Raw genomic sequence first — 204,285 nt, 5'->3', positions numbered from 1 at the left:
AGAAAATATCCCTCCCAAGAAGCAAAGCAAGCCCTGGGCAGACCATTGCCAGAGCTGGAGCCATCAGCACATCACCACAACAGTCCCAGCTGCAAACTTAAAAGCTCTATTAGGCTTAATCATAGAATGTAATCTAATCAAATGTGCCCCAATCTATTGCCACTCCCAAAATTCAGCTCCTCTGTCTCCCATTCCCTGCTTCTCCTTGGAATTGGAGTACAGCAGCTTTTTAAATAAAGCATGGGGCATGTGCCTTCAGGACATTGTTGGAGACAGTCTGACTGACTTCCTAACCTTGCCTGATGCAGAATTATGACAGATTCACATTCTGTATGAGCTGGTTCAAATTTTACCAGTAACTCTCTGTGTGGAAGGGCTCAGGGTGTGCAGGTGACATGGTCCCAAGCCCATGGACCATCTCCTTGCAGTTCTGCTGTGTGTCACCCTGTCCTCCCCACACTCCCCACAGCAGCAGCCCAAGCTGCCAGCACTGAAATACATGCATGGCTTTCATGTTCATGGGCCTGTTTGCCCTTTAACACAGGGAAAAACACTTTGGTGTTCTTCCTTTTTACCCTGGTGACTCAATATTGGGTTTACTTCACTCCTGTGCAGGCCAGCACAGATGAACATTGTGTTCAACATTGTGTTGCCTTGCTAACACTTAAAAAACTTCACACCCACATGCTCTGAATGGCTCATTTGGTTCTTTTAATACATTCTGGAGAGAGCTTTGTCTCCATTTGGTTTTCCTTCCTCCCCTACTTCTTGTATCTGTTTCAGTGAGATAAAGAATTCCATGGCATTCAGAGGCTACCCTTTTTTCCTAACAATCCTTATGGTTTTTACACAGCTCACCTGTGCTGTTTGGTTGCTAGAAGGCAGACAGAGCATCCTTGAGCTGGTAACTGGCCCCGCAGGCCACACTTGGATTTGAAACACATTCCAGGGGCTGCTTTCTATAGTTACAGATCAAACTGGATAGAACAGATGTCTCTGTAAACCTCCACTGGGTCAGTGCTGCAAGTGTGAGAAAGTGCCTGGCCGACTTCAGAGCCCGTTTCAACAGAGCTGGACAGGTCAGGGAATTGTTAACACAATATAGTCTTCCACCTCTAGGGACCAGTTTGAATTCAGGTCTAAACTAACCCAGATTCAATGTGCTTATCACGTTGGCTGCCTCATTGTTCAAGTGAAATAAGTTTGCTGGGGCTCAGTCTCCTCCTCGCTGGTGCACAAGTATCCTCTTGCCCAAGTTTTTACCACCCTTGGCCCCTCCCTGGCAGGCTCCCCTTTTTCCCACAGCCACCTCCTCGGGGTTAAAGAGGCCATGGGAACTGGAATCACCTTTTTTTTCTCTTGCTTCCTCCCTGTCTGGTTGTGCAGAGGATACCAACAGTGAGACTCTAACGCTGGAGCTACTTCACTGACTTTTCCATCTTATGTGACAGAGCCTCCCAATCCAAGTTATTTTCATGCTTTCAGAGCTGGACCTGATTAACCTCAGCAAGAAAAACAACCTCAATATCAAAAAAAAAAAAAAAAAATTCCAGTCACAATCCTTCCCTCATTACTCGTGTTTCTAATTCACCACTAATTAATGTCACCCACTGTCACAGGAGTCTGAGTAGGTTCATAGGACCGCACATCCTGAGGCCAGAAGGGAACCAGTGTTACACCCAGAATAAAAGCCACAGACTCCCCTAATTTCACTGTCATTTGGTCTGAAGGCTAAAAAAACCCAAGCATGTACTCCTGAAAAATTACCTGAGACGGAGAATCCAACAGAGTCTGTGAAAAATCAAACAGTTAATTACTGATTATGCTAATAAAAAAAAAAAAATAAAAGCAGGCTTCATTCCAGTCAGAGTGAGGCATCTAAACCCAATTAATTCCCAACCCACACCAATAATGTTCAAAAGGTCTCGCTGTACCCAGGGCAGGAGTGTCCCTGTCACACTTGGGGACAGGGACACACCGAGGTCACCAAATTTCCCTGGCTCACACAGAGAGAGAGAGTGGCAGCAGCAGAGGAAGGAGCTTCTGGGAGACTCTGCTGCTTATCAGAATACTTTTCCCTATATTTAAAACCCCAGGGGCTTTAGGGGGAGGATTTAAACCAGGCAATTTTCTACTCTTATTTGTACCTTTTTGATCCTTTCGCTTCTGGGTCCGGCAACCGCAACTTTCTTCATCCCCGGAGATTATTCTTCAACCCCTCCAAGAGACTTCAATTTTCTCACAAATCTCTCTTCCTTTCACTTAATTTAAACATTTATGGCCAATTCCATGATTTAATAACGAGAAACAAAATTGGAGATTTACCAAGTGTTGGGAGACGACCTTTCACTCCATCTGGGGATTAAGAAGGGAGTTAAAGGTGTGAGCCCTGTCAGCCACGCTGGCCTAACCTGAGCCTAATCCTGACAGGTACTGAGCACTGTCAGCCCAGGGAAGTCCTGTGGGCTCACAGCACGTCGCACATTTGGCCCCATAAGACTCAAGCTGGCGTATAAATCCATAGCAGAGCTGTCTCATAGATATTTTGCTAATAACTTTAGAGCCTGACTTCATTTAGCACCCCTGCCAGCTGATCAACTCCAAGCTGTTTCTCCCCACACCATTAATTTAAGGTAACTGTTCACTAAGATCTTTGGTTCCGCACAAGCGCTTCCCAAATCACTTCTTCAGCCTCTGTCAATTATCCCAGACTAATGCACCTTGAAGTTACTTTTTAGAGCAAACACTACTCCACAGTCATAATTATAAAATATTACCCGTGGCCAAAAGATTGGGACAATGCAGCTTTCAAACTTCAGAAATTGAGGCTGTTCATCCGAACGGAGAGACCAAAAATAAATCAGTGCCGGTGTCGTCTCAAGATCTATTGGATTTTCGTAATTTGCCAATTGGCTGGCCATGTTCACAGGACCAAATGGACCTTGAGCCTTTTATCCAGTTGATTTCATTTTCTGGATGGCTGCTATTAGATAAAGGCAACTTCCTCAGGTGCTGCTGCAATGGTACCGGCCATCAAATTACGTCTGGCAAATCAAATCCCACACACTCGGGGCTGGCTCGCTCCTCTGGCTGCTCTCTCATCCTCTCCATCACGGTGTGGGTTCTCTTGGGCACTCAGTGCAGGATGCAGCTAAACCTGGTGTGCTTGGGAGACCCCCAAACCCACGTGTGATCTGCTGTGCCAGCTCCTGTGTTCCCTCAGTGTGGTACCTTCAGGTGGCTCCAGGTGCTCACTTGGCCCAGCCTGAGCAGCAGGAACAGCAAACCTGGGCCTGGGTTGTGCTCAGTGCCCTTCTCCAGCCAGCTCTGGATCTGTCCCTGCTCCTCAGCACGGCCTGGCACCCACCTGCTGCCCCATTCCGGACACATCTCATTTTGGACCACGATTCCCATCCTGATCAGTCAGACAAAGAGGGCACCAGCAGACAGGAATGAGCCCAGACATGGAAATGGCTGTTTCTCCCTCTGCCAAACGCCTTGGATACGTAACTAGTTGATGTGATGAGACAGAGAAGTGCCACTGCTGTCTGATTTTGGAATGGGGCTTTGGCTGGGAGAACAGGACAAAACAGAGGGAGAAGCTGTCTCTCCCCATCTTATGTGTGTAACAACTCCATTCCAGGTCTGGAGAACGATGCTGGCTGTGTCTGTGGGCTGCCAGCATCCATAATAATTAACCATTAATGTTAGCAAACACTTGGTAAATCCCCACCCGCTCTCAGAGTCCTTTGCAAACATGAGCAGATTAAACTTTGCCAGGCCCCCTCCAGTCCTATACATTAATCCAAAGAATTTCCTCCACTTCTGTTGTCTGACAGAGTATTTAGCAAACACTGGGAAGTTGGGAAGAGCTCAGGTCACCCCCATTTTACAGCAGACTGGAGGCCCAGGGTGGCAAAGGGATGTTCCCAAAGCCTGAGCGAGTGTTGCTGGTGCTCCAGTTGTGGCCTCCAACTGTGCCCCATCCTTCCTCTGCCTGGCAGGTCTTCATCCTTATCTCACTGCCAAGAAGGTCCAAGCAGGAAAGGGATGCAGGCTTAGCCCAAAGTCTGACATGGACCAGCAAGCTGGTGGTGTGATAACTCTGCTGCTGGGACACAGTGGCCACCACAGACACAAATAACCCTGAGCCAAGCATGGGCCAGCCAGAGCAGTGTCCTAGGACAGCAGCTTCTGTTGTCCCTGCTATGCCTTGCTGGCATTTTCACCATCCAGCTTTGCCATCCTGCTGCTTTCTAACGGCCCCTTGGGCACCCACAAAAGGAGTGGGTTTCACTCCAAAATAACGATGCCCCCCTGAAATACGGTGCCCACGTGGGGGAATTGTAATGAAACAGCTTGGTCAGAGTGACTATCACATCTGCTAAACCAGCAGACCTCCTCCACTCCCTTGCAAAACTCTGCTTTCATACCCAAGGTCCAGCTCCTTAAGAAATGCCCACCCATTTGGCCCAGTCACACAGCCAGGATTGTGCCTGGGCCATTAGAAATGACCAGCAAACAAACCTTCCTCCCAGAGCAGAGCAATCTGCACCTTCCTCCCAGAGCAGAGCAATCTGCACCTTCCTCCCAGAACAGAGCAATCTGCACCTTCCTCCCAGAACAGAGCAATCTGCCTCACAGCACCTCAGAGTGGGGATGTTTGGTGGCCTCCTGCTCACGTCTGACTCCCCCCACGGCGTGACCTCCATCTCAGCTCTCTGGGGGCTCAGCATGATGTGGTTGATCAGTGGCTCAGGAACAAAACCAGAGGCTGTGTGTTCACCTCCCTGTTCCAGCCGAGTTCAGCAAGCAGCAATCAGAGCATCCTCCCTGGCTGAGCTCATGAACACACAAGAGTATTTGCTGCAGACTCTGGAAGAACAGTCAGTTTTAGGCTTGCAGTTCAGACATCCTAGTGCTCATCAGGGAATAAGAAGGTCTTTTTTCTTCTCCTCCCCTAGTTCTTTCCCCTCATTTGTGTTCACTTTTGGCTTTGAAATAAATTGCTTTAAACCTCAGCTCAGCAAGAGCTAAGCCTGAAAAGCCAGAGGACTTCCATTCATGAACATTTCCTGGGAGTTCAGGCAAAAGCCAAGCTGAGACCTTTTTTTCTAAGGCTAAGCAACATGGGGAGAAGTATTTGGGGATCAATAGCAAAGAGGTGGTGCTTGGAAGGCAGAGATACAGCATCCAGTGTCTCTGGGAGCCCCAGAACAGGAAGGACACGGACCTGTAGGAGAGTGTTCAGAGGAGGCACCAAGATGATCAGAGGGATGGAGCAGCTCTGCTGGGAGGAAAGGCTGGGAGAGTTGGGATTGATCAGCCTGGAGAAGAGAAGCTTTGGGGTGACCTAATTGTGCTCTTCCAGTGCCTGAAAGGAGCCTAAAGGAAGGATGGAGAGGGACTATTTAAAAGGGCTTGGAGGGACAAGACGAAGGGGAATGGCTTTAAACTCACAGAGAGTAGGTTTAGACTGGATATCAGGAAGAAATTCTTCCCTGGGAGGGTGGGGAGGCCCTGGCACAGGTTGCCCAGAGAAGCTGTGCCTGCCCCATCCCTGGAAGTGTCCAAGGCCAGGTTGGATAGGGCTTGGAGCAACCTGGGCTAGTGGAAGGTGTCCCTGCCCATGGCAGGGGGTGGAATGTGATCATCTTTAAAGTCCCTTCCAGCCCAAACCATTCTGGGATTCTGTGATACAGAGAAAGATGGAAGAAAACAAGTTTGAAAAAAACAAAGGTCTCACCCATGCTGGTCTAAATTGCCTTTTCCTCACCAATGTCAGTGAAATTCCCCCTTACCTCAGTTAAGTTTTTTTCCCAACAAAGCAGCAGGACCTCTCTGTTCTCCAGGCTGCACCCCAGCCAGGATTTTTAGCAGTCACGTGGACCAGCTCCCCAGAAGACATAACCCAGTTGACTCAGAGGAGCTGAGGATGTGACTGTGTAGAGCCCTGATGGGCCATGAGAACCACCTGCACCTGCCAGGAACGGCCCTTTCCCTGCCTTTACACCCCAACAGACATTTTCTGTCCCTTGCAGCCTTCACTTAACACACGAGACACCGAAAACAGCAGAAAAAATCATTTCTACATATTGATCAAAGTGCAAAAAACCACTATTCCAAAACAGTCTGAGTCAAGAAACAAGAAATGTTATGCCTTTCCATTGTAACAGAGCCTTATTTATCACGTTGGAAAGGGTATTTTGTGGAGGCAAATGGCCAACTAGTCCCTTTGATACATGGAGATGCTTCAAGATAGGTATGATATAGAAAACCTCGGCAGAGATATGTCCCAGCTAATCTGACAGTTATCTCTTTTACAGCCAACTACTGTCATTTCAGTCTTTGAGAACTGCCAGAACTGCTCTGATAACTGCAGACCTAAACACAGCAGAGGAGAAAGCCTTTGTTAATTAAGCTTCCTTCATTTTCCCAGTGATCTGGGCTCAGCAGAGCTCTCGGGGATGCTGCTGTGTGGCCCTTTGTGCTCGTGATGGACGGCCACATGTCCCCCCCAGACAGCTGCAGATCCTCCTCTGCCGCCTGGAACGCTTCCTGGGATGAAATGCTGCAGTCCTGCCACAAAACCAGACTAATAACTCAAATGGAGCACAGCAGATTCCCCCATGGAGGGGAAAAAAAACCCAATCTCCCTGAAGGATGCACAAACCTGCCCATTGTCCGAGCCAGCTGATACACCCAGTGTGGTGTCAAGTTCCAGAACAGCCTATTTATACTGAATTCATCAGTGGCACTTTGTGCCCAGAAGAGTCCAGCTCTCTATTTTCAATCAGTCAGTGGCCATCAGACCCTAATGGGGTTTCTGGAACTGTGGGTGCTTTATCCTCTGTTCAGCAGGCGTTTGGCCACACTGAGCTGTTTCTCTGCTCTGTTCAAGCTGCAGCTCCTCACTAGGAGATGCTCAGTGGACTTGTAAGTGTCACATATGAGCCCAGACTTACTTCTGACCATTTCTGATGGCAGTTTGCAGTTCCTTTTCCTGGTTCTGCCCCCACATACACCTCTGGGTTGCTGGGCTCTTTCCTTTACCCTGGAGAGGTGCCTCCCTCTCCTCCTGAAGGGCAGTGCTACCTTTTCCCTCTAGTCAAAGTCACTGCAAGAAATTTCATCACCTTCATTGGATGCACAAGCGAAGTAGAAGAGAGAAACACTCTATCTTGCAGGTAATTACTTTCAGAGCTAAATTAAATGGGCTGATGAGGGGGCTTTGATCACTCACACCAGCTTTTTCACAGCCAGATCGTGACAGCTTCCCCCCAAACCATCCAAAGTCCATCTTTGCTTATTTGCTCTTTCATACTAGACACCAGTCACCAGCCAGCCTCCTCCAAGCAGTCTCACCCACAGGTCCCTTCCTTTTCCCAAGGGAATGTCTCTGCCATTCAGAGTCGTTACCCCAGAACCACCAAAACCAGTTACCCACATTCCTGTGTCTGCCCCAGTTACCCTGTGCCCACAGCTGCAGTTCCCAGTGCTGGTGGGATCTCCACCAGCTTGTGTAGGACTCAGACCCCTTCCAAATCCTTCCTGTAACTCAGGATCTCTGCCAAAAATATAAAGCAAAACAAGAGCTATTCCCTCTGCCTCTTCCTCCACCTTTTTGGTCACTTACCTGGTGAGGCACTTGGGGTTCAAGGAGAGAAGAGGACTTGGCAGGGCAGGAGCAGGGAAGATTCCTGTGGATCTCAAGTGGTTAAAAAGATTCCTGCCTCAGGACCACTGAGGGCTGAGTCTCTAGTTTATAATTTATAGCTCACCATCTCTCTTCCCAAGGTCCTGCAGGCTCCTGTGTTCACACAACAACCCTTTTTCTATTTTATGTGCCACTCAGCTCAGTAAGTGCCCCCGGGCTAGTCCGAGCCTCGTTAATACCTTCACCCATGCAACCTCCGGGGAGAAAACAGCTTTTTATCAATGGAACTGCCTGGAAAAACAACACAAACATGGGGTTTAGCACATGGGGGGAGAGATTCCAGGCCTTTTAGTGAGGAACCTGCCAGACTGCTGTGGACTGAGCCAGGGCTGGGGAATTGGCTGCCACCACGGGGAGAGACGTGAGCCCTCGGCCCCACTGCTGGGCTCCCGAACAGAGGGGGCTGCAGGAGCCTCAAACAAACCACTTAGGAGGGATAAAGCAAAGTATTACATTTTAATTGATCTAATCTTTGGCTCCCGGTGGAATTTGCAGAGATATCTTACTAGAATTACTCGAGTTTTATCAGGAGACAGCAATACTGGGAAAGTGCCTTTTTGCACAGCAAACTGCTCCAGATCTTGAACTGCATTAGCATTGGGACTGGCTGAGCAAAAGAGCCCCCACTACAGTTTCAAAGATGAGAATCAAACTGGGGAGAGAGGGGGAACATGTGAGATGCAAACCCACCTGGGCAAACAAATGTATATGGGCACAAGCCCAGGTACGTGAATAATGCTGACTGCTCCCTCGGGTGTGGAACCTGGGAGGATTTACCAGGGAGCAGAAAATACAGCACACAGAGACATTGGAAAAGGCATCTAAATTACAGCAGCTTTTATCCCCTTCTTCTGAGGTCCGTTTCTGCTCTGAGTGCAAAACCTCTGGACGTAAAAAAAAATAATAAATAAAAAAAGAGAGAAGGTGGCAAAAGGGACATGTAACAAATCTCCTTAAAATACAGACCCAGATCTAAAATACCATGTGGGTGGGGCAAGCTAGGAGGAGAGATAAAAAGCAAAGACACTGAGAAACCAGGTGGTTTCCCATCATTTTTTTTCTTGACATCCTCTGTCTGAGCAGATGACTGGAAGATCTTTGGAGATGCAGAATGATGTCTGGCTCTGTCAAGATTTCTCTTTATTCACTGCGTAGAAGCGGTGAAAAAAAACACATCAGGTCTGATAAATGATTCATGGAGCCTTTTCTTCTGCTAATCTGTAAATAAATTTTAAAAAGCAGCTTCTTTTTGATGAATATATTCCGCTGCTCGTAAAAACATGTCGGCCTTTAAGCACGACACAGGCACACTCAGATGTCCCCAGTGCTGCTGTCAGGGCTCTGAAAGCCCAACCTGGCTCCTTGCAGGGCAGGAATGGAGTTTTACTGACTTACCTCAGCTGAGGACCTGCCTCTCCCATCCCATGGCTCTGGATTCCCGGGCTCTGGGGAGGTCTTGCCTTATCTCACTGCTCTGTTTAGTCAGGGAGAGGGGAACATCCTGTGGATTTAGGACCTCTCTCATGTGACATCCTGCATAACAAGCTCTAAATCCTCTCCTCCTCCTTGTTGCATGCTTTAATGTCCCTGTGGGGCAGGTGTTTCTTTCCACAACCTGCTGGAAACAACAGAACAACCCTCACGTGCCCATCAGCACAGCAGCACAGCCCATTCCCTGCACACCCTCCTCAGGAGCAGCTGCTGGAGATGGGCTCCTGCATTTGACCTGCTGGGCCAGCCCCTCATCCCCCTGGTCCACTGGGATCCCCCCAGCAGGTCTGGGAAGGATGCAGCTGCCATGGTCCACATTCCATGGGAACCTGCCCACCCTGGTCAGCCTCACCGCTGTCACTTGGGGGTTTCCTCCCCCTTATCACCACGTATTTGGGATTCCTTTTATTGACCTTTGCTTTTTTTTCTGCTTTTTCCACAGGTAACAGCAACACCATGGATGTGGACAGTGTGGACACACTCAGGCAGCAGGGACCTGCACCTCTTTCCTCTCAGTTGCTGGGTTTCTCCCTGAGCAGATGGGCCTCAAACTGTCTCTCAACTTTTCTGACTGTAGATAGGGAGGGAAAAAGAAGAAGAAAAAAAAAAAGGCAAAAAAAAAAAAGCATAATTATACAAGGACATCTTTTATTTCAGTACATTCAAGACAAAAAGAAAAGAAAACAATTCAAGAACAGGATGTACCTTCACTCAAGGCTTTATCTCCCCTGCCCCTCTCCATTGTCATCTCTTTCCTTTTACAATCAGAAATTGCATAGAATTTGTTTTTCAATCAGAAAATTAAATTCGTCAGTGTAAACCCCCACGTCTGTTCCAAGCAGAGGGTGAGCTGCTGCTGCTGTTTCTAGGGAAGTAAATATTTTCCTTACATGAGATCCTGGGCTAATGGTTTTCCCAAATGCTGTGTGGCTGCTGGACAAGGGCTGTGAGTCACCCTCGAAGCTGAGGGTGCTCTGTGGGTCACATGGGGAGCTCCTGAGCCTGGGGCAGAGCTCAGAGTCACCTCAGGAGCGTGCAGGGCACGGGCTCTGGACACTTTGGGGGTACCAACACCACCTCCCTCCGCTGGTGGGGAAGGGCAGCCCCCCCTCCCCTCCAGCGCTCCCCAATCTCACCTGCTCCCACCTCACCTTCCTCAAAAGGCTCCCCCACCCTCATCCCAAAAACAGAAAGGAAGAAAAAAAGCAAAAGGTAACCCCAGAACGAAACAAAAGACACAGAACCCCTGAAATTCCAGGCGTTTCAAGGCCTCTTTGAGTTCACTGTGTTTGTTGGTTGGTTTTTTTTTTTTTGGCATTTTAATATATATATATCTATGTATAGATATATTTATATATATATGTAATTTTAACAACTCCTCAGATGGACTTTCAGCAAATGCTGCTTCTCACGGGGAGCATGTCCCATCCCATCCCATCCCATCCCACCCTTCCCTTCCTCCTTCAGTCCACCTGCCAACACTCTGAAAAGGAAGAAGAGCTCAGCACCTGAAACCTGGTGCCTTGGAGACTAGGTCCTGACGTGCCCAAATTAAACCAAAACAAAACAATGACTCCTCCCCTTCCCGTCCCTTGCCCATGTCAAATAAAAACTCCCTCCCCCCGCCCTTTGAGAACACCCCCTGGTAAGTCTGTTTGGTGGAGAGACAGCGCCGGTGTCCCTTCTCCTGACCTGGGGGTGGAGAAGTTCCAAGAACCGCTCTTGCCTCCACCCTGGGTGGGCAATACCTGCTACACCAGTTACCACCACACGTCCTTCCTCCTTCAGTGGCACGGAGGCAACCACCGGAGACCAGCCTGAGGACCTCTCTCCTGCCACACCAGGCCTCAGCCAGCCCCGTGCCCCCCGGGACACCGAAAACCCTCCGGCCTGGCCCAAAGGTCCGCCTTGCCCCGGGGAAGCCGGGTGACCGCTAGTGGTTTAAAAACGAGTTGACATTGTACAAGTCCGTGTTCTGTAAAATGGAACAGGACCCTCTTCTCGCCCCCTCCCCTGCGCCCCCCGGTCCCCGGCGTTACTCAGGCTCGCTGCTGTTGGTGGTCTTGTCCCACTCCAGGCTCTCCTCGCTCCGCGCGGGCGATCCCGCGGCCGGCCGCGCCCGCAGCCCCTGGAAGCGGCGGCACTCGGGGCACACCCTGATGTGGGTGCACCCCCGGGCGACCAGGGCGGCTTCTTGTGCCAGTCTTTGTGCCAGGGGGTCTGGCTCCCCGCCGCTGCACAGCTTCCCGTTGCTGAGCGTGGTTGTGCTGCGGGCTCGGCGCTCCTCCGGGATAACGGGGCGAGTCCGTACCGGGCCCCCGCGCCGCCGGCGGGGCTGGAAACTGTCCTTGCACAGGATGATGTTGCGCAGCTCCGTCACCATCTCTTGGCACACCGACACCTGGGGGGGACACAGGAGCCGTGTTGCTCACCCGAGGGAGCCGAGGGACACGCGGGGCTGGGTCTGCTCTGCGGGCTGGAGGGGTGAGGGGGGAGGCCCTGGCACGGGTTGCCCAGAGAAGCTGTGGCTGCCCCAGCCCTGGAAGTGTCCAAGGCCAGGTTGGATGGAGCCCTGAGCAAACTGGGATAGTGGAAGGTGTCCCTGCCTGTGGCAGGGGCTGGAACTGGATGATCTTTAAGGTCCCTTCCAGCCCAGGCCATTCTATGATTCTGTAACATGATTCTGATGCCAAATTGTTATGGACTCGGTGCCACTGGGTTTCAACATCAATACTTGGACATTTACGTTGATTTAACCCAACAGATTCTGCCTCTCATCAGAGACCCTCCTGTGTTCTGGATCCCCATACCAACACAAGACCCAAACCCACTGCAGGCAGAAATCCCATCTCCAGGATGTTATACACATCCCTGAGCCCTTCAGGAGCCCCTGGAGCATCCCTACAGCCCCTCTCTTAGCAGGAGTGCACGAGAAGCTCGTGGATTTTAGACCCTGCCTAAAGGACCAAACCTGCTCCTGTGTTTGGGGTGTCAAGGCTGGGAATGCTCCTCAGCCTGGGTGAGGCTCCAGAGCACCCCACTGAGCACCCCATAGATAGCAATAAACACACACTGTCCCCTCAGAACACTTTCAGGTCCTACCTCTGACTGCTCAGAGTGTCGAAGGCTCCACAAAAATTCCAGCATTGCCATAAAAATTGCTACGATCAAGCCACAGATGAGCACCACGAAGATTCCACCAATATTCTCCATCCCCAGGCCTAAAACAAAGCAGGAGGGACAATGTGGAGAGGCAGACTCGACATAAACTGTAGAAGCATCACTGCAGAGAAATCCCAAGTTTTGCTGTTTTGTTGGCATTGCAGATACCCAGCCAGGGACCAAAACCACAGAGCCAGCACTGTCCTATTAATAGCTGCCCTCATGACTCAGATGGCAAAGTGAATGACTTGCAATAACTGCAGGATCGAAGATCCCTTCTCAGAAATGATGATTTTGCAGATAAACAGCAAGTACATTGAAGGGAAGCACAAAGCAATTTGTGGACAAACTGAAAACAAGAGGGAAGAATTGCGAGATCAATCGGGCACATTAATCCCTGCAAATTATTCACCCAGCTCCGCTTGCTTTGAACTTCTCAAAGGGAGATGAGCAAGGTTGTTAAAGAAACAGAGATGAAGAAGACAGGAAAGGGCTTTAAAGGAAGCTGGCACCGAAAAAAGCTCCTTTGATTGCATTACAAAGTGCTAGGGGGAAATGACGGCAGCTGCCTGTACTGCAGTAGCAAGGAGAGGATCCAAACCAGAGCAGAACCCAACACTTTCACACTGTAGGGTGAGAGAATGGGGTCCCTGCCAACAAGGGGTACTTGGTTATGGGTTGGGTGCTCTCTAGGAGGAAACAGCCCCTTCTGTGGGACTCACCTCCCTTGGACAACTGGCTTACAGTGGGATAACTACCACAGCTACACAGTTTGCAAGACAGAAGGTTCACCAGCTGGAAGGAAAACCCACCCCTCAAGAACCTGGACTGAGCTTTGGTCAACTCTTGGCCCCAAAGCTGCAGCCTGTGCCTCCCTCTGGCCCTGCAGAGCTGGACTGTGAGATGAGCTGGGGAGCAGTGCTGGACTCAGCTTTTGCTGTCCAGGATCTGGCTCTTCTCTCCTGTTCTTGTTGGGTTTGGGTCCCTGATTGGATTGATTACTAAAAAGCATGTGGTGCTTTGCACTGGGTTGACTGAGGCCATTAGTCAACTAGAACATCTATAAAAATCTTCCTCTCCCTTCTGTAGCATTAAATCAAAGTGCAAGAATCAATGATTTATTGACTTAATCTCAGCGTGGCTTTTAGACATAAAATCTCACCAAAATCCTTGTAAATCGCTGACCTGCTTTGTTCTAAAACTTGGGAGGTCACACTGCTCCCTCCTCCTCCTTCATTCTTTTGGCATCACCTCCAGAGCAGTTCCAGTGCCTCTGTAAATCAGCCCTTTGCAGAGATGCTTCCACAGCAATTGCAAGGCAGAAAACACAGCCCACAGTCACAGTTTAGACCCAAGATAAAGGCCATCCTCTCCTCCCAGCAGCTCTCAAATTTGAATTTAGGGCCAGCAGCTCTCTGTATGTGCTTCTGTCATTCTGCCTGAGTGCTACCTCAGGCACCCATTCCTGAGCTCACAGAGAGGTAATTCCTTCTGCCATTTCCCAAACTCACATCACAGAGAGAACAAACCAGGAGAAAAACTTGTCCAGGGTCACAGGACACACCAAGTAGTGCCAGAAACAGCCCAGCTTCCCAGCTGCCCCCTTTCAAAGCCATCCCAAACCAGCCCACAGCCCAGATTCCACTTCAGAGCTGCTTTTTGCACAGTCCATGGAGGAAAAGTCCCCCACGTGCCTGCTTGCCCTCAAAGTAACTTCTTTAATAGCTATAACCTGATGTCTTACACTGGGCCAACACCTTCAGCCTTGAGATTAATAGCTGGGACTGCCTGTAGTGCAGCACAGCCCAAAAATGAGCATCAACTCACAGCCCCGTGGGGTCCCATCCATGAACTGCACAGACACACCTACTGCTGCTGCAAGGTAATAAAACCAAAATAGCTACCACAGACCCAGTTTAGCTCTCTGTCTGTGCCCTCAGAAGGGTCAGAAGATCATCCTTTTAACTGGGGGACCTGCTGGCCTCCCAGAAAACACTTGCTGAGAAGAGGGCGACTGCCAGGACTAAAAGATGCAGCAACTGTGTTAAGCTGGCAACTGCTCTCACGCTGGGACATCAGCCTAATGTGGTAGCTTTTATGGCAATTTGCATAGCATTACCCAAAAGAATTTGCTCCTCAGTTTACAGATGTACTTATAAAGTCCTTGTGTCCCTGGCCCTGGCTGTTTAAAAGATGCTTTCACTCGGAGCCATTAACCAGCAGGCCTGTGGTGGAGATCCATCTCCCTTCAAGGAACCCAGGATTTTGGTCTGATCCCTCCAGCCATCCATTTTCCCAGGCATTCATTAGGAGCTAATTTACCCTCCATATGCCTCCAATATTTGTCATTTGGTTGTTCCCGCTCTCTCTGCCCCAGGCAAAAACACACAGCGTGAGGCTCGGTGGCGGAGCTGCTTGGCTTTCTCCTTGAGTTGTGAGGGAAGGAATCTCGGGTCAGGAGAAGGGGGAAAAGCGATTCTCAGGCAGAAACGCTCGTGTGGAGTGGTGTGGCTCACCTTTGGCTCTGTGGTCCTCCTCTTTGGGGCACTTCCCTCCTTCCCACCACTTGCGCTTGAGGATTTCCAGGCGGTTGTTCTCCTGCAGCTGGAGGATGGCCAGGTCGAACTCGTCTCGGAACACGGAGCCTGCAACACCAAGAGGGACGTGGTAGGGCACCCCCTGGGCCAGCCTTCCTCCCCACTCTTCCTCCCCACTCGTGTGTCCAGCTACAACAGCTCGTCTCTGAGGGGTTTGGAGGGGACATCGCTCCATGTAAGCCATGGAAACCCCTTGCAGAAGGTATTTTTCCTGCCCACCAAGAGCCACACAGCTGAGACCAGCTCAGGTGGTCCAACACCAGGGGAGCTTTGGCTGCAGGGACTGAATGGGCAGTTCAACATCACACAGCTGCTCCTCCAGACCATGGAGGCCCCTCTGTTGTCATTCCACCTACAACTTGGACCTTGCTCTAGCACTCCCTGCCTCAAGCTGGTCACAGAATAGAATACCCTGAGTTGGAAAGGACCCCAAGGACCATCCAAGCCCAAATGTTCATGGTAGAGCTGCTCACACTTCTGTGCTTGGTGCCAAGCTCTAGTGCACCCTGGTGTCTGCTATCAGGGATCCTGAGGAAGGGCCGTGGGAAAGACCCCAGTTCTCCCAGTAACTCTGCACTATTGTCCCAGTGAGGAGCTTTCTGCTCTTCTTATCTGCTAGGGTTTCACTGTTTAACAAGACAATCTCAGAACAGATTTAGCCCCCAGAGTGCGGGTTTGTGCTCACAGTCAGGTGACTTTACAAGTTTACCCACGTTACCTAAACTGGAGAGACTGTTTGTGTGATGGGCCTTATGTAATTCACCTTAACTTTGTGTTGCTAAGTGCCAGTGCTTAAATGTCAGGACTGGAGGAAAGATCAGGAATAACAACTACTACATCCTTTTTCCGTGCTGCCCTAGGAGATGATGTTCTCTTGCTGGCTCTCACACGGTGAAACACAAACCCCCTGCATTTGTTAAACCTGATTATTACCTGAGATAGCCACTGAATTGCCCAATTCTCTGTCCTGGAGTTTTAAGAACCACCAGCTGTTAAGAAACTCGTGCTAAAAAACTACTCCAGTTACAGCAGCATTACTTTCACAGCACTTCTGGGATTAAAACAGGGAGCACGAAACGAGGCACAAACACTGGTTCGGGAAGGAGACAATCAGCAGAGAGCATAATATGCAGAAAATAAGCAGCAATTCTGAGACATCTTTCACACGAAATCACATCTCGAGAGCCGCAGTCGCGTGTCACGTGGCTCTGGCCCAGAGCAGGGGCTGAGCGGGCACCTCAGGCAGCCAAGACCCCCCCAAAAAACACCCCCGGGCAGAGCCGTGAGACGCGACGGCGGCTCCCGAGCCGGTTCAGCCTTTCAAACGCTCCGGTCCTCTGCCGACAGCTGAGAAGGACTAGAATTTGTCTTCACTGCCTACCGACGGGCATGCCAATCCCGTAGCCCTTGGTGTCCAGAAGGCCCCCGACCTGCGTGAGGTTGCAATTGCGCTGACGGTAATACTCGTTCATGGTGGACTCCAGCAGGAAGGCGTAGTTGGAGTTCAGCACGCGCGCGATCCCCTCCTCCGTGCTCTTCACGAAGACGCTGGGCTGCTTGGAGTACATGTAGTTCCACATCCTCTGGTAGGTCTGGTAGCGGGAGTTCTGCAGGAGGAAGGAGCCAGCAACAGCTGAGGGAGGAGGAGAGTTAATTGCCCTAAACGAAACCCCAAACTAGGCACCCACTATGAAAAGGGGAGAGGAGTCAAAGCAGATCTGGTGCCAGGTTAGGAAGGGCTTAGATGCCTAACCTGCATTTGTATCAATGAGGTGTAGAGGCCCAAACATCTTGGTGGGTTTCAGACTCTAACCCTAAATATCTTGGTGGGTTTGAGACTCTAACCTTCACTTATATCAATAAGGTTTAGAGGCCCAAACATCTTGGTGGGTTTGAGACTCTAACCTTAAATATCTTGGTGGGTTTGAGACTCTAATCCTAAATATCTTGTTGGGTTTGAGACTCTAACCCTAAATATCTCGGTGGGTTTGAGACTCTAACCTTCACTTATATCAATGAGGTGTAGAGGCCCAAACATCTTGGTGGGTTTGAGACTCTAACCTTCAAGTATCTTGGTGGATTTGAGACTCTAATCTGCATTTGTATCAATAAGGTTTAGAGGCCCAAACACCTTGTTGGGTTTGAGACTCTAACCTTAAATATCTTGGTGGGTTTGAGACTCTAATCCTAAATATCTTGTTGGGTTTGAGACTCTAACCCTAAATATCTTGGTGGGTTTGAGACTCTAACCCTAAATATCTCGGTGGGTTTGAGACTCTAACCTTCACTTATATCAATGAGGTGTAGAGGCCCAAACATCTTGGTGGGTTTGAGACTCTAACCTTCAAGTATCTTGGTGGATTTGAGACTCTAATCTGCATTTGTATCAATAAGGTTTAGAGGCCCAAACACCTTGTTGGGTTTGAGACTCTAACCTTAAATATCTTGGTGGGTTTGAGACTCTAACCCTAAATATCTTGGTGGGTTTGAGACTCTAACCTTCACTCATATTAATGAGGCGTAGAGGCCCAAATCTCTTGGTGGATTTGAGACTCTAACCTGCATTTATATCAGTAAGGTTTAGAGGCCCAAATCTCTTGGTAGTTTTGAGACTCTAACATTCATTTATATCAACGAGGTTTAGAGGCCCAAATACCTTGTTGGGTTGGAGACTCTAACCTTAAATATCTTAGTGGATTTCAGACTCTAATCCTAAATATCTTAGTGGATTTGAGACTCTAACATTCGTTTATATCAATGAGGTTTAGAGGCCCAAACACTTTGTTGGGTTTGAAACTCTAACCTTAAATATCTTGGTGGGTTTGAGACACTAACATTCATTTATATCAGTCAGGTTTAGAGACCCAAATATCTTGGTGGAGGCCCAAATATCTTGGTGTGTTTGAGACTCTAATCTTCATTTATATCAATGAGGTTTAGAGGCTCAAACATCTTGGTGGATTTGAGATTTTAACCTTCAAGTATCTTGGTGGGTTTGAGACTCTAACCTGCATTTGTATCAATAAGGTTTAGAGGCCCAAACATCTTGGTGGGTTCGAGACTTTGTTGGCAAAGCTGGGCATGAAAAGTGTGCCTATAACTCCAGTAGGGACAAAGCTTTTTATGTAAATTCAGTTTTAGAAAAGTTCATAGTTTCTCTAACAGACCAAAACAACAAATAGCTTGTGCTTGTCTGATTTAAACCTCTGAAGAAGTCACACTCTATTGACTATCACTGGAACCTTGTCCTAACAGTCCTCCAGTGTCAGTCAGACACCAGCACCCCAAGGAGGGCAATGAGAGCAGAACTAAAGCTCTTTGAAGCCCCCTGAATCCAGATTTTGGTCCACCCCCTTGTGAGGCAAATTAAAGCACCTACTGAAGAGAACTGGAGTCTTTTCATTGATTACAATAAACTAAAGCTCCACCAGCCCCTCAGACTCTGGTTTGTTCCAGAGGAAGCCGACTGTGGTTAATCTCTCTTGCCTGTACTGGCAAAGAGTGAAACCTGCTTGCACAAAGACTGAATATAAACATGCTCTGGTCTCCATTAGGAATTTCACACTGTCAAGGGCTCATTTTCTGTGGCTGGTAAGCGATGCTGGAGAGCTTTAGGGAATCTGCTGCTGACCTAGTTCCTGTCCTCGTCTGTCCAGCTCTGTCCTCTGGGCGCAGTCACTTGGGCAAGAGACAGACAAGCAGGGGGGGGTGTTTCTTCCCAGTTCACTGCACTTTCAAATGCTAAACCTGTGTGTTTTTGTCAGGGGAAATGCTGCCAGGACAGGTTACAAGGCAAGGTGCTTCAGCCGGGAAGGGAGGGGTGATGGAGGCAGGCTGTGGAATCCATCGCTGCTTCGACCCACCGTCCTTCCACCGGGGGAAAACAGATCCAAACACAGCCTAAAGCACTGTAAATGGTACAAAAACATCTCTTCCTAATTTCCTCTCTGATCACAGGGACTGCAGCACCCGCCAGGCAGCGCAGAGCCACAGCCAGGGCTTTAAACTTGAAAGCCTTCCTTAAGCGAGCGCCTCGTACACAACCACCTTGGGTCACTCGGGCTCTGTTCAGCTCATTTCACATGCAAGGCTTGGCTTAAAAGTAGCTTCTTGCCAAACCCCTGAAGAGTGTAAAGTTGGGCTGAAAAGCTCAGGCCCACTCCAGAGATTTCTCAGCCTTCCAAATTCAGTTCAGACTCAGAGGGGGGTGGGAAAAAAAAAAGTGAGAAAAGCTTTCTCTCCTTTTGGAATTTCAACAAGTAATAAATAAATAATCCTCCAGCAGTTCTTTGTGCATTCAGAGCGCTGCAGAAAAGATTCACTCATTTATTTCCCTTCTGAATAGAGCAGGGAAGATAAAAATTAAATTGGGCTAAATGGCCCACATAACTTTGCATACATTCGATTTATTTATCTTCAGTGCCACTGACCACACATGGATTCCAGCACTGTGACAACTGTGAGCCTGCCTGGGCTTGGTAAAGGTTTCATTGCTGAAAGAATCTCAGGTAAAAGCTAAGATCACATCAAAACCACATGGAGACACCTGAAAATTTGACTTCCTTGTCAAATTTCCTTCCCTCTCCCACCATTCTCCCCATCTCCTCACACTGTGGGTCTAGCCCACTCCTGTGCAACCAAGCAGGCAGGGATCCCTCCAGAAATCCCCTCCGTGCCAGAAACTGGAATGAAACGGGCACGAGAGGCTGGAGTGGCACCCAAGTCTGACTGAAGGGTGCCCTCTGCACTCCCTACCCCCTTTAGCCAAAGAATGGGGTTTACTTGGAAGAAGGTCATGCTGGAGCCGCCGTGGATGGTGCCGTACTCGATGGTGGTCTGGTCAGCCAGGTCATCCACGGACTCGATGGGCACGTCCATGCGCTGCACCGTGAGGAAGGCGGCCAGGTTGGCCGTGTAGGAGGAGATGATGATCAAGGTGAATGCCCACCTAGGGAGAGGGGAAGAGAAGATGACGACCTGAGGTTTCCCGGTGGGCTGAATCCGCTCTCCACCTCTCAAAACCACAGGACCACTGAGGTTGGAAAAGCCCCCCCAGACCTTCGAGCCCAACCTTCCTCCAACCACCGCCTCGTCACCCAGACCAGAGCACTGAGCTCGTTCCTTGAACACCTCCAGGGAAGGGGACTCCACCACCTCCCTTGGCAGCCCCTTCCAGTGTCTAACAACCCTTTCCATGCAGAAATTCCTCCTCCATCCCCTTCTGCCCCGAGAAGCCTCCCTGGAGGGGAAGGGTGCCCTCCTTACCAGACTCCACTGACGCAGCGCGTGGACAGTGCCTGGGGGGCGATGGTGGAGCCCTGCTGCATGAACCCCCCCACTGGGAACCACAGGCTGTTGCCCAGAGAGTACTGGTTCACCAGGAGATTGCAGCGGCCTTGGGAGCAGGGGTGGGGGCTGTACCACTCGTATGGTGTCAACCTAAAAGGACAGGAAACAGGTAACTCAGGTAACTCACCGGGAAATGGGACACTTTGGAGAGAAGAAGCCAAGAAAAAAAAATAAAGAAAAAAAAAAAAGAAGAGCTGTGAAGCTCTAGCTCTCCTGGAGGCAGAGTTTTCTGAGCAGGAAGCACTTCACCGTCAAGTTGATGCCCAGGGCTCAGAGTTGTGTGAAATATTTGCTCTAAGACTCAAGAAGCCAGAGGCTTTCTTGTAGAGATTTGCAAAAAACTTCAGCAGAGAGGCTCTGCTGAGCTGAAAATCTAGGCACGGGCCACGGGGAGGCTGCAAGGAGGCAGATTTTTGCAGCCCTGTGAGCAAATTCACACACCACAGCAATAATTCCACACGTGCACGGACTTGATGGGAAATTGAAATCAAACATCCTTGGCTGGGCTCCCTGCTGGAGCACGAGCACTGACGGGAAGTTCAAAAGCAAAGTGTGTGAGACCTGACTGCATTATACCACCAAGAAAAATAACTGCCCTGGTGCAAATGGCTGCTCTGAGAAGGTCTGACTGGCCTGGCAAAGTCCAGCTGGAAGCCAAGTGCTGGCATTTCAAAGCATCACGTACTTCAGAGACAGGACAGAGGCGGGACTGTGAGATAGCTGACAGCCTGTCACTGAAGTGACTGCAGCCTAACTCTATTTTTTTTTTATTTTTTTGCTGTTTCCAAGCCTCAGTTCCCTGGTTGCTAAGAAAGTCTTCTAATTTCTCTGCTGCAGTTCATTATATTACCATGGTTAACAAAGCTGAGGCCTGGGAGGGTCATTTTGGGGCTACTGCCAAAAAAGCTGCAGGGCTCTGCCAGCTCACACAGCATTCAACCAAGATGAGGGGTTTATTTTTGCTCCTGCATCTCCTGCCTCGCTGTGACGCCAGGGAGGTTATTTCCTGCAGACTTTCCATGGTGGATCAAGCACTGGCAGTGAAACCCTCTACTCTGAGAGAGTCCCTGCAATTCACGGGGTCAAAAGCTCCTTACAGCTGAGCAAGGCACAGAGCAGCAGCCAGACCTCCATCTCCAGAGGGAAGCTGGGTAAAGGCACCTTTTTGGAGGATCATGTTTAAAACATGAGGAAGGGGCTAAAGAAGCACCAGCTCTCGGTCTGCAGAGAGCATCAGGCTGCATTATTCAATGGTTTCCTCAGAACTGCATTTCTGAGGTTGTAAAAGCATTCCAAGAACCCATTAAAGCCCCTGTCAGGATGACAACTTTAGCCGTGCTCAGGGACCAAGTGACAGCCCAGTTCCAATTTGTGGAATGAGAATTGGGCATTAAGAGTGTCCCGGAAGGGCCCTCAAGCCCCAGCACGTCTGTGGAACACACTGCCAGGGCTCAGCTCAACCCTGCCTGCAAAAGCCCATCTATGCCACCAACAGTAAGCAGCTTGTTGGGAGGTCAGGGAAAAACAGCAGCAGAGCTCAGACCTTGGGCCTCGATGGGAGACACTGCAGGCAAGCACTCAGGGATGTATTTTAACACTGACTTAAATTAGTCATAGGGGAATGGAACTGAGAGCTGCCAAGGGAGGCTCTGCACGTCAACCAAGAGGCTGCTGAAAGATATTAATGAACTTTCTTTTCCTCCACACACGCTGGGGTTTGTACAGGGCCAGAGGAGCCAAACATCCCTCGTGGAATTTGCGTTAAAATCTCCGAACGGATTTGTGGGTTCCCGCCAACCTCCACCCTCCCTGCTCAGGACAAGGGGTAAAAGGCACCAACAGGGAGCATTTGCGGGGCACCAACACTACTGTCAGACCTTCTCCCACCCTTCCCATGCGGATTTGGGAATCAGGGCATGATGCTCCTGCCAGGCACACCAATGCCCATCCCAGGCACCGGGGCGTGAGGACTCGGTGGCACCGAGTGGCACTCGGTGGCACCGCTCATTCCCCAGCTGGCAGAGGGCTGGGATTCTTCTGTCCCATTCCATAGGGGTGTCTGGGGCCCGCGGATGTCCCCGTGTCCCCCCGGGTGTGGCAGTGTGACGCTAGATGGCACCGCGAGGAAGGGAAAGGCACCGCGACATTACCGAGCCACCAGGAAGAGGACGCAGCTCACGGCCAGGTAGGCGAGCAGCATGAAGAGCCAGACTCCGGGAGAAAAGGGGTCCAGGAAGGAAAAGTAGCCGGGTTTGCGGCCCTGGAATGGAAACACAGAGGGTGTTTGGCCTGATTGTGGTGCTACAGAGTGAATGGTCCCTTCTGAAAAGGCAGAAGGAAACGCAGCGGCACTGATGCTGAGAGGGGGTGGGAGAAGGGGGATGAAGGGGAGAAGGGGGAGAAAGAGGAGAAGGGGGATAAATGGGAGAGGAGGGATAAATGGGAGAAGGGGGATGAATGGGGAAAAGGGGATAAATGGGAGAAAAGAGGTAAACAGGAGAAAGGGGATAAATGGGAGATAGGGGATAAAGAGGAGAAAAGGGATAAATGGGAGAAGAGGGATAAATGGGAGAAGGGGGATAAATGGGAGAAGGGGGATAAGTGGGAGAAGGGGGATAAGTGGGAGAAGGGGGATAAGTGGGGAAGGGGGATAAGTGGGGAAGGGGGATAAGTGGGGAAGGGGGATAAATGGGAGAAAAGGGATAAATGGGGAAAAGGGGAGAAATGGCAGAAAAGGGATAAATAGGAGAAGGGAGATAAATGGGAGAAAAGGGATAAACGGGAGAAGGGGGATAAATGGGAGAAGGGGGATAAATGGGAGAAGGGGGATAAATGGGAGAAGGGGGATAAAGGGGAGAAGGGGGATAAATGAGAGAAGGGGGATAAAGGGGAGAAGGGGGATAAATGGGAGAAGGGGGATAAAGGGGAGAAGGGGGATAAATGGGAGAAAAGGGATAAAGGGGAGAAGGGGGGATAAATGGGAAAAAGGGGATAAATGGGAGAAGGGGGATAAACAGGGCTTTGGAAAAGCCTTCCAGGGGAAACAGGTGACAGCAACACAACAAATGACAACAGGCTCCCCAGGTCATGGCCCCAAGGCTGACAGAGCTCATGAAGCATCTGGAGAGCACTCTCAGGGACAGGGTGTGACTTTTGGGGATGGTCCTGTGCAGGATCAGGAGTTGGACTCGATGATCCTTGTGGGTCCCTTCCAACTCAGTGATGCTGTGACCCAGTCCTGCAGCACCTCCCCACTGGGATTCATCTCCTAAGTCTGTTCTTCTCCCCACTCCACCCACTTTTGTTCCTCCAGGCAAAGAAAGAGGTGAATTGAGAGAAAACCTGAACAATCAGTGTCCTGCCCTCCCCATGGTAGGATAAGCTGCACCCCTCACCTCTGAGGGGTGATCCCTCCATCCTTGTCCACCCCCCCACACCCTGAGCTCAGAGGTGGGTGAGAAATATTTTTGCACAGAAAAAGAAAAAAAAAATGTATGTTTTCAATACTTCTGCTTTTCTTTCTTCAGCCTTTAAATGTTATTTCTTTGTAAAAAAAAAAACCCCAAAAAATTATTACTTTTATCTCAGGGAACAGGGTATTTTTATCTCCAGGATGCGTCAGAACTTCCTGTTGGGTTTTTTTTTCTCAGCAAACCACCTTTCCTTGAAAAATAAGGCCTCACTGCGGGAAAAAGCAGGTTGATCTTCTCTCAAGGTGTTTTAAAATTTCACAAGGACGCTGCCACCACTGAAATCTTGTCGAATGGCAGCACGACCTGTTCAAAGGGAGGATTAATTTCCAGGAGGAGTTCCTCAAGAGCTGAACACCTCCCATTTTGATGAGTGTATTTGAGCCTGTATCTCCTGCCCCGAACCACAGAGTCAGTCCTGGCATCACTAAACCAGCTCCACAGTTCCCCCAAGCACCTGTAACAGGGAGGCCTCCCACGAGTCAGAGCTCTGGGAAGGCTTTTACTGTAAAGTCAGAGTGGAAACAGCCTTTTATCACATCCTGGCCAGGCTGTCAGCGTGTTCCTTACCGGCACTTCTTTGTTGTGTGCTGAAAATGCCTCTCTCTGTTTGCTCAGAGCAGCTCCAGCAGCTGCTTCCCAGCACTGCTCTGCTGGAGGTTGCTCACTCTACACAAAAAGATCATCTTTGACACACAGAGGCCTCATTTCTTCCCTGATCCACTGCCCTACCTGCCCGTCTGTGGCATCACATGAACTAATCATAGCTGGTAATAATTAACACCCGACCTCCACTGCTGTAGCAAACCCAGAGTCCTGATATTTTAGAGCTGTTCTTAACCCAAAGGTGGTGAATAATTTTTTTCTCCTTCCCCCAGACTCAGACCAGCGCTTTAAATTCTATTTCCATCCAAACTCCCTGTTCCACTGCTGAAGTATTCCCGTTCCTTATGCAAAAACCCAGATTTCACAAGGTCTTGGGAGTTCTTCTGGAGGCTCTCAAGTTGTTCCTAGAAAAGGCAACAGTTGTTGCACAAAAATCTTCCTCTCCTAAAAATATCCGAGGAGACTTGTGAGATCCTCTGCTCCAGTCACCAGCTGGGACTGTAACATCTCAGAAACCTCCTGCAGCAAACTCTGCCCTGTGTGAAGCAAAGACCCACCACGGCACAACCTCCTGCCCCTGGATCCTTAAGGACAGGATGAGTTTGAGCTGGGGATCCACAGCATCCCTGCCCATGGTGGGAGGGCAGGAACTAAATGATCTTTAAGGTCCCTTCCAACCCAAACCATTCTGGCATGAGCATTTTTAGAGATTCTGGCTTATTAAGGCTTTTAACAGAGAGATGAATTAAGAATCAGTGGTTCAGACCATCCAGCATCCATCCTCAGATTAATTCTCTGTCAATTCTCAAGCAAAGGTCCAGGGTGTAATTCCAGAGTCTCTCTTTAAGACAATGTCTCTCTTCTGAACTTGGTTATTTTAGTGTGCTTGGTATAAACAGGCGAGGTACAAACAGTCAAAGATAATATTTTCTTTTGTCATTTCCCTATTTCTTGGTCAGTTGCTGCTGCTTTTCCAGCATCTGCACCCGAGCCAAGGGCTTTCAGAGCCAGAGATACTGCTGGAAACTACACCCACAGAATCCCTGAGGGACTCCCACATCCAGGAACACCCTTTGCTCCTCTCAGTTCAGAGAAGTGAGACCATCTCACAACTCTGCAGGTTCCAAGGTGTGTCCCCCCTGCATTTCTCACTGATCTCATCCAGAGGATCAGGGATTTCTCCATGCCAACAGGAAACCAAAGCTCTTCTCTTCACTGCTCTCCTGGATGCCCCTGGTTCCCTTCTTCACCTGGAGCTAAACTGGCTCAGGTACCTCTTTATTTCCACAGGTTTTTACACACTCAGGACTGAAACGAGGCAATGGGAGCCTGGAGTTGTGAAGGGCACCAGCTGCCCTCGCTGAGCAAACTGCAGAATATCATTCCAGGCAGCTTAATCCTCCCTGGCATCCCAGAACTGGCAGGAAACTCACAGGCACTGGCAGTGCCTTGGCTGAGGCTCCCTCGTGAGATGCTCCTGTAACAAAGTTCCTTTTCTGCAATTAAGGCCTTGATGTCTTCTTTATATTTCTGGGGCAGTTTGTCAATAAATTACTCTCATTAAGGAAATTGCGTTGGAAGCTTTAAGTCTCCAGCTTGGCAGTGAATCTCTCCTGTGACTTTACAGTAGTAGTACTTCTGGTTCTTTTCAGCTACAGTCATTTCCAGGCTGCTGCTACATATTCCTTTCATTCACAGTTGTGGATAAGAATAAAGATATTCTGTTCCCACGGAGGGCACAAACTCTCTCTTCTCTTATCTGTCTGTTTTGAAGATGGGAATGACAATATCTGGAGCCTGTCAGATATTTTTAGCCGGTCCCAATACAGCTCAGTTAATTGGAAGAGCTATTTTTCCTGGAATAGACATGTTCAAAATGTCCAGTAATTGATGAAGGCCTCCTCCAAATCCTCAGATGGAAGTGGGAGAGGTTCATTTACCCTCCTGAGTTGTTCTTGGAAGTCTTTGCTTTCAGCCAGTGAGAACTAGTTTTCTGGGAACATACTGGTGACCAGAGAGCCTGGATGAGCAGGACACTGGGGAAGAGGAGGAGGAACAGGGCTGTTTGGTCCTGGATTTGTCTGTGGTCAGGTCTGTAAGAGACCTGATGACTCCCTGCCCTGCACACACAGCATCTGAAGGGACCCAAGTGCCCCGTTCCCTCTTGCAGAACCAGTCAGTCCTACCCATGTCATTTCTCATAGATGTTTATCCCTAAAAAAGGCAGGCAAGAGAGCTCCCTGCTGCCTCTGGAAGTCAGAAGGAAAGCAAAAAAACAGCCTGGAAAGGCAGAAAGGTTGATTTGTGCTCAGTCCAACTGCAGTGCATTTGGTCTCCCCAAACCAGAGCGTGGGTATTTTAGGGTGACCACGTCTGATCCAGATGCACATCCAGATGCAGATCCTTCTCCAAGGTCCTTTGTCTGGAGTCAATAAGAAGAAGCCAAACACAGTTGCTCCCATCCCTGCTCCAGGGATGCAGGATGCAGGAGGGGTGCTCAGCTCCCCTCAGCCCCTCTGCCTCGGCTGTCAAGGAGCTTTTCATTCCATCCTTCCCATTTTGTGTCTTTTGCAGCAATCAAGTAGAAACTTTAAGGCTCAGTTCCCTTGGCCTAAACTCAGTTATTCCAGTGTCCTCATCAAATCCTCGTGGAGGGGGTGCTCAATGAGGACTCTCAGGGCTGACAAGCCAGAATTGTGTCTAATCCCTCCTTCCCTGCTCCAGGGGCAGGTGTGTGAGCAAAGCACGCTACAAACAAACCTGACTTATCCCCCTGTGCAGAAATGGCACTGGGCACCTGATTTCAGCCCTCTGCCAAGCCCAGTGGGCTCCTCATCCACCTCCTGCCACCCACAGGTCCCACTGGCTGGGAGTGGGGACCTCACAAAACAAAACAAGCCTTTTCTCCGAGCAGCCTGAGAGCCTGTTAGAGCTCCTGTGTCAGAAATCCGCACTTGATTATATCACAACAAGTGAAATTGAGAAAAATGACAGCCCTGTTCAGAGCTGCCATATTTGGTTATGTGTGACAAGAGGCACAGGCACTGTGGTGGTTGAGGTTGGCGGCGTGGGGAGGAGAAAGGGGCGAGAAATCAACTTGCCACTGGAGCTGCATGGGAATTAAAATAAAATGTCATCGCATTGGGAGGAGACCAGGGCGTGGAGACAACTCCTCAGCAAGGGAGAAACTCATTTGTGGTTATTTATTAGGCTACATCTGATCTGAGCCGTGATTAACATACGTCAGCTGCAGTTTTTGACACTGCAGAGGTGGTTTTTGGGACGGGGATGGGGAAGGGGGGGGATGGAAGCAGATGGGGTTGCTCTGCAAACCACATCCTTAAAGGAAAACCAGAGCAATTAACTATCTTGTTAGACAAATATTTACCAGTTTGATGAGTTAATTGCCACACAGCTCTCAGACACTCTCCTCAAGCTCAACAGGGGAGGGCTGGACAAAGAGGTGGAGAGGGAAAGGGGGGCTCTGAGCTTCCCTGCTGGGGATCCCCCTGCTCCTGGCTGCCCCTGCCATCACTCTTGGCCTCAGTGCAGCAAAGTGGGGCTCCCTTTGGGGTGACCTGCCCTAGGAGATGTGTTTGCAAGCCTGCCCGAGTCACTGGGCAGTTCCCCTTCCCAAATCCTAACTGGCCCCTTTATCAGGCAGCTGAAGAGTCCTGACCAACAGCAGGGCATTATTTTCCAAACACTTCTGAGGTCTGTAATTATTAATCCTGCTCGGTTTGGTGAAGTCCTGCAGACTGGAGCAGGGCTGTGCTGTGTTACTCTGGTACCAGCACGAGCAGCAGATGCTCCCTGCCCCGAGGAACCTCCACCCTAAATAGATGTGTCAGACACGTTCCTGTGGAGCTCCCCGAGGCAGCAGCAAGTGCCTGGCACATACAGAGCAGAGCCTGTGCAAACCCTGCACCCACAGTCCTGTGCTTCCCCTGGAGTGGGGAATGTTGCTCAGGGAATGATGCTTTAACAGACTTGCTGAAGGTTATGGTGTGAAGCCAAGGCAGGACATGCACAGAATCACAGAATCCCACAATGGTTTGGGTTGGAGGTACCTTAAAGCTCATCCAGTTCCACAGGCAGGGACATCTTCCACTAGCCCAGGTTGCTCCAACCTGGCCTTGGACACTTCCAGGGATGGGGCAGCCACAGTTTCTCTGGGCAACCTGTGCCAGGGCCTCCCCACCCTCCCAGGGAAGGATTTCCTTCCTAAAATAGCACAGAACTCAATCCCCAAACTCGACAACAATCCCAGTCAAGAGGCACTGGCAGAAACACCTCCCAGATCCACAGGGAAGCTGGTGGTGTGACCAACCAACTGCAGTGAGGAGGGGACAATGACATCTGATTTCCAGGAGCTTGAAGAGTCAGTCCCTTTTTTTCTATTTTTTTTTTTTTGATCAGTTAAGTCATCGATCCCAAATTCTGCATGTACCAGAGGAAACAGAATTTTAACTAGATTTTAATTACTTGTTTGCTCTTGGCAGGAGCCACTCAGCACAAGAGATAGATGCATGAATTTGCTTCTGTTCCTCCCCAACGCTGCATCCTGAGCAGCCTCCCGGGTGGAGAGGGGGCTGGGAGAGGCAGCTTGAGTGGTTTTATCCTTTTGGCTGCTATTGTTGAGCTGACAGAGACCAAGCCACTGTCATTTGCATCACACTCGACACTGTGCAAAGCACAAACATTTCCAAAATGCAGACTGGGGATAACAAGACATCCTGTTGCACAGGGCCTGGCTGCCAGAGCCTGTGACACTGGGGAAACTGGGGGCTCCCATATGGGAGCAGCAGGGGGAAAATCTGTCCTCTCCTGAGCTCCAGGGAGAAGATAAAGCAGTGGAGGATGCAAATAAAAGGGAATCTATGGGAATTTAAGACAACAAGTGTTGTCTGAGCAAAGCCATGACACAACATGCTTGCACACATAAACCCCCTGGGCACATTCCCACCTGTTTTGCTCCAAACTTGCTAAATGTGATGCCTGACCTGCTTTTTGGGTGGCAGTGGAAAACCACACCACTGCTGCTGCTGCTGGAGCTGCTGAAGATCATTGAATGCAGTGGAGAGGCAACCAGAGAGAGATGCTGAAAAAACTGCTTTTGTTCCAGAGAAAATGTTTGCCCCACCCCAGGAAGTGTCCAAGGCCAGGTTGGACAGAGCTTGGAGCAACCTGGGCTAGTGGAATGTGTCTCTGCCCGTGGCAAGGCGTGGAACTGGGTGGTTTTTAAGGTCCTTCCAACCCAAACCAGTTTGTGATTTCATGATTTTAAAACAGCTCCTCCAGTGTAGCACTGAGGGCACTCAGCACACCTCACACAGCAGGCTCAAAGCCAAAATAAAGCCACCCTGTGACCCCAAAAAAAGCATCCAAGGAGGATGGGGAAGAGGAGCCAAAGGGCAGGGGGTTTGAGCAGGAATCAAATCCACCAAGCTGACCCACAGAGAAAAGAAGGAAATGAAGGTCGAGCCAATTTCCGTTTAAATATGAAACCCAAATATTTTTATGAGTCGTTCATTTTCCTTCTACAACCAGGCACGTTTGCATGCAAATAATGGAGGGACATAAATGGTTATAAAGTAAGTCTCTTACCATATGAACTCTGTAGAGAATGCTAATTCCCAGAGTCATGAAGGGCTTGGAGAAATCAATCACCTTCTCCCGCTCCGCCGTGATCGTCAGCCCCGCCACAGCCAAGTCAGCCTTCTGGAGAGAGAGGAGAGGAGAAGGTCAGGGCCCTGAGCCTGAGAAAGCAGCTGAGCCCCACCTGGGGCCACACACAGGACATCTGCCCCTGGAGGGGGGATGTCCCACCTTTCTGGGCCATCCCAAAACGAGGATGTTTTGCTGGTGCTGGTTCAGGCTGGGCTCGCACACACCCCTCTCCCTGGGTGGCTTTCACATGAGCCCTGCTCAAACACACTCCAGAGTTTCATGGATGCTACAAGACCATTCTCCCCCTTTTTCCTTTCCTCACCTGGATGTTTTTCTCTCTGCACTCAGGGGCTCCCCGTGGGGACCCCACTGTGCTGACAGCAAACACAACAGCAGCCCCTGCTCTCGGCCTCACTGCCATTTCTATTCATTTAATGCTGTAAAACCTGGCAAAACAGGGGCCATCAGAACAACAAATGTCGTGTTTATCTACAGAAGATACAACCTCCCCCTTCCCAAGCCCCTGCTGAGCACAGCTGGTCCTTCCTTGCCCCTTGCAAGTGGCACAGGTAAGAAAGAAAAGCAGAATTGTTACCCACATCCCCTGAGTCATGAAGTTCACAAACCCGCCAACCCCAGACTTCCCAAACTGCAGATCAGCCTCCAAAAAAATTCAGAGGACTGGCATTAAAGTTTGCAGATTGACTTGCAAAGCAAATGAGATTAGGGGGAAGGAAAAAAATAAAAATAATTCCTTCCCGTGTTAATACCCTTGTAATATAGATAAGGGATTTGAATTTTAAATATTATTTTTATTACTTTAGCTCTTTTAAGGTCTGTAATTGCTTTCTGTAAAAATGAAACCTCCTCCAGTCCCTTATCCATTTGCTTGACTGCTTTGCAGGAAGATGATTATGCATGTGGAAACAGAGAAGGGGGGGGAAAGAAAAGCTGTTTGCACCTGTTGTCCCTAAATTTGACAAGGTCTGTGCAGAAGCCAAGGCACCATCAGGCCTGATGATGGTCCTGGGAAAGGCAGGAGCTGTAAGAGGGAAGAGCAGCAGTGCTGGAAGCAGCAGGATGGAGGAGAGGGAAAAGGAAGTCAAGGTGATCCTCAATCCCAGTGAAGGGGGTCGTGGAGAAGGTGACAGTCCACACAGGAGTGTTTTATTGGACATGCTCAGTGCCAGATTTTTGGACTTGTTTCCAAGCAGCTATTACAGATTCCTAAGAGGTTCAGGCTGGGATGAATTATGAGCTAAGGAGAATTTCTGCCTAGCCAGACATTTACCCACAGGCTTTTTAAAAGACACCAATAATCACAACGTGGTGTGTGAGCGGTTGAGCCCTGTGTAAACACCAGCAGATTACTAAAATGGGATCAGTTCATCTGTGCAACGTGGCATGTGAAGAATTTTATCTACAAGGAAAGCCTAAAGCTTCCTAAACCTCTCTTGTCTCTACTTAAAAGGGTTTGCAGGTACTATTGTCCTGGGGAGAGCTCTCCCAGCAAAGCCCCTGCTGAAGATCCAGCTTAGTCTGACAATGGATTTCTTCTGCCAGCTCTCCAAAGTAAACACAATCCTAGCAGCAAAGCCCCACGCTAAAGGGATGGTAAATAAGCCTTGTCAAAGGTATTTCATGCCAAAGCTCTGAGGCCATTTCCACTCCCATCCAAGGGCCAACACAAAGGTGTTGGTGAGAGGAGCAACACTATCCCCAGATTTACTCAGCTCAGGATGCCATCGGTGAACTCGGTAATTATAAAAAACTCTGATGATTCTCCCAGCTGTCATCCTTTGAGACCCTTCCAGAACACGCAGAATCACAGAATATCCTGAGTTTGAAGGGACCTTTGTCATTTCAGGACTGTTGCCACATCAGAGGTGCAGCACCTGCTCCAACCTGTGCCCAGCTCCATCTACCTTCTCCCGTGCTGCACCTTCTGTGCAGTAGAGACCCAGTTCCTCAAGGCTTTATCTGTCAGAGCCTCTCTCTCTCTCTCTCCAGCCTCAGAGTCATGCAAGTTAGGAGCTGATTCCTGACAAGGAGAAGCTTTGATCTGGGAATGGCATGCAAAGAATTCTCTGCCCGAGTATCACCCATTTCATGCCTTCAACTTTGCTTCCCCGTGTTCACAAAACTTCTTGTGATTCACTGAGCTACAGAGGAGCTCTGCAAACCTCAGCACCCGCCAGTCTCCCCCCTCTGAGCACAGGCAGGAGTTGGAATTTTAAGGGCTAAGCAAAGAGACGGATTTTGCCTTGTGCTTCTTGCACTCTGTCCACATTGGGGCTCAGGGGAAAGGGGAGAACAGGAGGAAAAGGATGGGGGGAAGAAGGGGTTTTCGTCCTCCCAGCACAGTTGCAGCTATAAATGTCGGCATGAAATAGGCTTAGAAAAAGACCCAGAGCATTTTGGGAGCAGACACAGACACTTCTTTTAACAAAGCACGGCTAAAACACGGCCAGACTCTCACCAGGCGAGAGGCAGCCGGGGTGGGGCGGGCTGGTGTGCGAGATAAAAGCTGCCACACCACCACCAAACCTGGCATCCCCGTGGGCTCTGCCTGCATCAGCACACGGGCTCTGGCTGCCAGCGGTTAAACACGGGGGCTGAGCCGGCTCCTGCGGAGGAACAACAATTAAGGAGCCTTAAGAAGCAAATTGCAGGGACTGCCAGTCCAGGGGCGGCACACGCCTCCTCGCCGCGGGCGCTGACAGGGCTCAGCCCGGCGCTAATGGTGATGAATGGGGCTTGACGTCAGCCCGGGAGGAGAGGATCCCTCCAGAGCCTCCCACGGCATGGGATAGCAGCCGGGAGAACAGCCCTGCTCCGGCCCCACGGCGCTTCACCACCCTCTGCCAGGCTGCGGAGACGAAACACGGCGAGAAAGTCTGAGTGGGGCGAGGCTTTGGGCTGTGCCTGTGTCAGACTCACGGAAAACAAGCCAGGAGGAGGACAGGGCTGGGATCCCTTCCAGGAGGAGGAGTCCCTTGGAACAGCACCTTGGAAGCTCCATCCCCTGGGTGCTTGTGGCAGCATCGCTCTCACCAGCGCTGCCCACAGAGCACTGACAGCGTGGCCAAGGGCAGGGAGAGCTCTCTGTGTGCCTGAAGAGCTTTCTAGAAAGGTGAAATAGCTGTTCAACCTTCTGACCCACCCGGCCACCAGGTATTACCCCCCTGCAGACCCAGTGCTGGTGCCTGATCCCACTGGAAACCTGTCGGGATGCAGGGTGAACACCTGGCTGGAGGCAACCCTGCTCCGTGCAGGGTGATCTCCAGGGGTTCCCTGCTATTCCATGAGACCCTGACACCAGCAGCAGCCACTGCAGGGCAGTTTGGCTGCATCCTGCTCACCTGCACCTCTGCAGCACTGGCAGAGCAGCTCTGCATCTGCAGATCTGTCCCATGGCACGACAGGTACAGCTCTGCCAGGGGATCAGTGTGCTGGCTGCTCCTGCTCCAGCTGCCCACCTGACCTGACAGCAGCTATTTCAGGTTGAGCAGCACCCAGGTTGTCTGCTCAGATGCACATTCTTGCATTTAAAGGCAGGGCCTTTAAATGAGGGTCACCCCAAATCAGTGTTGGGGTTTTTTTTTTTTAAGGACATGCAGGAATTCTGCCATGTGAAAAGTGACAGCCTGAGAACCCTGGAGGCTGCAGCCCTCCCTTTAAGCCACAGTCAGGGTGGGATAACCAGCAATCAGGGCAGATGTCAGCCTCAGGTCTGCCCTCACCCATCCTCCTTCACTTGGACTATCCATGGATGGCAGGACAAAGTGTGTGCCAGGAGTTCTCCGTGCCCATGGCAAAGGTCAGTCAAAGTAAAGCCCCAGGAATGGGGCACCCAAAGAATGCAGTGAGCCCAGCCCAGCCCAGCCCATGCTCTCCGTGTTGGGGGTGATTTTGGCAGCACCAGCAGCACGATGCAAACCCCTCTGCCAGTCCCTGGTTGTGTTTGCACAACAACCCCCACACCCCTCCTCGCTCCCACACCCCCTGAGCCCCCCCATGGCACAGTTGCCAGCACAGACAGCGTGCAAACAGACTCCCCCTCCCTCCCTCCACCCACACACAGCTTTTCTCACTGAGCACCAACACCCACTGCGAGAGGAGAGCAGGACTCTGCCAGTTTTCAAGCATCTTCTCCCTCCTTTCCCCTTCCTGCCATCTCTTTGGAGCAGTTGAAGGGAAAGCACCACCTGGCCACCAGCAAGGAAGGTGGAAAACCACCACCCCAAAGCTTTAAGGTCCTTTCAGCTCTGGGTGTTGCTGGTCCCAAGGCCAGACCCTTCCAGGAGATGGACAACTTCATCTCCCCTCACTTGGAAAAGAGCTCTGATCATCACTGAGCCAGGACAGACTCAAACCACTGACACACATCGAAGGTCCAGCACTATTCCACATCATCTCACTCCCCAAATGATCCTGCACAGTCACCCACTCATCATTACAAGCACCTTTAGATGCCTCCTACACCAGCACCAGCCTCACCCAACTACACCTGCCCTGGAAACACTCCTGGATCTGCTGTGTTGGCATCACCAAAGGTGATTTGTTACTAAACAGTGCTGAAGGAAGCCTGGGCAGCTGGTAACAGGCAGCACAAAGCACACACCAGTCCTTTCCACCCCAGCTATCCTGCCACAGGTGAGCAGGACAGGGGACTGTCACCTCCTGGAAAAAACCCCAGCCAGACAGAGGTACCCAGGCTGCATCAGAGGGAGGTTTTTGGGGAGGTCTTTTACCAAAACTGCAGCATCAGATGCTGCCAGCAATCAAACCCAAACCACAGCATCTCCCATTAGCTTCCCTCTACACCCCAGGGCATTCCTACAATGGGTAAATTCAGGAAGTGCTGCTTGAGGGATCCCCCAGACAGACACAATTCCATGTGGAGGAGGAAGGGAGCCGAGCACCAAGGCACTGTGAGGCACTGAGCTGCCAGGACAGCAACTGCAGGCTGTGTGGAATAAGGAGAAGGCTGTCACACTGCTGTGAAAATACATTCCTTGGTCTGTATCATGCCAGGGAATTCATTTCAGCTCGAGGATGTGCTGGGGAGAGAGGGAGAGAAAGGCAAGAGGAGACAACCAGCAGGGACTGTGAGCCAGAGCCTGCACTGCAGCAGGAAGGAGCCAGACATAATTCTTCCAGCCCAATTGTCCCCCAGGGCTCTGATGCCAAAAAATAGGAGATGGGAAGATTTGCTGCTGCCCCTTGCTTGTTTGCTGTGGGCAGCACACGTGTGCAGTGTCAGCTGAACTGCTGGAGACCACAGGCTGTGCCAGAGCCGGGAATGCTGACGGGGGAGAGCAGCTTTACTGCCCTGCTCCTCCAGGGAGGAGCTGGGTGCTCAATCTGCCTGCCCTGCATGCTCAGAGGGGCAAATTAGCCCGGTGTCTTCCGAGTTTGGGACATCTTTCACAAAAGAATGAGCTCAAGGGACTCTTCATTAGGAACTGCAGTGAGAGGACGAGGGGGAACGGCTTCAAAGTGACAGAGAGCAGGTTTAGGTGGGATATTGGGATGAAACTCTTCCCTGGGAGGGTGGGGAGGCCCTGGCACAGGTTGCCCAGAGAAGCTGTGGCTGCCCCATCCCTGGAAGTGTCCAAGGCCAGGTTGGAGGGGGCTTGGAGCAACCTGGGATAGGGGAAGGTGTCCCTGCCCATGGTAGGGGGGGTGGAATGAGATGATCTTTAAAGTCCCTTCCAACCCAAACCTCTCTGTGATTCTATGAGTCCTTCCAAGTGATTTCTCCCAAGCCAAACCTCCAGCAGCTGATCCCAAAGAGTACAGGATTCCTGCTCTGATGGCAAGTCAGGCTGCTGACACACAGAGGTGTCCCTACAGCTCTTCCCAAGCCACCCCAGTCCCCCTCTTCCTTCCCTCTCCATTTGTTTTGCGAGCAGGTCGATAAGATATGTACTGGAAAATTTGGGTCAAGCACAAATTTATGTTTATGTAGCATCCTGCTCAATCATATCATGGTGCACAATTAGCTGTAATGGAATTTTCAGCTCTTAAGAATAAATCAATAGCTGGTTAATTTAGAAGCAATAAAATGAAACACTTTTCCCATATAGCCCAGAGTTGCTCTGAGGAGATTCAGTGCCACAGGGGGATTACAGGAAAGGCACTGCATGGAGCTGGATAATTCTCTGACCTTTTGGTCCTGCACATTAAGTGTGTGTGAGTCAAACCTTATTTTCTGATGGCTGATCAGGGCAAAGGAGGAAACACTTTCCTACAATAATATTGTGCTGCACAGAGGTAGGTGCAGAACTTTCATTTTGGGTAAGATTTGGGACCCCTGTGGTAGGTTTGTGTTGCAGCTGATGCCTTCTCTGTGCTAAAGGTTGGATGGAGAAGAGTGTCCAAGGGTTAAATCCACCAAAAGAGGAGTGTGTGCCCCTAACACAGGATCTGCTGGATCCCATGGGATAAGGGATGAACAAGGGGCTGGAAGCAAGGGAAAACTCCCCTGGGGGATGTCAAGGACAGAGAGGAACCTCTTGGACAGTGCAATGCTCTCAGAAAACCACGTCCCAAGCAGCCCTGAGCAAACACAACACCAAGCACACAGCCAGCTCTGCCCTGGCTGACCTGATCCAAAGTGCCAGTCCCTGGGACTGATCAAAAACTTGCTGAAACCACTATAAAGACTCCTGGGGACACAGCAAGAACAAAGCAGAGAAAGCTGCTTCTCTTCCCCAATTTGTGATTCAGCCCCACAGGCTTCGCCAGCTCTGCCTTGCTGAAGCAGAAGTAAAAATCCTCCTAAATAAGGCTCGAGCTGCAGAAGAAACAAACGGTTTCCGTGAGGAGATGAAGTTAAAACACCTACCACCAAAGAAAAACAAGCCTCCAGAAGCTCCCATTTAACGGGGAGGCACTGCCAGGGTTAGCAGGCCAAAAGTCTGGTGGCTGTTCCCTTGCTTTGTCTGCACAGATCACTGGCTGATCTCGGTGCCTTCCCTCCTGCCTCCCGACAGGAATGCTGCCCAAGGGTAATTGTGTGTGCATGTACATACACAGGCAGGGAAAGATGGGTAAAAGCTCTGCCAATAGCCTGGAGCATTTGCAAACAGCCACGCAGAAGGCTCTGCTGAAAGAGCAGATGGAGGTGGGATCTCAGCTGGCGTCGGGAATCATCGCTCTGCTGGGAAAGGGCGACCCAGGAGACACGAGCCGGCTCAGGAGAATCTGCAGTCTGTTCCATGACCTGTCTCTGACCCTCAGCAAATCCCAAAATCCCTCTTTCAGGTTGTCCCACCTGACCTGAGGCACTTGGCTCAAACTCCTCAGGTAGGACGAGCATCAGAAGGGTCCCCTTGGTCATGTGGGGAAGAAGCAGAGAGAGGCCACTGGGCATCTTCTAGATGATGATTCCATAACCATTAGGGGTTGGAAAAGACCTCCAAGATCCTCAACTCCAACCTTCAACCAAACACCACCCAATAAATCAATAAATTGATGTTCACTCGTCTCCCACAGTTGGGAGGAAAGCTGTGGCAGGAGCCCCAGACCCCTGCCTGGAGCCCCAGGGGATGGATTTGGGCCCTTGTTCCTCTGCTCTGCAGGAGGTAAATGATGGAGTGACTCAGGATCTCCTCTCCCACAGTGGTGGGATTATCACAAACACACTGAGGATTTGCCACCAGCTGAGAAAGTGTCGCTGGGTTCTCACAGCTTTGGTAATGATGAGACAGGGTAGAAATAAGTGAGTAAGGAAAAGTTGGCTTAAATAGCATCAATCTTACTGTTAGCTTTGGCTGAGCCTATTTTGCTAAGGATCTCAGAGCATTTTGTGAGCTGTATTTAAGCTCCAGGAACCCTGGGGCAGGGCTGCCTTTAGCTGCTGAGGAAAACAAAGAGCAGGGAGGGGGGTAGAGGCTGAATGGGCACAAGTGTACACAGAATTATGGTCAAACCCAGGAAAAAGCACCCAGCTTTATTGCTGGGCAGCAGCACCACAGAGCACAGCAGTAAAAAGACCTCAATCCACATGCTTCAAGCAAACAAAGTGTTCTTCTCAAAAAAAAAAAAAAAAAAAAAAAAAATACTCAGAGTTAAGCTGAATTGAATCTCCCAAAACTTTTCTGGGTAGAAATGTGATTCTTACTTGCTTCCCTCTCAAACAGTGTGTTTTTGTGAGGTTTTTCTCCAGTTTATACCAAGCCTTGTGTGTTTTTCTGTTGCAAGCTTTCATTCATCTTTCCACCAAGAAAAAATAATCCACTCTGTGATGAGCTCTTATGCAGGATCCCAGAGTTCAGGTGTCTTTTCCAGCAGAGTGAGCACCCACTGAGAGCACCCACTTGGGACCCTGCTCCTACTCTTGCTGTCACGCCACCACAACAAACCCATCTGCCACTGGGAGAACACACCCTCAAAGCCTCACAAATGGACTAAAACACCCCCTCTCAGTCCTTCTCATCCTGGAGCACTTAAAAAAAAAAACCCATCAGGGCTCTGCGTTCGCCAGGTCCCCGCAGGGCAGAGTTAGGAAGAGCAGGGTTAAAAAGAGCAGAGTTAAAAGGAGCAGAGTTAAAAAGAGCAGAGTTAATTCACTTACCCGGGCAATGAGCTCGCCCACCATCCCTGTCCACGTGCCATTGGCCTCGGGGACACCATAAACCCCGTCCCCAACGAGGTGGATCTTGTAGTTGAAGCGCAGGATCTCTGCCAGCTCCTTCAGCATGTCCACGCAGAAGCCCTCGTAGCGGTCGTTGCCTTCCAGCTCCTGGTGGTTCCACTTCAGCATTAAGTAAGGGTTTTCCTGCAGTGAAACTGGGCAGCTGTCATTCCCATCTTAGCCAGCACGGAGCGGGGAGGGCAGTGCCAGGGTGGCAGGAACTCGTGGAGTCGTGGGATGGTCTGGGTTGGAAGATCCGTAAAGATCCAACCCCAGTATAAGGGGCACATCATCCCAGTATGGATATAATTGATATGGAAAGCCTGGTGCAGGGGGTGTAAAGCCATCAGGGCTGTTTCCACACTGGGATTCACTGGGCTCTGCTGCGTGGATTTATCCCAGTTTAGGATAAGGGATCATGCTCTGGGGGCTGCTTCCAACTGGGACATGCCCAGAGCAGCCCAGTGACTGCTCTGAGTCACAGCAGGACACACAGGCTCAGTTTCTCTTGGCAAAGAGCCACTTCTCCAGTCTGCCCCCACTTTCAAACTTTGTGGGACATGAGGAAGTAGGATTTTGAGTGTCTTTAAGGAAGGAGCAGAGGCATTGAAAACAAAAAAATCACTGGACAGGCAGCACCCAGAAGGGGAAACCTGTTGAATAAGGTAGTGCCTGTAAATGTGAAGTCTTCATCAAAATTGAGCCCATCTTGGCCAATTTTTATAATTTTATGGGTTGAAGGGACAATTGTCCCTTCCAACTTACCAGCTGTACACAAAACAAGAGCATCATTCAGAGATGAATGTAAAATGGCAACGTCTCCCCATCCCAGCCCTCTCCCCAGCTGCTTCCGAACTCATCAAATATCATTTCCATATGAAACATCGACTTGAGTTTAATTACACTGTCATGAATTGTCCTCAGTGCCGTAATTAGAGATTTGATGGCCTGCTCTGGATGAAATCAGCATGCAGTGCCTCATGCTGGGGGTCCAGGGGGGCAGGGAGAGGGAGGGATATTCCAGCTGCTCGACACCCCTGTGAGTTGGGAGCTGGTGGGAACTGCAGGTGACCCCCTCACTTACCAGGATGGTGGTGACAATGAGCGTGGTGTTGAACAGACTGTCTGATATGTTGGAGGAGAAGATCCTGTTGTCCATGCTGAGTCCTTCAGACACGTGCCAGTGGCCAATCTGGAGGGATAAACAGCACAATAAGGGAATTTATAGGGCGAGTTACTGCACAGAACCCACCATATGGCTCTGGTGAGCGACAGCCATCGGGCTGGCCTGCCTGGGAACGCTCCATTACCTTTACAAGGCACCCCCACAACAGGTCAGCAGAGACATTAACCCTCTGGTGCACCCCCCACCTGCTCTGCAGTGCCAAAAACCTGTCCCTGCTCACGGCAGGAGCTGCCTTCCCACACGTCCTCCCTGCAGCAGCTCCCTGGGGCTCGTGGTGGTCCAACAGCCCGGTGTGCTGGCCCCAAAACGCCACCAAGGTGGGTCAGTCTTACCCAGCAGTGCCCAACACAGCCAAAGCTCCAAGCTCACCCCTGCCAGCGTGGTTTTGGAGGCTCTGCCCTCCACCTTGGGGGCAGATGGTGGAAGGAAGGCACGTCCTCAGTGGTGCTGCTCCATGACTCATCTCCTCTCTCGCTGCTGCAATGGATGCCAACTACTCCAATTAAGTACCTCCAAGCTTTGATCTGGGCTCATCACACCCAACAGCTCTAATTTACCCATCCAAGCATCAGTGTCACTGCAGCAAAGCCCAATTCCCACCACGGGTGGCAGGGACCAGTCCCCCAGTGCTTGGGAGGACGCTGTGATTCAGCTGTGACGCAACAGAACCATCCTGCTGCCTTCAGCCAGGGGGGAGGAATATTCAACAGAACCTAATTTTAACTTCAAGAGCCTAATCTCCCTCCCTCAGAGCTCTGGGCAGGGAGATCAGCACCTCCAGCATGCAAATCAGACTCTGGCTAAAAGAGCCTCTGCTTTTCCTCATGGATAGAGGGGTGGCTGAGGGAGGCCAGCTCCCTCTGAGAACACTTCTCCCTCCTGTTTCTCCTCTCTGTCCCCATCAGTCCAAGCCTTCTGCACGACTGTTGTCCTCAGACACCTCTGAAGTGAGGTGTTGTGACCCCAACACGCAGGGGAGCCTTCGCGGCTCTTCCACAGAGCCAGAACAAATCCATTCCCAGCTCCCTCGTGCTGCCACGAGGCAGGTTATCCTCTGGCTGTGCCACGGCTGTCAGGGTGGCAGGAACAAATGGATTTCTGTTCCGTCACAGACTGATCTTGTTGTGTCCAAGGAGGTGGGCGGGAGGTGACACGGAGTCACAGGCTGGGCGGGAGCACGGGATACACACGGATTTACTCTGCCCTGGGATTGACTCCGTGCACCCAGCCCCTGTTCCTGGCAGGGCTCTGCCTCTGCTGTGACTGATGGCTCCAGGGCTTTGGAGTCACTTCCCAGCTCGTGGATCTGAGCCCAGCACAACCTGATGCTGCAGCCCCGCTGTGCACACACCGAATCCTCCGGATGGTCAGGGAGTGATCAAGTCCTCTCCTCTCCCAGCTGTCGGTGCAAATCCAGCCCAAGTGACCAACAAGCCATTATTACAACGTGTGGGATGTCCCTAATTCAGCTTCCTCACCACAAGGCACAAGGAGCAGTGGGAAGTGCAAGCAGGACAGCTTACACTCAGAGTCACAGAATCACACAGAATATTCTGAGTCTGAAGGGACAAGATCATCAAATCCAGCTCCTGACCCTGCACAGAACACCCTCAAGAATCCCCTCATGTGCCTGAGAGCACTGTCCAAACGCTCCTTGAGCTCTGTCAGGCTGTGACTACTGCCCTGGGGGAGATGGAGCAGGCAGGGAAGGCAAATGTCTGGGAAGCACTTCCTCTTGGAGGCTCCTCCTCTCCCCAGGAGAGGCACTGGGGAGGTCACCAGTGTCATCTGGCAAACAAGGGGATGGAGGCACAGGGATGGTGTGTTGGAGCAGGCTGGGTGCAAGTTTTGGGCACCCTGCTCCCTTGACAGCTTGTTGTGACTTAACTACCACCACACTCACAGCCCCACGGTGACACTGCCGTGCAGGACTCACCTCTGCAGGGGAACAACAGCCTCAAACTGGGAGATTTACCCGGTATTTCACAGGAAGGGGTCCTTAAAGCACAGCCTTAACTGGCCTGCACAGGGTGTGCATGGATGGGCTGGGATGAATCCACCCCAACCCTGCACAGAGGTCTCTCCTCTCACTGTGACTGCTGAGCAGCAGCCCCTCTGCAGCCATTTCCTCCCAGGGAGAGTCATCACTCACAAACATTGCCTCATTTTTTTTCCCCTCCTGGATCTCACAACCAGAGATTAGTGACAGATTAACTTTAATTTTAACAGCCCTCGCTGTTCTCCAATTTGTCCCTCCCCTGCTGGCACACACTGAGACTAATTGCCTGCCTCCTCCTCTGACAGTGCCAGGGGTTTGACCTTGCTTTTCACACAGCACCAAAGCCACACTCTCCCCACGTGCCAGGGTACTTCCCCCCAAATCCTGGGGGGGCTCAGCTCACCACTGATCCACTCACAGGCTGACAGAGCCACTAATTGACTCCCCACACCACTCGTTGTTTCCAAAGTGCAACGTGTCAGAGGATGTCTGGGATCCTCACATCCCTCCCTTTCCTGCAAGATGGATGTCAAGGTGATTTTAACCACCTCCATCTACATATAAAGAGCCTCTGAAAAACAGAAAACATATCCATCTGCAAAATGGGCTGGAAAACAATCAAATCCTCCACGTGGACGTGGATAAGACCATCCTGTTGTTAAGGCTCTGGACAAGGACTTCCGAGTTTTTAGGACTCAGGGTTTTTTAGTGGTGGATATGATTGGTCTGTATAAATACACCAGGTGGAGGAGGCCCGTAGCAAAGAGGTAGAACAGCTTTTGAAGCTGAAATGATGGCATTGGCACAAAAATAAACAGACATAAACCAGCCAGAAATAAACAGGCTGAAAACTGGAGGAGTGTTCCTAATGATCAGAGGAGCTGAAACGGTGTCATACCTGTCCTAGGAGGGCAGCAAGAGCAACACAGTCACCTGGGTGCAAGTTGGAGCTTGATACCTTTGTGAGAGGGACTCTACAACCTGTGACAGGTGGCAGGTCTGGATGGAGAAGGTCCCCTCCATGCCCTCAGGGCTGTGTGGTCCCACTGCATCATCTCTGCACATCCCAGTGCCTCCCTCTTGACCAAAGGAGATCAAGTCCTGCCTGCAGCACCTGCAGGCACCTCGAGGCAGGTCTGCCTTGCTGTCTGTCCTTGATAAGGTGGGAAGCAAACACACAGTTTCAGTGGGAGCCAGCCCAGAAAGCCTCGAGCCTGGGGTAAGCAAGGAAGTGCCATTTCTCATGCCACTGCTCCATCCCCACAGGCAGGCAAGGCCCCTCAGTTCAGCTGCTCTGCAAAGGGTGTTATTTGGATCAGGGACACCCAAAGATTTCTCTTCTCCCCAGAAAATCCCCAGCAGCTGACACCATGCACAGGGGGCACTCCTGGCTGCTCCTTCCACCCTGCAGCCCCTCCATGCAGAGGCTTTGAGGCTCCTCATGGTGTGAGGTACTTCCCAACCCCATTCCCAGCTCAAAATTAAGGTAAAGCCAGGCCTGAATACAGGTCTTGGAACAGGCAGGGGAGTGTAATAAACCCAGACACCTTCTGGGCTCTGATTAGCAAGTGCTGTCCTACAGCTTGCATCCTTCACAGTGTCCCCAGGAAAAGGGAGGAGTGCAGAGTGCAATCATCCCTCATCAAGGTGCCCCAAGGAGAGGGAATTTAGGAGTGCCTGGGGGGAAAAAAGGGAATAAAACAAATAAATGAGGGAAAGCCCCCAGAGGACAGGTCTGCTGTGGGGTTGGTACTCCTGAAGGACATCACTGCCAGGCTGATGCCAGCACAGCAGGCAGGCGAGAGTTTCCTCCACTGAATTTAGGAAAGGGCACTGAATCAGCAGCTGTTAAAACCTGAACAACCACGAGACACTCACACAACCCTCCCTGAGGTCATGCAGCAACCCCCACAGCCCCCTTCCTCCCCAGATGTCCCCTCTGGACATGATGGACACTTGGCAGTGGCATGTCCAAGTTTGTCAGGTCCTGGGGGGCAAAAGCCATTCAGCTCTTGGCAGGATCTGTCCCTGAGCCCTTGCTGGGGGTAACAGCTAAGGAGGAACAAGTCCCATCGAGGCTGATTAGCCTCTTCCAAGTTAAAGAGGTTTGATGCAGCAGGGATTGCTGAGGGTCTCAGAGCTATCACTGGGAACTCATCTGTATCTCATCAACATACCAATTAAACAGCCCCATCACTCCACTGCTCTGTCTCAGGACACCAGCAGAGCCTTTAGTTAAATAGAGACTAATCTGCCTCACTTAGGGCCAGGCAGAGCTGGGGTCAGTGTGCCCACAGCTCCAGCTCCACCACAGCTCCCCCTGCCCCTCCTCTGCCCCTTCCCTTCCTAAATCACAGCCCTCCTTCAGCCCCTTCTCCTGCTGAGCTGCCAAACCTCAGCTCGTGGTTTACTACCAAGCACTCCTCTGAACCCACAGGGGTGTGCTGCAGTGGTTTTCAAAAGGGGCAAAGAGAGGCAAAAAAAAAAAAAAATAAAAAAAGCTGACATTTACAAACTCAGCCCTTGTCAGATCCATAGATCACCAGCACATTAATGAGCCTGTGCTTTATCGAGCATCCTGTGAACGGGGAGCAGCTCTCATATGGCTGTGGGAAATAAAAAAAAAAAAAAATCCCTCTAGTTAAGCTAAATCAGGAAAAAGACACGTTTGGTGTGTTACATAAATGTATTAAAAATTGGATGTCAAAAAGCCCTGCCTCTCCTCGCCCAAAAGCAACAGAAAGTTAGAAAGTCTTAAGTGTCTCTAATTTGTTCGCTGGCTGGATCAGCTTCAAAATTTGGTGAACTCTCTGTCAAAGCTGACGAGCTGGAAGTCCCTGTGGCTTCAACAGATGGAAGGAGAGAGAGGAGAAAAGGGAAAGAGGGAAGGAGAGGAAGAGAGGAATGGGCAGAGAGCGTGAGGTTGATCAAAACTAAGGAGGGAATAGAAGTGTTTCAAACAAGAGCCTGAGCAAATCAGTTAATGCAACTCTTGGGAACAACATTGTCTCCAGGATGTGAACGCCTGTTCTTTAGCCCGTTCATTTAATTAAATTATTTCTAATGATTTATTTAGTCCTTTTTATTACAGGAAGCCAGGATGGCAATGAGAAAATAACCACCTGTGGCCCAGCAGAGTGGCCTCTGCCTTCCCTTTGCAGGGACTTGGAGGGGTGGGAGGTCAGGCAGGAGCCTGCCAGGTTCCACAGCTCCCTGGGGATGCCCTTCCCAATTAAACACAGCCCTGTTTCAGGCTGTGAGGGAGCCTGACACCCCTCCAGGCACTGCTGTTGGTCAGGCAAGAGCCCTGAGAAGGGGAGAGGAGAAGGAGGAAAGGCTGCCACAGGCATTCCGAGCAGGTTTACAAAAAACCAGCTCTTTGCTGGTGGGTTTGTGACAAGAGAGGGTTCACAGCCACCACCAAGGGACTGCCCTGTCCTTCCAGCACCTTTTTACTGTGACTGGATGTGATACATCACCACTGCACCCTGATGGGAAATTTGGGAAGGTTAATCCCAGCACAGCTTTCCTGGGCACCCTGGAAACACAAAGCTCCCCGTTTACAGAGGTCAGGAAAGGTTTTCTCCTGTCAGACCAGGTTTGTGGGAAAGAGCTGAGCCTTTAGTCCCAGGGCAGATTAGGCTGCAGTCAGAGCTCTCCGTGGAGCTCTGGGAGAGGCTCTGCTCCAAGAGGACCTGTGCCTTTCCTGTGAAGTCCCTGCCACATTTAAACACATCAAAAACAAAGCTGTCACAGGGAGGTCTGCAGCGTTTTCTTCCCCAATCCAGCTGAATGCACATCCTTATTAACACAGATGGGCTTGAATCTGTCACTTTTGTTCAGAGGATGATGGGCTTGGGACAGGATTAAAAGGGCATTGATGCCATGAGAGATCTCACTGTGGGGAAAATGCCATCCTGATCCCCCTCTCACGCAGCAAAAGGCAGCATCAAAGCCAAGCTGTCACTTGACAGGTAAGAACTGGCAGGTAACATCCTTGCCAAGGCTGAAATTCAGTGCTGCAAGACCAGGGGAGACTTCCCAATGCCAAAAAGCTCTGTTGGTGAGGGTAAGATACAATAGCTTTTGTTCTCTGCCAAAGTCTAAGAGAAGTGGCAATCTCTGAGAAAAGGGCAGCAGTGGAGTTGTCAGCAGGGAAATAAGATAAAACCTCTTTTTCTGGGACTTCTATTTTTTTTTTTTCCCCCTGAATGAAGTGTGGATTTACCAGTAAAACCCTAATTCCTTGGGCTTGTGTCATGTAACCTCAGTAGCCTGACACCCGTGACCCCACCTTAACCTTGGCTCAAGGAAATATCCCTTGGACAGAAAGAGGGAGACGAGGAGAGAAAGGAGCCAACACTGGGAGGAAGGCAGGAGCACTGAGACAGAAAGCAAATGAGAGCCTGAGCTAAGCAAACCTGTCCAAGGGGAACCACAAACCGAGGGGTGAAGGATCTTGAACTTCCCCCCACATGCCAAGTAGAGGAGAGATGGTGGGAAGCTCCTGATATGGGGTTGCCCCCTTTGCTTTCCCTCACAGAAGTTGTTTGGAAAGGTTCAGAGTACCCCCTTTTTCCCCCCCCATTTCATGGGAAATTCTCCTGTTTTTCCAAACAATTTTGAGCAAACGTATCCACGAGCTTAAGGGAAAAGGGTCACGAGTGTGAGCTCGTACCTGAATTACCTCCTGTGACAGGACAGAGATTGACTCTGACATCACCACCTCAGGGGCCTGATGCATGAAGACACATCTAAATTATCCCAGATGTGCTCCTGACAAAGTGGAACCTGCTGGGTTTGGCAGCCTGGGCTCGGAGAGAGTCGCCGTGACCCACACCCTGATCCATGCCCTGATCCACACCCTGATCCATACCCTGATCCACACCCTGATCCATGCCCTGATCCACACCCTGATCCATGCCCTGATCCATGCCCTGATCCATGCCCTGATCCATGCCCTGATCCATGCCCTGATCCATGCCCTGATCCATGCCCTGACCCACATCCTGATCCACGCCCTGATCCATACCCTGATCCATACCCTGATCCACACCATGATCCACGCCCTGATCCATACCCTGATCCACACCGTGATCCATACCCTGATCCACACCATGATCCATGCCCTGATCCATACCCTGATCCACACCGTGATCCATGCCCTGACCCACACCCTGATCCACACCCTGACCCACACCATGATCCACGTTCTGATCCACACTGTGATCCATGCCCTGATCCACACCCTGATCCACACCATGATCCATGCCCTGATCCATACCCTGATCCACGCTGTGATCCATGCCCTGATCCATACCCTGATCCATGCCCTGATCCATACCCTGATCCATGCCCTGATCCATGCCCTGATCCACACCGTGATCCACACCGCGATCCATGCCCTGATCCATACCCTGATCCATGCCCTGATCCACACCCTGATCCACACCATGATCCATGCCCTGATCCATACCCTGATCCACGCTGTGATCCATACCCTGATCCATACCCTGATCCATGCCCTGATCCACATCGTGATCCACACCGTGATCCATGCCCTGACCTACACTGTGATCCATACCCTAATCCATACCCTGATCCACACCCTGATCCACACTGTGATCCACACCCTGATCCATGCCCTCATCCATGCCCTCATCCACGCCCTGACCCATGCCATGCTGAGCACCTCTCCTTGCAGAGGGGGGGCCCTTCAACCCTCCTGGGTCCCCAGAGCAGCAGCCTGAACCTCCACCTCACCAGGGGACACAGAGATGGTCCCTGGGCACTGTGTCTGCTCTTACCTGCCGGAATCCAGCCCGGGTGTGCTGCAGGATTTTCAGGGCGTAGTTGGACCGTTGGCCTTTGCTGTTGAATTCGATGTGGCCGGTGAGACCTTCCAATTCTACCTGTCCAAGAGAGACTGAGTTACAGCGCCCAGCGAGGTGGCTCACCCCACCACCCTCCCAGTGCAGCCCTTGTGTCCCCACCCTGCTTGCTCTCAGAGTCTGGAGGGGAACAGAAGCAGGAGAACAAAGTGCAGGGCTCCCCAGGTTTCTTTGCTTTGGACTGAACCACCTCCACAGCCCCTCATCAGCTCCCCCCATCCCAAGGCTAAGCCACTGGGGCTCCAAGGACCAGAGCTAAGGGAAGCTGAAGGATTTTGTTGGCTCTGACTAAGGGTGAGATTTAAAAGAGGTTCACACGCACAGACTGAAGTGGTACAAGGCTCAAGCTTTCCCTTGGGGGAAAAAAAAAGTCTCTTGAAATTTCCTGGTCTCAGTTGCCCCCCCAAACAGACTCAAGAACCTGCTCCTTCTGCATGGGCATGGAACCATACTGGCCAATCCCAGGATGAAATTTCAGAGTGTCCTCCCGCCAGAACTAGGCTTGTTTGGTTCCAGCAACCACACTTTTGGTTGAAAGGAGCCCAAACCCCTCCATAGGGGAGCTCATGTCTCGCCACTGAGCTCTGAGCAACTGTATGGTGTGATCTTATATCGACTCAATTCACTCAAAACAGGGCTCAAACCACTTAGAAACATTCATACTTTAGCAAAAAAAAAATTAAAAAAAATCCACTGAGTTTCAGTTTTTCTGCAGCAAAAACGGGGAGTTTCATGTCATTCCAAGGCCAGGGACAACGGGGACAAACCAGCCTTTAGATCTGCTCTCTAAATAGCACAGACTGCCAAGCACCAGCACAGCTCTTGCTGCTGGCAGTGGGGAGCACGAGCTGTGCCCCAGCAGCACACACTCCAGCCCCCTCTCACCATTCTCAGGTAGTTCATGAGACTGGTGCCGTGCTGCCAGATCTGGGCAGAGCCGCAGGACAGGGGCTTCACCCCGATCTCCTGGCTGCGGTTGAGCTCCTGCACGGCCGTCACCACGGCGTACACGGCGTCGAAGAGCAGGGCAGAGGAGAGCTGTGGGGAAAAGGGGGCAAAAACTCAGCCAGGAAGACGAAAACCCAGCCCCCCACTGCTGTCTGCAGCAAGCAGGACGGCGCCCTATTCACAACCCCTTTTTGCTTCCTTGTTCTTCAGAATTTCTTCTACCGTTGTCATCTTTCCCTCTCTCTCTGTCTCTGCCCCTCCCCATTCTTTTCTAACCTCAGTTTCCTAAAGTAACTCACTTTTTCTAATCCAGGCATGTTGGTGACTCTGATCAATCTGCTGGCCAGGGGGAATGCTCCTGAGAGCATCAGGTTTGTGGAGTTCCTAAAATGGGGCGGCTGGGCAGAACAGAGACCCTGTGCCTGCACTCACAGCAGGCAAGATGATTGTGCTGCTTCAGCCATTACTGGGTACCAGTGTGTCCTTCTCTGACAGGCAGATCCACATGAGGTGAGGTTTGCTAGATCTGCTTCTCAAGCAGCCAAATCCTGCTTTTCAGACTCCACAGGGACCATCCAGTGCTGTGCTACACCCCCAGTTCCCTGCTGTGATGGCTCTGCTGAAGGCATGTCCAGAGTCACACAGCTCTCCTCCTCCTCTTGGCTTTGTTTGCCTTTCATCAGGTTTCTTTGTCCATCAAGCCTCACAAACTGTGTTTCTTGCCCGAGCACAAGTGTTTCCAGGCCTTTGATCCCGTTAATAATCAGCCATTTTCCCTCTCGTGTTCACTGGTGCGACTGAGATTTCACTTTTAATTACTGTCACCTCCTGACTCTGCTGGAATTAAGCCGTTGCACCTCATTACTACCAAGGCTACGTTTTCCTCATGGATACTTCCAGGAGCATCCTCTTCCCATCCCGGCTCCTGGCAACGGGCTCAGCCTGGGGCTCCTTTGCCTGCCTTACCCTGGCTGTGGAATCTGCATCCTCTCCTCCTCCCAAACCCTGACTAGGTTTGTTCAGTGCTGCCAGTGGCCCTGCAGGGACAATCTCTCCCAGTTCAATCATCCCAACAAACCTTTGGCTTCCACTGCGTTACTAATTCGAACCGAGCGAGGCAGAGTTAACCCTGCTTGATCTTCCTCACATCAGTGGTGAGACCTCACTGACCACGGTGGGCTGGGATCAGACACTTGACAAGCAGCACAAAAACCTTTAAACCCACAAGCCAGCAGTTAAAAGGCAGGATTCCAGCCTCATGCCAGCAAAACCCCAACCACCAGCTCTGACAGCACCGGTGACCTCTCACTTCTCCAGCCCTGACTCACATTTGCTCTGTCACACTCCTCCTGCACATCCCAGCTTCATCTGTTTTACACAAATCCCACCCAGGTTTCTCCAGGGAGCCCTGGGCAGCTTGACTGGCCCCTGCCAGTCTTGCAGCTCACCTGTCTCCCATGGAACAGGCACACCTTTGGTCATGGAAGTTGAGCACACAAGGAATGGGTGGAAGAGTGGGAAGAGAAATTTGGCATTTTGTTTCCTCTCCTATCTCAGCTGAGAGGTACCACAGGGCCCTTTGCAATGGCAGCAAGAATATCTCTTGCATTTCTTCCCTCCTCTTTGGGGGTAAATCTGCTAAGCTTGATCCAGCATTCCCCTCCTGGGAAGCATTTTTCAGAGATCCTTAAAGGAGATGATATATCCTTCTCCCTGCCTTTATTTTTTCCTAACAGGGCCTCTCCAGCCTGTCCTGTCCTCAGCCCCTGTGCCATGAAGCTCTTTAGCATACACTTAATTTTCACTGTGAACTTAATCCCACTCAGGTCACGGGATGTCACACACAATTAGCAATTACTTCCCTGAATCAGGAACCAGATTAACACCACCAGCTGGACAAATGAAACTGTTATGAGACCAAACACAACCCCTGTGACCCCAGAGCTTCACCATTTCGTACCAAATCAGAATATTGGCCCAGCATTTTTAATTGTCTCCTGCTGGGTTTCCATTTGCCCTGAGCAGTTAATGATCTCTTATTAGCTGGTGAGCAAGAGACTTGCAGATCTCAGTCAGGCATTTGACATTATTGGTTGGAATGTTTTGCTCTGAAAAAGTTGTCAGGATTTCTGCCAGGCCCCCTTATAATTTCAAGGAATTTAGGGACTGGGGAGGGCATGGTGACACATAGGATCAAGTCCTTGTGGTAGGGAATAGGAATCCTTCCCATTCCTCTCTTCTTTCCTGAATTAAAATCACAGCTTTCCTCGGGAGCTCTCCCATTTGCCTCTCAGCTCACCCCAGTGTTTTCTGTTTCTCATCTCTTTCTGGCATTATTCACTTGGTAACTCAGATATAACAAATCATATTCAACACAGCAAGGAAATTTGGGATGCAGCTGTGTGGAGGAAAGCCATTCCAATTACAGGGTGTTGGGAGTGCAGCAGCATTTCTGGATTCTTTGTCCCCCTGGATTTTGGAGGCAGGCGTCTCCTGCAGCCCAGAAAGTCAAAATGAGGACGGGGTCAGCTGAGAACATCCCCTCCCCTTCCCTGCAGCCTCACCTGAGTCAGTGCTGAGGTACCTGAAGCTGCTGGATTTTGCACTGGAAAAGATGCAAAGCAGCCACACATTTTGGAGGGCACAGCCTTCAGCAGGGGAGTGGAGAGAGACCTGGAGGCAGCACCTTTGGAACTCCCTGCAGGCAGATCCAGTGAGGGGGATCTGCCACTGCCTTCCTCAACTTCACCTCAACTTTCTCCATGTCACCTATAAAACCTCTCACTCCTTTCATGCCCTCATTTTAACCCACAGCTTTGTCACCCTGTCTCAGACAGCCAATTTGTCTGTTAACAAATGGATTCTGTTCCTTGCTTGCACTGTCTGATTTGTGCAGATCCCTGCTGGTTTCGTGCCACCCCTGCCATGCCAGAGCTCCCTGCCAGGGTCAGCAGATCCACGGGGCTCTGGGGACTTCCCTCAATCCCTGAAGCCAAATTCTTGACAATGCAAGTTGCTGATGAAAATTGCCACTTGCTGGGTGTCTCATCAGGGCAGGGGAGGTGGGCTCCCTGTTCCAACCCCAGCTGCACAAGGAGAGGCTGTACCCAAAAAATAGGGGGGTGCTGGAGAGTCCAGTTGTGACACAAAGCCCTGGGAACAACTCACCAACTAGAAAGCATAAAAAAAAAAAAAAAAAAAGATCAGCAGCTGGACCTTCCAACTGGTGTCTTCAAGACAATGAACTCCATCAGATGCCCTGAGCCTGAGCTCCAGCTCCTTGCTGGATGCAACACATCCTCCTCCCAACAGCATTCCTGCCCCTATAAAAACTAACAGCAGTTAAGTAGAATAATCCTTTTTTTTTTTTTAAAATCTCCCATGTAAAGGCCAGTGTTTAAAGGCAAGCTGCTCTCCAGGGAAATACTGAACAGGTTTGGCTACTTTGGGTTGTGCCATGTGGGTTGTTGTTTTTTTTTCCCTTTCCTTCCTCAAACATTAGCATCTGTATCTTTGCCCCCAAAATGTAACACGGAGAATTAAAGCCGTTAAAACCCTGTGAAACAGACTTTACAATCTGGATTTTATTCAATGGCATAAACACTTAATTACAAACATCTGTTTTAGCCTAAATTCTAATTACCAAATCTAGCCATCTGTAATTTGAATGATTTTCTCTGATTTCCTTTCTTTGCAATGTGATTAATGAGAATGGCATTAGAGCAGGCAGCTCCCTCCTCCTTTGTCAGATGCTTCCTCAGCTCTAGAAGAAAGCCCTGGGATTTTGCAGCTCGCAGGAAACCTCCCTCCTGTCACTTCCAGCTGTTGAGCTTCCTCTCCCCTCTTTAGGATGAGCTATTCCATGAGACAACTCCTTCCCAGGACTACAAGGGGAAGTTCTAACACAGAGGGCTGTTCCCTGGGAGATGAGACCTCCCAGATTTCCGACAGCAGAGACGATCCCTGGCGGAATTTTCCTCCCAGGAAAATTCCCATGCCCTGCCTGGGAATACTTCATCTCTGCTCTGTAGCTTCCCCACCCAGGGCAAATCCCTTTTTCATCACCTGGGACAGGGCATTTTGAAGAATTCCAGGCATAATCCTGCATCCTTCCACCTGCAGGTTTTGCTGGTTGCTCGAGACAACACAGGGTAAGAAAGCCCAATGAGAATTTTAATTTCCCCATCACACCTGCTACACTCCTGTTCCTACTGACTTCTGCTTGTACTATTAGAGGGAAATTTGTTTTTAATGCTTCTGAACTGTCATCCAAATAGGAAGTTTCCTGGTAGCAATCCCATGGAGATTCAGCAGGGCAGGCAGCAAGTAACTGGAGCAGGGAGGAGGGAGAGCAGGATGGTCCCAGGCACATCCAACAGGCAGAAATAATAATAATAAGGGCAGCAAGCTCCTAATTTTGCCTGTTAAGGATCACTTTGTGGTGACAATAAGGTTTTCAGAGCTGCCTCAGCTCATCAAGGGGACTCTGAGCTCATTAAAAAACAAGCAAGAGGGTTCCACTGATGGTATTTTCTCTCTCTCTCCTCCCCCAGCTCCAGTCACAGCACCCCTGATGTGGCAAATGTGCTTTGCAAACCTTCCCAGCTGGGGAGAATCCCTGGGGAAGATTTCAGTCCTGATCTGCACATTCATCAGGGAGACACAACCCAGCCTTTTGGCATCTGCCTGAGCCCAGCCCCTTCTGGGCCACCTGCATTCCCAGTCCCTCTGCCACGAGCCATTTTTACTGGAGGTAAAACACACAGGGACAAACTTCACAAAGGAAACACTGAATCAGAGCTGCATCATCCCCTGCACTCACAGAAAACACAGTTCAAACTAAGATTAGGCTTGAATTTAGAGCTGTGCCCCAGTTCCAGCACAGAGAACCCCTCGAAAGCTCTGCTCCCCAAGTCCCTTTGGGCAGCCTCTGACTTTCAGGATCACTTTAGTATTCTCCAAATCAAATCCTCCTCTGCAAATCACAGCTTGATACCCAAATTCCTCTCCTACCTACTCAGCTAAAATGCTCTGTCTGGCTCATCCTTCCCATTCCTCTGCCCACAAAAGCCAATCCAAGGTGCAGCAGTACAGCTGCAGTCTGAGCTCCTCAGCACAGGGTTTACTTGGATTAAATAATTCAATTATTTAATAAATTTAATAATTAAAAAATGTACCCTTTGAGAGCAGAGCTTCTACCTCTGCATTGCCAGGCTCTGCTCAGGACCATCCTGAAGTTCCTCTCACAAGGTTTTCCTGTTGGTTTATAACTGCTCCCAGCCCAGGGAGGCTGTGGGTGATGGGAATGAATTTTACTTACTGCTGGCCCAGTGAATGGAGCGTGATCACAGTTCTCCTGCCAGGACTGGTTGAGGCTCTGGACAAACTCTTGGAAGAAGGCATGAGACTGGTTGAAAATGGAAAATCCCAGGATGTTGACTCTGTCGTCCAACAGGCTGTCCAGGCGCTGGAGGGAAAACTCCTAAAGCAGCACAAAGCAGAAAATGGGATTAGAGGAGAAAACAGGCACTGAAAGCTTCCAAACCAGTCAACCCTTGGAGGGAAGATGGGACTGTGGAGTGATGAGACCTTACATGTGGAACCCCCTTTCCACACTGGAAACCCACCCACTCGTTGGTGAGGAAGGTCTGGGTGCTAAACAGGATTTGTGCTGCCCATCTCAGGCTTTTAACGAAGATATCAGCCAAGTCCAGGGTTATAGTGGCCAAATTCCACCCAAAAAAAAAAAAAAAAAAAAACCAAACCCTGCAAAAAAGGTTATGGAAAGTTTCCATTCCTGAGCTGTGGTTCCTGCCAACCACACCTGAGTGTGGTGTTCCTTCTGCAGTTACGAACCACCCCTTCTGGTAGGAGCTCCCTGTGACACTGGGGTCACAGCCCAGGCAGGGAGGTGGATGATGTATTTCAGATGAAGCCACTAACCTGCTCCAACAGCCCAGGGAAGGTCAGCTCTGCTGTGGGAGGTCCAGAGCACACAGAGATTTATATTTCCCAAGCGCTGCCCTCTCTCCAAGGCACTCCCAAAAACAGAATCCCTGCTCTGTTCTCTGTGAAAACACTGCTGTGCCTGAGAGCCCCAGGCAGTGGGAGGACACCAGCAATGGTTCTCCATCCAAACTCAGGGCAGGAGGGATCCCCAGGCCACCAAGGCCACCTCTTTTCTTTATTCTTCTGAATTTCCCCTGAACTGGGCCCCAGCCTGGGTGACAAACATCATCTGCTGAGTGAAGCTGCTCCACCACCATGACCAATTTGGTGACACCAAGTTTAAACTGTTAAGTTAAACCAGTCCCTTCCCCACGGGAGAGGAGGAACCAAACTCTGACCTACCTAATCCTAACAACCCCATCCTGCACTGGCACCAGGTACCAGGAGGAGATGCCACTCCTGGGACACCCTAAAGCCCTGTGGAGGGTGGGAAGGTGCTTTGAATGTGGGGTTTTGGAGTTGGGAGCATCCCCTCACAACTCTAAAAAGCAAAGTGGTACAATGCATAAAAATGACTGCATATTATAAAAATGACTTTGAAAAGGGAAAGCCCTCCTTTGCCACTCACATCAAGGGAAGCAGCTACACGACAGATTCCTGGAGAAGGGTCCAACCCTTCTTGTCCTATTAGCAGGAAATAATGGCACCGTCCTCACTAATTTCTCTTTTGCTAATTGCTAAAATGGAGCAGGGAGGTGGGAGTAATAATAGTTTCAGGAACTGCTGGATGCCCATTCTCCTCCATCACTAACACGGACGGCTCTGGGCTCTGTGGAGTGTGAGATTTGCAACAAGCCAGCCCATTTTTTATCTTTGCTGCCTTCCCAGGCACGCAGGAACAGCGTCTGTAAATCTCCAAAACATGGGAGTTACAAGACTATTCCAGCCCAGGCAAACTCCCCCCGGGAATGTGATCAGACACAGGATTAAGTGCGTTTTGGACACGACCGCATTAGCGTTGGGTAACGTGAAATTGCCTGTGAACTATTGATTCATTTGAATGATATTATCCTGCTGGCTCCCTGACAGGTTATCCATTCACCCACGGCATCCTGTCAGCCCGTGCAACGAGGGCAGGTGGCTAATGAGGAGCTGGGCTGGAGGAGATCCTGGATGCAAACGGAGCAGCAGGAGATGTGCCGAGCCCCCCGTAAAAACACCATCTCCCTGCAGCCAGAGCTGGGAGGCAAATTGTGCAGGGCACGAGGCAGACAGCTGCCTGACTGCCCTCCTGGCTTGGTTGTACACAGAAGGAAAACGGGATGTTTTGTACCAGAACAGCCACACAGTCCAAGGCTTCGTTCTCAAGCCAGACCGCCCCAGCCTCCCTCCCTGCATGTATCCATTGTGCCTTTTCTCCCCTGAAAACATCCCTAAGCTTTTGAGGCTGCAGGTTTGTTGTGCTCTGCTCCTTAAATTAGCAACTAATGGGCGAGGGAATGGTCTTGCTTCCCGCAGGGAACCCGAGGCAGGGGTGAGGTTTGTTCCAGCCACGCAGCTGAACCCACAGCTCTGACTACTCCAAGAGCCGGGGTCAGCCCTGGCCCCTCGCCCAGCTCACAGCACAGTTTTTGGAGGGATCCCCACCTGCATCAGCCCAATTTCCTCAGGGAAGCTCCCCGGGGCTGGAGGCAGCTGCCAGGGCTCGCTGCCTGCAAAGCAACCTCAGGCAGACCCCGACACACTCCCCCCAGAGACACCAATTTGCTCCGGTTCAAATGTCAGCAGCAGCTTTTCCCAGCTCTCATTAGCAGTGTTGGGTCTTCTCCTACAGCCAGCACTCCCCATCCCCATCCATCTTTTTCCAGGCAAGCCTCCAGCTGCAGAAAACCCCCTGTCTGTGGCTGTCATGTCCATAAAGCAGCACCTCTGTGAGACAGGGGGGTGGCATGGCCTGCACCCCACCCTTTCCCCCCACTGCCCCCTGCCCCTTCCCTCTGCTCCAGCTCCAATCTCTGGCCTCTAAACGTTTTTTTCCCCACCAGATATTCACAAAACCACTCTGCAGATCCAGGTCAGGGGGAAATGAGCCGTGAGCTGCCTATGCAATGAGATGGAGATAAACCACCCTTGGGGGACACACTTCATTTGCAGTGGGATAAGAGAGATTAGGTAAGGTCAGGCTTTGCAAGGAGGGCAAAGGGGTGAGAGCATCCAGATACTCAGCTCAGCCTCTGTCCCTGTCTGGGCTTTTTTTTTTTTTTCCCTTTTTACACACTCATTCACCACGCTTGACATTTCCAAACCCACGTTTTGCAAACACAAAACTCATTTGCCATTCAAGGCCTGCAGCTCTCAGCTGATTTCCCGTGGCAAGAGGCAAACACAGGCAGGACGAGGGGTGGAAAACCCCGATCTCAGGGGTATTTTCAGCTGGAGATCCAAAGATTTCTCACTAAGACAGAGTAAAACTGACTTTTGCCTAAGCTCCCACCTTGCCTCAGCTGCTGGACAGAGCTAAGGGACCTAATTCCTGCACAAAACACTTTCACAGCTGCCTTTCTCTCCTCATATAGTTACTCTTCCCTACCCTCAGTGCTGGCTGGTGCTTTTACAGGCTAGAAGACAACTTTCCAGTGCAAGGAGAGCAAGGAGCCATTAGGAAAATAACTCACATTCTGTTTAAAAGGGGACTCCAAGGCTCCTCCACCTGTGCAAATACAGCTTTGTAACCACAGGCTTTCAGGCAGGTGGACATGAGAGGATGTGAATCAAAGAGATGGGTTCAAATAGCATCTCCCTTATCATCTCTGTTCCATCACCAAGGATTTTCCCCCCCTCCCTACACTGCAGCAATTCCAATAGTTGACTAACACTTTGCCTTCCACCTCAGTCCAACCTGAGCTGCAGAGAGTGATGCCAAGGTGAATTTCTGGGAGACACAAATCCTGAATTCTTCCCCCTCTTTTCACTCTTTTTTTTAAAAACACCCACCAGAAGTCAACATTCTGCTTCAAGAGGCATCAGGAAAAAATAGCCCCAGAGTGTCAGCAGCCAAAATTAATGAACTTTTACAGGTGAAAAATCCCTGGGCTTTGCTCAAAGCACAGCAAATTCTGCAGCAGCACCAGGTAATTACAGCGTAGGTTCTCTGACTTTTATACTACAGGGCTGCAACCTCTAAATATGTGCTGTTAAATAACAACACTTAGCAATTCTATGGCACTCTATATTTTCCAAGTGCTAGGCACACATTAGCTAATTGAATACAAAGGGCTTCCCTGGGAGACGAGGCTGGAGGAGTTATTAGAGGGTGAAGTCACTCCTGTGATTCAGGAAGCACTCGACCTGCACTCTCACTTCACAGCAGGAGACAAAATCTCTGGAGTGACCCCAACATTCAGATCACTGGGAGAATCTGGCTAATAAAAGCCACACAGCCAATCCAGGGCCCCAGCACCCTCCCAGGAAACAATTTCTTCCCAATATCTGATCTAAATCTGCCCTCCTTCAGCTTAAAGCCATTCCCCCTTGTCCTGTCACTCCAAGCCCTGGTGAAAATCCCCTCTCCAGCCTCCTTGCAGGTCACCTTTAGGCACTGGAAGGTGCTGTAAGTTCACCCCAAAGCCTTCTCTTCTCCAGGCAGAACATCCCAAAACAGACACAGGTTGACAACACACCCTACAATGCCAGGCATCAAAGCCAATATTCCTGTATAAGCACATCATTAATGAAGTATCCTCCCAAATGCACACCTCAGTGACCCACTCCCAGGCTACAGGACACCCCACTAATGTGGGGAGACACCAAAGGGACACTTCAGTGTCCATCCTGAGATTGCCTGGCAGCTTTTAGGCAGGAGCCAAATCTCCAGCCAGTGCAAAGTCAGCACAGCTCTGGTGACTTCACTGCTGACATCCCTGGGTGCCAGTGTGCACCACCACTCACCATTTTCGGGTTAACCAGAGGAGAGAAATTATCCCAGCTCGGGATCTTTGGGCAAACAGACTCCAAGGAGTCTCTCCCCAGTTCTTTGCTCACCACTGGTCCCGCTGCTTCCTGAGTCTGGGAAGAAGAGGCTGGAGGCTTTGGTGTGGAAAAGGCCAGTCAGGCAGGGGACTATCAGTGTCATAACATCCTGCCTGGGGAGAGGATGTGTTTGAGAGTGTGGAGCTGCCTCCCCTGCTCTGCCACGCCGCCGTCTCACTCCAGCGAGTGGCTCCCGGTAATTGCTCCCCCCGCGGTGCCCAGTTTGTATTCAGCACTCTCTGCATCAGCTATTGAGCTCCTTCCAGCTGCATTGATCGAGCTGGTGATATCGCTCTGCATCCCATTTGTGTGAGCACAGCCTCGTTCCCCCACCTGATCCTTATCACATTTTTAATAACCCCGATCACCCGGGAGCAGGGAGGCAGTGATCACTCCCTGCAGGATGGAGACCTGTCAGGGGCTCAGCTCATTTTCGGTGCCACCAAGACCTTCCCACAGCCTGCTTGTCCTCACCCCATCCCAAGCCCCTGGAAGGAACAGGATTTGCTCGATTCAACCCACACTAACAAGATGTCTGTCTCCCTCCCTCCTCTCTCTCCTGCTCGCACACACATGTTTATCTCCCTCTCCTAACCACTGCAAGGACTTTATTGGATTTTTGGATCTGCTGATCAACAGCCTCCAAAACACCTTCAGACACTGTCATAGCCCAGCACTCAGCAGGGGAAGTTCACTGCTGTAAACTCAGCAAGCTGCACTGACCTCAGTCCTGGCCGAGGATCCAGCACCAAAGGCTGATTTACACCAGGCACAGCCTTGCTGTGGGCCCAGGACACACTGTACTGTTCCTTCTTCATGGGCTGTGAAGGGGAACACTGGGCCAAGGCTTCCATTTCCCTATTAAACCCTCACTCTGGCAAAACTTCCCTGTCGAGAGTATTTGGTGCCTAGAAAAGCTCTCACCCTCCAAACACAGACTTCAGTGTCCATCCTGAGATTGCCTGGCAGCTTTTAGGCAGGAGCCAAACCTCCAGCCAGTGCAAAGTCAGCACAGCTCTGGTGACTTCACTGCTGACATCCCTGGGTGCCAGTGTGCACCACCACTCACCGTTTTCGGGTTAACCAGAGGAGAGAAATCATCCCAGCTCGGGATCTTTGGGCAAACAGACTCCAAGTAGTCTCTCCCCAGGTCATGGAAGGCAGAACTAGTACACTTAGCCCAGAAAGGGCAGAGGGTGCCATCCTGGTCCTATTTGTGTTCAAAGAACAGGTGGACGTGGCACCTGAGGACAGGATTTAGGGATGAACTCGGAGGTTGTGCTGGGTTGATGGTTGGAGTTGATGATCCTAAAATCCCAGGCTGGTTTGGGTCAAGAGGGAACTTAGAGATCATCTTGTTCCAACCTCCTGCCATGGGTAGGGACACCTCCCACTAGCCCAGGTTGCTCAGAGCCCCCTCCAACCCTGCCTTGTTCTCAGAGGTCTTTTCCAACCTTAACAATTCCACGATTCTATTTAAACTGAGCACTCTGCAGCTACTCCAGGTTTTCACAGCTCAGGTACAAACATGTGGAGTCCAGGGCAAGACTCAGTGACAGAGAGGGGAGCAGGAGGACTGCTCTTCCTCCAGGGACACCCAAAAAATGGCTAAAACACGGACTCCTCACAAGAAGCTTGAAAATACTTAAGGCTCCTGTGTCACAGAATAATTAAGGCTGGAAAAGACCTCCAAGATCTTCATGTCCCAGTGCCACTCTGGTCCCCTACAGTGACCTGGCACTGCTGGAGATCATTTACAACAATAAGAGCACGAAAAGGAAGATAAATATGCAAATAAACAAAGGACACACAACACAAATGACTTTCCCAGGGGACTGGGGGTATCTCCCACCCTTCTCCATCACTCCCAGCTCCTCACACCACTGGGACACCGACCCTGCAATGGTCCCACTGACCAATTCCTCCCCCAGGATCACCAAACCTCCTCTGTTGGATGTGCAGAAAACCCCAGCCTTTGCCTCTCTGGATCCTGTTGCCCTCAGAGCTGAGCTGCCAAGTCTGTTAATCATTCCAAAGCTCCAGCAACACATTTATTTATTTACTCAAGTGGACAATATTATGTTAAGTGCTTTATGGCTTTCTTGAAAGGCTCAATTTATTTATAAACTATTGACAGAGTCAATAAGTTCATAATGGGCCACATGTAAAAATCAATTCCCGTGGAAGCAAAAAAAGAAAAAAAAAAAGTCATCACAGCAACAAATTGTGGCCTTTTGAGGAGGTAAGTGGATGTGGTAGATCTCCTCAAGGCACTGTTACTTGGCCATTTATGTAGTAAAAGGGAAACTGTGAGCTAAGGGACAATTTAGGGGAACACACACACACACAAATATATATTATATATATATGTATATATAAAATTTGATTGCTCTTACAAAGTTGACACATCACAAAAGCATCAATGTGCAATGTAAGGATGGGTCCTTAACCTCCTCATGCAAGGAGAGCTATTAAATTTTGGAGCCTGTTCTTCAAACGATGGCACTTTAGGAAAATACATCCTTAGTGAAAGCACTTGTCTGCAACTTCTCTGCAGGGAGCCCGAGGTTTGGAGAGCAGCAAACCCTCAGGGGGGGAAAAAAGAGGTCAAGTGCTGATGTTGGGACCTGAAAAAACACAGTTCTTGGAAAAATGAGGGGTAGGGAGCCTGAAAGACAAACAGGGCAAGACAGTGTGAGGGCACAGGGAAAGGAGGAGGTTTGCTCTCACCTCAGGGGGCCTGGGGGGTACCTGAGGGAATCATTTACTGAACAACTGGAAATCCAGCACAGGGTGGACTCTGAACAGCACAAACAGACTGGGACAAGGTGAGGCAGCACAGGCAGAGAAAGCCAGGGAGGTGCAGTTATTCTTTGTCAAAATGCTCCTGTTCTCGTGCTAAGCAGGGTGAGGAGAAATGGCTCTGGCAGCCTTGCAAAAACCTGATTTGTTTGCCCTGCTACCACATGCCACTGAAAACATGAGCCATAAATCCAGGGCGTGCTAGGGGCTCTACAGAACGGTTTGTATCAGCTGCTGGGGAACAGGAAGGCTGGCTGGGCTGCAAGGGAAGATTTGTCAAAGAATAACGAGAGGAATCTGCCTTCCTCACCTGGTGAGGAAAGAGTGAGGGTGCCCAGAGCTGGTGCAGCAAAGCCAAACACCACTGGGGCTCAGGGTGCAGAACCAGACAGAGAAAAACAAGGTTATTTCACCAAAAAAAAAAAAAAAGGTGATTTCACAAAGCAGGACTAAAAACCTAAGCTCCACAGCCCTGGTCAGACACTAATCTGTAGTTCACTGCCCCCTCTGCTTTCCTTGGCATCATTCCCTGCTTCCAAGGGATGTCACTGGGATGACAAGCTGCCACTGAGACGTGTGACATTGTCTGGGGGATCTGGACACTCCTTTCCCCTCCAGTTCTAACGAGGCACCCAGAGCGACAATTCAGCTTTGAAACCCTCCTCCTGTATGAAGACCTCTTTATAAATCACTAAACAAAGAAGAAATAGGACACAAACAAAAAAGAAAAGCCCCGAACTGATTTATCTGGTCTCTGGGAATTGAGCACAGCAGCTGTTTTATCAGCAACAGCACCTGCACAGAATATTGTCAGGGAAAAAACTGCATCCAGTGAATAGCCTGCCTGACTTAAGGCACTAGTAAAACTCCTCTACACCTTCCTTCTGACAGTAATAATTTTAATTGTTTCCATTATTTCCATCTAATCTCCTTGATAAATGTTTTGAAACTTAAACCCAGCCTGAGGTCCGTATGTTATTAAAAAAAAAAAAATGCAAACAGAGAGGGGAGAAGGAAAAAAAAAAAGAAAAAAAAAAAAAACAAACCCAACAAGCTGCACGGAATTAACAAGCTGAAAGAATTAATTGTAGCACGGGATTTTGGAGGCATCAAACACCCCTCCTACTCTGTGCTGCTGATTTCAGGGATTTCCAGTGCTGGAAGGAAGGTTTTCTTCAATGCACAGCAGGCCATTTGCAATGGTTTATTTAGGCACTATTATTATTATTATTATTATTATTATTATTATTATTAAGCACACCATTACCCCCTTACATGGCCACAAGCTCTGTGGATCCCCAGCCAACCTGTGCCCTGCCAGGGAGCAGGGAAGGGACCATGAGGAGTTCTGAGCCCAGCTCAGCACCTCCTCAGGAAATTCCCTCCCAGAAGGGCAATTCCCAGAGCAAGAGAGTTCCTCACTGTGTGGAGACACCAGGAAAACACTTGGATCAGATGGATATTTGCTGCCAGGGGGTGGAGAACAGGAGGGGGCTCGGCTGCCACGGGGACCCCGTGCAGAGAGGATGGAGGGGAGGAAGCAAGATGCACACCAGACCTGCTCTGCTTCTCTGAGTTTCATTAGGAACTCCTGGAAAATTTGTTGAGCTTCTGCTGCTGACAAAAAGGGTCCCCTGAGCTGGCTGAGGGAGCCTGATAATGAATTTGCACGCAGTAAATTAGCCCGTGGATATTTTTCCATCGGGCTGCTCGCCTGGGCTCCCATTGAAATGCGTCGGGGGCCCAGGAATTCCTCCCCGTTTGCTCCTGCCATCGGGCTGGGAGAGCATTGCTGCTGCTATCTGCAGCCATCAGGCTGGAGCAGAGGGGCCATCATCCCAAAATCTCTCCCCTGTGCCCCGGTACAGTGGGAGCCACAACAACTTCCCTCCCTGTAAAGCTCCGCAGAGAGCGGAGCTGAGACACCGCGAGCTGTCGGCTGGGATGTGCTTATTAAATAAAATTAATGCTAAAAGACAGAAACAGAATTCCCCTCTACTGCTGCAGGGCAGGTGTTTAATTCAGCATTTTATCCTATTTTCTCCTCTTTTTTTTTCTTTTTGCCTGAAATATTTTTCCCATCTCTGAGCAGCTCAGTGCTACACAGACTGTCTATTCCCCTTCTGATGGTTCTCCCCCCACTTAAAGCCATCTTTTTGTTGCTCCCCTTGACAGCAGTTCACTGTGATTTTATCTTTTCTATTAGGCAGTGATTGCAAAACCTCAGAGGGTTCATTAGGAGCTTGATAATCCCCCCAGATTTATGAGTTTAAATTGCTCACTCCCATCTCCAATCCCCATTTAAATATTACTAATTTCCTTAAACATCTCTTCCATCTGCCCAGGTTTTGTCTGATGTCACCTTTCTGCAACGGTCCCTGCCAAAAATCCAGTTAGTTCTGCTAAGGGCTGGTCTTTTGGACAAAGTGGTAAAATAACCCGGGTAAACACATTAATATCTTGTGAGAGTGAATGGCAACAGAACTTGTTTCTTTCTCACCTGCCAGAACTGAGTTACACGAGATGAATGGGTTTCAAAGACAAATTTCACCTCAAGCAAATGCTTAAATCACACCCCTGCTCACAACTCGTGTGGGGGTGGAGGTGGGGAGCTTAATTTTAATAGTTATTTCTGTTATCTGTGAACAGACTCCGCTGTGCTGGTGATGAGCAAACAGAAACCCCCTCACTGTGTGCACAGTCCGTGGCACTCTGACTGCCAGGGGAGGGCAAGGGGAAGAAGAAAAAGTTGGTGGGAGCATTTGCAACAGGAAAACTACTTCCTGGGAGTGGGAAATGACTGGAATGGTTTGGAGTTGAGGCAGGATGTGATGGGGGTGGTACTGTCCCTCACCAGCCCTGCCAGCAGCAGTAGCAGCACAGTGACACTGCCTGGGGGGGCAGAAATCACAGCCCCCAGTCTCCATCACTGCCTGACCCCCTCCAGGTGCATCCCTTCCTTCTCCATTCCTGCCCAGTGCTGATCCATCCCATGGGGATGAACGGGATCAGTGAAGCTTGTTCCTGCTGGGCTGACGTGGAGCAAGGACCTACGGATCAAACGCTGAGCAGGAACCAGAATCCTCTTTGCTCAGGCAGCAATCTGGTGGCTTTTTCTATATTCTCCCTATCCCCTTTTCCATTCTCTGCCCCAGTTGCTCTCTTGGCTTCCCAACCCCTCCATTTCACTCCTTTCCCCCTCCTCCTCTCCACTCCAGCTCTCCTGCCCACCCGTTTGGCTCCATCCCTTCCCGTCTGTCTCCCACCCAAACACAAAGCATGATTCAGCTCTCGGCTTTCCTGGCACAGGCACACCCTGGCATAAATATTAATAGAAATTAGAGAATATGACTCTCATATGGGGCTGGGAGGCACCTCCACTCAACCCTCCAGCCCATCCCAGGTTTCCATCAGCCCCACACCAGCACTAATAGGCAGGTATGTGGCCTCCTGGTAGCACTTCCCTCACACCACACGGCAACTGCTGCAGCAGGAGAAGTTCCTCTGATGTTTATTTTGGGTTTCCCCCTGCTGCTGCCTAAGCCCATTACTCCTTGTTTAGCACAGTGCTCTGGGGTTTAACCACACCATCCCCCCATTAATGTTATTAGGATCTATAAAGCCAAACCACCAGGGGCCATGCTGGAGATACACCCACATTGATGGGCTCAGCTTTCCTCTGTCCCACAGAGCAGCTCTCAGAGGCTCAGCAATAAAGCACAGGGCTGTGATGCCCTCTGGATGCTCCTCCCAGGGCAGCCTATGGGGAATGGGGTCAGGGGGTGACACTTCTGAACCCTTGGCGAGGAACAACCCATCTGCTGGAGCTTCCCAAGGACCTACACATCTCACTGCACCATCGTCATAACGTCTGCGAACCTTCCTTTGGCTGCTGCGCCACATCCATCAGCCTTCACCTCCCAAAGACCAGGGCAAGCCTCCCCCTGACTGCTGCTCAGCTTTGCAGGAGGACTCCCCTCCTTGCCTCCCTTCCCTCCCCACCCCAAGCACGTGGCTCTTCCCGCGGGTCAGGGGGATCAGCTCCCATTACCGGGACTCCGCACGCGCGCGGGAGGGAAGCCGAGAGCGACGTCTTACCAGATTAGTGAAGATATAGGTGTAATAGGCAGACGCCATCCCCAGCTCAGCTGCCTGTGAAGGAGAGGAAAGGAGATTAAACCAGAGCCTGACAATCTTCAGTCTCCACTCCAGCAAGGCACAGCCTGGGCCACGTTTGCTTTTCCATCCTTATCGCTCCGCGCCAGCGCCGCCGCCTTCCCGCGGCAGGGACGGCTGGGACACAGCTGGGACCTGTGGAATTAAAGGCTGGGGAAGCAATTCTGCAGCAGGGCTGAGCCTACCTGAGGTCCCCTCTCAGCACAGGGGGTGCCTGGCAGAGAGAAATGACCCAACACTGCCCAAGCTGCAGCTCCAGACCCCTGGGAGATTCCCTGCTCCCTCCACGGCGTGGAATTCAGGGATTTCTGCACGTGGCTGCATCCTGTGGGTGTACCCAGCCAAGGAGAGGATGCCCATTGGAAGTAGAACCTTCTGAACACCCAGCAGACCCTAATGGTCCACACAGACCATGGGTCCTGAAGCCCCGGCCCCAAGATTCTCCAGAACACCTTGGGATGAGGAGTTCCATGGTGTGTTTGGAGGGGAAAAAAAGGTTTGCTGAGGTTTTCTGCTTTGTCTATGGAAGCTGCTTTGCTCCTGTTCAACTACCAACATATTTGGGGACATAATGAGGGAAAACAGCAGTTGAGAGCTCCAGGCTTGTCTCTTCCACTGCAAAAACAGATGCAGAGAACAAGGCAGGAAAAGCTCTTTTGGGATTATAGGAGAAGGAAAGTCAAGCTACTGGGAGTTTCCCATTTGGGGCTCCAGCCCCAAAAATTAATAAGCATTAATGGAACCCAGTAATTCAGCCCGTTCTCCACAATTTGGACAGGCTTTTGATGGCCACAGAAATAGAAGAAAAGAGGGTAAAAATATATAGGGATGCAGAGAGAGCACAGATGTTTCCATGGGGATGATCTCTTCTAGAGATCACAGACCAGATCACTGAAGTCCTTTTCCAAAATTCTCACTAAACAAGTGAGTTAGTTGTGGGAACAGATGTTCAGGAAAGTGAGGCATTAATCTGCAGATCCTCCTGGAAGCCTGTGTTTTGCTGCCAAGCACAGCTGGTCCCAAATCATGCTTCAAGACCTTGGCAAAGAGGTTTTCCCATCACTCCAAACCACACAAAGGAGCAGGAGACAAAGAGGGAAGGGCCAAAGGCAGCACCTCCTGATTTTACTCCCTTTCAAACTCCCCCAGAAGCTGAAGGATGGTGACAAGAGAAAATAAGTGAAAGAAAGGTCCCAAGAAGGGATGGCTCAGATTGCACCTCTCCCTACTCCTGCCCTGTCCTTCACCTGTTCCTGTGCAAACCTGAGGCCACCACCACTGCTGGTGGCTCAGGTCTGGCTGTGTCCAGCCCTGTGGCTGCACACTGTCACCCTGTCCCTGGCACAGGTGGCAAAACAAACCCAGCAAAGTCACTGGATGAAAAGGGCACCCTGGCTGTGGAGGAGGCTCCCGACAGCTGCATCGCTTTTAAACACCCCCCACAGTAAAACCTGGCACCAGTTTCCCTCCCTCACCCCTTGCTGGGGCCAGTGCTGATGTCAGCTCTCCCTCTGACCCACTTTGAAGTCATTGTGGCTGATTTCAAGGGCAGAGAATCAAAGGGAGCAGCAGAGCAGCTCCCGGGAGCGTCGCTCCCATCGTGCCAACGGGAGCTGGGACAGGCTGGGAATCCAGGGAGCAGCCACGTGTCTCCAGCCCACACGTGGAGGGCAAGAGATGAGAAACTGCAATTTCTCTCCCTGTGGCAGGCCAGGACTGGTCTCCTAAGGCAGAGGTGACATTTCCAAACCAACAGTGCCCTTTTCTTGCTGTTGGCGACCTGTGAGAGGGACAAGGCTGCACCTCCTTGCTCGACACCCACCTCACCCCATATCTGCTTCCACCTCTGCAAGGAAAGGACTTCCCAGCCTCCCAAGGTGCGAGAAGTTGCCAGATCACAAGCTCATTATTTATTACCTTCCATTCCTACAATCCTCTGGCTGGGAAGGCTGGATTAGTTTTTACAGAAAAAAAAAAAAAATCGTGGGAATCACTGACATCTTTATCAGTTGTGGCAGAAGGAGCTGGGCAGGGAGGCTGTGTGTGCCTGAAGGGAGCTGCTGTGTGCCTGTGGGAAGTCACTATAGCAACAGAGGAGGGGGACAGCCCTCAGCAGCCAGGCAGCAACAGGGACCTGGGGTGGGGGGGAAAGGGAGGAAAAAAAACCCCACACCAAAAAAAATCCCTGCGCAGAGAGACCCAAAAAAAATCCCCCAAACTGTCTATTTAAAAATAAAAACATGACATGCAGCGGAACAAAAAAATCTTTGGGGAGGTGGGGAATAATAAAAACATCCCTTCTGGCTGTCATCAAGGATAAATCTGACACAGTCAAGGCCTCTGGATGACTAATTCCGTGATAAAGCAGCCAGGACACTGCGTGGAATGGCTGCACCAACAGCCAAGGGGATCCCACGGCTTGGATCCTGCCTCCATTCAGGAATGTGCTTCTTGTACCTCCCAGGATGCAGGAAATTCTACCCAACTTTAGACTCCATCTGGAGCCACTGCTCAGTTTTGAGGCAGACTATCAAAACAAGCTCTAAAAACTGCGGCGAGAGACCATTTAAAAATAAACACGATTAAAATGAAATCTCGGTTAATAAGACAATTAAAAAAAAAAAGAAAAAGGCAGCAAAAAGTTAAGGAACATAATGGGAGGAGAGAAAAACGAGACACCAGTGCACTGATGGACTAATTTCAGGGGGCTGAGCTGTTTGATGGCAACAGGAGCCACCAGCACACACCACTTGGAGAAGGTAAACACATCAGCTCAGAGCAATTAAAGCATCACTTCCCCAGATAAGAGTCCTGGAAAGAGAGGGCAAATTATTTTCCCCATAAACTCCATCACAGTGGCAATTCCCCTCCCAGCAGAGCCCATTTCCAGGGATTTCCCCACTCCACTACCATGCAACACGTGGGACCTGGCTCAGGGGGAGCAGCAGCCCCCGGAGCTGGGACAGGGAAGGGACACTCACCTTCTGCAGGATGGTGTGGGACATGGAAGCGTTGGCATGGACAATGATTGTGGCCGTCTTGTCATCCCTGATCTCCTTCAGGAGAGGGGTGGGATCCCGGCTGTCATCCAGCATCCGCACCGAGAGCGTGTCCTTGGAAATGAGGAACTGCCGGAGAAGCTTCTCCAGGTTTAAAAGGCCTTCAAATAAAAGGGAGAAAAGCCTTTAAACGTTATGCTTGGCTCAGAAAGCTCTTCTCCCATGGCCCACAACCATTCCCAGTAGGATGCAGTCCCGCAGTTCCGTGTCTGTGCAAAGGAAAGGATTTGGGACTCACTGCTTGGCCCAGCAGGGAATGGGAAATGATGGAGCTACACCAGCTGTTCTCCAGGAAAAAGAAACTTCACTGCTTGGTCCAGCAGGGAATGGGAAATGATGGAGCTACACCAGCTGTTCTCCAGGAAACAGTGGCCCTAAAGTCCTCTTGAGAAGAGATAAGATTGTTGATACAAATTTGCTGAGGACCCCAGAGTCCAGAGAAGCTTTTCATAATCTCCCTGTATGGGGGATTGTTCAGGTTATTGGAGGATTATTCCTTCTCCTCAAGCATTTCCAGCTCCCAGACTAAGTGGCCTGCAAGGCACAACTCGATACACTTGGGAGATCCTGGAGCACTCTGCTGGGAAGCTGCTGTCTTCCAAGGGGATGGAAAGCTCTGCTGAGGTCATTGCTAAAATACAGCATTAATTCCACATTAAAAAATTGGCTGAATTGGCTGTGACTAAAATTGTGAGTATGGTCCTGGTGTGGGTCAGAATTACCTGTGGGCTGGGGGTTCCCAGAGCAACACAGAAGCCAACAATAACACCAACCAACCCACTAACCAGCACATTTGGTGCTTTATGGAGAAATTAGGAGAGTTTTAAAGCAGGACAATGTTTGGAGTCCAGGCTCCATGGCTGGACAAGGTCTCTGGACATCCACCTTCCACCTCCATGGCACAGCCCTCCTCCTCCCCACAGTCTGCCCTGCCAGCCCTGCCAGCTGCATCTCTGCCTTTCTGTGCCCCCAGTGAACCCCCTGAGTGCTCAGCACCACCCCGGGGCAGTGTCTGGATGGGACCAGCCACGGGAAGGGGGTATGGAAAAGGGCCACCCCCCTGGATGAGTCCTGACTTCCCTGGGCTTGTTCTCCATCACCTTTTTGGCACTTCTGACTGAAGTTTCCCCCTGCAGCCTGGTCACTGCAAGGGCTCCTTCCAACCCAGCTGCCTTGAAGTCTAATAAGATGTCAAAGCTTCTGCTGCAGCTTTTCTCAGTCACGACAGCATATGTGATAAGAGTCTGCCTCTTCCACCCAGCAGCTGAGTTTCATCAAGAAATAACCTCCTGTCAAGTCTGATTGACCAATGGGACCACCAGATGTAATCATTGGCGAGGCACAGGCAGCAGGCACGGCCACACATCCCATCCCTGCAGGAATCCATAAAGGAGGAGGGAACTGAACTGAAGGAAACCAAAAAGAACAGGACTATGAGCAGCATCACATCCTGGCTGGCAGAAAGGCAAACCCATCCTCCAGTCATCACCCTCTGCTCTTAACATTCCTCACTTCTGGCTGCACAAACCCCCTCATTCACCAGCAGGTCAAGGGCCAGGGAAGCGACACAAGAGGATGTGATTGAGCAGAGCTCTGCTCCCAAGGACTCCCAGCACTCCACAGAGGTAACAAAGCAGTGCAGCTAAAGGGACACATCCAAGATGAGGAGCCTCTCATTCACAGGGAGACTTTTTCAGCACGTTAAGTTTGTTCTGAGCTCCTCACAATGCTCTTGTTTCTTAGCTTTTCTCTGGGTACAGGTAGGAACTCAGCAAAGGACTGAAAAAACAGCCAGGACTGCTCTGGGTCACACCAGCTTCTTTTTCTCTCTCACTGGCCAGCAAATTCACTCTGCATAAAGGACACATGGAGTAGACCTCACCTGAATCCACACAAACAACAAATTTTACCCAAGCCCTCCATTTGATCCTTGCAAGGTTTATTTCCCCCTAATTCCACCCCTGCAAGGGACCAGAGCCAGGTTGCTGCAAGTAACAGAGCTGAGACTCCCAAGTTTACTGACAGCTCATCCCAGCAGGATCTGCTGCTGTGAAACTCAGGAAGGTATTTTCAAAAGCACATCAAGCACAGAGAGGAGGAAGTGGGACCAGGGGGGAAAAGAAAAAAAAAAAAAAGGAATCATTTGATCTCCTCCTCTGACTGGAGGAAATTATCATTTCCAGCACATCAGATCCTACCTGAAGCCTCATCAAGCTTCCTGCTTGCAGCTCCTCTTGCTGTGCTGAGGGAAGTCTCTATTATCTGAAGAGATTCCCCTTTGTTTGATGAGGACTGGAGATGCTGCTGCTGCCAGACTGGCACTTCAGAGGGATGTGAACACGAGTGAGGGCTCGGAGACTCCTCCTGGCAACTCTGAAGTTGTAAAGTGAGGGCCACGGTGCACAGAGAGGCTGCACCAGGCACCTGCTCTTTGAACAGCTCTGTGGGGACCAGCACTGAGCTGTCAGTGGCCCAAACTGGCCAGTGGCAAGTCCTGACCTTGCTTATTTTATTTTTCCTTATGCAAACCTTTGGAGCTGGCAGGAGCAGCCCACCCCCAAGCTCTGGGCACAAGAGCAGCTTCCTGGGAAGCAGGGTCCCACATATCCCTGTTTATTGCTCATTCCTGCTTATTCCTCTTGCCTGTGAGGTTCTGCTGATGGACACCCAGAGTCCTGTTTGTGATTGCAGTCCCTGACACCGATGGCTGGGAAGAGAATGGAGATTCCCCTCATCCAGCCTCACTCTTACACCCAACACCACTGCTCCAAACATCCCTGAGCACCCCAGGATGTGCTCAAGGCCCTTGATCTCAGTGCCCTGGTCTCCTCTTTTTAAGCACTGGGTGTTATTCCCTCCCCTCTCTGACAATTAGAGCTCCTATTAAACCCATACACCCCTCAATCTGCTTTTTTGGGGGTAAGGTTTTTGTGGAATCAAACCAAACCTTCCACATTAGGACTTCAGAGCAATTCACAAACTGGCAAATTATTCCACACCAGAGAGAGAAACTGAGCCACATAATCTCAATTCTGTTCACCAAACTAAGCCACATCATCTCATTCTCTTCACCAGACTCGGTCCCTTAATGTCATTCTATCCACCAAACTGAGTCATACAACCTCATTCTATTCACCATGGCACCACACTTAGGCTGGCCCAAATTCACTGACTTTGAGGGTCCTTTTCTTCTTCTGCCAAGGCAAATTGCACTCAGTCCCCAGAGGAAGGATGTGACTCCCTGCAGTGACAGCAAGAGCCCCATCACACAGCCCTGCACTTAAAACCAAAACAGCTACAACTTTTCCCTCCTGGGACCCAAATAAAAATATCCCTCAAAGCAGCATTTCCTCACTGATGAGCACACAGCTCATATGCTCCCCTTGGTTGCCTCAAGGGAACCTTCCAAAAAAGCCTGAGATGCCTCGAGTTAGTTGTTTAAGGACTGTGCTCAGGAGCAGGGCATGTCCTAAGGGAAAATGAGGCTTTCTGCTCCTACATGAAGCTTGATTATGTGCTCTGCTACAGCCAGAGCATTCTGTGTTCCAAGCCCAGCTCACATCAGGTCCTTCCTGAGCACAAAAGAGCAGGATCCACAAAAGGCACCCATCCCACTGCTTCCCAGCGACTGGAAAGGGCTCAGGTTCTGCAGCTCATCCTAAATATTGAGTTATCCAGCAGTAAAACAAATTGGATTGCTTCAAGTAAAGGGGTGTTATTGGTTTTGATCCAGTTAAATGAAGAATCTTATTAATCATATTAATACCAACAGGAGGCACCTGCATGTTTTGGCAGAGAGCTGGGGAGGAGGGCAGGGGTGGATGTGTGCTCTGTGCCTGGCAGCTCTGGGGGGACAGGGCTCTGAGCCTCCTGCACGGCAGGTGAGAAAACCTAATTATCTTTTCTTTCCCCTCCTGCTTAAGGTTAAGGCAGACAATGAAAAATTCCAGCCCTGGAAGTAATGCAGGAGAGCATGTGCATGATTTTAATTGCATCATTTTGAGTCGGGTCCTTTCCTGGGGTAAATCTGAGCACGTTTACAGAAGGTAATTTACTGACTTCCATCAGCTCAGTATCTGGTCTCCTCAGGGCACATGAAGCAAAAAGGAAAGGCAGAGACACTCCTGTTCCCCCTGTCCCTGTGCAGGAGTCACCACAGCCCTGCATTACTGGCCCAGCTGGTGGGGTGAGGTTTGCCCAGGGCTGGCTGGGGATGGTGCTGCCTTTCCCTCCCACCTTGGCCCAGTCAGAAACCAGCATCCCCAGAGCTCTCCCTGGTGCCTTTTCAAAGCCCCTCTTCCAGGCTGGTTTGTGCCATTAACTGTGCTGATGAACAGGGCAATAAAAGCAGAATTGCTGTGGCTGTTCCACAGCATCTCCCTGCTGCCCAGTGACCTCCACAAGCACAGGACCCACTTTGCTCTCAGCACTGGGATGCAGAGCTGCTCCTGCCACATCAGGAGCTCTGCAGAGGTGACCATGGTCCTGCTGAGGTGAGAGCTCCAGCATCCAGATGCACCATGGCCAGCAGATGCAGGGCTGCAGAGCCCAAGAGGCCGTGTAGTGTATTGTCTATTAATCAAATCCCACTTTTAGGCCACAAGCTGCACGTGGGTTTGGGAAAGACATATTTCAAAAAGCTTTACTTGCCTAAAATAATCTCCAGAAACAAGCCTAAGCCTTTTTTTTTTTTTTTTCTCCTAAATTCAAAACCCCATCTGTGGAAGCAAAACACTCTTCAGACTGTCAAACAGAAGGCAGGCAAGTCTCTTCCCATCCCCTTTCCTCCTCTCACAAACACCTCCCTGGGGCAACAGGGTGGAGAACCTGCTCTGGGGTGGAGAAGGATGTGTCTGCACGAGAGATGGAGAGCTGGGATGCAACAGTGAGGTCCCACACGCTGCTGGTGGGACCTTCTCCAGCAAGCACCAAACACACAGGAGGGGATGGAAGAGAGGGGCAGGCAAAGCCAGCCTGGCAAGGACTCACATTCAGCTTTGGCACAGATGAGGCAGGCAGTGGTGCAGTTAAAGAAATTCAGGATTCCTGCCACGGCCACGCTGATGTCGGTGTTGCTGGGGTGGAGGTTGAGGGTGGTGAAGCGCTGGAGCTGCAGCTTCAGGAACTCCTCCGGTGCCACTTTGAAGTGAGGAACCTAAGTGGGCAGGGAGAGGAAAGAAAATATAATTAAAGAGGAAAGAGAAATAAAAACAAGTAAATCTGCGGTAAAGGGCCTTTGGCGTGAAAGGCACAGCAGGCAGGAAGGGAAACATCCCAATAAAACTGAATAAGCGTCGCTGGAGTCAAGAGAGGAGGGTGGGATTTGTGCAACAGCAGAGGAAAATAATTATCACAGCAACGAGAAGCCACGGGGAGAAGTGGATCAGGAAAAGTCTTGCTGAGCCACTCAGAGAAAGGCAACAGGGTCTGTGATTACAGCCCAGGAAACCTTCCGGATGAGTTCAACCCAATTAGCTGGGGCACTAATTGTAGCCAGGCCCACACGTCACGGTGGGCTGGCTGCCTGGGTAAGCAGGGAAGAGGCTCTGCAGGCAGGCTGGGATGCACTGGGATGCAGGCAGGGATACACTGGGATGCAGGCAGGCAGGGATACACTGGGATGCAGGCAGACAGGGATACACTGGGATGCAGGCAGGCTGGGATGCACTGGGATGCAGGCTGGGATACACTGGGATGCAGGCAGGCAAGGATACACTGGGATGCAGGCAGGCTGGGATACACTGGGATGCAGGCAGGGATACACTGGGATGCAGGCTGGGATACACTGGGATGCAGGCAGGCAGGGATACACTGGGATGCAGGCAGGCAGGGGTACACTGGGATGCAGGCAGGGATATATTGGGATGCAGGCAGGCTGGGATGCAGGCAGGCAGGGATATGCTGGGATGTAGGGATATGCTGGGATGCAGGGATATGCTGGGATGCAGGCAGGCAGGGATACAGTGGGATGCAGGCAGGTAGGGATACAGTGGGATGCAGGCAGGCTGGGATGCACTGGGATGCAGGCAGGCTGGGATGCAGGCAGGCAGGGATGCAGGCAGGCTGGGATACTCTGGGATGCAGGCATGGAGCCCCCAGCCCTTTGCTGTGTGCTGCAGATCCACCCCTGCCTGCTGAGCTGGTGTGTCATCGGGCAATTAGGGCAGATGAAGGGGAGAAGAGGATGACCCCGTGCTGGCAGGGCTCGGGAGAGAGGGGAACAGATGCAGCAGCCAGAAGCTTTGGGCATTTTTGATCAGCAGCGAGGTAACAGGTGGCCATACTACGGGCAAGCTCCCAGGGACTGGAACCACCAGTCCAGATAATGCTGCATTTGTCATTAACACACAGAGCAGGAGGAAGGGTGGGGATGTTGCTCCCCCGGGAATTTGGGGAGGGGGGAGCTGCACACCTTGCAGATTCCTGCAGAGGGAATGGGTGGGCAGACAGACAGATCAAGCTCAGGCACTGAGGGTTCAGCCAAATAAGGAGAGGGAATATTGTTTTCGTTTTGCTGAGTGAATTATTTGCAAGAAATAGAAGTCAGAGAAAGGGAAACATCTGCTACGGCTTCGTTAGCAGAGTGTCAAGTCGACTTTTCCTTCATTATTAGCCCTTCCTGAAGCTATCAGCCTATGCCTCCCACCTCTCTCCTCTTGGGAAAGCCTATTAGCAGCTTGTGATGGCTGTTTTATTGACAGCATAAGCTGTTTGCTTAGCAAAAGGAAACTTAAAAGAGTAATAAGCTGCTATCTGCCTTGATTTCAGTCTGCAGCCCTCATCCCGGGCTGTGTTAGCAGGGAGACAGGCTGGGAGGGAAAGCTGAATTCCTGTAACCAGAGCAGACAAGGCAGCATCCTCATCACTCCTGGGAGCCAGGATGAGCCTGAGGTTTGCAGATACCAGAGAGAAGGAAATGCAGACAGAGGGGACCCCCCCAGAGCTGATCCCAGCCCTGGTTCAGACCCTTCACTCCCGGAGTCCTCCTCCCCTCCCCAGGACTCTGCCCCGGTGCAACACCCCTTTCTGCACAGGGGGAAGGAAATCTCTGTGCCACAGGCACTGGAGGGGTGACACAGCAGGGACAGGTTCCATCCCCACAGGTTCCAGTCCCTGCACCACGGGGTGACACGGGGACACAGTTCCCTGTGCCTGAGGGACGGAGGGATGGTTGGAAGCAGGGGGGGCCCTGGCTGGGTCCTGTGTCATGCTCAGCACAGTGGCACCAGCTGATGCTTCTGGGATACAAATCACAGGGACCTGCTGCAGGTTTGCATCACTGGGAGGGCAGCTGAGATCGAGTGTGAGAATCAAACAGCTCAGAATTGCACCAGCACTCACCTTTCACTGCTGAGAAAAAAAAAGAGAGATCAGAGACTGGAGGGGCAAAACACTCCCGGTGTGTTACTGCAGAGCTGCCTGGCCTGGGATGGAGCACAGGTCCAGGACGTTTAACAGGAGAAAGCACTACAAAACACCCCCAGGAGACCCATCCTGCTGCAGCCCGGTGCATTAGGTCTGAAAGATCCATCTCTTCACCACTTCTGATTCTCCAGGAACAACGAACAGCACTCATTTGTTAATGTGAATTATTTCCAGTGCTTAGTTCCAGCCTCCCCTCCTCGGGGGCTGGGCTCCAGAGAGAGCCCACGAAATGGCTGAGAGATGTTATCTGGCTTTAAAGGGATGAACTGTGAGAGGAGAACTCAATTTCTTTTCCCCTGTGCAGAGCCAGATCAGCGTAAGGTGGTTCAAGGCTTGGGAAATATTAAATCAAGCACACGGTCTGGACACAGATAAAAAGGGTTTGCATTGATGGAACACCAGTAAACTGTTAAAAAAAAATAAAAAATAAAGCTTTCCACGTTTGTGCACGAAGTTGTGTCACACCAGGAGCTCTGGCTGGGATGTGCAGGAAGGGGCAGGGCTCCCACATTCCCTCCCAGCCCACCAGCCACGAGGGCATTGGGGCCAAGCCAATGTGAGGGCATAAACTCACCCCAGAAAGGAACTTTTCCACTTACCTCCTTCTCCCCACAGATATTGCTGATAATAGAGCTCGAGGCTGGGCTTGAGGAGGGTCCTAGGACTCCAACCACTCCCTTGGGGAGAATCTGGCACACTGTGGGCACCAGAGAGAGGGAACAGGCATTAGACTTCATCCTCAACTGCTTACAGTACCTGCTGCACTGAGAACATCACATTCCTTCACACAACACACTCCCTGCCATTTACACCCCCAAAATCCCTCTATTCCCTCTGAAGCACTGTCACCCTGCCTGTGACACTCTCCCTCGTTCCCCAGCCTTTTAAAATCCCACCTAAACCTTCCCCAAAGCCCCAGTATCCTCATCTCTGGGGGCTCTCTCTTTTAACACCCCTTTTTGTCCCCAGGATAAAATGGGAACTGAAGTATATGGAAGACACCCAACACAGCAGTGACCCGGCTTCAAAGCATCACCCAGCAGCAAACAAACTTGTATGAGTTGCTCCCCTCATCCTCTGCAGAGCTCAGTGGTAATATAAGGATTGCATTACTGTTTTTCATTCCTTTTGGGTTGGTTTTTTTCCCTATTTGTAGTTAATCTTCTGGCTCCTGTCCACCAGGGTTAGCAGAGCAATAAAAAAAAAAAACAAACCACCCTGACAAACCGAAGAAGTTAAATCTCTTCCCTCAAGCTTCCCCGGGTTAAAATGCAACCTTTTGTCCTCTCGATTCACAGCACAAATTTAGCTGAACTGCACTCCAAGGAGGAGCCCAGCTGGTGTCACCTCCCTGCTGCCATCCCCATCCACCAGGAATGCTCCTCCGGAGCAGCTGGTGCAGGCAAAGCCTCAACAGAAGGCGAGAGCCCCTCGTGCCTCAATTCCTGGGCTCTCACAAGCTCATGTGAACATGTGCTGGCCACGGGCTCCTTCTGCAATGCCAGACCTGCCTCAGCATCCTCACACGCTCAGCTCCTTCCTCCCCACACACACAGAGCCACTGGAGCCTTCCTGAAGGAACAGGATGTGGAAGAGGGGAAAGGGAGGCACCAAAACTACCCATCAGTTCTGGCTCACAACACTTTCATGTGGAAAAATTAAACCACAACTGCACAAAGCTGGGATTTTAAAGGTAAGTGCTTCTTCAGCATCCTCATCACAGGTCCCTGGTTTACACCTCAGACAAGGTTTTGGGATGGTTGCAAAGAGTTATCCAGACTCAGTGGTTGGAAAAGGAGCTGGAAAAACTCAAATCTGAACGTGTTGTTTTAGGGGTTTTTTTTGTAGCAAAGGGAATTCATCATCAAAATGGCTGAAACACAGATCAGAGCAGGTTTTTTTATCAATTTGAAGTCTTTAAATCAAGGCTGGATGTGAAATGAGAGCCTACACTGTGCTCGGGGTGGTTTTGGAGCAGTGAGCTGTGGGGTGGAGCACAGAGTTTGGAAAGTGAACTTCTACAGCCTGATTTCAGCTACCCAAGGCTGCCCAGAGAAGCTGTGGCTGCCCCATCCCTGCAAGTGTCCAAGGCCAGGTTGGATGGGGCTTGGAACAACCTGGGCTAGTGGAAGGTGTCCCTGCCCATGGCAGGGGGTGGAACAAGGTGAGCTTTAAGGTTCCTTCCAATCCAAACCATTCTGGGAGTCTGTGATCTCTGGCCTTAAACTCCATAAGTCTCCACAGCCTCATGACTGGAATATGAGGTCAAAATCTGATTTAGTTTTTCCCCTTTGGGGAATTGGTTTTACCTCTCTTTTGAAGGCAGAGCTCCATATCCCCCCCAGCCCCTGTCCATACTGATTGCTCTGACTTCTTACAGCAAGTGCTGATGAAATGCAAACATCTCCTCTTGGGTTTTCCTTCCTTCTGTGCTCTCTTCCCCCTGCAACAGCTCAATCTCCTCCAGAGCCAGTGATATTTTTCTGTGGCATCTTCAAAAGGAATCCAGTGCTTGCTTTTCCTCCGTGCTTAAAAATTTACAGGCACTTAGACCTCTTCAGAAGACACTTTTAAATAAGAGCACCAGCGATTTGAAAACCCTGCCTGCTGCCTCAGCAGCCCTCATCAGCCCCTCTCAGCTCCAGCAAACCCTTCACAGCTGGAGGAGGAAGGAGCTGCTCCAAGTCCTTTATCCACAGGTTGTAAAGGTAAAACTCCCGGGGAAAATTCTGTGGTGCACAGGGAGGGGAAAAGTTTGGCGAGAGCTTTCCTTCTCATTGGCACGGAGAACAAAAAGTGGGTTAAGTAGCCATAGCAACAGAGTTGCAACAACTGCCAGAAGAAAAAGACCTGGTTTTTGTCACTACCAGGGGGAAACATCCACTAAAATTAAGGAAAATGAATGGAAACAAAGTGGAGGTGCCCGAGGCAAAGGTTTTGAGCACGTTTGGGAAGCTTCCCGTGTAACCCAAGCTCATCTCCTACTTCAGAACGTTTCCTGATGCTGTCTGTCCCCCCAGGGAGGAAAGGCTCAGCCTTGCTGCTGCCATGGGCGCTGCAGGTTCAGAAAAGGGTTGCAGAAATGTAGGTCCTGTGAAAAAATAAACCTCATGCCTGATAATCACAGAGAGTATAACCACAGTCAGTGGCATATTATGGGATATTGCCCCTCCAATCCCTTCATGCTCCCCCACCTGGCTGCCACATAAGGTGTGTGCTGGGCAGGACACATTTCTGATTGCTGCAGAACTTCTGTTTGTGTCCAATTCTTATGTTGTCCAGAATTCAGGATCTCAAGAAACACTGCACATTGGAAAGGCATCACATTAAGAACCTCTTTAATCCTGGGATGGGGTGTGGGATCATCCCTGCTCAGGTGTGTGTTCAATGTGCAGTGAACACACACCTTTGGAAGCAGCAGGGCTGTGCTGCCACAAAAGCAAGAAAGGGCTGTGCTTAATCGTTTCCATGGGTGTATTTGGGAATTAAGAACAGCTCTGGACACTCAGGAAACAAGAAGGTATTTTTTAAAGGAAGGTGGAAAGGCTTGCTTATTTTTTGAACATGGAAAAGCAAGACAACAAGTAACTGTGACATTATATATGTCTGTGCAGCCCCCCAGACATGGTCAGAGAGTGCTTTTCCCCTCCTGGGATCCCAAACATTTCCCTGTTCAAAGCAGGGCTGAAAGCCCCCCAGGGAGAGAGAGCATCCACCCCCGGGGCAGGACACAGCATCCCCTTCCCTGCACACAGACACCTGATCCCAGGGTTTCAAACAGCATGCAAGGAACATTCCTGGCTCTAACTGAGCATAAACGAGCAGGGAAGGTTGGCAATTACCTCAGCATTTCCATGATTGCAAAACATGCCAGAGGATCTGGAGTGGCAGGGACTGGTCAGGACGGGAATCTCAGACAGGGAACACCAAGTGCATAAATAAATAAATAGCTGGTGTTCCAGAGGGTTCATCCTGCACTCCCAGACTGCTCCCTGCAGCATCCTTTGTGCTTCCTAAAAGGAACCCACAACCAGAGAAGCCCAGAGAGAAGCTGTGGCTGCCCATTGAAGTGTTCAAGGCTAGGCTGGAACAACCTGGTCTAGTGGAAGGTGTCCCTGCCCAGGGCAGGGGGTGGAACTGGAAGATCTTCAAGGTCCCTTTCCAGCCCAAACCATTCTGTGATTCCATGACAACCAAAGCAGGCTTAAAACATGAAATCCCACAAAAATAGTGGGACAAGTAATACAGCACATTTGAACCACTGCCACTGAAAGGACTTATCAGGCACTTTGAAATCTTGGTGTGAATAAATAAAAATTTAAAATCCTCCAGCCCCTGACCTGCCCCAGGATGTTTGGATTCACAACAAAGAGATGTTTAAAAGGCTGACGAGGCCAGAGGGGACAGGGGGACAAGTAGAAGATCTGTCCCTCCCTGGACATCAAAAGGAATGAGGTGGTTTAGATAAAGACACGATTAAACAAGTCATTTTGGATCCCCATGAAAGGAGTTGAAACATCAAACACAAAGAGAGAACAGGTTTTCCTTGTAACAGCAAAAAAAAAAAAAGCTCTGTCCACAACCTTTCAGTGCAAACTCCTTGCAAACACAGATGTTTCACACAGGAGCAGTCAGTGTTTGCCTTCATTCATATCTAAAGCTGAAATAGAAACCAGGCATGAATGTGATTAACTGACTCATATTTCACCTGCTGCAGCAATTGTGATTTTTGGGGCCCTCTATCATGAGCCAGTCAGAAGGAAAAAGGAAAGAAAAGCAGCTCAACGCTAAAATAAAAAACTAACTCCCCAAAATTCCTCCTTCTCTTGAAGCACTGTTTATGGAATATCACTGATGGGGTGTAATTCCTAAAATCAGTCAGCTAAACATGGAGCTGTGATATTTAACAGTGACTCAAAAGGGTGTGAAATGTGAGAACAGTATTAAACAGCTGTATAACAGCTTTGCAGCCATAGGTTAAAGCATCTAAACAGTTTTTATTAATATTATGTGTCATAACAAACATCAGTGCTGTATTAAAGCATCTGAAAGGCATGAAAGCCCTTGAAATTTAAGTCAGAGGATCTGATTCTCCTCCACTACCAGTGTAAATCAAGAATAACTTCAGTGACATTAATAGCAGAGCCATGCAGAATCCAGATTTTTTTCCTTTTCAAAGAAACGCTCGCAGACATTTTTCCCTCTGAAGAAAAGGCAAATAACACACTGCAAAACTCACCAAAACCACGTCAAGTTTGCTCCAATTCCTACTTTTTTACGTTCTGTAAGCCCAAGTAAAGAAAACTAAGAAAATCACCCAAAAAGGTGCAAACTGGAAATGGGAGGTGCCTCTTCCTCACTCACCCTGTTTCCACATTCTCCCCAAACACATTTTTGCTGCAATCAACAATTCCTTGCAGAACATTTCATTCTCAGCTTGAAAAAATCTCCCAACAGAGGTTAATAAGCAGTGTTATGGGTGTACAAGTGAGACAGAAATCCTGCTCCCCATCCCTGTGGCATCCCTGGGGGTCACTTGGCAGCCAAGCCCCGAGTTAAACAACAGGAACTCTGCTCCATGCAGGAGATTTATGAGGAAGGAACAGGAATGGAACTCAAAATGCCACTTCAAAGGGTCCTTTAAGACCCTTTTTTCTGGGGTCCTTCCTGCACAGAAAGCTCAGGCAAACAAGGAATCTTGTCATTTCCTAGGAGGCTGTTGAGAGATGTGGGATACTTCCAGGGGCAAACTGGGAATGCACTGGGAAGGAGCTGCTGGAGCAAGTCCAGAGGAGGCACCGAGTTGATCAGAGGGATGGAGCAGCTCTGCTGGGAGGAAAGGCTGAGAGAGTTGGGAATGTTCAGCCTGGAGAAGAGAAGTTTTGGGGTGACCTTACTGTGGCCTTCCAGGACCTGAAGGAGCTACAAGAAAGATGAAGAGGGACTTTGGACAAGGGCCTAGAATGACAGGACAAGGGGGAATGGCTTCACACTGACAGAGAGTGTAGGTTTAGGTGGGATATTAGGGAGAAATTCTTCCCTGTGAGAGTGGGGAGGCCCTGGCACAGGTTGCCCAGAGAAGCTGTGGCTGCCCCATCCCTGGAAGTGTCCAAGGTGAGGTTGGAGCAACCTGGGCTAGTGGAAGGTGTCCCTGCCCATGGCAGGGGGAGTGGAACTCAATAATCTTTAAGGTCCTTCCAACCCAACCCAACCCAGCCTGTGATTCTATGATTCCACGAAATCCAGGCTGTCCCCATCCCTTCTGCACAGGGAGACTGGATGTGCCCCAAAGCTGTGCCAAATGAGGGCAAAGCAGGATGTGCAACAATCCTGGGCAGATGGGAAAGACCAAGAACACAGAAGGGAGATGAGGGATCCAAACCAGTGGAGAATTGCTGCTTTAAACAGCCCCTGTGCTGCTGCCTGTGATGATTTTAATCTGTGCTGCCTCACGGGTGACAGGCTCTATAAATAGACACTCAGGTACTTGCTGAGACGCATTTTATTAACTGAACTCTTCTATAAATAATGCAAACACTAATTCAGGAAATGAAGGATGTGCTGATCTCGCAGACCCTGTTCTTCCAGCTACCCAGAGTCACTGCTGAGCAGCTCTGGGTACCACAGGGCTGCTCAGTGCTCTGCAGAGCACACACCAAAACTGTGAGAAAAACCAGCCTGCCCCAAGGCCACAACACACCACCACACATTTTTGGGGGTACCCTGCAGATTGCACAGTCCTGGAACACAGGACCGTTGGGAAACGAGTCTAAAATCCCTGTTATTAAAAATGATTTCTCCAGCTTTTTCAAGCCAACCGGCAATAAAAAGTTATAGTCCTCCCTTGAACTCTAAAGGTCAGCTTAAAAATGATTCTGAAGGGAAGCTATCCCATTCCAAAGAATATTTACTCTTACAGGAAGAAGCAATTATAGATCTTTTGGGCTCCTTTCACTCGGGCTCCCAAAAGGTCTGTGGGACACTGACCATCAATCTCCTTGTTATCCATCAGCACGGAGCTGACACACTGGGCATCCAGAGGAACAACTCTAACAGAGAACTGTTTCATTAAGGGACTTGGAAGTGATGTGGGAAATCTACTGCTCTCTCAAAATTAGCTCTTTTTCGATCCACGTGCTTTTAAACATCACTTGAAAACTTCCCTTTGTGTAAATAAATCTGCTGCCAATCTCAAGCCCTGGAAGAGCTGTCATGTTTGCTGACACGCAGAGTTCCAGGGGGAATTAAAAATAACTTAATTGCACCCGACTTGCCCAGAGTCTCTTATTTGCTCACCATCAAGTGCTTCACAAAGGATCAGCACCTCCCGTATCGCTGCCTCTGTTTATTGACACACAGATTAAAGGAAGTAATTTGTCCCAAACCGCTGAGCTGGGTGGTGGCAAAGCCTGTTGGGGACCCAGATCCTCTCAAGTCCACGCCTGGGCTCACCTCACAACGCCAAGCTACACCCTCAAATGAAAACTGCTCTGTGTGAGCAGGAGAGGAGCAGAGAGGTGGGGTTTTATCTCAGTTGGCTGACACACAATTTCCCTCTGCAGCAAGTGTGCCAGACACCTCTGGCGAGCTGGCAGAGAGGGGAAGGGGGGCAGGCCCAGCTGCAGGAGAGGCACTCACTGGTTTCTGCTGTCTCGTACTCGCTGTCCCGCAGCAGCTCGAAGATGTCCACCTCCACCTTGGCCTTCCCCGCCCGCTCGGGCGCGCGGTTGATGCGGTTCTTGGCCAGGGTGATGGAGAGCCTCTCCCCTCTGCTGCACTCCATGGGGTCATCCAGGATGGCAGCTGTGGGAGCAAAGGGGTTGGCAGTGGTTAGGCACGGCAGGGACTCTGTGCATGTCCCCATCCCCCTCGTTCCCCGATCCCTTCGGGATCTCCACGCGAGCGCTGCTGCTCCTCTCACCACCACACTGGGAGCATCCTCCTTCCCACACGGCCTCTCCTGCTGTTTCACCCACCTCCCAAGGTTTTTGCCAGACAGGTGGGTGGTGAAATCTCTGCAGCAGTGGCTGTGCTACCTGTCGGAATGCCACAGCACAGCCACCCACACTGTCGGGGTGCTGGTGGCATCCAGCACCCACTGCCATGCCCAGTACCCACCCCGGGGGCTCTCAGAGAGACACATCCAGCTGTGCAGCCCTGAGGAACCCAGATCCAGGCTCTGCCTCACATCCCAACAAAGGAGGAACGTCCCCAGATAGCCTTGGATCGCTCCTGTGAAGCGTTGATCCGGTGCTGATAGCTGGAATATTTCAGGAAGCGCGTGGGCAGCCGTGGGTGGGGAGGGACAAATATTTTTCAAACAGAAAGCACTTGACTCTTGAACTCAGCTCCTGGGGCTGCCCACTCAAATCTGTGTTAGGCACAGGGGGAGGGGGAGGGGTATTATTTTTGTTTTCTTGAGGGAAGGCAAAAAGGAATCAGAGTTGAGCATTTTGTTATGAGCTGGCACAAGGTCTGCACCCCCCCCACGGGTTTGTCCCTGCTAACAGGAGCTCTCCTCCCAGAACACAGCGATTCCACTGGATCTGGGGAAGAGCAGAGCTTTGTTCGTTGTGTACATTAAAAAAAAACACCAAGGTTTATCTTCCCTTCCCAAAAAATCACTCCAAAGGGAGCGATGCCATCCGGGACTGCTCAGGGGCTGGAGCAGACAGGTGAGCAGGGCAGGGATTAGTGGGGCTCTGCTGGGCTGGGTGGCAGGGAAATGGGGAACTCAGGGCAGCAGCCCTGGGGAAGCTTTGGAACGTGGCACTGGGCTGCAGCACGTTTGGCTTGGGGGTTTTTTTAGAAGGAAAATCAGCTGAAACCCAAAATAAAGCCTGAAATAACTGAAAACAGTTCTGAACTGGAGGTATCCTGAGTTCTGAGAGCAAGGGCTGGCAGGACAGCCACTGTTTGAAGACAGAGCTCACTGGGGTACCTGGTAGAGAAGCAGAGATGTTGTGCTAGAGGTGGGACTGAGAACAGCCCTCAGAGGGCTGGTTTGTATCAGGAAGGTCCTCACTGCTCCCCATCCCCCTCCAGTGCCACCAACACTCCTGTCTCAGGTCCAGCCTCCTTTTATTTTGGCTTTCCTGCCCCTGAGACTCACTTTGACCCAACCCCAAAGCTCAAAGCACAGCCCAGTTTCAACAACCACGTTTCAGGGCTCTTTTTCCAGCCTTGCTCTGCTCATCCCACTGGAATCTTCTGTCTCCTGACAAAACTGCAGAGCATCCCTGTGTCCCAGTCCTGCCCCAGCCTCAGCAGTGGAATCCACTGGTGAAGCAGAGGTGCTCCACACTATCCTGATTCACTTTATATTCCGAGGATACTCAAGAAATTCCTTCTCTTCCTAGATTTTCCCGCTTTTGTGGGAGCTAAATTAAGTAAGCACTGATAAAGAACCCCACAGCAACATTTGTGGTGCACTATACACAGATGTCTGGGACAATAACATGTCCCAACAAGCAGCTAAAACTCCATTTCTTCAGGAAAGAAGCAGCAGAGAAGAAAGTTCTCACAGACAAAACTTTTTCCCTCCAACCCTGCTCCCAGGAAAGGCTAAATCTGTGTGCTGGAATGTGATGAACATCCCAAAAATGCTGCTCGTGTTCAGGTGCTGACACAGTAAAATTAAAGATCAGTGGGGGGGGGGGAGTGTGTGTCAGCATTCTGAGATTCATTAAGTTTCTAATTTAAAAGCTTCAAAATCACTAAATCGGGAAATGTTTTCAAGTATATTCCTAATTGCCAGTTTTCAAACAAAATCCACTTCCACTAATGTGCAGTTAAAGACATTTGAAATATAAAACAGTCGAAACCAAAGCATTTTGAATTATTTCCCCAGGCCACCTAGACAAAAAAAACAGGTTTGTTTTTCTGTGTGTCTATTCAGGATGGGATTTTCCGTTCTTATTTTTTGGAAACCTTGAAAAGTTCCCTACAGGTGAGGGGGAAAAAAAAGAAAACTGAAAAAAAATAACAACAGTAAACCCTCTTCTTTACTCAGCTCTGATTGAATTTGAACTTTGGGGCTTGTGATAGAAAACCAGCAAAATCTGCTCCCTTGCATTTTGGGACACTTTGGTTACTTTTACCACATATTAAACCAGCCCTCAGGACTGAGCAGGTAATGAGACTGAGCTAATCTTTATTTATTAAAGCTAGAGCATGAAAAAAGGTCATTTAATGTTTAAAAAAAGGTTGGTTTTAAAACTTCATGTCTTGGGACACGGTGCCAAAGCTCATCTCACAGTGGCATCATTAAGTATGAACGGAAATCTTTCTAGAAATTCCCTTTCATCTCCTCCTGTCTATTAAATATGGGAAGATGCATCAAGTAAATCTTTAATCCTGAAGACTTACAGCAAAGTCTTTGAACTTTGTTGCCCTCAAAAATCACTCCTGTCTTCCCAATCGTGATAAATGCCTCTGGTCTAGACAACTTCTCTGTGAATTATGAGGAAAACATTCCAGAGGGAGCCAGGAGCACCTGGATCTGTGATGCCCAACTCAGGGCTGCTCAGGATTTCCCAGGGACTGAGAGTCAAACAATCCAAGTGAAGCCACCAAGGACTGGCACAGGCTGAGTTTTCCTCTGGAATAATTGGCTGGAAACATCTTTTCCCATGGGATGTTCCGATCTTGACAGATAAAAATCCTTCACATAGTAATAATTATCTTTCTAGTCAATATGCCCAGGTTTTCCTTACACTTAACACCAAACCCACAAACCTGAGAGGCACCAAACCAGAAGAGTTTATCCCCTTGGAAATGCAGAGAGAGCAGCTGGGTTGTAGTTCATCAATATTCAAGTGACAAAGTTTAAATTTCTATCAAACTCACATTTCAAATGCAACACTCAGACTTAATGATTTAACAGCAAGAACCATTATTGATAGGCAAAGAAATGCAAGGGGAGGGGAAAATCAGATTTCAATGACTCTCCTACAGACAGTCCTCACCTCAGGGATCTTCCAGCCCTCAGAGGGGGGGATGAGGACGCAGGAATTGATGCCCTGTGATGAGATGTGTGTGTGAAAGCACTCAGTTTAAGCCCTGCCCTACCAAAACAGAGTGTGAGGGATCCCTGTGAGTGCTTTGTCCAGACAGGAGCTGGACAAGGAGCTTCCCAGAGACGTGTCATCCTTAAACTCCACCATTCCCAGCCTGGGCAGCAGCATCTGCTGCACATTTCCCCCCCCAGAGCACATCCACGACACTGTGCAGGGCAGATGCTCAAACCCTTCTGCCTCTTCTCCTCACACCCCGGAGAAACTTCTCCAGGAGGAGGCAGGACATTAACTTCTCACCCTGAGCTGCTCAGCTCTGCTCCTCCCTGCCCGAACAGCATCGGGGGGCACGGGCAGCGCTGCCAGCCCGGGTGCCCTGGGTGCTGGAGGCAGCTGTCCTGCTGGAGTTGGGCTGGCACACAGCAGCCACCCGAGCCCCTGCAGCAGCCAGCACTGAAATTCAACCCTTGCCACCCTCAGCTGGCTCTCAAGCAGGGCTAAGAAAGCAGAAAGGCTCCATCCCCCCGTCCCCCCCCCCGAGCCATGTGGCTCCTCAGAGCCACCAGCCAAGGCTCAACAGATGCACCCTTGACAAGCCCCATCCCACTGCAGGTTTTGCTGCAACATCACTCCTTAATTCATGATTCAAGCAGGATCTAATGAAGTAGCATTTTTATAACAATAACAGGGAACAGATGCTAGTAGGAGGTTTAGACACTGCTGCAACAAACTGTGCTCAGCTGACCTTTCCCTGTTAACAGTATCATTTTTTATTTACGTTTTTCTCAGATGCTTTTCGTACCTTCGAGATGTGAAGTCATACTCAGAAACACAGTTTCCATCTCAAGGCATCTCTTGAAGATGCAGATTTGGCAAAGCACTGGCTTAGCAAACATATTTCACTGTTTGTAACCTGTCCCTCCAAGTTAAAAAGATATAAAGCTGTCTGCAATATTTCTCAGGTGACAGGTTAAGAGCACATCTACAATCTCTTCTGATTTATCCTGTAAACACAGAATCATCAAGGTTGGAAAAGACCTCCAGGATCAGAGTCCCCCCTGGGACCCATCCCCACCTTGTCCCCCAGCCCAGAGCACTGAGATCCACATCCAGTCATTCCCTGAACACCTCCAGGGATGGGCACTCCAAACCTCCCTGGGCAGCCCCTCCCAGTGCTTTAAAACCCTTCCCATGAGGAAATTCCTCCTGATGTCCAACCTGACCCCCACATCTCCCCTTCCTCCTTTTCCTCTTCCTCAGCCACCTGCGTTTCCTGCACCACTGGAGACCCTCCTCACGTCATGAACCCCAAACTGCCCCCAAAACCACGAGGCTGCAGGGGCAGGTGATTAAAAAATTGTTGCAAAATGGCCTTATTTTGTCCTTTTCCCCTCTGCTGAATACGGTATCAACCCTTCAGGCTGTCAGTAGAGCAGAGGAGCAGGAATTTGCACAGTTCCTCATTACAGGGCTGTCAAGTGGAGCTCCAGTGGAGAAACAGGTGGGGTTGTGTTTCCATTATAACCTCTGAAGTGCTGCTTAAAAATAAAATAAAAGGTCGTCAACGCGCTATTACTCTGAGAGGGAAGAGGATCTCATCAAGGAAAAGGAAAATCTAAAAACATCAAACCTCCTTCACAAAGAGACCTGATAATGTTTGTGTGATCGGTGCAGCACAGGGCTATTTGTTGCTCTTGGCCAACATGGGAAATCTGCATTTAAATGGAGCTTCCCTCTCATTTCTGTTATCCAGAGAGAGTGAATTCAGGGGAGAGAGAGAAGGGGAGATGTGATAAAAACAGCTCAGGGCTTTAGTTTGCACTGCTTGAAACACAATCTCTCTTTTATCTTCTTTATTAACTGCTCTGTGTACATAAAATCAGAATTACATTCTCTGAGACCTGGAGTTTCCAGGAAAAAAATTTAAAAAAAAAAGGGAATGAAGGCGATGGTTTGTCCATCATGCTGGGCCTGTCACAGGGCTGGGATGCAAAGCCTCTGTATCCCAGTAAACATCATCCCTCTGGGCCAGGTGAAAGCCCTGCCAGGCTCCTCACCTCACCTGCTTTTCCAAATATAAATCCCACTACGAGGCAGCAGCAAAGAACCTTTACATGGAGACAGAAGCAAAAGAGCCCAAAGGGGTAAGGAAAGGGTCTGGAATGGAAACGCCCCATCCAGAGCAACCTGAAAACATCCTCTTGGACACAAGCAGGGCAGGAAACTGAGGTCTTTTAACAGGGAAACTCCTCTGGATTTCCAAAGCCAGGCTTGAGGTCCTGATCTGGGTATTCAAATAATGTGGTTTTGACCAGGTAAGTCCCACTAAATCCCCTGAAAAGCCTGCCAAGAGACATCCCAACAACGAGGAGAGAAAAGCAGGGACAAGGAGGAATGAGGGATTTAGCCTTCCTGAGGGTGTAAGGTCAGGGAATGTGATTCTGGCTCTGAAAGGAAGGACAGTCTGGAAGGATGGACACAAAGCCCTGCCCTGAAATTCGGGCTGGGTTTTGTGGACAGAAGGGGAAGGAGGTGAGAGTGGAATGACAGGAAGGCACGGTGGGAAACCTCTCACTCCAGAACCACAGGCACCACCCAGGAATGTTGGTACCATCAGCAGGGAAGAGCCTCCCTGGGCTCTCAGAAACTCTCCAGCAAAAAAACAGGCAATTCCAGGCACCAAGAGCTTGTTTCTGCACGTGGTGGAATGGGATTTATATTTTTTTTCCCTCCCTTTTTTTTCCTCCCCTCGCTGAAACTTTTCTCCCAGTGGGAGCAATCCATACCAGTGCTCTGTGATACAGATTTCCTGCATCTTTGCAAAGCCCATCTGTCAAACTGGACCCCAGCTTGCCAAAAATTCAAACTAACTGCCTGGACACCCCCATCCCCACGAGGTCAGGCTCAGTGCCTAAATCTTATTTTTTTAGGAAACCAGCCTGAAAACACCGTGTGAAGTTGGGAAGATTATTCTCCTGTCTGTCTTTTGTTCCAGTAATGTCAAGTTGAGTTTCAAAAGGAAGTTTTTTTTCTGCCCATTTTCATGGTCTCAGGTGATTGGCAGCAGCTGTGGTTTTTAGGAAGAGAGCACTGGGAAGCCCTGGTGGGGCCAATAAACTTGGCAAGGCCAAGAAACAGGCAAGAACTTAATTAAGTCATTGGAGAGTATAAATACAAGAAAAATAACCACACAAACCCCAAGTGCCACTTGCAGGCAAGCAAAAAAGAATGAGGAGGGGAGAAACAATGTGTAAAATTCTAAGCTAAGGGGGGGGGAAAGGAAAAAAAAGCCAAAAAACAAATGGGGAAGTCCACGAGGATTTATAGTGCTAATCATGGATTTGAGAGATGGCAATTCATAATGCAGCTGTGGGACTCGGTGTGGGAGAGCAGGCAGAGGCACTGATGAGGGAAAGAGCATTCCATGGGATGGGGAAGCAGGAAAAGAAGCTGCTGCAGAGCCCCAGATGCCAGAGGATACCCACAAAAAGCACATTGTGTACCTACAGCACCACAAAACCGACACCATCTGCAGAGGGGGCTGTGATTCAGTGGCAGCCAAGGCTGTTCCAGCACACACACAACACTTTGGGGTTTACTGACTGACAGGGATTTAACCAGAGGAGCATTCCCAGGACTGGCACTTTGCCTCCTGCAGAGGGAACCACTTCTTGAACCTCCTTCTGATCACAGAATTGTTAAGGTTGGAAGAGACCTCCAACCATCACCCAGCACCACACCCTGCTCACCACTAAACCACGTCCTCAAGTGCCACAGCCACGGGTTTTTGGAACACTTCCAGGGATGGTGACTCCTCCACTGCCCTGGGCAGCCTGTTCCAACTCCTGACAACCCTTTCCAGGATGAAATTTTTCTAATCTAGACCTCCCCTGGCCCAACCTGAGGCTGTTTCCTCTCGCCCTGCTGAGGATCAGACAGCATGCTACAGGATCAAAGGAATTCAGGGTCTCCCTAAAGTCACTGAATTCCCATTTATGTAAGTGGGGCTTTAGTGACAATTTCCCTCTTAACCCTTTCCTGGTCTCTAAGCACTTACAGTGCATTTGCTCTTCTTTCAGCATCTCCCTGTTTCAAGGATGTCACAGCTCTGGCACCACCTCCTGATCCTTCCCAGGCTGGCAAACCCCAGGGATGCACAGCTTAGCCCGAATTCCAGAGGAGGGAATTGCCAGGCCCCATGTCCAGGCTTTCCCCAGCCAGCTGATTAATTCCTGCACAGGCAGCAAACAGCCTTGGACACATCCCCAGTGCCAGGGTGAGAAGGGGGGAAAAGCTGCTGTGCTGAGGGATTTAGGGCTTTGCTTTCATTAATATGGAAAACTCAGAGGCATTTTGCCCTGGTTCTAATGGTGTCACAAATCAGTGGCCACTGCTGCTGTCACAAAGCTCTGGAAGATGGATCCAAGGACAAGGATCGACCATGTTGGATGTAGATAGCAGATATGACAACTCCTTTGAAGAGATGAGATTGAAAAATCATTTCACCTCTCATTTGTCTTTCTCCTGTGATGAATGAAGAACGGAGGCATGAAGAGATAAAGCAGCTCCTCAAGGTTTTCCAGGACCACGTGGCAAATAAACAGATTTAATATGCCAAGAGACTCCAAAAACCCTTGCAGGACCTCAGCGTTTCTACTCACTGCCAACAAAACCTGACACTTGTGCTTCAATCTCCAGGCATTCAAGTGCATCATGAAGACAAAGTGAGCACTGTGTACGGATCTTCTGGGAGATGGGAACCCCCAGAAGCAGCAGCAGCACGTTAAAAGAAACAAGGATGAAGATAAATGGGTCAGTGCTGCAAGGATGGGCACAGTGGGGGTGGAAGAGTCAAACTATGTTTGGAACCTTTGGGTGGGAAGGGATCTTAAAGCTCATCTCATTACAACACCTGCCACTCAGGGGCACCTTCCACTAGCCCAGGTTGCTCCAACCTGGCCTTGGACACTTCTAGGGCTGGGGCAGCCACAGCTTCTCTGGGCAACCTGGGCCAGGGCCTCCCCACCCTCACAGCAGAGAGGGTCAGGACCTTCTGAGGGTAATTCAGAGCACCTAAATCAGGGAATAATTTGTCCCTATCAAGCTGCCCTTTAGAGCCTCTGTTCTCTGTGCTCCATAGGAAAACTCACTGCCAACATCTCCCACCTCCCTACCCCTACACTGCCCAGGTGTTGGTGCACAGATGTGCAAGGGAAGGTAACACAGCCCAAGAGCAGGAGGTGATCACAGCAAAGCTGAGTAGAAGATGAACAAGGGTGGGAAAAGGTGACATTGGAAGCTCCACCCTTGTAGCAGAGGATCCAGATGTATTAAAGCACATGAGAGAGTTTGATCCGATTATAAAAGACACTCGAGCCCTTGGCTGATGTGCCTCAGGACTGTTTTCATCTCTCTTTTACTGGTAGAACAAACAACTTTTCCTGCTGAGTCACACTGAAATGAGATGCTAAAGAGCTGCCACACCAGATGTGGAAGCCCTTCAGATCCAATATCGATCAATCTACACAGCCTGTATTTATTTATTTTTTGCCTCTCAGCCTTCAGCAATTTAATAGGTTACTTTAATGTCTTCCTGCCTTCCCCCTCTTTAGTATGCTCTGCCCACTGTAATTCTTCTCCCCTGATGACTTCTTCCCTGACTTCTGGATGGGAAAGCAAAACAGTAATTTTCTTTTCCCTGGGCTCTGACATGGTTTTCCCTCCCTTTCTCTCCATCTTAGCAGCACAGAGTTAATTCATCTAATCCCAGTATACTTTTTATACTTGTTCAGAAAGAAAAGCAGCCCCACTTTGTTCTTAGATGACTTTTTGAGAGAAAGGATCTACAGAGACCTAAAGTGACTGAAGTGATGCACAGAAACATCCTCGCTCGAAGCAATTTGTCTCAGCACCCTCTGGAGACCGTCCCTAAGTGGGGTGTCAAACATTGCCTGGAGAGTCCTTGGCACAGCAGAAAACAACCACAAAATCCTTAAAAGTTTTCCCAAGGAACCTAGCACAAGGTTTCTAGCACAAGGCTCTTCTGTGCAGGTAAAGAACAAACTTTTAGGCAAATGGCTTTTGCTTTCAGCTTTGGGGAGCTCATTACGGATTCTCCTGCATCTGGAGAAGTTTTAAACACGCCACACGGAGACAGAAAAGGGCAAGTGAAGAGCAAGAAAGGAAAGGGGAAGGCGAGGAAAAAGAAAAAAGCTCGGCTGCAGAGAGTGAATTCAATCAGACACAAAAAACTCTCAGTGAACAAGGGTGAAGAAACCCAAAGGAAAAGCTGTTCCAGACTCCCGGGATGTTGAGAGTGATGGAAGAGCTGGTGGGATCAGGGCTGGGGAGGAATCAGCCCCAACACTGGGTGAGGAATGAGACACAGCAGAGCCAGCCAGGCTGAGTGCAGGGAATGACATCCCCTGCAGTCTGTGAGGAAGCTGCTTACAGGGGACACTGAATTAGTGACATTAATGCAGCACGAAACTGGATCAGGCTCCCAGTGATAAGCTTAATTAAACAACAGAGCTGTCCATAGGCTCTGGTTTGTGTTATAAATAAGCAACGTTTACACTGATTAACTGAAGTCATGGTTCGCATCATTAAATCCTACTTTAACCACCTAAAGGAGGACACCTGCAGGAGCTGAATGCAGCCACGGGTGCTCTGACACTTGCAAGCCTAAGCACAGCCCAGGGAGGGGGACAGGGGGTCTTTCCAAGGCTCTTTCCCTCTGTGAGGAGGCTGGAAGCAGCTTGTATTCCAGTGGGTGGTCCAGGGGCTGCTGTCTCATGAAGAGCCAGGGTTGGCAGCCCCAGGCAGCACCACGTTCCCACTAGTTCTCCAAGTCTATAAAAGATGTCTTAACACAGCACTGAGAACATCTTGGAGGCAGCAAGCTGTGTCAGCTGCCCTCAAGGATCCAATCCTTTTTCATTAGCCCAGCCAGAAGAACTTGCCTGGAGAAACAGGGCTGCTTTATCATCCTCCCCAGCCTCTTCCAAGGCCACCTCTGGGACAGCAAACCATCCAAGCCCCAAACCTCCCCAGCCTTGGCCACCCCTCTCTGTTCACTTTAAACCTCCATCCTCGAGAGCTAAAGGGGAAAAAACCCTGGCCTGTATGAAAAGCTTCACCCCATGAAACTTGAGGTTTAAAGATAAAATTCCCACTCAGGCCCTGCTCTGAACCAGGATGAACTGAGGCTCATGTCTACCACTTATTCTAATTGGAATTATGAAAACGGGACAGACCCTTTCTCCCCTCTTTTTCAGCTTTCTGCTCCTTCCTCCCACAGCCCCCTCAGAGGTTTTTCCACAGCTCTAATATTTCAGAGAATGGCCTCGTTGCTCTGAAGTGAAAAGCCAGCTTGGGAGACCCTGGTCTGCTCCAGCTCATCCATCACATCTGCTCCCAAACCCCGTGGTTATTAAAAATTAGAGCCGGTCAAATTATTGTTATATTTTGACACATGGAGAATATTATTATCATCCTTTCCCTGGCTGCCCCCAACCCCTCCTCATGAATCATTCATGAATCTTTCCTGATTCCTGCAAAAGAGCTTTGTGCAAGGCAGATTTCCTGCCCGTGGAGCAGAGTCACAGTGGAGGGAGACTCTGGAGATAAGGCTCCAAGTCTCTGATGAGCCCATCAGATGGCCCCAGAAAATTCTGCAAGGATGATTTACCAGCTCCTTCATCTCCTCCAGTCTTCTCCCTTTTTCCTAACACAATCTTACCAGATTGGGAACAGACTAATAACAACAGTAATAAAATAAATTTCATTTAGGGTCGGTCACAGGACTGGGGCTATTTCCTCCATCTCTTCTCCATCCCAGAATTATCTCTTAAATGGATAACAATGATTGTGAGGGTCCAGTTATTACCTTGAAACCTCACATTTTGATACATCCAATGCTGTTCTCTTATATAAATAACAGTTATTATTGTAAAGTGATTTTCCCCCTCCTGTACTTCCAAAGAGTTCCTGCAGGAGATGACAATGAAAATGGGTTCCATTAATACCACACTTAGGCCCTGCTGTTTTCATGCTTTAACTTCCAGCATTAATCTTCTAATGTGTCTTTAAACAAATATCATTCATCCCACAACTCTCTGGCAGCTATTCTTCCCCTTCCTTTCCCCCAATATCCTTTCTAGTTAAATAGGAGCTCTTCCTCCCCTGACTCATCAGTGGGTGTTGTGCTCCTGCCAGTGAGAGAAAAGCATTTTTTTTCAGGCAGTTTCCTGGTAATTACAAGAAAAAAATACACAGAAAGAAAAAAAAAACACACACACACACACACCAAAAAAATTGTGTCTCCCACAATCAGGAGACACACATCAGAAGGGGCTGTGATGGGAGGATTTCTGCCTTCCCTGAAGCCTTGCAGTGAGGATCACAGGGTGACTCTGCTGAAGAGGGATTCTGAACTCATCCTGAGGTGACAGAGCCGGGTGCCCGGGCAGGTTGTGAGCACAGGGAAAACGTTGCCTCTGGCACACAGCATCCTCCTTTGAGCCCACGACAAATGCAACTGCCAGGCACCACTTCTGTGTGATCTGAGGAGGAGAAACAAGGCTCTTCTTCTCCTTCCACAGTCACAGGGCAGCTGAGACTGCAGCTCTCAACTGGCTGCACAGGACTCTTTGAAACTCTGCCACCGCCTCTCAGCAGTGAGAAAAGTGCTGTCACCTGCATTTCACGGGGAGTTGAGGCAGAATATGGACACAGCCCAACTCTGCAGTGGCATTCAGACACCAACCCTGCCCCTGAGGGGGGAAAATCCATGGATTTCACCTGTTCCAAGGAGTTAATCTCTCCCCTCCAGTGGTGCAGTGCCAGCATCGCTGGGGTCCTGCCCACTCTGCCAAGGCCACCACGTCCATCCAGCAAGGGGAGGACACTCTGACCTTCCAGCAAAGGCAAAAAAGAATGTTTTCCAGACTAATTAAGGCTAATTATGCATTAGGCATGAGGCACAGGACCACAATTCCAGGAAATGGTGCTGCACTCTGCTTAAAAGGTCTCATCATCATCATCAAGACTCATCATCCACACATCACCTCCCTCTCCCCACCCACCTTTGCTCAGGGGAGCTCTCTCCTCCTTAACACCCTCCAAAGAGGAGGATCCCCCAACCAAAAAAAAAAAAACCTCATTTTCACAAATGGTTTAACAGCAAGACCAAGCCATGAGTGAGAGCTGAAATTAAAAAACAGGCTGCCCACCTCGGGGTTACTGATCTTCCCCTGCACTTCCCACCTCTGGTGGAAATGGCAAAGATTAATCCCCCTGAGTTACCTCATGGAACTCCTGGACATCTTGGACTTTTGTGCTCTCTCCTCCCCTCCCTCCCTGGAGTGATGACATTCCCTCTACCCTTGCTCAGTTCCAGCCTCTCCCTCATTATCATCTGTCAAGTCTAATTAACAAGGCACTGACATCAGGGAAGAGGATTCCTGCAGTTTCCTGTGGGAGCCAGAGGAGAGGAGCCTCCACCCTTTGGAAAAATGGAATAAACTCCCCAGCTGATTGTTGTTGCTGTTCCCATGATCCCCCCCCCCAGGAGCCCAGTCCAAGCCACACACTTAAACTCTCCCATCTTTTGGAATTCCCATCCCTGCTCCCAGAACCATCATCATTTCCCTTCCCCAATCAGCTGCCTACTGGGATAAAAGGCCAATAATTTGGTGGTTTCCAGGTGCCTCCTCTGAGCTGTTCTATTTTACTCCCTCCAAACCCAACATGCCTTTCACAAAAAAAAAACAAAAACAAAAACACTTGGCTGTGTTTCCCATGTTCCTGATTAACCAGTTAATGAGGAATCTGGATGGAGCAGAATCAACAGGAAATTAAGGCAACAAAATCCACTCCATCCCTCCTATTTTAAACAAGAGAAAGCACAGAGAGAAAAAAAAATCCAAAATATTTCCCTGAAGAATGGCAAAAGCTCCAGTGGAAGAGGTAAAATGCTTTTCCAAGGAAACACCACTACATATCCTTAACATAAGGAAGCACATAAATAATCAGGAATATTACCCAGCACTAAGTAATAGCCTGAGGTTATCTGGGAATAATTTCTGATACAACTGGCTCTGATTATGTCACTGCTGCAAGAGGTCACTTTTTGCCACTTCTTCAGGGGGATAACTTTGTTGCAAGGTTGTGGGTTTGCTCTTTTGCTGTTTTTGTTTGTTTAGTAGAAAAAGGTCATAGAAGGGGGGGTGAAAGAGACAGACTGGGATAATTTTTTGGCACAAAACCACCTCACAGTGTCTTTTAGGCCAAAACTGGTGTCTTTCAAAAAAATTAAGACTTCTCAAGCCCAGCAAAGAGGTTTTTTTAAGGTGCAGAGAGGGCTCCCATTACGTTGGAAGTCTCTCAGTGCAGGTTTTCTTCAGTGTTTGAGAACCTGTGCAGGACCACGGCTCAGGATCAAAACTGCAAAATGCTACTCACAAAATAAAGGATATTATTCACTTGGGCATGAGCTTATTTTTAATCTACCCAAACTCTAATACGTGTTTGTGTGCGTACATGTATAAATAAAACCCGAAAAGACAAGTTTTGTTTAAAATCATCTGAGAAGATAACGAGAACTCCAGCCCTACCAAGAGCAGCGAGGTTCTGTCCTGTTGCTTAGGGGAGCTCAGCAGCTGCCCCATCCAGACTCCAGAACCTCCCAGAGCCTTCCCTTCCCCAAATCTCCAAAGCAGAGCACGCACACCCCGATTTCCTCCCCTCCAACAGGCGTTAAAAACCCACCACGTACCTACACACTGCAGAGCTTGGCAGTGCCCACAGCCCAGCACTGAGAGCCTCAATTAAATCAATTAGCATCCCCATACATGGCTAATATTGGAGACGTAGGAGAGGCTTTATTATCCAAATAGGAAATCAGTTTGTGTGTCCAGATGGTCACTGGAGGCGCTGGAATCACCACACTAGCACTGTAACTCGCCGTGTTTGGGCCCGTTTCAATGGCACCAGCCCCTGTTTATCAGCTTGGAGGAGAGCCTGTGCCATCTGGGCAGGATGAGGTTCATTGTCTGCCTGGCACGCACGGGATAAACACAGCTCCCACTCCCACCCCACTGCTGGTTATTAATATTGACTGGGAGAAGGGGGGAGAGGGACGGGAACGGGATGAACAGCGCCGTGAGAAAGCTCTTGGGGCAGAAGGGTCTCTGAGCATGGATTGGGCTGGGCTGTGGGGGCCACATCCCCTCCTGGCTGCTGGAATACTCAGGGAAAACATGGAGGGAACCCCCAACCAAAACCATCACCCCAAACCCTCCCGTTTTCTGCTCCTCGCCAGGACTGAGCTGCCAGGAGAGTTCCATCTGCACCCCAGCACCACCTGTGACCCGTTCTGCAGGCAAGTTATCCAAAGTTATCCATTTTAAAACATCCAAAGGCAGGAGCTGGGCTGTCAGGGCCAGATCCTCTCCTGGTTGCAAAGGGATTCCCTGGAATACTCGGGGAAGAGTATGGAGGGAACCCCAAACGAAACCATCACCCCCAAACCCTCCCATTTGCTGCTCCTAGACAGGACTGAGCTGCCAGGAGAGTTCCATCTGCACCCCAGCACCACCTGTGACCTGTTCTGCAGGCAAGTTTTCTAGTTCTAAACCATCAGTTATCCATTTTAAAGCACTTTAATCCACCCAAAGGCAGGAGCAGGGCTGCCTGGGCCAGATCCTCTCCTGGCTGCAAAGGGATTCCCTGGAATACTCCAGGAAAAGTATGGAGGGAACCCCCAGCCAAAACCATCGCCCCAAACCCTCCCATTTGCTGCTCCTCGCCAGGACTGAGCTGCCAGGAGAGTTTCATCTGCACCCCAGCACCACCTATGACCCATTCTGCAGGCAAGTTCTCCAGTTCTAACCCACCAGTTATCCATTTTAAAGCACTTTAATCCATTTAAAAGCCTGTCTTGTGCCTCCAAAGGGAGCGAGCGAACCGAGGCAGCCGAATTAACCAGCGACTCTTCCTGTGCTACAAAGGTGCTTCAAACCCACAGAGGTTCAGCCCCAGCCATCAGGAGAGCAGAACACGCTCAGGACAGGCTCAGGAACAACTTTTGAACACACACCAGCTCCCTACCTGGCACTATAATGACAGGAAGGGAATGCTCACAGCCAGTTAAGTCTCTAACTGCTGTTAAAACCCTCCCATTAGTCTCCTCGTGTCATCTCCCTGCAAGGGGATAATCCTTCTGTTCTCACACACACTTCATCTGCTCCAACAGCAGAGATTCTCCCTCATTATGCACCAGCACACGTGGCCACGCAGAGGACAGTCACTTTGGGCTGTGTTGCAGTGACAACACAGAAGTGTTTGCCTGCGTGTGAATGAAAAATACTATGAAAGGAGATTATTACTGGAAAGATGACAGGGGGGGGGAAAAAACCAAACAACAAAACCTTGCAAGACACGAAGCCCAGTGTAGTTCTGCTGAAAAGTGAAACAGGTTACAAAAGTGATTGTGTGAGAATGGATGTATCATTCTCTCCTGACATGACATCGCCTCAATTAGGTTCTCTTGCTGAGGTAACCTGGAGGCAGCCCAGCGAGGTAACAGATGGGAAAGGCTCTCTGTGAGGGTAAGTGCAGGGTCTGCCTGTCTGGAGGTACATAAAGCAATTTATTGTTCTTTTTTTTTTTTTCCCTCTTGCATTCAGCGTTTCTGACGAGGTCAACAGGGAGGGAGCAGAGAAAGCCTGGATTCAGATTCAGATTTCACACATCAGAGGGGAAAACACTCAACTTGAAAAAAGCTTTGGGAGCAGTAACTGAGAAATTATATATGTGCTTTTTCTCACCTCCAGCCCCGTTCCTTTATTTTATTTAAAACTGTCACGTTAACGTGGTTTTCAAGAGAACACATAAAGCTCTCCTGCGTTTTCCCAGCGCTGTGCTCTGATGGTTTGCACTGATAAAAATCACCTTCCCAGCCACTGATCAGGAGGAGAGCAGGAGGTTTGGGGGCACATCCAGCTCTCCCTTCAGAGCAGGGCTGGGTGATGAGCCCAGGGGTGAGAGTTTTCAGAAGATGAGCAAAAGAAGAGTCTGAAGTATCAACCCAACCACCCCAAGACAGCCAGAGAGGCACAGGACGAGAGGACAGGGCTTCAAAGAGCACCAGGGGAGGGTCAGGTTGGACATCAGGAAGAATTTCTTCATAGAAAGGGTTGCTAAGCATTGGAAGGGGCTGCCCAGGGAGGCAGTGGAGTCACCAGCCCTGGAGGTATTAAGGAAACAACTGGACATGGCACTTGTGACAAGGTGGCGACCGGTCAAGAGTTGGACTTGATCATTTTGGGGATCTTCCCCAATCCAAACGATCCCGGGATTCCCTGATTCAGCCAGCAGGTATTCTGAGGTCCTTCCTGGCTTTTCCTTTCCAATGTAGCATCCAGCTGCCTGAGGTGCTTTTTCAGGAGCTGGCCAGAAAGCTGCCAGCCTTCCACTCTCACCCAGCCCTCACAGAGCTCATCTCCGTGTCGCCTGCAGGCTACTGCAGTGCCCTTCCTTCAGAGACACTCCTGAAGCCACTCCAGAACTCCCCTCCCGTCCCCACGCTTTGTATTTCACGTCAAATTAATCAACAGCAATAGAAGCTTCAATCCCTGCCTTTAAAGTTTCTGAGCTCATTCGCTCTCAGGATTTTCCCTTTCCAAAAAGAGCTTATTTAACCTGACGGTTCCTAATTCCTCCCGTCCCCGGGGAGACACAGGCAGATTTGCAGGGCTCTGGCACGGATCTGCCAGGGCCCCAGAGCTCTGTCTGCAGGGGAAGCCAGAAAAACCCTCTGCTTTCCCACGGAGAGGATGAAGGACTTGCAGCCTGAGTGGGATTTCACCTCTTCCCACTGTGCCCTGACCCTTCTCCGGCAGCCAAAGCACATCAGCTCCATATCATGGGAAAGGCAGGGATATCCCTCTATTAAGAGCCTGTCAGCTTACACGGGGCCACAGAAGCCTCTGGAAGGCTTTGGAGGAGGCTTATCCCTTGCTGCAGTTAATCCACTGGCCACACACAGCCTGGGCTGGGGTTGGGGGGGATTCCTCAGCAGTTTTCCTGCTCACAATCCTACATCCAGGGCTGGGCGTGTGCCCAGCTGCTCCAGGTGTTAGGACAGGGAAAAACCTGAACACACCCAAGATGCAAACACCTTCAGAGGCTTTCCCTGGTTAGTTTTCCTTTCTTCTCCCTTGTTTTCATGCTGTTTCTGTGACCCCACCTCAGACACCCCAGAGCTGAGAGCAGGACCCCTCTCTTCAATTAGCAGGGACAGAAACAGTTTCCCCACCAAGCAGCAGCACTGCCAGCAATTTCATTTCCTGACTGTCTTTTAGTCTTGAATATATATTGCTTGCTTAAAGAACTAAAAAAAAGGAGAAATAATAATAATCACATGCCCTCCAGAGCTTCAGCTTCAACTCTCCATCAGAGACAGGGGAAAGGGGGTGAGAGACAGAGCTGGGGACAGAAATGGGAGAAAGTGCTGGGGTTTGATGATAAAAAGGTGGAAATCCTCATGATGCTGGTGAACACTTTATCCCCATGTATGGAAGTGCACCAAGCTGAGTGTTCTGCTGGAAGGTTTCCCTGCCCGTGGCAGGAGGTGGAACAAGGTGAGCTTTAAGGTCCCTTCCAACCCAAACCAGTCTGGGATTCTGTGATTCTGATCTGGTGGTTTTAGGAGCAAAAACCCATGGCAGAAGAGGCAGCAGGCACAGCAGAGCACTACCAGCCACTTCTCAGGCAGCCAGGAGCCAGCAGAGCCAAGCTTGCAATACATGGGTCGATAAGGTTAATTTAAAAATATGAAAACACATGGACAGAAGGAAAAAACGAGAGAACACCACTTTTGTTGCTCCCTGTGTTATCTTGCTAAAGAGATCCAGATAACAGGAAACAAGAAAAGCAGAAATATAGATTTGTTATTACTATTATTTGCTGCAGGGCCAAGGGAAGACTGTAGAAATGCACCTTCTCTCGAAGCAAAGCTTCGTTCTTTATTGATTTCTGGAGCAGGACTACCAGTGACAAAGGTAATTAGCCCAACAGTGATGAAAGGAAAATACTTTTCCTTGTAGGTGTAATTACAGACACTCCTCTGCACTTGACCTGGGCCAGATCTCCAGCTCTGAATCACAACCAGCCTCGGCTTCTGAATGCCACTGTCACCAAGAACGCTCCAAACGAGGAAATTATTTCCCATTTAATATAACTCCATTGCAATGGGTCTACATTAAAGCGTGGGAGTTCAACCCTGCACCTACCTCAGAGCTGGGTTAAAACGAGACAATTAAAAAAAAAAAAGGTGCTGGGGAAATGCAATTCCTCAGAGGTTCTGGGGAAATGCAGACCCTCTGAGGTGCTGCAAGAGCCTGGCACCACACAGCTCAGGAGGATGAGGCTGCCTGTCTTCCTGCCTGACAGGAGTTCTGGGCAGCTCAGCAGCGACTAAGCAAGGAGCAGCAGGAGGCTGGATGTTCCCATGGCTCCTTGTGCCAGCTTGTCTTACCCTCAGACAGGGCAAACCCCCCTGGGTGACCCCTGAGTGCTGCCAGCCCAGCGCGATGCTCGGCCAGGGTGTCAGCACCGTGTCACCTCCCTGTGTCCTGCACAGAGGCACTGCCAGGGCACAGCCCTGGCACAGGAGATGGCACAGCCTGGCTGTGCCCCGTGCCAGAGCCCTTGCTCCCTGAGTGCATGCCACGCTTTTAATTTCCTCAGCTGCTGGACAGCGCCCGGCTGCTCCTCCGTATGCTCTGGAGCCGGGATGGGAACATCCCGTTTGCCAGCAGCTTTCTGGGGGCCCTCACTGCTCCCTGCCCCTCTGAGGAGCACCTGGGGAGGGTGGAGGGGGCTCCCAGCTCTCAATCTCGCTGGTGCCCTCCTGGAAATCACCTCACCCAGAGTCACAATCAGCCCAGTGAGCACCAGGGTGAGGGATGCTCCGCAGCACTGACCCTGCTGCCTCCTGGCATTGCCCAGGGATGAAGCCACGTTGCAGATGCCAGCACTCATCCCTCCCTCTTGGTCCCCTCCTCCTCCCCTCCTCGCCTGCTGCCCCTGGGAATGGCTCCAAGGGGCTGCCAGAAGCCCCTCAGGTCCTGAGAGGAGGAGGAGGGTGAGAAAGGAAGGTTGGCAAGGGGGATGCTCACAGGGCTTGGGGGATGCTCACAGGATCCCATGGAAAATATGGATTAAGCCCATCAGCCAGGACTAAAGACAGGGCACGAAACCTCACAGGATCCCATGGAAAACATGAGTTAAGCCCATCAGGCAGGACTAAAGACAGGGCACAAAAACTCACGGGATCCCACGGAAAACATAAGCACAAGAGCTCACAGGATCCCATGGAATACATGGATTAACCCCACCAGTCAGCACTAAACACAGGGCACAAGAACTCACAGCAGCCCAAGGAAAACATGGATTAAGCCCATCACTTGGCACTCAAGACAGAGCACAAGACCTCAGAGGATCCTGTGGAAAACGTGGATTAAGCCCATCACCTGGCACTAAACACATTTATCCCAAACACATCTGTCCCAAACACATCTGGTTTCCTCCCCAACCCAGGTGTCCTGTGCACCCTGCAGGAACTAGACAGTGCTCTGAGGGATGGCACCTTCATTTGGGCACACACCTGTGGGGCCCAGGAACACCAGGAGGCAGGTTATTCCAGCAGCATGGAAAAGGAGCAGTGGGAGAAGCAAAAACATCAGCATTGCTACGGATCCAACAGCCACATCCCTCCTTCGTGCCCCACTTCTCAGCCAGAGCCTATTTAATTACTTTTTTTTTTTTCTGTAAACCCCTTTTCTGTTTGGTTTCCAGCTCTTTTCACACAAACTTTATGATCCCTTCAGCAAAGCTCTGCACCAGGTTATGTTTTGCAATAACCAAGACAAATGGCATTACAATAACTCAGGCTGCAGGCATGGCTACTGTTAATGCTCTTGTTTTTACTGGAAGTGTGCAACATGCTCACAATGGATTTTAAAAAGCCAGTTCTGTCAGCTCGCGAAGCCTTCCTGACTTGGATCCCTGAGAGGGAAAGGGGAGAAAACCTATTTTTTTTTCCACATTTCCAGGGATGGGGACTAGGCAGCCTGTTCCAGTGCTTGACAACCCTTTTTCTGTGAGGAAACTTTTCCTAATATCTACTTTAATGGGGGGGGGGGGGTATCAATAGCTGAGCTCCAAATCGGAAAGTTTGGGGAGATCAAGCTCCTAGAAAGGTAAACTAAAGCACAAATCCCTTTATCCAGCTAACACTGAGCACACAGAGAGGTGACACCAGAGCTCTCGAGGGAGCCTGGAAATGTCACTGGCTCTGGGGGCAGAGGGTTCTGGTGCCACAGTGCCAACAAACAGCAGCAATCTGCCAACAGGTCCCACCCAGGGGGGAATGGATTGATAAAAACCCGCCGTTAACCTGGCACAACATCTGTCCTCTACGTGGCATCTTGGCTGAAAGACACTTCCAAGAGATTCACAGCCCTCTCCCCCCGACTCCACGCTGCTGAACTGCCATCAGGGTGTTCACAATAGCCCCATCCATCTCCCAGCCACGCCACCCAAAGCCATCCTGGAAGGAATTATGGCAGCCAGTCTTGGTGCATTGAAAGCGAGCATTAGCCAAACACTTGGCTCCATAATTTTCCTCCCCTTTTAAGCTGTCTCGTTCAAGAAAAAGACACTGAGCTTTATACCGTGCAGGAGGAGGTGGTTGTGTGTCTCCCTGGGGTGGAGGCACATGTTCTGCACAGGTAGATGTTTCTACCAACACTGCAGAGCCCAAGGAAAAAAAAAAAAGGAGTCAGAGATTCACCTGCAGCCCGTTGCACTTTTCATTTCCCCACCACCACCCAGGACACCCTTCAGCATTTCCTCAAGAAACTGCTGCAGCAATCTCAATTACCTTTAAGGTCCTGCTGCCATAAATCATGCTAAGACAAACTATATTCCTGTGCTCTAAGCAGGAGAGATGACAGGGGCCTTGTACAATCGCCAGTTACCACTGAGGAGTGAATTAAGAACATAAATATAAGTGATGAGGGCCATTTCCTAAGTATGCCATCCAATCCTGTAAAACACTTGTCTGTCTTCATCAGGGGGAAATTGGAGCTCCATGAGCTGCAAAGAGTGTGCAGGGAAATGGGCAGGAAGCTGCCAGGGGCCAGGAACAAAGGACAGAACTGTGTGTGTATAAGGACTAATTAGATCTTCAACCAAAAAAACCCCATATCTTCTCTTCACCATCTGTTAATGCTTGAAAAGATCTGAGCAAATAATACCACCTCAACATTTGCAGCCTGGCCATGCTAAAATCCAGTGATTAAACTATGTTTGTCCCAGTGGCATTAAGAAAAGAAACTTAATATAAATCTCTTACAATGAGAGCAAATTTTGAAATAAAGATTTATTTGCCTGATTTTTTTTTTTTCCTAATATTAAACCTTTACATTCCCAGTCTGATTTTCCTGGCTGCTGCATACACTATTAAGAGGGGATTTAAAACCCCCGTGGTCAGCCTTTGGATGGCAGAGCAGTGCTCATTTTATTGCTCTTTTCCCTCTGCAGCCATTGGTTGGGGTTTGTTTTCTTTTACATTAATTATTCTGATTTTCCTTTGCTCTGTGTGCCAACAGCTGGGCAGCTCCACAGTTCTGCTCCACTGGAGTTTCCCAAGTCACCTCTGAGATGATCATTGCCCAGGTGGGTTTGTACAAGTGGCTTTTCATCGTCTCACTTTGCAGCAGGAGCTGGAATCCTCCCTCCAACCTCACATTGTTCAACCAGAAGCAGCTTCTAGACCTGCTTAAAGAGGCATTTTATGCACTGGCAGCCTGGTCCAAAGGCTCCTGCAGCTCTGAGATCCCTATATGTTCCAGATCCCAGTGGTCCTCCCTAAATAATGATGTGCAAAAGGGCACCCAAAACCCTATAAAACACCAAAAAGCAGCCTCTTGCAGTGTGACACATCAGCCAGCAGCTGCATCCCCCATTCCCACCCCTTGGGAAGAAGAATCCAATATAAATTACAGCAGAAAAGTTGACTTGACACGTTATAAACGATCTCGCTTTGAATTCAGTCAATAATACTTTGCATTACTAAAATATGAGTTTACAATCATTTCTCATCTGAAAGCTGCTTAAGTAGTAAACACAGTGCTCGTTACTGATTCCCAGTTTGCACTGGAAGTATTTAGTGCTTTTCCTATATGCCCAACTCCTGGAGTTATGTGATGAGTGCCCAGCCCACACAGCTCCTATCATCCCAAAAACCCTCAGATATTCCCACCATTAAATGGCAAGTTTAAAACATGTGAAATCCTGTGTGATTTGTAAACCACCGCCATATGTCATGAGGATTTTCAGATAAATCCACGTTGCAAGGGTCAGGGATGCTCCACAGGGAGACCTGAACACCCACAGCTCCAACCACACAGCGTTCCTCATCCTCCCAAAGCACCCCTGTCTCCAGCAGGGCTGGAATGTCCTCCCTGTCCTGATGGTAGAACCACCTGGCAAGACAGGAGGCTAAAAATCCCTGACTGATTCTTGAAGGGGAGTTTTCAGCTGCCCAGGAACCTCGTAGGACAAACTCCTGAGCAGACCAGAGGCACTCAGGTGGAAGAAGAAAGCACAAAGCACCGACAGAGGCTGCTGGGGAAGCTCTGACCACGCAAGAGGCAGGTTAAAGACTCTGCCACTTCGCCTGATCATGGGTAGGGAGGTTTTTTCCTGCAGGGCAGAGTCAGGAACTTTAAGTTCTAGGTGGAAACCCGGAGGTTTAAACACAGTCTCAGTCTCTGGCCCACGTTCCTGAGCTGGTTGCAGCAGGAGTTCGCCAGAGTTAACGGCGATGCCCTCAAAATGAAGTTTATAACTCGCTCTTGTTTATCTGTGTCTCTATTGCTGCTATTAATATTTAATGTCTCTGGAGGAAAGGTTCTTCTCCAGCACAACAAGCCCTGCTGCAGTATTAATCAGAGTGTCAGCAGCCTGGAGCTCTGCTCCACGGGTTCCCTGGACACATCCCTAAGGGGGCAGGCATTGGGAATGCTGCTCTTCCCACTGAAGAATGAGGGGTGCAAAGAGAGTGTGCCTTGAATGGAAACCACCACAGGTTTTCCCCCTGTGTCCTGCCAGCTTCTGCACACCCTGAGCTCTTGGTATCAGGCTCCCAGTGGTTTTGGCCCCATACCCAGTCTGGTCCCAGCACAAATCCAAGGCACAGCTGGGACCTGAACCTGAGGGTCCACGTCCAGACCTGTGCCCTCAACATTACACTGCTCTCTTGATCCTGACCAGAAGAAGCTGGGGAGAAATGAGGGAGAAAAAGGTGACCCCTGCCACACTCTGGAAGCCACAAACAGCTCCACAGACCTTTATAAAAGCTCCACATGGTAGCTCATTAGAACCTGGCTTGGCTTTGCTCTGCTTCCCTTAACAAAGCCCTTCTCCTGCACCCATCCACACCCCTAATGGGCAAAACCCTTCGAGCACGAGGTCAGAAGCTGATCTTTGATGGCATCCCATTTCCTCAGGTTTTCAGTGCCTTGAGACTCACTAACTTGCTCAAACCCCCAGAGCTTTGCACTTTGATGTAACCCAGTGGAAAAGGTATTGCTGGAGAAGGGAGCAGAAAGATCACGAGGAGGACAAAGGCAGCAGGAAAACGGGATCATTAGTTTACACAAACATGCTCTCCTAGACAGCCTCAAACCCCAGGTACAGACTACTATAAAACAGTCCCATCACAAAGGGTTTTCCACCTTGCCCTGGCTACCCAGCACCCCTGAAGGAAAGGACCTAATCCCAGGGAAGCATCCACTGCTTGGAAAAGCCACCACACGCACAGAGAGCTCCAAGGAAACCTTGCATAAGCAGCCTCACACCAGAGACTGCCCCAGCAGCAAATTAGCTAATGATTTTACAGCACAAAAAGGGGGGACTGAGGTTATAATGACGTGGGATTGCATCCTCAGGGATGTGGAGGATTCCAATGGCCAGGGCTGGGTGCCACAGGCAGCCCTGGTGAGGTGATGCTTGGTCTCTTTTTTTTTAGTCCAGCCCTTCTGGTTGGTATTCAATTAAGTGAAATGCAGCTTGAAAAATTATTTTCTTTCCTTAGAGTACCTGAAACAACCTCTCCCCCTCCACCACCTCCTTTTTCAATCTCAGCTGCCAAATCTTAGCCCTGAACTTCAGGGCCAATTTCTCCTTTATTTACTGAAAGCTCACTCTAAATCTTTTCATACTAGAAATGCCAGTTCTCCAAACAATTACTCTGGCTGCAACATTAGTCATTTCCTACATTTTCCATCAGTGTTATTTATTTGATGGCATATAATCTTTGCTATAATAAGATCTGGGCCTTTCTCCCTCCTTGTCCTTCTTGGTGCTTTTCTATCCACGAGCTTCCAGATTTCATCTCCTGGCCATGGGACATCAGAAATTCCACTTCCCTCCCAGATTTCACCTCCTGGCCAAGGGGTATCACACATGGCATTTCCCTTTTTTTCTGACCACCAGGAAAAATCAATCTGTGAGTGGCTCCAGCCAGTGCAGGTCCCCTGGAGAACCCGGGGGATTAATAGCACAAACACCAACCTGCTTTGTAGCTCCTTGCAGAACACCGACAGCGCAAAGGGATTTTTTTTTTCCAAGGCTGGAAATCTTTTAATTAGCATCCCAGGGGCAGTGGGAAGTCCCTGTGAATCATTTAATAACCAACAGCGAGATCAGAGCCAGGAGGCAAAGAAACCAGAGGGGAGCTGAGTGTCAGCTTTGAGGCCTCTCCCTGGAAAAGGCAGGTACACGTGGCACCAAAGGGGCAAGTTTTGCATCTCCCAGCAAGTGACAGTGGAAAAGAGACCACCTTGACAACCCAGACTCCTTATTCCAGCTGGAATTTGCAGGCTGTGCCCGGGGTCAAGGAGCTGCTACAACTGCACAGAACTGTGGGCTCAGCTCAAGTCCAGGTTTAGCACGTGAGCCTCACTATAACCAACACATCCAAGCACTTTTACCCAAGAGGGTTTTTTTTCCCCCATCCTCATGAATTTCTCTGATAGAAAACTTCAGACTAAAAATGGAGCTGCACCAGGAAACACACAAACTAGTGCTCTCTTTCTGCATACATATGTTTGATGTCAAAAAGACAGAGCAGGTCATTCTTAAAAAAAGGCACTTCAAATACCAGTACTCCTTGTCATCTCAGTTTTCCATCACAAAATGACAGTCTCCCGCTTCAAAACAACATCTAATGAAACCACATTTCTCCCCATCTTGCTGTAATCACATTAGGCAGTTCTACCAATTTAATTTTATTGGTTTCTTAACTGTCTGGAAAAAAAAAAAAAAAAACACCAAAAAAACCCCAAAAACACAATCCAGAGCGACCCAAGCTGTTTCACCACCCAGCCACCTGCAGAACCCTCCCGAAAGCAGCATCCCGTGGTCAATAAAGAGCCTTCTGTTCGGTGTTAGACTTCCTGCTAAGAGCTCATTTTCTTTAAGGGGCTCGTGCAGCCTTTGAAGGCATCGGATTCCCTCTGAGCCGGAGTTTGCAGCGTGTGCTCGCCCATCAGAGGCACAAGTGATAACATTCCCGGGCTCATCAGCGCTGGAATGTTCCCCCCGCAGGAGAGCCCGGGGATGGATGTGTGTGAGCCTGTTGTGTTATCTGCTGCCCAGACACCTCACCCCGGCCCAGAGGGAGAGGCAGGATGTGAGCAAGCCCAGGGCACAGGCTGCTGCAACCCCAGGGCTCCAGCTTTGTGGTAGTTTTTCATCCCCAAACGCTGGGTTTTGGTGGCGGCTCAGCCGGATGCAATTAACCTTGGCAGCATCCCGCTGCTCGCTGAAACCACCAGCCAATCCTGCTCCCCGGGTCCACTCCCACATCTCCCTGGAGAAGCAATGGGTGTCTCCCAGAGAAAGAAAAAGAGCTGGCCCTGTTCCAGGCACGGCCAATTTAGAAGAGGAGAACAGCGGCAGCAGCCAATTTATTTTCTGCCTGAGTGAAAAGCTCAGCCAGACCCTGTTGAATTCCTGTGCCATCTCCCCACAGGTGCTGTTTGGGCTGGAAGGTGTATGAAGACAGGACATGCACTGGTGACACCCCTAAGTGGACACAAACCAATCTGTTGGAGGGGATTAAACTTCCCTCAGAGATCCTGTCTTATCCCTCTAGCACTGAACCACGGAGAACATCTTCCATCCTGGAGGGAAAGCAGCAGCTTTGTCAACTCCTAAGATAATCTGGTCCACCTTTCCCTACAGACAAGCCTCTCCAACAGTTTATTTTCATGGAAAGGCACCAAAGTGCCAGCTGCAGGCATGGAAACATTACTTTAAAACCTAAACCTTCAAGCTGTACCTGGTCCATGGCCAGCCCTTGTTCAGCCCAGACACACAAACTGTTCAGTCCATTCCACGCTGTCCCCAACACACCCTGACAGCTGGAATTTAAGGGAAGTGATGGACACCCTTCAGGAGCAGTCCCATCATCTCCTGAGGATGGCATGTCATCATCATCCCTCTGCCTCCTGATTGCAAGTGGCAGCGACCCAGAGCTGCTCTGTGTTTCCAGCCCTGGAGTCCTGCCACTCTCTCACCCTCACCAGCCACACCGAGCAACTCCCTTGAAGAACATCATCCTTCCTCCCCCCCCAGAACCTCTCCAGCACTGCCTGCAAACGCAGGTTACCAAAATAAACAAACCCACGAGCCAAAAGAGATCAGCAGGACATGATGTGACCCCTGCAAGTGCTGCCCAGGAGTGGGGAACCACAGCAGGACTTTACAGCTGGACATGGTACAGCCTATTTTCTGTTGGCCTGACAGTTAATAACATCAGCTCCAATAACATCAGCTCCTACTCCCCAAACATATTAGCTAAAATGCACATTAACCAACATGCACACACACACACAGACACCTCCTGCTCTTGCTGGGGTGTTTGAACACACACAACACTGCGCAGCGGGCAAAAGCCAGCAGGGGAACTGTCTCTAATTAGCCCAAATATGGACGGGAAACCTCCATGGGGTGGTGTTTTCATACACCCCAATTAGCCTCATCAGGTTCCCCACTATGGGCAGGATGATTTTTAAGTGCTCCTTTGAGGCAGATAAAAGGTAACACAAATTATCTCGGCAAAGCACGCTCCAGGCTGTGGGGCTTAAAAAGGAGCTTTTGTCTCCTTTCTAACTGAGGCAAGGTAAAAAGCAGGCTCGGGGTCCCATCCCCCTGCTCCCCACAGCCCAGGGGTCGTGGTGGGGGCTCAGCATCCCAGTCCTGGGGGCTGGTCCCTGGACACCAGCACCCAACACACTCCTGGCTCTGGCCAGTGGGAACTCAGTCACTTCCAAGTCCACAAACTCCAGATCATCAACTCGTGGCCCAGACAGACTAAAAGGTGGCTGGGCAGGTTTGGAGCAGCTAATCAGCTTGTCTGTGCTGATCCAGCACGGAATCCTTCTTCCAGCTGCTTCCCGAACACAACAAGAGAGAAACGTCCTTTGGGATCATCAGAAATGAGGACAGAAGCTCTATCCTTCTGCTCAGCTCTGCTTTTCATGGAAAACTACAGTGAGAAGTGTGCTATTAGCAGTGTATCAGTCATTTCTTTCACTGCAACAGGCAAGCCATGGGTGTGCTGCTGTAGGACAGATCCTACAGCCACAGTCCCCTTCTCTCCACTCTGCATAAAAGCCAAAAAGGAGACAAACAATATCAACCTGCTGCTGCTCCAAGTCCAGGAGCTGAGCCCTGGCTTTGAACTGATCTCCTGCTTGGACTGGACTCGCTGGGTTTCAGAACGGTCCAAGTTCAGAGCGGCAAAAAGCACAGAAATCAGAAATAATAAAATAAAAAAATGCAGAAATGGGAAATAATGAAATCCATGGGAGGAAAATGAACAAGAGAGGGGCCACCAGCAGCAGCACACAAAGCCAGCCTCATGCAATAAAGATGGAATAGACTCCAGCACATGACACGTGGCTCATATTATGCTGAGACTCCCAGGTCCCAATTCCCAGTCAAATCCACCCAATCCCATTTTCTGTGTGCACACTGCTAGCAGGAAAACAGCCTGTGGAAAACAGGTAGCTTGCTTTGCAACACTGAATATATCCGTTCTCCTTTAATCAGAAGGCTCTGGTATCAATTAGAGGACAAAACCATTAGACACAATTTGTTTATTCAAATTAGCGACAAGGCTGTGTCAGAGCCCCGGCTCCCCACGGCCCTGATCTCAGACAGTGTTTGAGGCACAGTGATTGATTGAGCCGCCCACAGTCCCCTGTTGACTCCAGCAGGCTCTGGACTGCCTTGTTCAAACAAGGATCTCAGCATTCCAAGCTCCTGCCAGGGCTGCCCTGTCTCCCCCTGGTCCCCAGCTGGGTGACTCCAAGGCTGAGCCGTGTCCCCACATGCCTGCTTTCACTGACACTCGGCTCCATCACAGCCCAACACACCCTCTGACCACCACAAACACACGCCAAGATCCAGGAATTAGTCTTCCCCATGGATCCATGTCCCCTGATTGGGCTTTTAGTTCCCCAGAGCTAAGCAGGTATTAAAAACAGAAGCCTCCTGAGAAGTTCCATCTCAGCAGGGCCCCTTTGATGCCCAGGGGGGTTTCTCTAAGGGTGTGCCCACACTACCCAGCCACTAATCCGGTCTCCAGCTGCACAAAGTGAACACTTAACTTGCTGTTGCCTGAACTGTCCCTTGGAGCTACTTCCAAAGGGTTTGGGGAAGGACCTGCACTGCTCCCTGCCCCTCTCAGTTTATGAAAGGCTCTCACACATCACTGCACAGCAGCACAGTGTCAGGCACTGGCTCCCAGGGTTAATTGGCCCTCAGCATCTCTGGGGCTGCTTCCTCCTTTAATAGCCAATTAGACCTTATTAGCTGCCTTGTCATTTACATCCAAGGCTCCCAGCAGCAGTCCAGAAGCTACAAATTCACTCATCAGCCCTTCTCACAGGGCTGCCTGGACCTCTGCATCACCAGCTGACCCTTCTGCTCTGCTTGTGGCCTCTCTGCTCCAGGACACCTTCTGCCAGCAGCTCACCTGGGTGCTGAGGTGGGGATCACCTGCAGGGAGCCCAGATGGAAAACCAAGGGAAGGTCTGACCCACGGTGTGTTCAGGGTGTCTTTAATGGGCTCCAGACATATGAAGCAAAGCCCTGTCTGCCCACAGCCATCCCCCAGAACATGTTGACACACTGCAGCACAGATCAATAGGGAAGAGCTGGATAATGGCCATTGATTTTACAACTGTAATGAAGTTGTTGAGTCTCTGATTCAGCCATTAGGAAGGGTTCATTTTATTGACCTGCAGGGCAAGGGGATCGAGGGGCTTTGTTTTCCCCTTTTCAAAGAGCAAGCACCACTTGTTAATGAGAAATCACCTGGTTCCCTCCTCATTATTTCCCTGCTTCCTCTTCCCCCAGTCACAGCCTGACCCGTTCCACGCTGCCATCCCAGCTCCAGTCACACACTCCCACATCCACACGTTTCTTTTACCACAGGAGGTCTCCTAACCCGCCTGCGGCAGGTCTCTGGACCAGATGGACTTGCCTCCTTGAAGAATCCAGTGCAAATTCCCTGCTTTTCATGGACCACAATGGAATGACCCCGTCCCAGCGCTGCAGCTCTGCCCTGGTGGTCCCAGGTCCCACCTGACCCCACACAGCTTTTGGCAACACCATCACAAGAGGTCTGGTTTCAGAGACAAGACTGAAGAGAAAAGAAGATGTGTGAGGGACTGAACCAGAAAGGACTGGCAGGAAGGGAAGATTCAAAGGCACATCACGGGGAAGATTAGGGCAGGATATAAGTCCTCCTAATGGAGTCTCAATGAGGTTGTGCTCCCAGCCCTGTGTCTATACACAGAGAGATAAAGCAAGGCATCCAAAACTATAAAACCAGAGATGTTTAAATTAGAAGGGATCCAATGGAGGCTAATAAAATGCTGGAAAGAATTATGTATCAGCATCTACATAGAGGTTGAATGAACACAACATGCTTTTCCTAGAAAAGCAGCAACTAAAGCTGATGTAGGAGAGATTGGGAGAGCAAGATAATTCCACCATAAAGTGCAAGAGAGAATCACTTAGAGATGGAGCAGATATTTAAGGATGGCATTAAAAAAGAAGAAATGAATGTGCAGCCACAGAAATGGGAGAAGGCTGCTTTGTTTCATGTGACAAAAACCGAACAGGTTTGCATTAATTCTGCTTTCACAAAACCAGAGGATCATTCCAAGCAGCAGTTCCCAGTGCTGCTTGGGCAAATACCTCCTCCCAAAGGCTTTGGGGAGCAGTTTTCAACAGCCCAGGTGGCACAGGGAGGTCACAGAGGTGACTCTGTGGTTGATGACAGAGGTGCAGCATGTGCTGGCTGAGCCTGGCTGGGATATATTAGATCCCAAATGCATTGGGTACTGCTCCCAAACCTGCTCCATCCCCTGATCCCTGCTCCTCGGCCCTTTGGACCTGTGTCCCTGCTGCCACAGGTTTCCTCTGCCTGTTGCCAACAGCCCAGGCAGATTTCCACACTTTTCCAGCCTCACACTAGGCTGGGACTTGGGAGATAGAGGTGCTAATTTGAGAGCTTGCTACAGGCAATTCCTTTCATTTTCTCTGTGCCTCTGCTTCATATCTGGATCGTAAGAACAAATGTTACTGTCAAACCAAAAGTCCATCCAATAATTCCTACTAATAGTCTCCCAGCCTCTGGCTACTCTCAGGTTAGGAGACTTCTGAAGCTGATGTTGTTTATATATTTAATAACTGCAAAGTGCTTTTCTCTTCCCTGTGCTTGTCCAGTTTAAATCTGTGAAAACTTTCTCAGCTCTCAACATCCTTTGAGCTCAACGTTATCAATCACCTGTTGCACAAAACCAACCCTCTCCCCACCTCCATTCCACCCAGGATTTACCCTCCAGCAAAGAAATTGCCTCTCTCTATAATAACTCCATCCAAGAAGGGGCACTGAGGGTGTTCCAGCTCAGCTGGAGATCCTGGGCATCACCGTCAGCCCAACCAGGTTCCCTGTGCGTGTGTGTGGAGGTGTTCTGTGCAGACACACACTCCCTGGACACCCAGGGGTGCAGGGACAGGCTCTCCTGCACACTGTGGCTGAATTTAGCCCTGCCTGAAACCTGCAGGGCCCGTTAGAAGCTGATGAATTGCTCTCTGCTCTCCCACCTGACTCCGGGTTGGGTTTATCTGTGCGGGAACACAATTTGTTTGCTGATATCAAAATGCTGCCTCTCACCTGAGGGATTAACACCGTGACAAAATCATTAGGAACCTGATGCAGTAGCAGGAGGCCTTCTGAGTTCATGGAAAATTCATTCTTCAGCCCTAATGAATGTCTCTTTCCAAACAACTGCGACAGCAGCGCCCCTGTTTCCCAGTTCCCACCAGACCGAGCAGACACACGCACGCACGACCTGGGGCTCAGCTGACTCTGAGAGCAGCTAAGGGGGCAAACAGCACCTTTCAAACACCAAGGTGGCACAGGGAACAAACCCCACCACTGCATCTTAACCCTCTCTACGAGAAGAACGAGTCCCAGTGCCACGGGAAGCCCCTGGAGAAGCGGTGCTGGACACCTTCTCACTCTGCCGCGCCGCTCCCACGGCTCTTCCCTTGGCTCCTGCACCCTGTTTTCCCCCAGGCACTGTGCACAGGAGACAAAACACTCCTCTTGTAGCTCTCCCTGCGAGTTGCTACTCCTGCCTGCACGACGGGAGGAGCTGGCAGTGAGTCACTGTCACTCCTGGGGAAGGGGGAGAGCAGCGACCTTCGTTTTGCTGATTCACTGCCAAAAACCCCCACGTACCACAAGCTGTCTGCTCCACGTTCAACCTCCTTCCACAGCCTGCTCGAGAGGGATTTTTTTTTTTTTTTTTCCCTTCCTGCTGCCCTGCCACCAAGGTGACACCATCAAACATTTCTTTCCAAACAGTGCTCTAAGCAACGCTGAAAATTTGCATTTCAATTTGAATTCCTTCTTACGGTTCAAATGAACCCCTGAAATTGTGGTTGTGGAGCACAACTCTCCTGCTCTGCTGACATACACACACACACACACACACACACACACACACACACACACAAGTATATTTTTAGCCTTGATCCCCACATTAGAGAAAAGTCACCCTCTTAAAAGAGCAGTTTTATTGCCAAGCGATATTAGCACAATGAAGAAAATTGCTCCTAATTTTTATAAATTATCTCATCATCTGCAACTAATTAGCAGCCGTGGAAAGCTGGGAAATCTCTGTTCGCCCTGGAGAGACCAGCCCTGAGCTATGCAGAGCTCAGACATCCCTGATGGTCATGGATTCCATGGGAATTCTCCCACCAGGTGAGGAGCTGTGCAACATCAGCATCGCAGAATAATGAGGGTTGAAAGGGACCTCTGGAGATCATCTCTAGTCCAGACCCACGGTGAGGGATAGTTGTGATGCAGCTTAGCTGGAAACTTTATTAAAATCCAATTTAATCAAGCTGTTGTGCCTCTCCATTCTCCTTACCCTTGCTCCCAGGCTTGTGCCTCTGTCTGTGCCTCTGTAAATGTGCCTATAAAAGTAAAATGAGCAAGCAGCCAACGGCTAAATGGCACTTAATCAGAAGAAAATGTATACCCTGGTGGATAGCAAACTGCTATTAAGTTGGGGAGGGGGGAGACAGAAGAAAATAATAAGCTATAAATGGACAACCAAATAAATCTCCTGCAGCACCAAGTGAGAGCACATCTGGTGAGATGCCACCTCCAATGAGTTGTGAGCAAAATATTTATTTGCAGCCAAGTACCTGGCAGCAGGAGTGGGATTAGAGCTCAGAGAGCTTTGCCTGCCCTCGGAGGCAGCAGCACATGGGGTGCCTGCCCCTCTCTGGCTACAGAAAAATCTGATCTGAAACCATCTGACCGGGCTGTGACACTGCCCACGGCTTGTCCTGCCACAAGGACACGGGCTCACGTGTGAAAATCCACCTCCTCTCCAGCCCCACCACCAGCCCAAAGGCTCATCAGGCAACAGGCAACGCACCAGAGACTCCAGAGCTTTCAATACCACGGGAATTCCACACCTCTGATCCCTGAAAGTGCCTTAATTTAATATAGAGCACGTCAGCATTAGGAGAAAATGGGATTTGGGACTTGGAAGTCCCCGAGGGAAAAGCTCCTTGGAGAAGGGCATCGGCTGCAAAGGGGATTATCACCGTAATCACGAGATTAGTTGAATAATCCCGGCCTAAAAGGGAGGTTTTGTTGTCTGCAGGATGCTCAGCACCCTCCTGCTTTGATGGAAATACAGGGCAAAGCGGGGTCAGACCGGAGGAATAATGTGGGGGAAGAGGGATGTGAATCAGCAAAGGCTGTGCCATCCAAAGCCATCAGTGTGACACTGCTCTGTGGCCCCAGGTCAGTCCCCATGTCCCAAACCCTGACAGTACAGCACATACACACTGACTTTTGATTCCCCCCCAGCCCCTCTCTGCTTCAGATTTTGCTGTTTTACAGATTTAATGCAATAACCGAGCTCAAGCCTCCTAAAAATGGCAAACACTCCCCCCCCCCCGAAATCCAGTCCTTCCGAATGAAAAGACAATGTGCCGGGGAAAATAAACCAAAACAAAGTAAAATAAACCTCCTCTCCTAATCACCCAGCCCAGCTCTTCTAAGGAAGCTCTCGAACAGTTGAATTGCACAAAGTAAACAAATAATTACCAGCTATTTTCTTCTATAGGTCACAAAGCAGATTAGTTAGGCTGAGACTGAAATCTAAAGAGTGTGTGTGGCGTGCCCAGGCTTATAAAAAGAAGGGGAAAAAAAAGCCAGAACCCTGTACCACAACCACAGTTCTCAGCCCCTGCTGCTCTCCCAGACATGGATTTTGGTGCAACAAAAAATCCCCCCCCATCTCCCCACTCAGGCTGGAAAAACACAGAAACCCAGTGCTAATATTTTGACATTTCCAGATGCTTGGAGTTGAACTGAATACGTTCCCACTGAGTCCCTGGGGACTGATTTTTTGAGAAGGCAAAGCCAGAGTTCGATGCTTCTCCTGGAAATGGTTAATCCTAACAGACAATCCAGATGCCTCGAAACCCAGGGATACACTTGGCTGAGGTTTGTTGCCAGAATCAGAAGGGAAAGAGGAGGGGTGTAAGAAGCAAAGCCTGCCTTAGATTTCACTGTGTTTTTCACTTCTGCACCTAAAAGCAAAATTCACCACCCCCCCCCTCAAGCCCAACTGTGAAACTGGGAAGACTGTTCCTGGTGGTGAGAACTTGAGGTCAGGGAGCTGGTAACACTTCTCCCCACGGTGCTGGAGAACCTGCTTAATTCAGCCCTAGCGGAGAAAAATCTATAAAACCAGCAGAGAAGTGATGATATTCCAACTACCACGAGTGAACTGCCATGAACTCCTGGGTCTCCCAGCAGAGCCTGAGCTCCAGCAGCTCCCGGGAGAGCAGGAGCCTTAAGCCCTGACAGGTTGCACTGACCTGTGCCAGCAGAGCAGGTGAGGATGCTCTTGCCCACTGCACACAGATCTCTGCCTCAGAAAGGCTGCAAAAACCCCCAAGCAGACAGACAGGAACCTGTTGCAGCTCCCTGCAGGTGCTGGATGGAGCTCAGAACACACACACAGCCAGTTCTGCCTTTTCAAGCAGAAATAATGCTGGACTGTTTCCAGATGGGGAGGGTGGGGAAGAGCACAGAACAGAGCCAGGACATTTCAAACAAAAGTGTGCAGCTATATTTGGTAAATGACTGGTTTTCAGAAGGGTTTTAGTCACACAGATGCTCTCTTTTTTTTTTTTTGCATTTCTTCTGGAATTATGCTGTTATTTATTCCAATTTTTGTTCTCACTTCACCTTTCAGTGTTAGAAACCATCCATGTTTCATACTAAAGGTGGTTGATTTTAGAAACTCTCAAAGACAGTTTTCTTCAAATCGAGCCACCAGATCTTTTGGGGGTTAATTGATCCTCCAAGAGCCAGGACACACCTTCTAAAATCATGGTTAGTGGCACAAACTCCTGCTCAAAGACTCTCTGTGCTGGTAGCCAATGCCTGAAAATGCTCCTCCTTGATCCACAGTGACTGCTCCTCCAGCAACATTAGAGGCTATTAAGTAAATGAGACATGTTATGGAAAGAAAAAGAAGAGCTTGTAACTCTCTGTTGCTGTGTCAGCTTCACATGCTTGACAAGACACACTCAGGTGAACTTCTGAGCCTCCTGCCTTCACTTCATTTCCTTTTCATAAATCCAAGCACAGTGGCCACAGATTAATTTTTTCTCTCTCTCTCCTTTTCTCTTCCAGGGCTCAAAATGCCTTGATACCACTCAAGGCAGAGTGTTGCCTCCACTGGCAAATATCCCACACTGTGCAGCAGCAGAGCCTCAAACAACTCCCAGGGTAACACACTCACCCGAGGTGTGCAGCACCTTCAGCTCACACCCCGTGTCTTCCTCTGTTTTCCTGAGCCCCTTATTCCATCTCCCTCTAAACACAGTCAGCAAAAAGCCAAACAGCATCTGGCAGGATGCTGTTCTACGTTTATTTTGGGTTTCACTAACCTTCGTGCTGGCACTTTACAGCTCATTTATTCATTTGTATCATTTGCAAAGTCCAGGGAAGAAACACAACCAGCCATCCAGCTTAATAACGTAGGTAGCAACAGAGAGAAGCAGAGGATGGTTCCAGGAGGATGTGCTGCTCTCCCAGTGGCCATTCCTGCCCCAAATGTGCAGCAGTTCAGCATTCAGAGATTCCCACATCAATCTGTGGGCTCTGTACAGTTTTCCAGGGTCGTGGCTGTGTCTCTGTCCTGCTCAGGGCAACTCAGTTCCTTCTCCAGGCTTGGCTGCGTGTTCCTGAGCTGTCACACCCAGTCTCTCTCATTCCTTTCGTTCTCAGTGTCAACAGTTTTGCCAGCAGTGTTTGCAGGGCTGAGGGGACTGAAAACAGAAATAGAAAACAGGAACCCAGGGACGGGGAATGGAGCGAGTTCAAACTGTTTTCCTGCTCCACGACAACCCAAGCTGCCAGCAAATACAACTCTGGAGCTCATCAAGTAACTCTGACCACTGAGGGTGCTTAATAAAGATTACTTTTCTATAGCTCCACTTGCCTGAGGCATCATTTGTTCCTAATGATGAGATGCTCCATGGGATTTAAATGCATGAGAGAGGAACAGGCTTTCAACCACAGCCATTGCAAGGCAAAGGAGCTTTCTGCTCCAAAACCAAGTCGGATCAGACCCCTCTCCTACCCTGGGGATGCCTCTCAGTCTTGTCTTGCCAAGCTGGACAGCCACAGTGCTTGCTTTCTGCCAGGCCTGGCAGGCAGCTGTGCCACAGCATCACCTCACTGGTCATACTGGGGACTTGGAGACCCTGGATAAAGCCACTGCAGCCCCCCCTGGCCCTGAGAGCCCAGCTGGGGTGGCCGTGGTGTGGCTTTGCACAAGCCCTGCAAGACCTGTCCTTGCCAACTCAACCATTCTCTTGCATTATCTTGTGTGATCGTGGTACTTCTGAGCAACAAAGTGCCTCTTCCCACTGCAGCAGGGGCCCCAGTGGAAAACCAGGCCAAAAAAATTCCATGTGCCACTGGATGGGGAATAAACACAAGAGATAATAAACACTGAAGGTCTGCAGCTGCCAAGCCATCTTGTGTGCAAGGGATGTGGAACAAAATGTCCTCAAGTGCTGGAGCCAAAGAGCAGAATGGATTTCTGACACTGGGCAAATGGGAGGGTGTGGGGAAGCAGCTGAGCACGACCAGAACCCACTCTGCAGGGTGAAGGAAGGGGTAAGATTAGGGACATCCTGCCCTGGGAAAATTAGAAGCCTGTCCATCAGGTCTGGTAAGAGGTGAGGCCATCAAATGTGTGTCAAACACACACGTGCATCCACAGGCACAAATTCTGTCAGATCCTGGAGAATACAAAGGCTGCAAAAACTCAGGGTTGGGAAGAGGGTGGAATTTGTAACGAATGTGGAGATCCTCAGACAAACCCAAGCTGACACCACATCACAACTTTTCAGGCTTCACTACCCCTTGGGCTTGGCAAGGAGATCACAGAAGTTTTAAGCTCATGTAGGATGAGCCTCAGGCTACATCTCAGACATTCATCCTGGCCTGCACCTCCATGATAGGAAACCAGGAATAATTCCAGAGGACATGGTATGTACAGACCAGCTCCACTGAGCCTGCACTGAGGTACAACAAGTGAACAGCAATCCCTCCAGCAATAAAAATATAATATATTGGGAAATAGAGCCCCTTCCTTGCCTTCTTCCTGCTACCTCAGCTCCAACTTTCTCCCTGAACACAATTCCAGCTGCGAGAACTTTTGGAATTCAGAGAGACCAGGACATGCCCAGGAAAAGAGATGAAAACACAGGGTGGGCAGACTCTGTCAGGCAATGGCTCAGCTTTGCCTGTAGCCAGATTTATTAGTCCTCCTGACAACAACAACAACAACCAGGCTACCAAAGATGTAATATTTACAGAAGACAGTTTCCTTTGAACAGATAAGAGCATAATCCAGACAGGTTACCCAGCCTGATCCTGGATTCCTGCATCCCAGCTGAGCCTCCCAACCCACCCAAGACCTGGAGTTGATTTCTCTCTCCAAACTGTCAGAAAACAGCTTGAAAACTCTCGAATCCTCCAAGTAAGGAACATAAAATATTCTGAAGCCTCAGTTACAGGACTAAGAGGAAAATCAGGAAAATCAAGCCTCCCTCCCTCTTTGTGCTTTAGCCCTTTGCACCAGATGCTCCCCTCTCAGCCAGGTGCCCTTTCCTGCATGTTGGAACCTCCCAGGCTCAGGTACCAGCTCCAGCAGCCAAGGGCAGAGTCCCCCAGTGCTGAAAAACGACTGCTCAGCACTGAGAGCAGATCCTTTGCCTCCACGGGCAATTTTAGAAGCATCTGGAGCAGTTACGCTTTCCTGGCTGTCACTGGAGAGAGAGATGGGTCAGAAATGCATCTGAGGTGACAGGTGACATCTGCACTGAGCCAGGGGGGGCAGCTGAAGTCAGCTCAAAGTACCCAGTGGCTCCCCTGCAGGGCTGCTCTTGCAGAGGCAGGTAATCAGTGGCCATTAATAATTACTAGGCTCTCTCTTCGTGCTGAAATTGCAGCCCTCAAGATTGCCAGCACTCTCTCTCTCTCCCTCCTAACTGCAGCAAGGGTCTGTCCCCATGCATCACTCCTTTCCAGTGCTCCAGGAGAGGTTCTGAGTACGTTGCTTTACTCCAGGAAGGATTAAATACCACGTGGCCCTGTGCTAGAAAGGCTGCCCAGGGACACGTGGTGCCCAGAACAGGGATCACCTCTCCAGAAGAAGGTGATGCCCTCTGTTAGGTGGTACCACTCCCACTCTACCTGCAGGAGAGAGGGTAGCTTACCCAAAAAACCTGAACCACGATCAAACCCCTTATAAAGCAGTGAATAAGATCCTCATGAAAGTACAAAGCACTCGTGGGGGCAAACTTTGCTCCTGTGGCTCCATTCTAGAGGATGATGGCACAGCTGGTTCTTCCCCTTCATCACATCCATGTACCCCCCCAGACTGAGTTTTCCTTCAGGAACCCTTGCAGCAGATTAAAACTCAGTTTATTAAATAAGGCAGTACTCTAACAAGGGTAATCCACTGATAATTTCACTCATTTAAACCCCATTTTATCTCAACCAAGTAGGCTTATTTCCATTTAACAATCTTAATTCTTTTAGCACTTCCCAGCTCCCAAATTGGCTTCGACAGCAGCATTGACATTCAGCCACCACTTTCACATTGAGTTCCATTTAGTCTCTCCAAGCCCCTACAGTGTCTGGAGGTGCAAGAGGAATTCATTAATGATGTCTTTGGGAAAATGAGCCTTCCCTCCCTGCAGCCTTTGCACATCCACAGCCCTCATTTGGCAGGGGTCGAGTCAGGGCTGGCAGGGCTGGGAGAAGCTGCTCCTCCACTCAGATCCCCCCCCCCCACTGCTCCCTTCTAACCCCACCTCTGTGCTGACACATCTGCCTCCTCTGCTTCTCTGGGCACTGAACCTGGCATGGCATTTTTATCTGTGGCCCACAGAGCTCCCTCACTGCCCCCAGCCCTGCGAGCACCAGGTCTGCACGTCCCTCCTGCAGGGCCAGCCCCCTAAAGCCCTGTGCTCCCTGCCCTGCCATGAGTTCCCATCTCCCAGCTCTTCTTCATTTCAGGAACTCCCTCCAACCAGGTGTTTCACCTTCTGCTTCTCAGTTCTCCCCCATTCCCTCCCCTCCAGGATGACACCCCAAAGGAGGGCTCTGGGGTATGATACCACCCTAAGGTGCCATTATCCTCTTGGGTGCCTTTCCCAGTGACAAAACACAGGCTGAGGGCACCCATTTCTCCTGCCTGCCCACATCTGTTTCGGGCATGGACTGTGCCCTGGGTGTTGCCCTTCTCTCCCACTGCTCCCCTTCCCATAGCTCCCTGCTTTTCCCAGCCAACACCCCACGGAAAAGCAAAATTCCTTCTTTCAAGTTCCTCCCTTTTTCCTCAGCACTTTTTTCATCAGCAGGTTCAACCTCATCACAGTGAGGTCTCTCTGAGGGAGGACAGGAACACAAAGCTGGGAGCAAGACAAGAGGATCTGTCCCCCCTGCTTTGTCAGCAGGTTGTCCTCCGCTTCTGGGATTGGGACTTTTCCAAATGCTGTAGGTCCCTAACACCTGGATATCAAGAGCAAGAGCTTCTGAACCCAAGCCAGGCCAATTTGGGCCTTTTAGCTTTACAGGGGGGTGTTTATTTTACACTGAGCCAGAAGCAATTAGCTGCAGAGGGGGCACTTGAGATAAGTGCCCTTTTAGGTCAAAAGCACCTATTCTGGGAAGGTTGCCCAACAGCCCTGCAGTGCCTAATGCCAGGCAAGAGGGCTTTAACACCTCACTGAGCTCAGCAGCATCCTGGAGAGCTCCTGAGCTTGCAGTCCACCCATCCACAGAACAAGGACAAGGGGATGTGCCAAGAGCTACACAGCAGGAGAGCACGGAATGAGCCTCTGAGCACGAGGCAGATCTGCTTCAAGCAGGAAGAAACCTGCACTCACAGAGTGGGGATCTCAGCTCTGCTCCAGCAGACTGGAGCTGGAGTGCCTTGCTGCCTTCCTCCTCCCATCTGTCATCCTCCACCTTCCCTTCTCAGACAGGCTGGAACGGCTCACAGGTAACAAACTCAGCTTTCTCTCAGCTTACCTTTAGAAACTGCCTTAAATCTGCCAGGCAGTTCTCTCCCTCACTTCCTGAAAAGGACCTTCAAATCACATTACAGAACTGCAGGTATGCAATTCCCTAAAAGAAAGCAACGTGTCCCTCGGCCAGGCACCCACAGGTGCCCCATCCTCAGACCTGCTCCTGCCTGGGTGGAGGACCTGCTTCCCCGAATTTCCTAACTCAGCCCAGCTCCTGTCCACATCCCAAAATTCCGTTCAGGCGGTTCCTCCCACGCAGGTTAATTGGTCTGTGGGGAAGGATGGAGTATTGCTGAGGCTGGCACCGAGTTCCCAGGTGCTCTGGGCTGCCAGGGCTTTGCAGTGGGACGGCACTCGCTCCAGCAAGGCTGTTTAATTCAGGCTTATTTCTGCAGCAAAGTCAAGCTCAGCAGAGGCTGTGTGAAATCCATCCTTCCCCAGCTGCCCACACGGATAGCCAAGGGCGAGGGGCCGGGCAGCAGGAATCTGTAATGCACACTAATGCACAATCCCATCTCACGCCGCACTGGAGCTTTCTGCAGAAATTCCAACTTTTGCTGAAATTGGCTCGGAGCTGGAATTAATTTTGGCAGCTGTTTAGGCAGGGAACCAAGGATCTTTCATTCATGTAATTGACTTTTTTTATTCATATATGTATATATATATGAAAAAATAATGAAAGAAATTGCGGAGTAGCTCTTGCTGTGACTGGGCTTTATCCCCACTGAAACAAAAAGCTCTGCATTAAAAATGGCTCAGCGGTTAAATACACAAAGTGCTGCCCAGGGGCAACAACAGGATTCAGATGTAAAACAAGTTTCATGACTTTCAGATCCCGATCCTTGGCTTTGGGAGAATCTTTAATATTCAGGAGCATATATCAAAAAACAGACCTCTGATACAAAACTCTGGATATGCACCTATCCATGTCCATCCTCTGCCCTGCCCTGGTGGGCAAATAACTCTCAATAAACAAGAAAATGAAGAGATAAGAGTGTTGATTTGCTGCTTAAGCACCACAGCTCTTTTCCATAACTACCAGCTGGCTTCCCCATCCAGATGCTCTGCACACGAAGATCTATATCTGTATAATATGCATGTGGATATATAATGAATCAAAACAAAGCTTAAAGGTCTCTGGGGATGTATAATGTAACCTGCCTCTCGGACATTAATGAACAGGAACACATCAGTAAAAATAACTCAGCCACAGAGGTGCAAAACACGCCAAGAGATGGTCTGTCTCACTGAATCCTCCTCTCTCCTCACTCCATGCCCTAAAATATAAATCTGCTGATTATTTATTATTCATATTATTATACTGCTGGGTTCCTTAGCTGTGGACCAGGAGCTCATTATGTTTTATGTGGCAAAACTGCAGCCTGGAGAGACGCTCAGCCCTCCCACACTGCTCTGCCACACGAGGCAAAGGGCACTGCTGTGCTGCATGGGGTGTGCCTGGCACGTGCCACACATACCTTCCTCTGGCCCAGCATCATCAGTGGCAGGGCAGGTCACCCCACTCTGCACCAAACCCCTCTTTCTTCCACGAATTTTCCCCCAGAGCACGTGGCTCGGTCCGTTTTTAAGCCAAACACACTCAACCTCGATCACATGCAATTCATGGAGAAACCCCTACAGTGAGAGGAAACCATCAAACCCTCCCCTTTTTAGTGCCCAGTGCTGCCAGTGTTCCAAACAGGCCCCTCAAACCCAGAGCAAAAGGAAGCAGGGGGTGCAGGACTTGGACATTCCAGCTCCCACTCCCTCTCTCCCAGGGCTCCCGCCTTGGAAGCACTCGCTTTCCTCCCGCAGTTTTCACTCACACTTCCCTGGTGCTAACCAGCCTCCTGCCTCTGCAGGCAGAGAGGATGCTGAGCACATCTCCCAGGGAGATTTGCATCCATGGATTTAGCGGGAAGGGCGTGCAAAGCCCTGCCTGGACACAGCGACCGCGCTCTGCTCACACCCCAACCTCGGAGCCTGAACGCTCTGCCCCGGTGTCCTGCAGCAAAGGCCTTCAGGGAAACACTCATTTCAGAGAAGGACGAGTTAGAGAAGAGATCTCAGCAGTCACCAGCCCCTCTTTGAACAGTTTCAGTTCCCTTTTCCTAAAAAAACCCCCAGCTTTTATCCTTGAAGTAGCCTCTGTGAGCGAGATGCTTGTACAAGATCCCTCAGGACAGGGAAGATCTGGCAGGGAGCCACTCTTCCCTGGGTGTAACACAGCAATTCCTGGGAGAACTGCAAAGAATCAAAGGGTAAAACTTGCCCAGAGAAGCTGGGGATGCCCCATCTCTGCAGCCTGATCTAGTGAGTGTGGCATCTCTGCCCATGGCAGGGGGTTGGAAAGAGAGGATCTGTAAAGTCCTTTCCGACCCAAACCATTCTGTGATTCATTGTAAGTCTAGACAAGGCTTTGCTGAAAGGACCTGGCATCTATATGGGTGGCTTTTTTAGAAATAAAGATTTATGCACATAACTCAAGACCCATAAATAAGATATCACTCTCCCAGCAGAATAATCAAAATAAAATTAAAAGGGCAAACAGCAAATGAATATTGTATTTTTCTCTGCCTGTCACCATTCCTCAGCAGCAAATGAGAAATAACTGTGAATCTGCTTCACCTTAATGAACTTAACTGGGTCTTTTCAATATAGGGGAAAATATTAACATTTTATTCCAACAGCTGCATCCTCCTCCTCCTCTAACCAGGCTGTGATTATCACAGTCCAAACACAAAGGGACTTGAAAATGTACATCCAAGGAGTGCTGCTGCCCCTCAGGTGGGTACAGCCTCAGGCATGGGGCCCCTGCAGCCCACAATGGTTTCTTTTTAAGGCTTATTTTTAATCCTTTAAAAACAGGTTCACACACGGGGCAGCCAGATAATCACACGTGTCTCAGTGCCCTGCCTTGTTTTCTGGGAAACAAAGAACCCTCTGGTCTTTGCTGCCTCCTGGGGAGGGCTCATTACTGTGCCCCCACACCCAGGCAGCACCCAGCACCCCTGCTCTGACAAACCCCACCCCAACCAGAGCTTGGCTTTCCTCAACACTAATCCTAATTACAACAGGAAAGGTTTTCCAGCAACAGCACCACCATGTGAGACTCAGGGATGGATTCTCTGCTTTGAGCTGATCTCAGCAGCCTCATGGGTTCAAAGCCAGGGAGAGGCCATTTCCCTGCTGGGCAACAGCAAATCCATGGGCAGTTTATTCCAGTTGCATCCACAAAGGGCTTGGATAAGGCAGAAAGCAGCACTGCACGTGGAAGGGGGTTTTTGTGCTTTGCCTGTCTGGGTTAAATGTGCTTCTCCCACTTCCAGCAGGAGAGAAGTGGAGTTTCCAGTCATGTCAGGCAGCTGGGAATGGGATGTGGGGAGATGGGGGTGGCACAAGCCAACCTGCCACAAAGCCACAGCTCTCCCTGCCCGCAGTAAAAGGCACAGCTCTGTTTCCCCCCACCTTGGGAGGAAGCTTTTGTAGCTGCCCAGCAGCACCTTCCTGTCACAGCATCCCCGGGGACTGTGGCTGCACCTCCATCCCAGTGTCACCATCACCCTTTCAAATGTTAATGCTGAATAACACACTGCCTTGTGGGATCTTCCCTGCAGGCCTGCAGGAGAATTATGTATATCCTCTGGGAGCTGGGGAAGCTGAACTAAACGCTCCACGATTCTGGTCGTTGCCATTATCGTTCGGTTTTTGCCTCGCACGTTTTTAGTGCTTCTCCCTCCAGCTCCAGCCCTGCAGCTCAGACACACCAGTGTACAAACTGCATAGGACAGGGCAGCTCTGGGGCCCTTATCTCACGGAAAAAGTGGTTTAGTTTATCATAAGCACTTCAGGAGGGTAATTTAACAGGGATTCAAGGCCACAAAACTCTGCTACGCAGGTGTCTGACAGAGGAATAGGGAGAGAATGTCTCCAGTCTGCCTCTTCCCAGCTACTTCAGCATGCACAGCTAAATTCCAGTGCTTTCCCACAACTCCACGTGCTCAGGGGGATCCCAAGAACGTTTTTCTTGATGGTAAAAGCTCAGAGAATTGGGGTTGTTCAGCCTGGGGAAGGGAAGGCTTCAGGGTGACCTAATTGCAACCTTGCAGTGCCTGAAGGGAGCCAAAAGAAAGATGGAGAGAGACTATTGACATGGCCTGGAGTGACTGGACAAGGGGGAATGGCTTCCCACTGGCAGAGAGGACGTTCAGATGGGATATTGGGAAGAAATCCTTCCCTGGGAGGGTGGGGGGGCCCTGGCACAGGTTGCCCAGAGAAGCTGTGCCTGCCTCATCCCTGGAAGTGTCCAAGGGTAGGTTGGAGTAACCTGGGCTAGTGGAAGGTGTCCCTGTCCATGGCAGGGGGTTGGAATGAGATGATCTTTCGGGTCCCTTCCAACCCAAACCATTCCATGATCACAGTTCCACGGTCAGAGCAGATGCAGGAAGTCCAGAAGTTTGGAAACATGCCTAAAAACAAGGACAAGCATCCCAGGCTGGCACTTCTAGTGACGCCTGAGCATCAGTTTGGATTCATGGAGGCTTTGACCACAAACTGCTTCTCTGGTGGATGAAACCCCAAAGCACTGGGACAGTGTCCACCAGCTGAGCCAGGAGTGGATGGGGTAGAAAACCAGCAAGTTTCACCCCAAAAAATACCCTTAATGCTAGAGCTGTGTCTTGCTTGTTGTACAAAGTTTGCAAAGCTGGGAGGCAGAGGCAGGGAAGGGATTTACAGAGGCAGTTACAGACAGGAGCACTTTAAAGAGCTACAGGAGGCCTTGCAAGGATTTTGCCAGTACATCATCTGTCAGTGCTGCTAGTTAGGGCAATGCCATGGATAAACTACAAGTTTGGCTTGTATATGAATTTTAAATGAGCTGTTAGCACACCCAATGAATCCAGCCAGAGAATGCCAATTTAGGGCCCTGACTGTCTGCTCTGTGAGACCAAGTAAATAACTCAGTAAATAACTCAGGCAAATTTCCTGACACTTTATTGAGCATGAGTGAACAAACAGAAAACAAACCCAGGATTAATTCTACAGGCATTGTGTGCTGCAGGAAAGCAGGGCTGGGGGAGATGCATTTCTCCAGCTTTTGGTGGGGTTGGATGCAACACAACATGTTCAGGGGCACACCTTGGGCAAGCACAAACTGCTGGGGTCCCGAGATATTTTGGGAGGTTCTTTCAAGAGCTCCAGGATGTGTCAAGGCAGTTCCTTACACACCTCCTGGAGCTCTTAAAACTGCTCAGAACATGCTCATCCCTGCCTGCTTCCTCATACCCTGAGCACAACCAACTTTTGAGCATCTGTGGAGAGGATCCTTCACCAAGACAGACCAGGTCAGCTGGCTGACAAACAAAAGACACTCCTAGTAGAACATCTCCATTTTGGATAAAGCTTTTAGAACTGTTTTTTCCCTACAGAGGTCTCTAGAACAATGTTAACAAGGAGGTTTTTCTGCAGGACTGGAGCAGAAGGGAACGCACAGAAAAGAGGCTGAAAAATCTAGTTTGCACTGATGTTTTTTTCCTGTGTCAAGGAGAGAAATCAAGCAAAGACAGCCTCGTTATATGCATCCAAAGGCACAGGGAAGGTCACCCTGTAGCCAGTGCTCTGCTCCCTTTTCCTGCCCAGATGATGCCTCTCAAACTCACTGCAATGCAACACTCACTGTGGGCACCGTCCAGGCCAGCAAAAATTCACTGTGTGCTCAAAGATGAGGCAATCTGCTGCCTAGAAACTCCACTGGGAAATTCCAGGGCCAAGATCCACCCAAAACCCCAAAAAGCAGCAGCAGGGAAGCTCAGGGCTCGGTTCACAAGCCAAGTGCCCCTGACTCAGCACCGCTGTGTTTGCTCCTGCCTGGAAGGCAAGTGCTGCAGGGAAGAATCTCTTCTTCCTGGTGAAGAAGCCACCAGGACATTGCCCATGTTCACCTCCCATGACTGACCATCTAACTGTGCATTTCAGCAACCAGATGGCTTGGAGGATTGTTTTAAACATTAGCTTGCATTTTCTTTGACTATTTAAATGTTCATTCTGGTCTGTTTTTTCCTTTCCTATGCAGAGCCCTGATTTATGTTGCTGGATACCCACATCTCCCTGCCTTGCCAAAAGCATGCATTTGGGAATGATTTCAGGGCCGCCAGTAATATTTTCCCCCCTCTTTTTTATTTTCTGCTTTATTTTTATTAACTTCTTTGTTGGAGACGCCGTAAAAACGAAACTGTGTCTCGAAGAAACAACACTCATCAAACCCCCAACAAGTCCATGTGGGGAAGCCCTGAGTGCACAGCCCCTCCCTTGCCACATCTCTGAGCTGCTTCGTGCTCCACCAGCAGAGGGGAGAGGTAATTTTACTTCAAGTGTCACCTGTGAAAGGTGCAAATGGGGGACAGGGATAGATTTGCCTCTTATCTGCAGCAAGGAGTTAATAAAACCAGCTGGTAGCTCCAGAGAGAGCAGCCTGGAGAAGCAGTTTCCTTCCTAAACAACAGAGCCAAGTGTCAATACTTTGAGGCAAGTTTCATTACGAGCTTTCTGGATGCATTTCTGTCTCCTAATCCTGCACAGGCAGCGAGGGAAGATGATGGTGCCTCTGCCTGAACGCTGTTTAATACAACCCAAAGCAGACCAGATGCACAGGATTTTCTTACAAATGGAAAAATTTGGATTTTTTTTAATGTCCTCGTGGCATCACTTAACCAGGGGCAGTTTGGGCTCAAAAAACTCCTTGCTCATCAACAGAGGACAAATACATTTGTGACAGAGAACTGTTTCATTTTATGTGGAGCTTAGGGGGGTAGGACACGGCACAGGGGGCAAGTTGAATTCCTCAGTGTGTCTCTGAGGAGCGGCTTTCAATTTATACAACACGAGATTCCCATCAGGCAACGTTAACACCACAAAAATCAATGCTAAAGTGCATAAACTCACCACAAACCGAATTTCATTTACAACAGGGAGGAGAGAACGTTTCCAAAAATGCAGGTGGGACATTTTCGAGTGGAAGGAGAGGACATTTCCAAAAATGCAGGTGGGACATTTTCAAGTGGAAGGAGAGAACATTTCCAAAAATGCAGGTGGGACATTTGCGAGTGGAAGGAGAGGACATTTCCAAAATGCAGGTGGGAGCTCAGCAAACGAGTTGACCCCACCTGAACAGGGAGCACCCCTCCAAGGCAGGGAAGCCTCCCACAGCATTCCCTGCTCCAAGAATTCCTACACAGAGTGGATGGTGTGGAAACACGAGTCAGAGCAAGGTGTGTACTCACCAATCCTCAGGGAATGGGGGCTGGCAGAGATCCTCATCAGCCACAGCAGAAGGAGCACCAGAGGCGCCAAGACACGGGGCATCTTCCATAAATCCTCATGGAGCCCTTTGGTGGTCTGGGCATGACATAACTCTGCAGAGACACAACACACACGGCCCCGTGAGCACCTCTGCTCCCCCAGCAGCCCCTCACAGCAGGGTGGCACTGCCCCCAGCTTGCCAAGCACTCGGGGGGACAAAGGATCTATTTAGCAAAGCTCTTTAGGGACCATGAATTATTCAGGAATTGGAATCAAACTGGGCAAAGAGCTTCTAACAACAACAACAAAACAAAATATAAACGAAATTGAAAAGAAACACAACGAAAAGTCCAAATATTTCATCTTGGCATTTTTAGCATTTCAGCAGAAACAAGTGGAAATCAATATTGAGTCACATCTCTAACTTCTATTCTCACCCACCTCCCCTTTTTTTTTTTCCACTCAGAGCAGCCTGAAACTCAAAATATAAAACTGGCTTCTGGTTTTAGGATAGGACAAAACATTTTCATACCAAGACATAATGTGAGGAATGAGTGTAGGCACAGACAGAGAGTCACTTTGGCCTCACCAAACTAAAAACCAATTCTTGGTAATGCTCCTGCCCCAATGACAGTCACGCCTCCTTCCCTCCCTTTCAGGAACAAGAGGATTCAGGACAAAACCAAGATCAGGACCATCTTTTTTCCACCCCAACACACAGAGGTCTGAGTTCCAAAGTCGAAACACCATCAAAATGAAGAGCAGAAGGCAGAGAATCCACGGATTTATCACTAGCACAGATATTGGCACTGGCTGTCCCAGAGCAGACTCCCACAGCACAGTTCAACAAAATTTGTAACATATTCCATTTTAAACAGCTACATGGAGGGCAGAGTTTTACTTTGTAGAAAAAATGGTTGTCTCTGGAGTTGATAAAATTATCTCCACAGGCAGCAATGTCCTTAAATGCTGACTTTGAGTGTTTCATCTGTTACCTTATCTCTCCCTTCTCCAATTTTCTGGCAAACATTCTCCACTATTCCATTTGTCTAATTCTTGGGCCAAATATTAAAGTCCTGACACAGGCAAAGTCTTTAATCTGCCTTTGAAGTTACCAGGAGTTTTGTCCAAAAAAAAAAAAAAAAAAAGATGTAGCTTTTTACTTGCAATTTTTCAATTAATCTATTTTTAGATTACATTTAGACTTCCTCCAGCTTATCTCAGCAGTCTCCATAGGGACTATCCCTTTTTACAGACAGGAAACACTGAGACATGGCCACAGAAATAAAGACAATACAGGGAGCACTGGGACATCTCCACTCCTTGGGGTTTGATCGTTTCCTGGATCACGTTTCCCTGGGGAAGCTCCCACCACCAGCACTGCCTTCTGCATCCCAATCCTCTCTGTTCCAGAAAATTGAGGGATCCCATGCTCAAATATCAGCTGTACATTGGAAGGGCATCCTGATTTCAGTGTTCTCAACCCACTTTTAAAAAGCAGAAACTCCCCCAAACCGCCTGGAAATCATCAACCACCCCTGAGAAGGGCAATGGCAATTTTCTCTTTTTTCTTTTCCTTTCTTTTTTTTTTTTAAGTGGGAGTTACAGAGTAATTCCTGAGGAGGAAAAGCCCTAAAAGGTTAAGCACAGGGGAAATTGGTTCCTTGGAAGCGTTGGCAGCGGCAGAGACAGATTGTGGAGCAACATATCATTTGAGCACTTTGAAGCAGTTATTTCAAAACTTCCCAAGATATTGAGGAAAAAAATAGCAGGATCAGGTCAGATTTACTCACACCAGTGGAAGTGTGAGGTCCTGGCTGGGGAATTGGTGCTCGTGGCAGCTCAACTAGCAAAACATCTGGTACAGGACCTCAGAGCTGTCCTGTTCCCCTAGGGCAGGGAAAGGCAGGCACAAACCCCACAATTCCCAGAGAAAGTGCAGGGAAATGCCTGCCTGCTGTTTGAGGAGGATGCTGGAGTTCACATCCCCATCATTCTCTGCCAAAGCCCTGTGGAATCACTTCAGGGAGGACATGGAGGGGCTGGAACGTGTGCAGGGAAGGGAATGGAGCTGGGAAGGGGCTGGAGCAGCAGGAGCAGCTGAGGGAGCTGGGGGGGCTCAGCCTGGAGCAAAGGAGGCTCAGGGGGGACCTTCTGGCTCTGCAACCCCCTGACAGGAGGGGGGAGCCAGGGGGGGTCGGGCTCTGCTCCCAGGGAACAAGGGACAGGAGGAGAGGGAACGGCCTCAAGCTGTGCCAGGGGAGGGTCAGGTTGGACATCAGCAGGAATTTCCTCATGGAAAGGGTTCTCAAGCACTGGAAGGGGCTGCCCAGGGAGGTTTGGAGTCCCCATCCCTGGAGGTGTTCAGGGAATGCCTGGACATGGCACTCAGAGCTCTGGGCTGGGGGACAAGGTGGGGATGGGTCCCAGGGGGGACTCGATGATCCTGGAGGGTTTTTCCACCCTCAGTGATTCTGTGACTCCGTGAATCACCAACCCAAAACGAGTGGTTCTCGTTTCAAACTCTGCAAAGACAAACTGCACAAGGTCTGGGAAAAGGTCCTGTGACTTGCAGCTCTGAGGGACAGACCCCAAGGCCCCCTGTCCTGTTTGCAGCCGGGTTTGGTGAGGAGCTGAATGCAGAGATTCCCGGGGAAGCAGCAGCTGCCTGTGCACCACCAGCTCAGAGTTAACAGAAAGCTAAATAATAAATACAGGGCACCTGCTGGGCTCTGCTCCACGAGCAGCAGGGCTGTAATTACCTAGAACATGGAGCACAGGGGGATGCTGCCTCCACCTAACGCATTCCCCACTGCTCCAAACGGCTTCCCAGCACTTTGGATGTTTGAGCACGAGCCCTGGGAACAGCTGGGAGGGAGAGAAACACACCTTGGGCTTTGCCAGACAGCAGAACCACACAGGCTCCTACAAGCAGTGCCCACGGACCATCTGGCTGATGGAGGGGCTTGGAAAATACCTGGGGAGTGCAACACCAGGGTGCTCCCCCATCACACCACACCTGCACTGCTGAGCAGCGGGGACAGAGGCTGGGATCCAAGATTTGGGATGAGAGGGGAAGGGGAGAGGGGATTTTTCCCTCCTAACCCAGCAGCAAGGCTTCTGCTCTTGAAGGGGTTTCTTCACCTGCCCAGTCCCCACATTTCACCTGCCTCCTCCTCTCGAAACTCAGGCATGAAAGGGTGGTAAACACAGTTCACTGTAAAGTAATTTTTGCCCTGCTCACGCTTCCCAAGCAGCTTTTGCATCCTTGCAGCTGCAAGGTGCACATCTGGGTGCCTCTCACCTCCCCAGGAGAAGCCATAAAACATCCCTCCTGCCCAGGTGCACCAAGGAACTGTAGCTACAACTGGAATTGCAGTCAGGCAGTCAAGATTTAGGATGAGAGGGGAAGGGGAGAGGGGATTTTTCCCTCCTAGCCCAGCAGCAAGGCTTCTGCTCTTGAAGGTGTTCCTTCATCTGCCCAGTCCCCCCATTTCACCTGCCTCCTGCTCTCTAAATTCAGGCACAAAACACAGTTCAAACCCTTCATTACAAAGTAATTTTTGCCCTGCTCACGCTTCCCAAGCAGCTTTTGCATCCTTGCAGCTGCAAGGTGCCCATCTGGGTGCCTCTCACCTCCCCAGGAGAAGCCATAAAACATCCCTCCTGCCCCAGTGCACCAAGGACTCAGAGGTACAACTCTGGGTATTGACTCCAGTGCAGCCCAAAATTCTGCACAGAGAGGGAGGGAAGATAACGGTCCTTCACAGAAGGAAGCCAAGAAAACACTTAAGAGGCAAGGATATATAGCAACTTGCTGCACTGAGCCTTGTGCATGTGAAGATGACTTATCCCAAGCTCATCCTCGGCACAGTTTGCTGAAAATAAATCAAAGCAACTTCCTCTGCTGAAGTTCCCACCAAGAACATGTCACAGCCTGTACATTTACAGCTCCTGCTGTAATGGCTCCTCTTTACTGTACTGACAGCATGCTATGATAGCCTGCTTGATGGACAGCTGTTTATGGAGCACTCTCAATCTGCTACCCCCAGAAGGAGTGGGATGCTTGGAAAAGAGTTTGCTGGGCCCTTGAGGGTGGTGGGTGCATTGCTGAGGAGCTGGTGGATCATGAGCTGACCCCTGGCTGCCCTCTGTGCAGCACGAGTACGTAATTCTTTCTCTGCTAAGCCCCTTTTTTCATCTCTAGCTCGGAAAATTCAAGAGAATAAAATAAATCAGGGCCATCCTGAAGAGTTTTGCGTTCTCTCTGGAGATAAAAGTCTCTAAATACCAAGCAGAATTATGGACGATTTGCTTCTCGGAGGGAGCAACTTGCTTCTCAAACTACTTATGCATTTTTAATGACTGTGTGAGATGGTGCTGCTCTTCACTGCTATGTCCTGGTATTTGGAGATTTTTGCAGGAAAAATTCGTAGACGGTGGAGCAAAAAAGCCAAAAGGCAGAATGAAATGTTAAATCACTGAAGAAAAACCACCCTCCTCAAGCTGCCATGCTGATAATGAAGAGTCCCTGAAAAGCAGCCACCTCCCTACTTCTTCCCTCTGCCCAGCCTGCCAAGGACACTCAAAAAAATCCGAGTACATTGTTATTTCATAGAATCACAGGATGGTTTGGGTTGAGAAGGACCCTAAGGATCATCTCCTTCCACCCCCTACCCTGGCAGGGATGCCTTTCACTGGTCCAGGTTGCTCCAACCTGGCCTTGGACCCTTCCAAGGACGGGGCAGCCACAGCTTCTCTGGGGAAAATCTCCAAAAACCCCATCACCCTGCAGAATGTGACCATCACCTGCAGGATTTCCCACCAGCTCTGCCACATCTGGCCCTGGAGATGGGCTGCAATCCCAGCAGGACAGGGCACAGCATCTCCACCTTGCACCGGGAGGCAGCGCCAGGACCAGGCTTTCCAAAAAAAAAAAAAAAAAACTCCCGTGTGTGCTTTATCCTGATGCAAACCCTCTGGAGAAACCACAAACACCCTTTAAAAAAAACTTGGCTTCTCCAGGCGCTGGGGAGAGGCAGAGCTTTACCCCCAGCACGAGTTTTGGGTGTTGATGGATCTCTCCGTGCCTCCCCAGCAGCCCGAGGGGCGGTGAGAAAACTCTGGCAGAGCTGGAGTAAAACCCTCCCAGCTGAGACAGCAAACTGAACAGCTGCAGAGCAGCGAGGAATTCGGGAAAAACTGCCGGCAAACATCAACACAACAACTTAAGAGGGCCTTTTTCATTCTTTCGACGACGGGCAAAGAGAGCTATTTGCCTTTCGCGAAGCCTCATCTGCGAGAGCTATTTGCCTTTTGCAAAGAGAGGCTCGGATTTAAATGGAGCAGACAAGAGGGAAAGAACCCTGAAAAAAAAAAAAAAAAAAGGCAACATTTCAACAAGTGACTGTTGCTGGGCTCCAGAAAAGTGCCTGTGTGTGTCTCAGGGGGAGGGGAGGGACTGCATTGCCAGCCTGCCCCGGGGATACGGAGCTGGAAGTTCAATTAAACTGAAAAATCACTCCATTTAAAGCCACGAACAATATGTTTTCCTCTGCAAGATGCATAATTAGCACGGGTAAATCATTACCACTAGGTATTGTTGCAGTCAGAGCCTCGGTGAGACCGAGGGGGAAGGATCGACATTTGTAAAAGAGAACCAACAGCTCGGATTGCAAGGGTGAATTTGAAAATGAAAAAAAAAAAAAAAAAGAAAGATTAAAATAAGATTTGAATGGCGTGTAAACCCCTTCAGGCTGGAGGGACTGGCCAGCTCCCTGCTTTTGAGGGCTGGAAGAATCACCCCTTGGGGCAAGGCTCCTTGCACAGCTTCTGGAAGCTGCCAGCACTAAAAAAGGATAGTTAACAATAGGAAGCAGAGCTCTGTTCCAGTCTGGCAATTTCTATGTTCCTATAAAAACTGTGTCTCGTCTTGGATTTCATCAGCATTAAAGAGCCTTGCTTTACCTCCAGCCACCACGACTCGACTCTGCTCCCCTTGCCAGGGGTGAGCTGATCCACGGGGGGAGAGGCACCAGTGTGATCTCCCTTCCCCAGGGGGATAAAAGGAGCTCCAGCTTTCCCTCACACCACAGCTCTGCTCCGTGAGGGTCATTCAGTTCACACCAGAGCAGGTGAGATTCAAGGCAAGGTGATATTAGTGATAAACATCTGCTCAGCTGACACATAAAATGGATTTATTTTTTTTTTTTTTAAATTCTCCTAGCTGGGCTCTTTCAGCCCTCTCTTCTTTTTTTTTTTTTTTCCTCTCCCTCCACCCTTCGTGACTTCCAGAAAAAGCAGCAAGAAACTTCAAGGAGAAAAGAATTCTGGAGGCAGTGAAGCAGAAGGACAAATGTATTCCTGACATTTCTCGTTCCCGTGGATTATTTTCTTTAACTTTCCTCTCTCCACTCTCTTTTCTCACCCCCTTTCAATCCTCCCCAGAATTAGCAAAGCCTGATCAACTTCTCCTATCGCTGCTCAGAGATAAAAGAGCTGTGTACCCATCCTAATTCCTCACACGAGCTGCACAGAGACTCGCCTATCTCAAAGTTAGATTTTCCCCAGCATTATCAGCCACAGCCCTGTGAGCACAAGGAGACTTCAGTTCCAGGCTGAGTCACAGGACATCTTTATTCAATTTTCCTCTCTCCTCTGCAGGTTTATCACACGACCCATCAGGCCCTCCCAGGGTCAGTCAATACTTGAGATGCCTGTTGGCACAGCCAAGTGAATTATGAGTGTGAAAACCCCACCAGCCCCCTCATCACACTCACAAAAGTCCCATTACAGCATCGACTGGGCAGCATTAAAACTCATTTACTCCCTTTATCCTGGGAATGGGGTTAAGCTGGTGCCCTGCAAGGGAATTTACCACCCTGGCAAAGCCCTCTGGGCACACAGAAAGTGCTGCTGCCCCCCTGATTTCTGCCCTGCCTCCCCTGAGGCACAGCAAAGCCCTCAATGAGGGAATTCCCGTGAGAAAAGAGACACCAAGGCACAGAAAATGATGGATGCAGGGAGCAGAACACCCCAAGATGTGACAGTGTGGGGCTGTTGGGTGTACCCCTGTCCAGCAGAGCCTCCCGGGCTGTGTTGCTGCAGCAGGGATGACCAAGAGGATGCTCCATCCCTCTGCCAGGAATTCCTGCTCCTGGAAGCAGCAAAACACCAGTTTTGCTCATCAAACCACTGTTCATCAAAGCTTCTGAGTGATGATTTACACCACACACAGAGCCAAGGATGGAGAGACAACACCCGGGGGGGATCACAGGACCAGTCCCTTCCCAAACCATCCCAGCACATCCCTCCTGACATCACCATCCAGAGCCTCCCTGGCTGCCACAATCCACTTCTCACTGAGGGGAAAAAAAAAACAACCAAAAAACACCACGAAAAACTTAAGACCACGTGGGGATTTTCTCCCTCCCCGGTGCCCACAATTTATTTTTATTAACAAACAATAGCAGTTAAAAGCACTGTGGTCTCCCACAGCGAGGACTGTGTGAGACACACTTTAATTGGCTTGAAGCTGTTATCTTAAAGGCAAAATCACCACCAGGCTGGGGGAAGAGGAGAGGCTGGAGGTGGAAGGGGAAAGGCAGGATTTCTTCCAGCTCTCATTAAACAGGGGGCCAGAGTTGTCCACACCAGCACTGCTCCTCTGATCTGAGAGCTGGATGTCGTGATCTTTAACCATTTTAAGCACACTGATAAAAATAATTACAAGGCTGCTGAGCTTGGATAAAGTTGCTGGGCAGGTTTGAGTCCAAATCAACTGAAAAAAAAAAGCAGCAAGGAGAGCTTTGTTTGCCTGCCCACACCTGGCATGCACAGAACCCTCAGTGTGCAGCTGTGCCCCAGCTGTTTTCCCCATTTCAAAAATGGGGAAAAAAAATTTATCAAACATTCTGGCACATTTATTCAGTGGAATAAACAGCTCCTGCTCACCCTGGGGGTCATCACTGGCATTAAACCACCCCTGGAGAGGGACAGAGCAGGGAGGTTGCACTGCATGCCCTGTGCAGCCAAGGACAAGGGAGTGGTTTTGGAAGGGGAAATTCAAACTGGGGGCCCTGGGGACACCCCTTGGTGAGCAGAATCTCAGCTGCTCCACAAGTGAAACCTGGATAAATGAAAACAGTCAGAGCCTTTCCTTCTTAAAAAGCATCACTAGGAAAAAGGTTTTAAACCAGCAATTGTCTTACATTGAGAAATAGGTAAAAAATTGAGTGTGGGAGTCTGAGTTTTGTTCCAACAGGGAACAAACCACTGTGGCTTTGGTTCCTGGATGTTCCAGAGCAGCTGTGGCTGCCCCATCCCTGGAAGTGTCCAAGGCCAGGCTGGACAGGGCTTGGAGCACCCTGGGCTGGTGGAAGGTGACCCTGCCCATGGCAGGGATGGTCTCTCAGGTCCCTTCCAACCATTCTGTGATTTTATGACTCACTGCTTCAAAACTGCTTCAAAAAACCCCCTTTCCCTGAGCTCTCTTTACACTCCTTGTATAACCTTTCACCACAGAAAACGGAGCTGCTCAGAAAACCATTTTCCCCTCTTCAAAAGCAATGATTTTTTTTTCTTTCCCCCCCAGTTCTGCCACACTTCTTCACAGTTCTGTTCTGATAAGTATATACACTTTTGGAAATCTGCTCTCAGCCACTTGGCTCGCAGTAATTCAACCTTCAAGACACACAGTCTTGCAAAAATACCAACTTTTTTCTCTTTTGAAGGAGACCTTCAGGTTTTTAGGCAGTTTTTCCACCCCACCCCTGCAAAGAGTGATATTTTTCCACAAAAGTCCGCTTTCATCAAAAATGCTTTGATGGAAAATTTTCAGCTCTCACAGAAGAAAAGAAGCCTAAGGAGCACGAAGCCCTATTTGCTGTTAGTGAAGAATTACTGCCACCACCGAGCCTCTTTACACATGAAGGAAGTTCTAAAATATGAATCGGATCTGTGAACATCTCACAGGTCTAGAGGGAGAAAAAGCTCTTAAATGCATCAACCTGATCTCTGGGCTACGGAAAGAAGATTAATCTATTTATTTAACTTAGAGGCCCTGGCAGATTCAAGAGGGAAAAGAAAGGAAAACAAAGCAGCCTCCACCAAATCAACGTGAAAGGAGTGGTTTATGGCCAAAAAGCTAGTTTTGCTTCTTTTTATAGCTGCCAAAACTGTAAGTGAAACAAATAGATTAATCTCCCATCTACCCAAAGAACATTTTGATCCATATAAGCTCAAAAAGCCTGTACTCTGAGGCTGGGAAGAGGCAATTTGTGAATGGCTGAGGATGATGTTTGTATATTTTAATGGAGCAGGAATTGCTGGGGGTGCATTTGGATGACAGCAAGCATATGCATTCGAAAGGAGGTGGGAAACAGGACAGATGCCAAGCTGAAAATAAGAACAAGAAAGCACAGGGGTGATAAGCTTGGGGGCAGAGGAGAACAGCCTGCACAAGAGAGAGCAAGGAAACCTGCAAAACTTAAAGGTAGAGAAGGAAAACACAGGGGTTGGGAGATGCTCACACGTGCAGCAGTAGAGCCACACACAGCAACCAGATGCACAAGAGGAATGGAGGGGCCTGCAGCAAGAAAGAGCCTTGCACAGGAAAGCAGAATCAAAGTCCAGACTGGTGTGTGATGATGTATTTAAAGGCATCCATTTGCATGAGAGGAGCTTTTAATCCTGCTTGTAGCAAAGAATGTTTCAGCCCAGAGAGCTCTCGGTGTTTGATTAACTTTTAACACCAGAGAGCCCCAGTGAGGTGGGCAGGGCTCCTGTGCCACCCAGGTGAGACACCCAAAACCCAGTGGGCTGGAGGAGAGGGGGCAGCTCTGGCACTTTTCCTCTCCTTCTTGTAACCAAATCCCACATCAAGGAGCAGCAAAGTGAGGGGAGTCCTGGCCACGGGGCAAATACCAGCCAGAGAAATGCAAGTTTTTTTGGGGGTGTATTTGCTAACCCCCCCTCCCTGGGTCACTGCAGAGGACGTGAGCCCAAGGGAATGGGATTTGCCTTGAATCCAATATATCCTAAAAAAGAGCTCATTGGGAACTCAGCCCTCACCCTCCTGGCTCAGCAGGAGGAGCATCCTCGGAGCAGTGATGGAGAAAGGACAGAAGAGAGACAATGTTGGCCAACAAAAGGAAATTTCTTACCATGCCTGTCATACCTCACCGGGCGGAGGACCAGACAGATCTTCACACACACATCCCTGGCACAAAGCTGCTCAGCTTTTCCCCTCAGAACAGCACAGAAAATTCAGGCAGAGACATGACTTCTCTCTTCAGTCTTGGCTCTGGCGTCTCTCAGTTTCTCACCACGCTCCTCTCTCTGTCTCGTGGCCTTTCATGTATTTATTTAAGGCTTGGAGAGCCTTTTGCATAACAGGGAATATGGGCAGCCTGCCTGGTGATACAAGAAGTGCTTTTGAACAAAGCACCACTCGAGTTTCATAAGCCTCAAGATAACTGCTCTGTGCCTGCTTTATCCTTTGTTTCTCACATATCTGGCCACTTTACAACACAGACAGTTCCTGGACAGCTCCAGACTTCACACATGGTCCTGCTGCCTCACCATTTCTCCCTTTAGCAAGCCAAAAGCCCTCTCCCTGCAGAGAGACCTTGCAAGAGATCCAAGAGATCTTGCAAGAGATCACTCCTGCAAGAGATCCAAGCCCTTCTACACTAAACGGCAGCAGAGATCTCCAGACGTGCTGATGGGAATTGCACTGCCATGAAAACTACCCTTAGGAAAGCCCTGAGTTTTCAGCAAAGGTTTTCACCACTGATTTGGAGCAGCCTGGTCTGTAGAAGGTGTCTCTGCCCGTGGCAGGGGTGGAACAAGATGATCTTTAAGGTCCCTTCCAACCCAAAACATTCTGTAATTCAAATGGAGCCTGAATTTTACCGTCCCTGTGAAGAGTCAAGCACGGGATAAACCTCACAGACACTTATGGAGACTTCACTCCACTCTTACTCCCACCTGCAGTGTGATGCAAGATGAAGAGTGACACCACAGATGGGGACTTTCTCCAGGGGTTCAATGTACAGCAAGCAAAGATCACTTGGCTTCGTTAACAAAGTGCAACACGGAGCCCCACGGAGGCACAGGATGTTGCCTCAGCACAACCCCCAAATTTATTCACTGAGCAAATTCATTCTGACCACCTTGCCTTTCTGCTGCTCCAAGTCAGCCATAATCAGGCTGTCTGTGCTCTTGACTGAGCAGCGTTCTCCAAACTGCTCCCCGAGCCCTCATCCTCATCAGCCACATCCAATTTCCAAACTGAGCAAGGAGCAGCCCTTTCCAGAGCTGCCTTTGCACTTGTTCTCATCACTGGCTTGACATCAATTCTGCTTAAATGAGAAAAGTACAAAGGGACTAAGTTATGCCCACGCTGAGCGCTCTGAAAACCCTCATCATATCATTTTCTTCCAGCTATATCATAAATTGTCCTCATTAACCAGGCTTAGCCCAAGTTTATTGGTTGCATCTTGACCCATAATCCATTCAGACCCCAGCACCACATTCTAATGGAGCTGTTAACCCCAAAGCCCAAATTCACAGCCTGTCTGGCCAGATGAGCCAACAGGACTCAGACATCTGACATCCTGAATTTGCTCCTTCTGATCCAGATACTTCTGGTTTGGTCTCAATAACAAGAGAAAACAAGGCTTACACAGCTGAGCTTTCAATGCCCGTTGAAGTGCCCATCACTAATCAATCTGGAACCTCATGGCCAGTTCCCAATCAAATTTCATGGGGATGCAGGCTCATAAAACTATTTATTTCTAGGAGTTTCACAAAATAATAGTCTAGTAAAGGAGAGAAAGATTTCTGCACACAGGAAAAGACTGCAAGTTTAGCTCAACTCCCATTAGGCACCAGTGAATCCACAAGGGAAAGATGTTATGCATGCCCTAAATGTAGGGAAAATCATCAATTAGAGCTTATTGAACTCAGCCACGAGGCATAAACCACACTGCAGGCTGCCTTAACTCCCCAGCTCACAGCAACCACTTGGGTTTTCTCCCCCCCCACCCTCTGGAATCCACTTCAGCTCAGACACACTCCGGGCACAGGAAGTTCTGAGTGGTTGTGATTCAGCACAACTCATTTGGAACCAGTTTTTTGAGCCCAGCAGGCTTCCAGCTATTCCAGCTGCCCAGCAGCCATCAGCCCAGCTGATTGTTGCTAACTGCTGTCAAATGGCAGCCTGGCAGCCTCTGCGTCTTCTCCTGCCCCAAAAGTAAAGCTATTCGTGCTGAAACTTCACATTATTCCTTCCCAAAGGTAGTTTTTCCATACTGCTGGTGGGAGAGGGATGGACAGCACTGAGGGGTTTGAAGGTGGGGGAAGGCAGTCACTCATCAGTCCCCTGGACTGAGCTGGAGCAGCTCTTCCTCCCCTCCATCCTCAGCGTGCTCTGCCAGGATTAAATCACCAACATTAGGGCTGAGATGGTGTGCAGACACTGTTATTAACAGAACAAGGGCGGCCTGGTGGGTGCAAATAGAGCCTTAAATTAAAAACAAAACCAGCTGCCATTGTTCCTGGGGTAGGAACAGTCTCTGCCCCGGAGTTGTGTGGCTTAGGGAGCTCCCTGACCCTCCACCCCACTCAAAGAGCTCTTCTGCCCTTTTGTGGTGACAGGCACACAGGAAAGGCTCTTCCACACCTGGATTTCAACCCCTGATCTGAGCATCACCTGCAGGATGCTCAGAGGACTCTCATTCCACCCGGTGACACGAGTGTGGGTTGGCACAAACCCCCCCAGAGCACAGGACGGGGGGTGTGGGAGGAAGGTGGTTGGGTGCTGACACAGTGAGACAGAAATGGATAAAGGCACAGCCCAAATTTCTGCAGGGACAGCACCCAGGAGCTTGGCCAAGGGCACAGCACAGGCTCCTCTTCCTGCAGCAGCAGCTCCAGGGGGGGAAATGCAGCAAAGAGCAATTGGTGCAGAAAGGCTTTGAAACATCAAGGGGAGAAAAAAAAAAAAGACCAAAAAACCAACATTCTCGGCAACAAACGACGCATAATTTGTGGTTGCTGAAGAGCTGGATTAACTCTGGCCCCTGACCAGCCTCAGACACTGAGTCCTGCAGGACCTCCCCTGACAGCACTTCCAGGGAGCTGCTCATTAGGGCTGAGCACATGCAAAGCCCCTTCAGATCAAGCTCCTCTCTGAAGTTCTCTGCCTGCTCCCTCTCTGCTGTTCGACTGCAGTCACTCCAGCCTCCTAAAAGCAGAGTTCATTTCCCCAGGTAGTTGTGTGGTTGTTTATCCCGCCGGCTCCCTGTTTGGAACTGCTTCACCCATGTCCCTGACACCTCCCAAAGCCTGGCAGTGCTTTCCCAGCATGACAGGCTGCTGAAGATGGAAGCAGCTCCTCTCCTGCTCTGCCTGGTGCATCCAGGCACACGTGTGCCTGCCCTTTCTGCCCTGTCTCCTACCTCCAAGCATCTCCCTTCTCCCATCCCCATGGCTACCAAGGCTGCCTTTTGGCCAGCTGCCTGCCTGCCAGCCATGCTCAGGGAGAAGTGAGTGCCTGCCTTCCACTGCTGTGCAATTCCTTCTCTGGGAATGGATCCCACTGTCCTCCCCATCTCACCTGTTTATCCAAGCTGGGTGTGTTTTTCCCTTTGCTCTGGAGTTCCTTGGCAGTGTTTCCCCTCAGAGCATCCCTGCAGGGGAGTGCAGTGCCATTATCCAACACACAGGCTGGCAGGGAGTTACTGGAAGGGCACACACAGGCCCCACAAAGCCCCAGATCAACATCAGGACCATCAGACACAGCAAGGAAACACATCCTGAAGTTTAACAGGCAATCCCAGGCAAGACTCCCAGTTCCACTGAATCCATTCCTCACTGCCATCCCCCACCACAGCCTGGGAGCACAGGACAATGTCTGCAGGAGTGAGAGCAGCTCCTTTTTCATGGCATTTTAACTTAGGCCAGCTTAAAAACCACTCCCTGATGTGAACTCCATCAGCCTGGACCACCTTCCTCCTCTCATCTCAGCAAGGAGCAGTCCTGCAGGGAGATCCACGGCTGGGGGGTAGAATTCTGGTCTTTCAGGAAGAATTTCTTCACTGAAAGGGTTGTCAGGAATTGGAAGGGGCTGCCCAGGGGGATTTGGAGTCCCCATCCCTGGAGGTGTCCAGGGAAGGACTGGACATGGCACTCAGTGCTCTGGGCTGGGGGACAAGGTGAGGATGGGTCCCAGGGGGGACTCGATGACCTTGGAGGTCTTTTCCAACCTAAATGATCCTGTAAGCCCTGCCCCCACACTGCCTGCAGCTTCCTGCCCTGTCCTGGGAAGGTGAATATGGAGGTAGAGAGAGGAATCTCAAAATGCCACATCAGGGAAGAAGAAGCAGCCAAAACCACCAAGGATTCAAAGTGTGGAGAGGCCACATTTCTGCCTAGAAGCGAGGCAGGAAAAGAGCATCCAAGTCCCAGGGAAAGAATGGAAAGCCTCCAGATACATGAATTTATGTCAACCTGCAGACCAGACAAAGCCCCATTAATTCCTGGGCTGTCCAAGCAAGAACTGGAGGAGTGACAAGTTCAGCCCAAGGACCACAACTCCCCGGGGTGCCCAGAAGATGCTCCCTCTGGCTCTGCTGTCTGACATGGCAAGAGAGACCCCGATTCCCCACATCCTCACATTCCCAGTCAGGTGTCCTTTCCATCCTCAGTGCCTTGGGAAAGCTGATAAAGGAGCTTTTCCTGCCCCCAGCTCCTTCTCCAAGGAGCCTGCCTGCCCCTCCTGCAGGGATTGCTCCCTGGGGAGGAGGGGGGGGGGGGCACAGGATTTTCCAATCCCTCTCTCTGAGCTGGCAGCAGCCTTTCAACCCAACAACAGCTCATGCTTGTGAACAGAGATATTTTTATGAGAGCTCAGCCCCCCTCTTACACCCCCCCGAAATCATTCCAAGCTCCTTTTCTTAGGCACTTTGAAATAATTAAAGTCTTCCATCATTACACTGAAGATCTCTATGAAAAGCCTTTAATTTCCATTCCCTTAATGTAACTCCATCCACCAGATGAACTCTGTGGGGGGCTTTTTTTTTTAGTTTGGGGTTTTTCTTCCCCCCCATCTCTTCTTTATTATTTTTTTTTTCCCCTCCCTCCTAAAATATCATGCTGGGAAACTTTAATTTGATTTTAGACTGACTGGAATTTTGGGCTGTGCCACATCCTGTCAGCTACAGTGGTTAATCTCAAGCTCTCTTTAAGTTCCATGCCTTGCATTTAATCAGCTCATGGTTGGTAGCAGCAAATCTGAGCACAGGGGAGGGATGTGAGTTAGCAACAAACCTAAGGAGCACCAGAATCTCCCCCAAATCCATCCCTCCCTCCTACAGGCACGCTGGGATACCAAAAAGTGGCCCACAGGCAGCAGAGGTGGGAGGGTTTCCTATTTAATCTAAATAGGGGAGATTGCCAGCTCCCAAAATAAATGGCAGGGGTTTCCCACAGGTCTCTTCCCGCCCTGGTGACTTCTTCAGGTGATAAAACTCCTTAAGGAACAAGAAGCTTCCCAAAAGAGAGCCCAGATCTCCTTCCAGGTGACAACTGGCGGATGCTGGACAAGGGCACAGCCCCGGGAGAAGCTGCACTTGGAGGCAGCTCAGGATGCCAAGGGAGCAGTGTGGGTGTCCCAGGGATTCCCCTGTGAGTGCCACAACCTCTGGCAGCAGCTGGAGGAACCAAACCCTCAAAATGATCCCTCAAAAACCCCTGAATTTCCCATCACTACTGCTGCAGCAAGTTGAGTCACTTCAAAGCCTTCAAAGGAGGGGTGGCACACGCTCCTGTGCTGGGATTTTTCTGGCTTTCTGGAGGGTTTTTGAGGCTACAGAGGGTAGGGTTCTGGCTTTCCTCCTCCCACTGGTGCTGATGCACCCCTCCTTGTTGGGTACCCATGGCCAACACATTCCCCCTGGCACCAGGGTGGAAGAAGGGGTGTTATATAAAGGAGAGAAATCGTAGCTAGAGGCAAACCAAGCGAGGTGCCCACAGCCAGCCTGCACAGCACATGGCAGAGCAGAGGGCTGAGAGAACCAAGCCCAGCCTGGGGGATGAAAAAAATCCCCACAGATAACACACAGGCTCGAGGGAGGGTGGCACAGCATTAGGTTCAGCCAAAAAAAAAAATCCCAAAATCATTACCACCACAAAAACCAAGCGACCAACCAAAAAAAAAAATCCACAAAATAAAAAGAACCAAACAGAAAAACAAAACACAAACCCCAGCCTCAGTAAGGATCAAGTCAAGGGACTTGCCAGACTAGTCTGGGGCTGTGAGGTGTGAACAGCAGGAACTGAGCTGAGAACTTTTCCCAAAAATATGGTGCTGCCTTCTCTGCCACTAAATATACACTGACAGCCAGAGGGGAGGGAGAGAGCCAGGGACACACTTGGCACATCTGCCTTGGTGCAACCAGGACCCAGGCAGGGCAAAAAAGAAATAAAATAAACCCCACAAGATGCAAAACCCCCACATTTCAACTGCTAATAACGGAGAGTTACAGGGCAGGGGGCATATAAAAAGCAGAGGGACAGAAAGTTCTGTGCCCTGAGAGAGGATCCAGAGAGGGAGAAAGTAACACAGATTCATCTCAGGAGCAGCCACTGTGCTGGGCTTTGCTCACTGATGGAATTCAGCCCTTAAACTTGGGTTTTCCATGCTAAAATTAGGATTATATCCCAAATTACCCCAGAGCCAGGACAAGAAAAGAGATGCCTGGGTATTTGGGGACTAGGCAGCCCTGCACAAGAGATGTGACCCCACAGGGAGCACAGGGCCACGTCCCAAAACAGCCAACGGGACTCACTCTTTGCAGAAGCTCTGACATCCCCTCAAAAAAAACCCCTAAAAAATGTGGTGACGCCTCTGCCCAGGCTCTGTGAGCAATTCCTGGGAGTTAAAGCTCTGGCATGTGCTGTTCACAGCAGCTGCTCAGCAGAAGGAAGATGATGATGATGATAAGCTGGTGTTTGATTTTGCCGCTGGCAGCCACGGCAGATGCTGGGACAGAGGGGTGAGAGCACTTTGGGGGGTCTCCTGGAAGCCAAGAGACAAGCAAAGCTGCCTGAACACGGGGTAGAAGCTTGCTGACCTTCCAAAACAGCAGGACTTGATTTAGGAATCAAAGCTCCAGCCAAGTCCAGGAGCTGGAAAAGGGGATGGCTCCTAGGAGGCAAAGCATGACACTTGCTTCAGGACACCAAGAGTTCCTCCCCAGCTCTGCTGCTTGGCTAAACTTTCTCTCTTAATGCATTAATTTTCCCACCTGTACCGAGTGAGAATAATGTTACAGACCTCTTCAGTGAAGGTGTCAGGATGAAGAGTGTTCTCTAAGACTCATATATCATCATTAGCTCTGGCCAGGAATAACCCAGAGGCTGGAAACCTGGGAGCAGCGTTTCTCCAGCTGCGTTTGGAATGCACTGCCCTCCCTCCAGCCCCAGTTTTTGCCATTTCTTTGAAGCACAGCTGCACCCCAGATGAAATCCTAAAGGCTCCCTGTCCCCAAACACCGTGTCCTGTCATTCAAGCCAAGACAAGCCCTGATCCACACAGTGAAGCAAAGTTACAGAATCACGGAATATCCTGAGTTGGAAGGGACCTGCAAGGATCACTGAAGCCCAGCTCCTGGCCCTGCACACAAGAATCCCACCGTGGGCCTCAGAAGGGCACCCAAAAGAGAGCCCAGCCCTCAGGATGCAGCCCTGGGCTCACTAGAAGATGCTGCCATTAACATTTTACACCTTGTGTTTATAGCCAGCTCTCACAGAAAAGCCTAATATTTAGTAAAAATGAGAAAACAGCAGCTTTTAACAGCATCCTCATCTCCACTGAGTTTCAGAGGGGTTTTTTTTTGGGGGGGTGCAGTGAGCTCAGCCATCCCTATTCCCTCCCAGGGCAGGACAGGACATGTGAAAGTCACTCCAGGAGTTCACTGAGAGCACAAATGGGTTATGTGAGGTAACTTTTCTGCTCAGAAACACTCTCCCACCAAACAAAAGCAGTCACCAGTGATTTACCAGCTGAAGGGATTCTAATAATTCTCCCCCTGACAGCTCAGGACAAGCAACACAGCACATGGGTATCATCGGGTCATTGTTCTGCCTCAGAGCATCGGCCAGAACAGTGCTGGGATGAAGGTAATTAACGACGTGGTAACTAATCTGTTTAGTCATCCACTGTGGCTGCAATTCATTCCTGTCATGTGTAAATAGAGAATCAAAGCTCAGTGGGAAAGGCTGTCAAGTGCTGCGGGGTTTAGGCAGGAATTTAAGTGCCCTCTCCAGACAGCCACGGCCAAATCAACCCCTGTCTTGCCACCAGCAAGGGGCAGGAGGTGAGGGATTCGAGGAGCCCTGGGTGCAGTTCTCCATCCTCACTTGGCAGCAGAAAAAACTGAGACCCAGAGAGGCAAAACAGCTCATCCAGAATCCCAAAGGCAGCCCGTGGTTGACAGGACGTTGAGCTGAGACCGCAGGGTAACACTGAAACATCCCATCCTCCCGACAGGGAAACCAGCAAAACAAGCCAACAAAAACCACCAGGGAGAGGATTTCCTGAAATGCAGCCAGAAAACATCTTTCAGGTTTGAACCTTGCGGTATCTGGACTTTGTGGGAGTCCAGGAAACCCAATAAAAAGAAAAAAAATGAAAGCATTTTCAGTGAACTTAGACACGGTTTTGGTTTGGCATTACCTGATCAATCAAGCTTTTGGGAAGCACACAGAGGATCAGGTCTCACTCATGTGCTCCAGATGCCCCATCAAAGCCTGACCCAGATTTTTGCATTTTCACGGGGAAAACACACAAGTTCCCTGGTTTAATTCCCATTTTTGGCTCTGTATGGGACTGGAAGGGACAATATCACAGCTTGTTGGCGAGTGGGGAAATCCACAGCTAAAAATAACAGATGCTTCTCCAAGGGTTCCCAGCTCAGCTGGGGAGACCCAAGGGGCAGGCATTCCCAGACTCACAGCCAGGGAAATTTTGGCAATGCCTCTAAAATTGCCTCGTGGAGCTTCCAGGGTTCACCCCTCAGCAGTGTCTGACACAGCAACTGAGACTAAAGCTGTGTGGGTGGGGACATGTTTGTGCCTCTAGTGAGCCTGGAAAAGCCAACACACACAGCATGAGTCTGGTCTATTCAATTGTGACTCCAAAAATCCATTTTTAGCTCTGCAACTGCCCTGTTCCCTACCCTTAAATAACTCCCTGGCTCTTCTTCCCGCTGCTTCCACCTCTAGAAAGCTGGAATTATTCCCCACTAGGTTTCCTTGCTTTGGTGCTGTGTGGATCTATCCCAGGGAGCTTCCGAAATTCCATCATTTCTGTCGTGCCACGCGTTTCCCTGGAAGCCCCAGCACGGATTCAAAGGTTGCTTGCAGTGACTTCTTACCAGCTACAAGGAGAGAAGATGCCTTCAGCTCCTTCTCAGAGTGCACAGCAAACATATGCACAGGCTGACAAGGTCACACCTCCCTTTGTAAGGAGATTTGGGAGCAAGAGCCGAGAAACACCAACGAAAACTGAATTATCACTGTGCAAAAAAAAGCAGGTTTCTCATATATACACACGCAGAGCTCAGATTTGAGGTGGAAAATCTGTTTGCAGAAAATAAGCTTGCAGGAGCTTGATTTGACGAGGGGAAAGGCACCAACTTTTGGGCCGCTGGAAGAGGCACTTCTGTGCCCAGATTTAAGGCTCAGACAAGTCTTGTTTTCAAAAGGTGGGGGCCTGGATGGGAATCACAGGGCTTGACACCAAAATATGCCAAAACCCCCCCACCAGACTGACCTCAGCCTTTGCAGCACACGGACAGGAGGCTTGGGAACAGCCAAAAATGCCCCGGGAAGTTATTGGTCTCCTGAGAGTAAATTCAGATGCTCTGTTCTTGCCTGTCCACCTCCATTTCTATCCTTGTTTTATAGGGAACATTTGTGGTTTAATTTCCACCTCTTCTCTCCCTTATTTTTTTTTTATTTCCCAGTGCCACTAAAAGCTGGCAGGCATTAAAACCCCGGAGTACCTGGATGAGAGGAGGGCTGGAACAGCTCCTTTGGGGACAATGGATTAGATTCTCCTGCAGTGTGCCTACAAAGCCAAAACCAAACTCTTCCTTTTTATAGGAATTCATTCAAAGCCTATTGATCCAAGCCTTCAGTCTGGTCTTAACAGTCTCTGAGTCTGAGGGTTTTTTTGACTGAGGTTTCTAAAATGACATTCAGGTCTGAGCCTTTATCTGCTCGACCAGCCCAGTCCCCTTTGCCTCCTCCTTGCCCCAAAGTGCTGTTTCCCACACTCTGACTCCAACTTAATGATAAAAACCACGTCTCCTTAAATATTCCCCACCCCAAATTTGCATCTGTGCTCCCCACCAACACCACTGCATTCAGCTTTTTGCCCACAGGTGTGGTTCCCTCACAGGCATTGCAAGGAGGAGGATTATGGATGCTGGAATCACTCCCTGGGACTCATTACAAGCTATTACTAAGCTGAACCTGGGGACTCCTTATCACCTGAATTATTGGTCTGGAAGCAGCTCCTGCAGTTGTACAGGAGGACTCACACTTATGGATGGTGACAGCGTGGATTTACACCGTGAAAGAGAAATTCCATATGGGAATAGTTATGAGAGCAGCCACTTATGGCTCCTGCCTGACCATTCCAGCTCACTTGAACTGCTTGATGGACCCAGCAGACCAGCCCTTCTGATCTCAGGATCACTGAGCAGTGACACCAGCAAATCCTGCCAGGCTTTTGGGAGCAGCAGCACAACACACACAATTCCAGAGCAGAGGAGGATCCCTGCAGGACTGGGAAATCTTTGACAGTGAGCAGCAGGACTTTACACCTCCCCCTTTAAAGTGGTTTCCCTTACAGGGAGCAATCATTAACTTCAAGGATATAAAAGGTACCCAAGCCTTGGCAGCTCCTGCCCCATCTCCTCCTGCAGCTTTCCCCTGCCCCATCTCCTCCTGCAGCTTTCCCCTGCCCCATCTCCTCCTGCAGCTTTCCCCTGCCCCATCTCCTCCTGCAGCTTTCCCCTGCCCCATCTCCTCCTGCAGCTTTCCCCTGCCCCATCTCCTCCTGCAGCTTTCCCCTGCCCCATCTCCTGCAGGTTTTCCCTGCCCCATCTCCTGCAGGCTTCCCCTGCCCCATCTCCTTTTTCCAGTCCTCTGCACCCCATCCCCAGCCAGTTCCTCCTTGTCCACATCCCCAGATCCAGCAAGCTGCACTCAAGCCACACCATGTTCCACACCAGAAAAGTGTAGAAGCACAACCCTCCCCTTCCTCTGTCCCTCAAGCTGCAGATAAAGCAAGGACACAGCCCCAGGACCCCAGAGAAATTGGAATGTGAGCCCAGGGGAAGAGGGAGGCAGACAGACAGACACGCAACAGCGAGCACAAGGCAGCAGTGAGATCACCAGGATGACTGGGAGAAGCAATAGCCCCAGATTTATGTCCAGGTTCCAGTGCCTGTTGGAGCAGAAGGTCAGGGGAACAGCCCTGCCTGGCAGGGAGGAGCAGCAGTAAATCCTGCCTCCCCCCACAGCCTGGGAATGGCAGGAGAAGGATAAAACTGTTCTGTTACACCAGCCTGAAAGATGACATGGCTTTTCTGAGCAGCATCACTCTAAATTTCAGCTCTTCCTGGACGGGACTGCTGGAATCTGTAGCTGTCTCTTTTGGGCTGAGTTACCAATGGAAGATTAATTAGACTCAAACAAGGAATCATGTTAGGATACAGCCAAGCCACAGCAGGCTAAAATCATATACAGAACCACGGGACACAGCTCCTGGGGCAGGGAGACAGAGCCAAGAAAATCAGGTAGGATGGGACATCAAGAAGCCCAAAGGCCTTAATTAGAGCCCACTATCACTGCAGATAAAACAGGGCTGGCTTCATGCAAATACACGGATTGAGGGCAGATAAAAAGGGTTAAGGAGATAGCAAGGACAGGAAAAACATGTCAATTCCCAAAGAAAAAAAGGCATTTTACTCGTTTTAATAAATAAAGGCCATTTCCATTCATCACCATTCAGAAAGTCGATAAATACTCAACTTGTAAAGCAGTCATTACTCAGGGTTGATCCCTCCCCTCCCTGTTGGAAAAACACATCAGGACTGGGTTTCTTTATGGCCCAACCAGTGGGAATAGCAGTGCCAGGTGCTATTAATAGGAAGCTGCCTACGGCCTGAAGGAGCTCTGCCATTCTCACAGGGGCTTTCTACCCGTTCTCAGACTTTAAATTTCATTCATCAAATTAAAAAAACTCCAAAAAAAAAGGTTTAAAGCACACTGAGTGGATTGATACACATGTTCTCCACCACCACCGTCTTCCCCTTTAATGACTTTGCCAAAAAAAGAAAAACAATTCAGCTGTGGCCAGGAAGGGAGTTCAGAAGTGTTTGTGGTTTTATAGCTGTTTATTGTACTTAATTATAGACGTGTTAGAGCTCCCGTGATCACCTTCCCCTTCCTGCAGTTACATCATCAGCCTCCACCACACACTCCCACCTACAACAACATCACAGCACAGGGGCTGAGTCCTGCTCAAGAGTAATTTCCCAGAGCTTTGGATGCTCTGGGCACTGAGGGATGAAAATCTCCGGGTGCTCACAGCACCTTGTGGTCCTTGGGAAGTCCAGGAGAGCAGGGGAAGAGCCAAACCCCCTCCCTGTTCATGGACCTGCAGGAGCTGTGGGATTTCAGACTCAGCTTCAGCTGGAAAAAAACCCTCAGCCTGGTGCTAAGATTTGTATCCAGTGGACCTGCTCACTTCTGGTGATGTCTGGAACTCAAGGCATGGAACATCAATGTCCTGCCTTCCCACCTGAAGGGCTTCAGAGGCTTTCCCAGGTTACAAATTCACTGACCCTGAAGATTTATGAGATTTACCAGAAGTTCCAGGGATTGTGTGAGTACATCTGAGCTAGAAATATACTCCAGGACAAAAAAAAAAAAAATATCACAGCCCTGTCCATCATAAACAACCCCAGCCAAAATCACCAGCAGAGTGAACAATCCCAGTGTCACCACACAAAGTCACACTAAAAATAAAAATCCTCCAAACCCATAGAAAGCAACAGATTAACACCAATATCACAGAATGCCAGAATGGTTTGGGTTGGAAGGGACTTGAAAGATCATCCAGTTCCACCCCCTGCCATGGGCAGGGACAACTTCCAGTATCCCATGTCCAGCCTGGCCTTGGACACTTCCAGGGATGGGGCAGCCACAGCTTCTCTGGGAACAATTCCTTCCCAATATCCCATCCAAACCTGCTCTCTGTCAGTTTGAAACCCTGTCACTATGTGCTGGAATTACCTGGAGTTGTTAATGCCACGAAATAACTGGAATTGCTAATTTCCTCCTGGTTTCTGACCGTGTTTGTTGTGCTCAGGGTTTGTTTAACAAACAAGAGATTTGATGTGGTTTAGAAAGGGAAAGCAGAGGTTGCCTGAAAGACAAAACACCACGAGCAGAGACTCTGCAAACTACAAACACCTGCAACGAAATCCATAATCTTGGGAACTTTTGAACCCTTCCAGAACACAGAGGGGGCAGGATGTGACCTCTCCCAAGCCTGTGCCAAGGCTGACAGAGGGTTCTGAGTGAGGTGCTCAGCACCAGCCCCACTGATGCAGGGAAACCCTGCCCTGCTCAAATTCCTCCTGGAAGCAAAGAGGGTTTGGAATGTGGCACAGACAAGCTGGGACAGCCCAACAGCAAGGCTGGGACCACAACAGCTCCCAAATCCCAGCTTAACCCTGGCAGGTGATGTCTTGGAAGGGTGAGGAGCATCACAAGGAAGCACAGGTGGTCCAGTCACGGGTCACAGCAGCCCAGTTAAGACAGCCCTTGTCATCCCAGTCCCAGCTGGGGACTCAGGAGACTCCTCTCCTGGATGCACTCGGTGCCTCCAAACTGTCTCACAGATTAATCAAAAGCTTCAGCCTCCAGCCAAGCCAGAGACTTCACAGCCATTTATCACAGTAATTAAAAAAAAAGGCATTACAAGGATTCTGGTCAAGGAGCAGATGAGGGGGGGAAAAGCTTTCCCTGGATTCCAACAGGCTGCCTTTTGTCAGCCTTCCACCAACACCAAGAGGTGCTTTGGGCTCCTGTCACATCCCTGGCCTTTCACACCCCCCTCTCAGCCTTTCCTCCCTCTCCTTGCCTCCCTCAGGTTCCATTCCCTTTGTGCTTTTTTTGTTTCAGCCACCCAACCAAAAGGGGAAAAAAAAAAAAAAAAAAGATTAAGACATAAAAGTTTATTGATTGATTTAAAATCACGCTTCGAGACAAAACCCTCTGGATTGGAAAGCTTGTATTTCAACGTGGAAAGGGATGGTGGAACACAGGAAACACACCAGGAAATAAACAGCCTCGTCTCAGAGCATATATTTTGTCTTCATTATGCCCCTGAGAAGGTGTTAATATACAATGTACCATGTATTAATCACCCCTCTAACTTCCAAATTCGAAATGCATCATTAACATTCATGTTGTTTTCAATTAGTTTGCCGGATGGGAAGGAGGGGAACAAAGACAGGTTCCCTCACTAAATTTGGTTTGGTTTCCAAAGAATGGGGATCATAAAAAGCAGCCTGGGTGAAAGTCCTGCCCTCCCCACCAGACACGAGGGGCTGCTGGCAGCAGGATGCAGAAAGGCTTTTAATTGATGTGGCAATTAGAGAAAGGCAACGCTGTGGAGATGTTTTCAGGCAACCAGGTAATTTGGAAGTGTAAATTCCATTTCTGGGAGTGATTCAAGTACTTTGGGACAGATTTTCAAAGGATATCAACCACCAAAAGAGGCAGATAAGCACCCAGTGGGATTTTTAAGAGCCCCTCAACTAAGGCCCCCAAACCCTGTTGATACTTTCATTTCTAATAAAAGGGCTTTGAAGCTTTTCTCTTTTTTTGATCCAAAGTCTTAGAAGTTTTCCAGTTCAGATACAAGCTCTCCCACGGAGAAAATCTGTCTGTTTATCACTTGTGAAACTCTCATCCTTCACAGACAACTCTGCAAAGGACAGAAGGTTCCAAGTCACTTATTTAAGATGACCTGGCCCCAAAGGCAGCTCAGTGCCTGCCCATTGTGTCACCACTTCAACCTGAAGGATTTCAGGAAAAGCATCCAATCCCAAGCCAAAGTTGCCATTCGTGGATAACTGACCACAAGCCTTAGGGGAGATATTACAGTTTCTAATTACTCTCACTTTCCAAAAACACCTCTCTTGGTTCTAGGCAGAGTTCCTTGAGCTCCAGTTACTTGCAAGTGGCTCTTACTGTACTTTCTTAGATTAAAAAAAACTGGAGTCACCTCGGCAGTAGGAAGAAAAAATAGGATTTTGTGAAAAGAGAAAGAATCCTGGAGGATGAGTCACACCTGAGATATCACCTCAGAGGGAGCACAGGCCAGTTCCTCTCTGTTGGCTTAAGGAGATGAGACACCTCAGTGAAGGGATGGATCCCACGTGTGAGAAATGAGCCCTCCCCAAAAAATCCAACCCCTGGCCAACACAGACAGGTCCCCACTCACCCTCCACAGCTGGCAAGGTAGAAACTCCTTGGCTTAATGTGGGAATTTAAAAGGATGCACCCCATGTCCCGCAGCTGGAACAGGGTGGAGCCCCTGTCCCAGTGCCAAACAGGAATTCCAGTCACAGGCTCTGCTGCATCCCAAGCTGCCATCCCTACCTGCAGGAGCAGAGTCCCTGGGTGCTGCTGGCTCCATCCAGAAGGCACCAGGATTCGGCTCTTCCTCCCCAGTGTGAGAAGCAATAAACAAAAAAACTCCCACACCCGATCAAGGCACAGACAAATCCCAACCCCTCCCTAACTCCCAGGAGCTCTGTGCATCTTCCCTTAACTGGTGGCAGCAAATCCCACTTAATCCCCCTCATTTTATCACGTGAGCTGTTAAATAAAATAGCCTTTTGTTTAAAAGCAACGCTGCTGGTGGCAGAGCTGCTGCCTCAGTCTGAAATTCGGCACAAAACCATCCCTCACGCCCATTCCCTGCTCGCCATGATCCTCCATGGATGGTTATTGCACAGCAGCCCATGGGGAATAAACCAAGCCAAACCAGTTCCCCACGTGCTGGAGACCCAAATCCACCCAGTGGAATAGGTTGCTATGGTTGCCAAGATTTAATCCAGGATGATACAGGTATAAAAAAGAGAAAATTGTAGTGATTAAAAATAAATAAATAGACAAATCTGGGCCTCGTGCCATGAAAAATGTGAAGTTGTCCTTGACTCCGGTAGCAAATGAGGCATGAAATGTATCAAAATGTGATATTGAATATAAGGATGTATTTAATATTTTACAACGCTGGAAATCTTGTTACAAAAGAGTTGGATCATAAATCAAGCCGGGAGGGGCCAGTTCTTCCCTTCTCTCCCCTCTCTTTGCCTCCAGTTCTTAGAAAAGTTTGAGCAGCCGAACCATTTACTGGAGAAAACTGAAACACGGCTCACAAGAAAACTGGAGGTGCTTCATTTGCCCATCACCAGCAATAAATTCTCATTGATCATCTATTGTGCCTGAAAGTCACTGCTAATTCCTGAACACGTCCATCCCTCCCCAGCTATTCCCTTCAGAAATGGTTTAAAGACCTGAGGCACAAAGGAGGTGCCTGTCAGTTCATTTAACCTGTTGTGTTAATTGCCTGTTTGGGCTGTCATAAGCTTATCACTTGTTATTTGCACTGAAAGATTTGTCTCTGTCCTATTGTGATTTTGCTCCCTGATTTTTACTCCTCCCCGGGATGCTGGACATCAAAGCTGGAGAACACCAGCACCATCCCGGGGAATTCAGCTGGCAAAGCACAGGTTCAGCAGATGGGAACTCGCCTGTAGGGCCCCAAGGAAGAGATGAAATACATATTTCACTCCTTTTTCCCCTGTGACAGCCCAAAAACACACACTCTTTTCATCACTGCTTTTGTTTTAAGCGCGGTCCCGAAAATGATGAACCCCAAAAAGGCAAAGAGATTTTTAGGGAGATTGTGCCTATGGTGGAGAAATGGATCTTTGTTTTTTAACACACTGCATTAAATTTAACTAACCCCGTGGTAACTGCAGCCATGGAAGCAAAGCAATCCCATTCTTCCCTGGCCATGGTAAGGAGCAGTTTTAATTTAAGCACCACACTTCCCTACCCTGCCTGTCCTGTTTGTCACCGTGTTAAAGGACATGTTTATTCACACATTCCCGGGAAAAAACATCCTCCTTCCTCCTCACAGAGTCCAGAAATGGTGTCACTGACTCCACCAGGTCTGTTCTTTCCCCAGCTATATTTCTCACCTGCTTTCCTGTGGAAAGCAGGCTCAGTGAACCCACCTGCAGCTCCCTCAAATCCTCCCAGTTGCACCAGAACAATAACCAGCCTCTCAGCATCCTCAGGGGCAGGCAGGATGCAGTGCAGGCTCACTTCTTATTAGAGAATTTACACACAATACAGCTTTTCTTGTGGCTGGGGCATTCAGTCAGAGCTGGAAATTATTTAGTTATCAAAGAATCCAACCATGAGAAAGAAATCCATAGGAATCCAGGCTTCATTACTCCCACTGCTGATGGTACTACCTCCAAGACTGGGAGAATAAAGAAAAACATTGATGCTTCAAGTGATGGAGCTTCCAACATTTACCCTGAAATTTATTGCCCAGAGTAATTGAATTGCTGGATTGCAAACTAACACCTGCTCAAGGCTTTATTTAAAGTTCAGCACAGGCAGAGAAAGGCTTTGCTTAAATCCCCACCCGTGGCACACCAACAAACCCAGCAGGAGCAGTTTCCAGCCTGGAGGAGACTCCCTGAACCTTCCAGAGGACTCACCAGCTACTGGGGGGGGGGGGGGGATAAATAAATAAAAGAGAGAATGCTTTGTTTCAGGCTGAATTGTTCCAATTCCAGTATTTACAACCTTAATAAAGAGAGGAGACACATTTCAAAACTAAATCCTTCCTTCGTGGCGAACGATCAAAGCGTGTTTTTCAGGAGCACGTTTACTCTTTTCCTAGAATTTCAGCTTCAACGTTTCACTCTTCTAAGCATTTGTTTTGTGAGGAATTTACCTCGTTCCTGACAGAAGCTGCTCCACTCCCCAGGTATCAAACAGCACAAGCAGATCCCCTCTGTCTTGTCATCACCAAGCCAGAACGCCCAGAGTGGTTTCCGTGGTTAATTCCCACCCTAAGCAGTGACAATTAGTTATGGAGCTTTCTGGGCTCAATTCCATGTGTTTCCTTCCTCAGAAACGAGCCTCGTGGTACAGGGGAGGAGGTTGAGAGCCCCTGCACAGCACAGGTTGTGGAGCTTTCCTGTGACTCACCTTCCTCCCTCCCACGGAGCCACCACACCTTCGCTTCCCTGCCACCCACCCCCTGCACCAGGCTCCTGTTTTAAACCTCCTGCAATCTCCTCCTTTTCTCACCAAAATCACCAGGAAAATCAAACTCTGTAAAGTCTGCAATGTCAGGGGATCACCCCTCCTCAAACACACCCCCCAACCAGCAAAACTTTTAACTATTTACACCTTCTAGCAAACAAGGGAACGAGTATTCACTGGCTACAAGTCACGTAGTTCCCTTATTAATTAGTATTCTGTCTTCTAGTAGTTAATGATTCTCTTGCTCCTCGTGTTAATTAGTCCACGTGCTCAATCCTTTTGGGTCAGTGGGTTTCTTGAGGGTCTCTGGTGGTCGTTTAGAGAACATCCCATTCCTCAGATTATCCTTTTATAAGGATAATTTGCCTGATAAATTGCCTGAGGTCTTGACTCAGGAGCTGGCTCGTGTCCTGCTGGCTTGGTTGAGCAACTTATCTGAACCTTTTCACAGTCTATGAAACATTAAACAAGGGGTCACAATTTCTCTTGTCCCTGCAAACAATTGTGCCTTTTGAGTATTTGTGTCAATCCCAGGGACACAACAGGAAACCCAAAGCCAATTTCATGCCTCACAGGTTGGAAATTTGGTTGCTCTTCCTTAAACCTCTGTCCTGCATCACTTCCAACAGCATCCCTCCTCCTCCTCCTGAAAAAAACCACCTTTTTTACTTAATTTAGGCTGAGAAACCGCTCTGCAAGAAAGCTGGAATTTCTTGCAGAGGGGGAAATAGGAAAATAGGGGGGAAAGGGTCTCCCCAGAGACCCAGAAAATGCCACCTCTGAGCTCCACCGCTGCTGCTCACCCAGAGCTCCTGCAGCTCTTGCTGGAACAAACACAACCCCCCCCTTCTCCTCAAAATGCAAAAGTGCCAACTGACACCTTGAATTCCTTCTCATCTCCACGAGACATTTCCATCCAGCCTTCTCTGCCTCAGCAACTCTGAGTAAAACATATGAAAGTGCCTTTATTCATTTCTCCAAAAAGTAATTAGAAGCAAGAACAGGAGTCAAGAACGTAAACGTTATCCTTCCTAAAGGAAAGCAGATTTCTAATTAGCAAAGGAAGCAGCTTCTGTGGGATTCTTTCTCCAAACAGCTGTTGCTGAGGGATCATCTGTCTCTCTTCTTTTCCTCTTTTGCAGTAAAAAGTTCATTTATTTTAGCATACATAACTGTTGCAGCACCCAATTAAGGCAGACATGGCAAGACTAGAATCAAGGAATACCAGAGTGGAATAAAGACAACTCAATGAACCCTAATCACACATATGGCACTTAAACCATCCTCTTTTTCCCGTGCTCCACTCACAAGAGGTGGGAAAACGGTGCAAGAACGGGCTCAGCTCAGAAGGAACTGAGGGACAACAGTGCAGAACTGGCTGCCTCTGACCCCCTGAGGAGGCCAGACACCTCCCATCCACAGCAGCAAACGCTCCACTGGATCTCTACTGGCACCATTTCCCTTCCTCCCTTCCAGGGCACGACAAAGTTGATTGTTTTTGAATCATGTAGAAGGCAGAGCTGTGACATCACTTCACACGCACGGCATTGTCACACCAAAAAAGACATTTTCCACTGAAGATTTTTCCCAAGGTACCTCTTTTTTCTTGCCCACTGTGTTTGTTTTCCTTCCTTGTCATTTAAACCCGGGAAAGTTTGATAAGTTGATCTGAAGGGAGATGTGAATCACCCCCTGCAGAGCTGCAGTGGCAAGGGCACCTTTTCAAATCGGTGGTGAAAGGGACTCTCAAGCAAAACCCACCCCAAGGAGTCTTGCACATCCATCCTGCTGTGATCACCCATGACTGCAGAACTCCAGACTAAGATTAGTTGAGTGGACACGACTACTGATGGCCAAGAATAATAATGGAACAAAAGCTAATGGTGCTGAGCAAGGCCTGAATTAATTTAAGCTGCCGTTCTCAAGTTCCCATCCATTAGAGCAGCAAGGATGTAGAACTGCCTTCCCAAAAATTAACAGAGGGAAAAACCCAAGAGATGGTTGCTTGTTAAGCCTTCCCAAGGCAGGTACCTGTGATTGCAGGCTCGTAAGGTCCCAGTCTAGGCTTAAATCCAACATTCCTTCAACACATCACAGGGAGAGAACAGAGCAACGTGTACATATGTGCCACACACAGTGTTTTCAGCCAAGCCCTCCACTCCCTCGAGATGAAGGTGGCTGTGGCAAACACAGACATATTGTGCACCTAAGATATCATATAAACAAACACACCTACAAAGGCATCTCGTGCTGAACTGCTTTCTCTCCAGTCCTTATGCCACAGCCTCCTAAAGAACCAGAACAAACAGCCCGGCATCAGGTGTTGAAATTTAAATGATCACTTAATAATTCTGCCAAATTCAAGCTGCTTCACACTTCTGTCTGGACAAATCACTCCCTCTTGGTAAGGCTCAGATCCCTTCCCAACTGCAGTTCCTTGCCTGGCAAGGCTGGTGTGGGAGATGGCAAGTGTGAGACCAAGGACAAACACAGCCCCTGAAGGACACTGGCTATTTCCAACACAAAATAAGCCCAAATTTTTTGCCAGCCCAAAGGTAGGGATTGAGTCAGACAGAGAGCAAGGAGAGCTCTCACATTTGTCAGCTGGAAAAGGTCACACAAGCCACGCTCAGTGTCTGACCTCAGAAAAGTCCACACGTGCCCAAAGGCATCCCTGCTCCATCACACACCTTCCTGGCTGCAGGTAAAGGCTTCCATGCCCACGTGGGGAAGGGGAGAAAGGGGAGAAAGAAAGATGAAAAGGGAATCTGGAAGAGTAAAATCAGCCAGAGATAATTCCCAGGGGCTCAGTTACACATGAGCCGGTGCAGACACACAAACAGAAAGATGAGATCTGCATCAGTGCTCTGGGACTGCTGCATCACCACCCAGAAAACATAAAGCCAAACAAGGGGAGGGCAGAGAAAGCCCCAAACCAGAAGGATTTGTGTGTCAAAGGCAGAGCAGGCAATGCTGGGTGCACCCAAGATGCCCTAGATCTGCACAGCCACAGCCCCCCCCATGGATGGCTCCTGCTCAGCCCCAGGGAAACACACTCTGCAGGCACAGGGAGGGTCAGGAGACAGACACAGCTACGAATTTTCCAATAGCTGAAATGGAGTTTGATCAAAGGAATGCCTCAGAAATCATCAGTGCATTGCTGGGAGAGAGCACAGGAGTTGATAGTCAAAAAGTAATCCTTCACTCCTCTCACACATCTCCTGCAAGAAGCCAGTCCTGGCCTCCCTCCCTTCCTCCCTCCCCAGGCTCAACCCCAGCCCTTGTTATTCAGCATATTGACATCAGGTTTCCTCTGCACTTCAGTTCCCATTATACTGTCTCAATCCAGCATTATAAACCAGTCCATCATAAACATCAGCTTGATTACAGACACTGCTGCATATAATAAATGTTTATAATGTATATGCAGGAAGAAAAAGACACCTCAATATTTTTGGTTTTGTAAAGACAAATAGCCTCAATTGTTTAATCAATAAAAATGCCTCTCCAACTCCTACTGTTATTACAAAGCTATTTCAGACAGAGTGAAAAAGAACCATTGCATCTATATTCCTGTCAAAGGAGACTGTGGCTGATGGGCCAGCAAATGAACTACCTGGACACGTCCTCTGTGCTGCTCAGACTCCCAAATCTTAGCACTAAGCAAGCTCAAACTCCACTGCATCCCAGCCTTTCCCTGGTGCCATGACTTCATCCAGTTTAAAGCATCCCATCAACTAAATGAGGATTCTTCCAGGAAAGGGCTCTGCATCTCAGCCAGAAGTGCAGGATCTGTAAATTATTCAGCAAATGGCACCTGCAGAGAAGGGGGACACACTCTGGCTTTGTGTGTTGCCATCAGCAGAAGAGCAGCTGGTGGTTCCAGAGGGCTGGGGAGGCAGGAGAAGGGATTCTGTGCAGCTCCTGGGAGGAGCAGGAGGCTGGAGCAGGGAGCACTGGTCCCACAGCAGAGCTCCAGCTGCCAGGGAGCCTCTGGAGAGGCAGGCAGGGCTGGAGCAGGTCAGGGAATTGCCAGCAAGGCTTTCCTGGTGGGAACAGCACAATGTGAGGTACATCTCCATGTCCCTCACTACTCACTCACTCCAACACTGTGGGGAACCCTCAACTCAGAGGACAAAGAAACAGCATTTCTTGGAGCTGCTCCCCTCTTCCCCTTCAGCACAGCTTGCCTTTAAAGCCTCTTGCTCCTGGGGACACGTGTCACCTTCAGGAAGATCAGAGGGTTTTTTTCCATGCACAAGATCCATTTTGTTCCTTTAAAACCTGAGCTCGATCAATGCCCAGGCAAAAAGTCAACCTGAGCTCTGAAGTCAGCAAGCACAACTGCCAGGGTTTCCTTGAGGAACAGGCACTGGAATGTGTTTGGGAAAAGGCTCAGCAAATCCAGGGAGAAAATAGCACCAGGCACAGCCTGAAGCCAGAGCAGGGGGCAGCTCTCAGGGGCAGAAGCAGACACAGAAACAAGAGCCCAACACTTCCCCACAGCTCCACATGGACACACTTGGATCTCAGTGGGCAGGAACACAACCCCCTTTAAATCCAATCTGTACCAAAACCAGATACCCCAATTCCCAGCTGCACACTCCAGCTGGGCACAGCCTTTGCTCAGGGGGCAGCTTCAGCTCTGGTGTTTGTTCCACGACCTTTGTCTAACCCAGAACCTCCCCGTGGTGACTGGGGAGAGCTCCTGGACAAGGGTTCCCCTCAGATCCTCAGGAAGATGTGATTTGCATTGACTAGGACACTGAGGACTACTACAGTTGGAAGAGGAGAAACCCCAGGAGTCAGGAAAATGCCACATAGTTCCACATCACCATCGACTCTCTTCTGTATCATTTGCTTCTTCACAACAAAGACATTTTTTCCCCCCTTTTCTTTTCCCTTTCTTTCCCTGGAGACTATAAATTAACTGTCAGTTCCCTGGTATTTTGTACCCTGTTCTTTCTGGCTCTTTTCCAGATCTCCAGGGTGCCATTCTTTATTTTTTCTCCTCCTTGCTGCTCTCTTTTCTTCACCCCTCCAGTTCACCTCGCTCTCCCCTGGGGTTTCTTTCTCTCCACAGCTCCTGGCTGATGGACCCATGACCACCAAGGCCCAGCAAGGCTGATCTCACCCCTGCCCTGATCAGGTTAGTGGCTCCTTCTCCTTGCTCCCTGCACTCCGGGAATGAAGCCTGCTTGCCCTTTCTTCTGCAGGTGGCAAAGTCCCAAGGGAAAGGAGGGGGAAAGAGGGAAATATATCAACACATCCCACAATATCCCAAAGATCCCTTGTCAGTCAGAGCCTGGGCAAAGCTGCCCTTCAGCCCTGTCCAAGCTGAGCTGCTGCTGGCTGGGGAACAGAACTCATTTCAGTTATCAGTGCAGGGAGAGAGATTAGAGATGTTCTGGAGAGGAGAAAAATCAGGGAACGGAGAAAGAAAAGGTTCTCGTGGAGAGGGAGAGGAGACATTTGCTTGTCAGGTACAAGTAGAAGCCAAGGGAGGAAAAAATGAGCTGAGAAGCGAAGGACAGGAGAAGGGGGAAGCCAGACTCCAAAGAACAGACACTGCAGGCTGTTCTGCCCTGTGCTTCAACCAGTTTGAGTAAAGAGAAGGGTTTGATGCCACGAGATTCTTGCTCCTGCTGCAGCAAACAGAGCACACTAACACAGGCACACACTTTCCCCCTGGCTCCCAGACCCCAGTTTGGGCTCAGGACATTTTGCAGCTTTTCCAAGATGTTGAAAAAATGACAGGCAGGGACAGATCTGCCCAAACCCACACACTGGGTCTTGCAACAGCATCCTCTGCATCTCCCCCTTCCCAAAGGCTCCCCCAGAGTCCCACCACTGCTCAGCCCTCCCCTCTCCCTTTCCAAGTAAACTACACGTGGATTTCTACCCTGTTCCTGCCCCCAACATCACCTCCTCATCCTAAAAACTCCCCTCCTGCATCTCCCATACCCCAAAATCCTGCACGCCCTGCCCCCTTCCCTGCCCCAGCAACCCTTCATTAAGCTCCTGCTTAAGTTCAGGCACAGGCTGAAAGCTCAGCTGAAGCACAGCCAGAGGGAAGAGGTCCTGCAGGCAGGAGAAATGCAGCCCCTGAGATGATCTGGGAGCAGGAGAGCCAAGGAGAGGGGCAGGGGATGCAGGAGATGGAGTTGGGAAAGCAGGGGGTGCATTTCTGCCTGATGTTAAGTAGATAAAGACAAATATACACCGAGGAGCACCTTGAATATGTGAATATTTATCATATTATATCATTTTCCATCTCACTCTGCTCAGCATCACCCACCTTGGTGCCTACAGGGCAGGCAGAGGGGTGCCAAGTGGGTTCCCAATGGGTTCCCACTCCACGTGCTGTCTCAGACAGTCCCAAGGGAGCAGAAAGGGACACAAATTGATGCAGGAGCAGCTGCTCCCCTGGGCACACCAGCCTTCCACAAGCTCCCTTCCATCTCAGATGGCCCTGCACGTTCCCACAAATCCAGGAGGAAAGTACTTCCAATCAACACACAGAACTCTTATGAAAGGAGAGAAAAAAACCCAGTAGCAGCTCCTGGAGGGGAAGACAGTGAGCAGTGTAGCAGATTAAAGCCACAGTATTTCAGCAGAGAAGAGGGAAAAATAATCCAACCTCATGCTCCTAAAAAGGAAGGAGTGGGCAACACTTTGCTTATGGAGATTTCTCCCTCTGAAAAATTAATCCTGACAATACAAAGACAGAGACAAGAAAGGAACAACTCTCTGCAGAGCACCCAGGAAAGGGAAAGCCAAGTTTGGTCAGGAAAGATGATTATTTTAACATAATAATGCCTCCCCCCTCATGCATTCTGAGAGAACCTGCTTTGTGTTTTCTTCTACTGCCAGGCTGTAATAACCCCACAAATACTCAGGCAGCTACAGTAAAAGCCTCATCAAAACAAAGGCCATTATATGGAACATATTTTCAATAAAACTAGGAAAAATAAAAAAAGGGAGAAAAACAATAAAGCCAATATTTTCAGAGCAAACCCTCAGTGCCTCTTGCCCACCCCTTTCATGGCTGCACTTGCAAATGGCCTCAGTTCTGCTGTTCACCTCAGTTTTTGGGGGTCACAGGCAGCCCTGAGGGAAATGTGCTTTCCCATCATCCTGGATGATGGCAGGAGAGGGGCAAGACCTTATTTCCTTGAGACCAGTATTCCCACATGGATGCAAAGCACGGCAGGGAGAGTGGGGAATATGATTTTCCTTGTTTTTCCTCAGTTGGGCAGAACCTCCACAGCCTTGAAAGGCAGCACCTTCTGGGCTGGAGGGCCAGCAGATCACTGAGGGGAACACAACCTGGATCCAGCCTCCCCTGGGATGTTCCTGTGGTCTCCCTGCTCTGGCTGTCAGCCAGAAGAGGAAAGGACAGAGGCAGAAGTGAGAAACATCTTCTCCCGAGGTTAAGTCTCTGCTCAGCCCTCATTAAACAGAACTTAGGTCATATCCTGAAGCGTAAGAACTCATAACTTCCTATTTCATTTATGCTTTTACACTTACAAGCCCGTAAAAAGTCTGATAAGCCACATAAATATCTACTCTGGGTTTCAATTATACCGAGGGACAATGAACACCATGGGCTATTTTCCCATGATACCCAGGAATTAACCCACATCAGCAGCTCAAGTTTGACTTTAAATTACCTTGTCTTTCCTGATGGCTTTGCCTGAAAGAAAGTCTTTTAGGATAGGGAAGGGCAGTGGAGGGGGAAAGAGGGGATGGGGGGACTGCAGTCTCTCTCCTGTATGTCAGGAGAAAACCCCATTATAGCCTTTTGTTGCTCCTTCACTTCTAAAGTTATTGTCACAAGTTTTTAAAAGCTGTCAACAATGAAGGATCCCATTGTTCTCCTAATTAATTCTGCAATCTCAGTGAAATAATACAAGTGCAATTGTAATTCCAAGCTCACCCCTCGACCACTGGAATCAACTAATTAAATAACAATCAGTGCTACTGCTTGCATTTAGAAGATGGACTATTCCTTTTTATTGCTGCAATTAGGGAATGCACTCAGTAATGGGAATGAAATACAAATTTACCCAGGAGCCCACTAAATTATGGCCATTCATACTCCGTTGTCTTTTCATCCCAGCACAAAAAGATGGCAATTTTCCCCTTTCCCAGCTTCCTCAGCTGGAAAGGGCAGCGTGGAGCTGGGAGGCAGGTTCCCAGCTGCAGGCAGCCCTGCTGGGCAGGCACCATCTCTCCTTCCTCCCAGTCACAGGATAACCTCTGTCTGTTTGATGAAGGTCCCTCATAATCACAGAATTCACTGTTTATTGACTAAACCAGTGTGGGGCTGCAGACACACTTCCCCCAGAGATTTGGGCTGAGCAGGGAACTGTCCTGGGGTTACTGGGAGTGTGCAGCACTGCCCAGATCTGGGAGAGCCAAGGCAAGGACACAAATCACTCCTGCAGTGCCATCCAACAGCCCTGGATGCTCACAGGGGTCTCTCTCCATCCCTGGAGGTGCCACCCTCCACACCAGTGTGGCCCCAGCAGCACACTGCACATCCCTGGAATGCCCAGAATGTCACCTCTGAGTGATGGCCAGACCACATTATCTCATGCAAATGCTAAACATCATGTTCAGAGCAAGAACAGGACTTAGAAAAATACCTGGGGGATACAGTTATTGATTTTAAATGGGGATATATGGGCAAAACTGTCACACTTGGAGTCTTTCCTTCTTCTATCCCACACCTGGACCTCCAAGTCAGTGGTTATGAGGTCCTGTGCTTTACACAGGGCAGTGCCAACACTTCCCTCCCAGTTCCTCCAGCCTTGTCCCAGCAGAGTTGGAAAAACCCTCTCTGTGGAGTCAAGGCAGAGTCTTAGACAAAGTTACATCCTGTCTGGAGTGACACTGGCCACTGAACTGTAAGGGAACGGGTCCCTCCTGCAAGGAGGACCCAAATTACTCTGATTTGATTGGTAATAAAGTAAGATGCTGAGAAATAAACCCAAATCTTAAAACAGCTTCTCCCCACTCCTTCCCTTTTCCCTCCCGTGCAGTAACTTTTCCCCCTTGTTAAATCTCTTCTCCAGGAGTGATCCCACCACTGCTGATGGCTTTGTCTTGGGCAGCAGCAGGTCTGCCTTGGAGCTGGTTGAGATTCTCCCCATGGGACATGGGGGAAACTTCTAGAAGCTCCTCACAGGAGCCACCTCGTAGCCCTTTCTGCTACCAAAACCTCAGCACACAAACCCAGCACAGCAGAACAAACACCCCTGTTGGCACATCAGCTAGTCTGAGGACACAAAAGCCCTGATTTCTCAGTGAAGAGCACATCCCTCTGCCTCTCCCCTCCACAGCTGCCAGTCCTGCAGGCTCAGATGGAGATTCGTGCTGGGTCTTTTCTTTTTTGGCCATTATGAGTCATAAAGAGCACAGAAGCCAAATGCAGCCTGCAAGGCCCACTGGGCCCAGAAGAATCTGGCTCTGTTTTCAGGGATAGAGGAGTGTGATTGCCTGGCCCTTCAGCTGAGACTTCATTAGCACTTGTGGTGATGGCCCAGCCAAGAGCAGATGATGATTCTCCTCCAGCTGCTCTGCTCTCTCTGCAGGGCAGGCAGGAGCAAGGAGAATAACCACAGAGAGGGCTGGCTAAAATCAGACAGGTGAATTAGAAGGATGAAACCACACTGAAGTGACTGTGAGATGGTCACTGACACCAAGAAATGATGCCCATGCCTGAGGGAATCATCACATGCACCCAACAGCAACCACCGGAGAAGTCCCAGAGGAGGAACGTGCCACCCTCTCCCTCATCCTGGTGTGCTGACAACATCCAGACTGATGAAGGGACTTGTTTATATTCAAATCAACCGGACTTCAGCACAAATTGGTAGCTGACCTTGTGCTTCAGCACTGCCTTGGTGGGAATCTGAGGTGTTTTCCCCCGGGAACTGCAGCAGAGTCGGCTCTGGGACCGGACTCATGGAAGTTGGGATGGGATGGGAATCTTCAAGGCAGTCACTCCAATAAAGGCAAGATACACCCACTGCAGAAGCAGGGAGATAACTGGCAAGGACAGCAGTGGCAGGAGGAGGTGTGAAAATTAAATTGGATAAAAGGCAGGTGTTCAGGGAGGAGCGGAGGCTGAGGGGAGGGGGAAGGCAGGAGAGGTGGAGAAAGCAACTAAACACAACAGTACTGGGATTGTGCTGCTGTCACTGGGACTTCAAAACATTTCCAAAATGCTCCAAGAAGAAGAAACAGAAGGAGCTTTAAGCTGCATAAACAACCCATCACCCAGAGTCAGAGGAAAAGTGTATCTTGGCTCTGCTCTGGCCCTGCTGCAGAGTCAGAAAATGCACATTCCCAGTTGGGATTGGGGTATTGGACACAGCCAGGAGCACAGGAGAAGCTGGAGGAGCTTCTGGGACAGAGGAAAGTGCTGGCAGGGAAAGGGGCTGCTCTTCCCAGCCCCTGGCTCTACCACGGTGCCAGGAGGGCTGAGAACATCCCTGTGACCCTAAAATCCTGCAGAGCCCAGTCTCCCCCAGGCAAAGCATGCCATGTTTTATGGAGCCATGGGATTGTTCCCAGGCTGCCCTAAAGAGATGAGATGTCCAGGGTAGAGGGGAGCCAGCAGGGTGAGAAAGGGAGAGCAGGTCTGTGCTCTGCTGACTGAGGCATCATCACCCCTCACGTGAGGGATATTTCGGATGAGGCAGCATCCGTGCTTCAGAAATAATGAACTGTGATTACACAGGATGGTGGCCAAAATGCATCAAAGCTAAAGCTGGGGAGAATTTCTCAAGTAGTTTTTGTCAAAAGAATGGCCCTCGTCCAAAAAAAAAAAAAAAAGGAAAAAAATCATTAATTTTTTGCAATTCAGCCCCCTCACCAAGAAGTTTCCAATTTTTCCCCACAAACCCCTCAAGTAACACACTTAATTTCTCTCTCCTTTTTTAGGGGCTACTGGAGAAAACAGCTCTTACCAAAGGCAAAAATAAAAAGGGAAAAGAGAGCAGAAGGGAAAGGAGACCGCGAGAAGGAGGAAATGTGACTTTTGTTTTTCAGCTCCAAAACTGCAACTATTTTTCCACCTATGTATTTTTGCTATTTTGGAGCCTCCTCCAACTCTCCCAGGTTTACTCAAGCCTACACAGAGCAGGAGGCAGATGGGATAATCCAGGTTCCTCCGTGCCATGTGTTTTCCCTGGCTGGGTCAGCCCCCAGGTTCCCCTGCCCATAGGGATGAGATCCCAGGATTTTGGGGGAGAGGGAGAGGGAATGGGGCTGACAAGCAGCAGGGACACGACCTGCATTCCCCTCCTCTCCCCAGTGCAATTGTTCCCATGACCTAAAAGCCAAGTGCCTGCATTCAGGGACACAGCAGTGCTTCCAGCCTGCTGCCAGGAGCCAATGCTCCAGCTGATTATACTGTTCATGTATTTTTACATATCCAATGTCACTGCTTTTCCTCTCACTTCAGTAGCTTGGAGAAGTTTCCTGCAACAACTGCTGGGAGCCTCCCTCCTCTGCCTGGATGCTGATTGCCCAGCTTGGCCCTTCTTGGCTGCACTTTGCCACATTTTCACTCAGAAAAGGTGCCAATGGACAGAGTCAGGTTTATTCCAGGTGCTGCCACTGATTTCTACATCTGCCTTAGGATGTTTCTGTTTCTATGTTACCTGTTCACTCCTGGCAAAAGGGGCAGCAAACAGAACAGCAAGAAAAAGCCTGAAAGGATGAAAGCAGCAGCACATCAGTGGTGCTGTGTGTGTGTGTGTGTGTGTCCTCTCATGTCTCTGACCTCTGCTTCCCTTCTCCAGCCCAAATATTGCACTGCCAGTCACCCTTCCCCTGCTCCAGGCTCTCTGGAGCAGAGCCCAGGCAGATGTTCCCTTCCTGCTGCTCCAGGACCAGTTCCAGCTCCCATTGTGCCTCCAGTGCCCCTGCATGACCACAGAGAGGGTTCTGCCCTGGTTGGTCCCCTCTGGTGAGCAAACAGGCTCCCAACCTGCTCCTGCTCCCTGCTGGCAGCTCGGAGCTCCAGGAGGTTTGGGAGAGCATCTGCTCATCACTCAGTGATGAACTGGAGCAGTTTGGAGCAGAACTGCTGTGTTCCAGTCAGGAGCCTTTTATCTGAGGAATCAGTGACCTGAGCACTGTGCCAGGAGCACAGGAATCCAAGGGATGCCACACTGGTGCTGTGTTCCCACCAGTCCCTTCTGCCTGTGGCAGAGCCTTTGGATAAAACAGGATTTCAAACCTGTTCAAATCATCCGGCTTTTAACAGAAAAACCACCCGAAAAAGTCTGGAGGTTTTTCCCATAAAAGAACAACGAGCAGTTGGTCTAATTGGGGATGATTCCTCCACAACACACAGTTTGTTGTAAAGTTGGTTTTATAGTGACAAAAAAAATGTCAAGATGTTTTCCCTTTCCCTGCTCTTTGTGTGAAGTCTGGTGGCCCATGAGCTCGGTGGATCTCAGCTTCTAGAAGCCAAGAGATCATCAGAATTTATAATTGTTCCACGAGATCAGATGCTGCCCTGGCCAGTCCCAGGTCTGGTTTCTGACCAAACCAAAAGATTTGGAGCAAGTTGTAAGGAAAAGGAGATTAACATGTCCTGAGGGGGAATTATGCCCAGCCTTTGCCACCTCCAGCATCAGAAAAATTCCTATTCTTTAAAAAACAATAAAATAAAATATCCTGACTGCATAATACTTGCACTTCTCTATTTTGATTCTCCCATTGTCCCTGTGAGTGCCCAATCTGGATGACTTTGAACTCAAGGATATCTTGGAGCAGCCAGAAGCTGCATTATATGGAAAAAGATGAATTCATTGCTCACAGAAACATTCAGCAGAGACTCCCCTGTCCAGGAGATCCCAGCAGAGATCTCCCTCATCCATGAAATCCAGCCAAAATCCCCTGCCAGGACTGGAGGGGGAGGCTGCAGGAGATGTGATCCCTGGGACATGAGTCCAACCATCCCCTCATTGCAAACAGCAGCCTGAACTAAGCACAGTGGAAAGTACACAAAACTCTCAATTTATCCCCAAAACAAGCAAATTTCAGAGCAGAATAAAGGTTCTTCAGTCCTACAGCAAAGCAGGGAAAGAAACAAAGCATAAACAATAATTCAAACTGCTGCTTCCAAACCTGGGAAATCATGAGGCTCCTCCTTCTCTTTTTAAGGGAAAGACTTTCATTCTCTTTCTATTAAAAATACTGAAAACCAAATCTCTCCCATTGCAACACCTTAAAAAGAATAAATAAATAAAAAATTCATTGTCAGGGGTGGGAAAGCAGGGTAATCCTACAAGGAGAAAGAAGAAGAAACCAGAAGCATAAACCACAGCAGAGGCACTTCTGCCATCAACTTATTGAAAGCTCTAATCACAATCCCATAAAACAGTTAACTTGATTAAGCCAAGCATGATTTAGGCAAGGTCCCCCCACTGCTGTTCCTTGTTTTCCTGACAGGGTTTGATCTGTGGAGTGCTTTCCATTCCCTGTGCCAGGGTGTTCCAGGTCGTTGGGGATGCAGGAGGCGCCTGCACTGCTCTCCTCTCGTGTTCCCCCCTCCCTGAGGGATCCTGCCACACTCATAAAACACCAATTTTCCAGCAGTTCCCTTCCCCATCTGCCCCCACTTATGCAGTTGGTACAACTTGTCCCAATTCCTGCCTGCTAATTAAAGGAGGAGCCTGGAGATGATGAGAGAAAAAGAGAGAGATGCTCTCCTTGGGTGCAGCTTCAAAAAAAAAAAAAAAAAAGGCATCTTCCTGGTGACTTTGTGTTTGCTGGGATGTTACCAAACCCCCACAGCTCAAACCACATGAGGACACACATTTATGCTGCTGAAACCAAACAAATAAGCAAAAAAACCATACAAAAACCCAACCCAAAATGAAATTGTTCCCTTCAGGCCTGGGGCAAGGTCCCCCCTGGCACTGGGATGCTCCATCCCCAGCTGACCCACAACCCCTGGTGGGTGGGAACGGGGTTGGAGCTGCCACCAAACCCACAAACCTGTTGCTGGTTGTGTTCACGCTTGCAACAAGTGTCTTTCCCCGTGTCTGCAATATTTCATTTGAAGGATGGGTGTTTTGATGATGTACACGGAGCTGACAGGGAAAATGGGCTTCTGCCTAACTTTTAACAGGTCTCCCGGGATGCTGATGCTGGAGGACAACATCCTCCAAGTCCTGCTGAGCAGACCAATATCAGCACAGAGCCAATAACCTGTTATAAATCAACAGCAGCACTCCACTCCTGCTCAAGTCAGAGTAATTACACCGTGCAGCACAGCCCAGGGGTGCCCGAGCAAGTCTCTCTTGGAGAGAGACTATTTACAAGGGCACAGAGTGCCAGGGCAAGGGAATGCCTTCAAACTGGCAGGGAGCAGGTTTAGATTGGATATCAGGGAAAAATCCTTCCCTGGGAGGGTGGGGAGGCCCTGGCACAGGGTGCCCAGAGAAGCTGTGGCTGCCCCTGGATCCCTGGAAGTGTCCAAGAACACATTGGACACCTCAGAGAAGGTGTCCCTGCCCATGGCAGGGGGTGGAATGAAGATCTTCAAGGTCCTTTCCAACCCAAACCGTTCTGGGATTGTGTGTGAGCTGCTTCCTGCAGCCACTGCCCCCTGATTTGGATTTTGTCTGCCTTTGGTGACACCTTGACAGTCCAACAGCCAGGAGGTCACTGCAGTAGGATGGACCAGCATCCCTTCCACACAAAGGGAAGAACAACCCACACATAATTAAACCAGCAAGGACTGAAAAGGCTGATGTGGCACACGGGGAAGACCTGACATTTGAAAGGACTGGTGAGCAAGCGTGGGAGAAACAAACATCTTCCCTCTTTAACCGAGCACAACCAGGCTGCAGCAAAATAAGCATTTTAACCACCCATTACAGACAACTTGAAATGACTCTGAGAGTCCCAGAGTGCAGGTAACAATCTAAAAAAAAAAAAACCACCCTGATTGGATTTGGTCCTGCAACAACCATATTTTTTCAGCCTTCTCACGCATTTGATGAGAAACTACCCCTTCACATGCACAAAGAGGGGATGTTCTGCATGGGCAACATGAATATACCCTCAAGCAAAGCAGCTGCACTGAAATCCTGGCCTTTTTGCTCTCCCATCCCTTGGCTGTCCTCACTGCCACCACCACCAGACACCTGCATCATCTGCAGCCACGAAGATTATTAATTTTTTAAAGACTCATTTGTTTTAGCTGCTTCCCTGAAAGCCAGCCCCAACCTGGGGCCCTTCTGCTGACACAGGGCCTTTTAAAAAAAAAAAAAAAAAAAAAAGCCTTATTGTTGCTGTCGACATTTACAAATTCTGCTGTACCCATCTGTCCAGTTAATTACTTTGTGCAGTAGCCTGTTAGCTCCTTGAAAAAAAAAGGAAAAGCACCCAATTATCATTCTGGGCAGCTCCCTGGATCCCAGAGAAGCAGCACATCCCCAGTGTGCCACGACTGCTTTTGTTACCCTTGTAAGCCGGCAAACAAGCAGAGAGGGGAGTGCTCTGCAAGGCTCCCTTCGTGCTGCTGGGATGAGGGCAGAATTCCCATCTCCTGCTGACGTGGAGCCCTGTCACTGTGACAGCTCCTGCTGCTGCCACTGGGGCTCCCTGCCTCACCCCTGCCCAGCATCTCCCCCTCGATCCGTCTCTCTCACCTCCCCAGACCATCCTTCCCGTGTCCCTGGGGCTCCCAACGCCACGGAGGTGACTCAGTGGCCCCCATGGGGACACCCAGCTCTTCGGGGCACCCCTTCCCACCCCCCCCCATCACACCCCCCCGGGCCGTGGTGCCCGAAGGGGACGGTCGGTGTCGTTCAGCAGGACAAAGGCAGGAGGGTTTTGCTCCGGGCTCGGCTTCAATGAGAGCATTTTTTTCTTGGAACAAGGGGCTGAATTCAGCTGCTTGGTGCTGTCTGACTGCAGTTTGTTGCCAGAGTAACGGAGGCACTGGAGCTGCCAGGGCCAGGCTTCAGGGGAGGGAAGGGGCTGCTGCCTGGCACCCGCCTGCCATCACCCCCAGGAGGGCAAAGGGGCCTCTGGTCCCTCTGCAGGACAAGCTCAGCCCCAAAAGCTCCCAAATGGGAAAAAGGACAGGCCTCTGGAGATGCAGAATCCACTCCTGGCATCTTCTGGAGATGCCTCAACCAACTGTGAACCAGCCACTCCATCCCCCTGTGAGGTGGGGACACCATCACACCAAGACCACCCAGAGCTTCATGTCTCTGACATAGCTCCACCTTGCTGCAGCCCCGGAGACTGTAACCCAGGTTTTTCCAAAGGTTTTCCCACATTTGAGGGCCTGGATATTCAACAGGCTGGCAGTGAGGGCATCTGACAGGTTAATGCATCAGATACCTCGTGGAGAACGTGCTGCGGTCTGAAATAAAACACCGCCGTGTCTCCTGCTTCAAACAGCCAAACCTGGCCTCAGGGAGCCAGCAGGCCAGCAAAAGGCTGAACAGAAGTGGTTTTCTTCCACAGGGAGGATATAATTTGTGCTTTGTACAGTGAGAGTGCTAACACAGCCCTGTAAGACAGAGAATGCAGTCTCTCCACATCAAATCAAACACCCCGTGATTTTCCTCTTTGCAGGCAGAAGTTTCCCCGTCTCACAGCTGATCCTGAAGCTCTGCAGACCACCAGGCAGCCCATGCCTTTCTCTCCTTTCCCCTCTCCCCATGCTTACAGATTTATAAATTGGGTTTTCATCTGGAACCTCCTATTCAGCTCGCTCCCCGGGTTATCTTTTGTGGATTAAAACAAAGCAGTGAAAGGACACAAATATAGGGAGGGGGCCCCCCCCTCGATCTTCTCATCACTCTCATATCACAGCACCACAGAGCCAGGGGAAAAAACACTCCCCAGTCAAATAACCACAGACCCAGGAGGGCTCAGCACTGCGTGGCAGGAGCTTGCTGTTCTCCTGCAAACGAAGCCCACAGCCCTGTCACACGGGGCTTTTAAGACTTCCCTGAATAGGAAGGAGCTCTGTGTCTCTGCTGATTCCCTCTCACAGTCTCTCTGAAGTCTGGAGACCCAGCCAACCCCGCCACGCACACCCGACTCGCTCCCTCGCCGGCTGTTTTGCAATTTTAATTTCTCACCTTCCTAAACAGCAAAAGATTTAGCATGCCCTAGTCAGAAATATTTAATTTTCCAAATTTATTTTCTTCTTTTTCTTTTTTTTTTTTTTTCTGATCCTTCCAGAGTCCTGAAAGCCTTAAGGTCTCTGATGTTTTCCTCTAAGGCTCGTCACAATTTACATAAACCTGCTTGAAAAGGGATGCACTGCACATCACGGGGAGCAGAACCACCCCCAGTGTAGAAAAAGGGGTGAAGAGGTGTCAGTGCAGTGCCAGACCAGTTTATTATTGTAAAGTTTGGGGAATGGTCTCAAACTGAAAGAGGTTTAGATGGGATATTGGGAAGAAATTCTTCCCTGGGAGGGTGGGGAGGCCCTGGCACAGGTTGCCCAGAGAAGCTGTGGCTGCCCCATCCCTGGAAGTGTCCAAAGCCAGGCTGGATAAAGCTCTGAGCAACCTAGTCTAGTGGAAGGTGTCCCTGCCCATGGCAAGGGGTAGGAATGACATGATTTTTAAGGTCCCTTCCCACCCAAACCATTCTGTGATCATCACAATCAACCATGGACTGTAAAAGGACAGAATTTATCTCATGCCCCTAACATGGAGACCTCTACTTCTTGCTGAAAGTTTGGCCTGTGTTCAAGAGCTTAATATGCCCTGCCCAGGGTTTCATGGGAGGCTGTGAATTAAACCTGAGTTTGCAGCAGCCCAAGGTGCTGCTCGTGTGTTATTGTCAATACCTGACAGGGGTGGTCAGGAAGCTAAAACAAGGTATTAGCAGAGAGCAATTTAACCCCAAATCCCCTTGCCCCAAAGGGTCTGCCAGCCCCAGAAGCAGGCTGTGCCAAGCAGAGGTTAAGTTTGGGTCTGTCTGTACAGCCAAAGCCAGGCAGGGGGACAGTCTCTGCCTCTGGGCAGAGCAGGATGTGTGTGACACTGATGGAGGGACTGTGGGAAACAGGCAGTAAATGAAGAGCTCTGTTAGTCCTCCCGTCCATCCAACAAGCTCAATCCTTCCAAGCCATTTGTCTAATCTGTTCTTTAAAATCTCCAGTGACAGATACTCTGCAAACCCCCTTAGCAATCTATTTTGGCTCTTCACTATTTTTACAGTTCCACGACGTTTCCTGATGTCCAGCCTCGATTTTTCTTGCTGCAATTTATGCCGTTGAGAAGAGTTCATTGCCTTGCTTTGAGATCGTTTCTCTCTGATTCCTGTGGGCATGTGTTCAGCACTGAGATGGCTGCAGGTTCCCAGGCCTTAATAAATCAAACATTACAGAACAGAACTGATGGCCCATCTTATTTGAACTGCCCTCTGCAAGCCCAGCTCAGAAATCTGCTGCTGCTGCATCGCCATCCAAAGCTGTGCATGTGGCCCAGCCAAAGCAGCAGCACAAACAGGAGCTCTGGGGGTTACAGTCCCAAACTGGTAAGCAAAATTTAACAGAAACAGCCACTTTCTAAAAGGCACTGGCCTGATTTCCCCCTCACACAGACATGGCAGATGCCAGCACTCAGATCTGGGCACCCAAAGAATAGGTTTCTGTTTCAGACAAGCTCATTACCTTCAGAGATGCAACAGTCCAAGGGTGATTTTTGTGCCTAAACTGCAGACTAGAGCTCCCAACCTTTGAGATGCTGGCTGGTGGCCTCGGGAAAGCAGAGGAGAGGGAAGCAGAGCTGTGCCAGAGCACTGGGACCTGGCAACTACCAACTAGGGCCAAGGTGACACAAGTGAGTTCTAAACCAGAGTAATAGGTGGAAAAATAGATGGAAAAAATTCAGAGCATGCAAATGGCAGAGAAGCAAAGCTCTCTGAGTAACCACGATGCAGTGAGGGCACAACCTCACACCTGTGGCTGGAGCAGGACTGGGGAGCAACATCTCTGCTCTCAAATCCTCCTCACTCAGAGATTTCCCTTGTTGATTTGATTCTACACCTTTATTTCTGGGCACTCAGCTTTGGGAGGGATGTGCCTCCAGCCCCAGAGCCAGCTTGGGCAGTTCTGAGTGTGGTTCTGCTCAGCTTCTTTCTGCCTTCCTTTCTGACCCCCATGGACAACAAACCCAGCACTGTGTGATGGAGGGAACTGCCTGCACCTCATCCAGGAGGAAATGCCTCTGCTTTGCTGACCCCATCCTACCAAGCCACCCAAAATGGTCCCTGCCCTTCTCCATCAGCCCCTGCTGAGGACTCTGGAGGTCACTGAGTGCTCCAGAGCAGGGCAGAGCTGTGGCCCTCAGCCTTGGCTGGCTCACAACACCAACTGCAGGACCAGCTGTGTGTCCTGCAAGCTTTCTCTCTGTCTCTGGGCCCCATCTCAGCGTCCCCACACCAGGGACAGCTGGTACAGCACAACTCCAGGGGCACAGAGACAACCCAGCCACGGCTTGGCTGGCTCTGGAGCCACCAACACAGGGCTGCTCTTCCCTTCAGCAGTGCCCAAACAACTCCACCACAGCAGCAGGATTTTCCCAGAGCTCCTTTACCCCAGTGGGAGCAGGAGGGAGCCCTCAGCACCCTCACTCAGTGCTGTGTGTGCAGCTCTCACAGAACTCTCCTGTTTAAGGGCATCTCTGCCCCAGGTTGCTCAGCAGTTCAGCCTCTCCTGCTCATCTGCAGCTTTAAGCACAGGGACACCACCAGTTCAGGATCTCAACACAGCTCCTAAACCAGCCTGAACTGCCTCCTCCTGCCTTTTCTATGCCTGACACTGCAAGGACCACGGGACTGAAAGGTTATCACCTCCCCAGGCAGATGGGAAAAGGAAACAAGGCAGCAAACTGTCCTCCCCCCTCTCTGTGCCACTGGCTGCTTTCACACTCACAAAGCATCTTGCCAATACCTGCCTGGCTGCAGAGAGCTGGAATCCAGACAGATGCCTCCATTAGAACCCTTTCCTCCTGTTTTTCATCCTCCCAGACCACTCTATAATGCTCTTACACCCTTGGTGCCTCTTCTTTATCTTTCTTTAGCTCCTACAACCTCCTTTTTCCTTCTTGCAGGCACTTTGCCCAGGAAGGATGGGACAAGCAGGCCCTAACTAATCACCTGAGACATTAACAACTGCATACAGAATTATTTGGAAGCCCTGTTTCCCTGATGAATTCCGTCCTGTGCCTCTGCAGGCTGGATCCATTTGTTCCCTGCCTTTTGCTCCCAGATCCCATAAAGAACTTTTCCTTGTCATCATTAGGGCTGGTGTCTTTTTCTGTTCACTGAGTAACTGCTCCCAGTGGCTCCATGTTAAAATAAATAAATAAATACATGAAATTCCACGTTACTTTGTTTCAGTTGTAAAATAACAACACCCCAAATACAAAACAATTCTCATGGACAGGAGTGGATACACGACAGGAAAACACCCCAGCACACCTCATCCTGCAGGAATAGGACACCCCAATCCCACCTACAAATCCCTGCTGTTGAAATTAAGGAGCTACATCCACACCTTGGAAAAAAAACAGAACACCAAAAAGCCAACACAGGTACAGCAGCTGGGTTGATAATTCTCAGCCCCTGAAAGCCATTTCCCCAATAATTGGAGGGTTTTAGATGCTGTAACAAGGCGAGCACCGGTCCCACCCACGGGGCAAAGTTCAGGGAGAGAATCTGGAAGAAAGTGAATAAAAAAATGTGCAGTGAATTAAAACTCAGGAGCTCATCATCTCCGTGGGAACACCCGAGTCCACAAGACAACAGCTTCCTCTAATTAAAAAAAAAAAAAAATTATCTCAATCTGTTTTCTACTGTCTTTTTTTTCTTTTCCTTTTTAGGAAGGGTATTTGAATTTTTTAATAGATATTCATGGCTGCGTATCCAAAGGTTCCCACATCCCAAATTATTCAGTTAAGGCAGGTAAAGCAGGGTCATAAAGATCCAAATTCTCACACATCCTTTATGAATATATATATATATATCTATATCTCCATTGTGTTTGGACTGAAAGGCCACTCAAACTATCCACTTGCTCTTCCCAACACTGTCAGCATCCTAAAATGCCACGACCCCAAAGCACATCCCAAGTGTCAGTGAACCCAGTGCCCATCACTCTAAAACTAAAATTCATAAGTTTTTAATTTTTTTTTTAATCTTAAATCAGTCCATCAAGTTGTCCAGGCAAATCAGTTGTGTTTTAGGAGCTGGGGAGAATCATTTATATTTAAAGTACTGTTGGAACCATTTGTATTTAAAGTACTGGTAGATTCCCTGCTTTTTTTTTCCATCCAGGAGCATTCCAAGGGTTGAGTGTCTTCAGAAACACACAGTGCCAAGAAAGCATCAGCTCAAGCAGCAGGAGCTGGGGGTTCAGGGATGTGACCAAACAGATGGAAGAACAGACTCTGGGTCAGCTGCTGGGTGTGGAAGACAAAGCCTCGTGTGAGAGAGGCAGAGAGAGACAAAAATCATGGCAGCACCTCAGCAGTGAAGCAGAAAAACTCAGGTGTCCCCAGCACAGGTGGAGGTTCCTGCCTGTGACCTCGTTAAAACAGTCAGGGTCAGTGCTAAACAGAAAACATGGATAGTGTTGGAAATAAATGATCCCTAATGGATCAGCCTGCTGGGAACAGGGAGGAAAGATTGGGAGACCAAAAACATCCGCACACTGCAACACCAGGCCAGTTGTTGAGAGGTTCAATGCCTCAGATTTTCACTTGGACAGAAGTTCATCCCTTCAAAAGGAAATAAACTCATTTTTTCACCAGATTGGAGCTGTTCATTAAAGCCCAAACACCCCTGTAATGGAAATAAAACGAACTAGAAACCTTATTGGCGCTGGAAAGGAGAGGGCAGCACGTTCCCTCCAGCCCTGCCATCCATCAGGAGTCCTGATGGTCCCACAAAACACGGCCCTCTGTCAGGAATTCCCAGGATACAGCATGGGGATGGTGCTTTAGCAGAGATGCACTAATCTGACTAAAAAGGCCACAGAACCACAGAAAGGTTTGGGTTGGAAGGGACCTTAAAATCCATCTCATTCCATGGGCAGGGACACATTTCACTATCCCAGGTTGCTCCAAGCCCACCCAACCTGGCCTTGAAGCACCAGCCCACACCCAAACTGGGGAGATTTTCAACTTTTGAATCATCCCCTTAACTCTTGAATCATCCTCTCCTGGGCTGGAGGCAGGGAAGAAAAGAGACACAGCTTCCCCCTGAAGGCACCAGCTCTTCTGTATCAAATTTAGGTGGCGTGAGAGAGAGAAAAAAAAGGAACTAAAAAACCCTTTTCAACCAGCTTGAGTGTCCACTCCACAACAGGCTGCAGCAAAACTCTTCATTAGTCATGGCTGGCAAACTTGAGGGGAATAAAAGGAATCAATGAGTAATGCAACTCTATAAAAATACAATGGCCTCAATAATAGGAAAAATCAAAACCCAGCACGAAAACCTCCACATAAACAAAGCTGCAGAACCAGGAGGGCCCAAGCCAAGGTCTGCAGCCCACAAATTCCATCTGTGTAACTGCATTTTTGAGCGTTTCATCCATCCCCAGCAGCTTGGAAATGGTGGGTTTCTAGTCCTGACATATGCAGTAATGCACAGCCACAACCATCATCTCCCTCGTTCTTGGGAATCCCTTCCAAAAATTGCCACTCCACGGAGGAGCAGGTGAGGGGTAAGTGTTCCCATCTAGCATATGTGACAGCTCTAAAAGCTGCATTTGTGCAAGCAAATGGAGCAGAGCAGCTGCACTGTATTAACACCAGTGAGAGTTTAGTGACTGGGAATCTGCTCAATAAACAGCCAAGGAGAAAAGTGCTCCGAGTTATAAGTTCAGAGCAGCATTTCCAGCTCCTGGAGCATCATCCCACATTAATGTGCCACATTCCAGGAGCGCAGGCTTTCCAGGAGGATGCCCCTCACCAAAAAATAAACCCCATCGAGGGGACCAGAACAACTCAAACCACTGCAATTCCCAGCAGGATTAGCCCTGCAGGCAACACAAACTCCATCAATGACCTCTGCTCAGGGCTGGGAAGAACGATTTGATCATTCAACTCATGATTTCTGATATATTGCTAAAAATCTGGGATCCCCAGCAAGGGAATCTCCACCTCCATTTCACCAGAAACAAGTTTCTAGTCCTCTTTTCAAGTTCAAAGCTGCTCGTTGGCAAAAACCAAAGAGACAAAATGACTGGAACTTCTATATTTTTACCCCCACACCTTTATTAAGTCGTTTTCCTGTTCCTGAAAGGCACCTCTTGACGTGAACTTGTGCTGCCCTTTCCACTTTTGTAACAGCTGCAATAAACCCTGCAGGATTCTCCTCCTGACGTGATGATATTCCCACAGACCAAGGAGCCACGGAGCAAATTCTTATACAATATGATAATAGACTTAGTCTCCAAAGGATAAGCATGTCAAGATACAGAAAATCACTTTTTTCTTACCGATGCAATAAAGATGTGATTGAAAATGTCGTGTTCTGGGTCTATGAGCAATATTCTCATAACTCATCATCTAAAACAAATTGTTCTATCATTTGTACAAGTTAGAAGATATTCCAAGTCAGACAAGCTGAAAGTAGAAGTTTAAACATATTCAGCATGGCAGAAGGAATATTAATTTCTCTCCTCCCCATATAAATGTTAAATCTCAGTTCTCTCACCTCGGGTTAATTAATCTTTCTGAAGTGCTCAAAGCCCACCAAACACACACCAGGAAGATCTTTAAGCCCACCACAAATCTTGCAGCTTTCACTGCAAAACCTGGCAGAGGAGAAATAACTGAATATGCAAAACTGCGCCGTGTTAATGCCACAAAGTCTCATTCTTTAAGGGGGGGAAAACTGCAACTACTCTGGAGGCAGAGGTGGATGCAGAAGAGGGGCACGGTTTGGTGCAGGGCATCGCTGGGATGTGCTGCCAGCTCCTCCTCTGGGTCACAGGAGGGCTCCAGCACAAGGTAGGACCATTTACCAGCCACCAGCACCCGTGATTACCTGATTGCTGAGCCATTTACACAACAGACACCATTAAAGGAGAAAGGCTTTGGTTTTTCTTCCCCCACCTCCATTCCCATAAAACACTATTCACTCCCATAATTGGACCCTCGGCAACAAAGAACCTCTAATGAACCAAGCAATTTGTGGGGAAAATCAGGACCCTAAATCCACGCAGGCAACAGCTCTTGGACCGAGCTCAAACACGTCCCCTGCTTCAACTCTCATCTAGGGCCACTTAAAAACCCTGAAGTATTAAAGCATTAAAGGTACTTGGGAGAGAACAAGGATGGTGTGCAGGCTGAGCTGGCTCCAAAGAGGAGGAGGAGGAGGAGATGTTAATTGTACAGCTGGTAAAATGGAAACAGTGGGGGGAAAAAATGAACAGCCAAGACAGTTTAACTGGTGCAAGAGCAGCTCTGCTGTTTAATCAGGGGTAGGGTGTCTGCCGGGGTGGAGAAGAACAGATCACATCGAGGTAGTGACAGGCAATCAATGAACACTCAATTAACACTTACAATATTACTAACTTAAGCAAAACGTGGTTTTGCACGTGGAAATCTCTCCCCACTACTGATACAGCACTAATTTAATTTTCCTCAGTGCGCCAGCATCAAGCACTGAAAGACAAACAAAGATTCAGGTGCCACCATCTGAAAGGAAACATCCTTCAGTTCTGCCAAGGGGGTGGGGATGGAGACAAGGCAAGGCTGTGGGATGATGGCTAAACAGCCTCCTTGCCCCAACCCCTTGTGGAATGTGGTTTGTTCCAAGCTGCATTTTCCTGCCACTGCTCCTTCTCCACTCCTGCCTTTCCCTCTGCAGCTTTAAGGTTGGCGAGGAGCTGAGGATGAGGTGAGAGGAACCCCCTCCCCGACATGCCCTGTGCCCTAATTAACGTGCCAGCCACCCACTGAGGGGTAATGATGCCTCTTCATCTTCCTCCCTGGCTTTGCTGAACGTGTCTCGGGTGGGGGCAGAAGGGGTTTGTGCTGCAGCATCCCTGGTTTCTGTGCACAGGGCTTGGAAAAGCAGAAGGAACGTGGGTCTGGTGAAAGCAGAACCCCTTCAGCCACTTTAAGCATGTCCAAAAGGCTCTTCCTGCCCTGTCGGCAGTGGGAAGAGGGGATTCTTTAACTGGCTAAGACCTAGACATGGGCTTGGCTGACAGCTACCCAACCTTCTAAACTACAGCCTCAAACCCTGCAGGGTTTTGCATCCCTGCACAAAAAAAAAAAAAAAAAAAAAAAAGAAACACTCATGGCATAACTGAAATATCTGAAGGGCAATAACGATCATTTTGCAAATCTTGTTTTAGTTGTGGCTGGCTCATGCTGAGCTTTTTCCCCCACACCAAACCTGCAGTTGACCTAAGAGAGAACACGGTAAGATGTATCATTTCAATTTAAAACCAGCCAATGTACCAAGCCCTGGGTAATTTGCTCCTGTGCTTAAATAAAAAGCTCTACAAAAATAAGACATGCCTTTTCCTTGTCTGAATTTATCTGAGCAGCCAGCCACAGAACCACGTCCTGCCTTCATACCTCTGGCCAGCAGAAGCCTCTTCCCCTGGCTAAGTACTCACAGGCAATAATCAAATCACTCTTTTAGTTAAAAGAAACAGATTGAGCTTCAGTCTCTCTCTCTCCAGCCTGTTTTGCAGCCCTTACATCACCCCTGTAGCTCTGCCCTTATCTCTCTCCAGTTTGCCAACATCATTTTTAAGGTACAGATACCAGGACTGCACACAATGCTCTTCCTGCTTGTGTTCATTATTCCTTTGCTTAGACAGCCCGAGATAGCATTAACACTCCTGAGAATTCACACCACAGCACCAAGACCAGCTAGTTATTGATAAGATAACAAAATTAAGCTCCAGCTTCTCACCTTGATGTGGCGACTCCCAGGGGTCCCTCTCTCCAAGTGTGGGTTTCCCTCCCTGCTCTGTTGCTCTGGATTAGTAAATCATCACACCCCAACCAAGCTGTCTGGGCGCTTTTCCACGATAAACCAGGATAATTGACTGAACTTCCCAGCCTGTCTCAAACCCTCAGTGTGAGAGCACAGGAGGTGTTGGCTCAGGGGACACGGGGGGCTGGTTGTGCTGCTGACACCCCAAACCCAGAGCCTGGCCCACCATCCACGAGGGAATTTGTTGCTGTGGGGACCCCAGGCAGGGCCAGGGGAGTCCTGGCAGGTCCCAGCAGCTTTACTGCAAAGCCAAACAAGCTCCATCCCTCAAATTCCAGAATAAATCTCCCAGCCCTGGACTCCAGTGCTGCCATCGGAGCATTTCCTACAGCTCAGGACATACCCCAGATCCTCCTGCCCAACACATGCTCCTGCCTCTCCAACACCAACAGGACAAGGACCTGGGGGTCTTGGGAGCCAGGAAAGGTGGATTCTGGCTGGGGTTTGGGTGGATTTTGGGTTGCACACTCCCACCCCTGGCATCCGATGCCGGATGGAAACTGCAAACTCATCCCGGGATCTGGACCCAGGGCTTTGCTCCCAGCAGCTCCCTCTTTCTCTCTCTCCCTTCTTTCTCTCTCCCCCTGTCCCCAGCCCTACCAGTTGGAAGCTGATATGCCTGGATTTTTCACCCACAGTCAGAAAAAAGATTTGTCATAGAAAATGTGTGAGCACTGACATCTTAAGACAAAAAAAGATGCAGATTTCTCGACTGTTCACAGCACATTATGGAAATACATTCTCAGGGACTATTAAATATGGGGATTATTGACTAGATGAGCAGAAGCTCAATGGACTAGCTTGCAAATATGTCTTTAGACAATTCTTAAAATGCAGATTAATTATCTAACAGACCAGAATATTTTTTTTTCCTACAGATTTCCTAATGATCTGTTGCATAAACAAACATCCAGACAGTTTTGTTTGCATTTGTGTTGACTGCGATGTTCTTCAATAACTAAATAGTGACTGAGGAGACTTAAATCTTATTTAACACCCAGTAGGAACAGAACAAATCACTCAAAGACATGTCTTCTCAAAGACCCTTGGGAGGTCCAACTATCAAAAGACCCTGTTTCCCAAACACAAAGCTCCTGATACACCACAGAGCATTAAATTCTTTATGTGTTCATGCCATTAGGCTGCATCAAAGCAACTACAGCACTGATGTCCATTTAACCACTGGTGTCCCCTTTGAAAACAAACAAGGAATATTAAATTCCAGGGGGATTTTTCAGGGCTCTCTGCAGATTCAGGAGAATATCCATGCTGGAATCACATGTGGAAGAACTGTACAGCAAGAGGTTAAAAGTTAGGGGAACCACTGCACCGAGGTCACCTCCTGACTCCTTCCAGCCTGTTCAGTTAGAATTGAAAATTCCCATCTCGATTTTCCATTTGCCATAGATATAATATCAAGCCCAGCAGTCATTTCCTCACTAAAGGTAATTAAGAAGTTATTTGTCAACTGTGCTTTCAGCTTCCGACCACTCAATTCCTTTATGCCTTTTCTGATAGGTTGAGATGCTCTTGGATATCAAAACCAATGCAAAGCAAGTGTGAAACATTATTATTCCAGCTTCACACCCACTTTCCCTCGGTGTGAACAATAATGCAAACTGCAAGACAGTGATGAATTGGACCTGGAGAGGACCAGATGCTCTGTGAGCATTAGCACAGGCTCTGCCCCAAACGTTTTTCAGTCTTAAAAAGAGATGTGATGCCCTGCTCTCAGAGCTGCCCGTGCACACACACAATCCTTTAACACCAGATGTTACCAGATCACACACGAGGTGGAGTGAAAAATGGGAAATAAGCACAGAGCAAACAAGAAAACAGCAAGGGCAAACAGCCAGCGTGGGTAGAGTAATATGTATTTTGACAAGCCTTTTTTTGAGGGGTGAAAAATAGCAGTTTTGGCACATGTTTGCAGATCAGCACTGGTTTCAATGAACTAGGGTTTGCAGGCAGGCTCTGCCCCTGGCTCAGTCACTCGACCCAAAACAAGCCACATTTAGAGCAACTCCATCAGACGCAGCAATTTGCTGCTTCATCACAGCCTGTAAAGAGAAAGCACAGGGCTGCTGCCCAGCAGGAATCCCACTCCACACTCCAACATCAGTGGCAACAAGCCTTGCAGTCCCTCTGCCTCTGAGCAGGGCCAGGGAGCCATCAAATAAACCCTTCAGCATCCAAATGTGACACATTCCTTCAGGAAAACGTCGGCTTCTGTCACTGCACCACAAACCCTGTGGTTTTCAGCACAAAGTTCGTGAAGAGGTTAGGGCTGGACAAAACGTTACAGGGGCTTTTAGCAGCTCATCCCCTCCCCAGGAGGCCCAGACTGTCTTTGCTCTCAGACTCAGGAAGGGGAGAGAAGGTGCAGAGCCACTGCCAGGGAGCAAGAGCTGATTTTCTGCTGACCCAGCTGAGGTGTGATCACCCAGCTCATCGGGCTGAGATCTTAAGGACATAAAACTGCTCCTGGAAGAGCCAGGGAAAGACCCACAGAGCCTCCCAAGGGGGACCAACACAGGGAACTGGTGTCACACAGCACAGGGAGAGCTGTCCCCCCACCAGTCACCCTCCTCCCCCCCAACACACACATTGAAACAGTCCCAAAAAGGTTAAAAAAAAAAATATCAAACAAAAACCTGCTTTTTAAAAATAGCAAGAACTATAAGGAGCTGAGCACATGTCTGAGTGGGTGGGAAATTAGTATTATTAGTAGTATTAGTATTATGACTTTGTGCTCACAGGGTCTGAGACCTCAGATGACTTGTTTGTGCCCAGGATGAATTTTTGCAGACTCATTATAAACCCTTGAAAAGCAGGGTTTCTAAGGTCAAAGAAGAACTTCCACTAACTGTAGCCCAGCCAGGGATTGCCAGTATAATCTATTTCTCCCATTTATGAATATTCAATAAGGCCAAGAGGAAGCTCCTCTGCTTTATTTCCACATCGTTGTGCTGACGCTGAGCTAACCAAATAAACAAACTGAAGGGAGGGTGGGGAGGAACAGAGAGGCTCGGGGAAAAAAAAAAAACCAAACAAAAAACCCAAACCCACAAATGCCTGGCTCTCTCCCTCATGAAGGATGCAAATAAATTCTGCAGACTTTGAAGACAGGAGATCTCAGCAGAGATGAAAATCCCCCTGGGCTTGGATGGCTCACCGGGGCTGGGCTCAGGCGTTTTTTGGGTATTGTGTTACAGTGCTGCTTCCATGCCAAGGATGGGCAGGATAAACGTTGGTACCTTGACACCTCACTGGGACCTGGCTCAGGGATTTGCAATCAAGCAGAACCCGAACCCTCTGGGCTCTGTAATCCCCCCTCCAGGCACTGTGAGACCACAGACTCATCAGACACTTCACAACAACACTCCCTCTCAAGCACTGGGAACATTCCCGAGCCTCTGGGTTGGAGGCACTGCTGGATCCGTGGAGATGGAGAGCTCACAGCTCTGCTCCTTCATCCCTGATAAGTCACTAACACCCCATCTATCATCTACCCCCTGGAAAATCCAGGGGAAGGTCCCACCAGGAGGAGCTCAGCAGGACTCAGCAAAGTTCCCTCCATTCATTCCAAAGCTGCTGGTCCAGGGGATGCTGGCACAGCCTGAATCCACAGCCCCTGCTCCAGCAGCAAATCCCTGACCTGAGAGGCTTTGGGAAGAGCAGCCTGTCCCTGCAGACACCTCTCCCCACAGAGCCCCAGAGGTGGAGGGCACTGTTGGCCACCTCACAGCATCTCCTGTGGCTCCTCATCACCTGCAGCTCATCCACACAGCCCTGGGAACCTCCTCACCTGCACACACAAACCACACCATCTCCTCCTGGTAGAATCCCACAGAATCTCCCCAGGTCCCATTATCAGGGAAGGATTCACTCAGGGTTTTCTTCTTGTAGTTCTGGAGCCCGAGTTACACCAACTGCTGCTCCCAAACCACTGGCACACTCACAGCCAGCAGCCTTCTCCTCTAATTCTCGCAAAAGCAAACCCTTTCTGTTGGCACATTGGCTCTCCCTAACCCAGCTCTGATCCATTTCCACCTCCAAATCATTAAAGATAATAAATAAGCCCAGCCTCAGCGTGAGGAACCTTCACATAATCACCTATCTCCCCTCCGATCAGCACTCGACCATTACACTTCTATTTTCTGCAGCTTAACTAGGAAAGCCAGCACTGAACTCTGCCCCTTATCCCACAGCTATTTATTGCCCACGTTCTGCTATTTATTTCCCAAAATAGTCCCTTTTGGGTGGATTTAATGAAAAATCCAAATAAATTAGGTCCGCTGGAACATGTTGAGCTCCTGTTTTCTCAGCCTTCCAAGCAGCATTAGGAAGGAAGGCTTCCCTACTGGGCACCCATCCTCTGCACGTAAGCTGAGGTGATTTGACCTCAAGCTTAGACCCATCCAAGTATTTGAGTGATAATTAGGCCCTCCTAGCAGGCACAGAAGCAAAACTCACCTGCCTGACATCCCAGCTCTTCCTCAGGTCTGATTTCTGGAAAGGCAGCTCGGGGCAAAATTCCTGCTGTATCCATCAGCTCCCTCTGCCCACTGGGGTTCCTGTGTTAGCAACTGCCCAACAAGGAGGAGGAGTCCTCCCCTTCACACCTGCTGCTCATTTACACCTGATTTACCTCAGACCAACGGTCCCCAGACCTCCTGATTCACAACACCTGACTCCCAACACCTCCGTCCGTTTGTTCCTCTTGGAACAGCTCAATCAGTGCTAATTCACTGCAGGTGGGGATTGCCAGCTCTGTCCTGCTCATCAGCCACTCCCTGTGACCTGCATGGAAGTGTTCTATCCATGGAAGGTGTCCCTGCCCGTGGCAGGGGTTGGAAGGAGATGAGTTTTAAGGTCCCTTCCAACCCAAACCATTTTGTGATCTGGTCCTCACTACATTTTCCTCCACCTTCATCACCAGTAACTCCCACATCCACTGTAGCACACCAAGCCTTCCACAGGCACCAGGATAAACATAAAAATCACAATAATGTTAACTGTCCTTCCAAGCCACGTCCCACAGAGCAGGTGAAAAGTTATCATGGGGACCCTTAAAACTGCTCCATTACCTCCTCACAGGTTTTACAACTGCTTTTCTCTCTCCAAGTCCCCCCTTTTTCTTGTCAGAGAAGCCATGGCAGGGTTAGTAGCTCCCCTGAGGGTACAGTCAGACAAACTGGAGCTCCCAGTCTCCTGAGCAGGGGCACAACTCTGCAGCATTCCCAGGGTCTCCCTTCTAAGCCAGCTTTTCCACTCCTGTACAAAGCTTTCCTCCTGGAGCTGCTCATACCCCACTGATTTCCCTGTGTCATCCCCTCAACTCTCAGCAACCCCCTCCAAGCAGTTCTCATCTTGCTCAGCCCCCATTCCAGTGTTCCTCCTGTTCACACACAGCAAGAGGTTCCTTGTTTTAGCTGATTCCTCAGCCTTTATGTGCTGCCTTAGAAACCTCTTGCCCAGAAAACATTTCTGAGAAGACTTGCAAAACATTTGTCTTTCCCTGTGCCTGCCTGGAAGCACAAAAAAAAAAAACAACAACAAAAAAACCAAAACAATTCAAACCTGACCCTAACAAGTGCTGCCCATGAAGATCTCCCCTAAAAGACAGTGAGAATCAATACCCACACCTCAGGCACATCATCAGGCCTTTAAAAAGGGCAAGACATCGACTGCCTGCACGTACTTAGTGCTGACAAAAAACAGAATAAAGCTCAAAGTACCTTAAAGAAGATGAAGTTTCTTGGAGGAGGGAGTTCTTCTCCACCAATATGGCCCAGCCACGTCTGATTTTGAGCAGGTATCTGCTTCTTCATCCCTTGTGTCACCCCTCCCTCCTCCTTCCCCCTGCTTTTCCTCTTCTGACACCAAAGCCCATCCTTCCACCCACCAACCCGTGCAGGCTCAAGCATCACCCAGTAAAAACACACAGCTCCTCCTCCAGCCAAAGCAGCCCCAGGCCTCTCCTGGTCTCCTCTGTCCCTATTTCACATGGAAAACCAGCAGCTCTTCCCAAGAGAAAGAGGAGCCTAAACCCACATGGCCAAAGCAGCTCCCGTGGCAGAACACAAAGATCCTCCATCACAGTCAGATTCTCTCCCACCAGAACTCCTTCAATCAGCCAGGATTTAGCTGAGGATTTTCCCAGCTCCTGGCTGAGTTTTAAGTTCACTTTCTGCTTTTCCATCAAGCAAAGACATCAGTGTGAGCACACACAACACACGGGAGAAGCAATTCCCTGGCACATTTAAGCTCTCAGAACAGACAGTCTGGAGGCAGCACTGCCCCTACCTGCTTTGCTGCTCCTTTGATGAGCTCCCTGAAGACCAGGTCCCTCAAATCGTCCTCAGTTCTCCCCCAGATTGCTGAGCGCTCCTTGGCATCGAGGTGTCCAGGCCTTTGCCAGCCCACATGACTCCTTGGCTTATTTTCCTTGCACAGCTTGCAAAAGAAACCTCCAGCAAGGAACTTGCAGCAGCTCTGTCTCTGTGCCTGTCCCTCTCAGAACTGCAGGCAGCTGCTCCAACCCCCCCCCATTTATAACCAGCCTCGCACAGGTGATTCTTTTTAGGGAGATGTTCATGTCTTTACCCCAGCTCTGGTCTGTCCTCACCCACAGCCCTTCATTTTGGGGGTTCACCTTCCTCAGGCCCCCTCTTCCCACCCCCAAGAGCAGAGGCACCATCCCCACAGGCGCCAGAGCACAAAGGGTTAAGAGAAATGGCCATTTAAAGGAAAAGAAAAGAGCATTCTCCTTCCCTGTGCTGACACAATCTCTGCTCGGCACAGCCTGTCAGCTCCCTCTTCCCCCATCCCAGCTCCAGCTGTCTCATCCCAGGGTAGGAATTCACATCAGGTGTGGGGAAAGCACCACCTGCAAACCAGAACGAGCCACGCAGCAACTTTCCCAACTTCTGCCTTCGCTAATCAGGCCCAGCCCCGAAATGGAAACCGAGAGGGGGAAAGGTTCTGCCACTCGCCATCTATTTCTCTACCCAGATGGCTCCCTTCAAATACACAGCTTAATATACATAAATACTAAAGCAGACTTGCATCAAGACACGTTAAAAATGCCTTGGCACGGTGGGAGCCTCACTGCAGATGGCTCCTACCCCTGTGTGAAAGAAGACTAAAGCAAACCATGGCAGGAAAGCACCCGGCACAGTCACATCCACCTCCTACCTGTGAGCACACACGTCTGAGCACCCGGGAGCTGGTTGCTGGGTGCTGTCGGCTCCACGGGAGAGCCAGAGACTCCAGAGGGATGCTCCTCGCTCTCCGAACGCCGTAGGCTCCCGGCTCCCAGCGCAGGGAAGCAGGGGAGGCTCTGTGCTCGATGCAGCGGTCACATCCAGCCGGGATGTGGCTGCTGAGCGGCTTCCCGGAGAAAAGGCTGAGACAAAGGGCTGGTTCCCGCCGGGGGGGATCTCCCCTGGTGGTGGGGGGGCTGCTGGAGCCCACCAGCGCTCCGTCAGAACGGCCGGGATGCGGCGGCTGAGCTGTCCCTCAGCATCCCCCGCCAGCGGGAGGTCCCCAGGGGGGCAGGGACAGCGCTGGAGCCTGAAGCCAGCAGCACCTCCCCGCAAAGGGGGAACGGGAGGCGAGGCGAACCCCCGGTTTGTTCAATTAACTCCCCCCCAGGGTCGCAACCTTGAGGTCTCGACCCTGCGAAAGGAAAGAATCCAGCCTGATGGGCGACGAGCCGAGCGGCGCTCGCAGCATCGCTCAACCTACGCGGAGCCCCGGCCCAGAGCCGCGGCTGTGCCAGAGTTCAGGCGTAAATCACACGGAATAAAGTTGGGCCTAGGAAGAGGTTTCTGCGTGGAGTTTTCCCCCCAGTGCCCGGGCTCAGCGCTGCTCGTTCGCTAAAGGAGCCAGGGCAGCGCCAACCCCGCACGTCTGCGCACACAACGAGCACCTCGCACATTCCAAAGGCAAATCATTCCCGAGCACAACTCCACCGACACGCGTTCCAGAACAATGAGCCCTTTTCTTTCCGATCCAGAGCCCGAGGAAAATCTGGAGTTAGAGAGCGTTTTCCTCGCTGCCTGGCACGCAGGGCTGCGAGCACGGCAGCCCCCGGGTCCGCGGGGAGCATCCCTGCCAGCTGCCCACCGCATCCCGGGGATCGCTCCCGGCTCATCCACAGGAGTTGCAGCCACCCCCTCCCCGCGCCCCGCGAACTTCAGCTCCGCCGAAAAGCCGGAGCGTGGCATTTTTCAACTCTTGGTGCGCTAAAAACACCGCAAAGGGCTGGTCCCAAAGTCCTTCAGCGAGTGCAGGCGGCGGCCGGGGGGCACTCGCTGTGGGTCCGGAGGGGGATGGATGTGACCGGGACGGGGCTGAATGTGGCCGGGGAGGGGGTGATTGTGGCCCGGGGGGGCAGCGAGCGGCTGCGGCTCCGCGCTCCGAGCGCTCCCGGCCCCGCGGCTCCGCAGCGGCGGCTCCCGGGGGCCGGGGCGAGCATCCCGCGGGGGGACCCCCGGCCCCGCCACCCCGGGGGAGCGCTGCCCGCCGGCCCCTCCATCCCTGCCTCCCTCCGTCCATCCCTGCCTCCCTCCATCCCTGCCCGCTCGTACCTGGGCTGGGCTCTGCCCGCGGCTGCTCCGGCCCCGCTCCGGCAGCGGCGGCCGCGGGTCCCCGGCGGCGGGAGGGGGAACTGCAGGGGGCGGGGGGCGGCGGCCCGGGCACGGCGGGGACCCCCCCCAAAAACGGGCGGGGCGGCGAGGGAGGGATGGAGAGGGGCTACGGGGAGAGAAGGGGGCTGGGGAGGCAGGGGGGAGAGGGCAGGATGGAGGGATGCGGGGAGGGACAGGGATGGAGAGGGGGTACGGGGAGAGAGGGGGACTGGGGAGGGAGGGGGGAGAGGGCAGGATGGAGGGATGCGGGGAGGGACAGGGAACTAAGGATGGAGGGATGCGGGGAGGGACAGGGAACTAAGGATGGAGGGAGGACAGGGCAGGATGGAGGAATGAAGGGAGGAAGGGATACAGGGAGGACCGAGGACTGAGCGTGGAAAGAGCACAGGGCAGGAAGGAGGGAGGGAGGGATGCAGGGGGGACAGAGGATGGAGAGGGAAGGAGGACAGGGCAGGATGGAGGGTCACAGGGAGGACAGGGGACTGAGCATGGAAAGAGGACAGGGCAGGATGGAGGGATACAGGGAGAGGTGGATGCAGGGGGGACAGGGAGCTAAGGATGGAAGGAGGACAGGGCAGGATGGAGGAATGCAGGGAGGAAGGGATACAGGGCTGACAGAGGACTGAGCATGGAAAGAGCACCGGGCAGGAAGGAGGGATACAGGGGGAACAGGGAATTAAGGATGGAAGGAGGACAGGGCAGGATGGAAGGATACAGCAAACAGAGGATGGAGGGAGGCAAGGAGCAGGAGAAGGGAGCTGGGAAGGAGGGCAGAATGGCAGGAGACTGAGGACAGAGGGAGGGCAGAAACTGGGCTGGAGAGAGCACAGGAAGATGGGATGCAGGGAGCACAGGAAGATGGGATGGAGGGAGCACAGGAAGATGGGATGCAGGGGTCTGAGGAGGGAGGGCAGGGAGCAGTGGAGCACTGGAACTATTGCTTCCAGAACTTACCAGTTTTCCTAAGGCCAAACTAAACACTCCCAGTTGGGATATTTGGGCTTGGGAAAGCTGTGCTTTCTTCCCCACTTCCCAAATCCTTAATTTGCTTTAGGACTCTCCAGGGCTCCACCTTTCCCTACATGTTCTCTCCCTCTGCACTCCCCGAGAAAGACAAATGGTGAGACACTTTTGCCCTCAGCTGCTAAAATCTTCATATCCAATGTTAACCTGCTCCTTGTGCCCTGAACACCAACACAGGCTGGGAAAAAACATCATCCAGCACTGGGAGAGTGGCAGGAGTGGGACAATCAGAGCCATCCCAGGGTGTGAGGCTGGGAAATGCTGCACCAGCCAGAGCTGAGGTGTCCCTGTGCTGCTCCAACCTCCCCTGCGACGCTTCAGTTTTGTTTCCCTGTTTATTTGTTTTTAATGGCGAGAAAAGCGAAGCTTTTAAACCATCAATTAATTGGACTCTTGCATTAAGAGCAATGAACTATTATTTGACAGGAATTCATCTTCCCCTCCTGCTGAGAAGAAATAAGCTGGCGGAAAAGAATCAGCTTCAGAGGAGAAAAATAAAACGCCTCTGCTTCAGAGACAAATTACTCATGAGATACACAGGTAACAGCCATGGGGTGTTTGAGCTCATCCCTTTTACACATCATTTCCCTCAGGACAACAGCTACAAGTCACTTGCTGTGTGACTGGTCCCCAGGCCTTTGCCCCAGTGCCCCTGCCCAGCAGGCCATTCCAAGCATTTATTATTCCGGGAATAAAAGAGCATTTCCCTTTGTCTGGGCTGAATTTGCTTTTAGTTTATGGTTGTGGCCCTCAAGGTCCAGATTCACACCTGCCTGGGCTGCAGCTCAGTGCTGAAGGTGAAGTGGGAGGGACAGCAACACACAGGCTGGGAGGGCTGGGATTGCTCCCAGACCCAGAGCAGGCTCTGGGAGAACTCCAGGAGTGGGAGATGGACAGATCCTACTCTGACCTCAGTGCTGAGCACACCTGGGCCAGGCACACCTTCTCCTTCCACCTTTGCAGGCAGGTGGATCCTGCATCCTCCTCCCTCTCGTGCCTTGTGCAACGACTCCACTCTCTTTTAGACACATTTTGGACAGTTCAGGTCCATCTCTGCCCTTCACACACTTATTGGAGCCTCAGCCTTGCTGTCGTGCTCTTAGGAGGGAACTTAAGACCTGGGAAAGCTCATCCAAGGCCTCCACCCCAAAATCCCCATGGCAGAGCAGGATCACAGAAGTTAAAGCACCCTGTCAACCAACAAACAGCAGGTGAGGGTGGCCTGAAAGCAGGGAATCCAGAGGAGGCAGCTGCAGGAGAACTGTCTGCAAATAAACCTGGCTTGCTTTGGAAATCAAAGGTTTCCAAACTGCCTCCTGCCAGGAAGTGTTAGGTGGGGAGGGGAGGGGAGCCACCCAATGGTTTTAAAATAGAGTTTGGTCACTTTATGAATGAGGTGATCTGACACAGTTCCCTGCCAAAGCAAGGGAATTTGGTGACCTAGAAAACCCTGTTCCTGGGGATGGAAGTGTTGTCGTTGTAAGACTATAAATCAGAGTATTACAGAGGGTTTGGGATCCTGCTTAAACTCGGGGGCACAGAAAGGCAGGGAAGAGATGCTGATACTTCAGAAAGCCCTCAAGAGACAGGCCCCCTCCTCCAGGGCAGAGCCCTGGTCCCCACCAGCCAGCCCTGAGAGCTCCTCCCCTGGGAACTGATGCCAAGGTGCTCCCTGAGGTCAGCAAGGCACAGGGGGGAGATCAGAAGGTCTTAAAAATTCAGTTAATTGCCCAAAACAAAAGCTCATAACTATGGTACTATTGCAGGTCCAGCTCGATCCAGCCCCAAACACACTTTGGGGTCTCAGCCCAGCCCCAAACACACTTTGGGGTCTCAGCCCAGCCCCAAACATGCTTTGGGGTCTCAGCCCAGCCCCAAACACGCTTTGGGGACTCAGCCCAGCCCCAAACACACTTTGGGGACTCAGCCCAGCCCCAAACACGCTTTGGGGTCTCAGCCCAGCCCCAAACAGCCTCTCCCCAGCAGCAGCTCTGCCAGCTGAGCCCCTGCAGGGTGTGCTGATGCACATGGATGAGTCTGCCCCAATTTCCACCAACAACAGGCTGTTTGTTCCGTGGGATAAACCAACACCTCCAGATCCAAACATCTGGGGGAAGCAGCCCCCACCCTGCTCAGCTCGTGGCATATGAGCTGATATCTGAGCAAATAAATGATCTTCTCCCTCTCAGCTGCACCAAGAGGGGCTCTGATCTCAAACCTGACGTGAAGCTGAGCTGTGAATCATTGAAACAACTGCTACATTTCCCTTCATAGGTGGCTCCATTTCAGCAGCACAGCAAATAACAGTCCCACTGTAAGAAGGAGGCAGTCAAATGCATGAAGAACTGAGAGATTTCAGGGGATAAAAGATTTCTCTTTTTACTGAAATACAAAAAAAATAAACCTATTATGTGCGTGCCAGGTTTTTCCTTTAAGGTTCAGAACGAGTTTCTATTGGTAATAGAACACGTCCAAATTAGATAATTTTATAGATAAGAACAGCTTTGAAGGAAGTGGTTAGGGGAGTAAGTATCTTGTGGTAGTTACATAAAAAAGCCCATCTAATTATATATATATATTTAGATAGCTCAAAGAAGTTAGTAGGATGAGTTAGATAAATAAGGAACATTTTGTGGAACAGTTTGTTTGCCTTCTTTTTCATGCAAAAGAAAATGTGTGTGAATTTAAACGAGCTCAAGTCAGGAATGGCATCTGCCATCCTGATGCAAAATTTGGGAGGATGCTCCTAGTCCCATCTGAAGAGGCTGCTCCACACCTTTATTCCCAATGTTGAAAACAAGCCATTCCTTTAATTACCATCTATTCTCATAAATACGTGTGTGGTTGGTGCCCAAAGTTCCCAAAAGAGATGGATCACACCCCCTCCCAGGTGCTGCACACGCAAGTGAGACAATCCTGGGAGACCAGAGTGCCTAAATAAGGTTCCAGAAAGCATTTTGCCATTTTAGAGATGGGAAACAGAGGCCTGGAGCAGCGACAGGATTTCAGGAAGGCCACATCTCAGAACTGAAGCCACCTCCAGTCACAGCCCTTTCACAAGGAGATCCATCCCCTCAGACAACAATAAACATTGGACTCATCATTTGCAGTTTATCCTCACTGGCATCCCAGTTTTCCTTGCTTTTTTTGTGTTCTCTTCCTTGTAATTGCTGCCACCAAAGGATGTTTTTCCCCTCTATGTGTTCATTCCATTCACACCCCAAAGGCAAGGCAGAAAAAACAAAGAGCCCACAGAACCCACCTCCCTTTGAAATGTGAGAGATGAATAAGAGACTTTTGGGGGAGAAATGATTAAAAAAAGGGAGGAATGAAGAACAAAATGACTTCATGTCTCACGAGCAGGTTGGTCCAAGGACTAAGGAGGGGATCTCCCATCTCTGGAACTGGAGCCTCTGCTCTGGCTCTGACTCACTCTGGGGCGAATTTATCTGCCCTTAAACCTCCACCAATCTATAAAACCTTCATTCAAAGAGAATCAGAGCTGCAGAGCTGTGTTGTATCTCCACAGCTTCCCAAGGAACTGTGGAAGCCCTGGACTCCCCTGTCTCTCAGGGCTGGTCAGTCCCTGTCTCGAGCCCTGACTTTCCTCACCAGCACAGCACATTTTCCACCACTTAATAATTCCATGGAGATTTAAGAAAGGGAAGCAGAGAAGATCAGACTCAAGGCCTAAGATGTTGTGCATCAGCACAGCCACCCAAACAGGAGGATTTGGATCAGCCCAAGCCTCAAATCTCTTGACAATTCCAAGCCCAGAGTCCTGGAGGAGCAGCTGGAGCAACATCAGAGGATGGGGTTTCTCGAGAAGGAGAAGCCAAGACTGGAGTATTTATTTCCCTGCTCCTGGTTAAGCTCCCCTGACTGACCAGGGACGTGCCACCTGCAGCAGCATCAGCAGCAGAGGAAGAGCAACTTTTTGGGAGATTTTTCTGTAGTTCCTGAGGTGGACTGACACAGCCCAACCTCACACAAGCATTTTCTCTCTGCCAGCTCCAGCCCAGCAGCAGATCCCATCGTGCAGAGGGAGACAGATGAGCCCCAGCTCAGCAGTGACAGGGGCAGCTTTATTATGGCACAATAAAGAAATTGCAGAGCAGAAAAGATGAGTTCAGTAGAAGCTACAATTGAGGCTATTTGACTCCTGCTGCATGCACACACTAAAATGATGATGATGAATGGGTCAGAGGGGCTTTTGAAACGTTGTGAGCCGCCTTCTTCCAGAAGGTTGGAAGGTTTTTCTACCCAAAAACCAACAAGCAAAAAAAAAAAAGTCAGTGCTTGGAGGTGAAATACTGGGTTAAGGGCATGCAGAGGAGAACATGGAACAGGCAGTTCCATCATCAGGTTTTTGTGGGGAACAGCAAGCACACAGCAGAACTGCCAGAGGAAAGGGAGGACAGAGCTCAGTGCTCATTAAACTTCAGTTTTGAAGGGAGGTGGGAGAAGGAGAAGGAGCAGAAACCTCCAGCAAGATTTAAAAATGCCACGAAGACCCACAGAGAAGGGTTTAATCTCCTCCTCACAAAGGTCAGAGGGAAGCAGATGGAGTTACATCAAATACATCTTTATGGAACTACAGAGAAAGGGTCCTTTCAAACTCAGCTGACAAAAGCAGAACACAAAGCTTTCTCCTCTCCATGCTAATTCAGAGCTGAGATGTTGTTTTAGCACCAGAAGTGGGATCTGAATTGAAGCTCCAAGAGGCAGAAGGAAGGAAGATGTGCTCATTAATATCCCAGTATAACAATAACCTCAGATAATATGAATTATTGCAAAGCCTCCAGAGAGCTGATAGAAATGTAGATTTACTCTCCCATCCATGGAGCTCCACTTGGTGCAGTTTATTCAGCAGCACTGAGTAAATATCAACAAGAAGGTTAAAATATTGATCAGGGAAAATACTTCACGCTGAATGAGCCTCAGACATCTGGAAACAAACTGGTGCAAGAAAGTGGCAGAGATATTTCGGGCCTTTTATTCTGCCAAAAGCCCAACTGATGATTTGCAGCTGTAAACTCCCATCTGGTGAGGAAGAAGGGGGAAAAAAAAAAAAAATCAGCTTCTGGACTGAAAGAAACCCTGCTTGGTGTTTGGTTTGGGGTGTGGAGAAGTGCAGGAGGGATCTGTACCCTTGGAATCAAATTGCTAGGGGTGGAAAAAGCCCTTTAATGGCATCAAGTGCAACCATCCACCAGCACCACCAAGTTCCCCACTGAACCTTGTCCTTTAAGTGCCACATCCACATGTTTTTTGGCAATCCCAGGGAGGATGACTCCACCACTGCCTTGGGAAGGGGTTCCAATGCTCGACAACCCTTCTGTGAAGAAATTTTCCTTCATACCCAACCTCAGCCTCCCACTGCACAACCTGAGGCCGTTTCTTAGTTTCCCTTCCCCCAGGACTATTTTCCAAGAAGTGCTCAGGGGAGTTAATGGGGCTGGAAACCCAGTTTGCAGCACTCTCAGCTCCAAAATCCCTCTCCCAGTGCAGCCTTCTTTCCCCCCTTGGCTGCCCCTCTCTCTCTGGGGGTGCCCCAACCTTCCCAGGGCAGAGCTGGAAGTGGCACCCACAGCTTTTGGCTGCCTGAGCCTCCCCCTCCAGCAGCTCCCCAAACCCTCCTCCTTTAAACAACAGGTGTCTAAGAAGTTTGGAAGATCTGTTAAGCCAACATCCCTAACACAGACATATGCTCCCCATCGTTCCCATGCTCATCTCTGTGCCATCTGCATTTTGGATCACACTCCAAGGAAACACACATCCAAGTCTGCAGTTTTTGTGGGTGCTGTTGTGGCCCTGGCTGGGTCCATCCCTCTGGTGATAAAATTTACCCCCCCACACACAGACAACCATCAGACCAACTGGCAGAGAACACGTGCCAGGCACTGGACAATTTCCATTTCATAAATTTTTTTTTTTTTTAAAAGAACAACAACAACAATCTTAAACTCGCTGGCTAATTGATAAAAAGCAAAGGGAAATTAGAGATATTTTTCAGCAAAAAAAAAAAAAACACACAACCATAAAACCAAAACAAAACAAGGCTATCCTTGCTGAAAAGATGTTTTCTGGAACAAAAAGCATGCCCACAATACTTCAAATACCATAACCCAAAAACTGACACGAACCCATCTGCAATGAGATTCCTGCAATCCTCTTGTGCCTTCTCCCCTATCTGTGGCAGGCAGCAAGGAGAGATTAATTCCACGATGGTGGATGAGAAACAGCCCTAAAAGATGCAGCTCTGTTCCCTCCCACCCCCAGCTGGGATTTGAGGGCAGAGGCTGCAGAAGACACAAAGCTCAGATTTTTTTTTCTGAGCTGTTCATTTTGCATCATTTATTTACAGCAACACGGCAAAGGGAACATATAAAATAACATTTAAATAGGCAAAACACGAAGAGCATCATTAAGAAAGCGTAATAGAGCTCAGATTACCAATTATAATAAAGTAATAAAGTAATCTCTCAAGGAGCTTCATGTACAAACTGCAGAAGGGGAAGGGGGAAAAAAAAAGGAAAAAAACCTCTGAATTCTCAGTAATATACTTGATTTTGTTTGTTCTCTATTTTAGTGTTGTTCTTAATTTATTTTTGTCAGCTTGTCTGTCAGAAGTGTGACTGCATCACTTCCCAGGGAAGTCAGAAGCTAAAATAGGAATGTCACTAATGACAAGGATCCAGGTAAAGCATCCTCTGCAGAGAATTCAACAAAACCCAGGCCCTGGCACAAAACTCTCAGCTCACAGATATTCCCTATTAAAAAAAAAATTTGCAAGTTCCCTCAGCAGCAAGTTTTACTTTCCCTTCTCTTGTAACTTTTTATTTGATCCCAGTGGAGGGGGAAATATCCAGCAAAAAATGGAAATAAAAAGCCTCCAGTGACAGGCAAAGGGGTGTCACACAACTCCTGGGGGTCACTGTCCCCACTGTCCCAAAAGCAGGCACCAGGCTGGAGTTTCATCACCTAAAACCCATTAATTTAGGAAAGCAGAGCAATCTAAATATATATAAGATTAAAAATCACAAGCAAACTATGATTTAAGCCCAACAGACTCAGTTAACACTTGACATGAAGCTGCAGCCTCTGGTTGGGCAGCAAACACTTGCAGGGAATTCCTCATTTCAGGGGGAAAAATGAGTCCAACACCACTGAAATGATAAATACTTGCAAGATACTGAGGTGTAATATCATGTTGAATTAAGGTAATATCATAATGAGGTAATACCATAATGAGGTAATATCATAATAAGGGAATATCATAATAAGGGAATATCATAATAAGGGAATATCATAATAAGGGAATATAATAATAAAGGAATATCATAATAAAGTAATGTCATAATAAGGAAATGTCATAATAATGTCATAATAAGGAAATATCATAATAATGTCATAATAAGGAAATATCATGTTCCTACACCAACAGTTCCCAACCAATCCAAACAAATTCCGTTTTACAAACAACAAGCTTATAAATTAATAAAAAAAAAAAATCAATAATGGTCCTGGTTTCCTTTCAAATGGCAATGCTGGAAAACTCCAAAGCAACCCCCCCCCAGAGCAGGGAAAAGAACACAAAAGTGCCTGGGAAGTGAAAGCAGAGCTCAGAGCTCAGATTTAACTGTCCAACAGCATCAGATGAGCCAAAGCCTCGCAGTGACAGCTTGGCTGGGCTTGTGAAAGTGTTCATTAAATTGCTGTCAGGGACCGAGGAGTGAGACATCAGGCAACAAAACTCGTGTTGCACCCAAGGAGAAAGGGCAAAATTCCACTTTCAAGGCATATTTGGCAGCTGCAGCATCGGGCAGAGCAGCCCCGGGGGGTGCAGGACACACCCAGGGCACCACGGGCACGTCCTGAGGGGTCACTCTGAGCCTGGAGCAAGTGGGAAACTGGTTTGTTTTCCCGGGTTTGGGGGTTTGGATCAAGTGGGAAGCTGGTTTGGGGTCCTGCAGTTGGTGTTTTGTGCTGATTCATCTCCCCAGGGATGGCACAGGGACCTTCTTCCTGCACGATGTTGTGTGTGGCAAGAACCAAACACCTTCCAAAGGAGCTCCCACTCTTCTGGTGCTGCAATTCCTGGGCTCTTTTTTGCCCTGGATCAGCAGGATGTTCTTTACACACCAAATTCAGACACCTCTGGGGTTTCAGCCCTCACCAAACACCAACCAGAGGAGCGAAGAAGTGCAAATCCAGCATGTGATGAGCACAAAAACACTGAATATTCACTGCTCTGGAGCTTCAATTCTTTCAGGACTTTAGAACAAGCCTAAATTAATTCATTTACTAGTTCACTA

General features: G+C 49.7%; 1 protein-coding gene across 3 annotated transcripts; it reads right to left on the bottom strand.

The window, feature by feature from the left end:
* Window positions 1-9,836: 9,836 nt before the first annotated feature.
* Window positions 9,837-193,380, bottom strand: GRIK4 (glutamate ionotropic receptor kainate type subunit 4). Of its 3 annotated transcripts, none has more exons than XM_032709625.1 (20): window positions 192,597-193,380; window positions 131,783-131,914; window positions 83,809-83,973; window positions 76,770-76,867; window positions 73,735-73,900; window positions 68,668-68,846; window positions 65,609-65,662; window positions 54,051-54,212; window positions 48,668-48,820; window positions 47,699-47,803; window positions 39,791-39,898; window positions 38,647-38,850; window positions 30,000-30,113; window positions 22,467-22,576; window positions 20,233-20,406; window positions 19,750-19,915; window positions 16,349-16,574; window positions 14,887-15,015; window positions 12,311-12,429; window positions 9,837-11,609 (listed from the first exon to the last, which is right to left on the bottom strand). In XM_032709625.1, the coding sequence occupies exons 2-20, from the start codon at window positions 131,862-131,864 to the stop codon at window positions 11,244-11,246; spliced, it is 2,880 nt and encodes a 959-aa protein (XP_032565516.1). In that variant the 5' UTR covers window positions 131,865-131,914; window positions 192,597-193,380; the 3' UTR covers window positions 9,837-11,243. The 3 variants fall into 3 exon arrangements, with proteins under 3 accessions (XP_032565516.1, XP_032565517.1, XP_032565518.1); XM_032709627.1 differs by having other exon boundaries at window positions 11,500-11,609; window positions 14,887-14,974; window positions 192,597-193,379; XM_032709626.1 differs by lacking the exon at window positions 192,597-193,380 and having other exon boundaries at window positions 131,783-131,935.
* Window positions 193,381-204,285: the final 10,905 nt, after the last annotated feature.

This window comes from Chiroxiphia lanceolata, chromosome 23 (assembly GCF_009829145.1).
Source record: "Chiroxiphia lanceolata isolate bChiLan1 chromosome 23, bChiLan1.pri, whole genome shotgun sequence".
In the NCBI taxonomy this organism is placed as follows: Eukaryota; Metazoa; Chordata; class Aves; order Passeriformes; family Pipridae; genus Chiroxiphia; species Chiroxiphia lanceolata.
Note: the sequence above shows the minus strand (reverse complement) of the source record. Positions and strands in the feature narration are given on the sequence as shown.

What these genes read in the sequence shown, in the direction of transcription:
- GRIK4 (XM_032709625.1), bottom strand. Translation starts at nt 131,864, where the DNA reads ATGCCCCGTGTCTTGGCGCCTCTGGTGCTCCTTCTGCTGTGGCTGATG. An exon ending in CCCACACCATCCTGCAGAAG is followed by an intron (nt 65,663 to 68,667) that starts GTGAGTGTCCCT and finishes TCTCCTTCACAG; the next exon opens with GCAGCTGAGCTGGGGATGGC. An exon ending in GGAGGACCACAGAGCCAAAG is followed by an intron (nt 12,430 to 14,886) that starts GTGAGCCACACC and finishes GCTTTGTTTTAG; the next exon opens with GCCTGGGGATGGAGAATATT.